This window comes from Calonectris borealis, chromosome 20, assembly GCF_964195595.1.
Source record: "Calonectris borealis chromosome 20, bCalBor7.hap1.2, whole genome shotgun sequence".
NCBI lineage: Eukaryota > Metazoa > Chordata > Aves > Procellariiformes > Procellariidae > Calonectris > Calonectris borealis.
In genome coordinates, this window is record NC_134331.1 from 13,472,169 (window position 1) to 13,751,097 (window position 278,929).

General features: G+C 52.9%; 8 protein-coding genes, 2 long non-coding RNA genes and 1 other non-coding gene across 27 annotated transcripts; 5 read left to right on the forward strand and 6 right to left on the reverse strand.

Moving 5' to 3' along the window:
* Positions 1-15,248: 15,248 nt before the first annotated feature.
* MGAT5B (alpha-1,6-mannosylglycoprotein 6-beta-N-acetylglucosaminyltransferase B) lies at positions 15,249-85,070 on the reverse strand. Its single transcript, XM_075170115.1, has 17 exons — positions 84,986-85,070; positions 78,297-78,409; positions 59,115-59,259; positions 47,710-47,822; positions 46,291-46,364; positions 44,651-44,821; positions 43,687-43,851; positions 42,957-43,126; positions 32,245-32,376; positions 31,195-31,328; positions 30,380-30,510; positions 27,441-27,596; positions 26,578-26,724; positions 24,878-24,994; positions 18,129-18,203; positions 17,211-17,485; positions 15,249-16,069 (listed from the first exon to the last, which is right to left on the reverse strand). Exons 1-17 carry the CDS (start codon positions 85,051-85,053, stop codon positions 15,871-15,873), a joined length of 2,385 nt encoding a protein of 794 aa, XP_075026216.1. The 5' UTR covers positions 85,054-85,070; the 3' UTR covers positions 15,249-15,870.
* A 17,330-nt stretch (positions 85,071-102,400) lies between these two features.
* MFSD11 (major facilitator superfamily domain containing 11) lies at positions 102,401-136,497 on the reverse strand. Of its 6 annotated transcripts, XR_012676700.1 has the most exons (18): positions 136,407-136,497; positions 134,354-134,534; positions 133,843-134,002; positions 133,461-133,629; positions 131,866-131,921; positions 130,739-130,846; positions 130,221-130,300; positions 130,026-130,122; positions 127,752-127,810; positions 125,312-125,453; positions 124,423-124,463; positions 123,260-123,325; positions 121,069-121,194; positions 120,357-120,485; positions 119,904-120,078; positions 118,743-118,878; positions 117,031-117,401; positions 102,401-102,572 (listed from the first exon to the last, which is right to left on the reverse strand). XR_012676700.1 is itself a non-coding variant. In XM_075169896.1 (17 exons), exons 4-17 carry the CDS (start codon positions 133,554-133,556, stop codon positions 117,234-117,236), a joined length of 1,479 nt encoding a protein of 492 aa, XP_075025997.1. In that variant the 5' UTR covers positions 133,557-133,629; positions 133,843-134,002; positions 134,354-134,534; positions 136,407-136,497; the 3' UTR covers positions 112,288-117,233. The 6 variants fall into 6 exon arrangements, 5 of the variants coding, with proteins under 5 accessions (XP_075025997.1, XP_075025999.1, XP_075025998.1 ...); XM_075169896.1 differs by lacking the exon at positions 102,401-102,572 and having other exon boundaries at positions 112,288-117,401; XM_075169898.1 differs by lacking the exons at positions 102,401-102,572; positions 120,357-120,485 and having other exon boundaries at positions 112,288-117,401.
* Positions 136,498-137,027: 530 nt separating this feature from the next.
* On the forward strand, positions 137,028-140,225 carry SRSF2 (serine and arginine rich splicing factor 2). Of its 3 annotated transcripts, XR_012676702.1 has the most exons (5): positions 137,028-137,389; positions 137,773-138,083; positions 138,421-138,524; positions 139,180-139,291; positions 139,791-140,225. XR_012676702.1 is itself a non-coding variant. In XM_075169913.1 (3 exons), exons 1-2 carry the CDS (start codon positions 137,028-137,030, stop codon positions 138,074-138,076), a joined length of 666 nt encoding a protein of 221 aa, XP_075026014.1. In that variant the 3' UTR covers positions 138,077-138,083; positions 139,180-140,225. The 3 variants fall into 3 exon arrangements, 1 of the variants encoding a protein (XP_075026014.1); XR_012676701.1 differs by having other exon boundaries at positions 139,180-140,225; XM_075169913.1 differs by lacking the exon at positions 138,421-138,524 and having other exon boundaries at positions 139,180-140,225.
* Positions 140,226-141,048: 823 nt separating this feature from the next.
* On the reverse strand, positions 141,049-143,172 carry METTL23 (methyltransferase 23, arginine). The gene is made up of 5 exons (XM_075169912.1): positions 142,660-143,172; positions 142,476-142,580; positions 142,156-142,393; positions 141,715-141,799; positions 141,049-141,390 (listed from the first exon to the last, which is right to left on the reverse strand). The coding sequence occupies exons 1-5, from the start codon at positions 142,744-142,746 to the stop codon at positions 141,222-141,224; spliced, it is 684 nt and encodes a 227-aa protein (XP_075026013.1). The 5' UTR covers positions 142,747-143,172; the 3' UTR covers positions 141,049-141,221.
* Positions 143,173-143,322: 150 nt separating this feature from the next.
* On the forward strand, positions 143,323-159,447 carry JMJD6 (jumonji domain containing 6, arginine demethylase and lysine hydroxylase). 5 transcript variants are annotated; one of them, XM_075169903.1, is made up of 8 exons: positions 143,324-143,583; positions 144,549-144,937; positions 147,942-148,228; positions 149,575-149,710; positions 149,832-149,970; positions 150,654-150,781; positions 152,407-153,696; positions 154,037-154,209. In XM_075169903.1, exons 1-7 carry the CDS (start codon positions 143,416-143,418, stop codon positions 152,441-152,443), a joined length of 1,284 nt encoding a protein of 427 aa, XP_075026004.1. In that variant the 5' UTR covers positions 143,324-143,415; the 3' UTR covers positions 152,444-153,696; positions 154,037-154,209. The 5 variants fall into 5 exon arrangements, with proteins under 5 accessions (XP_075026003.1, XP_075026002.1, XP_075026004.1 ...); XM_075169906.1 differs by having other exon boundaries at positions 152,407-153,029; XM_075169907.1 differs by lacking the exon at positions 154,037-154,209 and adding an exon at positions 151,555-151,661 and having other exon boundaries at positions 152,407-153,522.
* A 3,374-nt stretch (positions 159,448-162,821) lies between these two features.
* MXRA7 (matrix remodeling associated 7) lies at positions 162,822-192,874 on the forward strand. Of its 4 annotated transcripts, XM_075169910.1 has the most exons (6): positions 162,822-163,295; positions 170,717-170,812; positions 173,214-173,274; positions 177,359-177,458; positions 180,018-180,098; positions 186,990-188,759. In XM_075169910.1, the coding sequence occupies exons 1-5, from the start codon at positions 162,879-162,881 to the stop codon at positions 180,049-180,051; spliced, it is 708 nt and encodes a 235-aa protein (XP_075026011.1). In that variant the 5' UTR covers positions 162,822-162,878; the 3' UTR covers positions 180,052-180,098; positions 186,990-188,759. The 4 variants fall into 4 exon arrangements, with proteins under 4 accessions (XP_075026011.1, XP_075026009.1, XP_075026012.1 ...); XM_075169908.1 differs by lacking the exons at positions 180,018-180,098; positions 186,990-188,759 and adding an exon at positions 191,873-192,874; XM_075169911.1 differs by lacking the exons at positions 180,018-180,098; positions 186,990-188,759 and adding an exon at positions 186,487-186,961.
* Positions 192,875-217,882: 25,008 nt separating this feature from the next.
* ST6GALNAC1 (ST6 N-acetylgalactosaminide alpha-2,6-sialyltransferase 1) lies at positions 217,883-231,291 on the forward strand. The gene is made up of 9 exons (XM_075169895.1): positions 217,883-218,308; positions 221,443-221,938; positions 226,096-226,264; positions 226,458-226,623; positions 226,993-227,131; positions 227,517-227,620; positions 228,216-228,305; positions 229,553-229,652; positions 230,079-231,291. Exons 1-9 carry the CDS (start codon positions 218,178-218,180, stop codon positions 230,247-230,249), a joined length of 1,566 nt encoding a protein of 521 aa, XP_075025996.1. The 5' UTR covers positions 217,883-218,177; the 3' UTR covers positions 230,250-231,291.
* A 7,431-nt stretch (positions 231,292-238,722) lies between these two features.
* Positions 238,723-249,965, forward strand: ST6GALNAC2 (ST6 N-acetylgalactosaminide alpha-2,6-sialyltransferase 2). Its single transcript, XM_075169915.1, is given in 12 exon segments — positions 238,723-238,993; positions 238,996-239,242; positions 239,244-239,396; positions 244,958-245,050; positions 245,166-245,223; positions 245,878-246,052; positions 246,850-247,015; positions 247,100-247,238; positions 247,404-247,507; positions 247,667-247,750; positions 248,376-248,475; positions 248,693-249,965. Coding segments are annotated over 12 exon segments (1,542 nt in total). The 5' UTR covers positions 238,723-238,938; the 3' UTR covers positions 248,861-249,965.
* An 873-nt stretch (positions 249,966-250,838) lies between these two features.
* On the reverse strand, positions 250,839-254,378 carry LOC142091083 (uncharacterized). 3 transcript variants are annotated; one of them, XR_012676703.1, is made up of 6 exons: positions 254,304-254,378; positions 253,433-253,529; positions 252,326-252,415; positions 251,499-251,569; positions 251,077-251,216; positions 250,839-250,912 (listed from the first exon to the last, which is right to left on the reverse strand). It is a non-coding gene; the product is annotated as an uncharacterized LOC142091083 (long non-coding RNA). The 3 variants fall into 3 exon arrangements; XR_012676704.1 differs by lacking the exon at positions 254,304-254,378 and adding an exon at positions 253,698-254,064; XR_012676705.1 differs by lacking the exon at positions 254,304-254,378 and adding an exon at positions 253,810-254,063.
* On the reverse strand, positions 253,605-253,679 carry LOC142091210 (small nucleolar RNA R38). Its single transcript, XR_012676731.1, has one exon. It is a non-coding gene; the product is annotated as a small nucleolar RNA R38 (small nucleolar RNA).
* Positions 254,379-272,472: 18,094 nt separating the features above from the next.
* On the reverse strand, positions 272,473-273,196 carry LOC142091179 (uncharacterized). Its single transcript, XR_012676726.1, has 2 exons — positions 273,127-273,196; positions 272,473-272,855 (listed from the first exon to the last, which is right to left on the reverse strand). It is a non-coding gene; the product is annotated as an uncharacterized LOC142091179 (long non-coding RNA).
* Positions 273,197-278,929: the final 5,733 nt, after the last annotated feature.

The following is a 278,929-nucleotide window of genomic DNA, read 5'->3' on the forward strand; positions in this document are numbered from 1 at the left end:
GAGCATCGCCGGTCACCCCGTTTCTCTCTCCTGGGGTTTTTTGGTGGTCAGAGGCGAGTGCTGCTCAGGCTCCCCTTGAGCAGGCCCCGACGCGGCTGCGCTGTTCGGGGCGTCCTACCCCGAGGGCTGCAGAGAAGGAGGGTCAGGAGGGTCCTGGAGGGAAGATTTCACAGCGCTTCCCCTTTTGCCGTTGCCTCTTGGCAGGCAGAAGCTGGCAGCGCTGCGAGCATCTTCCTTCGGCTCCCTGCCACAGCTGCAAGCCAGTAGCGCCTGGGGCTGGCACTTCTGCCTGAACCTGATCCTTTTCCTTCCCCCCCGCCATACTAAACCAACAAACGTGCCATCCCCCGTGCAGCCTTTGGCCCCCAGCAGACCCCGTCCCGAGCTCGGCGCTTTCTGCAAGGCAGTAAGACGCTATTCCCTTATCCACACTTGTAATAAAAATGGGGCTCAGACCTTCATCAGTTTTAAAGAAAATGAGAGCAGGGTCTGACCCTCGCAAAGGACGGGGCCGGTGCTGGGCTGCTGCTCCCCTGCAGCCAGGCTGCCCGGCTCGCGGGCAAACTGCTCTGCTGCTCAATGAAGGCAACGCAGTGCCCTGGCAGCGTGTGATGAAATGAAGGAACAAAATGCAAGGCAGCCAGCACGAGCAGCACTTCAACCAGGTCAGATGAAAAATTAAGTTTAAAAAAAAATCATCCCAGATTCAAATCTAGTTTCTCCCACCAACAGTTCACGAGTGGCTCAGCTCCGGAGAATGAGCAAGAAGAGAGGACAAGGGCTCCGCAGAGCATGAAGGGACCCGTCTGGTCCTGCTCCCCTCTGCCCAGCACAGGACCAGCTCCTGCTGCACGTCCTGGGGGGGATGTGCAGTGCTGGGCTTTGGCTGAGCAAACCCATGGCGACCATCACAGCCGGTCCTCTCCCGTGGGGACCACGAGCATCCCACAACCAGGATTTGAACCCAGAATTGCCCTTTACCAGATGCAAACCCAGACCTGGCAGGAACGGCCCCGAGCAGTACGCCAGGCTCCCCATGGGCACTGGATCCTGCCGATCCAAGAGCTCTCCTGCTGGCTCATCTACCCCTGGGCATCCAAGCACCGGAGCTACCGCACTTGCGCCCGTAACTCTCCCCGCCTCCAGCCCCTGCAGCTGGCGGGACCCCTGGACGATCAGCAAGATTCATTCACGATCATCATTAACTCACGGCGCTCTCAGAAGACAGGGAGAACCGCGGCGAGCCAAGCCAGCGGGTGGCACGCGTCCCTCGGCCAACGGCCAGGAGCGCGGTGCCAGCCAGCGCTGCTCTTTCTCCGCATGCACAGCCCAGGGTTGCCTTTTCCTTCTTCTCCAGCACCCAACCAATTAACTAAATAAACAAGGAAACAGCAATTAACCCAGCGTTGGCCTCTCCAGCACCCTGCTAGCAATCCTCCCTCCAATGAAAGCTAACAGATTTCCCTGCCACTCCAGGCAGCTTGAGGGCAAGAAATCAGCCATAGTTTTTCATCCTCTGCCCCCTCCAGCCCGTCTGTTCTGCGGTTCCCGGCCCCTCCAGCCTGCTGCCCCTGCCGAACGCGGGAGCCTTTTCAGTGCAACCAGACCCAAAGAGCTTCGCGTGGCCCCGCGCCTCTCAGCCGGGTGAGATGTGCAGTGCAAGTGCCTGCGGGTGCGTCCCAAGAGCCGGCCGAGCCCCGAGACGCGGGGCTGCACGGGTGGCCCTCGGCACCCCCCGGCTCTGAGCACCCCCGGGGCAGAGCCAGGTCCCTCTTCAGTCAAATTTGTCAGCGTTTCAACACTCCCTGTCCCTGATCCTATAGCTCAGCCCAGTTATCTGGATGTCTGCCCCGTCCCCAGCACACCTCCGGCTCAGCCATCACTACTGGCATCAGGGCACTGGGGTCCTCAGTTCTCCCCGCACATGGGGACACGCTGCAGCCTCTCACCGAAACGCCTCGCCCGCTCCCTGGGAGCATCGCAGCCGCTTTACTGCTCGGGGATGAGCTGCAAGGCTGGGTCGCGTTTCCCAAAGAACATTGTGCCCTTACAGATCGCTCAGGAACGAGGCAAGGCACAGGTTTTGTAAACTACTAAGGGAAAAAAAAAATAGTATGTATTTTACAGACCCATCTTCTGCACAGACAGGCAGCTCTTTGAAAGCCAGAGTGCCTTGTAAATTCTGGGTCAGTTTTGTGAGATTATTTTGAAGGAGTGGAAAATCATTTTGACAACTTCAAACGACCCCATTTTGGCTTTTTTTTTTTTCTCCCTGAATAAAGCGCCTTGGAATGACTTTTTGTCTTTATAATCTACTGAAGTTAAATCAAAGTTAAGACCCAAATAAAATGCCCCGAGTGATTGGTGACAGAGCTCCGTGAACTCTCCCCGCGGAGCCGGCGGGGAGCAGCCAGGTCTCTCACCCAGACCAGCGCTGCCACAACTGATTAACTGAGTCAGTTAAATCACTCCTTGTCTCACCGATGCTCCTCATTTAAGCCCAGTTCCCTCATGTTTCCAGCCCAGCAGACATCACCCTGAGGTGATGGGAGACCTGGGAGTTGTGTTCCCATCCGGGGACCACTGATGCCCTGTTTATGGGATGGGGATGAGAAAATACTCACCTTACAGAGGAAGAGCATCCCCAGCGCAGGGATGGAGCTGGTTATAGCCTGGCCTTATCGCAGGCTGCAGGCGCTGCCCCGTGCCCCGAGGGACAGACTCCCTACCCAGCCGCAGGCAGAAGCTGCCTGCAAAGCCCCACGCCTTCCCGTCACATGCGGGTGGACCAAAACTGCCGTCCCACATGCGATGAGACCCATTTGGGGACATGAATCTGGGTGACAGCAGCATCACAGCGCGAGCGCCCTGGGTGCCGCCGCACCAGGGTTCACCTGCTTCAGCAGAGATCTCGTCCTGACCTGCATCATCTGCTCTCCTTACCCCACCACCCCTATCTCAGGAGTGACTGCCCAACATTTATGGCTGTGACCTTCCCTAAACACAGCCCAAACGGTGCAAGACGAGGCTCTGATGAGTAGAGAAGCGGCAAAGGAGGTACAAGCCCACCCCGTGGGCAGCAGATCACCCCCAGACCCCTCGGGGGGCTACAACAGCCCCATCTGTACCAGGGCCTGCTCCCGCAGGGAGGGCACCTGCCTCGAGTGGGCTGCAGTCCCACACCAGGGTGCTGGGTGCTCCCAGGGCCACCCGCTTCAGCACCCTCCCCATGCAGCTCATCAGTCTCTGCGGCATGAGGACTGCAGACGGAGCGGATGATAATTTCATTTCCCTTGCAAATGAAGCCCCGTTCCTCCCCCATCCCCAGCACCTCATCAGCGGAGCCGTCATCTCCACCCCGCTCCCCACCAGCCTTCGCCGCCTCCTCCACTCCCTTCAGTTTGGTCACCCAGCCCCGACAAACAGCCATTTCCATCGCCTGAGGAGCCCTGGCCGTCACGGTGTGCTTACAGTCTTGTTGCAGACGGTTGATCAGGCAGGTTTGCTTATCAATGAAGTTATGACAGTTAACTATTAATAATAATAACAACAACTTGCTTTTCTAGCAAACGTGGTTCCCTGAGACCTTGTCCAATGCCAACTGGTGAAGGCCATCGCCATATGGATATGCTGTTTAGGGTGGGATGCTGCAATGGGCTGGTGCCTATGTGGAAAAGGGGCTTTGTGGATGCTGAGGTCCGAGATGTGGGGGCAATGAGCTGGAGGACCCCAACAGGTCCCATCTCAGCACGACGCTCCCCGTGAGCCCCCACGGCTCACTCCCCATGCCTTGCCCTCCTCCATCAAGGCTTTCCCAGCCCCACTGCTACCCCGTGCAGGGTGGGGATCCAACATCAGCCAGCCCGAATCCATGAGCTTTGCCAAGACACCGACTGTTTTGCTATATTTAAACAGCCCTGGGAGCACTCTTGGTCTCAACAGACCCACTCCCCAGCAAAGGTGCCATAGCAGAGTAATTAAAAGCAAGCCTGCAATCTTCCCAGGGAACTCAGAGCACAATTAAGGCTGCAGAAGGCTCCAGAAAACAAAGACTCAGAGCTCCCGAGTCCCCTCCCAGGCAGGGGATGAATGCAGGCGCTGGGTGGGGGGCACAGGGGAGCAGCCACAGGGTCATGCTACCTCCTGGGGTGGCACCTGCCTCAGTTTCCCCACCCTGGGCAATGCACAGTCTCCCACAGCGTCACAGCAGTCACTGACCTCCCAGAGAGAGCTGCACCCCACGGCCGGGATCCTGCACCTCCTAGGCTGGAAATCCTGCCAGGAGCAGAGAAAGAGCCATTTATGGGGGTGCCACTGCCCCCTGGGACCTCCCCTCACCCTGACCCAGCCCAGTACATTGGTGGCCCCCAGCCAGGCTCCCCCACACCTCTGCCCTGGCTACACCCGGGCATTCCCAGACAGCCCCAAGGCACCGGGGATGGGCTTCATCCTCCCCCAGCCCTCCTCCCTGCAAAGCGGATCAATGCCAGCCTCGCTAGGAAAAGCCAAGACAGCCAGCAGGATCCAGCCCCACTTTCATTAATTTCTCTTGAATAATTAAACCCTGGGAAGTTAATACTTCCTGCTTAAAAACTCAGATTGCAGTGTTTGTAATTACTGTTTTATTGAAGCATTAAAAATTAAAGGGCATCCTGAGGTTGCAGTTAGTGCGAGAGCTGCCTTTGGCCCTGGGTAAGAGGAAGCCGAGAGCTCTGCACCAGCCCAGCAGCGGGGGGGCACGGCCGCTCCATCCCTCCCCCTGCCGCAGGGAGCAGGTTTCAGGGGATCAGCAGTTACAGGAGGAGCAACCCCCCCAAACCTGGGGGTCCCGGCCACAAACCCTGGCTCCTCAGACTCAGGCTGCCTATCTCAGGATGGGGGGCACCCCTGACAGCCCCCAAACCACCACCCATGTCGCTGCCGACACCACCCCAACCCTCCCCGCAGGGCACAGGGGTGGGGGTACCAACTCACCGGGCCAGCCTCGGGACCCCCAGCCACCCCTCCTGGCGCAGCCCGGCTCCGGGACCCGCCCCGGGCGCCCCCCCAGCAGCACAGCCCCGGTCACCGCTAACAGCGCTTTATAGGCTCCAGCTGCTCCCACCCTCCCTGCCCCGCGGGGTGGGCTCGCTGGAGGCCGGCCGGCTGCTGCGGGCGGGCCCCTGGGAATAGGTAAGGAGGGCAGAAAGGTGCTCTGAGGACCACCGCTGCCAGGAACCCGGGTCCTGCGTGCTCCCGTCCCTTCCTCCCGTCGCAGGTGGAGATACCCAGCCTTGAAATTCGCAGCCGGAGCGTCCGCTGGCCCCGCAGGGCTGGGGCACGGCCGGGGCGGGAGGGCGGCCTGACCCGGGGTGGTCCCCCCCGGAGCGAGGGGGCACGGCCGGAGTGCTGTGTCCCACCGGGCGGCTTCACGGCAGGGAGTAAATGGCTGGAAATGTCGGCGGGTGTTGCCGTGCACGCGGAAAGGCGAGCGGGCGGCTTGGAGAGTGGCCACCTCGCGGCGAGAGCCCATCGCCCGCGCGGGGCATCCCCCTGCCAGCGGCCCGGAGACGCGGCTGGGGGCGGGCACGGGCGGGGGGGACACGGTGGGAGAAGGCAGAGCTGCTTCTCCTCCGCCGTGCGTGTCGGGGAGGTGACCCTCAGCCCCCGCCTGCCCCGGCTGGGCGGGAAGGGCACGGAGGCGTCCCGGAATATTTAAAACACTGCTGTGTGGCACAGTGAGCACGGCCCGAGGGAAGGGTGACAAAAGCCACCTCGGTCCCCACGCAGGTCACCTCTCTCTTGCAAAGGAGAGGCTCAGCTGGGGAGTGACGAGGCCTCCCTTGTTTTCCCAAAGTCCTATTTTAGGAGGGAAAACAAACATAAAACCCGAACAGGAGATGCTTTACTGGTCCTGGGTGGGGAGGAAGAGCCGTTCAGTGCTATTCACATCCCCGCACCACTGCTCCCGCCGGCCCTCGCCCCAGTCCTGCTCTTCCTCCCAGCCTCCCTCTCGTTTCTCCGGGAGATGTGGCTTCTGCCGCATTTCCACCCTCGGTCTCAATGTTTGTGTTCCTGTGCAATTCGCAGTCCTGAGTGTTGGCAGGTTGCGTGTCCGAGAGCCCAGAAACGTCCATCAACTCTTTCCCCGACAGCCTGCATTACTCCAGTTTGGGCTGCTCCGTTCCCCAGTTTGGGGCTGCGTTACTCCAGTTTGGCCCCCTAATAGCCCATTTTGGGGGCTGCAGCGGGCCTCAGCCCTGCTCTGGAGCAGCCGACCGTCCCAGCCATCCCATGCCACACGGACCAGCACGGTCCCCACGACCCAGGGACCAGCCCGGCGGGATGGCTCCATAGGCTCCCAAACTGGTTTCCATGGCAGCCAGTTTTCAACTGTCTCATCAGTCTCCATGGCAATAAGACTTCTCCCTCCCCATCCAGGGTGGTGGGCATTGCTCAGGGGTTTCCACAGCAGCTCCCCCCAGCTTGAGAACACCCCCCTGGGTTCCCCAGCAGCTCCCCCAGCCCCCCCAGCACCTCTGCCCTGCAAGCAAACCAGCACAACCAGTGCAGCTCAGTACACCTGCATGGGCGGCACTGGGTAACCGAGGGGCACAAACCTGCCGCGAGCACCAGGGATGGTCCCCAAACTCAACGAGAGACACCATCCATTTTTCTTCCTCCCGTCCCCCTCGCCCCCATCCTGGTGGGTTCCCTCCGCTGCCTGTTGTGACTGGGGCCGCCCGGCAGGTACTTGGTGCTCTCTCAAGCCGAGACAAGCAGGGCTGCAAACCGTCACGCTGCTAGGAGAAGGAGACAAGCTTTGTAGAAACAATGCACGGCAGATGCAGATTAATTTTATTTTACAGTCCTGTTGAGGATTTCGAGCTACTCACCGATGCAGGACTAAAAATACCACCAGGGTCCTCGAGTTTTTATTTCTCCCTGCCTTCAACGACACTTATGACAAAAACACCCAACCAAAATAGCATCTACAAAGCGGGACCGAGCCCCTCGCGGGCGGTGGCAGGAGCTGGAGGTGGGGAGGTGCGAAGGCACCGGCTGCACGCGGGGCGGCTGGAGGAGGATGCCGACAGCATCGCCCTTCCTCTGCGGCAAAACGCCTCCGTTGAAGATAACCCCCGAGATCTGTGGTGCACAAGTTCTCTGTGGCTTTGGATAAAGCTGAGCCAAATGTAAGAAGCAGCACAATCCTGTGTTTTCTGTGCTGTTAAATATTGGCAGTCATGATTCTGAGGACTGCTGCAGCGAGTTTGTCCTCTCTGGGGCATTTAATAGAGTTTTGCCCAACAGCTTTGATGCATTCTGGACACCCGACATTTCCTTGGGGCCCTCGGGGTGAAGCCGCTCCAAGAGTTCCCCTTTCAGCCCCCCAGCCAGTCCTCCGTAGGGCAGGAAAGGACTCGAAGCCAAACCAGCACCAGCAGCATCTTTCCCAGTGCCGGGGCAAGAGGCAGGCGGGGGGGTTGTGGCTGCCGGGCACGATTCTCACCCCGTGGCCCCAAAAGCAAATTCCCCAAGATAACAGCAAAGCCGTGCCATGGTGCTCCCACGGGAGGTCCCAGGAGCAGGAGAGGGGTGCAGGGAAGAGGAGTTGGGGTTTGGCTGGGTGGGCTTTAGGGAGCAGTGCGGGGAAGGAGGGTGGGTTTGGGCTCAGTCTTGAGCTGTCGCAGGAGCTCCGAGGGGTCCAGACCCCACCAGCACCCGTGGGACCGCAAATGAGATCGATCAAGAGCGGTGCAGGAGGAAAGGACTGCTCCGTGTTCCCGCTGAGATGAACCCGTCACGGGAGGACGCTGCTTAACTAACGTGCCCAGAAAAAGAACATGCAGATGTTTTCATTCAGGCTCTTTTTAGCATAAAACAGCAGTGGAGAAGGGCAAAAAAAGTCAACAAAATCTGCCCGCAGTTTAGTCTTCTGGTAGGAAACAGCTCAAACAGGAGCAGAAGCAGCTAAATTCCCAGTATTCTTGGAAAAGCGGCGATGGTGCAATCCAGCACCTGACAGTTGTGGGGGGGTCAGTGGGCCATACAGTGCCATCCCCCCACCTGCCCCCCATCCTGGGGAGCAGCACGTCGAGGGGACCAGACCCGGCCCGATCCCCCCCAGGGTGTGCCCGGGCAGCCGCGGTGGCAGCTCTGGTGTCGGGGACATGTAACTCCGCGTCCTCTGCTTTTACAATAAAGTTAAGGCAGATAGTGCGGTTGTTGCTTGGGGGGGAAAGATGATTAACCACTATAATCCCAATTACAGCTTCTAATTGGGATTAATTTGTTGAGTTAAATAAGTGTGGAAATACTGCCTCCCAGATTCCTTTTATGAGCTTCTTGCTCCCAAGCCCAGTCCCCGCCTTGCCACATCTGGCCACAGCTGGAAGGGCAGAGGACTGGTCGCTTCTGTGTGACGACACAGAGAGTGCGGTGGCACTGCCACCGCCGGTGACAGCCAGCCGGGCTCCATGTTAGCACCCAGGCGCTGCTCTTCATTTGACTTAGGTGGAGAGATGGCAAGTTTTGGGGACAGGAACCAAGGTGGCTCAAACCTCAACGCCAAACCTGAACAAGCCTTTGCAGAGAAATGTTGCAAGAGCCTGGGGACAGCGGTGGCTGAGGGACATCTTCGTTGCAGCTGCATCGGAGCTGATGAACTGAGGGCCCGGTGACGGCGGCTCCTTGCAGGTAAAACTGGTGCGACACCCTGCCTGCTCCCCAGAGCAAACCGTGCAAGGGAATCCCGGCGTGCCAGACTTGGTGAGAGCAAAGGACGCGGGGCGAAGCAGACACAGGGGCTCGGTGGCCAGCAAAGGCGTGGGATGGGCAATGCCAGGCAAGGGGAGACGCGGCAGTTCGAGTGCCCGGGCTCCGTGCCGTAGCCAGGCGGCTGGGTGTACCTTCCCCTGCTGTCGTGGTTTAACCCCACAGGCAGCCAAACCCCACGCAGCCGCTCGCTCACTCCCCCCCAGTGGGACGGGGAGAGAATCGGAAGGATAAGAGTGAGAAAAACTCACGGGTTGAGATAAAAACAGTTTAATAGAACAGAAAAGGGAAAATAATAATGATAATGATAGAATATACAAAATGAGTGATGCACAATGCAATTGCTCACCACCCGCACTGACCGATAACCAAGTAGCGATCGCTACTTCCTGGAACACGCCTGCCATTCATATACTGAACATGGCGTCACATGGTATGGAATACCCCATTGGCCAGCTGGGCTGGCTGTTCCGGCTATGCTCCCTCACACCAGTTGTTTTGTTTTGTTTTGTTTTTTCCTTTTTTTTTTTTCCTTAAGCTGAATGTCCTTGACTAGCAGGGCACTTAGCAAAAACTGAAAACCTCAGCGTGTTATCAACATTCTTCTCATACTAAATCCAAAACACAGCACTAGGAAGAAATTTAACCCTATCCCAGCTGAAACCAGGACACCTGAGGAAAGCGTTACTGGAAGGGTGCGGACTGGGCTCTCCCCGGCTCCAACTGCTGTACAAGAAAGACGCGGGCCTGTTGGAGCGGGTCCAGGGGAGGGCTCAGAACTGATCCGAGGGCTGGAACAGCCCTGCTGGGAGGACAGGCTGGGAGCTGGGGGTGTTCAGCCTGGAGAGGGCTCCGGGGAGACCTTACTGTGGCCTTTCAGAACTTAGAGGGGGCTTGGAAGAAAGATGGGGACAGGCTTTTTAGCAGGGCCTGTTGCGATGGCACAAGGGGAAGGTTTTAAGCTGAAAGAGGGGAGATTCAGACTAGATCTAAGGAAGAAATCTTTTACAATGGGGGTGGTGAAACCCTGGAGCAGGTTGCCCAGAGCAGTGGTCGATGCCCCATCCCTGGGCACATTCCAGGTCAGGTTGGACGGGGCTCTGAGCAACCTGGTCCAGTTGGAGATGTCCCTGGTTGGCCTGGATGACCTTCAACGGTCCCTCCCCATGGTCCCTCCCCACCTGAACCATTCCATGGTTCGATGACTCACACCTGCCCCAGCGCTGGCGGCCGCGCTCGCCTCGCTCCCGAGCCACGTGTGCGGATCCTGCCCCGGCTCCCTCCGCCACACACAGCGAGACAGCCGGCAGAGCTGCTGGCGCTTCCTCTTATTTTTCTCAACACACTCCTGAAAATTAATTAATTCAATTAATTGAATAAATAAACAATCCTCCACGCTCAACGGCACTGAGCCAGCTGTGCATCGCGTCAAGAACATCACCCGTTCCCGGGCTGACTTGCTAAGGAGAAGTGAGGGGTCCAGGTCTCAGTGACATGAAATTGGGGTAATTTGGGAAGGAATTGGGGCTGGCGAGTGGGGGGTTGCAATGCAACGTTCAGCAAAAAGTTGCACGCACACCCCAGAAATGGGTGCATCTCCATGCAGGTTGCAAAGTCTTTCCTCATTTCTTGGAGATGCTGTCAGATGCTTTGAATCCTTAGATGAAAAGGAACTAAATTAGGGCAGATCATTATTTCCTGTTTTCTGGTTTATATTTATAGAAAATATGTCCGGTAGCTCGCTCTAAAAGTAAAAGCAAATCTCTGCCCTGTTTCCAGCTGGTCTTTACTGGGAGCTGGGTTGCAGCAGGTGAGAGGCAGTGGGGGCCCTTGGAGAGACGGTGAGGAGAGGGGCCGCACACCCCGCCAGCCCCCTTCCTCCCGGCTTTCCAAAGGCAGGTGATGGGAATGGCCACGTTATTCACATATTTTTGCCCTCTGAGGCCGTTTGCCCGCAGCGGTGGCACCTGCACCCAGGGCAAGGGGCTCCAGCCCCGCAGAGGCACCTAACCCCCCCAAAACACTCCCCCCTCTCCCCATCCTCCCAACCTTTAATTTTTCCCCCTTCCCAGATGACCTGGATGCCGAGGGCTGGATCCTGGCCCGGCTCCCACGCCACCTGGGCTGGGGACGTCCCGTGCCCCCCTGGGTGCTGGCAGCAGAAGCTGCATCCTCAGCAGTTTCGCTCTGCGTTGTGGATGGGACGTCGGTATTTCTCAGTATTTTCAATGTTTCCTGGGGAATAACATTGAATGGGCCCTCCCTCTCCTGAGAAATTGTCGATCCAGAGTTTTAATGGCTTTCTGCTAACGAGCCACAATGAGTGTCACTGGGATCACTGCTTGAGCTGGTAAGAAAGGGAACATTTAGCCCCACAGCTTCAAAAGGGATTTTCGTCCCCTCCCCCCCAAGTCCTTTCTACTGGAAAAAAGAAAAAGAAAGAAAGAAAGAAAAAAGGCAAAAGCTTTCACTGTTCTTTTCACTCACTAAGTCTGAGGACAGATTTTCAATTTGCTAACTTTCTTTATGGCTCTGCTTTGCCAAAGGGAGCGAGAGACGAGGGAAGGGGACAGGAGATTAAATGGATTAGTTTATTTTGGGAAGTCTTTCTCAAGGGGGAAAAAAAAAAAGAAAAAAAGCATGACACCAGGGAGACAGGACTCAATTAAAGCAAGACCTTGAAATACATGAGCCGGTAGTCCCGACCGCGGGTCCATCAGACATCCCTGTCAGGCGGCGTGCTTCGGTGACCGGAGGCCGTGTGGCAGCTAGATCCATCACCGGGGGAAATAACCACCGGTGCTTACATCTTCAGCAGCTCCTTGATCTAGCGATAAACCCGTTAGGGGAAATAAATGGGTTTCTCTTGCCTGGACTGTCCACATCATGGATGCAATTTGCCATTTTACCCGGCTGCTGATAAGGGACCGGGAGGGAAAAGGCGCTTAACGACTCCCTAATAAAGCCCCGGAGAGGAGCGGGCAGCGCTGTTACCCCCCCCTGTGAGTCACAGCCCCGGCTGCGGCGCCGGGAGCCTCTGCAGGGGAAGGTGCTGGGGCGGGCGGAGGCGCCCGGCCGGCAGCGGGATGCTGCGAGGGGACGCCGGGGCAGGGAGCACCCGCCCTCTCGCCAGACCCCCCGCTGCCCCGGCTCCACGGGCAAGGGAAGGTGTTGATGCCATCAACATTAAAACCAGAGGAACAAAAACTCCAGAAAGAAAGTTCTGAGTGGAATGCCTAAGAAGAGCGAGGCTCAGGAACAAAAATCACCCCTGGCTCCATTTCTAGGTACGGAAAATGGATTTCCCGCACAGTATCATTCTTCCGACACGCCTGTCCTGGTTTCACAGCCACCAGAAGAGGAAAACAGGTTAAAAGAAAAACCCTTCCAGGAGGCTCTACCCGCTGCAATGCCACAAGATGCCATCAGAAGGTCCAGGTCCCCCGAGCAGACCCCAGGGGCTCCCCACGCACGTGCTCTGGTTGTTAAATAAACTGGCCTGTCCATGAAGCCGACAGCTCCTCATTGGATTTTTAATTGTTTCATTTTATTCATAGTTTTGACACTGTTTCCCCTTCTCTTCCCCCTCCCAACTGGGGATTTATTCTTGGTAATTAGCTGCGGTAATTAGAAGCTCTTTCATATGGCAGTGCTTCGGCTTCCCTTTAAATCTCTTCCATGCTCCTGCTTAATAAAATGTGAACTTAATATCTGTATCATCCTCAGATCTCCCTTCCAGATGGAAACGTCTCCAGCCTGGGGAGACTGGGGCAAGCGCTGGAGACCTGCTCGGGCAAGAGCTCGGGAAGGCAGCGGGATGCTCCAGCGATCACTCGGGCACAGCTGGGGCCAGAAACAGGCAGCGAAAAAGCATTTCCAGGTGACAAAGTCCCTTCTCTTTTACGCCAACTCCTCCGGGAGCTGCTGCTGACCCAGCAGCTCCGTCCCTCGCTGCCACCTCCGTGTCGGGGTGCCTGGGACCAGTCAGCGTGCCCCACAGCCCTGGCACACGCACCCCCACGTAACAAACAATTCGGTGCCAATTCTGCACCCAAAGACACTGTTAATACCCAGCGTTGGCGTTAGCGAACCAGCCAAGCCCCTCCATGTGGTTTTACGGACTGAGGCATCCCACTGCTCCCAGCAGCTGGGGCTCCAGGTGGGACGAGGCTCCCCGAGCAGCCGCGCTCCGGTCCCCGGCACACCCAGCAGCCGCGCTCCGGTCCCCGGCACACCCAGCAGCCGTGCTGTGGTCCCCGGCACACCCAGCGGCCGCGCTCCGGTCCCCGGCACACCCAGCAGCCATGCTCCGGTCCCTGGCACACCCAGCAGCCGTGCTGGGGACCCCGGCACACCCAGCGGCCGCGCTCCGGTCCCCAGCACACCCAGCGGCCACGCTCCGGTCCCCGGCACACCCAGCGGCCACGCTCCGGTCCCCAGCACACCCAGCGGCCACGCTCCGGTCCCTGGCACACCCAGCAGCCGTGCTGGGGTCCCCAGCACACCCAGCGGCCACGCTCCGGTCCCCGGCACACCCAGCGGCCACGCTCCGGTCCCCAGCACACCCAGCGGCCACGCTCCGGTCCCCAGCACACCCAGCAGCCGCGAGCGACGCGAGTTACCGACGGGCCAACAAGAGAGGCTTTTCCCCAGGCAGCACCGAGAGCAGGACTCGGTGCCAGCTGACGGGGCAGGGACATGACAGGTAATACCAGAGCATTACTCAGCCCCATCACCCAAATTTACAGGCTGGCTCGAGATCCAACAAGGTTCCAGACAGATCATTATTTCCCATGACAGCGGCGAAGGTGAGCCAGCCGCCTTTTATTTCAGCTTGGAGAAAAATGCTTCTGCCAGAGGATAATTGGGACTCTCTGCAGCGGGAGGCAGGCGCCGGGCTGCCGAAAGGTGAAGGCTATTTTAAAAGCAGCTGAGCAGAACCGGTGGAGAAAGCTGCCCGGGGAGCTGATGTGCAACGAGCGCTGCCTCGAGAGGCATCTCAAGCCTCTTGGTCTTTAAGCTCGCTTAGATCCCCTATAAAACCAGGTTTTATTTGGTCCTTACAACCCTGGGAAGCGAATCACTGGTGGGTCCTGCTTGCAAATCCCCCGTGCCTCTCCCGGGCCGGCTCCTGCCCACCCAGCGCTCGCAGCAGCCAGGGTCAGCGGCGTGGGAGCCTTTGCCGGGCGATGCTTTGAGACCGAGATGAAAGGTGCCGTAGAAAGGCACAAGGTATTCTTGTTCAGCTCTGCAAAGAGAGGTTTGCGCTGCTTTTATTTATACACATGCTGGCTGCAAGACACAAAAATTACTTAATCAATCCTTCCCCTTGTCTGGTGTCGCAGGCGGGATGGAGGCTGCCTACGCAATTCTGCGCTGAAGATGACAAATTGCTCCAGGATAACGGCAGCGTCTCCAGCTCCGTGGCCGGTCTCACCGCGGTGGGCTCGCGGGCGCGGCCGAAGGGATGTCCAGAGGACACGAGCACCGTGCGGTGTCCCCCCTCCTGGGGCCACGGCGGGGAGATGGCGAGGGGAGCAGGGGGGAGCTGGGGTCTCCCCGGTGCTGTTGCGCAGCTGAAGGAATGGGATTTTCTCCCAAAACCCGGCTGCAAGCCACCGAACCGCGGGGAGGACGGGCTGGAGGTGCCGGGGCCGCGTGGCACAGCTCCAGCCAGCGGCTGGGTCGCGGGGGAGACCTCATGCACTCATCCTGCCATGCCACTCTGCATCAGTCACCTCGAGCCGGGGGGGACAAGCCTGCCAGGGCCTGGGACCTGCGGTGACACCGCCAGGACGGGCTGCCACCCCCCAGCCTCCCTCGCAGCCGGGCCGGGAGCTCTTCCACGCAGGGAAGGGCTGCGAGGGAGGTTCCAGCCCGCGTTTCACGGGATGCAGGAGTCTCACCACCGAGCACTTCCAAGCAACGGGAGGGCCCAGCACCAACCTCACAGCAACACACTCGCAGCCTTGCTCCGGTGAGCAACCCTACAAAAACAAACCAGGTGACCCCAGCCAGCGCTGACGCTGGTATTTCCCTACCGGCAGCAGTGGAAACTCCCCTAACGTGAGGTGAAGGGCACGAAGAAAAGTTAAGGAAGTGAAGACCATGCATGGAAGATGGTTGCTTGGAGCTCCCCTCCTCCCGTGGCTGCAACATCTGGAGCACGTGGCTGCAACATCTGGAGCACGCACAACGTTGCTTTCGCAGCTGCTGAGCTGCCCCCTCTCCCCTCTCCCCCGGCCCCCCTGTGCCCGCCCGCAATTCCTTTCACCTGCAGCACCACGTCCTCCTCCCTGCCCACTCCTTCGAGCCCCGAGCAGCCCCCCCGCCCCGCCGATGCCTCGGTCCCTGGAGGGACGTACAGCTCCGTGCACGGCCCAGCGGGGCGGAGAGCAGCCCGGGCGCTGGGGGGACTCGCTTCAGGCACCTCCGCCGGGCCGGCAGCATTGCCGCGGGGACCAGCATCCGTCCCCGGAGCCCTCCCCGGCCCCATCCTGCCCCGCGCTTCCCAGGGACAGCCTGGGGGCTCTTCCTGGGGGCATCGTGGGTGCAGACCCCGCCATGTCCATCCAACCTAGCCGCTCTCCTTGGGCTTTGTCCTCCCCCAGCTCCGCAGCCACGGCAGGCACCGGCAGCCCCCCTCTGTCCCCCAACACAGCTCTGCCCAATAACTCCCACAGAAGGGCTGGGTGTTGCTTCCCCTTTAATTTACCACTTGTTGGGAGGAGGGTTAAAAAAAAAAATCAATAAATAAAACAACCTTGGATGCTTGAAGAGGATGAAAACCCTGAAACTGCAGTCTGCTGGTGGCTTGTCCCATTGCCAGAGAAGGGGAAGGGTGCCCCCAGCGCCACCACCCCGTCCCAGCACCACCAGGTCCAGGGGGGTTCGGATGTGGTTGGACGATGCTCCTTGAGAAGAAAATGAAACCAAAAGTCAGGACATGGTCATTCACAGTCGACTGGCGGACGAAACAACCCCCGGAGTCCGACACCCCCGGCTCACCCGCCGGGAGGGACCTGTCCCACCTCCCTCGGCTATTGCAGAAGCTTTGAGAAAAAGCCACTCGTTGCACGTTGCGTGTCGCAAACACGGGGGGGACACACCAAGTCACAAGCAGTCCCTGCACAGAGCCACTTGTCCTTTGCGGTAGTCGCGGCAGGGGCAGAGGCGCCGGTACTTGGTGTTGTAGCCCGCGCAGCTGAAGAGCAGCGGCTCCTTCTGGAGGTAGCACTCGTGGACGTTCTCGGCCACCGCTGGGTAAAGGTGGTTCATCTCGTACTCGGTGCTGTCGCAGGTGATGCTGAGCCTGGGAACAAAGACAAAGGGGGGTTCAGGTGAAGAGGCTGCCTGGGGTTTCACTGAAGAGTTTTTAGTGCTGTTCTGTCCTTCCCGGGGAGGTTCCTTCGCTAAGCGTTGGGCCAGATCTTTGCTGGTTGCACCAGGAACCACAGCGCTGCGTTTGGCACCCCTTCGCTGGACATGAATGCTTGTCACCAGCCCAACACACCACGCAGGAAGGTGGTTGCACCCTTGCAACTCAACCCTGCAGCCCAGAGACTACCCCAACCCTTGTGTGGGCCATGGATGGCTCAGGAAATCACGCACAAAAATCCACCCAAATCTTTTATATCCCCCCGCTGACCAACAGGTCTGTCCATGCTCCGTGGGCACCTCCCACAGCAGCTAATGTCCCCTGGAAGGGCACATGAGTTCAACGGATGCCCACGTGTCCCCTGCTAGCTGGGATCAGCCAGCAAAACCAGGGTGGGCATCAGCAATCGCCCCGAGGAGCAGCAGAAATGCCCGGTGCGGATCTCAGCATCCCTCTCCTCCCACCCGTGCCCACGTCTGCAGCTGGAGCGGCAGCGCTGGCATCTCCCTCCCACCAACCCCTGAGCCAGCTCGTTTTAAGGTCTGGAGGGGGGCACGGAGGGGAGAGGGTGAAATCCAAGCCTCAGCTCTAATTTATGACAGGAAAGTGTCAGTGGGACTCTCAGCGCCTGCCTGACCAGCACGACAGCAATGGTAATGCTCGCGTTTTAATTGCCTGCAGAGCAGCACGGAGCCCGGTGGCAGATTTATACTCTATTAAAAACTTCACCGCTGTGTGTTCAAAACGCAGTTTTATAGAGAAAGACATAAAAAAAGAGAGAAAGGGAGAGAGCATGGAGGAGGTGGAGAGGAACGGGGTGGGAGAGAGGAGCAAACGTGCCTGGAAAGGCTATCGTTGCCTTCTGAAGTGTGAAGCTGGTCAAGACCAACACGTGCAAGCAACGGGCTGCTTTGCAGGCAGCGCCCTGCCTACATCGCCTTGGGCACAAAGGCACCTCAATGGGATTTCGGGAGGGAGGACACGAGGAAAATGGGTGCTGGGGATGGGGGGAGCAAAGGGAACATCATCTGGCTGATGGCCCCACAACCACCTCGCTGAGAAGGTCACAACTCACTGGAGAAACACCTCCTTCTTGTTGAGGAACCTGAAGAAGGTGGGCTCGCAGACCAGCCCGCGCTGCCGGCACGTCTCGGTGCAGGCGTGCCGGGTCTCCGACACCCACACCTGCAGCGAGTCCACCGGTGGCCAGGCGCGGGGGTCCCGGCTGGCGCTGGGGGACCACACCAGGTGAGTGGCATTGGGGGACAGGGCCAGTGGGCTCGGAGGGCTTTGCATAGCAGGACTCTTGGCCTTGGGAGGCAGAGGAGGAGACGACGTGGTACAGAAATCCTAGTGGGAGAGAAGACAATGGGTCAGTGCCGAGAGGGACAGGGCGAGACATTGGGGATGGGGAAGGGAGACTGCTGGTGGGACAGGAGGACACTTGGGCTGCTGAGTTTGCTCCTCAGGTTGAGGTCACCTGCATGCGTAGATGGCATCTCCTGCTGTGGGAGATGAAGGCACCAGCCTCCTCTTCTCCCAGTGCTGCCTTATTCTCTGCAGCAGAAAGGCCTTGACCCAGCCTCAGCACCCCCATCCACCCTCCACCAACCCCCCAGCGTCTTTGGTTCAAGAGAAATCTCCCCAGCCCCCATCTCCTGGTGCTCTCTGCAATTAGGCCAGTGGCTGCACAGGGCTGGGACCTGGGGTCCCTCGGGGAGTGCGCTGGGTCAGCGGCCGCTTGCCCAGAGGAACAGGAACGGACCCATGGGATGGTTGGCCAGGAGGACAGGGATGTTCCCCCAGGGAGGACCGGGATGGTTCCCCCAGGGAGGACCGGGATGTTCCCCCAGGGAGGACCGGGATGGTTCCCCCAGGGAGGACCGGGATGTTCCCCCAGGGAGGACAGGGATGTTCCCCCAGGGAGGACAGGGATGGTTCCCCCAGGGAGGACAGGGATGCTCCCCCAGGGAGGACCGGGATGGTTCCCAACCTGGTGCTGAATGTAGGCGTGGATCCGCTCCAGCATCCCCTCGCAGGTGTACTCATAAGGCAGGTAAGGGTCCACCTGTGAAGGGGGAAGAGCAGAGCGCAGGCAGCAAGCGGGGAGGGGACAGCCTTGCCCTCCCCCTGGGTGACAGCAGTGCCCCGGGCCATGGCTCTCCCCACGGCCGTGTCTGTCCACCAAAGTGGGCAGGGCAGAAAACTGGGACTGGAAAAACTTCACAAGCAGGTGAAAACTTCACAAGAGGGTGAAGGATTAATTTGGGTTCAACCCATGTTTTGGTGAAAATGAAGTCCCCCTGTTCCATTTTAGTCTCGCTTTTCTTCATTTTTGGTAAGTTATGAAACAAAATCAGTTTTCATGCAATCGGTCACTTCCAGTTAAAGTATGAACTGTTTCAGCCCAAGAAACACTGCAGCCACGGGCAAGGTGGGGAGTAATTTTAAGATAGAGAGGAGGAGGACTGGTAAAGATGCCAAGCTAATCCAGAGCCAGAGCAGCGCGGTGGTGCCGGGGGTCTGGTCCAGCATCCCCTGATCCTCCACCCCCGTGTGCTCCGACCTGGGCACGGCTCTGCCCGCTCAGAGAGGAAGGTCCAGGCTTCGCTGCCCCGGCGCTACGACCCACCAAACCCCCGGCCGGTGAAGAGCCCAGGGCTGGGACTGGCTGTGCACAATATAGGGAAAAAAAGAAAAAATCTCTCTTTTCCCACTGCCACTTCTCTCGCTGCCCAGCGCGGGTGGCTGTGATGGGTGGAAGCCGGTGTTCCTCCCAGCCTCCGAGGCCCGGTGCCCCCCGCTGCCGCCGGCACAGGCTGGGACGGGGCAGGGAGGCAACAGCCGGCGGCACACCGGGACGGAGCAAACGGTGATGCCGGCACTGTCGCTGCACCCCCAATTGATACCTGCTATTTATATGGAGCCGGCAGTGCTTAAACCACAGGTGTATTTTTAGCGTGGGTTACGAAACGCTGCCGGTCCTCGGGAGACTTCTGCCTGCGCTCACTTCCCGACATCGCATCTCCCTGTCCCGAGAGCCACCCTCGGGTCCTGGCGTGGGGAACCCCCTCCTCCGCACAGCGGCTCAGCAGCATCCCCCAAACCAGCACGTCCCTGGCACGGCGGCGGCACAGGTCCCAGGGCGAGCAGGCAGAAGCAGGCAGCCAGGCTCCAGAACAAATTATTTTTTAAGGAACTTTCTGCCCTGGGAAGACAGATTTTTCCACACTCGCTTATTTTTCCAGAGAGATGTTACATGAGCCCCAGGACATCGGTGCATGGAAGGGGCTGGTCCTGGGACCCCCTTTTCCCCCGTGCATCTCTGCATCTTCATGCAAAAGAAGGATTATAAGCAAAAACACCCCAAAGATAATTCATCCAGAAAACACTGTTTCTTCTATTTTCTGAGCTCTGCACCTCCAAAACAGCTATCTCCTTCTGAAGTACCTGTCAAACCCAAGCTCAAAGGCTCAGTCTGCTGAGAAGATCCCTCTAAGCATCTCCCTGCCATAAATATCCCACCTGAGATCTCAGCAGGGCTGGAAATCACAGCTGCTCCGTCTAATTACAGATATGCACGCTAATCAGGGCTGACACGATGGCAGGCACTGATCCTGCCTCGGAACTGCTGGGGGCAGAGTCCTCCACAAAGCAGAACTGCCCCTCTCAGTCACCCAAAGCCCGAGCCGGGCTGGGCGCTGCCTGGCACCCATTCGGGGGAGACAAACCACCCCTCCTCAGCATCACCAACCCCCAGTCTCGTCTTACCGCTGGCCGCAATGCTGGGGGGCTTTCCCCGGACCCCGTGAGGCCAGGCACGGCGCAGGCGTAATCCTGTGAAACAGCCTCTTCCCCCAGCGCGCCGCCCTGCCGCGGCGGGACGCAGCACCTCCCCGCGCTGCAGCGGAGCCGGAGGCGATGCTCCGGGCGCAGTCCCACCTGCCCGAGGGTCCCGGGAGCCCTCTCGGGTCCGAGGGCGTCGGGAGGCCGTGGCCGGAGCCCGCTGCAGCCCCGGCTCCTCCGCCCGACCCCCCCGGCCCCTCCCTCCCCAAGGGCTCTCGCTCCCCCCCTGCTCCCCTCTCCCGCTCTCATTAGGATTCAGCTCGTGCCCCCAGGACTGATAGAAAATGCCAATTTCAGGAAGATAATTGTTTAATTAAAACCTGACAGGCTTGGCCTCCTCTTGACAGCCACATCGTTAATGCCGCCCCCCGTGCCGGGAGTCAGGCTCTCCCTGGAGACCCGGCAGGGAGGAGGAGGGGGGCTCCGAGGCGGGGACCACCGCATCCCACTGCCCGCCGGAGCGATGCACGGGATGCCACGGGCGGGAGCAGGGGGTCGGTGAAGATGGACTTTGCCATCCGTTCCCCCAGGCATCGGCCAGCGCACAGGCACCGCACAGCGCTGCAGACCGGGATGCAAACAGCCAGCCCCAGTGCTCTCCATCAGCCAAATGGGGAGTTACTGGTGCCCCACGGGGATACCGCAGCAAGAGCCCTGGTTTCATAGTCTTCAGCAGGAATCCCAGAGCTGAAGAGAGCAATAAGCCTCCCTTGCTCAAAAGGAAAAGAAAGGAAAAAAAAATCCAAACGTCATCAGACAAATAAGTAGAAAAATAATGCAATTCTCTGCCGGCACGTCACAGCAGGCTGGGAACACTTTAACCAGCTATTTTCGCTGTGATGTTTAATACACCGCTCTTTCAAGCCTAGTCTGAGATGTATAATTTTCCATTATATTCCTGTATGTTTGACTGTAATATAATGAAGCCTTCTCCCTTCGCTACACCAGAATATTGGGTCCATTAAATTGCTTGTGTGAGGACTATTTCTGACAATGGAAAAAGCTGGAGGCCAAGAAAATGGTGGTGCCTGCAAACCTCTCTCCTTCTCCAGCCTCTAACCTCCGGCTAATGGCCATAATCCATCACCGGGACAATCCTCCCGGCATCACCCTTCCCTGGGGGACACAATTTGTCTCTTGGCCCCGTGGGACTGCGCCGGGATTTGATCTCTGGGGTAGAGGGGTTTGGTGCTTCCATGATTTCAATTTTCCTTATATATAGGTTGGGGATGTGAACCATCAGGGAAACTCAAAAGGGGGGATGCTCCAAGGGGGGATGAATGGCAGAGGCACGGCTTGCGAAAACCTTCCCCAGCAGTTGCAGGGTGACCTGGAGCGGGTGCCTCCTCCAAAAGGACGAGGGAGGGGAGCACAAGGGCTTTTTTCCTTGGGAAAAACCCCCATATTGCAAACCCAAGCCATGTCCAAGCCACGATTCAGATCCCTCTCGAGAAGGAAGAAGTTTCTTTCAAGCAAATCTAGGTTGGCGAAGGACGCCGGCTGCTTCTCAACTCCTGTATTTGCACAAATACGGCAGCCGGCCCCGCCAGCAGACCCGCCAGCTCCGAAAGACCGAAGGACGCTGTGCCAGCCCGGCGGGGCCGGGGCAGGGCTGTAGGGGCCAGGGTGGCACACCCTGCCCCGAGCTGCCGTTCCGGGTCTGGCACGTAGGTGGGGACGGCTGCACCGCCGCGCCGGCCGCGCCCCGGCATGTTGCTGAAGCACCAGAAATCCCCCCGACCACGATGCTGTAAGCCAGGGCGAGCTTGTTTGTCAGCTTGACCCTGTCAGAATTACCACCAGGTTCATGAAACCAGCTCCCACAGCCCTTGAGGGGTCCCAGCACCCAGCGCCCTGGTTCCCAGCGCCCTGGTTCCCAGCGCCCTGGTTCCCAGCGCCCGGCACGGCATGGCTGCCGCCGGGAAAAGCTGATGGCAGAGGCAGAGCAAAGGAGACATTTCTCAGCTTCCCACAACATCCCATATCCCAAAAATGTTTAACTGAGTTTTGCCTGGAAGATACAAAACTAAAGCTGTGGGATAAGTGATTTTTCAGTCATACAACACCAAAAAAAAAAGAAAAAGAATATCCGTTTCAGGTCAGTTTTCAATTTCCAACGTTTCCACCCATGAAGGAGGAGAAAAATCCCGTGTTTCAGGTTCGGCAATCTGTCTGGGTTGGTGAAGCAAAGGGAAATGCATCATTTTGGAAACAAGCCTCCCTTCCAATAAACTGGCAGGGTATTTTCAAACAAAGGCAGGCAGATGGGAAGCAAAAACATATTATTTCATTCCAGTAATGTTGAAATGAAATGTTTTGACTGCAAAAATAGATTGATGGTGGTTATTCTGAAACACAGACAAATTTGTTAGATATTCTGGTAACAAAACACCCCATTTTGCCTTTGGGGAAAAAAAGGAGTCGGTAAAATAGTTTCTCCGAGCTCCGGTACCTGGGAACAGCAACACCAAACTGCCCGGGCACCGGCTTTCTGCCGCCCCTCCTGCTAACGCCCTTCTTTTCGACTCCTGCTGCAACAAACAGTATTTTAAAGACAAGATACCAAGGGATCCCTGAAGCCAAAGCCCATAGTGAGGCTCTGAAACCTGTAAGGGAGGTCAATTTTTAGGCTTAATTGCCTGGACAGCATCTCTAATAAAGCAGACCTTTCTATTTAAAAGACAAAAAGAGAAAAAAAGGGGGGGAGAAAAAGGAAGTTGCTGTAAGTTATTCACACGCACTCCCTGCTCTGCTTCGGGAGGATTTATACATCGTCTTTACAAAAATCCCAGCTGTGGGATTAACCCAGCGCGCTTCGTGGCGGGAAGGAATAACTTCTCCCCGGAGCGACTGCACGCCTTCAGTGCAAGCGGGACGTCGGCGCCTGCTTTTATTCATTTGAGGCAAATTCAGGACTTCGACCCCCAGCAGTCGAGGGAAGTTGCAGCGGCTGGGCTGCTTCGCGGGAGGGGACCTCGGGGTGCAGGTCCCTGGTCCCGCAGAGACGGGTGCCAGCTTTAGCTGCCCCGTGGTCCCATAGGAGACAGAGTTTATCCAACTACACGCAGCGTCACGCCGGGATGGACAACGGAGAGCAGCCGCCCTGGGATGCCTGGCCGGGGCAGCCCGCCGCCGTGCCGGGGATACAGGCACCCTTGTTCAGCCCCGCTCCCCTGCCCTCCGCCAGCTGTTCGGCAGCTGAAGAAATGTGAACGAAGGGAGGGCGGCAGGACGCGGGGTGGCTGCCCCGCAGCTGCGTTTCCATGAGGAGCGGGAACAGGGAGGAAAGCGGAGACGGGAGCTCGTCTGTGGGCAAACAGGGATCGGCACGGCAGCGGCACGCTCCGGGTGAGCGCCCGGTGCCGGAGAGAGCAGGTCTCCACACCAGCTCCTCCTGCCCCGTGCCCATCACACCATCAAATCCTTTCCTAAAATCCTTTTTTCTTTTCTTTTTTTAACCAGAATTATCATTAAGCATCTAAATGACTTGGTGCACGTCCAGTTGACATTGCAGCACAACACAGCTGCTCAGGAGCCAGCAGAGCCCTTTCCCCCCTTAATTCTCCAATCATTTTTTAATTATTTTAATAGCACAGCAGCACCAGGCTTCACTATTTTCTTTCTCCTTTCTGGAAAAACTGAAAATTTCCTTCTCTCTCCTGAAACCGAGACCAGCAGCTCCCGGCCGCCCGCCCACAGCATTGCCTTCGCTTCGGGGCCGTCTCTCCAGCCCAGATGGTGGAGGGTCAAGCGCTGACAGCTGGCCTGGCAGCACAGCAGCAGGCATGTAATTATTTTTAATTTAATTTTAATCGAGATACCGGAACGTATGTGAAAAACAACAACTGTTTTCGTAAGTCGGGTTTGTTCAGTCTTTGCAAACTCGTAGAGAAAATCAGCGCGAGGTGAAGAGCTGCGGCAATCGCCCACGATAAGGTGCGAGACCCGGGCAGACGGCCCAGCTACATCAGCTGAATAAAGTCCCCAGACTGCCACAGACACTCGCCTCTGCAGCCTCCAACGTGGGGAAAAGCAAAGATGACACCTCTGCGGCCAGCATCACCCCTGTCCCCCCCAAAATCCCACCCGGCACCGCGAACCCCGGACCCCCGCAGCCCGGCGCAGAGCCCTGGTTTCACAGCACATCGCTGTCCTCACGAGGGGCCGGCTCACCCCGAGCGAACCAAACCGCAAGCAAAACGGAGATCAGCACTTTTCTTCCCTCCCGGAAAATTGACTTTAATAATCTGGACAACTTGGAAGGCTCCTGCCACAGGGCAGGAGGTAAATATTCACGAGCGAGCGTTTCCAGGGCAGGCACAGCCGCAGCGCTGCCTTCCCAGGGGCCCCGCATCACCCCCCCCTTCCCTTCACCCTTCACAGAGGCAGCTCCTGGGGCTATTCCTATTGATCTGCTCGATCCAGATGATAATGATGAACAGGGGAACGGGGGAACGGCGGGTGCAGAGGTCGGTCTCTCAGGGCACTTGCAGGGAGATGCTCTCCGGGTTTATCTTTGCTTCACAACAGGTCCCAGCACTGCCACGCATCTCCAGCAACCTCAGCCTCCTGCTCCCAAACCTCATCTCCCTTATCTCAGCTCCCCCTTGCTCCGGCTCTGCCCGGAGGATTCCCAGGGGATCCCTCAAAGGCGCGGCGCTGCCCTGGGGAAACACCTAGGACGCTCGGTACCAAAGCAAGGCGAGAGCACGAGTCCCCCTGAGGCTGCAGAAGAGGATTTCTGCTCTGCACGTGCAAATAATTTCCGAGGGGAAGCAAGGAAGGAAAAGCAATTAACGCTCCAAAGGGAGAGCCAGGCACCAGCAAGCCTGCCGATACCTGTCCCCGCAAACCCAGCAGCGGGGAGATCGCCCAGCCACCGCCTCCGAGCCCTACCTGGGTCCTCATGATGGTTTTGATAGCAGCTTCAAACTCCTCGGAGTTATTGTAGTCGACAGTCCACACATGCGGCTTCCCGATGAAGTCTTCGGCATATGGGTGTTGGGAGGACACCTAAAACACAGCAGCGTGAGCTGGTTTTTGCAATCCCTGCCAGAACTGCTGCTGTCTGCCACTCACAGCCGCGACAGCAGAGGAGCAGCAGGCTCAGGCACAGACACGTTGGGTTTTAAACCATTGCACGTGGAGATGTGCTGGAAAAAGGAGGTTTTCTCTGAACGCAGCTGCCCCCTGACATCAGGCTGACGGTCTAAAATTCCCGCTGGGTTGGGATGCCCCATTCCCACCAACACTGAAATCGCCTCCACAGCCCTGAGTATCTCCAACTCCGCAATAGGGGTAAAACCTGACCTTGACCTGAACCTTTTGTGGGCCTGCAATGGCAAAAATAGACCGAAACAGCAAACCCCTGGCAAGGCACCGTGTCTCTCGGGTTTGCCAGCTCCACAAACAAGGCAGAGAGAAAATCCATCACCACCGACGGCCAGGGAAGTCTGGCACCGGGAGAAAGCAGTGCTGGAAGCTGCATCGCCCCGATGCCACAGGCAGCCCCGTGCACCGGTACCCCGCAGCCACCTGCCTCTCACCAGGCAATTTTGGGGGATACACCTCTTTTGTTTCAGCCCCTGAGCTGCCTTTTCAGCCCCACGCTGCTGCAAGGCAGCCAGAGCCCCAGGTCTGCTCTCGGGAAGGGAAGAGAGAGGATGCTGAGCAGAGGAGGTGTTTCGGGGGCACCACGAAGTGCTGCGGAGGGGCCTGAAAACCTGCCAGCTGGAGGAGGAGAGCAGCGCGTGCTCTCTAGTTTATTCTCCAGCTTGCTGCCCTTTCCCATTTTTTGCCGACAGATTGATACCTCCTCCCCCTCCGGTGTATAAACACCCTGGGGCGTTTCACAGCCCTCACCCCCGGCTGCCCTCGGGCTGAAGCACAACCACAGCACCCACCCGCGATGGGTGCCAACGCCGGCAGCTGTTAGGGAGGTGCATCAACAGCCCCAGGGGTGCAGGACAGCCCCACCCCCCAAACCCACGATGGGTGCCGCTGAGCCGGGCTGCGGCAGGGCTGAGCCGCACGGCCCCCCGACAAAGCCCTTCTCGGCAGGAGCGAGCGTTGCACTGCATTATCCGCTTTATTAATAATAAAAGAGGCAATTTTCTCAGCCCTTTAACTTTTAAAGAGTTCCTGCTTCACTTAGATTGAATTCCCAGTGACGGGCAAGCCTGGGAGGGATTTCGTACCCCTGGAACACTGCGTAGGTCCCGGCATCCCTCTGGGTGTACAGGAGGATGAACAGGGGAGCATCACCCCCGCTTTGGGAGCGGGGTACGGGGTGTGCGTGGATCTGTGCTGATGGGGAAGGAGCCGGGGTCTGTGGTCTGCAGAAGTCTCCTGCACCACCTTCTCCTTCGCAACCCCAAACCCACGGCAGGGCCCCTTGCATCCAAGCGCTCCGGATGGAGACAATGCGAGGATGGGAGAGGGGACCCCACCTGCAGGTACCCGCGCTTCTACATTTGGAGGAAATCTCGCCAAAAAAAAAATCTCAGTTTAGCAGCTGCTCTTCCCTGGGCCGGCCCGAACCCCGGCGTAAAGGGGGTGGCTCCATCTACCCCGTCCGCTCGCTCCGCCAGACTCGCCTCTCTCGACGTCGGCTTCCCGCGGAAGAACTCGTGGTTGAGGGAGCTGTGCGGGGGGTTGAAACGCGCCTGCAGGAAAACGCAGCCGTTGGCGATCGCCTCCAGCGGGGCAGGACCCTCGTAGGGGAACCCAAAGCCAATGAAGAGCTGCAAGGGAGCAAACCCATGTGCTGGTGAGCGACCACGGCCAACCCCATAGGAAAGTCTCCCGAATAACCCGCCAGCATCCCTCTCTGCCGCTCTGGTCCTGCACACCAAGCCTCGAAAGGCTCCTCCATTTAACCCCATAGCTTAAACATGCTAAAAACTCCCCCTGCTCCACGGCTCACAGCCCACTTGTGCAAAGCAATGGGGTGTTCAGGAGCTGCAAGTTCCCCCGTGGTGCCTACAACCATCATATTGGTCCCGTATGGAGAAATACTGGTTTGCCCAAGCCATTCGGGCTGGAGAACCAGCAGCATTTCCCCCGACACTGGCTGAAGGAGACCGGGACGTGCCTGCACCCTGCACACTCACTCTGAGAATCCCATTTATTTTTATCCCAGCCGTGGGGAAGAAAAAGACCCACCCACTTAGCAATAAATGAATTAATCAGGAAATTTTGTGCTCCGTCTGCGGATAGTCTGCAAGGAGAAAGTCATCAGACACATCTTGATTTGAAACGATGTGCTCTGCTCGCCTCCCGGCTAATTAGCCCTGCTGATAGCGCCTGCAGCCTGGGAGGAGCGCGGATAACGGCCTCTCCCCCCCGCCCCTCCTTTAATTAGGTTTTATTTCTCAAGGCAACTGAGCCCTCGCTGCTGGCTGGTTAACGGGGGACGGCAAGCGGGGTCCCGCGGACGCCCCGGCTGGCTCTCGCCCACCTTCGCCTTCCTCAGCAGCTGCTGAAACTCGTGCTGCGGCAGCAGCCCGTGGTTCTTCACGAACGCCGGGACCTCGGGCGGCCGCTGCGTCTCGTAATAAACCGTGCCGTGGATCTCCATGTACTTGTTGAGGATGGCCAGGAACTTCTCCTTGCCCTGGGCAGGAAGGCAGAGGAGTGAACTGCACCAGAAGATGGGGCTGTCCCCCCCACGGTCATAGGGGGAGATTTAACTCTCAAACCGCTGTTCTGGACCACCCGCCATGCTTCAGCCCAACCCACAGCAGTGCAAAACCCGCAGCCTCCCCTCCGCATCCCTTGGACACACGTCCTGGACCACCCCAGGCTCCCAGCGAGCTGCAGGACCCAGCACCCTGCACATCGGCACCTCGAGCCCCTGCCTTCCCTGCCACCCCGCGGGCGACTGCCACTCTGGAGCTGCCGAGTTAAAGGTTTCAGGGGATTCAGGGGGAAGTTTGCAAAGCCCAGAGCTTGCTAATGGCCTCTTATTCCAAGTGACAAGTCCCCAGGATTTTCTCACTCAGGTTTAATCCTGTTTTACTACCTGGAAAAATCAAGGGGGCCATCAGTTTTCTTCTTTCGGAGGCTTTCCTCCTTTTGCTCTCCAAAGCAGCCTTCCATTTTAACAATTTCTCTACTGCAGATTTTTTTGCTTGGAAAAACCACACAGGGACCATCCTTTGGATGCTGTATTTTCAGCTTGTTCCAGTGCTGCAATAGGCCCCGAAACAGCAGAGATTGGGAGGCAATAAGGAGGTATAAATGGGGAATTTGAGAAAACTCCTTATGTTGCCTTAAAGCCTCTCTGAACGCTGTATTTCTGCCCTCAGCTGTGTGACCCTGGACTTCTCTATGGCTAAAACCAAGCACTTTTGGTGGGATGAGGCTGCAGGGTGAAATCCTGGCCACGGTGCCACTAACACCCAAATCAGCACCGTTTTGATAGCGATTCTCTAAAGCAAAGGGCTTGGGGAGATGGGAGTGAAACACAGCTTATAGTCCCTGGGCAGCACCGGGCACCACCGAGCACCATCGGGGGGGACCGATCCCCAAAGGCCCCTGCTCGGTGCGGGGGCTGGCATGGGAGACCCCCTCCACCGCCCCATCCGAGCGCCACGAGCCGCTTCGACCCCTGGAAGCTGGGCAGCAGCCTGATGAAAACAGCCTTTCCCAGCTTATTAAAACTTCGGCTCCTGTTGCAAGCCAGAGGCGAGAAGTGCAGAGGGGTAGGAAATGAGAAATTATGGGGAGGTAGGTTTAATGAAATGTTTCTAAATGTCAAAAAGATCCTGCTCTGGAGACAGCGCTTGGTCCAAGGCTTGTAAATAAGCACCCAGCTCCAGAAGATGGAGGTGCTCTTTTCCTTCCTAGACCTCAAAATCACTCAAAATAAGGAAAAGCTCCTCTTCCCCCTTATTTTATTACACGGAGTGGCACAAGAGGCGAAGCAACGCCCAGGCAGCCTGGCCTCGAGGAACAGCCACCAGCAAGAACCAGCCCCAGCCCCTTCACCCAGTAATAAATTACCCCAAGCAGTTTATGGGAAACTGATGTTGTTTGTGAATTCTGGCTAAAAGGAGCAAATGTTCATAGCACTAAGGGTGGAGGGAAATGGCTGTTCTGAGGTTTTAACCCTCTTTAGTGCCTTCCCAAATTAACCTAAGCTTAAATGAAGCTTCTGGATAAGAAAGGGCGAGGGAATGGTAGAAAAAGAAGACAAGATGTTACGGTTCCCCTAAAATGAGATTTAGCAGGTTTCAGTAGGTTTTTTGGGCGAGCTAGGCGGATGCTGGGGGGATTTGCTCTCTGACGTGGGAGGCGATGGAAAAGCCACAAGCACCGGCGGCGAGGAGACGGCGTGGCCGGACCCCGGCCCACCGCAGGCGTCCCTGTGAGGGCAGCGCCGCTACCCAGGAGAGGTGGGGACGGGGAGGAGAGACAGCCCCCGGCTGCATCAACCCGCATCGACCCCGGCAGCTCGGCAGGACCGCGCCAGCGAGGAGGCACAGCCGACTCAGGCAAAACCTTTTCTCCCACGAGAAGACGCGCAGAGGCAAAGCCCAGCAGCAGCTGGTGCGGTACAGTACCTGCAACTGGAACAGCCCCAGGCGGTGCACAAAGGGAAAGAAAATAGAAACAAATCAAGAGACAGTGAGAATTAGCTCCTTTTTTTAAGCCCTGGAAGGAAAAGCAGCTGGCTAGCTCTGGATAAGAGAGGGGAGTACACACGTCCCCTGGCCGCTCTAGGAGATGGAGGGGAGAGGTTCCGGGGGGCTGGGGGCGTTGCTGGTCTTTTCGCTCACTGGCAGAGCAGGTTGGGGCTGGGGGAAGAGCGCGAAGGGTTTAACCCCGCGTCTGCTGGCCTAGCGGTGGCCTCAGCCAGGATGCACCAAATGTGGCTCAGTGTGGGGTCCCAGCAAGGACCAGCACCGGCCACCGCCGAGGGTGGAGCAAGAGCCCCCGCGCCGCTGCCCACCCCTCTGCCCCGGGCGTTACAGGCACGGGAGGGCAGGGGGACAGCACAACCCCCTTTCACAGGGTACTTGAGGGCAGAGACAAACCATCCCCATCGTCACACAGGAAATCACCTAACGGCAATCCTTGTCATTAACAGATAAAACCATTGATACGAAATCCTCATCTGAGCAGCCTGTTGGGAGGAAGCATCGCCTAGAGCAAGGAGCAGGGGACGGGGTCTCGCCAGCCTCTGCCTGGTTTGCTCGGAGGCGCTGGACGTGTCACACCACTGCAGCAGCCTCGGCTTCCCCGCTACAAATGGGACAAGGATGCTCTCTACAAACACACCGAGATCTGTGTCTCAAAAGCTCGGGGCCAGAGCCAGAGCTGCTGCTACCCCCCGCTCTGCCTGCGAGGGCCCCTGCCCGCCCGGCTGCTCCCCGCAGCGCCGAGGACACCCACCTTCCAGATGCTGGCCTCCTTCCCGTACACCACCGCCATGCTGCTCACTTTGTTGGACTTGATGAATTGCCTCTCCGTCTTGTTGAGCTCCTCCGACACGAAGCCCATGAAGGAGTTGTCGGGGGTGTGAGCTGTGGACGCCGAGGGGAGAAGACACGTGGCTGGACAGATGTTTTCTGGGACCTCATCAGGGTTGGGGACGCAGCCCCACGGCAGCACGGGGGCTGAGGTGAGCCCGGCTCCAGAGCCTTGCTGGAGCTTGGAGGAAAAATGGCACGAATCCCCATCCAAGCAGCTCATAAAATACAGGGTTTGGAGCTCGCTCGAGCGACTCTTTAGAAAGTAAGGCATTTTTAGGGCTGCCAAATGGGCTTTATCCAGCCAGGATAAAGCAACGTTTGAGTCACCCAGCGCCCAACGGGTCACCGGGCTCCTTTCAGACAAGCCCATCTCCTTTCCGTGCCACAGGCAAGTCTGAACCACTGAGCTGCCTCTCGCCTCTAGAACCCCAGCTGAAATAAAACCAGGTTTTGCAGCCAAAACCACCTTGCAGTTCCCTCCCAGGAGCTGCAAGCTCCTGGCTGTGCCCTGTGTGCTGGAGCCAGGCGCCCACCACGGAGGAAGGAGCCAGGTCTCTCTCTGGTGCATTTCTACAGCCCAAGAGATGGCCAAGCAGATTCGGGAGCTCCTTGCAGGCAGTGGGCAGGCAGGGGGAAGCAGGAGCGGAGCCGGGGAGGACGGCATTGCCCGTGCATCACCTCCTAAAGGAGGCGAGCCCCCAAAACCGCCCCGCCGAGCCCCCGTCCCCCACTTACGGAACATGGTCATGAACTGGGTGGGCTGCAGGTTCCAGTAGCCCCAGTTGGTGCGGTAGCCACGCAGCGTGGCATACTCCTCGTGGTTGTAAGCCGGCTCCGTCCCAAAAGTATCGATGACCCGGACGCGGCACCTGGGAGAGGAGACAGAACCGCGGTCACACCTCGAGGACCTCGGTTCGAGAAAGTCCCACTGCCAGGGACATCTGGTGTCCCCAGGCAGCTCGTCCCTGGTCTGCTCCCCGAGCAGAGGGTGCAGGAACATCCCGAGCAGCCCTTCCCAACCCCTGCTCCCTCCTGTAATGAGCAATTTCCCCTTGCAGGGCTTTCATCTCCCTGACGTTTATGAGAATGATGTATCTCCTGAAGACTTGTTAATGCTTTTCCCAATATTCTGGGAATGCTGAGGCAGGCATTACCAGCACAAGACCGAGGAGAGAAGGGCAGCATCAAGCAAGAGAAGAGCAAAACAAGCTGAATGCGAGAGCAAATGCATTTATAATAAAAGCAATAACACCGCTTGTCATTTTTCTCTCTAATAAAATTGTGTAGGGTAGTGGAGGAGATGGGAGAAAACATAATAAATAGCAGGACTATCAGCACTAAATTAAATCGCATATTTTCCTGGCTGGTGATGTACCAGGGGATGATGACATTTGTCTTGACGCCGAAGGAGCCAGGGATGGGGCTCTGCTTCTTGCAAATCGAAAAGCCTCCCGCTTCCCCCCGTGGTGTGGGCACCCCCGTCTGCAGGCTGCAGGCACGGTACTTGGAAGCACACAGGCACCGCAGGCACACGCAGGAGGTTTTTCCCAATTCGGTCTCTTCTAACAAGGTTTTATCTTAAACATGTGAGGCTCCGGAGCGAGCAGACCTCCTCGTGCCGTGGCAGCGGGGGACACAGCACGGCAGCAGCTGGCAGAGCCAGGCAAAAACCAAAGGTGCAACCAAAGGTCCGACTCCTTGGACGTGGGGCTATCCTTTGAGGTCATTAGCATTAATTGCTAGCTAATGAAATGGAGAGTAAGAGAAGGGAGCAGCTTTGCTTACCTGTATTTCTTAAAGGAGAGCCCCATGTGCTGCTTCATTTGTTGGAGACCGTGGTAGTCGGTGTAAATCAGGTCGAAAGGCAAAGGACTGGTCAAGGGGCAGTTCCCCCGTCCTGGAGGCACCCCTAAATGACTGGGGAGAAGCAGGAGGGACCGATCAGCCCCCCAGCACCACGAAAGCCCTGCAACACAAACACTCATTTCCCTGCCCAGTGTTTAGTAGGGGCCATCCCTCAGCAACATTGATGGAGGGGGAGGAAGATGGTTCTCCTCTCCCCAGCCTTTATTTCTTGGGCCAAAAACCTGAGGTTTTGGGGAGTCCTGCGCCCTCCCCATCTTTGCAGCTGCTCCAGCCCAGTCCCTGCTGCTCACACACGGCTGATGAGGCATCAGCATTCCCAGCCAGGGCTCACCAGCGTCTCATTCGACACACGCTCCCCTGGACCTCTCTTGTCGAAGCCACCAGATTTCCTTTGCTTTCATCGCAATCACATCAGTGACAGACTTGCAGAGCCACGTCTTCCCCTCCTCCTGCCTGCAAGGCTCCCAGCTTAGCCTAAATCTCCCAGCTCCCAGTCCCATCTCCCTCCCAGTGCAAACACCATGCATCCTTTCTCTTACTGCAGTCCTCACAGGTACCCACCACATCCCTGAGCGCCCTCAGATTCTCCTCGACGCTGGCGGCACTGCCTGTCCTTGGATGTTGTGCACATTTCATTAATTTTTCTGACTTTTTGTCCCATTTATGAAATAGTTCGATAAAGCCAGGGCAGGCGGACCCTGGGTCTCGCTCAGTGGGTTTTCAGCCAGTTCCTTACAACAGCCGTACTCAGCCCCTCTTCCCTCCCCCAGCGGATAAAACGCGTTATGAAAACCCAGATAAACTAGATCGACTGCAATCTCTTTATCAAGATCATCAGTTACCTTGCTGCCAAGGTGATATGTGATTAATCTGGCATGATACAAGGCTGGTAAACCTGCGGCATGTCTGCTTCCATTTTCAATTACCTCTGTGAACTGATGAATCCCTCTCTCCAAAGCTGTTCCACTAAGTGTACCACTGATGTCAGCCTGACAGCCCATCTGCTCGTCTGGACCACGTTTCCTCCTCTCAGAAAAAAACCTGTGACACCTTCCAGCTTCAGCAGGTTTCTCAAAAATTCTTGTTACATGTACTTGTGATTTCTGAGTGCCGGTTTGCTCAGAAATACAAATGATCCACCCCAGTTTCAATGTTCTTGTATTTTTTTCTCCTGCTAAAGACAGTAATTCCTCATCCTCACCCCCATAACCCCAGTCACACCCAAAGAGCAACAGCAACATCCTCGTGGAAAACCAAAATGTGGGGCTGATTTGGTCCACTCGGGCTCTGCCCCACTCCCCCCACGCAGTCACCCCGTTTCGTTCTCAGTCCTTCTAACGGGGCTGAGGAATTTATGTTTTATTTTGCAAGTCTGAGCTCAGACAGTGTGAAATCTCACCCTTAGCTCCCGCCTGCCAAGATGAATGTCTTTGTTTTCTCCTGGGCTCTTCGCTTACTCCTAGCACCTATCTGGAGATGGGAATTCACCCCAGCCATCCCTATAAGTATTTTCCCTTTTCTTAGGAATAAAAGGCCCAGCCAGGTTTTAAATTCCCAGGCTTGAAGCCTTCACTCTGTGACCTCTCTTACTGGTTCTCCTAATTTCTCTGCATTTCCCCTTCTGAACCTGAGAATCCTCTTTCCAGCCCTACCTGGATTTTCTCTGTCGCTCAGCTGAAGCTCGAATGGACCCGCAGTCCAAGGGCCCATCTCCGAGCACTTCCATCAGGTCCTCGTCCCTTGCCCAGACCTACGACTACACACAGCGTTCCATCTATCGATCCCAGGGCTGTTTGCGCAGGGAGCTGATGGCTCTCCCACCCAGGGGACAGCCAGGCTGTCCAGTTACCACCAGCATTTGCTCTCCAGTCTCTCGCTAGCTTCACCAACAACATCAGAAGGGTCGTATGTAGCCAGTGACATTGGCTGCCCATTATAGCTGTGATAAAGGGCTCGTGGTCTGCTCCTGCCGTATCTCCCTCTTCTTCTGATATGGCTTGCAAGCCCCTGAGCGTTGGGCACCGAGATCCTTCTTCCAGCCCCATCCCGACCTGAGACCGGCGAAGGGTCATCCCGAACTCCTGACCATGACCGTGCCTCCAGAGAGCGAGTAAACGCGGGACCACATCGCTCGCCAAAGCCAGGAAAAACACAGAATTTCAATCTAAGGGGAAGAGCTGCGTTTGCAGCGGCGTCATTGCTCTTGTCACAAGGAATATAAGCATCAGCGCAGGGCAGCCCGGCCGGGTCAGCCCCAGGGGAAACAGGCGGCAGTTTTATCACTTTTCTGCACAATTTTACACGACATGGCTGATTGGGAAGACGGCAGGAACAGAAAGGCTCTCACCTCCAACAGCCACCTCAGTACGAAACACAGGGCAACAAGGAGACCCAGCCCTCCTGGGGAGGCTGAAGCAGAAGGGGAATTTTTAAGCCCGTAAAAAACCCCAGGGTTTTAGGGAGATGCAACGCTAAATATCACATTTGCTAGCACATGTACTGCTTTTTCCTCAGCCCTCAGGAACGTGCGTTCAACAGCTACGATTACTTTGCTGCTGGAGGATGAGCGCACCTCTGCTGACCCCCCAAGCCGGGCAGCACCTTGTGTCTGCTCCTCTGGGCGCTCCTCAAACCACCCCTGAATTTTGACCAAAGCCGATCCGTAAACCTTCTATTTAACTAAAAATCCCCAAATCATAACACTGCTTTTCCAGCATACCCCATCCTCTCGCTGGTAGGCGTCACACAAGCCGCTGTGTTACAAAACCATCCGTAATTTTAAAAAGCCCTAAACAAGCTTGTCAAGGCGCTGCGGGAGACAGCGATTAGTGTGTCTCGCACCGAAGCCTCCAAAAAACTTTCCACTGGTTAGGTAGAGCAGGTCTGGCTCCCCCGGCTCCCCCTCGTCACCGCGATCTGCCCCACGTCCCCTCTCCGGGCGTTCGGGACGTGCCACCTCCATTTACACTCCCAGCACCAAGGCTGCGAGGCAGGAATAGATGTAAAAGCAGGACCGGTGTCTTTGAGCAGAGCGCCTCTCTCATTTACCCCCCTTACCCTTCCTAAACACTTTATAACCACTGACTTTAATATTCCAACCATATGCAAATCCAGGCTGCACCTCCGAGGTGGGGGGGGATTTTTTTTTTTTTCATTCCTCCTTATTTAAACATTCGTTATTCAAGCTTTCATCATTTGCCAGTTAAGTCAACTAATTTTCTACTAAACCCAATTTCACTCATGGTTGGAGTGAAATTTCCCTGATTTTTCCTCATGCCATGTACTATTAATGGTGCTTGAAATTACGCAAATAAAATTGATGAGCGCAAATGCCTTCTTCTCAGCCAGCGCAGCCAAGAGATTTGTTTTTGAAAGCCGCCTGAGAAAGCTCCCCTCCCAGACCAGCCAAGGACGGCCACGGCTCGAGCCCGGGCTCGGCAGCTCCGGAGGGTGACCCGGTGGCTTGTCCCGTCCCGACGTGCAGGACTCGGGCACCGGCTCAGCCCTCGCCCCCCTTTGGAGAGAGCAGCCGAAGCGGCTTCAATCCTCGGGGACGCAAGCGCCTAGCTCGCCCCTCCGCCAGCTGCCTCCACCAGCTGTGCCTGCTCCAGAATAAATCTACAGCAGCTTCTTGTCCTCCTATTTTCCCCCTTTAATAAGCAGGGGACGCATTCCCTTCCCGAGCGCGGTGCGGCTCTCTGAAATCAGATGACTGCAGGGTTAGCTTTACATCCCATTGACCTATTTTCAAATTAACCCCACGTTTCCTTCCACGTTATCACTCCTGGGGCTGAACAGTCCAGCACTAAATGGATCTCGTGGGCACCTGCTGGCAGGCTGGGCCAATATCCTATATTATATTTAATTGCATCTTCTCTGCCCGCATCTGCTGTCATCAGCAAGGTGGACTGCAGCAGGGGAAACAGAGGAGGGCTTCTGACCTTTCTGCTCCCTCGGCTTCTCCCTGTCCTCCAGAGCCCAGCAAGCACAGGGCCGTTATCCGGGGGATGAAAGGTGCCGGAGCCGAGCCCGAGCAGCTCCCGGGGGTCTGTGACAAGCCCATGACGAGCAATTTAAAGTGCAAATCGGAGCCCACGAGATGAACGCCCCACTGCCTGGCCTCTGCTCCCAGCTCCTCCTCCTGCTAGAAGGGACACGATGACCTCAACAGGGAGGTTTTTCAAGCAGTTCCAGTGTGCTTTTTAAGCCTCCTGCAATGGTTTTACCTTTGCAACGCACACCTGGACTGTTTCTCTGGCCCATCGCCGATCCCGTGTGACACAGCCCTACCCATTGGGGGGTGAGGTTCAGCAATCAACTCCTTTATTTCCGAGGTTCAACAAAACCCTGTTTTCCTGTCATGGCAGGATGCAGCACTTGCTGGAAACCTTTGCAGCATGTCCCCAGAAGACAGCTAATGCCGAGGTTTTGCTGCTCGTCCGAGCAGCAGCAGCTCCAGTGGGTCCAGGCAGGGCTCCGCCGGGAGATCCCCTCTGCTGGGAGATCCCCAGGAAGGCATTTTTTCTAGGCTGCAAAATAAGCCATGAGGAGCCAAGACTGCTGGATGCTTTGCATCTTATAAGGGGATTGAAAGCCTCCAGAAACAGTCCTGCAGGGCCGGAGGCTGGGTTTGATCCGGGGGCTCCTGGTGGGACCATCTCTGGGTGTGCCAAAACCTCCGTCCTCCCCAACCTCCCCAGCCCAGAGGGGCTCTGGACCCCTGCAGGGAGGATCAACTTTCCCCGCACGCCAGGCGTAACCTCCTCTCACCTATATACATTACCCGACAATTAATAAGGTTACGACAACCTTTATATGACAAAGCAGAGGCTTCTGCAATGGCAAAGAAGCCAGTGAGCGAGTCGTCATTTGGCTACAAAATAAACATATTTCATGAAGGAGTGCAATTTAACAGCTCGGTAATTCCTGCTAATTTATGCACCTTCCTCTCCTACAAAATGAAGCCCTCAAAGGTGGAAGAAATCCCTCCCCGCCGCTCCTCGCCACGGCGGGGCGGCTCATCCCCACTCCTCACGTGGCTGCTGCCAGCAAAGCTCCGAGCCGCCTCCTCGGAGGTGCCGGGAAGCTGCTGTAATGAAAGGGAGCCGCTTTTGCAGTCTCATTTCTATGTGCCCGGCTTTTAATTGCGGACCTACATGGCTGCAACTCTGCAAGCAGCTGTACCCGGCTGGAGGGGGAGGAGGAGCCGGGGAGGTGATGGGACCCACCGTCCTCCGGCGAGAGCCGGGCAGAGTCAGACCACCACGGGAGGGTGCCAGAGCAAACAGCTCTTTCTGGTCAGAAATTCAGCAAATGATGAAGAAACTTCCCAGGAAAGGGAAATAAATACTTGGGCTCCTCCGGGAGCAGAAGCTGAGCACTCGCGCACTCACGGCGCCTGGGCAGACCCTCGGCCAGACGGGCTGTCCCCTGCTGTCCCAACTGCTCCAGCAGCTCAAAATCAAGGGACAGTTTTAGCCAAATCTTCATGGACACCACTAGAGCAAAGCCGATTCCTACTCACTAACGTCCCAGACTCCTGGCTGCCCCATCAGCCAAGACACGTCTGCTGGAGACGTGTCCCGGTTGAACTACGGACTGGAGAATCCAATAAAGCTCAGACACACAGCGGCGTGTCCAGCACTTGTGCAGCCCCTCGGGTCAGTCTTCATCACCTCTGTCTTTGCTGGGGTTTGCAGCAGTCGAGTACCCACAACCGGAGGCATCACCTTCAGCTCCCACCGAGACCCGTAACCAAACATCCAGCCTCCCCAAAGCCCACAGCATCCCGTACGCAGCCATGTCCCAGCACGAACATCAAAGTCTGGCCAGAAAAAGAGCAACCCAGTGACCCTAATAGCTTACAGAAACACTTGGTCTCAAGGAACGGGAACATCTGACGCCACACTAAAAGCTGAGGTTTCCTCCCCACCACTGCGGAGCTGATAAATCCCATGGCCACGCCACGCAGCTGCGTCAGGACCGCGGGCAACTGGTGACTTCTGGCTGTTTCCATGAGCAATTCCTGGCTTGCCTGCACAACGTCAGGACTGTATTTGCCAGCTGGCGAGGGAAGGTGAAGTCTGGAGCCTGGACATCGCGCGAGTTTTCATGTGAACAGATGCAAGACAGAAAGATGGCTTTTATCTGCCAGAAAATAATTAGAAATGCCCTCGTCTGGACATCGTGTTTCCATCTCAATGGCCTTTTTTGCAGCCTGAATGCACCTCGGTGACTGTGGAAAGCACAGGAAAATAGCAGCTATAATTAAGTATGTGCCAGGCAATGAGAGCAGAGCGGCGGCAGCGGGAGCTGAGCCTCGTCCCGCTGCGGTGCCGGCCCTGCCGCGGTGCCGGCCCTGCCGCAGCCTGTCCACGCCACCCCGGCACACGGAATGCGGCTCGTCACCCAAACCACACGCTGGCCACGGCTACCGCTCAGCAGGGAAAGGGCTGCCAGCACAGGATACAAGCACGTGCTGAAAATTAAGTGTCTTGCCAGGGCCGGTATTAGGAGTCCAGAACTTGACACCGGAGCAATTAAGGTCTGAGAACACTTTGTGAAGCCCTGACCCCACGAGGCACCAAATCCTCTTTTCTTCGACTTTCTGTCCTGCCTTATGAGCAGTTGATTTCAAGGGGGCCATTGCAGAAAGCACCTTTCAGCGTCGCCAAGATCAATAGCCCCGGCGCTCCAGCAGCTCACAGCACCGCACCCCCATCTCCCCGAGCCCCGCAAAAGCAGCTGGAGATGCCAACACGACCATTCCCATGGCCTAAGGATGGGGTAGGAGCTGGAGGTCCCCACAGCGCCCATCGCACCCCTTCTCCTGGGGGGAAAAGCCAAGCGCACCCCTCCCCGCCTGCCCTCCGCGCTCCGGAGGAGGAGGCTCGGCTTATTGTGGCTTTTGCACCGGCGCAGCCGGCGCTCCAAAGGCACTGCTTGTAATTTTCCAGCATCTACTTCTAAGCTGCCTCATTAACAACCCAGCTCAGGTCTTTCAGGCACTTCTCACTCCTCCCCTACCAAGCAACACACACACACACCGGCCTCGATTCCCACTTCCCTGAGAGCACATTTCGGCCACCAAAGCAGCAGAAGGAGTCTTCAGTAAGAATAAAGTATTTGCATTCAGATTAGGGATCTTTCCTCCCTCCCTGCTTCCAGACAAGACTCAAAATGCTGCCGGCTCCCTCCGCTGCCCCTACCCACCCAGCACAAACCTCCGATGCAAAACAACTCCTGACTCCCTGCTCCAGCTCAACGCTTTGCTTTCCTCCCGGGAGCCGCATGCGCCCAGCGATGCTTTGCACCAGCCACCAGATAATCCGTGTTTCACCCCTTGCCTGTCAAGACGCATCAGAAGCAGCTCACAAATTCACCGGGAAATGCAGAAGAGGACAAACACCTGCACTTTGTTCGACTACAGGAGAAGAATTAGCCTCTGGTAGGACACAGCCGCAGAATTCACAGGTCTTTAAGGTCTACAGTGGGCAAAAGACAAGCTAGCCCCGGAAAAGCAGAGCTGAGCTCAGCCGCACCGATCTCAGAGCTCACAGGAGCTTTTGGACGGTGCCTAGCTGAGCCGCGGAGCAAGCCTGCAGATCCCCAGAGCTCCTTGGCTTCGCTCCAGATTAACCCTGATCCCCCAAACCGGGGGAGAACCGTTTAACACCCCTGCTATTCACCGCTTGGCACCTGCTGCTCTCCCCGTTGGAGCCCCCCGGCACGGAGAGGTGCCCAGCACAACATGGTCACGCTCCCAAGCTGTTTTCACCCCCAGCCCTCCATCACCAGTTTTTGGGACCAGGGACTTACTTTTCCTCCTCATTTGCCTGATCCCCAGCATTTCAGACCCAATCCTGACCACCGCCTCCGGGCACTGCTGCATTGCAATCAATACAATGAACGGCTCTCGGATAACTACTGGCTGAAGCGTATGCATGCAGACCTTCCAGTGATCCCTTGCCAATGATCAATACACATAGAAAAATCAGCTCAGAAATTTGAAGAGACAAAAAACAAACCAGGAGAAACGTTATTCCATGCTGAATAATTTATGAGCGCCAGCCTTTGCTCCGTGAAGGCCATGCTGGGCGGGAGCAGCTACAGCTCTGAGCCATGAAAGGAGCACCCGTGAAAGGGGGTGCCAAAGAAAAATAAACAAGAAGTGGCGTCAACATTTCACAGTGCTAGAGCAAAATATCCCCAAACCCACCCCGACACTGGTGCCCGCCCTGCTGCAAGCTCAGCAAGAGATACCCGGGATGGGAGAGGACAGATTTAGCCCCAGTCCACAGCGGAGCAAAGCTTTGCTGCTTGAGGAGGTTACACGGGGGCAGGAGGGGCAAGAATGACCCGGGCTGACCCTTCCACAGCGACATGGCTTTAGCTTTGCTTCATCCCCGCACCCCAGCTCCAGCCCCTCGCGCGTCCCCCGGCTCTCTGCGTACCAACCCCTGCCCACAGCCGCGGCTACAGGTGAAGTCCCCTCCAGCTTTAACGGAGCACCCGAGATTAACTATTAGCAGAACACGTGTTCTGCTAAGGCTCCTGCTCGCGCGTGGTCGGGCGAAGGCTTATCTCAGCACTCCTCAGAGCCACCGCTACTCCGTACCGATAGCAGGGACGCTGCCGAGAGGTCTGCACCGCTCGGCCCTCCCCTCGGGGGGACCTCTGCTCCCCCTCCCACACCCGCGTCAACCCATCCCTTGATGGGCTGCAGGAGGGTCCCAGCGAACACTGGGCTCGGTCTCCAAAGGGACAGAGGGGACGCAGCTACAGCCCCACCAACGTGGAGGTGGACCCACGACGTGGGTGTCCAGCATTTAAAGTGTCACCAAAGCACAGGACACGCGCTCAGGGAGGTGGGGACGGTTTCTATCGCTGGGACAAGTGCAAGATGTGCACGGCTCGGTCACTCCCCGTCGCAGCTACGAAGGGGAAGAGACGGAGCTGCCGTTCCCCGGCATCCCAGGGGACACGTCCAAATCCACGTCAGAAGAGGAGATCTCATCGCTGCCAACCGATGTCGCAGCTCCTGCGCTTCTGAGAAAGGCGAAATACTACAGGCAGCAACGCAGCTCTCTCCAGAGTCACTCGTAGAGGGAAACGGATGCTGCAAAACTCCCCATAAGGCTCAGCCAGCTCCTTCCCCTCGTTAAACGACCACCGCGAGGCTCTTCATTAAAAAACACAAACAAGAACCACACAACAACAACAACACAACCCTCCCAGCCATTAAGTTCTTTCATCCTTGAGTACACCGGCATTATTTAGCACGTCAATTTAGCTCAGCATGCCACGCGGATGCATGCCCGCCTCTCTGAGAAGCTGCTGCCTTTTGCATTAGGACCAGGATTATTTTTTTGAGTTAATTAGTCGGGAGCTAATTCCGTTCATTAATTCTGAATGCCGCGGGGGCTGGGCTGGGTTTTTTCGTTGTTTCTTTTCCAGGATTGTTGGTTTTTTTCAATCCCTTTTCAGCATGGCTCATTATGCAGCCAGTGCTGGCTTAGCATCGCCCAAAACCTGCCCAGTCCCCGAGGCAGCTTCAGGCTTTTCTCGATTTATAACCCATCCTAATTTGCATTTTCCCTGGCACTTGCCCTCCACTCGAGGTGTCTCACAGGAGGTGAGGAAGCCTTGTGAGGTTACAGGAGGCAGCAGCGTCAGCCCGATAATAACTGCATCAGCAGAGAGGAACGTGGCACGGGGTTATCTTCTCCCTCTTACTTTTTCCACCTAATGTTGGTCCCTCTGGGAGACAGGGTGCTCTCTAGAGACACTTGTAGGGTGGCCCGGCGTAGCTGTTTGCACACTCCCTGCCTGCATCGCCCCATATCCCACAGCAGAAAAAGCCCATCCCTCTGCGGGAAGTGCCCCAGCAGTGGCAAATTCCCCCGCAGGTCTCGAAGCCACCACCGGCACCTTCCGAGGAGGGACCCTTTGGTGGCTGCCACCCCCCTGCAAGGTTATTTTTGGCAGCCGCCCCAGCTGCCGGCCTCGCGGCGGAGCAGGAAGGGAGGGAGGGAAGGAAGGAAGGAAGGAAGAGAGCACAGTCGCTGCTCAAACAACGCTGCGAAGCCACGGGGGTCCAGCGCAGCCGTGCACGGTGGGAAGAGCCAGCGACCTGCAGGACACCTGCATCCTGCAGCCACAGGGCCACCGGCCCCGCAGAGAGCATCCCTGGGGAACCGGGGGTAAAACGGAGCCTTCCCCATACCCAGCGCTAGGCAGGCGTCGGGGGACACGGGTGATGCCGTGTGCTGACAGCAAGGGATTAATACTGCTCAGATCCAGCGCCAGGACCACAGGGCAGAGCCCTGCCCCAGACATCTCCACATCAGCCCCCTGCAAAGCCCTGCGGCAAAGCCCTAGTTTGCACCAGTCCTCCTCGCTTTCCTGGGATGCAGAAGGGATGGGATCGATCCCAGCCGTGACGCTGGTGCTTTGCACCCACCCACCACTTGCACAGCACCAGCGCTGCCCGAGATGCAGGTGGGGAAAAGCCACCCCCGAGCCTTTGCAGACCTCGTGCTTCCACGCAAAACCTCGATGCAACCCACACAGACGCCCGGGGGACAGACCCTCACGGGGGGACCGCGCACCCGCAGCACCGCAGCACCCACCTCTGCAGCTCCTTCAGGGAGACCGTGACCCTCAGGCTGTGTCCCAGGAGGAAGAGGGCAGCCAGGATGTCAGCCCACTGCACCATCTCGCCCAGCGGGCCCCCCTTCAGCACCCGCGGACTGAAAACATCCCCCGACTCCTCCGTCAGGAAGCCGATATGGATCAGGATCTGGGGAGACAAGGAGAGGGGTCAGCGCTGGGAGGGGTGGCGCTGGGCGAAAGGGACAGGTTGGGTTTTCCAGCCCAAAATGACTGATGGCCCCCGATTGCCTCCAGCTCCTTCTGCAGGCTGTAATTACTCAGGGAAATCATTCGGGCGTAAAGACAAGCGATCTATGTCCAGTTAGCAAAGACCCACGGACCGGCGCCGGATCTCCCGGCACACAGGGACCGAAGGGCAGGGCACCGCAGAAACACGAACGGGAGGGCCAGCAACCTCGGCACCTCCGCGGAGCAGACGTGCCAACCTGCCGCCGGACATCGTCTCCCACCCACCAGGACCCGTCTCCAAAATCCACCCCGTCGTCCAGCAACGCCGCTCCTGCACCGTCCCGAATGCGTGCGGAGCGGCGCCCACAGACCACAGACCCAACCCTGCAGACCCACGTGCTTCCAGAAATGAATTTTCCTGCCAGCCCGCTCACATCCCAGCTGTCTCCGCTCCCTGCGTCCCCAGGGGCTCAGCTTTTCCATCCCCCCCCGCGACCCCCCCGTGCAATTTGCTCATACGTGTTTCTGGTCCCTTTGCCGGCCCTTCAGCTTCTGCTCGAGGCGCCGGGCCGCCCGCAGCCACTGCTGGGCCAGGTGCCGGATCCGCTTCTTCATGAAGCTGAGGGACTCCTTGCCCGTGCCGATCAGCTCCAGGAGCCGAGCCAGGTCGCTCCGGAAAGCTGCCTGGGAGAGGAGCGCGCTCTGCGTTTTGAGTGTAGGGAAAGCAGCCGCGAGAGCAGCCCCGGGCTGCCACGGCGGAGGTGCCGTGGGTCCTTCCCGGACGGACGGACACCTTCCCCTGGTGCCCCCAGACCTGGCACCAGAGCTCCCCCACTTAATGCCCCAAAACCTGGGGCCCCCTTGCACCCAGAGCATCTCGCGACATCCCGGATTCCTCAGCACAGGGAAGACGCGGGCCTGTTGGAGCGGGTCCAGGGGAGGGCTCAGAACTGATCCGAGGGCTGGAACAGCCCTGCTGGGAGGACAGGCTGGGAGCTGGGGGTGTTCAGCCTGGAGAGGGCTCCGGGGAGACCTTACTGTGGCCTTTCAGAACTTAGAGGGGGCTTGGAAGAAAGATGGGGACAGGCTTTTTAGCAGGGCCTGTTGCGATGGCACAAGGGGAACGGTTTTAAGCTGAAAGAGGGGAGATTCAGACTAGGTCTAAGGCAGAAATCTTTTACAATGGGGGTGGTGAAACCCTGGCGCAGGTTGCCCAGAGCGGTGGTAGATCCCCATCCCTGGGCACATTCCAGGTCAGGTTGGACGGGGCTCTGAGCAACCTGGTCCAGTTGGAGATGTCCCTGCCCGCGGCAGGGGGATTGGGCTAGATGACCTTCAACGGTCCCTTCCCACCCAAACCATTCTGTGATTCTATGAAAACCCACACCGCTGGTTCTGGGAATATTTACTTCCAGCAGCCTTGAAGCCATCGTCTCCCCCCGCCCCCCCAGGACCGGCAGGACACAGCCTGCCCCCACCTTACCTGCACCCGGGGCAGCGGCGGGGGCGAAGGCAAAGCCGCCGTCCGGTTTCGCCACGGCAGGGGAGGGCAGAACCACTCGACTTCGCTGAGGTAGATGAGGAATGAGCACTCGGTGCCGTCCACGCCAAAAAACGCGTAGCAGGGGTCGGAGGTCCACCTGGCCCTCATCCACTGCGAGGGGGCAAAGAAACACGTGGGGCTCGTCCTCCGGCCGGGACGGAGCTGGCCCTGCTATGGCAACCTGTATCCTCCATCACCTTTCTCTAGCTGGGAGCTGGGAACGAAGGGCAGGGGGTGGATAAGGGGCTGCAAACCAGCACCGGTGCCGCGGTGCCGATGCTTGCCTGCCCGGCGCCTCCAGGGCACACGGGGCAGAGGAAGAGCCAGGAGGGTTTGCTGGGGGCTCCCTGGGTTTCTGGCACTGGTTCCAGCACCAGCACGTGCCTTCCCCGCGGGCACAGCCATCAACCCCTAGGAAATGGTACTCCGGGGGGTCTTCTCCTTAGCTTTGCTGGGGAGCAAGCCGAGCTGCCGATCCCATCGCCCCGGGTGCAGCAGGGCAGGGAGACAGATCCACCGGCGGTCCCTGGGGATGATTTCACGCGAAGGAGAATAACCAGCGACCAGAGCAGCGATTTATCATCGCCCGCAATGGCGCTTGCCAGCCTCTTCCTAATTCAACTACAAAAACAAATCTACTCGGGAGACAGGTCGCTGCGCCCAATATGTAAAACGCAGCAATCGCCCGGACAGAAGATCGAATTACAGCCTTCCACAATTAAATTACATTCTGAATTTACTCAAATCTTGGAAGGAAAGGGTGCCTAGCACCAGGGCAAGAGGAAAATACAACCCCCCGGTATCCTTTTAATATACCCTTCAACATCTTTTCAGGGAGACTCGGCCCTGCAGAAGCCTGAGCTTGAAGCAGGAGGCTGGGAAGGGGAGGGAAGAGGGAGATGCTTTTAATTACTTCATGTAAATATGCTCTCTGACAAAGCAATCATGCTCCGGGCCAAATGCCAGGCTGCACTCAGGTGTAAAGAGCAGGGTGGGTCAGGCAGGACATCCTGTTTGAGATGGAGGTCCTGGCCACCTTAACGAGATGCTCTTCTGTGCAATGCTGAGATTATTCCCCAGGCACTAGCTAACGCTCCAGATATTTAAAGACGATGTGACAGTGCTTTCTCCTCACCGCGCTCTGTCATTAAACACAGAAACTACAGGCAGGGAGGGCTGCAGGCAGAGGTGGTCTCACACAGCTGGTTCTGCTGCTGCCTGCACACCTCGGGGTACCACGGCTTCAGCGCTTCGTACGACTAAAACTGAAGGTATTTGCCTTATTATTGGGGGAAAACTGTTACATTCGTATAGCGAAGGCTCCCAGAGGAGGTCGGACGCCTCCCTTGTGTTTTCTCCTCACAGCACTGCCGTGCTTTGCTTTCCACACCCTTGGCTCTGCTCCTCCTTCTGCAACAGGCTGCACCTTTCCCGTTTCAAAGCAAACAGTTTTATTCTGGAAAGCATCCCCTTCCCCACTACCCTTCCCAGTTTAACCCCTGGGGTCGTTGCTTTGTGCCCTTCCCAGCAGCTTCCAGCCCAGGTCGAGACCCTCTCCCAGACAGGGAAGCCCGACTCACCTCCACCTTCCCAGCGCAGTCAGGGTACTTGGGGTCCCTGGGCACCTCGCACTGGTCCCTCCTGCCTTCCACCACTGCAGAAAGACAATTTGGGCATGGGGGGAGCCGGGACATGCTGACAGAGCAGCTAGAAACGCTGGGATGGGATGGGATGGGATGGGATGGGATGGGATGGGATGGGATGGGGCTGCCAGCTCCTGAGCACATTCATCGGCACAGCAGCTGGGCCAGCAGACAGCCCCATCCCACTTGATGGAGCAGGACACCAAGATGTGAAGCATCTTCCCCAAGGTCAGGGAGGAAACAGAGGAAACCCCCCAGCCCTGCTTCAACGCCGAGAGCACGGTCCCCTTTCCTAAATGTCAGCAGGTCTCTCTATAGCACCTCCCTGCTGCTCGCAGCCTGGTCCAGACCCCCGGTCCCACCTATCCACGCTCCTGTTAACCATCCGTAAGCAGGCTGCAGTATCTAAGGAAGCACTTGACAGCCTTTACGCCATAAACTTGCAATAAAAATTGTCCTGCTGAGCCGTTGAGAAAAGACTCAGCCCCTGGGGCCAACCCCAGAAAAAGGCACAAAAGTGGCTAAAAATGGTAATAGGATCTTTTCTTCCCCTGTGGTTGGATTAATACAAGACAACACCCCTCCTTTAAGCCCTCCTTTGCCTATAACCGAGAAAGCATGAGGTGGAAGAGGCAACAGAAGCATCTTCTATCTGATGACGCCAGCCCAAACCTCGGGAAACAGGCAGCCGTGTGGAGAAGCATCTGGAGAGCCCAGCTGCCCTCACAGCACTCTGGGATGAGAACGTCTCTCCTGGCACAGGATCCCAGCCCCTGGGCTTTGGATCCAAACCACCACATTTTTCTATCCAGGTGTTTGTGCTGGCACTGCTCCTCATCTTTAATTCTGCATTTAATTCTGTGGCATTTATTTCTGACAGCAATTCAGATTTGCCACCGTTCCTCCCCCTTGCAGGCACGAGTTTCCCAGGTCTTGCTCCTCTGCAGATTGATCTCCCCCGCTCTCGAGTCCTCCTGGGCCAAGTGAGCAATGCTTTTAGGAGATTACTGCTGTCGGAGGGTGGTTCCCTACGCAGCCTCCTTTGCCTGGCTGCAGTAGCAAGGTGAGAAACCTCCGAGAAGGCTCAGACCACACTCAGGACCTCCTCTCCCTCAAGGCGATGGTCTGACCATGTGCTGCACCCGCACAGAGCTGGACACAGCCCTAGCAGGTCTGCCCAAGAGCTTCAGGTGCCCTCCTCAGCCCTGCAGGCAGGAGAGAGTTGGGTAACCTCGGATCAGCACCCATTCCCCTGCATTTTTACCAAACTTTTCATGCTACCCTTGGCTGGATCTCCCTTTGCAGCTGCGTAACACGCAGGAGGTCTGGAGCACGGGGACCCCAGGGGACGCTCACCTTTCCCGTTCAGGAGGCTGTTCCGGAGAATCTGATCTACTTTTATTGCAATGTCCGAGACGTTTTGAGCTATAGCTTGGATCCTCTCCATCAACCCGGCTGCCGGCTGGAACCTTGGAAAAAAAACAAATAGACCCTGAAAACTTGATGTCTCCCAGTGGTGGCACCCAGGGGTGCTTATAGCAAACCTGCCATCCTCGGAAGCTGCCAGCAGGTTGAACTTAGCTCCAGGATGCAACACGGGAACTCCTGGCCCAGAGCTCACTGCTCTCCAAGAGGTTGGATTAAAAACCTACGTAAATCAGTATTCTGCCATTTTTCCCGGTGTGCTAATAAACAGGGATACATCCGTGCATTTTACATGAGGAAATATCAGGTAGGCTGGAAAAAAATTGTTTTTCTTATTTCAGATCTGCTATGTCTGAAAATCCTCTGCTGTGATTATCGGCCTTGCAGTGCATGTAGGAAGCCGTGCTGGGAAAAAAAAGGGGAAAAAAACCCCAAAAATACAGAGAAGGGAAGGCAAAACCAGAGGAGGGCTGAGGAAGCTTGTGGGCCGGGAGCAGACTGCAGACAGACGCAAACCACGCAGGACACGTGGCTGGCCTGAGCCAGCCCACCCAGCAAAGACGGAGGCGAGCGGACTCCCAGGTCCCCCGGGCAGGAGCAGGGGCGAGGGCTGCGCGGGGCAGGGTGCCGGGGCGAGCGTCGGCAGCACAGCAGGAGCCGGGGCCGAGCCGGGTGTCGCAGCCCCTGCAAAGCCCGCGGGCTCCTTCCCGCCAAGGCTGGAGATCAGATTCCACCGGTTTGAATAGCTGCGCGTGCCGTCTAGCGAATTAAACCTCGCAATCAATACCGTCCCGGGTCAACCGCACCGTTAAACTCATCTACATAACACATTGTGTAGACGGAGCGACGGAGCACTGTAAAGAGGCCGGGTGTCAATTAAAACCTGGTGTAATATATAAAAGGGCAAGAGAACTCAATCCATCAGCAGCGGTGCCCTGCCAGGCTTGACAAGGAGCGAGCTCTCCACCTCCAACGCCTCGCCTGCCATTTCCACCACAAACAACAACCGCGTCTCGACGAGCGCGGTTATCGCAGTAAATAATTTCCCCTTCTGCAGCATCAGGGTCATAAGTTTTTCCTCCTGCTGCCGCCAAGATCATTATAATACAAGGAAATGCCATAAGCAGTGAGCAAAACCAAAAGGGCTACCTTGAATACTCTTGGCACAAAAAATATGTGCTGATGTCAGGTCCTTCTCGGTGAAGTTTTATGTTTGTTCTCCAGCAGATCAGTGAACCCGAAGGCTGGGATTTAAAGTACCTCTGTCCTCAAGGCTAAAAAAATCCTGGTTTTATGAACCGATACTGCTTCGGTTGTTGATTTAAAGTCCATTCGCTAGCAGTGAGCAGCCCACATTTTTCCTTCTGGCATAGTTTATGACCATCAGTACTCAACCTGCATACCTCCACAGGGAGCCACATATCTTAGGCTTTTAAGAAATAATAATTAAACGCAGAGGACACCATTGCCCCCAAGTAACTTTGAACCTTTTGCAGAGAATAAACCCCAGGTCTCCTGCCAGCTACCGTAACCGCTGCAACAGGGAGGTTGCTCTTGAGGCTCTGCTAAAATACAGGCACAAAAATGACGTGTGATGAGCTCTGCTTGCGAGCGTGACTCCGAGGAGAGAAAATGCTCTTGGTCTGAGGGCTGCACAGCCCAGCCAGCCCTGAAAGCTCTCAAACCCCCAGTTTCTGCAACCCTTTTTCCACCGGCAAGCAGCCGTCAGACCATGCAAGTGATGCACACATGCTCAGTAAACAGGGAAAAGCTGGGATGGGCAGTTTAGGAGCAAACGTCCCAAGGATGCAGTGAATTTAGAGCCAGCGAGCCCAACCTCCTGCTCTGACAACAGGAGAGGGACGTCAGCTTGCTGGAGATGCTCCTCAGGTTTCTCCACCGCTCATGGAAAGGAGAGGATGAGCACAGCCAGGGCAGCTCTGCTCCCGTGCTTCAGAGCACCTAGATTAGCCCACGATCCAACTTCTGCCTCCTCCCAGACACTATCCCAATTCTCACTTGGGTCCGAACCTGCTCCCGAACACCCAAGTACCTGGGCGAATCTCAAAAGTCAACAGCAACCTCGGTCCCCATCCCCTCCCTGATGACCTCCAGACCTCAGCTCAGCCAGGGCTGGGCATCCACAAACACGTTCAAACAAAAATCAGGATCGTTATCCTAAATAAATGGCTTTCTTCCAGGCTCAGCCTCGCAGCCACCCTAAGTCCTGCCAGAGCTCCGGCCACAGCGGCAGTTTCCACCGGGTGATGGCTCTGGCCCGGCATCTACGCCAGCTTGCCCAGCTCCAGACTACAACTGGTCCCCAAATACAAAGATTTCAACTCAGAGCCCTTTGATGTAAAATGTACGTTTGATCATCACACTCGGACAGCACTTCCAGTTCTCGCAAACAAGACGGCCGCGCGCATGGGCTCTGTGAGGCTTGCCCCGAAAGGCAGAGGGTCACCGAAAAGTGACGCATCGTTCAGCGTCCACCATGGTTCTTGGCATAGGTTAAGAAGATGGAAAAACTGCAGAAAACATCCCTCCAAAACAAGCAACAAATCTCCCAGACCTCCACACTCATCGCCCTTATTCGTCAAACCAGTCTTCTCCAAATCCCCATGACTCGGAGCGAGGGTTTTCACGCGTGGGGCGAAGAGCCGAGCTCCCTCGTCGGGAGCAGCGATGGGCCCCGGTGTCAGCACTAACACGGGCAGCACGGCGACAGCCACCGCGGTGTTGTTATCTGCTGGCTGACAAGGCTATCACTTGAGCAGCAAATTTCATTTAACGTATTAAAGAGATGACGGGAAGGTTAAGCATAAGCTGCATCACCTATCATTACAGTGATGTGTCACCTGGGCAGAGGACAAGAAAATAAGACATTTAAAGCAAAACCTTAAACGCAAAAAGGTTTTCTGTAGCTCGTCAGAATTTGATGCCTTATTCTTAGTAACTGGAGACACTGGGAAGGACAAGGTAAGTGCTTATTCTGCTCAGTGACAGCTAAGCAGAAGGGGAATATCCCACCGCGCCTCTCCATCCGAGCTGGGACGCCAGCACGGCCTCCGCCAGCCCAGCGGAAAGAAGAACTGGCTTCCAGCACTACCGCTGCACAGGGAGCAGCGACGGGCTTTTTTTTTTTCCCTCGTTGCTTTTCAGATTTTTCTATAGCGACAATCTAAATGCCACCAAAATGCGCTGGGGCTGTGCCAGCTATTGAAACTATAGTAAATTACTATGGGTTTTCTGGAACAAATTTTTCCCTGGGACCTTAAAACCGTTTACTACAGCAAATACAGTACTTTTACTTCTAACCATCAATATTGATTTTGTCTTTATTATTTTTGGATTTATATTTCCCCATGTTGATTAAGATTCAGATCACACTATGTCTTATAATGCACTGTATATAGTATTAATCTCATTTCAAAAACTGCTATTAAGATGTATCTTTCCCCACTGGCAGATCATTTGCCATATAATATAGCCGGAGGTTGAGTTTTCCTTTACTTTTTCATGCATTAATTCGGTTCCCTTCACTTTGTCTCTTGTCCCCAACCCAGCAACAGCGGCTCAGATTCAGCCTGTTTATCCCTTTACAAGGCACTGTATTTTTATTGCCTTTTATAAAAGCGGCATTATGAAAAGATGAATCTCTTTCTATTTGTGTGTTGTCTTCATAATACAAGCCCTAAACATACTTGCTTGCTCATCCGATATTTCTTGCTATTAACTGGTGAAAGCAGCGACTTTGGGAAGACCGATACAGATGGAGAAAAGCAGATGTTTTGAAGATAATACATCAACAAATGCAGCACTCGCACAGAGCAGTTTACCAAAGGATTCCAACTTGCTCATTACGATGTCTGCGCTGCCGTTTGCCTCTTCAAAAATCTTTTTTTTTGCCCAAAGACCCGAGGCAGAGCAGGAGGAGCTGGGAAGGGTCCCCAGGAGCCGGGGCTGGGGCTCGGCTCTTGCTGCTTCCCTGCTCCGGGGACACAGATCACCCCCCGACGTCCAGCCCCACAACAGCCCCCTCCCCAGGACAGGGACCCGAAATCCCGGGGGCGGCACTGATGGATAACCCTTCCCGGCAAGGGGGAAAGGGCCTTTCCCGTCCTCCCAGCTCCTGCCGCAGCTTTCGAGGTGCTGCCCGTTAAAGTAGCTGGGGCAGCTCCTGGAGAACCGAAGCCCTAGGGCATCTCCAGCGGGTCATCCCGCGGGCTCAGGCTCCTCGCCCCATCCACCCAGGTGGGACGAGCTCGGAGTCGCCCAACAGCCGGTGGGGGACAAGCCGAGAGGTCCCCAGGGATGTGGGGAAAAGCCCTCATCCAAGTGCTGGATACCTAAAAAAGGCAATTTAAATCTCCAAGAAGACGGAACGGTTACAAGCTTTGCTCCTCTGGCGTAAGAGAATCCAAGTGAACCGCAGCGATGCTGGAGGCAAAACTTTTTTCAGGGATCCGTGCCCTTGTGGGCACCTCTGCATCCCCCCGAGGTGGCTTGCACCCGGAGGGCCGGGAGCCAGGGCTGCCCGCGGGGGAGAGAGCGAGGACAGGAACTCGGACACGAGGGGGTCACCGGGCGGCTGATGCCATCCCTAACATTTGGGTGACAGTCCCCCTAACATTTGGGTGACAGTCCCCCTAACATTTGGGTGACGGTCCCCTGACACGCTGCTCCCAACGGGGGGTGCAGCAGGAGAGGCCGCGGTGGCCCGTGCAGCACCAGGCTCAGCTGCACGCTTTGTGTTTATTCGACTTGCAATCCTGGTTTTAATCCTCCTGCCTCCAGTGCTGGAGCTGTTCCCCTGGGCCTGGACAAACAGCCGCGGCTTGCTTTGAGCTCACGGCCCGTGCAGTGGCGAGGAGGCAGCCCCCCGGGTGCCGTGATGGGGAGCTTGGGAGCGGCTCAGACCCCCAGGGAGCAGAGCAAAACCCCGAGCCGCGGTTGCCATCAGCTTGGCAGAAACCTACAGCAACAGCAGGGGGAAAAGCAGCGCTGGGGCTGAGGCACCGGGCTCGCTGCTTTGCTCCCCCCAGCCCTGCCGGGTCGCTCAGCTCCTCGGTGCCTTTCCTGCCATCAAACAAGGAGAGGGGGGCTGCACCCAGCCTTGCAACCCCCCCGACAGCCACGCAGGAGAAGGCCCATACCATTGGTAAGTGCTTTCATGCTTCACAGGCAGCTCCAGCCAGTCAACTGGATACAAATTTAAAAATAAATAAAAATATTAAAAAAAAAAGTCACAGAACAGCGTATGCTTCCAGTACAATTTCTGGTGTCTCTGTGTACTGCAATCCTTTCCGAAGCAAATATCGGATGATGCACGGGCAGAGCCCTGCCTGAACCCCTCCAAGTTACGCAATAAATCACGTAATAAATACCGGGGCGTTTCACTCACTGAAGTACTTCCATTTACTTTAATTTCAGTGTACTGTGGGTGAAGTTTCTCACACAAATGCATGGAGAGGACCAGACCCTGAACTCACCCAAACCCCGCAGCTGCACACCCCAGGGGAGGACACTGCCGTTTTACCAAGCTGGCAATAAATTTCATGAAAAAAATGATGAAAACCAACTTTCCAATCAAAGCCAGTATCTCACCAACACAGGGACAACTTGCCAGCAAAGCATAACCAGGATCATTAATTAAAATATTTCATGAATGCTACAAAGTGCTCTGAGATCCTTCCCAAGCAGAACACGAAGCCGAAGCCACAACCCAAACCTTTGCTTTCCTCCTGACCCCCAGAGCAGAACCGAGCCGAGCCACACGCCCGGGCAGCAGCGGGTTTTATTTATGTGAACGCGAAGGGTGACGGACAGGAGGGTTGCGGGATCAGCCGCTTTGGTGTATGTTAATCTTCACTTGATTGGGGCATAAATCAGATATATTTGCCTATGTGCTTGAGTAGCCTGATGCGGGCTGCGAGAAACCGCCTTCGGTGAGCCGTGGAGGCATCGCCAGCCTCGGCAGTCTCGACTAACTCGGACCTGCCACAAAGTTAGACCAAAAAAACCCCGTTTTGATCACGGTCCCCAGGGCAGGGGATCCCCTGGGCAAGATGCTCTCCCGAGCCCGTGCTTTTCTACAGCCCTCAGCCTCGCATTTGCTTTGCCAGCAGCGTGTTCCGTGGGCACGCTCCACTTCATTTTGGAAGGGTTATTTTGGCAGCCTGTGTTTCCACCACCGGCACTACAGCCTCCCCGGACACCCCCCTCCATCGCACCCGCGTCCCCCAGCTGCAGAGCCCGCGAGCCCGTCCCTCGGGGGGGCTGCTTGCTCCCAGCTGCTCTGAAGTCGGGGACACCCGATGGAGGGTGAACGGGCTCTGATTTTCCTCGGGCGTAAATCAAACACACAGCCTGGGCAAAGGCACCCCACAGCACCATCAGCAGCCCCCCAAAGCCCTGGGCTCTGCTTGCCCCGGGGGACTGGGTGCCGAGGGCTTTCCCTGGGCAAACAGCCCCGGCACAGAAACACCAGGTACAGCACTTTGGCTCCACGTGTTAATGCATCAAGAAGCCTCACTTGCAAAGCCCTGTGACAAAGCAGCCCCCGGCACATCAATGTTTGGGGATGGAAAGGCAGAAAAGAGGCAAAGCAAAGCCGATCGTGGAATTAGGTTCAGCAAATTGAGCTGGAGGTGCTGGGGGAGGTACGAGCCTGGGAGCAGGAGGGGAGGGTCTGAGTGACCTGGGCACCCATGGGCACCCATGGGCACCCACGCGCCCACCGTGTTGGCGATGCCCATCACCCTCCGGCTGCAGGTCTCTCCCAACGAGCCCAGAGCCCCTCGGGCAAGTGGGGGCACATGGATAGATTCTGCTCCCCTGGCCACCCTGCTAGTGGTACACAGCCACCTCCCCGCTCTGCCTTAGAGGGAAAAGCAATTTATCTCAGCTGCCAGGCATGAATTTCCCCGTGCATCTCCTCCCCTGACCCTCATGGGGACCCCAGAAGAGAGGGGTCCTCGCGACCCCCTGCACTGTGCCCATCCCCTCCAAGCTAACACCGAAAGCATCCAGGACCGGGCTGCAGACGTCCTCAGGAGCCGGCAAGAAACGACTCGCTGCCTCTGCCGGGATGACACAGGTTGCAGGACCCGTGAGGAAGGAGAGCACCGGGGAGGAAGGCTCCCGCGGCGCTGGCCGCCGGGCTCCCCTGCCAGCCGCACCCCTCCCCGTCCCACCCGTGGTCGCATCGAACAGAAGATGCTGCTCCCGCGGCCGAGCTCTGCTCGGCAAAACCACAACCCCGCAAAGCTGGGCTGGATCGCAGGACAGGTCCTACCTTCCCCACGGGCTGCTTCGGGGCTCTGCCCGCCCTGGACAGCTTTCACACCGCTCAGCACCAGCCTCACCGCGCAGGTGCCCTCGCTGAGCCCCACAGCGCGCCGAGGAGACGGGGAGAGGGTGCACGGAGGGGTCCGAGACTGCTCCGCGCTCACCTGGGTAGCAGGGGACCGTGGCATCTGGCAGCGATTTCTCTAAAGCCAGCTTATCAACAGCAACAATTCAGGAATTAATAGAGCCAGGCTGGCAGGATGCAGGAACATCACCCATTTAGTGTCATATTGTGAGACTTTTAATTACTGGGGGAATATGGAGTCATGTAATGATTACAAGAACAAATACTTAAAGTGTGTGGAAATTAACTGAGCCTTGGCAGTAATTAAGCTTGAAGATTAATCAGTCGTTAGCAAATAACACCCTTTGCAGGCTAACCACTATGTGGGGGAGAGGGACGAGCGGGCATGCGGCGCTGCAGACCCCAGTCCTCCCCGCAGGCGCGGGGCAGCCCGGCCCCCGGAGAAGGGCTTCTCCGAGCCCCAGCGCCATCGGGTTACGGTGCCGGCTTGGGCCACCACTGCAAACCCCCTCCCTCCCTCCCTCCCAGGCGCTTTCCAGCGGGGGACCAACACTTCCACTGCAAACTAATATTTCCCTTGCCCAGTAAATAGCTCTCCAGGAGGCTTCCGTAAGTCCTTCTAATTTCCTTCCCTTCTGATGATTTACGAGGCTTGCATTCAATTAACAGCAGTATTGATTTTTCTGCAGCTGACTGGCAGGCTGCTCGCACTCGTTAGGGAACCCATCGCTTACCCTCCCAGCGCGGGCAGGGTGCGGGCGGGGGCCCGGGGAGGGATCCAGCAATGCCCGCGGGCACAGCGGGCTGGTTCACGGGTGCAGCCTGTGTCCCCTTACCCCAGCCCGACACCCCACCAAACCCCTGGGCAGCTCTTCTAAGGGGGACATTTGGGTCTTCCAAGAGTGTTGTCTAAGGCAACAGGCTGGAGGGTACAGAGGGGCACCTATAGAGTATTCGGGCAGACAGCACCTGCGGAGCAGCAGCAAAAGCTCCAGATGACCTTTGCCATGAAAGACCTCGGAGTAACTTTCAGCCGAGTAAAGCTGCCTGCCCCGGCAGCTGAGAGGCTTTCCAACGCAGGTCACTGATTGCAGCCCGTATATTTAAATTCCTCCTTGTATTTTCCGAATGCGAAAGCCACCCCTGCCCTCTCTGTGGAGGGGGACAGTGCTCACGGGCTATTCCGTAAAGCCCAGCAAAGCCTTCGCCTCTTCCTTTGGGCTTGGCAAACCCAAGCCCTCCCGATTTTATCAGAGATCCAGCGTTAGGCAGGAGAGCGCTTTGTAAAAACAAGAATTAATCTGCTTTTGCGCAGGTGGAATTGCAAAGCCTGCGCTCGCGGCTTTGCTGAGCAGGGAAGGAGACAAAGGCGGCTGCCGTGTTAAACAGAGACACTTTAAAGAATAAAATCCCTTTGAAATTAGCACCCTTTAATTGTATTATCTTTCGCTGACAGCTTCAAGTCGGTCACTGGTGATCAAAGAGACAGAGACAGGGAGGGGAGGCGGAAACAAGCCCTTGGTGGAGGCCGGGGGTCCCAATAACGAACAGCACCCGGGCATCTCCGCGGCCCCGGGGCTGATCTGGGTCCAGGAGATGCCGCTCGGTGCCGGTGCGGTTGGTGGTGCCCGTTCCCCCTCGGCTCAGGGGGTCCTGGGGGGCTGCAGCCGGTTACCCCCCAAGGGATGGGGACCTCAGCACGCCTCTCCCCAGCTCCGCGGGGTCTCAGCCAGGTTTTGCACCAGCTGCTACCCGACTCCCCCGGAGAGCATCCACCAGAGCAGCGGGGTCAGCCCGGAGCCGGGCTCTGCTCGGAGCAGGGCGGCAGACGGGGTGCATTGGCTCTGCACCCCTCCAGCTGCCTCGTGCACCCCACAACGGAGGGCAGGGACTGGGACAAGCCAAGAAAGGACGAGGGAGCACACCTGGCAGCAGAGACGGAGCCACTCAAACCTGCTGAGACCCAGCACAGCTGTAACACTTCCAACACGTCTCCTCCGACCGCACACCTCAGCCAAACCCAGGGCTGCAGGGAAGCAGGGGAGCGCTCGGGAAATGCTTCACAAGTGTTTGCAGATGCTGCTGGTGCTTCATTACAGACCCTCACAGCAAAAATCCATCCACAAGAAACCCCCCCACAATGTTTGCTTCATCTGGAGACGCTCTGCCCATGGCCAAACCTGATCTTCAGAGGCTAGGTGAGAACAAGGAGATGACACAGATCGGTTTTGACGCAGGATCAAGTGAAGGGACTTGAATGCACTTAAGGGGCAATTCATAAGGAGCAAAAGGTGATAAACTAGTTGTCCCTGATTTTCTATTCCTGAAAATTCAGACATCTGTAATCTCAACCGCTCAAGCCCATCTCAGCACATACACAAAACCCGAGCCTGTTCTGACGTGCTGGGCCCACGAGCTCCCATCCTCTCTGGTCTCTCCGAGCGATGGCCCCGGGTCACCAGCCACGTGGCAGATCTGAAACCCATCTGCAGTGATCGCTGCCAGTTCACATTAAATGCTTTTGAGTTTATCTCTTGGCTGCTGGTGTACAGAAATTACCATCACCTGAAATTACTGGTTCTTTTAGCACGAGATTGGCCAAGAAAATCATCAAATGTGAGCGAGCGCCTTCCAGTCGCTGGCGGTAATAGTCCTGCCCATTCCTCCCCAGGATCAGTACTGTCCTCCGTGTACGCTTGGGTACCAGCCAGCCTCGTAACGACAAAATCCCCAGCACCTGCCATTACCGAGGTAGATTATATTTTTCAGTGGTTGAAATGATGTTACTTAAAAGGCAAGACCATGCGCTCCGAGGCTGCCTGCGCAGCTTTAATTCATGTGTGCACGCGGTACGGCACAGCACAGCCTTTAATTACAGGCTCACTGACTCTATTTTCCATTTTAGGCACAAAAGAGACTCATAAGGAAAGCGAGGGAGAGAAATGGAAATGAAGATGGAAACAGGGAGGCACAGGGACCCCCGCCGGCTGTCGAGCGCGGCCACGGCCGCAGGCAGAGGTGGGAATGCCAGGCGGGAGCCGCCGGGATGCACCGCAGCTCCCGCGCCGGCTCCGGTGGCACGGCACAGGGCAGAGGAGCCCGTCGCATGTCACATCCCTGTCACCTGGGACTCCACCTGAGCAAAATCTACGCCGGCGGTTTTTTTGCACTGCAAAGTTTGTCCCAAGCGCTGCCCCTCGGCTTTTTCATCCCTGCCCCTCCACATTTAAGTCGCTTTCGTTACCATTTTTGCAGGCCTTGGTGTGACAGCCAAATTAGTGTTAGTAAATGTTTAAAGGCTCTCAAAGCAAAGGGAGATGTCTCTTTTGCAAATCAGCATGTCACGACGGGAAGGTCTGATGGCATCTCTCAAGCTGCGGCCAGGACGGCAGCGGCGCGTGCACCCCGGGGAGCCAGGACGCCAGCTCCGCGCAGCGAGCGTTTCGGGGCCCGACAGTTCCCTCCTCTTTCATTTTAGTCTTGCTCGACTCCAAGGCTGAACATATCAGCCCTGCGTTTCAAAACACCATCACCTCCACAGCTACCCGAGGAATATGGGCACAAAGAAGCCAGCCTGAGCTCGCTCCGGGATTTAATGGCAGAGGGACGCAGCCCGCGCACCGGGCACTGCTCCAGCCGCCGGCGAGTCCACCTCCAGCTCCACCACAGCCCGGCGGCAAAGAGACGCCCTCCCACGCTGCAGCGCTAGCAGCTGGGGCGGGTGCTACAGTAACCCCCAAATTCACAGCCATTCCAGAAATCCCAGAAGAAAAGGTTTCCAGAAACGGCAAGCAACAAGACTGCAAAAGATCTGCCCAAGCCCCGTGCCCTGGTGGGCTCCACCATCCCCACGCAGCACCTCGGCCCGACGCCGCAGAGTGCACTGGGGTTTTTCGCTCCTGGAACCCCCCCGAGCCGCTCCACGGGGTCTGCACGGGCATCGGCGCGGCCGACTGACCTGTCCCGAGGGAATCGCGCTTCATCCCCTTTGTGGAAGTCAGTGCTATTCTCCAGCCTGGCCAGGATGTCCATCCTCTTCATCAGCATCTCCAGCATGTCGCTCATTCGCCGCAGCACCCCTCGGGACTCCAGCGCGCCCATCACTGCAGGCACACAAAGAGCAAGCGAGACACGGTCACGGGCTGGGCGCTGCCGTGTCGGACCGAGAAAATCCCCCTCCCCACAGCTTCGGCCCAGAGCTGCCCGCGGTCCTGCGCTCCCCAGCCCCGCTGATGGGCTCGGTGGTTTATGGTGCCCCGCTGCCCCTGGATATCCCTGCCCTGGCTCTGCCAGCAGCCCCGCAGCCCCGCACACATCCTCCTGCCCGAGCACGGGCTAATCCCTGCCTGTGCCCAAATCCAGCTGGGCGGCTGCAGCTCCCGACAGCCACGGGGACACCAGCCCTGGATCCAGCCTCCTCGCCTGCCTCTCCGGGCATTAACTCCTGACTTGTCCTGAGTGCTTACGGGAAACCAACTTTATTCTCAAACACAAACCAAACGGCCTTTCATTTTGCACTTCTATTTTTCACTCTCCGCGACCCACCTCGCCCAGCATCCTGCCTTTGACAGCAGCCTAAGGGGATGCTTCAGGAAAAGGATGGGAAATGGAGCACATAGGTGGCCCTCCCCCAACACATCCTCCCAGCAGCACCGGATTTTCCTGCTGCAGAGAAGAATTTCTTCTCTACCCAAATCTGCTACAGGGTGGGTGCCCCAGCGCTGGAAACAGCTCAGTCCCAAACACTGCCGGTACGCTGCATCTCAGCAAACCCCCCCAGCAGGGAAAGCCCCCGATATCCAGCCCCGTTTAACGCTCTGCTTCCTACGGGTTTGCACAGCACCGACCCGCCGCTGTGCTGAAAGCGCCGGGGGATACACGAGCTCCTGGCTCCCAGTTTGATCCGCTGTCTAGTGACAGGCAGCCCCGAGCCCGAAGCCAGGGAACAGAAAATAAAGCTCCTGTTTCATCTCAGCGCAGCTCATTTCACATTAGTAATAACTTAATCAGTGCATAATCCCCCGAACTTCTCCCGTCTGGCTTATCTCCGCAGTTCCACTCACACGTGCTTTTCAAGCGGCAGCACATATCCAATTCAGGGAGCAGCAGGAGCCGGGCGGGCGGCGCTGGGAAGGCGAGCGGCTGCCGGACACCCCGGGTGGCTATCGGGACTTACGGACATCTCGTGCATCCCCGAACGGATGCAAAACCGGGTCTTGCAAAGCCAGAGGGTGGCTGTGCTGTGCCCCCCCCACCCTGGCACAGCACCCTGCACCCAGCTCAGCCCCGGTGGTGCGATGGAGGGGGGCATCCCAACGGCATCGCGTGCTGGGGACAGCCCCCGCACGGGCTTCTCCTCGCCGCAGGAGCTGAGTCAAGCCGCTGCGCACGTCAAACCGCACGGAGGCCAGCCTGAACGCGAGGTCTGGGTGGTTTTGGTATTCAGATGAGAGCGGCGCGTATGGCCGCGCGGGGAACCGGCTCGCCGCGACGGCTCCCGCTGCTGCAGAGATGCAGCCCCAGCTCCCTCCCCACTCCCCCAGTAAATCACCCGCTAACTCCAGTTCCAGACGCTGCGGTGCTGGAGCCAGGGCTGCCAGGGGTCGGTTCTCCAGCTCTGATGGAGGAGGGCTGCACCGGCACCGCAGCGGAACCGGGGGCTTTGGCACTCGCGTGCCCGCTGCCAGGCTCTCGCCCCAGCGGGCGCTGCAAAAGCGCCGGACACACGGCACGCGAACACGGGGTTACAAGCCAACCCTTAGCCCCTCCGAGAAGCTGACGCCAGGCCGGCCAGACCTCGCCAAAGGCTGTCTTCCACACTTGGCTGAGATTATCAGCAACACATTATTTTTCCTGACGCTATCTAACAAAACGGAAGAAAAATTGAGAGCAAAAAAGTACCATTCACAGAGATTGAAACCAGGCTCTTCCCCAAACGCTCCCTGCACTCCCACGGCAAGAAGTCGGCGACTTCTGCTTGAATTGGTGGGGGCCCGAGGTCCTGTGCAGCCCCAGACCTCCCTGGATGGGTCTGGGAACGCAGGAGCCACCTTTGCCCGTCCCACCAGGAAGGTCTCCCAATCCCCTGGGTGGGACACAAGTCACAGCCTGTCCCATTAAAGGGCAGAAGCGCTAACGAGCTCACAATTAAAAGATGCTATGGGGAAAAAAGTGGAAACTTGGACCCTGGAGCTCAGTTTGTACAGGGGCCTCCCCAAACACAGCTGAGCAAACTGGGCAAAGACAAGGCCAAGAAAAATAGGAAAGTCAGAAAATCCACATTAGTCATCTCCCCCCGGGACCGAGCCCACTCCGGTGAGAGCCCTGCCACGGCCGGGCTGCGTTCACGGCTGGCAGCCCCCGGCACCCTCCGCCCGCCTGCCCCAGCCGGCTTCCAGGGCGGATCATCCCCGAACGGGGGTCTCTGCTCAGGATTTGCTCCTGCTCCGACATCCCGGCACTGCCAGCGGGTCAGAGCTTCGACCCTGAACTCAGTTTTTGAGCCAGACGGAGACCGCGCATCCTTCTTGCGTGCTCCAGTGCCGGCGGGTGAGGCTGGGGGTCAGGAAAGGGGCCCGACACAACCCCTGCAGAGGGGTTTAAGCCAGAGGGGCTTAAACCACGACCACCGCGCTTCCAGGGACGGAGCGGTACCCCTGCCCAAGGATTTGGATCCCGGCTTGTTTGGGGGGGTCAGGTAGTGCCGGTTCGCCGGGAAGAGGCAAGGATCACGTCTGGGAAGGCAATGGAGACGACCGAGAGCCGCTGCTGCCTTTGCCGCTCAGGGCTGGGCGGTCGCCCCAATTTGTGGCCAGGCTGCATTTGCTTAATTGCAAAGCCTGTTTAGTGGTGCAGCTCATTTGAAATTTAAATGGCTGCTCGCAAAGCCCGGGCAGAGAAACAGCTCTGGCCCCTGATTAAAACGCAGGCGCACGTAGGGAGCTCGTCCCACAGAAGAGACCTGGGAAAAGCCCTTTCCTGAGGGGCTCGGGCTGGGTCCCGGGAGCCTCTCCAGCCCCGCGAAGGACCTAATCCTGCCCTGGGCGGGGGCACGAGGGAAACTGAGGCACAGAGCTACACAGGGCTCGCGTTTCCAGCGGGCAGCAGTGAGCTGATGTGCGTGCCGGGCACCCAGGGGTGCTCAGCACCGCGTCCCCGCGGCCCGGGCAAAGCTCCGCAGGGATCGCCCCAGGCTCAAGCAGGAGCAGGAGGTGGAGACTTCCCGCGGCTCAGGCTACACCCACACCCCAGGCAACCCAGCCGCGGACGCCTGCGCCGAGTCCCCACCGCAGAGCACAGCCGACAAGACAGCTGTGCTCCCAAATCGCTAAGGGGGGACGAGGATATTCCCCCTGCGGAATGACACCGTTTCCCCCCCTGGACCCCGGAGAAGCTGGCAGCGAGTGGAGCCGCAAGCCCCGGTCCCGCAGCCGAGCCCCCCGGCTCTCCCGCGGGCTTCGCCGAGATTTCGCCTCGTGTCGCTGCCACCGTCCAATTTCCCAGCTGGTTTCGAGCGATTCCAGGATGCTTTTCAACAGCAAAGCTCTGAGCTTTGCTGTCAACAGTGAGCGGAGATATTCCTTCTCCAATAAAGAAATAAAAAACCACCCCAAATCCTAAGTAAAAATAGTAATAAAAAGAAAACCTCAGCCTTCACTGGGTTATCTTTTCGGGCACCCTGCCAGAACGCAGAGCTGTCGGGGAGCACATCTCCCCCCAGCCCTCCCCTGGCTCTTGGAGATGAAGTCGAAGCCCTTCCTCATCAACACCTCCCTTTTTCTGTTATTGGTCTTTTTTGTTGTTGTTGTTGTTCCAGAAGCTTAAGGAGGATAACAAGAACGATTTGACATTTTTGGCAATGATTATTACATCTCTTGGAAAGTGTGCCTCATTAAAACCAAAAGAAAGGAGGAAAGTGCTGAAGCGACTCTTTTAAAAATGCAAGAGCCGGGATTAATTTGTTAACCTGAAGCGGAGACGCAGACCCCGCGGACGGCTGCTGGGCTGCCTGACAGCGCGTGCCAGCGATGGGGGTTCGGAGGATGGGGGCGAGCCCGGCCGGCACCCCCGGCTTCTCCCCTTAGGCCAGTGACGAAGATCCCCGAGGGACTTGCAAAGAGCACGGCAGGCAGAGAGAGAAACCGAAACCCAACTCGATAGCATGAAACCCCAGTAAAATAGTCCTGTGAGCCACTTTTTTTTAAAAAGCAAGGAAGCTGCTAGTTACAAAGGAGAAATATTCTAATTACCCTTGATAATCAGCGATGATGGGAAAGAAAACACAAGTAAAACTGCTCAACAGATTAATTGGAGTTTGCTAAAGTATGACAGGTTTTTGACAGTCTTCCTGAGTGGCAGCCACTCTTTAAAGGCAATCACTGAACCTGACAGAGGTTTTCATAGCAGCACTAGGAAATAATGATTGCAATCAATCATATCTTACTGGATTCCATGAGACATGCTGGTAAACACAGCAGAGGGAGGAGAATTATTTATGGTGCTTCAGAAGAGCATACAGCTAAGTAATTGGATGAAATCAGGGAAAAAAAAGAAAGCATCCCCTAAGGGTGATGTCTAGTGAAAAAAAGAAATAGTTTCTCTGCGAAACCAGTGGAATAGCCAACAGCCAATATGCTCAAATTTGGATGGGTCGAAACCCTGGGGAATTCACTAATGATACACTTGTCTTTAAAATACCTTCTTGGAGCGAATGCATCCCTGGGCAGGCGCCCCACCCCGTGCCGTTACCTGCCCCCGAAACCTGCAGGAGCGGGAGCCAGGACGGACGAGCGGTGAGCTCTGCTGCCTGCGCAGACTGCCCCGGGCGCGAGGTGAAGTTCAATGCCAGATGCCTCGGGGCCACGGCGCAGGAGTGGCGAGCAGCTGAGAACGCTGCATTTCACGGAGCATCTCCAGCACTGCCACGGCGCGGGGGACGCCCTGCCGGCAGCCCGCCGCGGGGCTGGGACCAGTGGAGGTGATGTGGAGCGGCGCTGGCAAAGGCCAGGTTGTGCCACGGGGGAAGGAGCCGATGGGAAGGGGTTTCCTTGCTCAGGCATCGTGTTTTGGGATCCTGAGCACCCTCCCCACGCCGCCCCACCATTAGGAGCCATCTCCGCCCGGCCCTTGACAAGCACGGCGGGAGTGTGCGGGATGTCACCCCATCACACGGCTTGCCGTGTGGCTCTGGGACGCTCAGGCCGAGGTTTTCAAAAGGACAAAAACCTTTCTCTCCTTTGGGAGAAAAAATTTGCATTTTGAGGGCACGTTCCCTTTCGCCACTTGGATGATTCAAACCTCCTTGCCCTGCGTAGCTGCTGGCCCCAGATGACAGCCCCCCGTCCCTGGGTCACTCCGCCCCATCCTGCTGGGGGGGTCTCGCGCTGCTCAGCATCAGCTTCGTGCTGAGAAGACGGGGAAAGAGAAACGTGGGGGAAATGGTGTTTGAGCTGCACGCTGGTGCCCAGCCCTTTGCACCCCTTGTGCTTTCCTCCTGGCGGGTGCAGGACCCCGGTGCCACCCCATGGGTGCAGGGGTGGCTTACAGGGAGCTTTTCCACCCAAACCCCAGTCCAGTTTCAAGGGCAGCAACAGCCTCCCTCACCCCGCGGCCACAAGAGCCCCCCGTGCCGGGGGGAGACCAAGGCACCGCCTCGACCCGCATCTCCACAGACCCGTGCGAACGGCGCTGAAACATCCCCCTGACATTTAAAATGCAATTCCACAAGATATCTCCGCTGTTCGTAACATGGCTGATTTGTTGTTGATTTCCCCCCCCCTTCTCAGACATAAGTCATATCCCTGCCTGGCTGTCTCGCAACAGCTGAACGCACCAGCACAAGAAGGGAATTTGCTCAGAGATGGTAAGATATTACTTACATCCATTGAAAATACCAGCTGAATTAATTTCAATCTAAAGCATCATTTGCTTTGCTTTGTTTTTCTCCTTTAAAGGACAACTCCAGGCTACTTAAACCCCTCAAAAGGACAACGTACTCTTGAAGGATTTCTTGGAGAAGAAGCCGGAGGATCCCCACCGCGGCGCAGCCGGACCCAGACCTCACCACCCGGCTCTCTGGGTGGCTGGTACCCCGGGCTGTCCTGGGGACCCCACCCTCCCGGGAGGGCACCCACCCCAGCACCTCCCCGGCTCCCGGGCAGCAAAGGACCAGCCCTTCGCTTCTCTCCTCCTCCCACGCTCCTCTATTTACTTTCACTATTGATTTTGATTCAAGCAGATTAAAAGACCAAAGAGCCAACTAGCCAAGGGCTCCGGCTAACCCTGACACATAATCCATTGCAATCACAGCCCAGAGACCCAGCGCTAACTGGCAACACGGAGGCCCGAGGCCAGGCTTGGGCCACTTCCCGCCTCCATCCCTTCGGCACCCACCCTCGGGGGGAGCTGCTCCAGGGATGGACGAGGTCCTGCTGCGTGCCTGCACCCCTCGAGGGCACCCACTCACCAGCATGGGCACTCAGCTAGTTGTTGCTCCCAGCAAACCCACCCACATTTGCCATTAAACTGCTGTGGATTTATTAAGTTATACAGGGAAAACACCCATTAAACTGCTGTGGATTTATTATTTTAAGTTATACAGAGAAAACACGGACCTGCTTAGCCAGCGCCCCATCGCAAAAGGCACAAGGAGCCGCACAGGGAGCTCCACGCCAGCAGCAGCAATTTGCACCTGGAGCTGCCCACGAAGCGGCTTGGGGGCTGCCAGGGAAGCGGACACTTTGGTACGGCTCCAGCTGCACCATCGATCTGCTGCTGAGCCGCTGGAAACGGCCGGCAGCGAAGTGGTTCCCTGGTAATCAGCCAAATTAAGCAGCCTTAAGTCACCGGCTGGTAAAGTAGATTATGTCCTGCCTGCCTGCTATCATCTACCCCCCGGATTTATCCATCCCCTCGCCCACTGCTGTGCAATCAGCGGCAAACGTGCAGCCTCAGGGATGTTTTCACTCCCTCTCACCGCATCCACAGGCGGGCAGAGCCCATCCGGCCCTGCTACGCCCTGCGCGGCCGGCTCCGGCACCACGGGGCTGGCAGCCGCGTGCCACGGCCGAGCCAGGCAGGAGCCGCCCCAGGGCTCTGCTAATGTAGCCGCGCAACAGCAGCGACTGAACCCTGCCACGGGCTCGAGAGACCCCCAGCTTTCCTACAGCCCCCCCATGCCGGCGGTGCCTGCGGGGACCGATGTGCTGCAGAAGTTCCCCGGCTGAAAGCGAGAGCCAAGTGTGCCGTGGCACGCGCGTTGCCCGAAACAGCACCAGCAGATGGGAAGCAACCCCGTTCGGCCCCATAAATCACTCCCGCAAGCACCATGCCAGCCCTACGGCCAGGCACCGCTCTGCACCCCGCTCCCGGACAGCCAGGGCAAAGCCACGTCCTTGGGCTCCGCTCTCCTGCGCTGCCAACGGCTTCTGTACCTCCGCTTCCCTCCCCCAGCATGCTGCAGGTGATGCCCCCCCGGGAGGTGATGATGCCCCCCGGGGAGGTGGGCGATGCTGCACTAGGTTTCATGGCAGAGGTTGGTTAGAGAAAGACCACAGAGAGGTCCTGAGCAAACTTCAGCCTCCACCCAAGGTCCCACCAGCGCTCCTCCGGCACAGGGCATGAAGGGGGGTGCCAGCCCCGTGTCCCCGTACCAAGCCCAGGGGGTCTGGGGTCTCGCTCCCTCACTCGGGGCAGCCCTTCGGCTGCGGGACCCCGAGCAGAGCCTGCAGAAGGGGCTCCTGCCGCCTCTCCAGCCCAGCCAGCTCCCCCTGCCCCCCCGCAAGGAACCGCCTGCAGGAGCAGACCGCAGCTCTCCATCTCCTCACTAACCCTGTTCGCTCCCTATTTCCATATAAATAAGAAAGGCAGGAAGCTGAGCAGTACAGACACTTACACTCGCAGACAGGAGCGCTTCATTACCACGAGGGAGAGCGCAGGGCTCTTCCCCCCAACGTTTCTTACTCGCGACCCCCCAAACACACACCAGAGACCTGATGTTCCCTGCGGGACATGGGGACGGTCCACAAGTCCTGCCACAAGCCACCGCTCTCCAGGCAAAATGAGCTCGGTCGTCTCCTCCCCTCCCCAGCAGCCCCAGGAGATGGGCTGGGGGAGGCAGGTAGCTGGGGAAGAGGAGACTAATACGCACAACTGCAGCACAAGCTGCAGTTCACCTTTTATTTACTTGATTTTATTTTTTTAATCCCATCTTTTTCCCCCTTCTCATCCCCCTTTCACTTTTTTTCTTTTTTAAAAGAAGTACCAGCAGGGTATTTTTAGTTGCTCCTCTATTGCCAGCCAGCACTATTTTAAATTGCATTTTAAGCTGTTCTGCAGTGCTCCAAACACCTCACGCTGCAGGCGAGGCTTTCAAACTACAAGATTAACATCGATTTTAAATCGCTTCCTAAAACACAAGGGCTCCAGCACAGGGCTTGCTCAAGCTACACCGGGCTCGGCTACACCCCATGCCAGGCTGGATGCTGTTGGCACCAGGGGCAAAGCTGGACCCCGGTTTTGCAGCCGGGACCCCCAGCTCCAGGCAACGAGCTGCACACCCCGGTCCACGGTGGAGGGGCAGCCCCAGAGCGGCTCCACGGACCGTGAGCCAGGGACCCCCCTCCACCACCAACCCTCGTTTCGGCTCTCGGCCTTTACAAGAGAGGCATCGCTCCAACGGCATCGGCATTTAACACAACTCGTCGCTCCTCTAACGGCCCCCGCTGCTGACCCGGGAAAACTATTATCGGGAGCCGACCCCCCAAGGATCGCAGGAAATCAGCCCAAAGCCCTCGGGCAGAGGAAGGGTTCGACCCGGCATTTGCACGCCCCGAGATCAGCCGGAGGAAGGCTTGGGGAGGCTCGGCACCACCATCGCTCCCGGCTCTGCACCTCCAGCGCTCGCAGCCTTATTTACAGCTGCCCCGGAATGTTATGTTTCAGAAACAGCAGAACTCACTAATTTAACATTTCCAAAACGATTACCATTTTTCCTTCAGCCAAAATATTGGCCAAACAGTGCCGGGCATCCTGCCACTCTGTTTCCAGTGGTGAATAAATCATCCCCTTCCTCCAAACCCGTCAGCCTCCGCCAAGCCCGGCGGGCAGATCCTTCCAGCAGCAGCAGAGCGGGGCAGCAGCCCAGCGCGGGGCCCCGGGGAGCTGGGGCATTGGCAGCGCCGCGGGACGAGCCTCGGCTAATCTCTGCCCGAGCTGAACCCAGCCCCGGTCTCTCGATTAGGCCAGAGTAACAAATAAATCAGTGGGAAAAAACAGCTTTTACAGAGGCTGCTATGGTTCCCACTGTGCTAGTTTTATTTTCTGAAGTACCTGCTGCCTCCCGGGCTCAGGATGGATTTTGATTTAGGAGTGAAAAGGAGTAATAAAAGCATAAAGAGCCATTAACATTCCTCCTGGCCGTGGTGGGGTGTTTGCTCATCACAGGTTGATGGAAATGCCATTTGACTTCCTTATGAGCTATAGAAAATAAATTAATTGATTTAATCATTCCCTGGGAGTCGTTGCTCATGGAGATAACAGAGTACCGGGGCCAGCGGGATGCTGCTCCTCCCTCCTCCGGCACGGCAGCGGCAGGGAAGGGGCCAGCGCACGTCGCTGCACTGAGATCTTCATCTCTGCTCCACCAGTTTAAGACTCGTGAATTCACACGTCCATCTTCCAGTAAGTTTGGTGGCTTTTTTTTTTTTTTTCCTCTTTCTAAGCCTGCAGGCATCCAGTTCTGAGCAGCGATTGTATCAAACGGGCACTTCTTCAGTACGAGACGTGTCCCCAGGGTGGATTAAGCCTTTACCGCTACTATGGCAGCCCTTACAACTCTTACTACCCCTCTTGGCCCTGCAAAGCACCAACCTGCACTTTACTCCCCCAGCCCATCCCCGCAGATGTGGGCAGGAACCCCTGGTGCCATGCGCAGCCCCCGCGGACGCCTTTATTTTCCTTATTTTAACAGCACTCGTTCCCCTGCCTGCAATAGCAATTTAATAAGAGCAGTAAAGTTTTACACTTCCACTTTAAAGCCCCTTTCCAAACGTGGGTTGGAGATGGGAGCGCAGTGCACGTTCACCAGCCCGAGAGGGACGCAGCGCGCCGGGAGTAGGCACGGGAGAGGACACGTGCCTTTAACCGACCACCACCTCCTCCGGCTGGGCGAAGCACTGGTCTGCTCCAAAAAAATACAGATTAAGGACACCCCTGTGCTGCCCATGGGGGTGCGACCCCGGCACCAGCAGCAGCCTCTCGCCATGGCACAGCGGGGCCAGCGGCACTCGCACCCCAGGGTGCTGCACGGGGTGCAGCCGACACCCACAGTCACTCCCAGCAGCCACCGCCAACAGCCCTTCCTCAGCAGAGAGCACCACTTTCACCCATAATTACAGAAGCCTCCCCATACCCGACAGGAAGAGCAGCGTCAGTTGTCGCGTGCGGTTTATCCGCTTCAAAGAGCCCCCGGAGCAACCGAGCATCTGGCAGGGAGCGGGGCCGGGGGGAGGCAGGGTTTGAGGCATCACCCTGCACCTGGGCTCTGCCTTGCTTTGGGGTCTCCGGTAACCCCCTTCCCCCCACCGATGCTTGGACAAGGAAGAGAGAGAACGGACCCGAGCGGCGGGAGCTGCCAGAGCACAGCAGCCCCGGGCAAGCCGGAGAGCCAGCCCCACCGCCCCGGCATTTTTCTGGGGGAGGAAAAAGCAAAAGCCCATCTTCCCCAGCACAGCTCCCCACCAAGGAGGTGCTCCCAGTACCGGCCAGCTCGGCTTGGCACCGACAGGCAACTTCTTACCACATCAGCTGGCTGCTCCGGCCCCCGAGGCTGCTTGGAGCGGCTTCGGATAGGACGGACGCGGCGAGGCTGGACACGAGCCCCAGCGCTGGAGAGCCGCCCAGCACGCTCCTCCCCACGGGTGTCCCCTGGCTGGCACCCCTCCGGCGGCCCACGGGCTCCGGGAGACTCAAACCTAGCTCTGGTTGCAGCAGCAGAAAAATTAAGCATTGGGGACGTGCAGGATCTGCGCGTCCCAGCTGGTGCCAGGGAGGTGACACGCACCCGCTCGCCCACAGCCTCTCCACGGGGACCTGGGGAAACGCTCCGGCTAACAGCCCGCAGGCGCTGCGGGAAGAGGGGGACCAAGAGGGAAAACTCCCGCTGCCTTTCGAGGGGGTTTTGCATAAGCAAATTCTGGATTCAGGTGGCGAGAACGGCCTCATCCCTCCGCCTGGACCAGCACCCCGGCCGCTGCCTGCGCCTCCGGGGAGACGCGGATCCCGACAAGCTGCAGACAAGGTGCTGCAGACAGTTACCCAGAGCCGCTCCGCAGACAACATCCAAACATCAACGCAAGCAGCCCGGGAGAGGGTTATAACTCGCGCAGAATAATTAGCACCGAGTTTGCACAGCAGAGCCTGCCCGGCTCCCTGCCTCGCCCTGCCCATGCCCCCCCATCACCCTCACTTGGTTACACGAGACTTTGCAACTGGTTCTCCCGTCGCCTTCACCGTGCATGGAAGGCAACAAGGTAAATTTATAACTCGCGTGACTTCTTGCAAGCAAAGGGAACACGAGCATCCCTGGAACCGCATGTCTGTGCTGGTTTTGGCTGGGACAGCGTTCATTTTCTTCACAGTAGCTGTACGGGGCTGTGTTTTGGATTTGTGCTGAAAACAGTGTCGATAACACAGGGCTGTTTTCGTTCCTGCTGAGCAGGGCTTGCACAGAGTCAAGGCCTCTTCTGCTCCTCACCCCACCCCACCAGCGAGCAGGATGGGGGGGCACAAGAAGCTGGGAGGGGACACGGCCGGGACAGCTGACCCCAACTGACCACAGGGACATTCCATACCATATGGCGTCATGCTCAGCATATAGAGCTGGGGGAAGGAGAAGGAAGGGGGGGACATTCAGAGTGATGGCGTTTGTCTTCCCAAGTCACGGTTACACGTGACGGAGCCCTGCTCTCCTGGAGATGGCTGATACCTGCCTGCCGATGGGAAGAGGTGAACAAATTCCTTGTTTTGCTGTGCTTGTGCGCGGCTTTTGCTTCCTCTATTAAACTGTCTTTATCTCAACCCACGAGTTTTCTCACTTTTCCGATTCTCTCCCCAATCCCCCTGGGGGAAGGGGGGTGAGCGAGCGGCTGGGTGGGGCTGAGTTGCTGGCTGGAGTTCAACCACGACAACGTCTCAAGGAGGCGGCAGCCCAAGCTGTCGCTCCCTGGTGCTCTCTCCAGCAAGGTCAGGTAAGAAAAGGAGTTGTCAAAGCCATAAAGCAACTTTTGGGTATTTTGCCCATCTCAAGCTCCTGTCAGAAGAACTGTGTGCTCTGCCGAGGAGAAATAACGGAGGAGCAGATTGGGATCTGTCACAAGTGGCAGCAACCCAAGTTTGCAAATGGGTCCAGAAATTACCTTTCCCGAGAGGGAGGGAACTGGGATGGGAGGATGAACACATCTGTGTTTTGCTTTAAAGCTCCTTCGGGCTGCGCAGCATCTCACTGCAGCCAGGACCTCGCAGGCAGAGCCCAGCCATCCCCTCCTCTGCTGTCTTCCCTCACGACCAGCCGAACGCAGCGGGTAGATGGTGGGTCAGGATCATGTACGCACAGACCTCCTCCTCCTCCTCCCCTCCCAGCACGGCCGACTGCGAGGAGGGATGACAGAGTTATTCAAGCTCACCCTGATCGTTAGCAAATCTGAGCTTGACCTTCCTGCATCCTCCGCGAGAACAAAGGGTGACGGTACCCGGCCACGCTAACCCAGCTGGGACGCTGCCGGAGCAGAAGGAAACCCACCAGAGACAGGAGCGGGAGCAAAGGACCCCCCCGAGGAGATCATGTAGGTTCTCACATTTCGATTTGGCCTCTTTGCTCCGCTCCTCGGGGAGCCATTCAAGTGATTGAACTAACATGAGATCCCATCGCTTCACGGTACTATGGCTCTGGAACGGTGAAGATGCCCTACAAAACCCCGAGCCACCTTCAACATTATCTTCTGCAGCACAATTCCCAGCCCTCCGCCATCCTCCCTGCTCTGGAGAGACACGGAAGCCGCAAACACCGAAGTATTGAGCTGTGCTGCACAGCCCGGAACAATCGCCCTCTCCTTCCTCTCCTGTGTTCACTGGTGGAAGAAATTGCTTTAAGCAGGTGAGACTCCAGGAGCTGGAGCAAGCGACAGCCATGGGAGAGGCAGAGCACTCCAGGAGCTGGAACCAGGAGGGTGCTGGGTTTGGGGAGCGCAGGGCAGGATTTCTGGTGATGTTAAGCACCATTTCCAGTGCAACGTGCGTTGCCGCTGCCTGCTGGGCCTCTCCTGAGGGTCCCGTACCCCAACACACCGAGCCAGAGCCATCCTGATGCCCCAAGACCGCAGCGCTGCTCAGCTTCACCCACAGCCCTCATCCAGGGCAGGATGCCCCCCCCCAGCAAGGGGGGCTTCCCCAGCAGGCTTCCTCCATAACTTTTCCACATTTATTTTTCTTTCCCTGCAAAATGGAAGTGAAGCACAAAATCTCAGAGGCTTTTGCAGCAGAAGCTGTTCTCTGGCCGCCTGCACTTCTGCCGTGCCACAGACCAAGGAAAGTCCCCGCACTGGGTGCACTGCCCACCTCCAGACAGATCTGCAGGCCAAGGCAGTTACCGTTGCCCAGCTGCAGAAAGTCCCCGTGGCGGTGGGCAGCTTCATCTGCACGTCAGGCTGACTGGGAAATGCCCTGCCCCAGCCCACAAGCTGTTTAATATCCATCAGGGTCCGTATCCTGCAGCCCCGAGGAGATCAGAGCCCAAAACACATCTCGCAGCCTAGACAAGGGGCACCAGCCTTGCCGAGGATGTGCTTCACCCCCGCTCACTTGCATTTTCCAGCTTGCGCTCTAAAAGCGGCTCTCCCCCACCCTTGTCCTTCCTTTGTCCCCTGTCCCCACCAATCCTGTCCCCAAAGCAGCTGAGGGAACACAATGCAGGAGCCCAATTGTGGTCACTGACATGAAACCAGCTGGGAGCTCATTTTGGGGTGGAAAAAGGCAGCTGTGGAGCTCTCAAGCTGAGCAGGAAACCCTTGAAAACGGGTTGAAAAGACAGTTATGGGAACAGCGAACACACAACTCCGGTGCTCAGCAAACCAGCGCTTCCCAAGGCGCGGAGCTTCACGGACCCCAAGCACCGAGATATCTTTATCTCTACGAACCACTCAAAGCACTTGTACCAAAGTACCACCAAGGGCAGCTGAAGTTAACTCAGCGCCCTCTGCAAGAGCCAGCAGCCCATGGCGAGGGCAGAGCTCGGCTCCGGCCGCGTTGGGACATCAGGACCATCCTACACCTCCCCTGGGCCTGCAGCAAACTCCTCCAGCACCTCGTACCCTCCCAGACAGGAATCAACAGCAGGAGAAAACAGAAGTCTTTCCAGTTTTTAAACTAGCTACAGCAGGGGCAGGCAATATTCCAGCCACCTCTAACCACGTTTTAACACTTAATAACCTCTTTTCCTCCGCTAATCCCCTGCAGCAGCGAGCTCACCAGCGGCATGCACCTCACCCCGAGCGCGGAGCGGGCACGGCCGCGGGCAGAGGCACCGCCAGCACCACCATTACAGATTTTGGTGCATTTTCAGGATCAGCCCCCCGCCCCAGGACAGTGCCAGAGGCAGACACTCGAAAAAGAAAACCAAAACAAACATTTTAAATTCTAAGGAGGAGGAGAGAGGGCACAGAAAACTCAATCTCTCAAGTCTAGAGTCGTTCCCAAAGCGTCTCCCACATTCAAAATTTATAGATCTGTCTGTTCTCTTTTTTTATCTAGATTTTTGTTTGTAGAACAAATTCTCTCGGTGGCCATTTCAAAACAAAGGAACCTTTGTCTGTGTTTACTTGACAGCAGCGGATTAGGATAAAATAACTTGTATTTCAGAAGGCTTTTTTATTTATTATTAAGACGCAAAGCCTCTGCTGCATCGAATCACCAAGCAGAGAATCCATCCGAGGAATGATTTCTGGCACACACCGAGAAACTTGGCTTCTGGAGAGAGCCTCCGAGAAGGGGATTCATATACAAAAATAAAATTTAAAATGGGATTAACTTTTGGACTGTGACATTATCCATTTCTCCTTTTCATGCTTCTGCCTCACATCTATCTTCATTTCGGTTTTGATCGGCTGCTCGCACAGTTCAGAAGCCAAGAAAGCTCTGGGCAAGTCTGGGGCATTTTCATAAGCTTCCCCTGGGACTGCAGTCCCCGAGGTTCAGTGCTGGGCTGGTCAGGACACTCAGGCAGAAGCAGGAACAGCCCCAGCCTAGCCTGGACCATGATCCGTGGGTTTTACCACTTATCCACAACCCAACAGGATTTCTCCGATGCAAAAGATTTTTAAGTGCTCGGGTGCTGGGCTCGACCCCCGGCTCTTTGCAGCCACCCCAGCCCTGCAGGCATTAAAGCGCACGGGCGGCTTCACTTGCAGGGCGTCGCTGCGGAGCCTGGCAGGACACGTGGAAACAAGGACCGGAGCAAACAGCCACAAAAGCCAGGATGGCCCCCAGGAAGGGCCGCCGGAGCGGACACTCGCTAGCCACAAACACACCCAACTAAATGCACCGGCTGCGCTGGTAAAGCAGCCCGCACCCAGAGCGTATGGGGAGAGGATGCTGCCAGCCTGCAATGCAAAATTAATCAATTAATGAATAATGCTCAAAAAGGCCCATTAAACCCAACGCTTCGATGAGCCCATGCAGAGAGGAGAGCAGCAGCAGGGACCAGGCTCCTGCCCCAGGCGGGACCACCAGTGCACTCCAGAGGTTTCAGACTGGGAGCCCGGTCCCGGGAGATATTCGAGCCCGGGCTTCGACGCCTGGCAGACCCAAGGCCACGCACCCAATAACTCCTCCAAAGCCAACGGCCCTGAGCCTGTCCAGGTTTGTGCGAATACTGGCCCAATTCCCACCATTACTCACATCAAGAGCTCATCAGCCCAGCAAAATTAACCTGCTCCTGTGCGCTCAGACCAGCATTGGGCGCTTAACAGCAACGATAACAACCAGCAGTGTTCCTTGGGTTTCCGTGGGACCCATAACGCATGCTAACTAAATGCCAGTTTGTTATTCGAACAGACCTATTGAGACTTCGCAGCACCAACAAAAAGCATATCCATTTCTGTTCCCATCAACCCGCACCGCCTTCGACGTCCGTTCAGCGCTCCTCCACGTCAGCTCAGCATCACCCCAGGCGGGAGGGACCTCTGCAGTCCCCTCCCCGACCTCCTGCTCCAGCAGAGCAGACCTGCGGGCCGGACCGAGCTGCCCACAGCCTCGCGCCAGCCAGATGTGTTGTCAGAGTCTCCAAGGATGGAGCTTCCCCACCTTGTCAGCTTCCCGGAGGCTTTGACTCCCCATTTCCCAGTGGCACCAGTGAGGTTGCCCAGCGCGCATCATCCCTCCTGCCTTTTTCAATGCGATAGTTGGTTTTTCCAGCCATCAGAGCCTCCCCCAACAGCCGCAACCTTTCAAAGGTGACAGAGAGGGGTCTGCAGTGACATTGCCCGGCTCCTGTCCAGCTCCAGTCTTGTACCTGCCCTGAGGTCTTGGTCCCGCTCTGCTTTCGGGGTTTCTCACCCCGAGTGGCTGTGTGCAGGGAGCCCTGCTGAGAACAGCTACATCACCGTGCGGGACGGCCAGTCCCCCCAGGCCAGTATCACAGGGAAAGCTGAACCCCAACAGCCTGAACCCAGTGTTAAGGAGCTAGAAGAAGCCTCCCAGGTTGCGCCTGCCAAGTCCTGGGGACAAAGAATATAACCCTCTTCCAGAACGGCATCCTTCCCCCAGAGACAGGAGAGAGGATGCTTCGTGTTTCAAAACGGCGTGCAAGACCATGAACGAACCAAATCTTTCCCAACAAGAAATACAACAACAGCCAAATCTGCAGCAATTTATCTGGAAGCAATACCTTGCTTGGCAAATCCATCCAATAAAGAAAAAAAAAAATTGTTTTACATTGAATTTCTGAGCTTTCTAACAAAGCAGGACTTGCTTTAGCCAGTTACAGACCTAAGAAGCCAAAAGCTTGAAAAATTAGATCACAAGTCTTTTTTCTTTTTTAAATGAGACCGACCAGCCAGTACCCAGAACCCACCTCCAGACCCTCAGAGCAAAGCGGGGACCCCCGGCCGGGCAGGCAGGCGCTCGCAGCACGCCCCTGGCAGAGCCAAGGGGGCCCTGCGCCGCCGGGAGCTCGGAGGCAAGGTGAGCCCATTTACACACCTTGATTTCATCACCTAGAGCAGAAAGTGCGGAGGACTCGGAGGTGCGAGAGCCTGAAAAAGGAGGTTTGATCCAGCTCCCGGACTGCGCTGCCATTGCGCCCGGTAAACAAGGGACACGCAAGGATGGGGATCAGTGGACTCAAAGATCTGGGTTAAATTGATGACAAGAGTAAGGATGAGAAAGGCTATTCCACTGCAAGGCATCCAGAAAGGGGATAAAGAACCTGCATAATTGTCTTTTTGCCATCATTTCACCACAACTTCAGAGTCCTCTGGGATGGGACCAGAGGCTTCTGCAGGTTTCTGGAACCCTTTGCTGCTGCTTGCAGCACGACCTGTGCCCCCCCTCAGCTGGGGCTGGTCCCACGGTTAATCAGTCCCTCCTCGCCTTTCTTCTGTTCTCTGCAGACTCCCTGGGGACCTGGGGCTCTCCTGGGACAGAGGGCAGCTGTAAGAAGTGACTCCTTTTATTCCGGAGTCGGGAATCTTTTCAGGACCCATCTCCTCAAAAGCCAAGTTTGGAGAAGGCGGTGGTCCGGGGGCTTCTGCCCACCTCCTCACAGGCCGCTTCTCATCCCGAGATGGAAGAAATCCCCCATGACCAGCCATCCTGGGAGCTGCGCTTGGCATGGGGACAGGGACATTAGCACAGCACCCACCCCCCTGGCAGGGGCTGGCACCCTGACCGTGGTAAAACACGCAGAAAATACCGAACGGCACTGATCCTGCAACCTGCTCCGGCTCAGGCTGAGGTCAGCCAGGCAAACACCAGTCCCTTGGAGAAGGGGCTTAATGGCGTTGGTGACGGGAACAATTAGGGGAGCACAGGGGGAGAAACGCCAGCGCCGTGTGCTCCATCCACGGGGGAGAAAACAAAGCCGGCTGCCGCAGGCTGCACATTAATCTCTCTGAAAGTCAACTAAGCAGTTTACAAGCACCAGCCGACTTCTGGAAACCACCACTTCTGTCCTCTCCTTCCGTAGGAAAGCAACCGGCACTTCTTCCAGCACCGCAAGGAAAGGATTTAACGCCCAGAAATGACATTCCAGGCGAGGCTGGGCAGCTCAAATCCCTCCACGCCTCTGGTATGGAGGAGGAGAAGACCCCGCCAGCCTGACCAAGCCTATCCCACCCTGCTCACTGGAGTTCAAGCCAGGCATTTCCCTCTGTGAATTCAGTCGTGCTGCTCCAGGCTGGGACCACAGAGGAAAAGTCAGGGCGAAGCTCAATTCGGTGCAGCAGCATCCTCCCAGAGCACGGGCAGGACACGACCCTCCCACCATGGAAGCGGTCTCCTGAGCTGACTGCACATCTCGTCAAAAAAAATGTAACAGAAAGCACACTTGCTAAAAATCATAATATTTCTCTTCTACATTTCAGTACCTCCACGAAACCACAAAGGCCTTTTATTTTCCCATCCCTAAGGAACAATTTCCACTCCCTGCAGACCAAACCTGCCCAAAACCACCGAGCCCTCCAAGCACCCGAGCCAAATCCTCAGCACATCAGACCGGGCGCAGCCCGTGCAACCCACACCACCGCCAGCAGTTGAAGGTCTAATCCTGCCAGCCCCAGTCCCCCTGCTGCGAGCCAGGGTCAGCATCCACACTCCAGCACACGTCCCCACTCTGCCTGTACACTTCTGGTATGAACGCTGCCAGCTTTTAGCCACACGGCTGCAAAGTGCCCCACGCCACGGCAAGAAGGGCCAACGGGACCCCGAGCCATCCTGACGCCCCTGAAATGGGTCAGGAGGGAGCCGTGGGAATGGAGGCATCGGAGCACCATCCTCCCTGCATCCCTGGTGCTCGTCAGCTCGGCTGGACCGCGCGCGGGGGGGTCATCGAGCATCACGCGGGGCAGGACGGGCACGGAGCCGCGCTTACCTTCGGTCCGGATGGTGAAGGGCGAGTCCCCCAGGCGCTTGGCTGAGAACTGCCCTCCCAGCGACGTCATTAGGAAGCACAGGGTGAAGAATCCAATGCCCAGCACGAATATCCTGCGGGAGGGAAAGCAGAGCTGAAGCGAGGTGTGAGGAGGAACCGGCTCGCTCCCGGGACAGCCCCACCACCCTTTGCCCCCCTGGGGCCACCCCTCCGCACAGCAGCAGGAGCCGCTTTGGTTCGGGGTGTCCGGAAGAGGCAGCCGGGATGATCCCTGCCTCCTTCCCAGCTGCTCCATCCCCGTGGCTCACCCCATCCCGCCCGGACAAGGAGCACCTCTGCGGCCCCAGCCCCACGGGAGCACAGCAGAACCTCACCCCAGCCACGGCCAGACCCACCCGCGCTTCAGGAAGAGCCCCAGGATGCCTCTGCCCAAACCCTGGCGCTGAGCAGGCGGGTTTTGCCCGAGAACACCCTCCGAAATCCCCGCAGCCTGCTCCGACGGGCAGGCCCCGAGGGGGAGCCGAGGACGTGCACCTGAGTGGGGAAGCTGAGCCAGACCACGCCTGCCCTTACGATGCTCTGCCAGACCCAGCCCAGGAACCGCCACAACGAACAATACCCATTTTCCTCCTGGGAGAGTCCAGAGAAAAGAGAGACCTTGTGCCTTCCCTTCCTCCCAAAGGATCAAAAAAAAACACCACAAACCCAAACCTTTTTTTTTTAAAAAAAGGTCTTTTGTTCCCCCTGTAACTAGGCCGCCGGTATTCGCCATTGTGTCCGGCACCGCCTGCGCGGCGCGGGCAGCCCTGTGCGCGGCGGGACGAGGAGGGACCCGCGCTGGCGGCACAGGCGGCGGCCGGGGACCGTCCCATCGCCGCTTTGTCCGTCCGGGCTGGCAGGAAAGCGGCTCCCACGGGGACGCGCCGGGCAGGATGCCGACCCGCACGTCGCTCCCAGCCGAGCTCGCGGTCACCTCCAGCTGCGAGGGAGGCAGGAGCTCTCAGCGCTGCTCCTATTCAGGCCAAATTCAGGCCAGTAACGTCTTCGGGGGTGAAAAGGCTGAAGGCAGGAGCTCTGTGCAAGCAGGCGGGTTATCGTGCACCAGGGAGCATAAAGCCAAGCCCTCCCGTCCCCCCGGCGCAAGCAGAGCCCGCTGCGCCGCGGGCCGGACGCCTGGCCTCCTTCCACCGCTCAGAGATGCCGCCGCGCCGAGTCTCCGCGGAGGTGCAGCATCTCCAACGGACACACGGCAAAGCCCCGGCAGAGCCGCTGCCAGGCACCGCGTACGACAGCTCCCAGAGCCGCAGCCGTGCCGGGGATCTCAGCCGGCCAAACCCAAGGAAAATTTCAAGGAGGAGAAGGAGAAAAGACAACTGCCAGCCAGCCTCGTGAAACAACGGGTTTGTCTTCAAACAGATCAATCCTACGTGGGATAGGGAGCTGGGCCAGCCCTCAGGGGTGCCCGCTGGCTTTCCTGCCGCTCAGCATCCCCACCCAGGGCAGCGACCAGTAACGCTCCCCTACAAGTTCACAGCATTATCCACAGGGCTCAGGAGCTACGCACAGAAACACAGCACAGCCACCCAACACCCAAACCAGGCTTTTCCAGAGAAAGGCTTGCAAAGGAATGCCACAGCCCTCCGTCTAGTCGTTATTGCGTAGTTAAAAGGCAGAGGATTAGGAGCCAGCCATTAAGCCTGGGCTACAATGTGCCAGCATTGCAATTATCTGTTGCTGGAAAGGGCTGGCAAATAAAGTAACTCGCTTCAAAGCACTCACTAGCTACAGGAGATGTTGTGGAGAGCTGAAGCACAGTGTCAAGCAGCTCAAGAAGGACGGGGCTTCCCCAGGGAGACCTGCTGGAGGAGCTCCCAGGGCAGGTCCCTACTGCCCCAGCACGGCATAGCCAGGCTTCCCCTGCCCAGAGAGGCTCCTGGGCAAGACACGGTGCCTTCACGGGACCCCACGGGCTCCCTACCTCCATCCCAGCTCCGATGATGCTCTCACACAGCCGACACGCACCCGAGCCCCAGACCCAGGGCAGCTTTGCTCTCAAGAGGCAGCTCAAGAGCAAAGGGTTTCCTCTGCCTGCCCCGAGGGGGCTCAGCCCTGCCCACCGCAGACAGGCATCTATCCCCTCCAGCCCCCCGCTCCCACCGAGCAGCCCTGCCCCGTCCCCAGCTGGGTCCCGCAGATCAACAGGCTCTGGACAAGCAGCACCTGCAGCTCCCAATCCCCTTCTTACCTCCCTCCTAATCAAGAGAAAAAGCAACACCCAGAGCTCATTAGCATTAACGAGCTCTGTGAGCAGCACACTCAACCCAATGCAAACGCTCACGAACCCCCTGGAGACCGGCAGCCGGGCGCTGGGACGGGTGACCCACCTGGGAGAGGGGACACGCAAGTGCTTGGGTAAAACTGCCTGACATCCCTGCGCAGGCACTCCAGGAGTGAAGCAGCTCAAGCCCCTTTTATTTCTGAATGAGCCTGCCCCGGGGGGTGGGAAGCAGTTTAAACAAGCTACAAAAAGCACCGTGCACTGGGCTAAGCCGGACCCCTGTCCCGAAGGCCCGCCCGCAGGCACAGCTGGCGTGCCCCACAAGCAGCCGCCAGCCGAGCACAGCCATCCCCGCCCCGGCAGGGGCCGATGAACCATCAAGCTGCGGCGTTTGCACGTGGAGATGACTACGGACCTCAGCCCCTCTCCCGAAGCAGACCTCGGAGAAGGGTTTCCAGAGAGCCGTGGTCCAGCTCTGGCAGGGAGGTGATTGCAGAGGCGGCAGAGCATCCCTGATGCTGCAAAGCAAGATGGTGTCCCAAAAACTGCTTGTGGAAGAGGTGATTTGGGGACATCAGTCCGTTCCCATTATCACACCCTGTGCCCAACCACGCGGCACAGCGCTGGGTCTGGAAGAGGCTCTCGGGAACACGACGGAGGGGATTGCAGCACCCATCTCAGCCTTGGAGGGATGAATTTGTCCCTAGAGCAGGGGAGGGGGAAAGCTGTCTGCCGTGGCACCTCCCCGGCGGGAGAGGACAACAGCACAGTGGAGAAGGCACAAGCTGGAGGAGGAAGAGGAGAAGGAGATCAACGCCCAGCTGTGCCCCACGACCGAGGGTCCTCCCTGGGAGCACGTCATGGTACAAAACCCACCCAAAGGCTCCATCCTGCTGCCAGCTGCCTCCTCCCCCAAGGGACATTTTAACGAAGCATCACCTGATTAAATAACCAGAGCTGATCCTGCTCTTCGTTCTCACCCCTCCTATTGACAACATCTTCATCATTATGCAAGACCTTGTTTATGCATTTTAATCTTCATAGTTATACTCTGGCAAGGAGTGAAACACCAAGAAGAAAGAAAAAGCGGAAGGAAAGAAAAAGCGGAAGGAAAGAAAAAGAGGAAGGAAAGAAAAAGATTCAAAGGTGATCTGTGCTCTAATGTCTCATTAGGAGGCAAAATCTTTTTGATTTTGACTGGGTTATAGAGAGAGTGGGGGAGATGCAGGATGTTTTTTTCCTTGGAAAAGAGAGATCAGAGCCTAAGCAGAATTAATGTGCCTAGGAGAGAAGCGGATCCAACCCAGCAGCAGTGCTCCAGGGAGCGGGGAGTTGCAGGGATGGGCTCTCAGCTGAGGACCCCGTCTCTTTTACTTTATGGTGATCTTCTCCAGGTAAATAAAAACGCTTGGCCAGCCTTAACTGCGTGGAAACTCCTTGTACAGAAAACAAATACCATGAAGTAGGCAAAACATACCAGAGCCCAGATCTTCCAAACTGCCCAAACGCACTGGGCCCTCTGCCCCCAAAATCAAGTCTCACTCACTGAAGACCGTGCAGCTCCAATGACCAAGTAACATCTACTCTGCACGCTGGCTTTGCCTGTCATCACACGTCACGTTGAATTCATTGTCTGGGCATGGTTCTGGTGCCAAGATGCTCTCCACATCCTCCCCAAACTGAAATGTTCACAATTCTAGGTTCTGGCTTGGTGCCCAAAAGAGAAGGAAGCCAAATTCTCCAAGTCTTTAGTGAAAATTGGAAGTGATGCCCCAGTCATTGCAGATTTTGGCCCATGGAACTGAAAGCTGGATGTGGCCAGGAGAGTCTGAGCCATGAGCTGGGAGGCGATGGGGGGAGGAAGGCAGCACCCAGTGGGATGGGGCTGTGACACTGGGACTGTCCGTCCACGGTGCTGCATCACCCAGCTGGGACCTACGGGGAGAATATTACGCAGGTGCACGGGGAACCCAAGGGCTACAGGGAAAGGTAATACCTTTTATTAGACAAGTTTTCAACACCCAAGTCTCTTAAACCCAAGAGCTGAGCCACAATTTCTAACAGCAGCAGCCAGGCTAATAAAAGATGCTCCCTCTCCCGCAAACCTTGTTTTGCTCAGAGCCCAACACAGTCACGGCGCTGTCAAAATGACGCTCAGCCACGAGAATCTTCCTCCACAAAGGGACCACAGTGAATTCTCTTACTGGCCAATGTTACAGACACATGAAAAGCCTGCCTTTGGTTTCCAGCTGACAAACTTGCCTGAACTCCCCACGTTCTGCAAAACCAAGAGCTGGGTGAGCTGGACCAGGGCTCCCCCGGCCCCACGGTGAATTCTTGCCTGAATCCACTAGCACTGTCACAAATGCAACACCTTTTGGTGCTGAGATGAAGTCAGAGCCATCCTTGGACATTTCTACAAACAGTTTCTACACTGATTTGCCTTCTCTCCCCTTCCCGTTTGCTGCAGGCGCTTTCACAGCTCAGGGCTTTGCATTGCTTTGCTAAGCATGCCTGGAGCATGATTGATGAAATGTTTTGGTGCAGAGGGTCAGCTTTCCTGTTTGCTTGGCACCGCTTGGCACCGCTGGCAGGAGCCTACACCAGGCAGGGGATTGCACCACGGGCTTCCGTAGAGCAGAGAGGCTTTGCCCAGCCAGCAACGAGCACCCGATTTACAGGACCCATCCTGATTGCCACTATCTTCTCCGGCTCCTGCAAGTCGTCCCTGATTCACATCAGCTGAGAACGTGGGGTGCTGATTTTAGGGGAGCAGAGCTGATCTGCACCAGCTTACAGCTGGAGTGGGGCAGTGCCAATGCTTTCCCACACCGGGCTGGGAGCAAGGTGACACAGGACCGTGACGTGGAGGGGTCAGGCTCAGCACGACACCAATGCGGAGGAGGCGCAGAGCTGGACACTGCGGGACAGCTAGGAGAGGGTCTTGGGAATTTCCCCTTACACAGGTAAAGCCTGACTGCTTAACAACAGGGTAACCCTGCTGGTTCCAGTGGCACCCATACTGGTCTGCACTGGTGAGAGCAGAAGCCAGCCCAGGGCACGCAGACAGGACCGTGCAGGTGCTCTGCTCTGCTCTGGACACCAGGGACCCTCCAGCCTGGTGCTCTCCTGCCATCACAAGCCCCTCATCCACACGCATCCTCACCTCCAATGGGACTTTGTGACCGCCCCGCGCCTCACTCCCTGCGCTCCCCCAGCCTGATCCCAGGTCACTGCTGAAGATGGGCTTCCCCTGACCCAGGAGTGATGCCCAGGGCACGGGGCAGAGCGATGCTCAGGCCAGTCACTTCCTCACTACAGACTTCAAATCTACTTAAGAAAGGAAACAGCCAAGCAAAGAGCACACCCCTGGGGTGCGTGTGTCCTTCCCACCTCTCTCACAGTCATTCCCCATCCCACACTTGGAGCAAGCCCGAGCCATGGGGACCCTCCGTGCCCCTGCTCTGCCACCGCTTTCCGACATCACCTTGTCCAAGTCCCCCAGCCCCAGGGTACTGCTGCAGGAATCCCTCCAGGCAAGCGGTGCAGAGCCAGGCACCTCCAGGGGAGAGGCAGACAGCATCTCCAAACCTGAGCACAAGCAAGCGGCGCAAGCGCAGCCCCGTGCTCCTTCTGAGCTCCGGGCAGTGGCCTGGGCTAAGCAAAAAGGCAGCAAGCAGATCCCTCCGGTGATCCCAGGTGATCCCCGGCCCCCAAACACAGTGGGGAGCGCTGGCAGCTGCTGGGCTAGGCTCACCCCTCCCTGTGCTTCGCCCCCCAGCACTTTCCCCTTCTGTGGGTTTTTGGTCCCTCTCCCCATAGAAAAACCAAGCAATTACCAGCATCTCCCTTGTGTCTCAAGCCTGGGAGCAACCAAAGCGCATTTCCAGTGAAATAAGGAAGCCGGAGAGCAAGGACTGGAGAGGGAAAGCAGATGCATGGAGGCAAAAATGGGGCAAGTTACACCAAGGGGAAAAAAGCAATAGGTGGGCACGGGCGTGCCGGAGCCAGAGGGTTTCAGGCTTGGATATCAACCCCAGCCCCGCTGTCAGTTCAGGGTGGGTTTCAAAATCCCCCTCAGCACCAGCGGATTTAAACCAGAGGAACTGATTCCCCCGTGAGTACCAACATCTCCGAGAAAGGTATTAAAAAAGACAGCAGCAAACAGCCCTGTAATTAACCCCCGAAAGATACCGGCGTGACGAGCGATTTGGGAGCCGCCAGACAGCGAGCGCTGCAGGACCAGCACGCTGACCTGCGGGCAAACTTGCCTGGACCCCTGACATCCTCATCTGGGCTCAATCCCCCCCCCCGGCGAGCCACAGCCCCCCACGCAAAATGTGCTCCGGCAACCGCTTCCCACGCCGCAGGGGCCGCGCCGGGAGGAGGGACGAGGAAACAACAACTTTACCTAAAGGGTCTCAAGGTGACGAGGCATCTTCTGACCATTATCTTCCCATCCGCGTTGACTGTGATCATCGTTCAAAGTTGCGGGGGGAGCGGGGAGGGGGCGGCCCCCGCACTCCCCCCTCACCGAGGCAGCGAGCGGGGCTCAGCGGGCGGAGCGCGGGGCTCCGCGGGGGCGCATGGCGGGGCGCGGAGCGGGCGCGGGGCGCGGAGCACCTCCCCGCCCGCCCTAGCCCTACCCGCAGCCGGCCCAGCCCATTGCCGGGCCGCTCCGCTCCGCGCAGCCCGTGCGGGGCTCCGCGCCGCTCCGCGCAGCCCCGCGCAGGCAGCTCCGCCCCGCACCGCCCCGCGCAGGCTGCGCCGGGCACGGCGTGCCATCTAGCGGCAGCGCGGCTCGGGGGCGGGGGTGCCGGGGGGGCATGGCCGGGGGCGGGGGGGCTGCGCAGGGGGCGGCTGCACCCGGGGCGGCAGGGGCGTTTCTGGGGGGAGGGTGGCCGCATGCCGGGGCGGGTGACAGCCCCCGGCGTGGTGACTTGGGGAGCCGGGGGTGGCCCTTGATGGGAAAATTGGGGGGGGGGTGTCAAACCAGAAACGTCGCCGTGTAGCCCCCGCGGGTGCTGTTTGCTTTTGGGGGGGCGAGGAGCAGGGCAAGCCCTGCTTTTGGGGAAAAGGGGGATCTGGAGTCAGGCTCTGACAGCACCGGCCTGCGGCTTTGCTTCCCCGTCACCCTGTTTTCTTTCTGGGGGGTCACAGTCACGGCCCACGACGTGGCTTCCCAATGTCCCCGGGCACCCCTGGGTGCTGCCGAGAGGACCAGGGTGGCGTGGAGGGGCCGGGGCAGGGAGGCAGGGAAGTGTCCTTGGGAAGACAAAGAAGGGGCCATGAGAGCTGAGGCAGGAGAAGCAGCTGCTGAGCTCAGCAGAGGTGTTCCCGGCCCACGTGTGGAAGGTGACAGGCACAAAAAGCCTCCCAAAGCTTGGGACTTAAAGGAGCCAAATGTGCACAGAGCCTGGGGGCACCCCGTTTCCAGCCCCTGACTCGAGGGCGCCCAGCCGGCACGGGTGCACCCCACCAGCAGCGAGGGAGGGGATGCATCGCCCCGCGGGGTGAGCACAAAATTGCCGAGAGCTGGAAGGAGACCATTGTCGTCGGTGTGCCGGTTTGGCCAGGCCCCGGGACAGGACCAGGCTCTTGTCTGGGGGGGCTGTGGTGCAAACAGGGCCCCCTTGTGCCATGCTGGCCCCGTGGCTGGCCGTCCCTCTCCCTGCTGGATACCACCATGGGCACCATAAAGCATAGGGTGACACTGGGGGAAAGCTGCCCCTTTGCCTTCCCCATGGTGGGACGCTCTCCTCCCGAGGTCTTTCCCAGCCCTTCTCCATCCCGCTTGCTTCCCCGGGCGGGAAACGTTCCTCCAACCCCGACAACCTGCCATGGCTCAACCACCTACTCTGCGAGCGCTGCGCGGTTACAACGCCCTCCCAGCACCACACAGCCAACCACCCCCTCTTTTGTAAACCAATTGTGGGCTCCTTTGCTTGTGCAGAATCCCGGTGTTTTCCCATGAGGCTGATGAAGAGGAAATGCCGTATTATGACTGTTGTGATACCGTAACTCCGATTTCCACGGGGATCCCAGGCACTCACTCTGCTTCCTTCTCCCTGATGTAAACCAGGGGTGGCTTCGGTCAGCAGAGCTCCGGGTAGCATATGCTGCAACAGCATCAGCCACAGGCGAGCTCAGAGACGAAAGACAGCTGGAAATTTTCCACGGAACAGCACTTTCCCCCCATGAAACAGCACTTTTTGCCAAGGAGAAGTGAGAAGAAAAACCATATCCTTTAGGGTTTCATAAATACAAAAGGATTTTTGTGTTCATCCACATTTTCATGGGCAGGGGACAGGGAAAGTGTCATTGCCACAGCGGGTCTGAGCAGGGTAATACTGGGCGGAGGCAGACGGACACACAGACACGCTGAGGATTTGCAGAAAGGGTGGCTCAGAAGCAGCAGTCAGCGGTGTCCAGCTAAATCCAACCCCCTAGGACAGCTCTGCCTGGCCTTCGATACAGGCAGCCCAACATCCCACCCCAAAGCCCGTCCCGTGGGGACCTTATGGACATGACCACGCAGACCCACGGGGCTGGACAGACACCCAACTCCAGCTGGCGTGCTTCAGCGCTTGCCATTTTGGGTGCAGCTGGGAGTCTTTTGGTACATCTGGCCTTCTCTGGAAAACCACCTGGCCTTTGGGAAAGAAGGGAAGCAGCAGACTAATGAAGGTGCTGTGGGCATCCCACCACCCTTGATCTCCATGCTCCTGCCTGCTCCCTGCCTTCCCAGCTCCTGCTCCTCTGACAGGAGACCCTCCGTCCCCATCTGAGCTGTAAAACCACCGTAAAACCTGGTGTTTCCGCACTTGCTGCTCTCGAGAGCACCGCTCCAGCAGCGGGAGGCAGAGCCTTTCGCCCTGAGCCCAGCTCAGCGCAATGGGGCTGGAAACCTTCCTAACGCACGTAACCACACTACATGAAGCGGGCAATGGAGCAGCCAAATTCCTGCCTCCCGCGTGCCAGGAGCCGGCTGCTCCTTCCCGAGGGGTTGGGAGGAAAACCTGTCCTGGAGGTGCAGAACGGGGGGCTACGAGAGCTCCAGCGGGGGGTGAATTTTGCTGTGGGGTGGGACCCCCCCCTCACCTCCATAAGGATAGTGCTGAGGTCCCTCTGCGCATCCCACAAGCTCTGGGTCGTGCCAAGCGGCAGCTCTTCCCTGAGGCATGGCAGCAGCGTCCCAGCAGGAAAAGGCTGGGGTATGGCGAGGCACGACACATTAATTTTGTAAGACTTAGGGGTGAGGGACATTGGGGGGGAGAAGGGACCGGGGAGGAGATGGTGCCCCCCCCATGCCCCCCTCCAGGGCTGGCCCCAGGCTGAATAAGGCCCCCACCAGCCCCCCAAGGGCTGTTTCTCGGGCAGGCAGAAGGCAGCTCAGCTGCCTTGGCTTCCTCCAGGTGCCCGCTGCAGAGCCAGCCAGCAAAAAATACAAAGTAAAATAAAATGCAGAGCTCCGCTCTCGGCAATCCCCGATCAACAAGCTTGTATTGTGCCAGCGCATTGGACGGCAACTGCCCATTACCCTGCAGGGCAGCACGCAGGCATTAGCGATGTTGTAACAGCCCTATTAGCAATGTGCAAACCCCATAAACCCGGCGATTACCGGGGGAACCCCGACGTGCAGGGACACCTCCGCGGCCAGGCGAGGGAGGGCGAGGCCACCAGCGCCCGCTGCTCTCCTTGCTGCAGGTCTCCTGCCTCTCGTTGCGGAACATCCAGCCTCATCCCGAGTCCATGAGGGAGAGGGATTGTCCGGAGATGGGGAAAGGCATATCCCATATGCACAGCCTGGGAGGGTGCTCAACTCCCGTCGCGTGCAGGATTCGTCCCCCCGTGGACAGAGACGTGGTGTTCACTGGCCCCGCGGGGCCCGGGGAGAAGCACTGCAGCAGACGGTCCCTTCCCTGTGCTGCTGCTTGAAACAAAAGCTTAATTACCAGTTTGCTGTCTGTTTAGAGGGATAAATCTAAAATCCAGGGATGGTAATAAAGCAGTGAATTATCTTCTTTGGTGGCTGAGAAGCAATGGCCCCAAAAATCAATATGCTGAAGTTATACGTACACACACACGTGTATGTTTGTTATTATTACGAATCAGGCAGCAGCAGAGAACAGAGAGAACCAGCTCAGCAGCCGGCTGGTACAAAAGAAACCAGTTTTCCACCAGTTAGAGCCCCTGCCCGGCCAGAGGTAGACATGGAGCATCTCCAGTACAGGCTCCCGGCAGCCACCTCCGCAGTCCTGCCCGTAACCTGGGGCAGAGCCGCGGTTCCAGCTCCGACACTGGAGCACCCTCCAGCAGCCGGACTCACCCTGCACTGCTGGCCCAGCAAAAGACCTCAGGAATTTTCAGCTGATCGTGAGTCACCATATTACCCCAAGTCCCAAAGCTCCCTAACCCAGCCATCGCTGGGCAGAACGTGATGGTTTAGACCACCACAACTGGAGAAAAGGGGTTATAAATGCCAGGTGGGCTGTAAACCACCATAGACAAAGCTTAAAAGATCATGTCGCTGTAAAGGGCACAGAGTGACGGTCATAGCTGCTGAGCTGCGGGCAGCACCCCCGTGGGCAGCTCCAGACAAGTCACAGTGACAGCGTTTATGTTGGCTTTTGGCGAGCAGTGCCTGAGTGCTGCCAGGGCTCCAGAGGCACCCCAGGACCCTCCAGAGAGTCCCCGCTCCAGCCCAGGACCCTTCTGCAATGCTTTCCAAAGCCTGGGGCTCAGACTCTGCCCATGTTTCTTCTTGGAGCCTCCTCTGGAGTGTCAAGGTACTGGGTCTTCATGGAAAAATAGTGATCACAGAGGAGGAGAATCACAGCAAACGGCCGAGCTGTAATGTGCTACAACAAGCTACTTTCTCAAGCTCTCCCCGCGCACAATTTTGCCCTCGAGATAAGAAATATAATTTGATCACAGGAGCTGCAATGCCCAAATGCTTTGGGCATAAGATCACTTAGTCACAGTAACTTCTCCGTCCCCCTCAAGCGACATTGCTGGGTACAAGGCGCTCTTTATTGGTATAAAACAACTTAGCTCCATCACTGGCTCAGCCTCAATTACTGCATTCACGCCTCTGTCCATCTCTGTAGCAACAAAGCGGAAAGGCTTTGAGCCTAGTGCCGATCTCCCGCGCCGGCGAGCATCACCAGCCGCCCCGCCGGCGCAGAGCTGCCTGCCAGCGCCGCGGTGTGCTGGGGGCTGCCGCAGGCACCGCAGGGCTGCAATGCCCGTACAGGCAGCCCTGCTCCACCCCTGCAGTGCATCAAGGCTTTCTGCTGGTTCCCAGCCTTCCCAGGGGCGGCAAAACCAGCCCTAAATTTGCGCATATGTCAGCGTTTGGAGAGGGCACCGGGCAAAGAGCAGGGAGGGGATGGCAGTGTCCTAAAGCCACCTTTGCATCCCCACCCACAGGGAGCCCAGGAGCCGCACGGGTGCCCAAGACTGCTGAAGGCAAGAAACCGAGAGGGGCCGCGGCTGATGGGACATCTCCAACAGCAAGCAGCACGGATGGCCTTGCTGCTGCCTGAGCACTGAAGCTGCAGGTATTAAAGACTCATCCGCTGGCTTAGAGTCCCCTGCAATTGCAGCCGCCAGAAGATGCAACATTTCCCTTCAAAGCTTGAAAACCCCAAGCGTTGCTCAGCTAAAAGGCAGTCGCAAGAGTGCACCCGACACTACCCCGGGGGGGGTTACCCACCATGAGGGTCCCTGGGGCTGTTCTCTGGTCCCTGGGGCTCTCTGCATGGCTGAGGTCTCGGGGGGGTGCAACGCAACCCCAGGCAGACGCTGATCTCTGCCCCCTCCTTCCCTGGGACAGGAGCTGGGAGCCCAGCGGTGACGTACAGCACTTCTGCTCGGCCGAAAGGTCAGAGCCCGCAGCACCCCCCGGGCACAGCCCAGGCAGCGTTAGAGGCTGGTTGCAGCCCTCAGCCATCAGGCCGGGCTCTCCCAGCTCGCCAGATCGCTCCGTGCTGCTTGGGGAGCAGGAGGAACGTTGCAACCCTCGCAGGGCTGCGGCTGCAGTCACCAAGGAGTGCTGCAGCCCACGATGCTGGTAACGCAGCACAGGACATACAGCTCCGGTGCCCGGGTACCTGCTGAGGTGCACAGCCAGGTCAGGTGTAAAACATGGGATCCTACAGCTCCCGTCAGCGTAGGACAGTGTCAGCACAGCCTTGCATGGGGAATTTGGGAAGCTCCTGCCCTTGCAAGCCTGTCAGCACAGTGAATCCTTCACTTCCGTTAGCTGCTAATTCACTTACAGCAGAGGAAAATAATAGAGGTAAGGATCACTCCTCAGCTCCCAATAGGATTATGTGTTTCGAGAGGAGAAGGGAAGCTGAATTTCCCTTTTTCTTCTTGGAGAAAGAAATTAGTGCATTTTTCTTACAGTGTTAATTAAAAGCAGCAATAACCCTGGCTTCTCCAAGAAGAAAACGCAAAAGGTAGAAGGAAAGCCTGAACCAGCTTTATCGGTCAGAAAGGTTTCCCGACTGCCCTGCTGCAAAGGGAGATGCTCAGAGGAAACAAGAGCAGCAATTAAAAATTAAAGAGAGGGAGAGCAGCACAGCAGATTACCGAGGTGTATTTGTATCTCTGCAGTGCACGAAGAGGGCCGCGGTTCCCCGCGGGGGAACTCCTGACGCCCGCGGGGAACAGGGACGCCCGCAGCCGCGACAGCAGTGGGCAGCTCTGCCCAGCCCCAGTCCCGGCAGGGAAGGGGAAACAAAGGAGGGACCACGGCCTGGGGAAACGAGAGCAGCGGGGGAGAATGGGTGGGAGACGCTGAACCACAGCTCCCGAGGGCAGGAGAGCACCCTCCCTTTGGGTGAGGTTATTTGAGGCTAAACCCCCCCAGAGAGCCCCGCCGGGAAGGGGACAAGGCAGCACGTTCTGGGTTGGATCCAGACACCTCCAAAAAAAAAAGTCAGACCCGAGGGCTGGATCTGTCCCTTCGCAGGGCAGACTTCTCAGAGCTGCCAGTTCAGGTTTCCTCCTCCTCTGCCTCGCCGTCACACTCAGCTGAGCAGCGTTTCCCAGCCCAGCGCGGTCCCAGGAGGACGCTCCATTGCTCAGCCATGAATTAGCATCGAAAGGACATCGCGCAGGGGAGGCCGCAAGAAAAATAGGCTGGAGGAGCCTCCCAGGCTTGTTAGCACATTACCCTGAGCCCCTGCGGCAAGTGCTGCCTCCCCAGATGGGGGTGTCCAGGGGCCACCAGTGCCCCCCCAGCCATCCCACTGAGGATTTTATATCCCCCCTGGCCCCAAGGCTCAGCCAACAGGTTCGCTGACCTGGTGGCATCAACATGCACAATTTGAAGAAGTGTTTGAGCTCAAGAAAGAAGGAGATGCAAAATGGTGCAGTAAGGGGCTGGGAAAAAGGGAGAGTTATAACCCCCTCACAACGGCCTCCCGCCTGTGCATGGACTTACACAGGGGCCCAGGGCTCGTATCTGTCATGGTTTTGGCTGGGATAGAGTTAAATTTCTTCCTAGTGCTGTGTTTTGGATTTAGTATGAGAAGAATGTTGATAACACGCTGAGGTTTTCAGTTTTTGCTAAGTGCCCTGGTAGTCAAGGACATTCAGCTTAAAAAAAAAAACCAAACCAAACCAAAACAGGCCTTGGGTAGGAGCACAGCCAGGACAGCCAGCCCAGCTGGCCAATGGGGTATTCCATACCATGTGACGTCATGCTCAGTATATGAAGGGTAGGCGTGTTCCAGGAAGGGGCGATCGCTACTTGGTTGTCGGTCAGCGTGGGTGGTGAGCAATTGCATTGTGCATCACTCATTTTGTATATTCTATCATTATCATTGTTAATATTATTATTTTCCCTTTTCTGTCCCATTAAACTGTCTTTATCTCAACCCACAAGTTTTTCTCACTCTCACCCTTCCAATTCTCTCCCCATCCCACCGAGGCGGGGGGAGTGAGCGAGCGGCTGCGTGGGGTTTGGCTGCCTGCCAGGTTAAACCATGACAGTATCGTCAGCCCAGAGCCAGCCCAGGGAGCCCGGGCAGGACACTCACACCCCCTGCAACGCCTCTGGGGAGTGCCAGAGCCAGGAGTCCCCGCAGTTAGCAGCGGGCTGCTGGAAGGCTTGCACCAGCATTAGCCAAATTAAGAGGGACAAGGCATGTTGAGCTTCAGCTGTAATTAAAGAAAATAAAGTCAGGGATTAGGAGAGCAAGAACTCTTCAGCCTTTTAATTACTGTGGGAGAGTCGCCGCTGCTGAACGGCGCTGGCAGCCCTTCCTGCTGGGGTTTGTAAGGAGTCTGCGCCTCTGCCCCACGTGCACGGTGTCCCCAAGCCTGGCAGCCGCACTCCAAGCACCCAAAGGGGAGCTGCGGGCACGTGTCCCCATCCCTTGCATCCCATCAGAGGGGAGAGGAGCACCGTTGTCTCAGCCAAGGCAGCCCCAAAGCTCCCCCCAAATGCTGCCGTACCCCAGGCAAAACGCTTCTCCTGCTGACATGGAAGCGTAGCTCTGCAGCCGGGCAGCGAACACATCCCTCCACGATGGGAGCCATACGTCTTCATTTCACGTCTTAGAAACCCATCCCACTCCCTCGCTTATCCCTTGGCTAATGAAGCCCCGGCTCCCCACCAGCGCTGCCTCGGCTGCCGCGTCCCGGGCAGGCTGGGGGATGCAACGCTGGGATGCCCCACGCCAGCTCCCATTCCTCTCACCCTGGCTGTCCCCAGGGAGGAGCCGGGGAGGGTACCGAGCCCGTGCCATTATAACTGGGGAGGGGATACAGGCTCCTGTGTTGCTTATTAACGCACGTCCATTATCCACGAACCGAGCATTCACACACGGCATCTCCGCAACACTGACCCCGGCATCTCACTCCCCTCATCTCACAGTTCTCGCAGATAAAGGGGAAGAGGGCTCAGCTGTTGCTGCTGCTGGTCCCCGGGGCTGGCAGGAGGAGATGGAGGAGGTGGTGGCCCGACCGCGCAGAGCCGGGCGGGAATGCCAGTGCTTCGCTCCAGTAACGAACTGAGCACCATCTCGCTGGGAGAGCTGCGTTTTGGGGATGCTTGGGATGCCTCTGTGCTGGGCACTGGGCATGGCAGGATCAGACCCCAAAGAGGGTCCTCCGCTGTCCTGTTTTGGACACAGCTGGTGGAAGGGGCAGAGCAGGAGAGCCCAGCATGGGCTGAGGCTCCCTGGGCTGCCCTCATTGCACTTTGGGAGCCTCCAGCCGGGTTTGGAGGTCCCTACCTTCTGCTGGGCTTTCCTTCCAGTCACCCCTTCAGTACCCGGAGGGACGGACCCCCTCCCAGCTCTGGGTGCTGCCCAGGCCCATCTCTCACGGGGCTCGGCCAAGCTACTGCACCCCAACAGCCCCCAAACTCACAGCAAGCACCGCAGCAGGATCGCACCAAGCGCAGCAGCCCTGACGGAGGCAGGTACGGATACCAGGCCCGGGCAGCTTTTGTTATCAAGCCTCTCTCTTCACACAAAGCACCTGGAGACCCTGGGAGCCACCAGCACCTTCCTCACCCGCTCAGCCCCACCCAGAGAGCGAGGTCAGCTCCAGGCACAGGGCACAGCCCAGGAGCTGGTGGTGCTGGGCGTTATCCGAGCGCGGAGCAGCCGGGGGCTGAGCGGGAGGCATCAGCCCACAGACCTCTCCGGTCAGCTCGGGGGGGTGCTCAAGGTGAGTTCTTTGGGTGCCTGCCAGCCCTAGCCATGCTGAAGGCTGCTATGTCGGGAGGCATCCTGCTGCCTCCGCTGCTCGGATAGACTGGGAGAAGTCTCATTTTGCAGCCCCATCTCTGCCAAAAGACTTCAAAAATCACCCAGGAAATCATACATTGTCCTGACTTATTCAAATACATAAAGCAACGATTGGAAAGCCCGCAGCTATGGGCTGAGATCATGCAATTAGACCATTAAAAAATAAACTTCTGAAACCCTCAGACATTTAAACCTGATAGGCCATATGAAGAAAAATGTTCACTTTTCATATACAATGAGTGGAAATCATTTTAGATTTTTATTATTATTATTTTACAAGGGAAATAAGCATATTTCAACCCAGTCAAGAGTGAAATTGAGTTTAACAACAAAGCAATTTCTATTAGTGGAGACCCAGGAAAAAAAAATATGGATGAATAGAAAACTCGGAGAGAAATGTGTCAGACAATGGTGGAATTAGGAATTAAAAGCGACTTTGCTTTACTGCTGATAATATAAGCACATAATGACCTACCTCATCGCTAATGCACTCCCTTCCCATATAAACACTGTAAAATCACAACAGCAGAAAAGATTGGGAATTAATTCTGCCCTCTCCCAGCAGGGAAGGGAAAGGGGTGCTGCGCCTTGCCAACCCCCCTTGGGGTTGGTCCCCCTTCTCCTGGAGAGCGCCTGGAGCAAGATCCTGCTCTTTGCATCTGCAGCAGGATGGCCTGAAAACGGGGTGGCTTTCACCCCGCGGAACGTCTGGGGCTGCCCCTCACAAGAAACGGCCTCGTGGGCATAGCCAGGGGGGCAGGGGGTCCTCCCACGCCGGGACGGGGTCCCCGCACGCCGGGACGTGGTCCCCCCACGCCGGGACGGGGTGCCCCCACGCCGGGCTGCTCCTGCCCAGCCTCCGGCTGCCTGGACCACGGGCAGAAACACAGGCAGCAGCCTGGCAGGGTCGCGTTTCCCGGAGGCAACCGCCGTTGGGAAAGGATCCCTAATCCCCCGGGATGTTTCCCGGCGTGCCTCTGCCCCTGCCTGCTGCTCGAGGTGACCAGCCCTTGCGCGGAGCTCGGGCCGAGTTGCAGCCCTCTCCCCCAGCTCCCCGCCCCGGGAATCTCCGTGGAGAACAATAACCTGTAATTAGCCGCTTCGTTTGCTTCGCTTCGGTGTGTGGCTTGTTTTCAGGATGGCCTCCGGCCCCCAGCGGGGACAACGGAGAAGAGAGAAAGGTGTTTGCCTCCTCCAGCCTCAACACCCCGGGGTGGATCTGGCTGTCATGGATGGAGGCGGGGAGAGGGGAGAGGGGAGAGGGGAGAGGGGAGAGGCGAGGTGAGGCGAGGCGAGGCGAGGACCCCCCACGCTCCCACCACCCGCCATTGCGGGGCCCGAAGCAGTGGGTGCTCGGGGGGGGCAGATGCACAGGGCAATGGACGGGCAGCATCCCTGCTCGGGAGAGAGCAAAGGGGGGCTCCCGAAGCCAGGGACCCTGTGTCACAGCCTGGACCTGCCAAAAAACACCCTCATGAACACCAACTCCTGGCCAAATCCCGCCCTACCAGGCAGGTTGTGCGTTTTCCTTCACCTCCCCCTACATCCTTTCCCATCCCACTCTTCTTCTCTGTTCACTGCTCACGCTTCTGGGGACAGGCAGTACCCAGCTCTCGCATGTCCCCCGTCTGTCCCCCACCACTGAACCGTGAGCGACCCCGAGGGTCCGCATCCCGGGGCACACAGCGTCACCGCGGGTTCCCTCCAGGACGCCAAGGTGTCATTGCTTCTCATCTTGAATCATCTCCATTGCCAAGGATCTAGGTCGTTGGGTTAAAAATTGAAAGTTTGAGGAGTCTAAAGTATCAACTCTTAAAGCAATTACACTGTCCTAAATCTTTATTGGCTTTAAAGATTAACTTCTCATCTCCAACGAGGCAGCTCCACTTGTTTCTCCTCAGCAGGATTCACAATTTGAATATGGAGACAAAAGAATATTGATCGCGCCGTATGTTACTAAATGGAATTTTTTGCACCATTTTCTTTCATTTTTCTTTCTTTCTGTCGTTCTTCTCCTATAGATGAACCAGTGAAGGTGAACTGCTGCAGGAGCTGGAGATGGGTCACCAGGCGCTCCGTCACGGCGGCTGAGAGGAATGCAAAACTCAATTTCAAGCAAGTCCTGTTCCCTTTGAAGTCAATTAGGCGGCTCCCAAGGACCTTGGTTGAGAGGAGACGGACGGAGGCAATCGGGGGAGAAGCAGTTGAGTAAAAGAGCCGTAAAAGCACGGAGCAATTCCCTCAAATGCTGCCGATCCATCAGCTAAGAGGGTCTGTGAAGGAAGAAGGCTCTCGACACTTGATTTGGTACCAGCCCTCCCTCCCCGCCCCAGCAGAGCCCGGCTGCGCTGCCGAAGCCACCCCGGCCGCAGGGCCCCACGCGGCGGGACGGCTGTGACGCGGTGGCTTTTCCCTGGGGTCGGATCCAGCCGTGGCTTGGGGACCCAGACGCGTCCGTTAGGGACGAGACCTCAGCCAGCCCCGGAGGGCACTCGTCCCCATCCCGGGGGACCCCCTCGCTTCAGGCTGAGGATCCCTCCGGCACAATGGGGGTCCCGGAAGGGACACCAGGAGGAACACGCGGTGGCATCTGTGTGACCCCGAGGGGCCCCGGCGGGGACCGAAAGCCGACGGAGAGCAGGCAGCTCCTCAGGGCATGACGGTTTGGGCTTGTTCCCCTTACACACGAGGGAAGAGCGTGCTGCTGGCAGAGCGCATGTTCCCGCATTTACCCACGTCAGAGCTGTCTCGGAGCCCGTCTCTTCTGAATTTCCAAAACCAAGACGAGAAAATCGGAATCAGCAAATTGAGGAGCCATTGGAGCTGTGCTTGGCATTCGTGAGGATTGATAAATCTCCTCCAACACCAGTAAATAACCAGACTTCGCTCCTTGCTCGGAGGAGGGAGCATCCCCCCTCCTAACACCTGCAATAAGACACTAGCAATTACTGCTTTGTCTCCTGGAAACTAGTAAATAATTCAAACAAAATCCTTTTTTTACTTTTGTTTTTCATTTTAATTAATCCACATAGAGTTTTGTCCTCCAAATACAATCACAGCAGCACAGGAACAGCAGGTAGAGAATCTCATTACCCAGCTTACCAGCCAGATCCTAGAGCCATTATTAATAGAGGGTTCACCATGTGAGGAACTAATAAAACCCGATGGCAAGGGGGAAGGGAAACGCTCCTTCTGGAGTGCATCGCCCTCTCCAGCTTGTCCCTGGGACGTCTGGTGGTTAGAGATGCCGGGGGGTTGCCGTGCTTTAGGGAGAGCCAGCACCCTGCCTCCTGCAGCACCCGGTTGCTTGGCCCTGCAGCCGAGAGCCACCTTCAGTGCAGGTGGCCCGGGAGGAGCTGCCGGGTTCAAAGCAAGACGAGGAGGTCAGGAAGGCTGCTCAGCACACGCAGGTCCTTGCACAGACTTTTGCCCAGCCGCTGGCAGGAGGTCCAAACACACGCTCTGATGGTGCTACGTTAATCCTTCCTTTCTCTCTCGCTGCGCCAGTTACACCAGTAGCAGCCGCATCCTCAGAGCCCTGCCTCAGCACCAGGAGTTGCTCTCGCCTGGGGGTGGCATTACGGAGATGCAGACACCCAGGCACTCCCAGGTACCTGCGCTGGAGGAGAGCAGGACCGTGTCCCCCAGCACCCCAGCTGAGGGGGGAGACCCCCATGCCCAGCTGCTGTTGGGGGTTTGGATCCTGCCCCCGCGCTCATGCCCACGAGCCCCCTGTGCTCATGGCTCTCCTGCAGCGAGCACCCAGCTGTCCGTCCACCCCCGGGTGCTGGGTCCGCTTTCCGGGTGACCCCGCGGGGAGGGTGTAGAATCTGTAAGTGCCCAGAAGAAAACACCTCCTCCTTGGAGCACCCACTGTACCGACGGGGTTTTCCTGACACAGGGCATTCCCGGCAGGGCAGCACTGAATACAGGCGGGCACATGCGGGCACCGTTCTCCCGAGGGATACTGCGTGCAGGGGGGGAAAATGCCGGTACCACCTGGAGCTGCGTGCGCAGAGGCAGGGCACGGCGCGGCTGCCGGGCAGCACACGCTGGGTCAGCTCTTTCTTCCCCATCCGGCTTTCCTCCTTGCTCCCAGCCCCGGGGCTGAGCAGCACCGTGCCGGGCGCGCAGGCTGCGGCGCCGCGAGGCAGGGAGGTGCGATTCACTTCGGCTCGAAGGCTTCTCTGCCTTGATCAGCTGCACTTAGACAAACAGCAGTACATCAATAAGCAGCTCTAATTAGAGGTGTTAATAGTGCTGGGAGCTGGGGAAAGCTCATCGAGCCAAGAGGGAGAACGGTTTGCAATCTAAGGAGAGAAACGGGAGGAGCTGGGAGACCTGGGATGCCCAGGACCTTCCCTGTCTGCTGCACACCCAGCGGGTGGGACATCAAGCTCCAGGAGCCCACGTGAAATTGCCAGGGAAATATCCCCCTTGCTGATTATCTTGAATAATTTATGCAGATGTTATCATGCATTCATATTTTATGGAAGTCTTGCAAAGCCGTGATCATGGTTATTCACAACCACTTGCTCCACCCCTCCACCAGCGGCGGGTGCGGGGATGAGGCCGGTGTACAGGTTACACCTCGGGGACCTCCGCTCCCCACGACACCGGGGACAAGGCTCGGAGCAGCGTCAGGGCAGCCACATTCCCAGAGCATCAGCACAGGCCGGGCTTTACCCCTCCATCCCAGCACCCGTCCCCCCAGCACCTCCAGGGGACAGGCGCCCCAGGGCAGAGGGGACAGGAGACGCTGCCAGTCATGGACGCAGCGCAGCAAGCACAGCTCCCACCACGACCCCGCTCCTGCAGCCGTCACCTCGCAGCCCTCTCTGGCCCTGAGCCTGCAAAGCAAAGAGGCTCCACGGCCCCGAGGAGGGACCCAGGAAAGGGACGCTTCCCGCAGCACCGTCCCCTCTGCCCAGGAAGCTGTCGCACAGCGGTGCTGAGCAGGACAAACGGACAGCAGCTGCTGCCGGGGGAGCAGGTGCCTGGGTCCCCCGCGGGGTGGGATACCGGCTGGGGCGGAGGGGACCCCCGGGCACCCGCTGCCTGACGCCGAGCTGTGCAATCCTGCCCGCAGGAGGCAGGAACGGGCATCGCTTCCCTTTCGGAAAGGCGGGCGGCCGAGCTGCGCAGCAATTCCTGCCAGCAAGGGGGATGGATGAGAGGCCACGGCTCCTCTGCTGCCCGGCTCGAGGGGCGGCGGGCAGGGCCCTTCCCGCGCGGGGCTCCCCGAGGCTGTGGAGGGGCGTGAGCCATCCCCGCGTCTCCCCATCGCTCCACATCTCCATCCGCTTTGGGGACAGGAATACTCAGCGCCTTGACTCGAGGCCACGGGGGGGTGACGGTCGCTGCAGAAGCAAAGGACTTTGTGGGGAGCTGAGAGGGAGGAGGAGGAGGAGGAGGAGGAAGGGGCAGGTGGGGGGGAGGAGAAAAGACAGGAGTAAGGGGAAAATTTGAGGAACCCAAGAGGAGGTGCTCAGACCGTGCTGGAGGAGGACGTGGCTGCAGGGAAGCCCGCCAGCACCCAGCAGAGCAGAAAGTCAGCAATATTAAAGCGAAGATGCTGGATATTTTAATTCCCTGCGGCTCCTGCTCCTCGAGGACAGCAACGATGACTGAAACGCAAGCAGAAGTTAAACAAGAGGCATCTTGGTCTGGTTGTTCAGCCTGTAAAAGGCACGAGGAGCACAGCAGAGATGCAGCCCAGAGGCAGGCAGAAAGGACCAGCACGTGTCCCCAGCCAGCCCCAGTGCCACCCCCGAGACACCCACCCCCGGGAGGTGCCGCCGGCGCTGCCCCCCCACCGCCACGCTCTGGTGTCTGCTGTTTCTTTCCCCGCAGGGGCACCCCAGGAAGCCTTCGCTCAAGCCAGGCTGCCTCCGCCTGCAGCAACTTCCATCTATTCCAATTAGAGAGCCTTCCCCGACCCAGGGCAAGGCAGAGCAGGGCGATGCAAAGGGCCCCCGCCGTGCTCGGAGCCTCACTTATCATGTACCGCCAACACGGGCATGCCCAGCCTCCCCCGCCGCGGGCAGGGGACGAGCAGCACCCCGTCACCGGCCGGGGTTAATCAGGTTTGGCCCCTGCCAACACCACCTCGCAGCCCGGGAAGGAGCACGCTGCGCACCCGAAGGCGAGCAGGAGCCTGGGGGCTCACCGGGGCGGAATTTCCTGGGGGAGCGCGCATCAAGCTCAGTTGGAGCACCAGGGATTTACTAGGAGAGCCACGCTCGCGGCGGCTGCGAGCCGCAAGGCTGTACGGGCATCGGCTTCACCAGGGAGGGGTCGTGAACAGGGGGCGATTTATGGGGCAAAAGCTGCTGGTTCAGCACAGGGTGTCCGGCATGGGGTGACCCTGGGGGCTGGCAGGGGCAGGAGAGGTGCCACCAAGCCCACAGGGTCCCTGGGTGAGGAGCTGTGGGGGGCAGCGCTTAGGGACGGGGACACCCCCACCTGCCCACAGCCCAGCCGGCAGCACGACGCAAAGCAGGCTGCGAGCCCTGCCAGCAAGTCGAGAAACAGAGGAGGCAGGGAGACCACAGCTCAGCTCCGATCCTGCAAAATGAGCCTTTTTTTTTTTTTTTAATCTTTTTTAGGGAAACAGCTTCTCCGGTTTTTGTCTGGAGCAGCCAATCAAACCCAAAGAGTTGCATCCGACTGCAAGGGGGAAAAAAAAAAATCCAGGTCTATTAAAAACGATGAAAGACACCTTGACAGTGTCTTTTTAATGTAATTAAAAACCTATTTAAAGGCATGCCAAATGTTTACTAATTAAACGAGCGCTTCATTCTGTAGCCATAATGAAAAAAGTAATTGTGATACTTTTAGCAAATCCCAGGCTTTTAAAGAAATAATTACTTTATAGACAATCAGTTACTAAATTAAACCATTCTTTCCCCACTGTTATTTTTGCTCTTTTGCGCAGCAAGCTGAATCCTGAAATTACCTGGGACAGATTTTTATTCTGAATAATGAATATTTCAAGGGAAATAGGAATAGAGAAAGAAGAAAAGTAGGAACCGTTAGTGGGTCCCCAGACCTTAGTATGTGGCTGGTGGGAAAAGCGTGATGTGGTTGGAACAGACGGAAACGTGCCCGCGGGGCTGTACGCCTGGTGCGCTGACCACAGCTCCCCAGCAAACCGTCCCACCACTGCTCCGTCGCTACCGCCGAGACAAGTGAGGGCCACCAAGGGAGGAGAAGCCTCCGCAGCTCGGGCACAAAGGGTGGGTCGGCCCTGCGAGCAGGACCGCCGCGTTGTTCAGGGAGTGACCACAGACTACGCTGATCACCTCAGGATGAGAGGTGGTGGAGTCTCCATCCTCAGAGACATCCAAAAGCCAGCTGGACATAGTCCTGGGCAACCTCTCTGGTTGAGCAGGGGGTTGGACCAGATGACCTCCAGAAGCCCTTTCCAGCCTCAGGCAGTCTGGGATTCCGTGATGACCAACGCGAGGAGCAGGCGGGCAGGGAAGATGGTCTTGTAGGAAAGGCACCGCTGCACACCACAGCCTGCCTGCAACTCTCAGCTCCGTGCTCAGATGCCATCGAGAAGTCACATAACATCTTTGTGCCCTACCTGCAAAACAGGGTCCTCAGCTTAGACCACGAATTCCTCCGAGGCAGGACCGTCCCCTCAGTGAGCACCTACAGCGACCCGACGTGCCGCAGCCGCACGCCCCAGGGCTCCCCCCGAAGGGGTCTGAGCTCACGCGCAGAGGGACGGGGAAAGGAAACCAAGCACTCCCACCCACGTCGTTAATAAATACCCACCATAAGGATTTCTCTGTCTCCTCCTTCCACAGACACTCTCAAAAGCAACTCTGGCCAAGAGAGGGCTCTTATTTCTGTACCGGAGCACACAGCACTAAATCGGACATGGCTCTATAAACCACCCGGCGCTTGTTTTTCAGCCAAGGTGCGTACGTGTGCTTCAGCCCGTCAGCCCTACCTGGCTCCCTCCGAGAGGAGGCACAGCCTTGGCACACAAGGATCTAATCTAGGATGACACCAGGCTGAATGGAGAGGGGCCGGCGGAGGCGCGGCGGTGCCCAAGCATCTGTGCAGGCAGGCAGCGGGGGGCTGGCTCCCAGCTGCCGGGTTGCGGGGGCCTCTGGTAGCAGATGGAGAGTCTGATTGCATTTGCTGATCATGGATCAGGAGGCTTATCTTTGATCTCGACTTTCTCCCGGTCAGTCGATTTCTTGAGGGGCTCTGCGGGAAGGTGTTACAGAAGATTTATTAACAAGATGAACTGCAATGCCAGGAAAAGCTACTTCTGCAAAATGCACTTTCCCTCACGCATGCACAGGCTTAAACCCCCCCCCATCTGAACGCACTCAGCATCTTTCCTCCTCGGGGGACTCGACCAGATCTCTCCTTCCCTCGCGGTGGGCTGGCAGCTCTTCGATGCGATGGGAAGCTGCTGCAGTCCTTGCCCAGCCATCCAACAGCCTCCAAAATGTCCTTATTTGCCCACAGGGGCAAACGAAAGCACCTTAAAAGTTAGGCACCCAGGGCAGAGGAAACTGTAGGTAGAGGCCGTGTCCCCGTGTCCCCAGCACCGTCACAGCCCTTCCCCGGGGTCAAACCCCTCTCAGCTGCTCTTGCAATGGGACGCAGGAGCCCAGCTCTTCCCTGGGCTGGGGAAACGGTGATGTCCCAGTAAGGTGAAGGATTGGCTTTAACGCCCACGGGTTTTCGGGAGCTGGGTCTGACTGGCAGGCCAGCCTCTCCGCTCAGCTCCTGCGGAGGCGGCGGATGCTCCCGCTCACCTTACAGTCTCCAGAAATAACCGAGCGCTTCCAGCAGCATCGCCTGCTCCCGGCTGCCCCCCGAGCTGCAGGGAAGCAGCAGACACCGTTCCCCTCCCGGGGGCAAGGCAGCACAGCTGGAAGCCCTGCCTGCCCCCGCCCTGTCCGACCGCAGCCCTGAAGCAGGGCTGTTCCTGCAGGGATCGCTCCCAGCCCTGGGAAGAGCTAGCTACTGAAGCTGCACGTTGCTGGCCAGCAAGTCTGAATAATTCATTTTCAAGTGTTTTTCCCCGAACGTGATCCACTCAGCACGCCTCATGCTGCCCCAGAAGTGGGCTGTTTTAGCAAGGGTCCCAGCCTGCAGGCGCGGAAGCCAAGACCTGGCCCAGGGCACCTCTCTGAGGCCAGCGCAGGAGCCAGGACTAGCGATTCAGAGCTCAAAGCTCAGCTCGGACCGCCTCACCGGTACCACACGTGGACATGGCACGGGGTGACACTGCGGAACCTCCGAGGCCGCTGTGACCACAGCTACCTACCAAGCAGTAGCTACAGGGGAAGGAAGGAGCAAGGAAAAAAGAGATCAAGTGATGGGGGAGGCAGACGAGAGACAGGGAAAGTAAAGGAGAGAGAGGAAAGCAGGGACCCGCACATTCATCACCCCAAGTCCACCATGGGAGTTTTTGCCCGTTTCCTCTACGGGCACAAGGCTTTGCTGCTGCTTTCTGCTGCTAGGGGACAGGGCTGTCCCCTCGGCACTGCTGTGCAGTCAAGCGGAGCGGCGCAGCCACGCACGACCTGTGCCGCCAGCCAGACCACACTCTGACCTCAGGCGTTTCGGAGAGTATTTGGCTTTGGGGAGAAAAGCGCAGGCCAAAACCAGCCCCCTCCGCCCCCGACCTCAGGACCTGCCAGAGCACCCCGGGAGCAGCCCCCGGCCGGGGAAGGGAGCGCTGGCCGTGCATCTGCTCTGCCCAGAGCCCCGTCCCGAGTGTGCCCCAGCCCGGCCAGCGCAGTTTACCCCTGCTCCCTGCCAAAGCAAACACAACAGGTGAAAATAAAGCAGACACCCCACCTGGATGGATTCTCAATTCTCTTTGCCAGCAATTCTCATCAGCTGCAGTTGCTCCGTGCTTTTGGACCTTGCTGCTGACCTACAAACCCTTGGCTAGTGAGAGCACAGAACTCCCCCTTCCACTGAAGTGCACATTCATTTTCCCCAACAAAACCCCCTGACCCATGGCACAGCTCTGCACGACAGGACCTGCCATTTCACATTAACATAATTATTTGTATTGCAACGGCATTCGGAAAGCCTAGGCCCAGGTTGTACGGACAGCGCTCCGAAGCATCGGCAGTTCAACTCAACAGTCGTTTATTCGTCTCTCTGTGCTCACGCGATAAATCTGCGCTGCCCAGCGGCAGCCAGCCCGAGAGAAGGGTTTCACAGCTGACCCCAACGGCAGCGGTGAGGATTTGGCCAGAACCCAGGTTCATACAAAAGGATGCAAAAGGCGAGCACGGGGGAACAGGAACAGGCGTCTTCCTTGAACAATAAGCAGCCTGCTGCATGTTTAATCTTCACTGCTTCACTACAAGCTAACTAAATTGGCTTTTTCGGAAACGATGGCCACGGCGCACACCGTCACTGTGCCTGGGAGCCTGACAGCATCTCAAAACCAACGTCCAGGGTGAGCTGTTGAGATTAATAGATCGGATCAGAGCAGTCGTGTTGCCTTTTAGCAGCCTGCTTGCTCTCCGAGAATTAACCCCTTATCTTGTAACTTTACCTCCCTGGGGAGTGGTGTTGGACTGTCCGGTCCCCGAATGCCGTTGCAAAACCAAAGCACAGGTAACCCCCAGGGATACAGACCAACAAGCCTTATTCTTTCTTTTCTTATCCATGTTGCACATGGGATATTTGCAACAGATGAGGCCCCAGGCAGAGGAGGAGCGTGTAAGTGTGCAGCTCAGATTGCACAGAAGCCATTCCTGTGTCTGTCTTCAGACCCAAGGATGAAAAATGAATTCAGCAACCAAGCCACAATTCATCTCAGCTGGCTAAGGTCTGCCTTACGGCTGGGATCCAAGCACAGACACCACTTAGCCTGGCCAATTTCCTGTGTTGATGCTTCACCCAAGACCCTGGCAGGAGAGCCTCATTAATTACAGAGGCTGGAATTGTCTCTCCACTAGATAAGGGGGAAGCCAAACGCGTGTCAGCAGCTGTACGTGCCCTACAGAGCAATAAACTCTGCCAGCGAGTGCTGCTACAAACCAGCCCTAGCAGGGGACGACACGAGCGCTGCGTGCTCAGCTAACCCCGGCCGCGGGCTGCCCCAGCTGCAGGTCCAGCTTGGTGGAATATCGGTGCCTTGGGGAGGAGAGGTGCTGCCACGTTCAGAACTTTATTGCCAGTCATAGCCAGCTAGAAAAAGCTTCCTCTGCTCCCCTTGGGCTCTTTGCACCTGCTGATTTCCACCCGCTCGTCTGCAGGTGCTTTGCAAAGGAGGTCAGCAGCTCCGCGGAGGCACCGTGCCCCACGGTCAGGCAGCAGCCGCAGGGACAGGACCGATTCCCGCTGCGCAGTTGTGACACATTGTTGTGGTTTAACACGGCAGGCAGCCAAACACCACACAGCCGCTTGCTCACCCCTCTCCCCGGGCCACGCCTCCTATTTATATATGAGCTATGTCCCTCCCAGCTTCTTGTGCACCTGGCAGAGCATGGGAAGCTGAAAAGTCCTTGACTAGGAGACTACTAAAACCATCAGTGTGTTATCAACATTCTTCTCATACTAAATCCAAAACACAGCACTAGGAAGAAATTTAACTCCATCCCAGTCGAAACCAGGACACACATCCCCAGCCCAAAGCGGGGCAGGCAGGTGGGAACTCGTCTCCTGTGCCCGAGGCCCAGCATGGACCCTGCAGCTTCATTGCTCCGAGCTTGGCCGCCTGTGCGGTCACACAGAGGGTGAAGGTGCTACCCAGGTCACGCACGAACCCCCTACCCCAGCCAGGCTGCTGATGAATCACATTAAATGCAGAAATACCACAAAGCACCTCCCGTTCCACACAATATCCTCAGAGGATAATACTCGGAGGCTCTTCATCCCCCTCCTGAACCAACAGGACAAAGCTGCCACCCCACAAAGAGCAGGGGAAGTTTCCAGGATCAACCTCATCCTCAAATGCACATCCAGACCGGCTCCTCCACCACCCCCTTACCATGAATTTCCCACCAGTACCACAACATCTCCCTGTCCCCTCCTGTGTCCCTCTTGCCCTCCTGCCTCTCCAAACCTCTCTCCTCCACAGCTAGGAGGATTTGCTCCAAATCCAGTCCTTCCCAGCGGAGAGGAGGTCAGCCCCACACCTCTCCCAGTTCCACACCTGAGCAGACCCCAAATCCGGGACCTGCAGCCCCCACAGCCATTCAAGCAGGGACAGCAGCTCCTGCTGACTCTTAGCTGGAACAAGGAGTTACCTTTACACCTGGGTGCTGATGCAACTAAAACTGCCAGTTTGCTCGTCCCAGGGGGCCCAGCTCCTCTCCCGCCCATCAGCGATTCCTGGTTCATGCCCTGTGACAACAGAAGGGGGCTGCTCACGTTTAGTGCCTCAAAGCAAACAGCATCACTTCATTCCTTTCCTTTGCCTCGTACAAAATATGCCTCGGAGACCTCAGTTATAAAATGAAAAACACATCTTCCATTTCTGCTGTACAGCACCGAGCACCTTCTTATTAATAGAGGGCGATTATAATTATTGACACAGAGATGAATGCAGAAACACCATCAGAAGAGCTCGTGTTTGAGAGCAGCTGCTCTGGCCGCCTCAGGAGGATGCAGGAAACCCTTTGCAAACACATGGGACAACCTGCCCTCACTCAAGCCTGTTTCTGGTTTCTAGTACTTAGAAATTGGCTTAAATCCCCCAGCACAAGGTCTAAGAGCCCTTCTGCTATTTCTGTGGTCATTAATTAAGCTGGGTCTATCAGGGTTTTACATGCTGGAAGTGCTGCAGGTACAACAGCTAATTAGCATTACGCACACTCTATCACCTCGGTGCCCACAACCTCCCACCCGAGCCACAGCTCTGCAGAAAAAGTTGCTACAGAGAAGGAAGGAGAAGAAAGAAAAAAAGAGAAAGAAAAAAAATTATCTTGGCTCCCAGCTCAAGCCTTTCTCTTTTTAAGATGCATCTCCAGGATCTGCTGGCTGGTAACCTCCTCGAGTTACAAGGGAGGCTGCTTGTCAAGAGCTGACCTGAGCTGGATTTAATTGAAAGCCAGTTGCTGGCGGTGGGAGCGAGAGACCCGAAAGGGCCCCGGGGAGGCCGGGCACAGCGCGGCCGGGAGCAGCCGGGAGCAGCCCCTGCAGCTGCGCCGAGAGCCGGACCCCGCGTGTGGGGAGCCTGGGTTCTTCGGGGCTGGGCTGGGGAGCCCCGGGCTGCCTCCCTCGGCTCCTGCCCGTTAAATCGGACGCAGCCCGTTCGCCTTGCCCTCAGCACGCGCCCGGCCTGCCGCAGGGTACGTCGGAGGCAACGCACCGGCTGCGTACAGAGCCGGCACGGGGAGCGCCCGTGTCAGGCAGCAAGACCCACGGGTCTCTCAGCACCCGGGCGCGGCGGCCCGCTCCGAGGTGCGTCTCCGCAGAGGTTTTCCCACAGCACCGCCAAACGCAGAGCGGATACAGCGCACGTCTCGCCGCTCCCCCGACCCGCGCAGCTTCCTCCGCTCAGGCCGGATGCCCACCCTCTTCCGCAGCCGTCGGGCCAGCAAAACCAGGACGGGAGCCAGGCGGGGACGAGCCAGCCTCTCCCCCTCTCTGCTGCTGCAGGTCCTCCAACAGCCTCACAAACCAGCGAGTCCCTCGAGCACTCGCAGCCTGCCTCAGTTTACCATCCCATCAAGATTAACTCTTCCCACCTCCCAGGCCTCAGACGGGAAAGCTTGCGTTAAGTTTTTGGACAGTGTTTTACATCCAAAATGGGGGCAGGAAGAGCTGTTTACAGCTACCAGCAGCTCCCAGGACAGCAGCGCTGCCTGGGGATTTGCAAACTGGATTAACTGGGAGCAACCAACGGCTAATCCCAGCTCCAGCTGGGACGCCTGTCATCTCGGGCATACTGCTTCACTTTCCGTTTCAAAATTCTCCTGTTTTGCAATATTTATCTCCTGCAGGAAGTTTTTTTGGGGGAGGAATTTATTAGCAGAGGAAAAACAAACCAAGTATTTCACAGCAGTACTTTGCAGTGGAAAATATTGAGCAGTCTCCACATCCAAGTATTATCGATATCCTAAGCCTTTAATTCCACCAGAGACAAAACAAGTTCATTTGAGAGTTTCAGTCAGTGACCCAAGAACATTATCATTCCTGCTAATTATAGCCTCTCGTGAAAACATTGACCATCAAACTGCACTTTCAGCTGCTTAGTACTTACCAGGGTGTTCCCGCTCCCTTTCCCTGCAGCCCAAGCCCCCACCACCTTAAGACTTCATCACCATCTGAAAAGAAGTTTAATTTTTAATGGTGCAACATGACCCTTCATTCCTCTCAAAACGAAGTGACACATGTACACACACACACAGAGGAAAAGCAAACCACATCACAGCAGGCTGCGAGCTGAAGAGCCGGCGGAGGCGGACGCAGAGAGCCCTCCCCGCGCTCTGCACAAGCCTGGCCCACGGGTTCAGCTTCACGGACAATCAGGATCTGAGCTTTATTGATCCCTCATTATCGCTACTTATCAACACATCATTTCGTAACTCCCGGTTGCCTAAATATGAAAAATAATCCCCTTGTTTTCCTTCTACGCGTTTACGCACTCACCTCTGCTTCTCACCAATCTCGCCCGGCCACAGTAGCCACAGCCTTTGGCTCCCTCAGACCGAGATCCTTTGCTTTGATCCTGCAGTGAATCCAGACCCACGGTGGGGGTGAGCTGGTGTTGGAAAGCAGAATGAGATCCATAGGTTTTTTTTTTTCTTTTCAGAGTTTGGTCTGGGGTGTGTAAAACTGCCTGAGCAGAACCAGCTTATGCCCTGGGAGCCCCTTCCCCAGCCCAGTCATGAATGCCAAGCAATACTTCACTTGCCTGGTGAAAAAAAAAAAGCTCCTGGTGGGTGAAAAACAAGGTCTGATTGTGCATAGCCTTGTGACAGCCCCCGGCATGCATCCATCAACCCAGAGCTCCATCCGCAGCAGACCCACCAGGTCCCCAAGCACTCACGGTTATCAAGGCAGGTTGAGCTGCTCAACACCCAGGAGCAGCAGAAGTGACAGCTCTGCAAGGCAAGCCAAGGGTGCCCTCACCAGCAAGGGCACAGGGCCACAGTACCCGAACGAGGTCCAGTGACAGTAGCCAGGGTTAGCCCCAGCCAGCCATCGCTTAGCCAAGGCTGTCAGTCACATCAGTAAGACCTGGTCAGGATCAACACAGTAAGAGGCCGGGTATGGACATGCACCTACTCCGTAGCTTAAACAAGGACCAATGGCAAGGAACTGAGCTCAACACAGCTCCAGAGGGGAGCAGGGGATTAGAGCAAGGTGGCCAGGCAGGCTGGAGCTACGGAAATGGCCATGGGCAAACGTGCTCGTAGCTAGCCCACAGCAGGGAAAAGTCCCTGTGAACATCTGAGGGCTATCTACAGCCACTGGCCCTTCTCCACTGAGCCTGAGAGGCACTTTCCTTAACTAATAGCATTACTCGATGTGCCTGGATCTCCTCAGTGCCAAGGTGTCTTATCCAGCTTCCAGCGTTGCAGCATTTCAAGTCTTTCTCCCCTCCCAATCCCTGGGACTGGTGGTTTGTTTGTTTGCTGCAGAACATTATAAATATTCTTACCGGCTAGCAAACTTTTAAACCCAATTGCTTTCTGCATGAAAGGAAACCCAGCGTGCATAATGCCCTTTCCTTCCTCTACAGTCATTTTTTATGCGTATATCAATCCACAGCAGCACTAGCATGAAAGCACGAAGCGTAGGCAAGCGCCGCTCCACACCGACTCTGATGAACACCCGCAGGGGCACCGGCCACCATCCTCTGCCTCTGACTGCGAAAGGGCAGCGCTTCGTGTCTTACCGACACGTCTGAGAATTTGCAGAATTAAGCGCTTATGAAGTATAATTATTATAATTATTCATAAATGTCATTGAGATCTGCCTGTGATTGCTGCTCTATTTCACTCCGCAGTAAGGACGGCATATGAATGTAATGCTGGAACACTCATTTTTCAGACTGTCTCGCTCATGCCGTATTTTCTCCAAACCTTCCAGTTACAGCACAAGCGCCCGTTGTACTGGTGAGCTTAGCACTGCCTAGTGTCTACCCGCCGTGTGCCCCGGCACGCCAGCGGAGAGCATCAGCCTCCCGCCCGCACCGTTAGCCTGCTGCCTCCGAAGGCAGAGGAGGAACCCCAGCCCTGCGGGGAGGAAGGGCAGCTGCCTTCGTCTGCTGCGAGGCCGGGTCACCTGCACACAGAGAACACACCTATGGAAGCGCCAGCTGATGAATGTGTTGGTCTTACCCTGTGTCAAGCTGAGCACAGGAATACATGACAGTGGGCGTTTATATCCTACACAGCTATTTCATAGGAATACGTATAATGGGAAGAAAGGTGGTTTAGAAATTTAGTCTGAGAATTTTAGATGAGCATTTGGAGAAACTTCAGCAAGGGAAGAGGCTGAGCACTCACTGCTATCCTCCACCTGCGTTTTCCTCCGTCAATCACGCTGCTTGAACAGGACAGAGGCACGGTGGCAGCTTGCGATTCTTTCCACTGCCCCCCGCTTTTAGCACCAGACACGCAGTCCCACGGCAGAGGAGCACAGCACCCAGCCCTGAGCACCCTCCCCTACAGAGGAAATACTTTACCTCCTTAGCACGATCATTCAGCACTGGAGCAGTTAAACAAACGCTCTGTACCACAGTTAGACTTTTGCGAGCACAGAACAAGTAATGATGTATGGTGGTGAGGCTCTTTTAAACAGGTTATTATCTGTGTAATTGTTTTTTTTACAAAAATTAATAATCATAAACTCTGCAGGTCAGGCATTACCACAAGATGAGTGGCTCCGACAATAAGCAGTCACCATTGCATTTAGTAAGGATGCTTAATTGAAGCTAATTTCACTAAGTGACCTTAACAAATAGCAATTTCCCTTTAATATGACAGAATGAATGATTTTTTTTCATTTAAGGCACAAGCCTCCTATTTTTTTCCCCCTTCATGATCTAACTTTGAAGTGCAAACTCCTACACGTCCTTTTATCCAAAGATTCAAAGGGCTGTGCGCGGCGAAAGCTAACCTGCGAGGTTCTTTTCTGTTTGTTCATATAAAGGATTTTACAGTCGGCTATTGAATTTCTATTCAGAATACCAAGGCCATCCAAAGATCATGCTAGTGGAACCACAGTGGATTTTGACGAATCCGCAAATTAGTGAATCTCGAGGGAAAAACGCAGCAGGCAAAGTTTGTCCGTACTGGCCTCCTTGCATGAGGCACTTGTTACCTTCCCTCGGCATCTTCATCTCTGCAATCACATTCTTTCACGTACAACCCAGCCAAATGATAGCCAGCAAAGCTGTTCCCTGCTGCTCCCTCCATGCCCTTTAATCGCAGTGTGAAGCCAGGACTGAATCGTGCCTTTTAGCCACACGGTTTCCGACTGGATAATAGCCCTCCACATCTACATTTAGTTCTGGATAAACAGGACCCAAATACTCCACAATTCTGATGAATTTTGTGGAGTCTTTCAAACATACAACACACGAGTTCAGAGAAAAATATCCAAAGTCATGGGAAAGGATACTGGAAGAACCCACAAAAAAAAAAAAAGAAAAGAAAAACCATGAGACACATTCTCCTCCCAACAATGGGGTCAGTTTTCTTAAGATGGCCTCTCAAACAGGACAGGGAAAGAAAACGATTTAGGGCTGAAGCAGCCACCCTGATTTCCCCAAGACATTTCACTAGCCTATGCCATGACTAGAATTAAATGGTTCAAAAGGGCTATTTAGCACTAAACAAAACATTTTCATTTTCCTAAGCAGGCCCTTACAGGTCGCACAAAGCACTTCCGAGATCCATCAGTTAAGACTGTCTCCCTTTTCCAAAGCCCCTGGCATGGATGTTTAAAACAGCGAAAAGAGCAATTCTGACAACTTAACAAGCATATTAACAAAAACATTGTCTGTGATTCACTTTTATTGGCATGGCTGCGACCATGAAAAGAAATATAGTAAAGAGTCGGGTACACTCACTTGAAATCAGCATTTTCATTAGGATAACCATTGTGTGAGTCTGTTCTCAATTATCACCAATTCAAACCCAAAGACACCTTTTATTAAAGTAAAAAAGGTTTCAATCATTTAAATTAGACTTCTGCAGAGTGTCAAAATGTAAACAAAAGAGAAAGGATAGCTTGGAGGAGGACACGTCAACAGCTGAAATAACTAAGATAGCAGGGAAAGTATGAAACAAACAGAAATTGAGTCAACGCCAGCAGCAGCTAAATGCCCAAACTCAGCTGAACAAAGTTCCCCCTTCATGTGCCCGCTGAGAATTATTCTCAGTTCAAGATTTGCTCTCTATTGCACTTTAAGGATGTTTTTTCCGCTCTCTCATTAGTGCTTCTCTGTGGTACTAACACAATCTCTGAAGTTAAACTTATCAAAGCATCATTCTGAATTTATCTGCGAAAACTACAACAAACAGAGTCTCAACCTTGCTTCTGAACCAGCATGGTCATATCAGAATGGCAAGTATCTTGTTAAGCAGCTAACCTCTCAACTTCATCTCCATCTTTAAATTCTCCCATTTTTTAGTGTTTCTGCCAGCATGTTAGAAGACCGACCAGGGAACAAGGAAAATATGGTATTAACTACTGCTGCCATTGAATTAGCATAAGCGGGGCTACAAGACTTCCAAGGAAAATTGTGGTGTGGATAAAGTCTTTGAAAACGCATTTCACTAGAAAAATTACGGTCATGATTGTAAGATCCTGTCTTAAATAACATACTTGCACAATTCGAGTCAAAGTTGAGTATTATGTCTATGGGCGTGATGTTGAACATGGTGGTTCCTACTTATTCTGAGAGCAAACAATTCATCATTGCCCTAGAAAACAGTCTCTGAGGTTCTCTTCATACACACCTACTCTTCAAAGAGAGGCAAGATGCCTCTGTGGCATTCATAACTGGCACTTAGGTTGGTGTCCAGGGAACCATATTGCCCAGCTGAAGTAAGTTTGTGGAGTTCAAAGAAAGTCAAATGGAGCTTTCCATTTCCATAAGTCTGGTTAACTGACACACAATCCTGAATTTATGGTTTTCTACACTTAAATTATTTTCCTATAAAGTTATACCAGCAAAGTGCCCCAGGAAGTTCTCTTCCCAGTATAGTTTAAAATGGTCACAAAAACTGAAAGAACTATACCTGCAGAAGAGACAACTTGTTTTTAATAACTGTACCATAGGAGGGTTTCTGCTAAGATAGGGACCTCAGTAAAGGTTTGGTTTTGGGTGGTTTTTGGTGTGTTTTTTTTTGTTTGTTTGTTTGGGTTTTTTTTGTTTGGTTGGTTGGCTTTTTTTTTTTTACTTTTTTTAATATCCCTTATGAGTTTAACTGTATCTGCAGAAATTTATAGGTTAGAATTATTTATAAAGAACGTTTTATAAATTAATCTCTTATCTCAACTTGCTAGCATAGATTGTACCTAACAAGATTAACGCAACAGAAGTAAAAGCACACCACTTAATTATGAACAAGGTCTACAGTTGCAGAAATTTTCTCTTTCCATACATTCATATATCAAAATGAAAACCAACTGGCAAGCCAAAGATATAGATATGTTTATATGATATGCATTAAAGACTAATTTGTAGCAGCTTCTTTGGCACTCAAGAGTCAAGAACATCAGTTTTCATTTCCTCTTTAGCATCTCTCTGGAAAAACTTGGGGATGTGATATGTCAAGATATTAAACCTTAGTAACAACCTAAAAGAACAAGAGGAGGAAAAAAAAAATTGAAAGAAAGACTTCTTTTCAATAAACCCACGCAACTTAATGTGTAATTTCACTTATAAAGATAAAACCCCTAATGTAAACAAACCCACAATATCACAAATACAGCAAAAGCCTTTTTTCAAATCCCACTTAATTTAACAGTAAGCTCCCAATTCAGATTAATGTGAAATTGTTCAAAGGCCAAGGAGGTGAAATGAATGGGGTGCAGTCTCAGGGCTGATAAATGCTGATAAAAAGACTGAGATGGAATCATACATGGATGTCAGCATTACTATTCTTTATATTGCTATACCAAAAACCTTGACTGAACTAACAATAGTGTACAGCTGGGTGGATTTTTCACCTCCTGACAAATTGAAGAAATATAAGTAAGTGAAAAGCTACCATGTGTCACCATCAGTTTGATTAACTGAGAACTCGCTCTTAAGATCAAATGTCAAAAGCAATACTTACATAGTTAATAGTAAAAAAACCCCAGCTATCCATGATGCAGTTTTGAGAATTTCATTTCTTGTAAAACTTGTCACAAAGCAATAATACTTCACTTTAATGACCCAATAAATAGTTCCGAACAGCCTTCTAACATTATCTGATATTGAGTCAGACCAAGCAGAACAGAGAAAAAGAAAAAAAAGCAAAGCATCAGATTCAGAGGTGCGGAAAATCCACAAGTCCTAGTTCATTAGTATCCCTGAAAGTCAGTCTCAAAATGCTTTTGGAAACTACATAAACTTAGCAATTCTCTTTAATTTCTAATAAAATAGTTGATATAATTCTTACAAGGCAGATGAACAACACAGAGGTTCATCATTAAAAGGAATCAATTTAAAAAGCAACCTCATGAGCACTGTAACCTAGCTACAATTAAATGGCATTATTTTAAAAGCATTTATAAGTTACTCATCACCACAAGACCCAAGAATAATTTTCCCCCCCATGTACTGTAAGACAAAATTGTTCCTTGTGAACTTCCAAGTTTTTCTTCTCTCGTTACGTAGGGGAAAACATGTCCCAGGAAGAGTTTGGAGACAAAAGTCAGTAATTCCCTATCTTAAAAAAAGCTCTTTATCCCTTTTCATACTTGGGAGAAAACACAAATGTGTAGCAACAAGAGAATGCTAATCACTGGCAGCATCCTATCATCTCTACCTTTTACAGTGCTCCGTATATAAAAATATTATGCTTCAAATTACAGGATAACAGGAGTGGATAAGAGAGAGGCATTAGAGTGCTGCTAGTCACATTAATCATATGTATTGATTGAATACTGAATGCTTTTTCAGTTTGTCTGACAAATTGGAATGGCTTCGGTAACCCCTCGCTCAGATGTGTGTTCTGTCTCATTTTCTTTTGCATCATTCATTAAATCTCCTGGGAATGCACAAGGCTTTCTTTCCTGGCTGTCCTCACAGATTTCTTTGCTTGCCAAATGTTCAGGTGCCCTCTTATCCTCCCATTAACACCTTACTGATGTCACAGCAAATGCCTGCAGTGAATTTAAAAATCCCTTTCTATATGCCTGTAAAATAATCCCTCTCTGCAGTTTTACTGGGCATGGAAGAGGGCTGTGCTTCATGGGAGTTGTGTGTTACGTGCCCTGTGAGAGCAAAAGTGACAGCAAACGTGACAGGAGATACCATACTCCCTCACCAAGTTTAACCTTGGGTACACCTACGTAGTTATGAAGGCAGGAGCTACTGACACATACTGAGTCATCTTTAAAAACAAGTAAAATAAAAGTTAAGACATTAACATTCTGACTGTGCATAAAGAAAGGTTGGCAAATGGTACTTTTCTAGAAATAGCTACATGGAGTGTCTAAAAACACCTCAGTGTTCCATACATGTTCTCGGTTGCATCTTGTTTGCCCTCCAGACAAACATAACTGCAAGTACTACAGAGCCATGTAGACAGATAAAATCAAGGTGAGTTGCACTCACTGCCTGTATTATATCATCTATAACAGTTTTGGATTAAAATTTAGTTACTATGCTAGTATCCTCATTTTCGCATTTGGCAGAATAAGATTACAGTACAGTCTTCCCAAAATATACTAATGAAACAACTTACATCAAGCGTTTCAGGTAATTTTAGACTATGCAGTAGAATAAACACTGCAAGATTATTCTTACAGTTCACATTCTGAGTCTATTTGTACTTCAAAAAGTTGTATCTTAGGCAATGCTCCCATCACAGATTATGACGAAAATTTCATTGAACTCAAAAGAACTATTTGGGAGTCTGGGAGGGAAGCCATGTCCTACAGTCCTTCATATAGCATTACCCTGAGAAAGTTCCAGCAGCTATGCCAACACAGTTCAATTCTGAGATGCTGAACCAAGAGACTGTTCAATTATCAATACTTCACAGATCTCAGGATCACATCCTTAAGATGGCTAAGGGTAACTTATTCAAATTCTTGTAAAGTCTTTTGTGTCACACTACGGCCTGATTCACTTTCTTCAAAAAAATCCCCATGCATCTGATTAAATTTAAGCACATGAAACATTAATAAACAAATAGTTGGGAAGCAAGGAACAGGGTGATACAGAATAAGAAGGCAACATTTCCCACAGAAACACTTCTACATACTTAATTGTTGAAAAAGTCAATGACAAATTGATTTCTCAGTTGTGCAGACACACTCTGCGATATAGTGTACCTTATAAAAATATCACTCGTTCAATACAAGAATTCAAGTGTCTGCAGAACTAGAATATAGGAAAAATAATTTAAGGGGAAAAAACGAAACTGTAATTCTGTACTGCATGGTAGAGTGAAGTTAGGCAATTATGTTCTGAAAGGTACGTCTCAGAACAGACTTGTTCATACATAGATGTCTGCATTTCCTTCCCTTTCTAATATCGGAATTTTATGAACATGCATACCACGCTCAGTTGATCAAAGCAAGGAAAAAAGCCTTTCAAATTTGGCATTTTTTTTCTCCCATGTTTCACTGACTGATGGTGATTTAGCAGTAGCTTCCTCCATCTTAACCTCTGCAGCAACTTGATCTTTTCATCTTCTCGCATCACGTCACGATAAATGTGCCTGTGTTTTTCCTTACATTGGACGAGGCATGGTATCTAGATCAAATGCTGCTGTAGTCCGAGCCACGGGCACCAACAGCTGCTGCTGCTTCCCACTCCACTGTAAAGAAGGTAATTGTTCCAAAGAAGCCCACAACCACCATGATCAGCAGTTGCCACTGCAGAAGGAAGTAGTTGCTGTAGAAATATGCAACTGCAGCACAGATGGACTGAGAGGAGAAAAAAAAAAAACACCACACAATGTAAAAAGATTATCAGTAGAGATATCCAGGCTAGTATTACCATACAAGGATTATCAAACTGACATACACACAGTTTAATATGCAACTCTCAGTAGTATGCTTCTGTAGAAGATATATTATCTTAAAACTTCATTATACCCCAACATATGTCTTGATATATACAACAGATGTAGTTTTTACTTTTTATTTAAATAGTGTTCACTGCAGAAAGTGAACACAAAAGTGTTTGTAGCATCACAAGTGCAGTTCTCTGGTACTTGAAAGCCATTTGTCTAGAAACGACACTGCCAAGGCTTTACGAGAAAATCCAGAAAACTATTTCCAGTTTTACAGCATCACAAACTATTCTGTATCAAAACAGGTAGAGGCTTTGACAAGCAGTGTTGCTTACTTGCAATCTATCCTTTTTGAAGGTATAATTTGCATTAGAGCGCATATAAAGAATCTTTATACTCCATGTCTATCTCAAAGTCTTGCATATCACTGAGAATGATATAAAAATGGAACAGTGCACAAGGAAAAAAAATAATCTTTTTGAAGCAAGCACCTGTCACCTTTTAAACTAGGCACACCCTGACCTCTGCTCTCCCAGCACTAGCTTGCTGTTGGTGTGACCACGCATGAACAGTTTCAATGCTCCGCACCACCATTTTTCTACCAATACCTCTATCAACACAGATCTTGACCTGGAAAGTTCAGTACCAAACAAGATTAATGCCTGTGAGTGAAGTGATCTATCCAAAATGCAGCAGTTGTATTCATATTGTATGAAGACTTTTCATTGAGCCTCCAGATAGCATAGATGCATTTATTTTGCCATTCTGACAACTTAAGGACAGATAAATATTACTTAATTCTTCTTTTGTCTGCAAGCCCACCTGATAACTCCCAGTGATATGGTACAACATCCACAAACTTTTCAAATACTATTCACACAACTTGTTTTCTTTTAACTCACACCCCTCTGTCAAAGACTTCTTTGAGTAAATAAATTCAATAAATGATTATTTAAATAAAATCCAAGTCTGGTTAACTGTACTAGCCTTTTGACTTAAAACTACAATTCCCAATACTTCTAACTTTCCTCAAAACTTGTAAGTAATAGCAGTTCGATTATATAATCACACCAAGCTAAACAATCAAGATACTCCTACCTAAGAACTTTTTTCTCTCCTGTGAAATGCAAAAAAGCAGGCTGAAATCCTTTGCAGAAACAACATAATTTTTCTCAGCTCATTAAAAAACCCAGCCCAGTATTTCAATAACATTCCAACACTCATACTTTCAAAAGGCTGTGTCATGTAATACCTGAACAAACTTAAAGATGGCAAAGGCAGGAGCACTGTCTTCTGAATACAGGAATCCTAAAATGCTGAGGAGCTGGGTGTTAAAGCAGCTGTCCCCCAGGCCCAACAGAAAGCTGCAGAATATGGCCACCTCTTTGCTGAAGGAGAAAGTGAATCAAATTTAAAAGCCATTCGTTCAAACAGCTTACACATCTATAAACTATTTTTGGCAGACTTATTTGGAAAGTGAGAATGGAAGAAAGTTATCAAACTTTAAATTTCACTGGAAAAGAACTGGGAACGTTTAGCTTGGCAAAAAGAATCGTTTAATCAGATTTTAATTTCTTGAATGCTAAGACTTCTGTTACTGTTACCTGCAGTCAGTTCTGCACTGAATTAGAACTGCTAGAACAATTCATTTTGGTGCTTGGAGCCACAAAACCCAGAAGGCAGTGATTAAAAGCTCAGACACACATGGTGAGTTCATAACAACTGCAGGAATATTAGAGAAATACCAATTCATTTTCCAGAAAAATATTCCAGTTAAATAAAGAAGAGTCACCTGCACAGGCACAAATACTTTCAATTGCAAGTTAGCAGCTGTGTCTGCACAAACTGACAACACTCTATTTTCACACAAATTGACAAAAATACACCCCAAAAGAAAGTTGCAATGAGATAAGAAAGCTCCCTGTATTCTTCCCCTAACACAGAGCAGTACAGCACGGTACAGCAGTATAACAAGAGACAGGCATAGCACAGCTCCAGTTAGACCAAGTGGACTTTGACAACAAGCATTCAAAGACATTGGAAACCAGTGCAAGGCTGGTGCTCCCTGCTGCAGTAAAACTGAGCCCAACACTGTTTTAAAAGAAACTGAATTCCTGACATTTAGTACAATAATTGCTGGTCTCACTACCGTACTAGATGTCAGGAATGTCAGTTCTCAGTGACAGAATTGCTACCAAATATCCTCATGCTTTTTATTCTTACACCATTTAAATTCCTCAATTGGGTGCACACTGGTAGAATATCTACCTCTAATAAAAACAGAATTCCTGAAAGCCTTTTCTATGGAGTTAGTCACTACACAGAAAAGCAGCTTCAAAGAGCTTTCTATTAGAGGAACAAGCTGTTTATAAACATCTTGAGTTATACCAGCCGAAGGAAAAAGTTTATGTACCTTGGCATCATATAAGCAACATCATCTGTTCCTTCCATAGGAGCAATAGGGGCATCATTTGGCATGTTGAAAAAAATTAAATAAAAGGCTATGAAATGGACAACAATGCCTAGCATCACAACAGGGTTCCTGCCAAAGCGATTATTCTTGCTCAGTAAACCGAAGATTCCTCCACCTGTACGAGTCGAAAAGATTGGATAATTAAATCAGAACTGAAGATGTAAAGAACAGAACCAAACTTAAAATACTGAAAAAAAAAAAAAGCTGAAAACTTAGATTATAAACTTCCCCATATTGGATAACTGAAAGATTGACAGACATGAAAACAGTCCCAAGGAGTTTGCCAGATCTGCCAGCCCCATTTGCCAGGTGACATAACCTTTGGGTTGCTAGAGATGTCTGGGAAACGTGGGCAGGAGATTTATCAGATGATTGCTGATGAAGACACTTCACCTTCTTGCATGTATTCTCCCAGTAGCCACTGTTTGTTCCAGTATTGCAACGCTACTAAGTGAAAATGGATGGCCTTGCGCTTAGCTCTTTTAATTGGAAAAACATGCATCTCTCTATGGCTCCAAGTTGCTAGTGAACAAAGATTGGTTTGGTGTTTAATATTTTTTTTTGCTTAAGTACTGCAGTGTTTAAAAAAAGAAACCACTTACATTTACATTACCTGTATTCAATTTTATTCAAATATCAGATCTCATTTAACACAAGCTAACTTTTTTAAAGAAAAAAATCTTTGGTGTAATAATTTTTTAATAAATTTAAAATAGTTACGACATCACTTGATAAAAATGGGAACAGAATACTATTTAAAAACAGAGTATCAAAATGCTGAAAATTCCGTAATAACATTGTAGCCTAGTGTTTCTTTCATTCTAAACTTACGTATTTCTTTGCACTAACCCAAAAAGAATGCAAAATCTTAGGACTCAGTCATCAGTATTTCACGTCCTAGTCCACATTCACTTTACACAGCATAAAGTATAATACACAGCGCAATAAGGAACCACGTTGACAGTTTTATTTCTAATATTTCATGTTTTGTTTGCATAATCATTGCTGGAAGCTTGAAAGACACTGTTCAGTTAAATACAAAAAACATTTTGAGTAACTACATCTTAACCCTTTTTTGGCTATAAGGTAGTAAATTTAGACTGACCTAAAATTTCTCCAACACCAATAAAAATACCAGAGAGACCAATAAGGCTTTTCTCTTCACTGCCAAACCTATTCACAGCACCAATACATGTTCCATATACTCCAGAAAAGAATGTTAATTCCAAACCTTTGGAAAAAACCAAACAAAATTGACAGATGAACTATTATGAAAGTTATGAAAAAATTCATTATGTCTAAAGGCTCTTTTCCCCTAAAGTATCTTTCACATATATTTAAATGAGGTAAACATAATAGAAGCAAACAGGGAACTTTAAACTATTTAAATTACGATATACTCCTATGCCAGTTTACAAAAACTATATTAGAAAAAACAGTGTCACTAATTAGTGTCACATGCATTTAGGTTCAGTACTGCTTCTGGTGACACAATCCCTATATACAGTTTATACTTTTCAAGAACTTTGGAATTTCATCCAAATGAAAAGCGCCATGTGAAATAACAAAGTAACTGAAGAAATAAAGCACAATTTCACTGTAAGATTCCCTCCTCCCCAAAGTTATGGCATACCTAAGAAAGTCCCTACATACCCAAATACCAATAAGGAGTTAAGATTCCTAAAATGGACTGCTACTTTTCTATACATACATAATGAACTAAAACTGAAAAAGAACAACTGCTATTTGCTTAAAACGCTTCTTTCTTTCTATTGCCATTACTGTGAGGAAAGGTAACATAGCTGAGTCCAACTAGCATGGCTATAAGCAACCAGTGTAAAAATATCTGTTTCTTAATAAAAAGTATATTTAAAACAATGCAAAGTGTTATGCTTAAACAAAGAAAAACGGTTCAAAAATAAAACTGTTTCTAATTCACCTCCTTTGCCTTTTGCTATTGCAAAAATATGGTACACCATATCCTGGTCTACCAGTAGCAGGCTACCTAACATGGTATATGAACTGCATATACCCCTCAAAAAGGCATGAACTTTGAGTAGTCTTAACAATCCGACCATTAATTTTGGAAACAAAAGCTTTTGTTGGCCCTACAGGATTTTGTATTTTCCTACATAAAGTGGCAATATTGGCTGAGAGCCACCAGATGGCAGCAGCTATTTTTTTCCAAGCTGGACTGACTTTTTTTCTGCTACCGTAAGACCAAACTGCAGATTAATCAGGCAAAACCTGACTGACTCCCTTCACTTGTTATCTTGCTTCACATTCCCATTGCACTAAACATCTAAGAGGAATTCAAGTTAGTTAATTTGTGTTAACACAACACTGGGGATGCTGTGAAATAACTTGTAACTCAGATTAGTGGCTGGTGCAAGCTGACTTCATAGCTACTATTGCTATTTCTCTACCAGAAGCTGACTGCAAACTTCGGCAGACTGTTTATAGTTTGTTCGCATCTAAGTCTTTCGTGTCACCTGCAAGAGCTAACAACAGTTTTTCATAATAGTGACTCAGAGCTGAGGTTCTGAAAATGCATCTATTCTTCCTAAAACTTAATTTGATCATAACAGAACTACACCTGAAGCCAAATAAGGAGCAAGAAACCTCCCCAAAATCCACTGAAGGATCCCAGTAACATTTTGAACATCTTATAGTATTTTTGTGGAAGAATCACTTTTGTATATGGCAAAAATAAATGTATTTTTATTTTACAACTCATACCTTGGTCTAACAATGGCAGACCAGGTTTAACTAAAGTTGCTAAAAAGAAAAAGAGCTCTTCCCACAGCAAATATGAGTGACAACAATAGTTGAAAATAGCTAAACATTTTCCCAATAGAACCAAGACTAAAATGAAGACTGTTGGTAATCTCCTGCACCTCAATGGAGGGGACACTGAAAGTGTATTCTACAAAAATAATTTTAATTCAAATGCAATGCAATTGCATTAAACAATCTACAACCTATTGATGGTGCAATGCCAAATCACATAAAAACCAGCTATGTAAATTTTGCCTAACCCTCAATTTGGATGACCCAGCACTGTACTGAACCAAGCATTACTACATCTGTCAGTATTTGCAGATTTAGGCGCATGCCTCCTCCCATACAGAAACACTTTCCAGAACACTAAAATGTCATAAATAACTCGTTCAAAGTTAATTGAAATATTTAAGTAACGTTTGCAGAGATATGGAATTGCAATCCTGCTCTGGGGTTAAAATTCCAAACAATGCCCTGTCACTGCTACGTGATTATATACTCTGCTTGCTTCATACCTGTGTAGGCTGTTGTAACACTGAGCAGCAGAATCTCTTTGGTGAAGCTCAGCTTTATAGATTTCTCTGTAAAGACATAATAATGGAAATTAATATAACTGGTAACACTATTAAGACAATCTACACTTTCTTTTGCTCTTTGCAAAAATAGGTTAAAATTATGCAAACTGTGACTTTATTACAGTAAACAGAGTGCTGAACAAACCAACCCTGACTTGCCCTTTGAAAGAAATGCTGTTATCCGAAATCCTTTTTTGTAAGAAATGCAAGGAGGGAAATATTAAAGAGCAGATACAGAGTTTTCAATTAGCAGACACTTTTCTGCTCATCATATTTTTGTACTTTCTCTCAGTTCATGGCGATTGTCTTCTAAAAGGATCAATAAATTCTCAGTGAAGATCCCCACATTCTCAAAACAAACTTAACAGTCACAGGCAGACCACATCAAATTTCAATGGAAACTGCAGATGCTCCAGTTCAAATTGTTGTTTTTAACTGGTATCATTTGGTGACAAAATAAAACAACATGTAACTTCTTCTTTATCTTGTTATGTTAATGAATTTTTTTTTTTTTTTAAACTTTCATGCACTAACTTTTCCAAGTAGCGACCTGTTCTTTTTGAACTCATCTGTATAAGGAAGCTGTTGTAAAGTTTCTCCTGGACTATACTAGTATGTAATTAAAGTGAAGTCTACTTCACTTTCTTCGCTTGCAGTCAAGCTTTGTTTGTATGGTGCTGCCACTTTGAAGGAGCATTTCTGCAGTGTGGACAGCCAGCTCACACCAATCACACATCAAGGGTAATTTGCCCACAGGTTAGTTCAGTGGTTCCCAAGCTTTTCCAGTTGCAAGCCCCATTTTGGCTAGGCTCAAAATCGCAGATGCTCACACAGAGAACTGAATTCCTATCAGGCTCAAAACTCATCAGTCCTGTCATCTCTGGTCTGAAAACCATTGCCACCTGGCAGTCATTTTTCCAAGCAGGCCATTCCTGAAGGTCTATATTCGAAGTGGAATAACTGAAATGCATTCTTAAAAACTTAGTTGTTCACAAATTTTTTGTTCTAAGTGATTTGTGATCACATTATCAGCAGAATTATGGAGAGCTGGAAAGGATATGTCAATATTTTTTGAAGCAACTCTTATGTGAAACAGTACTTACTGAAGGCAGCCACTGCTCTCGTCATTTTGTTTTGTGCAGACCTGGGTAAATAAATGACTTAGTTCAAAACGGAACAAGAACAACCACATGATCACTATGCTGGAAAGCAGCTTAATTTTTCAAATTTTCTGTATGTTTTCTAGCCCAGCACTATATACTGGAATACGCTAATATATTATTAAAAGTTTCTGAGAATCTAAACTACTAGCTACAAAATTTATTTGCTTTCTACGCTAGTCAATGCTGTTCAAAAATGAACCTGCTTAACAGAATCTTTCTTCTGAGCATTTTTAGCTTTGAACATTTTTTCACTCGCATACTTAGTGATGTTTTTCTAACATTTTCATTGTTCTTTAAATAAAGCAAAAATATTTAAACTGATGCCTCAGGCAAAACTGTACTGAATCTATCTATCTATGTACCTATGCATTTCTAATGTATTTATCAGGGTGGGATATATATATTTAGAGAAGATACGAAAAACATGTTTCAGTATGTAAAAGATAACCTATAAAAAGGGAGTAATTTCTGCTTATTCCAGCCTTTAAACTGGGCTGATGAGGGCAAGACAGACTATGAAAGGCAGATACGTGTTTAATAATAATCACGAAGAAAAGAGGTAAAAGGTATCTTTCCAAAGGCACTTACTTATTAACGTAAAAACTTAATGTGCGTTACTGCATTCCACCCTTGAAAATATGTCATATAAAGAACATTAATTCTCACTTGTTGAAGTATAGACACTTTTCTATTAAATCTGTAAATTCTACAAGTTGTTTATAACATTCCTGTTTCCAGCACAGAGGGGAAGTGAATGCACGATGTTCCATTGAGGAGTAGGAGCACAAACGAGTATATGTGACAACATGTTATTGCCAGAAGCACTTACGAGCTGTCCCCCAGGGTTTCATCAGCAGAATCTTCCTCCTCTGGAGCTTTTGTGTCCTCTTGTTTCCTAATCAGAAAGAACAGAACTGTGCCCACAAGACTGATAACAGTCAGAGCAATGAAGACAGTTCTGCGATCACTCTCTGTGGAAAAACAAAGAAGAGTCATAACTAGATGTGCAAAAGCAATTCAAACCAATTCAATTACCTTCAAAGACCTCATACAGACATACTACGTAACAGTATTTAAAATGCATACTAATTTTCTAACTTACCTTCCACATGGAGCAAAAGGTACTCAGCTGCTGGCAAATTCCTGTCTCAGTTTTATGATGCTAATAAAGTATCGGCATATTAAAGAGTGTCACTCACATTTTCTGCCATGCAAAGGCTATGACCAAGAAGGAGCCAATTAACAAAGGAAGTGCATAAATTATTAGCAGAAGAAAGTACATCTTTCAAGACTTTTATAATTCAGAGTGGATACAGCGAAGTACCCCAAAACCCTTCAGATTTCTAAAAAAAGCTCTTTACCAGCACCAGAAATATTAGCACTGTAACATCATAAACTAGTAGGCTTGTAAACTACAAAGGCCTTAAAACTACTGAAACCTAACTGACACAGCATACAATGTGCAGCTGGAGGAAGGTCGTTGCTGCCCTATGCACGAGCTCTGCTGCACTAACCAACTTGTTTGGCACGGGAAAGTCAGTCATGCCCATTTACAAATATTAAGCAGAAAAAAAAAGCCAAGAAACAGCTAATAATTGTGATTGAACTAGTGTATGATTCTGAAGATATTGCCTACGTTTGTATTTACTTCCCCTTTAGCTTAAAGGGAAACATAAAATTGTTCTACATCAACTAAAAATAACGTGTACAATTACAAATCAAAAAGAGAGTATGTGCTTCACCTTGCAATGCCTGTAAAATTGTCATTTAGGTAGCAAAAGGAAGGAGGAATTGATTTTTAAACACTGTCAGATCTTCTGATACCAACATTTTTTAGTAAAGAGGAGTCTCAAGACATTTAAAGATGGGGGGAAATCTAACAGCAGAACTCCCTCACAGTTAGTTGCTCTATTCTGTGGTTAGAAAGAGCAATGACATTTAGAATGCACAGAGTTTCAGGGCCACCAGATCCAAAGTGTCTCCAATACTTTCAATAACATTTAAGCCCTTGCGTTAAAGATGCAGGAATATGGGAGCTGACCTTTAAAAATTAACCTGTGCTGCGCTACCAAGCCCATGTCTGTGGGGAACCTGAAAAGATGGATCTAACAGAGACATGAAGTGGACTATTCATCTCAACAGGGCAGTATTTCTGAAGCCTGATAATTATCATTTAAAAATCAACATCTTATTCCCGATTGACTACAGCAGAAGTACCCTCATCTTTTAAATGTTAAAAGAATTGACCATTCTAGTAGGTATTTTACTTTAACAATATAATAAAGAAAAACTCTCACAGTTATTATAGAACAGGACAATCGACCCTCTTTGTTTACAAAATGCTGGTTTTCCAGCAATACTCGGGTTTTATAATTAAAGTCTTACATTTTGCTCTATTTTCACCATTTTCTTAGCTGATACCCCCCCACCTCGCCTTGCTTACTTAAGTAGAAATCACCACTTCAAAACCAATGAGTCTCAACCACTATCCAGCTTCTTAAGAATATTAAGTTTACTGTTCTCTCTCCTGCTATTTACCAGTTTAGCACTATGTCAAATGAAAAAACCTATAGTATTAATTTCAATCCCAGTAGGAAGTTAGTCTTCATAAACTATGCCAAGTAGGGAAGACTGAGTTCTTTACACACTCTTCCAGCAATGCTGCCAGTTTAAGCAGCAGCCGCCCGCTCTCAGCCCAGCTGTGCATCTCAACCTCTGTCTTGCTACTGCTTTGTGCCAGCACAATGATTACTGCAGCCATGAAGTGAACTGGGACGGTGTTGCTTTCTTTTCCTTTATTTCATAGGTTACTCAGTCTCCAATCTGATTTAGAAGGAGAGTCTACACCAGGAACTTACTTTGGAACAGGATAGCGTGCATATTAAACATATAGCCATTCCAGAATAGCTTTCCCCCAAAATATGTGTATTTTGGCATAAGTGTGTCTGCACAGGGAAAATCCCAGAGTAGCTATTGTGGAAAACCTTATTCTAAACTAGCATTCTGAAGAATTTCATAGACAATATCCTAAAAGAAGGTACTCAAAGTGCATTGCATGCAGGAAAACTACATAATACAAGGACCATGAGTACCAGAGAACACTGAATCAAAAACATACTCCAAAACCAGAATCTATCTAACAATAAATTGGAAAAAAATTGGCTGCTATCGTATAAGTTTCTTGTCACTTTCCAGTTCATTATTTCACCTGTTTATTCATGCTACCATATTTTAAAGGATGGCCTCCCATACAAACAAGCAATACCCACCTGATATGCGAGTTTTTCCTTGCCAAGCAAAGTATATATAGAGGTTTCCAAAAAACAAGCTGTAAACAAAAAGGACAACAAAGGTGAACAGCACTTTTTGTGGTAAGATTAAAGTTGTTGCATCACAGTAATACTATTCTATGCAAAAAATAATACTGTGCAATTGTGAAAGAAATAAAGACACTAGTCAGGCTTACTCTATATAAAACTTTAAACACAGTAGAGGATTCTTCCCCATAATGCTGGCTATTCATTTTCAGCAATCAAGACACAAGGTGGTAGCAAAGATGAGGAAATCTGCATCTAAGTTCTCTCTCTCTCTCTAATTTTGGAAGGATATAGGTTAGAAAGCTGACATATTTATGGAGATGATTTTGTAATACTTTCTTAGAAGAGTCATGTGTCTTGTCTGAAGTATTGCCCCAGCAATGCTAAATTGGTCTTTAACAGCTCAAGGGAAATGCTGTGTTCCTACCCACAGTTTCCTGAAATATAGTAATTTTAAATGAGTAGTGATTCAAAACAGCCTAGAGTCAAGTCTCCTCATATAAAGCCATGCATTTTACGCACTGTAAAACAGACAATTAGTTGGGTTTGTGGAAATTGCTACTCTAATAACATACCAATATGTTAATTCTGGAACCTGAAACTTAAGGAACACAAGAAGTATGCCACTGGTTCAGACGGATGTTCTACTAATCCAGCATTCTGTCCCCACAACAGCATTAGCAATGCCATCTAGTGCAGGCTCACCAGCCTAAGCACTTTCTGTGATTCATTCCTCTCATTATCTCCCAATATCCCGAGTTGCTGCCTTAGGGGTCATAAAAGGTATCTGCCTTCAGGAATCATTTGTGGATCTGTTGCCAATGAATTTGTTTGACCCTTTTTTGATCTGGCTGACATCATCCAACTCTACATCCTCCTGTGGCAGTAAGCTCCAAAAGTTTAATCACCCATTGTGTAAAGAAGCACTTTATCTGTTTCAAACCAATCCTCTTCTAGTTTCACCAAGTGACCTGAATTCTAGTACAGCAGCATTTGCTGACCAACAGTTCTACATTCAGCTCACCTGCTGCCTTCAAGTTTTAGTAATCCATCAGTATAATCATCCTCAGATGCTTTTTCTCCGAAGGAAAGAGTCCCAGCCTTTTTAGTCTCTCTTCAGGTCAGCAGCTCTATCTTCTTGCACATTTTGGTGATTTTTCTCTATACGCTAATTACATTACACTCTCCCAAAAAGCATAAACCATATCTGCACAAAATACTCAATGGCAGCAACACAGCGCCCACGACCTTGTTCTCACTACCTTTCTTGATGCCGAAACTTTTGTTGACTTTTTTGGTTGATGCAGCACTCGAAGCTTAATATCAGAGAACTATCAACAAAGGATCTCTTTTCTGACTGCCAGGTCCAACTTTAGTATCTTCACTTCAACTTGTCAGTGAGCAGCGACGTCCGGCTGCTCCCTCAGGGAAGGGGGGCTAAGAGTCAAGGGGGATAACACATCCCGCAGAGAAGGTGCCTCGTCAGCTAGAGCCCAGCCCTGCACTACTCGAGCAAGGCAAGCAGGACAGGCCCAAAGACTGTAAGCAGGGTCAACCAAGAGTCCAGACCATCAGACAGCTTTGTGTGGACGAGGCAGGCCTGAGGTCAAGCCGGGAAGCCAGTCCACAGGCCAGAGTCAGGTCCGGTGATTATCACGCAGGTCCACAGTGACAAGGCAGAACAAAGCCAAGACGGGAAGTCAGTCTGTGGACTGGAGTCTAGGCCACCAGGATCCACAGCCCGGCACAAGCATAGCTGTAGCTGAGCCGGACACCAGTAGTCCTCCAATGCAGCTCCAGAGGCACTGAAGGGCCAGGGCTGAGTTCAAATGGGGCTCCTGGGCCCATGGGCAGATGGGAAGGGTGTGGTGGAGGCCCCAGCTGAGGTTGTTCAGGACCATTAGGGCTTATTAGTGCACTCAGGATCCTGACACAAATTAGCACAGCCTTCCACAATCAACAAGATTTCTGTTGCATATGTCAAATGCTCCCCTAACAGAAAGATATCTTTTTAGCGTGTCAAGAGCAGAGGCTTGCAATATGTAACTTTCATTCATTGTTCTGTAATGCACAATAGCAATAGAAACGTTGCTTCCAGCCTTCCCTCCCACTTCACTGACTGCAAGGTACTAGTGGAGTGTTTTTAGATTCAGTCTCCCACTTATCAAAAAATGTAAAAAGTAGAATGTGTACACAACCAAAAAAAGATTAACAAATAAAGTCTACCTGGACTGTAAGAGTGCCCAAAATACTCCACTGTTCCTTCCAATGGTATTTTCATCAGAATTTACAGTCAAGCAATTTCCCTGTGCCGTCCAGAGTACTGAAATATACAGAATATATTGCTCAGGAAATAAAAATATTTTAGAAGTATATTCAAATGTGGCAAAGAATAGTAAGCAGGGTCAGAACAATGCTTACCAGCAGCTGCAATGCCAATAAAAACAGAAGCAGTGTAGAAAGCCCATGTAGCAGGTTGGATAAAAACTGCAATGTATAGGCTAGAATAGAACAGATCAGTTTATTGAATATAGACTTAAAGTGGACAATGCTCTTCAACAAACAGAAATCTCACTTAGCTTCTTTAAAATCAGCTACTCTCTCTTAAGTAACATTGGAAAATAGTTCAGGTCATATGTGAAAAAAGGTAATTTTTTTACTCCACTAAGCATGTAGAATTTTTTTTTATATAGTCATTAATCTGAACACAACAATAATTCACAACCTGAACTCCACAGTCAGCAAAATCTGGAAGTGCTATGGAAAAAATACACTCTGTTTCCAGTAGGCTGAAGTACTCTGCAGTTACACATCTAGTGATACAGACAGTTGCCTGCCTTAACCAGTACAGTTTCATGTATGGCATGGTAGTTTTAGGTGTGAAAAAATGAGAGAAAGATTTCAAAGGAAGCAGACAAAAATTCAAAATTAATACTTACCTATAAAATATGCCACTAACAACCATGGAGAGTTGAGGTCCTACTATCGCAACCACTGAAGGTGATAGAAGATTTGATGCAGAGAATACTCCATAAATAATGGACATGCTACGTAAATAAACACCAAAGATGATTAAGTACTTAAAATAAAATAGGGTATAAGTGCAACTGATTTAAGAATGTTCAGTTGATTCCAAAGTATCACGTTAAGGATATACATAACTGAAGTAACTGCATAACTTTCATGGTCAAACATTCCCTTCCTTTCTTCGTTACCTTACCCACTGCACTCTATATGGGAATATAGGAGTGTACAGTGTTTCTTGGATTGCTGAATAGAGTCCCAAACTATTGGAAGCACGCACGTCTTGTAATTTACAACACGCAATTGTCAAACTGTGCCTTAACAATAGTTACTGTATTTTGTGCCCAGTATTTCTAGAGAACGTTCCAGAGCCTCATTCATCTATCAGAGAGGTTTTCATTTTCTGCCAAATACACCACAGAAGTGTTATAGATATATTTTGTGCGAGTTGTATTTTTAGTTTAAATTAAGACAGTAAACCCTTCAAAGCAGCAATCAGGTTTTCCTATATGACAGCTTAATTTGGCGTACAAAAGGTCCCTGATCATGCTTGGCGAGTTTGGCTATGCCAGTGCCATAAACAAACAGAACAGCTTTTTGTGGCTTTGCTTCTCATCTTTCTGACTGCTCCTTTCACATTTATGTTGCAGTATTTCCTGGAAGTTGATCCACCCCACCTATCCTACACAAACACACAGAGGTGTACAAGGACAAACAACCAAGGCCTTAGCAGTTTTATTTATTTTAAAACCTCTACATCCTTCATCTCCAAAGATAAAATGCTGAGAATGTGATAACGGTATGGTGTTTTTTCTCCCTACAAAGAAAACATGCAAAACAGATATGTAGTTCAACTAGAAATAAGTCAGAGTAGAACTAGAGTGAATGTGAGAAGTCCATCTTTTAAACTGCTTTAAGTATGTTATTAAATTGTGAAGTCAGCAGAACACTACAATCTCTTGAAAGTATATTTCTACCAGATGGAATTATAACCAGCTTCGCCCTGCAAGGAGAACAGTAATAAGGAATCTGTGTAAATTACCTTGTGTAGCCACTGCCATGAAAATCTGTGTTGTTTAGATTTGTGATAACAGTTTGCTGTGAGGAGAAAATCATATGTTGTAATATGTTAGAACATATCTTGTAGTTTGAGAACACTTGCATCGGTTTGAAGTCAGTATTAAACATTAGAATTAATCATTATAGACTCTATAAAGTACTTAAAATAATTTAAAGTCTTAATTACAACTCGCAACACCTCCACAATGAAGGTGAAGGAGGTATTTGGCAGGGAAACACCTATGTTTGAAGCAGAAATTAGTACTTTAGGATTATATCATGACTTCATCAGAGACCTTAAAGTATTTCACAAAACACCTCTCTTAGATATGTATGACTATCTTAATTTAAAAATTGGGGAAAAAAGGAGGAGTTTCAAAATACTCTTAATTTGACCTACCTATGAGCTTCTGATAAAGAGTTTCCGTTCTTTTCGGTTTTCCGTTATTTCTCTGTTCCTTTTTTTTCCCCTTGAATCAGCGTTAGTGATCACGAGACCATGTAATTAGCTGGATTGGCGGGCAGACCTGATTGAAAGTCGCTTGCAATGACTTTAATGACAATAAATTACATAATTGCATGATCACTAGGTCCAATTCAGTGAGGTGCTGTGAATTCATTGCAGAACTTCTAAGATCACTGCGCATACTTACGTACTGATGTACAGTATCACGCTGCACTATGACTTTTACAAAAACTATCCTAAGTAGTTATTTCTATAATGCAGTGAAGGACATTTATATGTCTGAACCCAGAAAGGATTCTTCTTGCATGCAAGAGAAGAGAAGCTGAAGACCTGTAGGCTCACGAGGTATGTTGAAATCTAACTGTCCTTCAGGCATATAACTAATATTGAAAGCAATGCCAACAATCCAGTAAGTTAGAGGATCTGGGCTAAGTATGTCAGTAGCAGGATTCTAAAAATGTAAGTACTAAGAGTACAATCTGCTTTTAATAGTAAATTTGGATTATGTTATGACCAATTTTGCTTCAGCACGCAGAGATAAAGAAGTAAATTACTTATTCAGATGGAAGGTGACTTGGCAGTTCTAGCAATTGTGGAAGTCTGACTACTTGTCAGATGTTATCCTCATACTCCCCCTCAATGTCTAGTTTGTTAGAACAGAAAAATATGTTAGATTAGGAAAAACACTCTAGGAAAAACTAGGGGCATGCTTAGTAATAACAACTTAGGCAAATATTTTGAAAGGGACTATATAGAATAATCAGAAATATGGAAGATCCAATGTAATTCAATTGTTAAATATTGCAAGTGTCAAAACAGACATTATTTTACAGTTCAAACATTTGATAGGATTCATTAATTTTCTACTTTCTAAGCAATCAGGTGTACTTACATATGTAGCTCTGCTATCTTAAAAAAATAAACTGCTTAATTATCCAGTTAACCAACTTACTCTAGTGAACACTAAACCAAAAGAAAGGAGACAAAATGTCAAGGTGTGGTGCACATTAAAAAATCCCAAGTAAATCAACTCTTACATTACAGTACATGAAAGACAAGAAAGGATGAATAACTGTGATAGAAATGTGGCATGTTTTGAAATTCACACCTACCGCAATATTTCCACATGTTTGGAAAGCGGTGAATATAAACATAAATGAGACTCCCAAAATAATTACGTTGAAAAGTTTTTTTGATTCAGGAGACATTCTGTGTTTTCTTGCCAAGTCCTCAGCTCCCCTCTGAAAAAACTCTTTTCTTTTAAAAGTTTCCTCTTAACCTCTGTTAAAAACAAACAAGCAAAAAGAATAAAACCAAAAAGAAAGCTTCAAAAATGACGATTACTTAGAGCTACTTATTAGCTGCTAGGACATAACCACCAACTAATCAAGAAATCTGGTGACTCTCTTAAATAATGTACAGCAAAATCAGTAACTCGAAAAAAAACAAAGGTAAAGGTCTGGTACAAAAGGCAAAGATCAAGATTCTCTCTACCTTTTCCCATGAAGTTAACAGAGCAGACGGCAGTACGTTACTTCTTCATGACATCTCTTTCCCCCAAACAAAGCAGTTTTCCAGATACCAAGCTAGCTAATCAGTCCAGGTCCTTGCCATTGTTCTAAATCAGAATTCTGGTCCAAAGCCTTTAAATCACCTGACGAAGGAAAGATGAGACATTCGTGCACACGAGTGATTTCCATGCATGTTGGACAGGAAATAAGGAACATTTCACAATCTAGATCAGCTGACCCAGCCTAGAAAGCCCTTGTGCACCATGGGAAATGCAGTTTTATGAAAGAACACTTTTTCTACCTGCAAGGGTGGAAATCGCCTAATCCTTAAAATACAAAGATCTGTACTAGTTTTTAAGAATTATAATCTCTATCCACTAATTAACACCCAGCAAGATAAAAAAAGTCTTAGAAAGTCATCTAAGATAATTGTTTAATTAGCTGAATTCAAACACACACAAAGTCATTGCAAAGGGAAAACGATTCCCACCTACCCGGGAGAAACTACATCGCTCAGTGCCATCAACACAGGTGCTCTGCACAGTGCTTCTGCCTTTCGTTGTCTCAGCGACTCGGGAGAGGAAAGAGTCTTCATAATCCTTCACTGCTTTGTCTCAAGCAACAACATTCGTTTTTAGCAATTACATACTTGTAGTATTTTACTTCACAGTGTTTCTAAATAATAAATTTAAGATCAATTTAAGTTTTGAAGATCTCTGGTAAAACATCAGCAAAATTGAAAGAGCATCACACATCTTGTATCAACCAAATGGCTGCTTTTTACTGTTGCCGTCCTGTGTCTATCCTGTCGGGCCTCCAAGTCAGGATTGGAGCATTCTGCTAAATCAGCTCCACTTAACGGCTGGCCGAAGAGGAAGGGAAGGAAATCCAGAATTGATTGAAGTAAATGAAAAATCACCAAATTTTACCTCTGCTATCTACAGTAAAGGACTTAAATAAAATCCGCATCCCAGTTATCGTTACATATTTAATACGCTTTTAATTCCCAAGTTGTATTTTCTAAAAAATTTAGTTTTTTCAAAACAGTGTTTATTTTTTACTTGTGGAAGAAAGTCAGTATGATTATTCAGAGGCTATTGTACAAAGATCCAATTAGAATATCAAGGTGGGTTTTTTTAACACAAGCAAAGCTCTCTTCTTCCTTTTCTACATTACGAATTTATAATAACAGATTTTTAAGATCCTGTAGGCACTGTGTCCCACTTACGCCTTCTTCCTCTTCTGCCAGCATAAGCATTCACCTAGCTGCAGGGCAAACCGGGCTGGTGTGCTGGCCAATTCTTTCGGCAACAGCCACAGCTTGTATTGAAGTGACTGAAACTAGAGAGGAAGGGACACAGGAAACTCCCTCTGTCATTTTAGGGAAATCTTTGTAAAGATAAACTTCGAATTTCTCCTTAGCGAAAGGGTTTCAGCAGATGAATCAGAAAATTTTTAATCAAAATTCTCTGGGAAAAAAGAACAAACATTATAGCACGAAGCAATACAAAATGTGAAAACCAGTACTAGTTTATTTGATTTCTTAAGTCATTTGTAGCAAGAAACAAACTGTTGCTTCTGGGTTTGTATTGATGTCATTGCTTATTTTTATAATTCTTCAGTGCAAAAAATATTAAACATAATTACATTAAGGATTTAAATTCCAACACTGAACTTGCTTTCGTATATTGATACTGTCATTGCATTAAACAAATCAGTAGAGAACTGTCTCTTCTTTGTTTCTATTCTTAATATATATTACGAAACAGATGGGTAGAAACATTTATCACTGTTGTAAGATGAGAACTAGATATTCTAGTTCATACTTGGAGTTTGGGCATTTTATTCAGTGCCTGAAGCAACACAGCAACAACTCTTCGGGTGTGGGAGCAGCTTTCACCAGATTCCCTAGACAAAACTCAGGGAATCTGCTTGTCATCCTCACACAAGGGCCGAGCTAATCCTCACCCTTGTTCCGACTTTACCATGCACGCTGCCAAAGCATGAAGTTGCAGAGAGCGCTGTGTGTAAAGGAGGATTTCTGACGTTTCCCAGCTCGGCCCACAGCTCTCCCACAGGCACCGCTGCAGATCGCCTTGCCGGCAGCGTGCGGGCAGAGGGCTGCCTACATCGCACAACGCACCCAGGGCTGCGCGGACCGAGGAGGCTTCGCCAGGCACGGCTACCAGCAGGAGGTGAAGGAGAGCCCGCGGGGCGCCCACAGCCCCGGCGCCTGCCAGGCCCCTTCACAGCGGCCACCGGGGAACGCACCCGGCTGCACCGGGAGCAAGAGGGGCACAGAGCTCCCTCCCACAGCAGCTGCCCCGGGGGAAGCACCCTCACCGCAGCCCGAGCCGAGGGCCCCCACCCGCCTCCCCTCACGGCGCTCTCCCCTCTCCATCCGCCATTTTAAACCGTCACCGCCCCGCGCCCCCGCCCGCGTGAGAGGCGCACCCCTTCCTTAACGCTTTTTTTTCACGCGGCGGGCGTTTCCCGCCCCTCCTCCCCCTAGCAAAGACCGGCCTCGCCTTATTTCCGATTTTTTACCGTTTTCGGCACACATTGTTTAAAATTTCCCCGCCTCCACCGAGTCCTTCCGGGTCATGGCGGAGCCGCCTTAGCGGTCACTTTCACCGACAGGCGAGTTATTAATTTAGAGGGCGATTTTCCGTGCGCCCTCCAAGGCCGCCTCCGGGATCAGCGGCCGGTAAGGAGAAAAAAAGAAAGACAAGGCCGCGCTCGGGGAGGCCGCCGCCGGGTGCGGGGCGGGAGGGGCAGCGCGCGCCGGGCGGCGCTTTCGCTTCCGGGTCGCCGTCGGCCATTTTGTGGCGTTAAGTAGGCGCGCGCGGGCGGCGCCCCGCTCATTTCCTCGCAGCGGCGGGCAGGGGCGGCCGTTGCTGGCGCTTCGTCTGTGCTCCGGCCTTAGGCCGCCTTCCCCCGGACCCCAGAGGTGGGTGCCTGCGCCTCCCTCTCCGCTGAGGACCCCGCGGCGTTCCCCTATGCCCTGTAGCTCCCTTACTTTCTGGACTCTGCTGGGCCGCCGCTCCGGCGCCCCCCCTCCGGCGTGAGGCGCTTCCCCCGCAGGGCCGCGCCGGCTCCTGACTCGCCCCCCTTCCCTCGGGTTTCTTCTCCTCAGCCGCCGCCGCCCCTCGGGGGCTATTGCCCGCCATGAGCTACGGGCGCCCTCCGCCGGACGTGGAGGGCATGACGTCCCTCAAGGTGGACAACCTGACCTACCGTACGTCCCCGGACACGCTCCGGAGGGTCTTCGAGAAGTACGGCCGCGTGGGCGACGTCTACATCCCTCGGGACCGCTACACCAAGGAGAGCCGCGGCTTCGCCTTCGTCCGTTTCCACGACAAACGCGATGCCGAGGACGCGATGGACGCCATGGACGGGGCCGTGCTGGATGGCCGCGAGCTCCGCGTGCAGATGGCCCGCTACGGCCGCCCCCCCGACTCGCACCACAGCCGGCGTGGCCCGCCGCCGCGCCGCTACGGGAGCAGTGGCTACGGCCGCCGCAGCCGCAGGTCAGCGCCCGGGCGGGTGTGGGGAGGCAGCGGAGTTTCGGTAATAAGGCAGGGAGACGGGGCTTAGGCGTGCGCCTGTACAGCGGGGGCCGCTGCGTTTTGTTTCCTTCTCGAAGTGAGTTGGCGGCGGGGCTGGGAGCGGGGTAGGGCTGTAGTAGCAAAGGCACGTGGAGTTCCCTCCGAGCGGAAGAGTTTCGCCCTGTGGTAGTTTCAGCCCCCGGCCGCTCACTCCGAACAATGGCGCCCTCTTAACGCTCATTTTCTTGCCCACGTGGGTGCCCTTCTGCCCTCCCTGTCCCGAAGTAGTCTGTGAAGTCTGTTGCGCCGCCCGTGTTCAACTTCTAACGCTATTTTTTTTTTTTCCCCCTCCTGGTATGTTTTAGCCCTAGAAGACGCCGTCGCAGCCGATCTAGAAGCAGGAGCCGCTCTAGATCCCGCAGTCGGTCCCGCTACAGTCGATCCAAATCCCGGTCTCGCACACGCTCTCGGTCTCGCTCCACCTCGAAGTCCAGGTCTGCCAGGAGATCCAAGTCAAAGTCCTCGTCTGTCTCCAGATCCCGGTCCAGGTCAAGATCTCGGTCCAGATCTAGAAGCCCTCCCCCTGCCTCAAAGAGGGAATCCAACTCTAGATCCAGGTCTAAGAGCCCTCCCAAGTCTCCGGAAGAAGAAGGAGCTGTATCCTCCTAGGAACATGGTAATGTACCTCGGGATCAGCACATGGTGCATGTTACTTTGTTATAGCACTTAGGTGGGGTGTTGGGTAGTTTCTTAGAGTATTAATAGCCTGAACCAAGTGAATCCTAACGGGGCACATTGATAGCTTTTTTTTTCTTGAGCAGTGCTTTTTGGTTATTGGTTTAGGGAAATTAATACCGAAGGGCTTTCTACGGAGAAATTTTTTTTACAGAGAAAATGTTTTATTGAGAGATTAATGGCTTGGTTTTAATAAAATATTGTATGAGACGCAACCTATGATGAAAATGACTATTTCTTACTGTATTTATCCAACATCTGCATTTTCCCCTTTAAAGCTGCGGTCTCCTGTTTGCTAAAAGAATATTGGCCAGTATTGCAGATTTTAACTGATTTGGCTGATCCTCCAGGGACCAGTTTCTGTGGGCGTGTATTGGAGCAGGTTTGTCTTTAAATGTTAAAGATACACTATCCTTTTATAACGGAAGATCGGTTCAGTGGCCATTATACTGACTGGAGGTAATAACTGTTCTAGAAAAGTGGCAAATGCCTTGCAACGAGAAAACCATGGAAACTAGTTTTTCCTCAAGTCGACATCTTGAAGAGGCATCTAAGGATACACCGGGTGGGGAAAGGATAGTGTGTCTTTAACCCTTCAAACTGTTTGGTCCTATTTTTTAAAGGAAAGGGCCTAAGCTAGCTCTGAAGTTAGATAATTGTAGCAAAATTAGTCACATTTTCTGTTTTGAATGCTAATTAGAGTTTAGTTAAGTCTTTATGAAGAAGTACTAGTTTTATAACTTTTATATAACTTTTAGTAATTTATTGTTGAACAGGCTGAATTGAAGTTAATGGTGGCTTGATCTACAGCCTGATGCTTATTCTTCTTTGTAACTAAATACTTCGACAGAACCTTACATTTGGCCTCTGAAGTAAAGCAACATATGGGGGGAGGTGGAACACTGTGGAAATTCCTAAAACTTAATTAAATTAGGCAAAGCCAGTTGAAAGACAACTAGAAGTATACCTGAAGTCATCCACACAACCAAAAGAGACAAGGTAGAAACCTGGCTGAACTTCTCTTTCTTCAAACCTAGATGCATCAGATAAATGAGAATCTACATAAAGGACGCCTTTGGGGGGAAAAGATCGCTTGAGTCTTCAGTCCCTGGGAGAGACCCCTGGCACGAGCAACCAGCTGTTGAAAAGGTTATTTTGTAACATTTTGTCTAACTTTTTACTTGTTTAAGTTGCGCCTCAAGTGGCAGATTTTACATTTTATGTGCCATTTTGTTGCTGTTATTCAAATTTCTTGTAATTTAGTGAAGTGAACGACTACCGATTTCATTATTGGCTTGGATATTTGAGGTAAAACTTCATTTTTGTTTATATAGTGCTGACTTTTATTTGAAATTAAACTGATGGTAACTTGCTGCCTCCAGTTTCATACTGAGGAAACATGCAGCCATTATATGCTGAGTAGCTAACTGTCAAAAAGTATTCTCAATTTTGTCTTCATTCCTTAAATAAAATTCTGCAAAACTTCAATTTGAAACTTACTGTAAATGCTTTTTTTTTTACTTTGAATTCAGATAGTATCTTCAAATTCAAATTGGTAGAAATCTTTTCAGGTGACAGTTGATATTTGAAAGGATTGTTTTATCAGACTCAATTCTAATCTCTTCTCTTATGTATTTTTGTGCACTAGGCGCAGTTGTGTAGCAGTTGAGTAATGCTGGTTAGCTGTTAAGGTGGCGTGTTGCAGTGCAGAGTGCTTGGCTGTTTCCTGTTTTCTCCTGATTGCTCCTGTGTAACGATGCCTTGTCGTGCAGAAACAAATGGCTGTCCAGTTAATTAAAATGCCTGACAACTGCACTTCCAGTCACCCGGGCCTTGCGTAAAAATAATGGAGCATACAGTGAGCACATCTAGCTGATGATATACACACCTTATTTTTTCCAGAATGGTAAAACTTACCAACCTACATATATGAACTTACATATGAGAAATGTAATGTTAAGAAACGAAATGGTTCATTCCTTTGTAAGTACTGATTGGTGTATCTTTTGCTTAAGACATTCTGTACTATACCCACTGTCTCTGTAGTTAATATTAAACATTTTTCTGTGTTAACTTTTCTCAACTTAATGTCTGAGTCAGCTTATTTTTAGCTTGAAAAGATTTCTGCAATTATACTGTCAATGTTTAACTTCTATATAGTAACTGAATGCGTTCTACTGCTCACAAATTTTATCCACTGGAGTTGCTTTTAAATTACTACAGGCAAACTTAACTAGTATTGTGACTAACTGAAATGTTGTATGGCAAGTACTGCACACCGAAGTACAAACACAGAATCAGACAGGTCTGTCGGATGTTGTTATGGAAGATACACACTGAGCAGTACTCACTGCATTTGCTGTGTGCTTGCCCTGACTGAACAGGCTGCTGCTTGGTGGTAGCTAATCTTGCAGTGATGGTTTTTTTTCTTGATTTGGATACCAAATGAATTGTAACTTCAACCATGATGTGTCAAGGGTTATTGTAATGCCTTGTTAACTTCATGCATGTATGTTAAATGGGAATGGAAACAACTGAATACTTGCAATCTGGCTTGATTGAGGATTAAAAGTACTTTTCTACAAACTTGAGGAGTTTGTATGTTCCAGGACTGCGTGGCTAGTGGCAGTCTACCCAAATGCATTTAAAAACAAAGGGGCTGGCTTTTGTATATGAATCTTTGGGAAGGAGCTTCAGTCCTGGGAAACAGATCTTATGGGGATATTTTTTTATCTTGAAAGAGTGCAGTTAACTTTTCTTCATAGGTGAAGTTGTGAATTTGAGTTGGATCTTGTGGATTGTCAGGTTGTTAAGCTTTGTTGTGTAGTGGCTTACATAATGGAATTGAGTCTTTGAACTATTATGTGGTCTTTGGGGAGGAGCACAAATTTCTCAAAAGCCATAGCTAAACAATTGAACAGCTTTATTTTTACAATGCATGTTTTAAGAATCACTGTTAAGGGGATCTGCTTCCCAAAAAATATGCATGAGGTTTGCTGTGAACAGGACTGGTTTCTGCAGATCCGTGCAACAGTGAACAGTTAAGTATCATCTTGTATTGGAACGAAGTGGAATAAACTTAAGTACCATCTGATCTTGCTAGTGAGATTATCATCATTTCAATTGTATGTCTTCCTGGTAGGGAAGAGCTGGCCAAGTGCTCTTTGTCTGCGTTGAACGACTGTAAGGGAACGTGGGTGTTCTTCAGTTTCCATTTGCAGAGCAAAGCCTCAATAGACCAGTCGGCACTGAGGGGAGGAAATACCAGCATGTGAAAACGTAATCCAAGTTAACATCTGCAGTAATTATAGGAGGCTGTCACTGACCTTAAATACAACAGTTCACAAAACTGAGTTTGTAACAGAGTCAACAGTAAATTTGTGGTCCTTGAATTATTTTTTGGTTTGGCTGCTTTTCCCTGATACCCCTAGGATTTACCAGTCTGATTCACAATCTGAGGAGCTTCCCTGGAATCAGTGCAGTGGTGCCTCTGAGAAGTTGGCGCTCTAGTAAGAGCTAAGACAGGGAGACAAGAACTAAGATTTGAGTCTTAAATATGCAAGAGAGTTTACCTTCGGACTTGGTAAGTAGTCCAGAATTGAGCATGTGGATTCTTTTCCAGCAAGAAGTACACTGTAGTTAAAATATCTTCAAAGTCTGTAGTTTGGGGAGATCAAGCAGTCTTGGTTAGTCTCTGGATTCTAGGTACAGTTAAATAAGCCTGGTTATATGAAATGGTAATTAAAAATCAATACAAGACTAACTGCATCTGTATGAGAGACCTGAGAAGCATGGCCTTAAGCAGTTAGTCATTACTGCATTTTCTCTTCACCCACCCTCCAGTGGTATTTACGATAGCTTAATGCTAGAATGACCCCAAGAGCAACAAGTTCAATATGACAGCACCGCCATAAAGGCTGTCACCTGCTCTCTTGAGAGTGTTCCCAGCACTACTCGGACCGAAGTCCTTGCAGTTTGTCACAGATCAAAGATACCTGGGAGTACTGACATACCTTTTGGGTCAAAAAAGACATCCGATCCTAAAATAATGTCTACAGGAGCAAGAGAGAGCAGCTCTGGAGATACCCGCCCCCAGGTGAGCCCTACGACAGGTACGTGGGGCAGGTCGTTCATCAGGCAGCTTCTCCGGCAGTTCCGCAGGCATTGGGGCAGCTCCTCGCTGTCGGACAGGGTCACCTCGGCGCCGCACTTGGCAGCCACCACGCCGGGGAGGCTGACGCCTGCGCCGATCTGAAACCACAGCGCGCTCGGGGAGACCGGGGGGCCGCTGCAGCTGCGGACAAGGGGTGTCGCGGGGGGCTGTCAGCGGTACCTCCAGCACTCGCTTGCCGGGCAGGCTCCCCCTGCGGGCCCAGAGGTACTGGGCCAGGACCACGGCGCAGGGCCACACGTACATCCCGTACCGCGAGTCCACCACCTGAAACACACCGGGCGCGGAGCTGGGGAGGCGGCCCCCGCGCCCCGGTCTTACCGCGCCCCGTCCTCCCCGGAGGTACCTCGGGGATGCGCAGCGCCACCGTCGCCGGCCCTTCCGTGAAGCGGTACCGCCGCACGCCGCCCCGCCGCCGCCGCGGCTCTGCCATGGCCAATCGCGGGCGGAGACGTGTGGCACCAGGCCGGACGGACCAATCGGCGTCTTCCCCGGGGGCGGCGTCACGCGGAGCGCCGCCGCGGGCGCTGATGGCGGCGGGCGGCCTGTCCCGGCGCGCCGACGGGCCTCCCCCGAGTGTCGCGGTTAAAGCGGGCCGCTCCCGCCCGCGCCGCTGCCCCGGCGGGGCTGGGCGGGCTCCCCACCGCGGGCCGGCGCCGTGCGGGGCACCGCGCAGTCCCGCACGAACCGCGTGGCCGGCTCGCCGCTGTGAGGGGAGCCGCGGGCGCGGAGCGCGGGCCCGCCGGGGGAGGGGAGGGCTCCCGGGGCGAACCCGCCGGCGAGCGGGCGCGGGGCCGCGCGGCCAAGGGCGACCGGCGCCCGCGCTCCGTTCCTGGCGCCCACAACGCCCTCCCTCCCAACATGGCGGCCCGGTCGCGCCGCTTCCCCGCCTCAGCCAATCAGCGCTGGAGGGCGGGGGAGGTGTCGCGGAAGACGAGGGCGCAGCGAGCCAATGGGAGGGCGGCGGGGGCGGGGCCGCGGCGACAGCGGCGGCAAGGGGGTGAAATTTCTCGAAGGTGCGGCGGCCGGGCCGGGCCGGGGCGAGCCGAGCCGGGCCGGGGCCGGGCCGGGCGCCGAGCGGGGCCGGGGGTAGCGGCGGCGGATGGTGACGGCCCCCCGCGTTACCGCTATCACCGCCGCCATGAATCATAAGAGCAAGAAGCGGATCCGTGAGGCGAAGCGCAGCGCCCGGCCCGAGCTGAAGGACTCGCTGGACTGGACCCGCCACAACTACTGCGAGACCTTCCCCCTCAGCCCCGCCGCCTGCAAGGTGCGCCCCGACCGCGCCGACCCCGCCTCGCCTGCGGGGACCTGAGGGGAGCGGGGTGGGGAATGGGAGCCTGCGGGGAACGGGAAGGCCCTGAGGGGAACAGGGCGGGGGTGGGGGGGCTGAGGGGGTCCTGAGGGGACTGGGGAGGCCTGAGGAGAACGGGGCGGGGGCGGGCTGAGGGGGTCCTGAGGGGACTGGGGAGGGGGAGGCCTGAGGAGAACGGGACGGGGGGGGGCTGAGGGGGTCCTGAGGGGACTGGGGAGGCCTGAGGAGAACGGGGGGGGGGGGGGCTGAGGGGGTCCTGAGGGGACTGGGGAGGGGGAGGCCTGAGGAGAACGGGACGGGAGGGGGCTGAGGGGGTCCTGAGGGGACTGGGGAGGCCTGAGGAGAACGGGGCGGGGGAGGGGGGGGAGCTGAAGCGGTCCTGAGTGGAACCGGGGTCTGGGGGAAGTCTGTTGGGAACGGGCCCTTTCTTGAGGCCGGGGTTGCCTCAGAGCTGGCGGGGCTCCCTGGGGGGCGGGGCGGGGCGGGGGAGGTCGAGGGGTGCGGGGAGGTCGAGGGGTGCGGGGAGGTCGGGGTGGGATGGGTACCCTCAGTGCCGGAGCGCCCACGTAATTCCCAGGCGCCTTCCCCGGGGTGCCGGGGTCGGCGAGGGGGGTGAAATGCAGCAAGGGCTGTGTCAGCCGAAAGGGCAGGGGTGGCCTCTCCGCCTGGGGAGTTACCTCGGTGGGAGGAGTGCCAGAGGGCTTCACCTGCCGGTCTTACTGATGGGTGCAGGGAGCGGGGCATGAGAAATAGGGCTGCAGCCTCGGGGAGCTTAAAATAACACGTAGGCAGCTTGATACCCTCCTGGTGTATGGAACAAAGTATAAGCGTGAAGCTCCTCCACGCTGACTTAGAAAGCGCAGTTCTAGGACATTAGGCTGTCCTAATATCTGTTCCGTATTCCTCTCTTGGTTTCACAGGATAATGTGGAAAGGGCAGATGCACTCCAGTTAACAGTGGAGGAATTTGTTGAGCGTTATGAAAAACCTTACAAGCCTGTAGTCTTGCTGAATGCTCAGGTGGGCTGGTCTGCGCAAGAGAAGTGGACTCTGGAACGACTGAAACGCAAGTATAGGAACCAGAAGTTCAAATGTGGGGAGGACAATGACGGTTATTCTGTGAAGATGAAAATGAAATACTACATTGAGTATATGGAAACCACCCGTGATGACAGCCCGCTCTACATCTTTGACAGCAGTTATGGAGAGCATCCCAAGCGCAGGAAACTCCTGGAGGACTACAAAGTACCCAAATTCTTCACTGATGATCTGTTTCAGTATGCAGGGGAGAAACGAAGGCCGCCTTACAGGTATAGTACAGTGACAGCAAGGTAACAGTAGGTGTTTTCCATCTCGTTAGCTATTCCTAAATAAGTATGATTGTCTTGTATAAAACAAAGTGATAGCTTTACGTCTGCTATTTTGAAATGAGCATACATCCATCGCCCAGAGGGAGGGAAGGGCAGATTTCTGTATCACAGTTTCTGGTTCTGCCACCAGTGTTGCTACAAGTTTATGTTGTTTTTTCTTTTTTTGAGTCAGTTTACCTCACTTCTTAGATTTTAAAAAAATTACATAGTTACTGAAAGTTGTGAAGATTAATTTCTTGCTATGTGTGCCTTCTGGCTTTCAAATTTTAAGTACCTCAGGTCTAGCTCCTGGGTTGTGCACCAGTGGCTTATGTACATAGTGGGATTTTGTTTAATTATGAGTCAGTCCTTTTAAGATAAAGATCTTGAGCTACATTAGTATGAAGAGTGGAGACTAGTTCTTAGCTCCCTTTCAGATGATTTTGAGAGAGAACAATATTTTGCATCTATGTAGTCTTTTCAACTCTTTTTTTTGCATCTGATTGAAAAAGGATTGAAATGACACTTCATTCGTGAAATCAAATGCAACAACCTTGTATTTGGGCTGTTAGATACAAAAGAGATTTCTGTCTATGTTAATATAGTGCTTCATAGCAGTATGAGCATAAGCTCAACGCTCCCAAGTAATTAAAGTCTTTACAGCCACGTTATAATTGTCAAGGAATGCCTTGCCCTTCAAGTGACATGAGGCTGTGATGTGGGTTTTTTTATTGTTTGGGTTTGTTTTTTTTTTTTTTAATAAAATAGAACAGGTAATGAATAATGGTACTCTTCTCTTCTCTGCAATCTTCCATGTGTCTGTAGTCCAGTTGTGCTTTTGCAGGAGTGAAGCATGAAACTAATTCTATTTAAGATCACTGAAGTAGGTGTTTTTACAGTGTTGTAACAGACCCTTTTTATAATTTGCTTCTAAGGAGACTATACAATGCTGTGATCAAACGCAGTGTAGTCTCTAGTAGAAACTGAATACACCTACAGAACTGGGAATCATTTATCTAAGTTATAGGTAACCTAGATAATCTAGTTGTGACTCACTTACATTGATATCTCTTTCCCCCACACCCTCCCCACCTACAGGCACGTGCTGAGCTCCTTGCTTATGATCTCGGTATTCACAATTCTTGTATTTTGTTCTGGAAAATGTGGGTTTGTTTGAGGCTGTTGTTGTTTTTTGAGAGATGAGTGATACAAGAGAGGACAGTGATACCTCCTGGAGTTAGGGGTTTCATCTAAGTACAGAAATAGATGAAGAGCATCCAGTAGTTTAGGAGCATAATTGAAAATCCAACAGGAAGCGATGCTTTGTAATCATATGGTCAGGGTATGCACTGTACAGATTGACCTCTGGATTGAGAGGTGTGTGATAGTGCATAGATCTTAAAGTAAGAACTCGTGCTGTTTAGAGCATCTTTATTGGAGTTGTTCCTCTTTAAAATGAAGGCAGTAATTTTTGGAAGCCATTTACTGAAGCAGCTATTTTAGTTTGGGGGGGGTGGGGTTTGGGTTTTTTGCTTTTAAATTGAAGTTACAGGTTGTGAAGTTTTTAATGGTAAATTTGATGTCTTGTGGCAAACTGGGTTATGTTCATTGTAAATTAAATGCCTGGAGGAAGATGCTGGTAAATGATAGTGTTGCTAAATAAGGTTTTTAAAATCTTCTGCCTGTATAGATTCAGGTTATAGCCAGAAAAATGGTATTCAACAGTGCGTTTGTCTGTGTACCAGACAGATCTTCATGTGTTTAATTTCTTCTGACTTCTTAGTAAAAGCTTTTACTGTTCTGCTTGTGGTTTAATTAGCTTTCCAAGGCTAATATGAAGCTGAAGAGTGAACTGACAATAGAAGTGACAAACACCTGCCTATCTACATTTTTATGCCTCCTTTCTGAAGTAGCAGAGTGCAGCTTGATAACCAACCTTACAGTCCTACAATTGGTGCTAGCTATCACTATTCCAAGTGATACTTGGAAACCAGCTTAATTTACACCTGCTTTGGAAAGGGAAGATGGAGAGCTTGCTGGCTTCCAATATTCTCTGAACCTTTGAACTCCTCTTGCTGGGTATCGCCTGCCTGTCAGCCACGCGACGGAGGGGGTCTTGTTGGTGCTTTAGTTTCTACCCTCTCTGCTGTCCAATAAACAATTATTGCCATTCTTTTCCTCTTGACGCCTGATATTAAGTCACCTCACTTACACTGCTTTATCTGGTATGGTAGATCTTACTGTTCTGTTACAGGGGAAATGAGCAATTGAAGGTGCTGTTGCTGTTAAACATGTGTAGCAGATAAAGTTCTCCATAGGGAGGAATAAACCTTGCAAATGGGGACTGAGAGTATACACACCAAATCCTGAATGGTCACTGGAGAATAAGCTCCAACTAGTTAAGTGTTAGAATGAAAAGCCTGTTGTAAATGAACAGAAGGCATAGAGGGAGGCCAGGGTTGCGTAACTTTGCTCTGTTCCTTGCTTGTTCCTTTTGTTTGTTCCTCATTGTTCTGCAGCTCTGGATCCATTTATAAGTAGTGAATTTTAGAAAAAACATAGGATTAGGAGAATCCCTCTGCATAGTAAGAATCCTAATGCAGGCTGTTTATGAATGTGACTTAATCACATTCATAAACCTTGAAATAAGTATATATTTTATTGAAGAACTGTTTAAAACAAAATACAGCTATGAAATATAAAAAGCTATCTTCACTTTCTTGTCCCAGAATCATTCCTGTCCCATTTCATATTTTCATGTTGGTTTTTAGGTTAAACCCATGTTGTATCTTTTTGCTGTAGTGCGAGCCGAACAATCTCAAAAAGATAAATTAAGGAACTATGACTATCTTGATTTCTAACTGTATGTGACATTAACAGCTGTAATTTTCTGTCTGATATGAAGAAAAGAAAAGGTAGCTACTTGCTTGCTCTATGACTAAAGGATTTTTTTCCCCCCATGCAGATGGTTTGTGATGGGCCCACCTCGTTCTGGAACAGGAATTCACATCGATCCCCTGGGAACTAGCGCGTGGAATGCCTTAGTCCAGGGACATAAGCGTTGGTGCCTGTTCCCTACCAGCACTCCCAGAGAGCTGATCAAGGTGACGCGAGAAGAGGGAGGGAACCAGCAGGATGAGGCTATCACTTGGTTCAATGTCATCTATCCTAGGACGCAGCTCCCCACCTGGCCCCCTGAATTCAAACCCCTGGAAATCTTACAGAAACCAGGCGAGACAGTCTTTGTGCCAGGTATGTACAAATCTCTCCAGTAAGGAATTCTGGGAGAGAAAAGCATATTTTTAACGTTTGTATGTGGTAGAGACAAAGAGAATATTTCAGCTTTCTTATATGGGTCATCTTTTGCAAAACAAACTATTCTGAGTTGTTTCAAAAAGGATATATATGTTGCGAGGTGCTCTTTGAGACTATTCAGTTGTTTTTTGAATGTTCTGAAACACGTACGGCCTGTAGCACAGGATTGCATGTGGTACAGATGACAAAACAAACGGAACCTCAGTTGCAGCATCACAGGAATGTGATCCTGAACTAAATTGCAGTAATAGGAAACCATCAAGGCATGAAATAATAGAGGTCTTTGAGTACTAGTAACTTCTTAGACAAGAATGTTTGAGTTTATATACACCCTAGGAAATTCATGACTGAATTTCGCAGCCTGGGTAGTCTGAGTGAGTATGAATTTTTCTTAGCTGTGGGAAAAGAACTACTTATAGGCACTGACACTTTCCACCCACCTCTCTGTGGTTATGCTTCATCTTGCATTTGAAATCAAAAGCTAAAGAAAGATCTGATGAGGATGCCATTCTCTTTGAGTGGCTGCACACTGTGTGCCCATTATAACTGCGAGGTGAGGTGGCTAGTGGATGAAGCGAGTGAGTTCAATGCCAAATTCTAACATCTAAATCTTGCGTCATTTTTGTGCAGCATGGCCCATAGCTTCTATCTACATTGCTTGTCTCTAACATACAGCTGACTTCATGCTTCAAGAGTGCCTTGTGATTGTCTTGGCACTTATTAGTGACTCCTCAGCATACCTTCTGTTAAGATTTTGTAGCTGTCAGGTTCCGTTAAACAGTGTCCTTAGTCTTTTTATGAGGTTGTAAGTGGGTTGTAAGAACACCACTGTCTATTTTTATCCTATGTGGGAAACAATTTTGCATATATTTTTAAATTAAAGGTTAGTCTGTAATCATAAGAATCTTACTAAATCAGCGTGGAAAGTGCTCTCCAGTTTAACAGAGAGGGTCTCCGTGCAGTCTGGGTTGCAATGGCCCTTGCTATTAAAAAAAGCTGTCAGTAACCAGTGTGTTGCTGTCAAGTCAGATCTTCAAGACTGTTGCACTACTGAGCTGGATAATTTGGTCAGAGCGTTGAGCAGCCTTCGGTAACAAGAATCTGTAGAGCATTGCAGCGAATGCTGAAATGAGACTGAGGAAAGACGCCATTGTGGCGAACTCACCTGGGTTTGGGAGATAAGGTCCAATTTCCCCCTGTGCTATGGAAAAAGCGTACACGACTGTTCTTGAGCTTGCTTTCTGCTATGTAGCCAGAAATCGTCATTGGTGTTGTATTTATAGGTGGCTGGTGGCATGTAGTTCTCAATCTTGACACAACTATTGCCATCACGCAAAACTTTGCCAGTTGTACCAACTTCCCTGTGGTGTGGCACAAGACAGTAAGAGGGAGACCCAAATTGTCACGGAAATGGTACAGGTAAGAGATTTAGTAGCTTTCTTTTCATATTTTCTGTTTAAAACAAACCCCAAAATACCCTGTTCATTTACACGCAGTGTTACTGTTCAAAGGGTAACCCTGAAATTTCAACTGTACTTAGGATCCTAAAGCAGGAACATCCTGACTTGGCAGCCTTGGCTGATTCAGTTGACCTGCAGGAATCTACTGGTATTGCTTCCGATAGTTCCAGTGATTCTTCCAGTTCCTCAAGCTCCAGCTCCTCAGACTCTGATTCAGAGGTAATGCTTTTTACTACAGTAAGTGATCCATATCCTGCAATTATATTGGTTTTTTCCACACTTGGAAAAATACTTTCCACACTTGATCATGTGTCCTCATCCTAATATTCATGTCTTATGGAAGAAATTAATAGAAAGCAACTAAACAGAGCTACATGGTGGGAGAGCCTGTGGTCTTAGCAGGTTCTCTTTGCTGAAGTCTCTCTGTGTATTGCTAAATGAATTTGGTTTGTTTGATCTATGTTTATATTACATATAAATCTGTCACTTCTTTAGCTAAGCAATGCTTGGTTAAAATGGCTGCAAAATGGATGTTTTAAAAATGGGGAGGGGGAACAAGATCCAAAACCGAGACTCAGTTATGACAGGGGACTTTTCTAGGCACCTAAGTGCTTCGGAAGGCACTGAGTTTGCTCTTGGAAAATTAGGTACTTCTAGGAGCCAAAACGAACGCATCAGTTGTCTTGCCCCAAGCCAGCGTAGTCAGTGATGAAATCTAAGAAGGTAGCTGTTCCTTTTTTTTAAAGCTTAATTTAAAATTTATTTCATGTGTCTAATCTGAAATAGCACGTTCTTTGAATATTGATTATTCAGGGTTGCTGAGGTAGCTCTTATGGTGAATTCCACACCCAAACAGTTTACTAGGTTTCTCTGAATTCTGGTTTCATCTCTTCATACTTCAGTGTGACTCCGGCTCTGAGACAGAGGGGATGATGCACCGGAGGAAAAAGAGGAGAACATGCAGCATGATGGGTAACGGTGATACAACTTCCCAGGACGACTGTGTGAGCAAAGAGCGCAGCTCCTCCAGGTGACCCCATGGCAACTGTTGTTTTTAAACAAGCAAAAGACAATACAAGCAGAGTTGGCAGTGTTAGGGTAGGGCAATTCATCAGGACAGAGGGATGGAGAGCAAGGGGTCCCTTACAGAATGGAAAGCAATTGACCGGTGGTGATATCTTCCCTCCATGAATTATTTTAATTGCTCCAAACTGAAAACTGAGATTCTTGATATTTTTTTTTAAAATGAGGTTTTTTACTTTATTAAATAAAACAGTTTTATTACTTTTCCTAGTTGTCTCTTTTAATAGAGAAAGTATTTTATTTTATTTTTTTTTAATGGGAGAAGTGGGATATTTTAACTGTGCTCTTCAGAGAGCACAAATGAATAGTAAACAGTTAAAGATGAGGAATGATCAGGCAAGACTCAGGTTTCGATGCCTTGTTGTCCAAACAGAAAACCTTCAAGTAGTTGTACAGTTTCTCTTATTGTTGCCTGGATTATTTCAATTTGGCCCACTGTTTTATCTGTTAAAAGCAAAATTCATCCCAAATGTCTGTGTTTACTTATTTAAAAAAAAAAAACAAACAAACCAGAAAAAAGAGCAAGTTTCTAGTCAGTGTGGAGGGAGGGAACGTTAATATTGCAGAACCAAGAATAGATATTGCTTAGGGTAAAGCTGCCGAGGAAGAAAGTTCTCTGGACTTGCCAGGTTAAAAACAGTGAAACACTGGGAATCTGGGAGTATACTGCAGGGAGGAACTTAGAAATTCTTTGCTAAATGAAGCATTTTTCTCATATAGCAGAGGCTTGTGAAAATTCTAAAGTGAACTCCTTGCAGTTCGGTTAACCGATGCTGCTGTGTTAGCTGCCTGCCTGCGTTAGTGTGCTGAGCTGTTGGATACTCCAGGTTTGGCATTTTTACCTGAGGAAGTCCAGATTCCCAGTATCATGCCTGACTTCCAGGTGTAGGGTATTGCCTAAAGACCTGTTTGCTCCTGAATGTGTTGCCATTTATCTTGCTGTGATATATTGCTCTCTTGTTTTCAGGAGTCGCTCATAACTGAATACAATTGAATTACAAGTACAGAGCATCATTAAACAGTAGGGAGAGAACTGTACTGACTGCTTATTTTGCCCTGGAGGTTTTAGCAATTTGTTTGGTATGACATTGTCAAATCCCATTTCAGCAGCCAGCGTGGCTTCAGGGAGGGAATGAGCAGCAGGAGATAACAAACCTTAATGCAGACCCTGTTTTAAAAGAGAAAAAAAAAAAAGCGGTAAAAATGCAGAGCACACGTGCAGATCGTTCTTCTGAAAATTGCGTGCATTTTTAAGTTATTTGCACTTCAAATTTTGAAATGAATACCTTAAATATTAAAAATTAGCACATTGCCTAGAACACTTGCTTTCCAGGTTTCACTGTTCTTCCTCCTGTATGTTGATTGTTTCACTCTGTGAGGATGGGTGGGCTTTCTGCTCCAGCTGTGTGATGGATTAGTTGATAGAAACAGTTCCAAACATAAAATCTTATGTAGCTTGTTCAATTCTGTAGGAAGAATAAACATACAATTAACCTGCATGCTGCGATCTTTTGTCCTGATACGAGGGGAAATGCTATAGTTGTTGACAGGCAGTTGTACTTTTTTTGACAGGATTAGGGAATCTTGTGGAGGCCGCAGCTACCCCTGAGAGATAACAACACCCACCTAGAGGCAGCTGCCGATCGAAGCTCTGTTAGCAGCCAGCCAGCTCTGTTCTACCCCCTTCTGCTTCTATTTCTCCCAGTCCTTAAGTTTTTGTCACTCTTCCTCGATCCAGACATCTGTCTTCATTATGTGCTGTCGAAGGTTGGCTCCTTAACAACTCCTAGGGGGATACCCCGACTCTACGTTATTGTGCAATGCTTTGTCCCCTCTGCGCCCCAAGTGAGTGCACTAATAACCCAGCTTTGGGTAAGGACATGCCAAGTATTTAATGGTTCGCGTAACTGGCAAGGAAGACGACGGTCAGTTTTTAAAGAACTCTTTTTAAAACCAGCAGGTAAATGTAAAAGCCTGCCTTGCTTTGACACTGTCATATGTTTACATGTTGTCCTGTACACTTGAGGAAAGGAACACCAGCCCTTTTGGCCTATCCGAACGTCCGGCGGATCTCGCACCAGAATTTCAGGAAGGGAAGGTGGTATGAATGCTCCAAACACTGAAGCAACTTCAGCGGAGGTGACCACCGACCTGAAGCATCTTTCGTGGTCTTAATCTACATGCATACATCTAAGGTGCAACACCTTAACCAGCAACAGTCCATTTACTTTTGCTCTGTGTCTGTTATGATGACTGGTTACAAAGATGCACTAGCACCTTGCGATAGGAAGCTCGATGGAGCAGGAGAATCCTGGAGTTTCTTGCACAGCAAAAACTGTGGGGAAAAAGTCAGTGTTTGCCAGTAATTACAATCCGTTAGGTGCAGGCGTGATGTTTAGCACTAGGCAACAACTGACAAAGTCTGACTTTTATATCGTAATAACAGTTGCTGGGCTTTAAATACCAAGCAGTTATAGGGCCATGGGCTCGTTCAGGCCAGTGCAGTTCACATACCTAAATGGCTTTTCTTTGAGGTTATGGGTTCAGACGGTTCCGGAACTTGTGGTGCCAATTTTAAAGGACTGGGAGGGGGACATATTGTTGTTTTATGCTTTTTAAAAATGCAATGTGTTGCTTAAGTCTGTAGATGCATTTGTATTATGCTGGGTAAAGCTCTCATCCCCAAGGGATCTGTTGGAGCTGCTGGTTTTTTTAGCAGGGACTTGCGCTGGTAGTGTCAGCGAAGAGGTCTGTCTGGCTGAAGGTGTGCCGCAAGGAGGCGATTCTTCTCTATCTGAAGAGCACAACCAGAAGCTAGTTGGGTTGGGGTGCTTCCTTGGGTGCTCTCCTGAGACCTAGGAGGTGGGTATTAGGTCTCACTTCAGCCGTTCTTTGGGAGAGAAAACTTGAAAGCAGAAGCTGTGTGCGTGTGGTAAACATGCAGTAATGCCCAGGCACTGGTAGCAGAATTAAAAAGCAGATTGGCAGCCTTAACTATGACTTTCTTACACATGTTGGGTTTGATGGAACCCAGAATATTGCTTGTCTGGGTTTTCTGATCTTTTTTTTAACCTTGTCTCTTCGTATTTAAACACTCTCTCCCTTCTTGGAGACCGGGCAATATCCTGTTGTACAAGGGAATCCTAAATACGCTTGTCAGGATCTCTGTTTCTGAATCTTTTGCGCCATTCACTTTGTGTAGGAGCAGTGTGGTGGTGAAAAAATGGAGAGAGGGAAGGTTTTTGGTACACTCTTCAGCTGCCCAGACTCCTGAATTTCCTGTGATAGCCAGGCATAAGTGAGCACACTTGCTTTGTAGACTGCTGCAGATTCTTCCACAAGATTACTTCATTTAAAAAAAACTTCTCAAACTCCTGGCATTTGTGGCCAAGGTTGCCTTTTTTCCTGCCCGGTTGAACAGCCTGGGAGCCTGCACGATCTGTATGTCCTCTCAGACAGAGCAGGACGCAGCTGCTGCCTTTTGGAAGAGTGTGGGTGCCTGGAGAGACGAAGGCTCAGAAGTCTCAGCTCTGTCACCGTGGGAAGAGCCCTTAGAGAACTGTCCGCTGCCCTCTTCAGTGCCTTGACAGTATGTCAGTAAGATGGCTTATGCTGTAGCTTGCAATTGCATTTGGCATGCACGGTTCAGTTTCGCAGTCTTAAAATCTTACATGTGCATGAAAGCCTGATCGCTGTGCTGGGAAAGCCACACCTCTACCACCAGAAGCACAGAGGGAAGATCCAGGGTGCAGAGGATTCTTCCGTGCCTGTGAACTCTTCTATGGTGTGAAATAAAACCATTTCAGATTGAAGCCTGTGTTCATTTGACATCCCTCGCAGAAAAGCAGTGTATTTGAAATGGACTGCAGGCATCGTGATACCAGCAACGCTATACTGACTTCTCCGCAAGGCACTTTCTGATAGGAAACAAAGGTGTACCTGTTTAGGCTACCTGGGAATTGGGACTCTTGGGATCTCTGGTTCTTCCACATACAGGCTCTTGCCGCAGCCGAATTGGTGAGCTTCTGTCTTTGTTTCAGTAGATGAGGAAAATACCTACCTCACAGGGGTGTTGTGAGGCTGAAATGTAATTACTGTGTAAGATGCTTTGAAGTCGTCCTCCCACAAAAAGTGTTGCAGACATCCTAAGCAACCTGAGACATCCTAACCTGGCGTTAGCTTTTTGTAGCAGAAAACATTGGGGATGTTGTTCAGCACTCTTGGCCACGTGGTGTTATATGGTGGCCCTTCCAGAATTGCTCTGTGGTACATAAATTGTAGCAGAACAAGGCGCTTTGTTTTCACCAGAGTTTAACTGTTGGCATTTCATGGCGTGCTCTAAACAGGAGGTCCTGCTAGATCGGGATTTTTTTAAAATAGGACTAGAATAAATTATCTCTCATCAGGGAGTCAGCTTCACTGGCCTTACAGGAAGCGGGGGAGCTGGTGCTTCCCAGGCCATTGTTCCAGGCCGGGTGAATAAGGAATAAAGTTGAAAACTCCGCTCCTCTTGTGCCTAGGTCCATGCTTGTGGGAGGCTGACTGGGGAGAGTGGGTTTTGTGCTCTCACTTCTCCAGGCTTGTGCTTCTTGGGGCATCCACGACTCTTGTTCCGACCCCACTGCTTTTGTGTACTGTAGCCCCTGGATGTAGCAGGCTGCTGGGGTCCAGCACCCAGAGCTGGTGGGCCCCTCGCTTCCTTCAGCCCCAAAGCAGCAGCGCTGCTCTGCCTCAGCCCCCGCCGGCACTTTGCCAGCCAGGCAGTGCTTTGTGGGCTGCCGTGTTCCCCAGGGACAGGCTTAGAGAGCCGCGTGCTGGGTTTGGACTGCAGGCTTCCCGATTGTATTGTGTGTATCGGTGTCATCGTCCTGCCTGCTCTGGCAAAAGGTAAAGGGATTTGTGAGCTCTGGCCGTGCGTTTGAGTCTGGTAACCAATACAGGCTTGTCTGCTATGACAGTTCAGGAGTAAATGAATAAATACCCCGTCAGAACTGTAGAAGTGAACAACAGGCGCGCCGATCTCGGCACCTGTTCTCTGCACAAGTGCTGCGGGAGCAGGTGACGCCGAGCAGCAGTGGCATACCTTCCTCCCCTTTCCAGCTCGGGTATGCTGGCTCCAGCTTGTCTTCTCAGTTACATTAAGCCTCTTCAAATGCTTAAAAGAAAGACAGCAACCTCTTTCATAATTAACCTAGACCCTTTTCCTCCCTGAATCCCCAGCCATCCTGGGGCAGGAAGCAAGACCGTTGACTGAATCAAACCTGAAATGCCTCGGTGGGCTAATTGTACTGGGGGGTTTTTGGCATCCCCCTTGCAAAGCGGGGAAGGAAAGAGCGTAGTGATTCGTTTGACAGTCACACTGTCAGCTCCAAGCCCTGCCACTGCTGTTAGCTGCTTTTATCACCCCATCCAGCAGAGCTGGGATACTCTTAATTGTCTTGTTTGGATGATTGTGGTTTTGCTTTTTATTTTAAATAAAATCAATTATTTTGCATTATCCTTTTGGCTAGTCACTTTTTTTCATATCACTATCTGAAAAAAAACTACAGGTGTACACCTGTTTCCCAAAGTACTGCAGTATGTTAATGGTGTTCAGGTAATAGCTATGGGGTGCTTTGGGGACTTTCTCCAGCTCTTTCTTGCATGCGATTAGTACGTCTGTATAGTGGGCTGTGTTTTGGAAGCTGCTGGGGCTGTGGTGGCTTTGGGAGAAGGTTTGTGTCAGTAGCTTTGTTACCAGACTGCAATGTGTGCTTTTTGCCTTTCCCTGTCCTCCCGGGCTACAGGAAGCCTTGTGTTGCATCTCTCTTGCCGCCTCATACTGGCGGGAGGAGGTTTCATCTTCCAGGCGTCGGCTTGGCTTCTAGATGAGATGCACAGCGCAGAGGGTCGCTGTGGAAGGGCTGGACTCCAAGCAGAGCGCTGGCCGACCTTCCCCCGTACCTGGGGGTTCAGGGAGAGCGTCGCCTCCGAGGGCGCTCCCGGGCGTCTGAAGCTGCCTCTTGATGAATTTGGCTGCGTAGCGGAACAAAGATTGGGAAAGTGGAAAAACTTGTACATTTTGCTAGTGAGCTTTGTTGAAACCAGTAGCTGCAGGTAAATAAGCTGAAGCAGAGTGTGGAACAGCAGCCTGGAGGCTTTTGAAATATTTGTATGAATGTATTGTAGAATGAAACACCTTGAAGAGTAAATGGTTTTGTGGAGACAGCAAGTTTGCCTATTTCTGCATAAACCTGTGTCCTTCCTTTCCCAAACACTGATGTAAACACTTCTCTTGATTACTGTCACCTATAAAATCATTTTTCTTTTCTCCTTTCCAACTGCCCTTCAGAAGACCTCTGTTCACCGTGTGCCCTGTTCACGTTCTCTGCTAGACGCTATCTAGCTCGATGCAGCCAGGCAGTCACAATTAGCAAATAAGCCCCTGCTCTCCGTGTGGGTGTTCCGGGCGCGTTGGTGCTTGGCATTTAACAAGACCCAATTCCAGAAAATGATATGAATTGTGGTGGCTGAAAGCAATGTAGAGCCATTGTAGAAATGCTTTTATACCATATCCCCTTCTGCTTTTCATTCTCAAGAGAGGTGGTTTTGCATGCTCCCAGCTTTAAGATAATCCCATTGTTCTTCCTGATTTGCAGGTACTGCTGGTACCTCCTTCAGTGCCTCTGTGGCCTTGCAATCCGGACTTGATTTATTTTTGTTCCTCTGATTTATCTACCTATCTTTCTTTTTGTGACAGTTGCAACCTAATACCTCATTTTGACAAGGAGGACAGCAAACTGATTTTAATTGCTACCGGGGAGCCAACAGGACAAAGTTACCTGAGTGGGAATGCGGAGGTTGGATTGTCAATGCTGTACCTATGCTGATGTTCTTGCTCCTTTCCTCCAGTTTGATATAAAAGAAAATAACTACTGCTATTTCTTTTGTGGCAGTTAGAAAGCAAGTCACAAAGAACAGGGCTGCATTCCTACTTGAGTGTTAGCCACGGCACTAAGTAGCTGAGTGTTAAACTAAGTGTTTTAAGACTGGTTTGGGATTAAACTGATGCTTGCAGAATCTCACCTTTTTTTCAAGGCGTGTAAAGACTTCTCTGTGGGACTGCACCTCCTCTGTTTCTGGAGAAGTGTAAATTGAGGCAGGTAGAGCTGATTGGAAATGTGTTCAATAGGAAATAATCATTCCATGTCCCTTCTGGTTTGAGAGCTGGTGGCTCCCACCTCTACGTGATGCCTGTAACTGTTGTGTGTCCTCTTCTTCAGCTGAAGGACCTGAAACTGGGGGGCTGCCGCCGCAGCCAGCATCCATGCAGCCTGCCGGCAGGAGCAGCAGCTGCTCCAGCTGTGTCCCAGCTGTGCAAGCAGGGCAGGCGTACCAGGGCTGGAGGAGAATTTCAGAAGGATTGCTTTTCTGATGCGCTGCCTTGTTTAGACCCAAGGCTGCGTCTTTTCTGAGCTGTTCTGCTGCAGTCGGGACTGGACTGGCTGCCAGTATCCGTGAGCTTTTGCTTCACTGTTAGGACTATCAGCTTGCATCTGCCTTCAAGGGCAAGGCCAATCGTACAGCTGCTTCAAAACTTTGAAGACCATCAACAACAACTCGGAGCCTGTCCTAGCTCAGGGATTAGACTGGAAAATGAGTTTCAACACAATGGAAGAGGAGGTGTACTGGGTGAGGCCTAGCTAGCAGAGGGGTTAGTGACGGGAGCTTAGGGAGAAGGTACAGAAACAAGCACTCGCAAGAGAGCTCTTTGGTAGGATCATTCCTTTCAGTGGGAGCAAGGTTCGGCCATCCCCACCCTTGTGCTGGCTCGGACTTCTTGGTGAGCTGAACTCTTCTTGTGGTGTTTAGTTTTCTGCCACTCGTGAATTGAACTAGCTCTCTGAGCGTCACTGCAGCATCAGGGCTAGCACGCAGCCGGGTGTGAAAAAGCAAATGCACAGCCAGCCAGATAGGTCAGTGACCTCCAGGGCTGTGTCAGCTGAAGAACGGGGCAAGTACGGTGACACTTCCTGGGATAGCTCCTGATTTCTGGCATCAACGCAGAGAGCATGTTGCTGCTCTTGGCAAGGAAAAAGTGGTATTGGTGACTGGGAGCATGACTGGGGCTTGCAGAAATGATCCGAGTTTGGACCGGTTATAAGACCAGTCTGTGCTCAAGCTTTATGTGAGGGGAAATGGGTTCCCGGAGGAGCTGGGAACACAGAATCGTCTGTCTGGAACAGGCGCCGTCTGAAGTCACTGAGGTCTGTGCAAACCAGCAGCCGCTGCTTTCCCCACTAGAAACCAGCACGTATCTGCTCACCTCACTTCACGGGATCTTGTAGACCCTTGTAGACCCCAGCTTGGGTTACAGCTGTGGTGGAGAGAGGGGTATTGAAACTCGGCTTGCTTCAGGCGACGTCCGTGCTTTGGGTGGGAGGGAGGCATCTGTGTCAGCAGAGGACCTCGAACAGCTACTGCCTGCATGGCTCACATGCTGCGGGAGAGAGTGAGAACGTGTAATGTGGTAAATCAGGTCTTTTTTGTGCCTACAGAAAGCTCTCCCGGCTGTTCTGCACGTTATACCCGGCAGACTGGGAGCAGTGCCGACTGTAGCGGCCTGGGCTGCAGGGAGCCAACCGAGCTAAATCCCTCTTGCAGGCAGGTTTGCAGCACAGCGTTTTCCGTGGCGGGGGATGCTTCCTGGAGCAGTTGCCACCGCAGCTCTCTGAATCCCCCTTTGTCGGTAAAGCTCTTCAGCTGTTACCCAGCCCTTTGCTCCCCCCGCTGCGGCCTGGAGCTGACAGCCCTGTAAAAGCAGCTTTTGTGCGGGGCCGGGGCTCTCGCAGCGAGCTGTTCCCCAGCCAGCCCCTTCCCTGGCCGCAGCCGTGCAGAGCCGCTCTCCTCCCGTGAGAGGGCAGCCTGCTCGTTCGGCTTCCCACGGCAAGGCTGGCACCCCCGGGCTTCGGCCTGACGCCGGGCTTCAGGGGTGCCGTACCCGAGGAGGATTGCCCTCCCCGAGCCCCCCCGAGCCCGCGGTCTCCGTGCAGAGGCTGCGGCAGCCCCCCCGCAGCTCGTCTCTCCCGGAGCAGGAGCAGGGCAGCTCCCCGGCTGGGAGCCTGCCTGGCTGACCTGGCCTGTGAATCCATCCCCTCCTGTCCCGGAGCCTGCGGCTGCGTGGCGGGAGCTGGAGGCATCAATCTTGGCTTGTAAGTTGGTGGGGGAACCATACAGACACCCTCTGTCCCTCCCGGTGGGAGCCTTGCCGCATCAGGGCAAGTTTACTCCATCCAGTGGCCTCTGGAGAGCCACGGAGGGGACACGTCAACATCACACGGGACCTGCTGGGCCTGGTTTCTGCTTGGGGGATCGCCCCCATCAGATCGTAGTCTGCAGGAGAGTCCAGCTCTCACCCCGGGTCTGGGCGTGGGGAGCGGAGCCCTGTTGCTGACTCTGCCACCTCGTTGCTGTGTGAAGTTAGCTCGGTTAGAGCCGCTGTCCTTGCAGATGTGTCCTTGATGCTCCTGGCTGTAGCTCTCAAGACCGGGAGTGTTGTTTTTCAGAGGTGTCCGAGCCCTGCAGTTCTCACAACTCCTACGAGCGCGGCCAGTTCCAGCAACCTGACAGTGAATCACTGCAGCCCCAAAGGCAGAAGCCGCTAACGGCCGTCTCTGGCCGTAGCTCCTGTTTGGTTTCCCCGTCAGTGATCCTGATCTCAGAAGAAGCTGTGAGGGCCAGCACCTCATATTTTAAGGCGGTGATAAATCCTGCTTGGGAGGGTACTGGCTGAAGTGCTCCATCTCTGCACTGGGTTAATGCAAGCCACATGCCACTGCATTCCTGCACAGGCAAACACCCTCTAACAGGCTTCCAGCCAAGAGCCATGGAAAATGTGCCAGGGAAAAAGAGCAGGAGATGGACGTCGGCAGTAATGGAGGGCACTGCGACAGCTGCAACCGTGTGCATAGTGTGTAAGGCCAGAACACCCCAAGTCACCCTACCAGCAGGCCACAGTGCCCAGTTTCTGGCAGCCTTGCCCAAAATTCCTCTTTGTCCCCAAAACTGACAGCCCGCATGAGCACAGGAGCAAAGACCCAGTCCCGTGAGTTTCCCCACCCGGGTCGTGTCTCTAGCTGTGAGCCATTTTCAGGGCTCAGGGGAAGTCTCTGGAAGCATTGGATTCGGGATGATGCCTTCGTGGCTACTGCAGGTGATCAGCTCAGCTCCAAGGTAACTTAAAAACCAGAAGAAATACAAACAAACCTGATCACCTGCTGATTCCCAAACTGCCTTTCCAAACGGACAGCGAGGTATCACATACCCGAGGCTGTGCCAGGCTCTAATCAACGATCACCCTGGCCTGTCGGACAGGCTCTGCCGTAAACCCTTCGGCTGAGGCTCTTTTCTCCTTCTGCCCCTGGAAGGGTCTTCCAGAAGCTGCTTGAGAGAGAATTTCAGTCTCGCTATGCTCCAGACCTATTTATACCCCTTTGTATTGATCTGGTGGAGCAGTCCTGGCTGTCACATCCCTCGTGCTTTTCCACTGCTTTCATCTAGCGAGTCAAACTTTTAGAAGCCAGTAGCTTCACCAAGCTAAAGAGTGCATTTGGACAGGAAGGGAGAAAAAGGGACCAAACATACACCAAAGAAGATGCTGTGATGCTACCAATCTCTGGATGTTTTTGGTTGAGCTCTAGAGCAGCTCTGATGATCAGGGCCCAGGAAGTGCAAAGCTACGCAGGAGAAGGGAAGATAAGTATCATGGTTGGTTGTTACTAAGAATACAATTATCCATACGCTAATGATTGCCTGCCTGATAGGATTACCAATAAAGACAAACCGCAGCGAGGATCATGGCTTCGCTTCCTTCCTCCCACCCCGGGGATTTAATCCCGTCTTTGTTCGTGTTTTGTTTTTAGCCAGTCAATAAAAATCTCTGCTCTCAGAGATATCTCCAAAGCCTTTTCCCTGGAGGAAACTTTGGGGGTGGATTCCCATGTCTGCTCCCCTCGCACACAGCTGGGAGAAAGCTCTGTGCTGGTTTTACCCTGGCAGGAATAGCTTAGGCCTTCTAATTTCGGCCTGCTTTGTAAAAGGTTGGCTAATCCTCCCAGCAGTCTCAAGAGGCAGGAAATCCTTGGTGGCAGAGTCTGGAAGGACCTGACAACCCCCTGGCCAGTCTCCTTGCCAGCTTGTGATGGCTGTTGGGCACATCCCGTTTTTTGAGCCTTCTGTTTTTCAGACGCCCCAGCAGCAAGGTGCTCGAGGGGAGGCTCTCGCAGCCCAGCTACTCTCAGCACCCACTTACCTGGTGGGTGTGACCATGGTTTATGGCACAAATGTGCCACCGATACCGCCCGCAGCTCCTGGGGAAGGTGGAGCGACGCTCTGAAGCTTGGCATAGATGCGCTGCCAGATGCTCCTCACCGAGGGGAGCCAGGACAGCCTTCCCTCGCCCCGCCAGCTCCTCCACTGCCCGGCCGAGGGCTCCCAAGGTGCAAACGCTCCTTAAGCACTACATGGAGGCCGCAGCCTGCACAGAGCTCCCTGCAATCCCGCTGAGCCCACCGAGCTGTGGGTGCCTGTCTGCCCACAGTGAGCACCCCAGGAGACAGAGGTGAGGAGACAGAGACCCTTCCAAGTCAGTTACGGATGATGCAAGTGCGTGCGCAGAACGGTTTGGGGACGGCTTTTTGGGTATCGGGCAGTGTCTAATGAAAGATCCTCCTGTCCGGAGCCGGACACTGGCATCAGGCAGAGCCGGGCTGCCCGCAGACTGCCTTCCTCGCCCGGTCGCCCTTGCCCAAGTCCCTCCCGCGGCGGTGAGTGGGTGCGGGTGTGCATCCGCGGCGGGCGGGGGGACCGCTCCGGCTGCCGGCTCCCTGCGGGAGGTGGGTGCCGAGGCCGGGGAGGGGGGGCCGGGGCTGTGGGCAGGGCCCGGGCGGATGACGCCGGGTAAAGCCGGTTGAGAGCCTGCCCAGCCCCGCGCAGGCCGAGCGGGCTGGCCGCGCACCCTCCGCGGCCGCGCAGTCGGGTCGGGCGGGCTCCGGCAGCAGGGCAGGATGGACGTGGCCGTGGACTTGTACCTGGCCGTCGCGCTGCTCGCCACCGTCCTGGTCCTCGTCCTCACCTCCGTCTTCGTGAGGCTGCGGGGAGGCGAGGGGGAGCGGGCGGCCGAGCGGCCCCGGGAGCCGGCAGCGGCGGAGCCGGCCCGGGAGGGCGGCCCCGGGGCCGAAGCGGCGGCGGCGGAGGGAGCGGGACTGGCCGCGGCCGAGGGGCCGGAGGCCGAGGGGGGCCGGCTGCCGGTGGAGGAGGTCGGGGCGGGCGAGGAGGGGAAGGACGCGGCTGGCGAGCGGCGGGAGGCGGCGGCGGAGCCGGGCCCCGCGGCCGAGCCCAGCCCCGCGGCGGCCGAGAGCATCCCCCGGCAGCCGCCCGCCGAGCCCCGGGAGCCCGGGCACCGGGAGGAGGCGGAGAGCAAGGTAAGGCCGGCTCCCTGCGGAGCCTCCCCCCGGGGCCCCCCCTCCCCGCCCCGCAGCCGGGGTCCCAGGTCCCCCCCGCCCCGCAGCCGGGGTCCCAGGTCCCCCCCCTCCCCTCCCCGCAGGCGGGGTCCGGTCCCCGCGGGAGGGGCTGGTGGCCGCGGGTGGCGGGGCGGGAGCGCAGCGCCCGGGTTTTCCTCTAAAACAAGGGAGGTCCCGGCAAAAGCCGGGATTTGCCCTCGGGTGGGGACAAGCCCGTTGTCCCCGAGGACACCAGTGGTGGGGGGGTGTTTCGAGCTCCTTTCCACCACTGCCCCCCAAGGTGTGCTTTTAAAAATAATCAAGGTAGTGAAGATTTAAGGGAAGAGACGTGTTCTTCTGTGTGAGCCGCTCCTGTCTGCACATCCAGCCCCTGGGAGTTTTTTCCCTCTCCCAAGAGCTAAACCAGGTGTTGGGGGGGGGTGTGTGTGTTCATTCCTCCCTTCTGCATCCTCTTCCTATGGGTCGCAGCGAACTGCCCCCTTGCCAGCGCAGGGTTCCCTTATGCTGTCCCCGGCCGGCTGCCCTTGCCTGTCCCCAGGGAAGGGACTGGCTTCCCCCTCCCTCCCAGCCCCAGCAGGATGCTGGCCCAAGGTCTGACCCTTGGGGCTGAAATGGGGGGGCTGGTGGGGGCAGCGATGCCTATAAACGCCCGGTAAATCCTCCTGCGGCACCGGATCTTGTTTAAAAATAAAAGGGCGACCCAGCGTCCGTGGAAGGAGCTTGCTCTGCTCTCGCCTGGCTCGGATGGGACTCGCTGACAACCCAAGGTGCCTGAGCTCCCTGCGTTGGTGGCTTTCTCCCGGGGGGCCCCGTGTCCCAACGGGGGGAAGTGAGTAATGGGGTGGCTCAGAAATCCAGGAGCGATGCGTCGTCCGTGCGCAGGCAGCATGTTTCGGCTGGGGAGCGCAGGCCTGAGGCCCAGGCGCCTGCTGGCTATTATTAGCAGCATTTGTAATCCTCAGCGACTGTATCCAGGCTGCCGGGCAGTGCGCAGGCAGCCCTCGCCTTGGAAAGCATCGCCACTGACTCACTGGACGGCCTTGGGCAAGTCCCAGGGGGTTGCACACCCCGCTCTGTACCCTGATGCTCTGCAACGCCCAGGGGTGAGCCCTGACCCGCTCTGGGGCTGGGACGTGGGTCTGCCTCCCTCTGCTCCTCCTCACCTCCCCCGGTCGTTTCTGAGCCTCGGAGCTCCCTCTCCCCTTCCCGGTACCCCTTGGCCGTGGGTACGGCTCTCGAGCAGCCCCCTCCCTCATCCCAGCGTCCTGGAAGCCACATCTGTCCCTCTGCCCTGTGATTTATTGGTGCCTTTGAGTACCAGGATCTTTGTCAAGCTGCAGAGCCCCGGCTGCTGTTGGCCGGCTGGGTCCTGCTGGGCTAGCTCGGCAGCAAAGCTGGCCACCCAGCCAGAGCTGTTGTGGGGCCCAGGGCACACCCAGCGCTCTCTGATGAAGCGCAGCACCCTGTCGGGACAGATGGCTCTATCCAGAGCTGTATCCAGTGCTGCCAGAGCTCATGGGTTCCTCTGCCGTCTGGCTAGCTTGAGTCTTCTCAGGAATGTTTCTCCTCCCCTCGAGCTGCTCTTCAGTCCCGATTCCTTTGAACAGGCACTGCTGCAAGGCTTACTGCCTTCAGAGGTGGGCTCAGCTCCTTTATCCCCGCTTGGGCAGAGTGTGATAACAGGGTTTTGCGTGCCTGGAGGCGAGCCCTTGCTCAAGGCACAGGGGGTCTCGTGTCCTCCAGAAGCCCGGCTGGGCCCCCTGGGACCAGGGTCTCTGCTGCGCTGCCCTCAGCCCCTCTTACAGCAGAGCAAAGGGGACGCCGGAGCTGAGTAGGGTCCTGGCCAGTTCTTCCTCCTGGGAATGGTTACCTCACTGTAGGAGCAAGGCAGGGCAAGTCGCCCTGGACCTGAGCAGCCTCTCTTCGGGAAGGACGGGGACCAGGCGGTGGCTGCGATCTGGGGGGTGGTGGAGAGCAGCGGGAAGGGGGAGGGATGCTTCTCACTGCTGAGTAAGTGTTCGGGAGCGCTGGCCCTCGCGTGATCTCGCGGCTGCCAGGACCACTCGGCGCAGGCTGCCCCGCGGTGCTGGGTGGCATGGCGGAGGGAGTGCGTGCGTTTCCAGCAGGCACCGCACGTGTGTGAGCGGGGAGCAGTGCCCAGGCTGCTGATCTGGGGGCCGATCCTGCGGGCAGAGACGGGGAGACCATCCACAGCTCTGCAGAGTCTCCCCTGGGTTCCCTGGTTTTGCTCCCTGCAAATATTCTCAAAGTTGCTTCATCCTCCCCCTCCAGCAGTGCTTAGGCCAAAGCCCAGCAGATGTCACAGGCGCGGACGGGGCTGGCCTTGGGCAGAGCAGCGAGCGCTTCGCGGGCGGCTGCTGGTGGAAACGAGCCCTATCAAACCCGGCTGGGCTGGGGGCTGCGGTCCCCGATGTGCCCCAGCAGAGGAGGCTCCCAGACGCCGCCTGCTCGGCTGCGGGCTCCCGGCAGCGTCGGGGCTGCTGCAGGCTCAGGGCTTCTTGGCTGACTCGGGAGCCCAGCAAGCAGAGGGCTGCGCTCGGCGCTCGGAGAGCTTGCTTTCCTTTTTTTTCCCCCCTCCTGTTTGCTCAGCACGTACTGCGCTGGGCTGGTTCAGACTCACTGCAGCCATTAACCACTCCACCAAAACGCTGATGGATGAACCGGCTCAGGGAGAGCAGCCTTGGCGTGTTTAATGGCTGGCTGGAGCTGCGCTCCCCTCTGCTCCTTCCTTCCCTTCTCCCTGCCCGTGCAAACCAGGGTCTGCTGAGCACCCTGAGCTGTGTGGCTCAGCCTCCCGCCTGCTCCCACCTCCTGCCAGGGCAGCCTGCGATGTGCAACCGGCTGCTAAAATCGGCGTGGGCCGAGGCTTCCCTGCCCTCTCTGGGAGGAACGGACCGTCGCAGCATCATGCCCTTGGCTATGAAACGAAGCAGTGGCAGGGCAGGGAAAGGAGCCCAGGAGTCCTTGTTTCCATTAACTGCTGGTAGTGGTTCCCCTTGTCTCTGCTGGCTCCCATCACTGAAAAAAAGTTAATTAGTGTGTCACTGTCTGTTCTCATCCCCATCCCCAGCTCGTTAACGGATGAGGCAGTGCTGTCAAAGCGATCCCTTAATGAAAAGCTGTTGGGTGGGAACTGCAGCATCGCTGGGGCTGCCGAGTCTTGTTCTTGCAAGAAACGGTCAGAAATGTCCTTATTTCTGTCGTGGAAATGGCAGATGGCAGGGACAGGGCAGGGTTTTCGGTGGTGGTCCAGAGCCAGTGCTGCGATGCCACCCTGGCCAGGATGCTCTGGGGATGGGGAGGGCGAGCAGGCAGTGCCAGGCTCTCTGCCGGGCACGGCAGCCTGGCTGGTTTGCCAAGGGTTAACCGCAGCTGGTGGCTTCAAACAGAGCAGGGTCAATGGGTGACAGCGGGGAGGGAGGGGACAGCTCTGGAGGTGATCCGGCAAGGGGGGGCCTCACACTCGGGGGTGCCCAGCTCGTCCTGGCCAGGGAAAGTCAGGCAAACCCTGCCTGTTAGGACAGCGTGCTGTGCTGTGCTGGCGCCCGGAGAGCAAAGGCACGAAGGGGATGTCACCTGCCTCTTCTGCAAAGCTCCCGGCACCTTTCCCCTGTGCCCCCCGCCCCCATCTGTGCCTTCCTGGGGGCTCCCAGTGCCCCTGGACACACCAGGCAGCAGAAGCACAAACCACCCAGCTCCCAGCGGGGACTCTTTAAATTTAAGAAGTCAGCATCTCCCCCTCTAATACCTCCTGCTGGACTTCCCGGTGCCGGAGGGGAGAGGGTGTCTAATTCGTCTGGCTTTAATTGGCAGCCGTGCAGGCTGCCTCCGTGCTGCCGCAGGGCTAGGGCAGGAGCTCTGCCGTCCCGCAGCGCGGTGGGGCGGGATGCGGTGATGTGCTACCCGTCCTGGCAGCCCCTCAGCAGCACAGCCCCTGCCAGCGGGATGCGGGGCTTCCTGCCGGACCCGTAACTGCTCGGATGTGCCCTGGCTCTCAGCCGGTGCAGTCTGTGCCGATAACGAATGCATCATCTCTTGCAGTGTCTGCAAACTGGGAAGCAAGGCAGGACGTGTGTCGCCCTCCCGGGGAGCCTGTGTCGTGCCCTCCCCTCCTTCCCAGTCCTGGGGTTGGAGCACAGGGCTGGCGCTGGGACGCGGTGTGGGGCACGGCTGCATTGGGCTTTACGTTGTGTCCCCTACAGTGGGTCGGGGAGGTCGGGCTGCTGCTCAGGCCCTTCTGGGCTGGGTGCGGCCCCGGGAGCCTGCCCAGAGCCGGTGCGCTGCTGGAGCAGAGGCCACGAGGACTCTGCCTTCTGAAGTGCCCACCCGTGTGAACGGCCCCCGGGTAAGGCCTCGAGGGGAGGGCAGGCTTTGCCTGCCCCTGCTCCCTGCCCGGGGATGCCGTCTGGCCCATCCCTGGCAGCAGGAGACATCCCAGTGTTGGTGCCTGTGGCGTTTGCTTGCCAGAGGCTGGAGCAAAAGGGGGAGAGCGCCGGAGGAGACGGCTGGGTGCAGTGCTGGGGGTGCTGCGGTGCGGCATGACCCGGCCCGTGGGGATGGGTGCTGCCGAGCCAGGACTCCTCACCCTGCCGTGGGACGCGCCGGTGTTTTCCTAATCAGACCCGGTGCTGCCTGACCCCTCGCTGGGGGCTGGATGGCCCCGGAGCTTCAGCGGGGCTCTGGCCGCTCCGTGGCTCATCCTCGCCCGCAGCGGTGACGGGGGCACTGGTGGGAGCAGATGCTCCCCGCGCGCGGGGGGGTCAGACCCGCGAAGCGCTGCCTCTGCGGGAGGCGCATCCCCGCCGGGCACCCCGGGGCTGGCAGGACCATCGCCGGGGCAGGGAAGCCGCTCTCCTTCTGTAGCAGCTGCTTCTCTGGCTGGCGGGAGGATGGAGAGCCCCCGCGGTGGGGTGAAGGGGAGCTGCCGACAGAGCAGCTGCTTTGCTGTGCTAAAGTCTGCCCAACATTATTATTTATTCTTTTTTTAAAGGCTTCTTCCTTCCCCTTTTCTCCTGGCTTTTCTCTCTCTGGCTGGCTGTCTCCTGTCTGCTTTCTTTCCCTCTTGCAATGTCTTGCATCAGGCTTGGAGCAGAAAGTGCAGCCATAAATGGCAACGCGCGGGGCCCCGGAGTTTAATCCAAGACAATTTTCTCCCCCTGCTTTGCAGCCTGGGATCTTCCCTTTTCCCGGAGCTGGAGTGGGGCACTCATTTGTCCCCATCCTGTCCATAGATGCCGGGGCTGTTCCTATGACTGAGGACAAGGAGAGGAACACACCAGCCCCGTGAGAAGGGAAACCCATGGCTCAGAGGGGTTTGCGCCGGGGATGGAGGAAGCGGGGAGGAAATGGCCAGAAATGAGCTGAAAACCAGATGATGCTGTGATGGGGAGCCCGGCCTCCACCTCCCGTAGGGCGGGGAGAGGGCTCGCACGGCAGCAGAGCCTCGAGGGAGGGTTTTGGGGGGACAACACCAAGCTCCTGCGTCTGAGCCGTCTTCCCCTGGGTAACTTGGAGCCGTCTGTGGTTGGTGCTGCCTGTGCCCAAAATGTCCCTGGGGGTCTCGTCTTCGCTCCTGAGTCAGCTTCATGCGCGGGCGTCTCGCTTGTTGGCTGTGGAAGCTAAAGGGCAAAAACATGTTTCTGATGATCCAACAAATGCTTCAGCTCTAAAGCCAAGAGCTGCCAAAAGCTGAGACAGATGTATTGCTGCATTGGTATTTAAGGTAAATGACTTGTTGGATTTTAACCCTGCAGGTGCTGGGCTTTCCAAAGCCCCTGGCCAGCTGTGCAGAGGGATGGTTCAGATGTAAGCGGGCACGAGATGTGCTGTGAAGTGGGCTGGGTCCATCCTGCCCGCAAGCAGGAGCGGGCAGGGAGCGCCCGGCATGTTCCCTGCCCCACGTGGCCTCGGGGCCAGGCGGCTGCCGCCGAGCGCGTCCCCTTGCCGATGCCGGTGGCAATGCGATCTTTGTTTGCCGCAGCAGCTGGCCTGGGCAGCCTGTGTCAAGTCTCCTCCAGATACTCCCGGATAATGACGCGTGCAGTCTCTCTGCAGCGCTTCTTGTCGCCCTTTTTTTTCTGCGGAGAGGCTTTCTTGTTCGGCATGCAACCCTGGGGAGATGCTGGCTTGTGGGCTGCCGGCTGGAGCACTTGGGTCCCTGGTTCTCCAGCAGCTTCTGCTGCTGTCTGGCCCCCTCCATGCTTCCCTCGCTCCCCACTGCTCAAAAGAGTCTCCCTGTATTGCCCCTGGGCTGTGTTTCATATAGCAGAGCAGTGCCCAGGGTGCCATAGTGTCCTCTTCGGTTGTCAAGTCTCCCAGCATTGCCCCAACACCTTCCCCCTCCATTTTTCGGCTGCAGGACGCTGCCCTGCTCTTGCAGAGCATCCCGTGCCTGGGCACAGCAGCCCCCGGCTCAGCTGCTCTTACCCCACGGCTGCGGGGGGAACGGGCACAGCAGCACCCACCGGCCCCGGCAGGGCTGAAGAGCCCTGAACTTTGGGGCAGGCTGTTGGGATGCTCCAGGAGGGAGGGCTCTCCCCTCTGCCCCGACCGGCAGGAGCTGCGGGCACAGCCAGGCTCGGGGTGGGGGTTTTGTCCCTGCCGACCATTTTACAGAGGCTGCTCCCCGCCCAGCACTGGTATTGTCACTGCAAGGCCATGGGACGCCATGTCCCTGCTCCCTGCCCACGCGTACCCTCCTCTGCAGCCCCCTCCCGGCCCAGCGGGAAAAGCTTCAGCTGAGAAGCGTTTGGGCTGGGAGAGGGCAGGGGAAGGAAGGCTTTGCACAGGGGTCGAGGCCATCCTGCATGCAAAGCTGATGTGGGGCTGAGAGGGCAGGGAAGCCCCAGCTCCGGGATTGCAGCAGGAGCCTTTCGAGGGGGCATTACCCTGCGATGGAGCAGGCAGCTGGCAGAGCAGGCCCTGCAAGTGTTAACGAACTGAGCTGTTCCTCTCCTCTCCCCTCCTGCTAGCCCTGATCTGCTGCATCAGCATCCCGGGCAGCTGCCTCCAGCCCTGCCAAGACACCCAGGCAGCCGAGCCCGGTGCTGGCCGAGCTGCTCCCCCTCGCCGACGGCTCCTTGCAGGGCTCCCGGCCCTGCAGGCTGGGGCTGCCGCCGAGGGCAGCTCCTGAGCTCCAAACCCTGGTCCAGGGCTGGGCGTTGGAGGTCTCTGGTGTTCCTCACTCCAGCAGCCATGCCGTGGCTTGCCACACGGATTGGAGGCAGCATGGGCTCGGGGCAAGGCGGGCTGCCGGCCACATCTGGAGATTTGTCCGCGTGTGCTGGTGCGTCCGGGGCTGGCTGGTTGAGCACGGGGAGGGCTCGGGGGCGTCTGTGCTCAAAGCTTTTGCCTATTTCCAGATACCACCTTTGGGTGCCTCACCTGGGTCCAGCCTCGAGCACACGGGACAAGCGGAGGATGGATGCGGCCATGCAGCGCTTTCCAGCAAGGCAGAGGTGCGTGGGACGGAGAGCTGGCCTGGGCAGGGTGGCACAGCGAACAGGGTGCTGGTGTCCCTGCATGGATGGGACATCATCCCAGGGTAGCAGTGGCCGTGGTGGGATGGGGGGCAAAGCTTGCCTGCTGCGCTCCCCCGGGGGCGCTTGGACCAAGCCATTAAAAGCCCACCCATTTAAAGCAGGGAGAAACAGTGCTCCAGGGGCCAACGTGCTTCTCGGGTGCGCAGGGAGCGACGCCTGGCTCCTGTGGGGCGTCAGCGAGTGGGGTCACGCGGAGGCAGCCTGGGGGGCTCTGGCGGTGGGGCAGCGATGGGCGCGAGGGAGCGAGCAGCCCCGGCAAGGCAGACGGACGGGGATGTCGAGGCTGGGGCTGCAGCGCAGGGGGAAGGGAGATGCTGGCATCTGCCTCTAAGCCATCCAAGCAGAAAAATGTTGCGCTGCAGCGAGCTACCGGCTGCCATGAGTGGGGGTTCCCAGCACAGCCACGGCCACGGCACGTTGCTGTCGCCTGCCAGCCTGGCATCCCCGGCTGCTCCCTCTCTGCTCCCATCAAATGTTTCCTCCGGTTGGAGGAAGATATTTTGGATATCTTGGGTTGGAGCGGAGATATTTTCCTTCCTCGGAGGTTTGGCACCCAAATTTCCTACTTGCTTCCACTGTTAAATGCTCAGAAATGCTCAGTTCCTAACTCCTGGGCAGGGAACAAGCTAAAATATTCCTTCCTGGGCCGGCTCCTGGAGGGTCGGGTCTCCCTGGGGGCATCCCGGCTCAGAGGGAGAGATGGATGTGATGGGGAACCACTGCCCCGGGCTTGTGGCCAAGTCCCCGGGGCCAAGGCTGAGCATCCCCTCCCCGCACCCTCCCTGTGGCCTCTCCTTTGGGTGCTGCCCCGCTCCCAGCCATGCCCAGGGGAAGCCCGGGTGTCCGGCGGGAAGTGCCCATCTTTGGAAGCGTGGCCCAAAATAGCGGTGGCTGTGGGGGGCGGGGGTCTCGGCGGCGTGTCCTTCTGGGGAGCTCGAGAGCAGGGTGGCGAGAAGAAGCCAAATGGCTGTGAATAATGCGCATTCCTCACCGATGACAAACTAACCTAGTTCTGGGTCGGGGCTGCATACCGCGCTCCAGCAGTTTATCTAAAGCCGTGCACTGCAAAGCCAGCGCTCGGCTCTGCGCAGGGTCCTTCTCCGACCGTCTTCGTTTCCCTCGGGTCTCCTTCGCCCCGACTTTTCCCTTGTCCTCAAGTGTGGTGGCTTGCCAGGCTCCCTCCGTGCTCCTTCCCCTCTCCCCCGTGTGCTCTGCCCTTGGCACGCCAGCCCCATCGCTTCCAATCGAATGCGTGGGGCCGGGGAGGATGCAGGAGGACGTCCTCCGGGGTCCTGCCCACCTCCGGGCTCGGCTCGCGGGGGTTTGCAGCCAGGGTGCTGGGTGCTTTGCGGGAGGAAGGCGCGTATGTGGGGGCATTGCCATGGGTCCCTGTCTTATCTCCAGAGCGGGAGCAGTCCTCTCCCTCCCTGTTTGCCGTCTGCATGACTCTGCTGTGTGTACAAGGGGAAGGAATCTGGGCTTGATAAAGCTTGTTGTAGCTTGTGGGAGGCAACCCCCAAAACTTCCAAAATTGCTTTGCATTTATAAAAAATAACGTGCTGTTGCTGCTCCTGTCTGTGCTCCAGAGATGAGCTGTGCCCCGCAGCGCGTGTGGGCAGGCACGTCTTGGAGGAGCGAGGGGCCGGGGGTCCATGGGCAGCAGCCAGCGGTGTCTCGGGGGTTGCTGCCAGGCGAGGCTGGGAGGGCTCCTGGCAGGGTCCCAGCACGAACCCCCCAGCGTTGCCTTTGACCACTGGTCCCTGCTGGCAAGTGCTCCTGCGCTTTGGAGCAGCTGCTTGGCCCGTGGCTGCAAGGTGGCTTTTCTGGGGACCTGCCTTTTCCTAGGGCTGGGATGGCCCGTCCAAGCCTGGGGGCACACAGGAGAAGTCCCCGCGGCTTGTGCCTCAGTCCCCTGCACGTCCCTGCGCAGGGTGGGGGGCGCAGGGGGTGCTGACGGGGGGTGCCAGCCCGGGAGGGTGCTCGGGCACAAGGCTGTGCCTGAGGACGTCGGGATAGCAGGTTCTTCTTAAAAACCTTCATATCCCCTCGATTACGGGGAGGCACTTGCATTTCGCAGCCTCTGGGTGGGAGTGCATCAAGAAGGCCAAATCCTCCACTGACAGGTGAGAAGTAAGCAGACTAACAAACCTTGCTCGTTAGTGAGCGTAAGTTTGGCCTTTTCCGTGAAGGGGTACCCAGCCCTCCCCTCAGGAGCTCAGGTCTCTGCCTCCCCCCCCGCAGGCTCTCTGCCCTGGTCGAGCACGCGCAATTTAGCACAGCACCTTCTTCTCACGGCTGCTCTGGTTTTGACTTCCAGGAGGAAGATGCGGACTCAGAAAACGAGAAGCTGGTGGTGAGAGAGCCAGAGGATGAGGATGGTGAGTGCCGAGCAAGCCAGCACCCTGCGGGGAGGGTACGGACGGGTCTGAGGGGCTGAAGCCCCGAGCGCTTGGGGATCCTCTCCTTCCTCCAGGAAATGCAGAGGCAATTCCTACCCCAGCAGCAGCCTGTTTGCTTCCCCGGGTGCCCTTGGGCTGTTTGCCTTGGGGTACTTTTGTGATGAAGCTGCCCCAAAAGCTCCTTGCTCACATTCAAGGCTATCTCCAGGGGCTTTAGTCAGAGCCGTGTTTAACTGATCAGTAATTAGTTGATTGGAAAATGATTAATTGACTAATTGGGGTGACAACTGCTGCATGCATAAGAAAATGAAACAGATGGTGCCAAGCAAGAGTGTGTGTCTGAAGGGGACTCTGCCCTCCTGAGCAGCCCCGGAGACGCTGGGATGTCCCTAACAGCCCCTGCCCGGGGTGGCCGTGGGCAGTAGGAGAGCTTGGGGCGTTCCCCCTTCCCTGCCCCACTTTCCGCTTGCCCTTTTCTTAAAAATTCGCTGTGTGGCAATCCCCTGCCTCGGGAGGATTACGCCTAATGCCACAGAGAATCAAATTTTAATCCTGGTGCCGTGCCCGCAAGGTGGGGGAAGTGCCTTTGGAGACGGGGTTCCCAAAAGACACTTACTGCACCTCGTTAGGCTTCCTCGCAGCACTGGTGATTGGGGATGTTACTGTGGGGGACTGTGGGAGACCTGGTTTGAGGAATGATGGACGTATCCTGCCAAATGGATGCTCAGTAACGCTGCTCTGCCAGGGTCTGCGTCCTTCGGTTCAGCCCCGTTTCGGGGCTGCTCCAGCACTGCTGTGCATCACCCCGAAGTGGCTGTGGCTTGGGAGCAGGTAGAGATGACAGTCCCTGGCCACGGGTCGTGGCTACCCCAGCATCCTCCCTGAGCATCTCCTGCAGACAGCCACCGACCCCTCTCCTGAATTATTTACACCATTTGAGGTGTTTTAACGGGACTGGCTAAAGCAGTGGCTCAGCTTGCTGAGGAGGCGGCGAGCGGTGCGCAGCTGGGAATAACGGTGGTGCCCTGGCTTTGCTGGGGAGAACCTCGCCCCTTCCTTCGCCGTTTCTCCTGCGCGTCGCTCGGTCCTGGCCCAACTCAAGCCACCGAGCTGCTGCCCGGCAAGCCTGCGAGCAGGGATTCCCCTCGGGCAGGCGGGGGTGGCATGGGCAGTCTGTCACCAGCCCGGGATGCTGCCGCGGTGGCCAAACCCACCAGAGCAGCCTTCCCCCCGCTTCGGGCAGCGAGGCTCGCGGGGAGCGGGCAGGTACTTGTGCGCACAGGGCGCGCCGGAGCGAGCGCGTTCGGAGCAGAGGCGCGCTCGAGGGGCGGCTTTCACCCTGCGAGCCTGGCAACGCAAGGGCAGAGAGATGAGAGACAAATGTTTTCTTTAATATGAACTCACAGAGACTCTTGAGTAAGTAGGTCACCTCGTATTTCTGTGGCGTTTTCACTGTCCACGTGAAAACCTGGCCTCCCCTTTTCCGTGTGTTTCCTGAAGTTTGTTTTCAGTCTGCAAAGAAAGTTCCTGAGCTCAGAAAACATCCAGCGGTTTCCAAAGCCGCACACTGGCTCCTTTTTAACCACAACATGTGGGCCGGGAGATGGGTCGCCTCCTCGCCTCCCTCTTCCCTTATTCTTTTCTGGCAGAGTGGCAATTAAACTGCCCTTTTTGGGACAGGCAAAATCCCGAATCTCTATTTGGCAGAAAACCACATGAGGGAAATGATCTTAATTGTCCTTGAAATCAGGCGAGCTATACAAAGGTAATGAAACAGCTCCTGCTCTGCATCAGGGTAAGAAACAGGATGTTACACCCTCTTTTTTTCTTTTTCTTTTCTTTTCCTTCTCCTTTCTCTTAATATCTCCCAAAGCAGCAGCCAGCTGAATTTTCTTCCCATGCACTTTTACGGCCACCCAAAGGGCTGATAAGCCGCAGCATTACTACTTGTTTCCAGCTGGCCAGACTTGCTTGTCTGCCGGTTCGGAGGGTTTTCCCACTGAGGGCAGGGGGATGTGGCCAAGCTGAATGTTTGGGGCTGCGGGATCGGAGCATGGGGGTGCTTGTGTTCGGACACTTGTGGAGACGCGAGGGAAAGGGTTTGCCTTGTTGTTCCCCCAGGAGCCCCGACGGTGTTTTGGGATTAGAGAAGCACTCCAGATCAGTAACTGAGCAGTAATCCACCAGGACTTCCAAGGGAAGCTCCCCATGATCAGGGACGCGGAGATGCAGAGAAGAAGGGAGGAAATGTGGATATCTGCAGGGAGAAGGTTTCTGTTAAATTCCCAGCCCACTAACATCACTCCAGGCACGCTCCGTACGCTGGTGGCGGTGACCTTGCAGCGGTCGGCGTGCTCGGTCCCGTACCCGCCCGCGCAGCCTTGTACGGCTTGTTTTTGAGATCTTAAGTTTCCCCATCTACAAACTGAGGCTCTGACTTGCCTTTCGCGGGGGGTCCCCAAGGTCTGCGAGAGCTCTGGCAGCAGCTGAGCGCATGCATGAGCTTGGGGTTGGAGAAATCACTAAATCAAACAGTTGCCCCTGGACAGGGGGAGAAAATCCTTAAGGGGAGTATTGACCGGAAAATAAAGAGAAGCTGCTGATGCTGAATCCGTCTGGGTGTGAGGAAGGGAGGAGAGGGGCTGTGGGGTGTTTTTCATTTGGGCAGGTGGAGGAGGAGAGACTGTCATGAATGTGGTGCCTGCAATAGCAGCGGTGAGGACTGGAAGGGGCTTCCTAGGTGGCTGGGGACAGAGAATAGGTTATGTACAAGTTGGGGCTTTCTTTCCTGCCACAGAAGACAGAGGAATTTCACCGCTCTTGGGGTCTTGCTGGTGCTGGGAGGTATCATCCTGGGTATCTGGTTTGTGCAATTTTTCCGGGCCATGCAGATAATACAGTAACATCTTCTTTTTGTGGACCCCTTAGAAGTATTCCCAGGGCTCCAAGGGATGGTGGAAACAGCAGATGTTTCTGGGTGGATGTGGAAACAGCAATGCTAGATGGCTCGACGTGAGGCAGCTGGGTCCTGCAGTCCTTGGGAGATAAAGGCTCACAGATAAACAGCCCACAGATAACCCATAAAGGCAACTACGCAAAGCAGCCGCTCTTCCTGGGCTGCCCTTTGGATTGACCTCCACTCCTGTTGTTTTCTCCCGTCCGCAGGAAGATCAAGCAGGGGAGAGGTTTTTAAAAGCAAATAGTGCTCGAACAAAATCCGATTGGAAAAGGATCGGCTTTGGCTCAGAGTCTGTGAGCTTCGGTGCTCTAATTAGCACAGGGCTGAGGCTGGCGAGCTGGGTAGGAGAGCAGCCGGGCCTGGAGAAGGAGACCTCAGTTTCCTCTTCAGGTCTGTCTGCTGGTGACAGAGGGACTTGGACCCAGCTGCGTTGGTGCTCCTGGGGCTCCCTTGGCGCAGCTCTGTTTGCAGCCCCGGGATTTGCGGTGTGGCACCTCGTTTTTTCACAGTCTTTGTCAAGGGCTGCAGGAGAGCTGCTGGGCTGCGTGGCCTGGGACAGCTCTGCTCGTGGCACCATCTGTGAGCCCCCGGCATGGGAAAGGGCTGCTGGACAAGGAGAGGGAGAGAGGAGGAATGCATGTCTGGAGAGGAGAAGCGGAAAATGCTGTGAGCTAATCAGGGCAGGATTAGCATGTCTTGATAAGCCAAGATGGGCCTGCAAGACTTAGAATCCAAAGAGAGCAATAGCATATGGTTCCTGTGCTGTAGGATCTACTTGTATCTGCTTCCAAGCAGGGCTGCTCCCTCGCAGCAGTCCTCCCTGTTTCCAGTGCTAGCTGCAGCTGGGACTCCTGCTGTCCTCTGGCCAGCAACACCTTGGCTCTCCACCGCAATCGACACAGCTTCCCCAACACGGCCCAGGCTTTCTGGAGACTGTGGAAGTATCTTTTGGGGTGGCCATAGCGTTTAGGGTGCGTGCGTGGGAGCAGGGGTCAGCAAGAAGCTCAAGGACACAAGCCCACTGCTGTTGATCGTTGCTCTCGGGAGGTCTCTGGCTCACACAATCTCTTGCTCTTCTTTGTCTCTCCCTCTCCCGCTCTCCAGCTGCAGATGAGACATTCTCTTTTAAATACAGTCCTGGAAAGCTGAGGGGAAACCAGTACAAGTCAATGATGACCAAAGAAGAACTCGAGGAAGAACAAAGGTGAGTTTCCTTTTCCTTCTTGCCCAAGGCCATCCGGTTGGCATCCTCCTGAAGCAAGCTGGGTGTGTTCAGACCTCTCTCTCCCCGCAAACTGCCTTGGTAGCCTTGGGCTCAACACCTCCTTGCACCGTGGTCCAGACCTCTCCCGCCCAGGAGGACTTTCTGAGAACAATATTTTGAGAACAAATAAAGTCACACTGATTTAGGAGATGAAGACACTGTGGCCTTATATATCCTTGGAGCTGTTCAAGCTCCTTCTCTGGATCCTTAGACCAAGCTGATGCAAGCTGGTGTAGTTCCCCTGATCCCATTACTACCACGTTGATTTACATCTGTTGAGGTTCTGACCTCTAGCTGCTTCCCCTCCCTTTACCCTGTGGATGGCCTCCAAACTGAGGACATGGGCATAACTCGGAAATACTGGAGCAAAGTGAGTGAGTGTGGAGCCTTAGAGTTCACTGTGACGGGGCTGAGGCTGGGAATGTCCGTACCTAGGGCTGGCTCCTCAGCTGTAAGTGACGGTGAGGATTTGCCATGCAGTGGCCCTGGTAGAAAAGGAGAATTGTCCATCTCGCACTTTTTGCTGAAGTATCCTCCTGAGCTTGAGCCCTGCCTGAAGAAAGGAAGAGCCTGTCCCGTTACCGAAAACAAGCTTTCTAGCTAAAGACTTCCCAGCCTATACAAGGGAAATCAAACCCAGCCTTGCCCCTCGAGCTGCAAAGCCCTATCCAAAGGCAGTCTGTGCTGTCAGTGTGAAGTCTCCGCTTATGTGCGGGGGGAGTCCTTCAGCCCACGGGCACCCAGACCCCATGCTAAACCAGACACCAACCCTGCAGCCAAGGGCTTTGTCCTACAAGCCGGCTCTGTGGCAGGCCGCTCCCTAGCAGACGCGTGCAGCTCGCGCCCCTTCCCTCTTGGCCGAGCTGCAGGGAACCAATTTCCCAGTGGTGGCTCAAGGTCAGCCTGGGAGATGTTGTTCTCCCCGCTGCTGTCCCAAGGGCTATGGGACTCAATTCTCTACCCAGTGGTGTGCACCCCCTGGGATGATTTGGAGGAACTTGTCACCCCTTGCCTGTGATGCTGTGGTTTGGGCACCACCACAACTGGCATGGTATAAAGGCCTGACGCGGACGAAGTGGAGACTTGAGTGCAGCAGGAAAGGCAAGGATGGAGGGATCGCACCTTGCCCCTGGATCAGGCGTGATCCTCCTGGCAAGCCTGGCCTCAAGGCCTCTGGGCAACATCTCCACGTTGCTGGCAGCTGGGCTGGCCAGGCTTTCTCTCCATGGCGTGAGCAGGAGAGAGACCTGCCCAAGGGCTGGCACAGACGTGTCCTCACCCTGCTCCTGTGGGAGACTCTGGTGGTGCAGAGGGCTCCGTGCAGGCTGCCTTCGCTAGCTGAGCCTGCAGCCCACAGCTCTTCTCTCCATGTCAAACCCGACTTTCCCATCAAGGGGTGTCTTCCCTTTCTCACCTGCCTTCTGGGCTCCCAGTTGTCCTCAAATCTTGGGCTTCACCTGCCTTGGAGCACTGCCAGGAGCAAAGAACTGCAAGGGCTGTGTGCTCTGGAGTCAGCAATAGAAATGAGCTGCGGTTTCCTCTGGCAATGGGTTGATTCTGCATTGGTGGCATCAGGAAAAATGTGGTTTGCTTTCCTCCTTTTGTTGTATCCTTATCATGCCTGGAGCCCCCAACCTCTTAGCGTCGTTGTATTTTTCACTTGGGGAGGGCAGAGGTGGAATGAACTGAGTGAATGTGAGTGAACCCCGTGGGGCTCAATGGGAATTGCTTTTCAGGATCCTGCTAAGCACCGATGAAGGGGAAGAAAAAAAAAATCTACCTGCAGCAGGCAAATTTAAACCCTTTTGCACCAGCAGCTCAATCCAAACCAGCTGAGCAATCGCTGCTCGGGTTTTCATGGCCACGAGTCCTGTAGGGCCTTCAGCTGGTTCCTCTGTGGCAACAAATGCTCCTGCTGTCACCTGGGGGTCCGGGGACACTGAGGGGACATTGCCTACAGACAGCAGTGGGATGGGGACTGTAGAACCGGCTCAGGGGGCTGGTGGACCTTTCCTGGGCACATGGGACCTCCCAGGCATCGTTGATCATGTCCGTCTGTAGCGGTCCCAGGGCAGGACAGTGCACCCGGGACTGACGGACAGTGCCTGGACATCGGGGTCCTTTGGAGGCTCTCAGCAGCCTTCTACTCTGAGGGCCATTGGCAGACATGTTTTTCCTACTGCTCCTTTATTTTCTCCTTTTCCGTATTTGTGTTGTTCATTTCTTTAAGGCAGCTTTGTGAATTTTTTTTTGCTTTGTTGCTGGCTTACTTTTTCCCCTCCAAATCTTCACTGCGGCATCAGCAGCTTTTCCTTTCAGGCCTTGCAGGTGGTGTAAGGGGGCAGGGCTGCTGCCAGGTAAGCTCCAGACGAGCTGAGCGCAGCGGCTCAGCCCAGTCCTGCATCCGTCTCCCTCGGCAGCTCCATCCCTCTCCCCGACTCCGTGCACCCCGACCACGCTGATCTGCTGTGACCCAGGTTTGCCACCTTTATGTTGCAGGATTGAGCTGACCTCTGATCTCACATCCCTGTAGCAAGTACCTTAGGTCCTCGGCCACAAACATTCTTGCAAATCTTTTTGGTAAGGACACACTCTTTCTTAGAAGTAGTGGTACCACCGATAACATCTGCTAATGTGCTTTTTTTTGCTTTTGGGTCTCATTTTCTGGGGGAGGGCTTGTTTCTGAGTTGCAGTTGACTGCCTGTCCCACCTCCCTCCCCCTTCCCTCCTCATAACAGATTAATGAGTCCGCTCCCCTCCGCCTCCATCTCGCTTTCCATGAGCGCTCTGGGGGGAATGGGGGCTCTCGCGTTCGGATGCTCTCCTCTTCCATCTTGGATGCCTCAAGTTGGACATCCCACCACCACTTCTGTTTCCTGATTTGGAAAATTAGGGCTGCTGAGTGAGGGGGTAGTTAGTCCTAAGGGGTGTTGCCAAAGCTGAGACAGGCTCAGTCTTTGCTTTTAGCCCTGTCAGCCCTCCAGTTTTCCCATGGACCAACAGGTTCCCGTACAAAGCAGCCTGTAAGCAGCATCCCCAAAAATGCAAGTGGGTGCCCCAGGCCCCCTTGAGGCTACTTCTTGTGGCGATCGGTAGTCCACAAGTTTTAATTTGGGGACCCCTGATTTTGGAGGTGCCATTGAAAGAATTACTTGTCTTCTCCAGGAAGAGCTGTAGGACTTCAGACAGGAGAGGACGGGCATGCAGTAGATGGGGTTACTTAAGCAAAAACCCACTTCTGCTCTAACCTGCATCACTCCAGAAGCTGCGGTTGTCTTGCCTAGTATTCACTTGAGTCTTGCGGCTTCAAACTGGTGCTAAATCTGGACTAAAAGGGGAAGGAATGTGACCTTTACTGAGTGATGCAACTTCCTGCTGCTGGTTACTTCAGTCTTAAAAAATAGAGGAACTTCTCAGTGAGGGAGGAGGACAGTAAATCTACTTGGGAAATACATCTGCTGGGGTGGTGGCTGTGCCTGATCACACCTGGTGGGCCACCAGTACTTCTAGAACAGAAGCACGTAGTGTTTGCTCCCCTGGGGGAGAAAAATAGTCTGGGCAGGAAGGGGAAGAGTGCAGGGGAAGGATGCAGCCCTTAGTCAAGCCAGCACAGCGTATTTCCCAAATCCTTCTCTTCTGCACCTGAGGCTTTTGGCTATCTACTGCCAACCGTAGGTGCCATGGCAAAGCACTAGTTCAGGCTGAGAAATACGACTCGTAGCGGTGCAGCTTGCCCCCGTTCAGACAGGGCTGAGTTGTGTAGGCATGAGAGACAGCTCACAAGGGCTGACTGTTAGGTGTTGCTGTCCTGGCAGATGAGGGAGGAAGAGGAAGAGCTCGCCAGTGTGCCTTCAGGGCCTGGCTCGCATGGATGGATTGAAGTGGTCTCTGCTAGCTGCTTTTCAAACCTCCCTTAAGGTTGAAAGAGGTTAGTGGTGGTTTTTTGGAGTTAGAAAGGAGTATGATCAGGACTGTGTTGATCATTGACAGCTGCAACAAGGCTCCACTCAAGGTAAAAGAGAAAATCAGAAGAAACAACTTCCTTGGGTCTCCACTTTCAGTTCTCGCTTTCCATGAGGCAGAGCAGGTCCCAACCCAGTCTTGGTTGGCCTCGGTGATGCCGAGGGGTTGAGCTGTCTGTGCTCTGTCCTTGCCACTCTTTGCTAGGTGTGTTGGCTGGAGAAGGGAGAGCAGATCCCATGTGACGGTCTGTGGAAAGGTCTCTCCTCCCTGTCCTCTCTCTTGTTTCTGGGGTTTAGGAAGAGGTGCCCCATGCGGCCTCAGCTGGGGCACCCTTGCAGACCCCTTGAGCGGGGTCTGAGTGAATGGCACCAAACTGCGCAGACACACTCCACTGTTTGCTGGTGCACTCATGGATGGAGCAGGTGATTCCCCAGATCACAGTCTCCTTCTGTAAGACTGAGAAGGTAGGGTTGGCTTCCCAGTTTCCTTGGCTAATGGGCTCAGTTCCCACAGCCAGGTGACCCATTCCAGGAGCAAATTCTCCTCCTGCCTCCCAGTCCTCTCCTCCCATCTGCTGGCCAGCCATGGGTGGGTTGAGGAGACACTGCTTGAATCCAGGCTAGATTTAATCCCAGGGCTGAACTGCAAGCTGGAATTCATGCAAGGGGAATTGGATGGCTCCAAGTCTCGCACTTTTCTTGGTGGTAATTTAGCAATGGAAATCTGCTCCTCCCCAGCTGGGTTCAGAGTACCTCTTGGTTATGAGGCACTGAATAGAACTGGTCTTGGACCCTGGAGTTTCAGCAAGGCAGGGTGCTCCAGACGGACCCTGGCTCTGGGGAACGACAGAAAGGAGAGACCTTTCCCTGCTCTGCCAGACATCCCAGATCAAAGTGGGGATGCAGCTGTGGCTTGAGGGAGAACCGTGCTGAAGTTCGGTTTTGAACGAGACAATGCTCGTGATGACAACTCTCGAGCACACAAGGGCAGGAAGCAGCTGCAGGGGTTTAATGACTCTGTTGACAGACCTTGACCTATTTTGAACATCTCCACTACTGGTCCTCCAAAAATAAGTGGGTGGACTGGGCTGGGGGAGATTGCATTTCAGGAGAGCTCTCCATTGGCATCTGTCCCTGTCCACCCCTTGCATTGCCATCACATAGCCCTGCCTCACTTGCTTGCTCCCCCCCTCTGTATAGCATGGGATCTGGGCCTCTTCCTCCTCCCTTCTCTTCTGCTAACCTTCACCCCCAACCCAGCGGCTTTGCTGTCCTGTCCTGTCCAGCATGGTGCTTCTTTTGGATGAGGGAAGCTGGTAAGTTTGGGCTTTCTTTGGGTTTTTATTATTTGTTTGCTCTTCATCTTCTGCAGCACGATAGTCGTCCTGGGCTGAGGGAGGAGGAGTAGCAGCAAGGGATCGCAAAGCCTAGGGCCATGGGACTCTTCAGGTCAAGCTGGCCACTGCTTCACTGCGGCTACCAGCCACAGGAATGGCACCAACCATGGGCAAAACACCCAGCACATGAGGCACGTTTTCTTCCCGCCTGCCTCCTGTAGGAAAGGGGCACTGTGTGTTTGGGGGCCCCTGCTGAGCTCCCCCTGCTCTGATGCTCCTTCCTTAGGTGCCAGACTCTGCTTGTAAGAGGAGGGAGTCTCCTGGTGGCCCAGTGCTGTTCCCTGCCTCCACCATATCCACAGGGAAAATGTCCTCTGACCTACAAGATGTCAGTGGAGTTGAGCTCTGGCCCTATTAATAGAGCATCTGATTGAGTCATGAGTTCCCAGCAGCTTTAAAAACTGAGCAACTCAGGATGCCTCCCTCGGAAACCCAGGAGAAAGGGAGGCCAGGAAGCCCCTTCCTCATCTCCTCCTCTCCTGTCCCAGAGAGGAAACTTTTGCAAGCTCCCCAGTAGCTTTTGCAGGGTGTGAATCTCTGACCCTGCCCTGGGATGAGATTTCAGACCAAACAGCAACTCTGCTTTGAGCTCCCGGGTTTTTTCTTTTGGCTCAGCTTGTGGCTGCTTCTCCGTGTCTCCCTCACCCAGCGCTCACAACTTGTCTTCATCTGCTTCCGCTTAATCCTGTGCGGCATGGGCAGCTTGCCGTTCTCTATCTGCTAACTCTCTGGGAGCCTGGCTCTGCCTCTGCTGCGGCTCCCCTGTGGCCAGGGGAGACCAAGGGCTGTGGGGAGTCGGGGCATCACAGCAGGCTGGGTGCGAACTGGTAGACAGCGAGCTGGAGCACAAACACTGAGCGATGGAGGAAAGCGCAGACTGGCCCATCCGTGGCTTTTCCCACTGCTGCAGCGTTGGCTGGGGGATGGGGACATGACTGAAGGAGGTGATCGTGGCCTCTCGGCTGAGCTGGCCGGGAGCTTGAGCCGCCTTCCCGGCTGTGCTCTGGCCTTTTTGGCTGTTCTGCTTTGGCTGGGAAATGTGGGAAGCTTCTGTCTTCAGCAGTGGGCAAGGTCCGCTCAGGAGGTGACGCAGTCCCCGACCCTACTGACTCCTCGCTGGCCCCTACCCTAAAGGTGATGGGACTTGTGCTCCCCAGCCGCGCAGGCTCTGGCAGCCTCAACAGCAGTAGGTATCTCCCAAGGTCATGTACATCTTTCGACTTTTATGTGCCGCTGGAGGAATTTCGGATTTGTGTTGATAGAAGCTCCCTTTGGTACCTCTCATTGTCCTGCTCTTCTCTTTTCTAAGCACTGACTGTCTCTCCCTGTTCTGCATTTAAATCCTCTTTCTCCGTGTTTTACCTATTGGCTGAAGGAACTGGCCCACACTTCGGGGACCTCCGGGAAAGCTTAGATTTAGTTTGTCATTCCTCATATTCTTCCTGCAATACCCTGATCCTGGACAAGACTGGGTTATGGTCACTACCAGAAATGAGATGGTAGGTGCCCCAGTGAAAGAGAAATGGGAAGCAGTGGTGATGGGACCATCCCCAGCAGTGAGACGGGAGGGAACTGCCTGGGGGGAGCTTGGCCACCCATTGCCAGGTCTGCCCAGCACCCAAGGCCTTTCTTCACTGCTCTTGATCCTCAAGGGTCAATCCTAGCCTGTCTGGATTGAAAATCCAGATTGCTATCTGCCCTCCTTGCCAGGATTTCAGACCAGAGGACTGATGTTCCCGAGAAACCGAGCACCTGCTCCCTCTGCCAGGTGAAGGAGCTGGGAATGGTCCGCACTTCAGAAAATCAGCTTTCTGAGTGAAACTATTCCTGAAAAGAGCACAAGTGATTGCCAGAGGTGGTTACAGCAAGATGCTCTGGGATCTCCTGGGAGTGGGTCGGGACTCCTTTGGAAAGCTATAGTCTATGGATGGGCTACAGGATTTCCTGACCTCCTGCTGTGGATTTTGCACGCATGAATGCCACCAGCCCAGCCAATTTGTCAGTGCTGGGATGCTGTCTGCTCTCAAAGCCCATGCCCTCGTGCTAATGCTACAGCTGAGTTGGAGTGAGGTCCTTCTGAGGCCATCAGAAGGACATCCAGTTTCCATGCTTCAGGAGAAGCATGGTCTTTTGAGACCTTCAGTACCTCAGCCTCCCTCATAAGCCAGGACCTGCCCTGTCTGAGCTCCTTGTTCTCCAGTTGTTCCTTGCACAGAACCATGTCCAGCTGACAAATCATACCATTTACTGACTTGGCCTTCAGCTGGGGCCAAAGCAGAGATATTTGGATAATTTGTGTCTGAAGAGAGGATACGGGCTTCCAGCAAAACAAGACTCTAACCTGGTTTGATTGATGTGCTGCTAGGGGAAAGCATGTCAACGAGGTTGATCTCATTGTCCAAGGCGAATAGGAAGGAGGGAAGAGCCAAGGATAAGCAGTGGCTCAAAGCTCTCAGCCTCCATCCCAAGCTAATTAAGTCTCTCGAGCTCTGTGGCAGCAATGTCAGAGCTTCTCAGCCTGAGGCGTTATACGGCCCTGATGTCCCTAGTGACGGACTGTCTCATGCTCTTTAGTCTAATCCCACTCACAGCTTGCTCCAAGAGCAGTAAGGGTATCCCTGTTGTGCAGATGGAGAATTTACGGCTCCTCCATTAAGTTCATGCTTGGTTTAAGGTCTTCTCACCCCAGCTGTCGGCCTAGCCCTGTCCTGGAGGTGAGTATCCCTGTGAGGGGCTGCAGCCGAGCCCCATACACCCTCCCTGACATTCTCCATCCGTCACCACTCCAACTGCGTCATGCTGGAGGGCACCTCTCCTTCTGGCCCCCGTGGCAACGAGCTTATGCCCTCGCGCGTGAAATCTGATTACGCTTGCGTGACTTGACCGGGATGATCTGATCCTCGGCGCTGGGAATCTTGCAGAGCGATTATCCACTCTGGAGAATTTCCTTTCTTTGTCCTAACGGGCCAGCCACTGAGCTTCCGCGGTGTTGCTTGAGTAACCCCGGTCCCACGTGATGCTTCAGCCTGTATCCCCCATCCGGGATCCGGGTCGCCAGCTGCACTTGTGAGGCTGCGGGAGAAGGCAACCTTTTGCACAGGATTGAGGAAGACATGAGGCTGTAACTTGCCTTCATGCTGTGGCTGTCAGGAGCAGGGGACTTTCAAATGGGGCTCAGGTGTTATGGGCAGTGAACCCTATCGAATTCAGGAGGAATTAGGCTGGGGTGCATCTGTGTGTGTTTGTAAGTGCCCAGGTAATGTGTATTGTAGCTTCCCTCTAACTTAGCGCAGGTCTCTGTGTCGGTGGGCAGCTGCCCAGCCTACTGTCAGGTGTTTCCCATTGTGGATGGTGGGCCATGGGAGGTGCCGGGGCAGTAAGGGCAGAGCGTCTGAAAGGCTCAAGCTGAGAACAAGGGACCACATTTTTTAGCCTTAGCTCTTCCAACAACATGCTGCAAGACCTCAGGGAGTGCCTGGATGTCCCCACCCATAAAACACATCTAATCATCTCGCCCTCCCTCCCTGGAACATTGGGAGAGCTTCCATCAAAAGGAAGCCCCGCGACCTGCAGTGATTCTGGGTTTTTTTGCCTTCTTCCCTTGAACAGACACATCTGTAGGAAGATTGAGAAAGGCTGACCTGTTCAGGCACACTGCCCTGTGGAACCAGTACTCGTTCCTGGCTCATCTGGCTGCAGGTGGGAGGAGGAACCTGTACTGGACAAGGGTGCCAGCAACCTAGGGAGGCTCTGCACAGGACAGTGAGGCAGGAACCCCTGGAGCTAATGAAGGCTTCCAATTAGTTGGGCTTCTCTGCTCTCATCAGCAGGTCAGAAGGGTTGTAACTTAGACTTGGTTCCAGATGAGAGGGTTTACACCTCTGATTGAGTTTCGACTATCCTGCTGCAGTTGATGAAGCAAAGTGCCTCCTCCTTAGAGGCATGAGGTTTGTAAACAGCAGCTTGTTCTGCCCTGAGGTGGGAAGTTGCCTTGCCTTCCCCCCGCCACACACCAAGTTTTCCCCTTGCTCATTTATGTGAATAATAAAGAAGCAACCTGAGGGGTGAAATGACTGAAATGATTTCTCTTCTCTCCCTGTTTCTCTTTGCAGAACTGAAGACTATATGAAGTTGTCCCTAGCCTCCTCCTAAAGGCATCCCTTGGCATCTTTAAAGGCTTGAGAGAAATACCAAAACCAACCAAACACACCCATAAGAGAAATCCATAAACCCTCAAAACTTGGGATCCCCTCTTGGTCTGAAGTTGAGTTCTTCAAAAACTCCTGTGGTGTCAAGTTTGAGGAGATCCCGTTGTGTGGCTCCATGGACTGGGGCTGGGCCCAAGCAGTGACTTGAGTTGTGTTTGGGGGACTGGGATGTCCTAGGAGATGAACCTTCCTCCCTCTCCCCCAAACAGAACCCAAATTGGACACTAAATATGCAGCGAGTCTATTAGTTGTGTTCATTACCATGTATTAGGCCTGTCATGAAATCTGTGTTGTTCCTTTATTGGGGTGGGTGAACCGTAGCTCTTCTCCCAGACCAGCCTGGACCTTATACCAGACTATCAAGTTGTTTCCTCCTGGGGCCAAACTCCTCTTTATTGCTGGGGGTGGGAACTGCCTATGATTTCAAATGTTGTACAACGCTGCTTTATTCTGAGGGGTGGAGGGACAAAGTGGGGTCCAAGTGAGGGATGGCAGATGGTAGCCGGACCGACTCAAATCTTGCTTCTGTAGTTATTTTAGCAAAGAGCTGATTCTGTAGGTAGACAGAATGACTCGAGAAGTGATGAAGATATTGATAGTTTAGCTGTTCTGCTTGTGGTGGAGATTTAGGAGACCACCTTTGGCTGCTGTTAGTATCTGGATTCTCACTTTTCCCTACTCCAGTTCCCAAGAGGAGAGACCCAAGGAGGTAGCTATGGCATCAGGGGTTCCCTCTGGCTCAGGATGAGATTGTGGGGGTCCTGGAAGAGACACCCTCCCCATTCCTCTGCCTGCTTGCTGTTCAGTGCCCTCTTCTCTTGCTAGCCCTGTGGCTTGTCCACTGGAGCCAGAGCTCAGCATTGCTCCTCAGCTCTGTCACATATAGAAGATGAATTTGGCTGGGCGTGTATACCTGCTTCAGACATAGCAGGTTTCAATCAAACCCAGCTGGTTTGCGAGAGTGAGAAGAGGGCCTGTGTCCTCTAACGATGTTGTAGAAACACCAGGCTGGGTGGGGATGTGTTCTTCAAAGTTTCTCCCTCACTGCAGGACAACTGCCTCTTGGCTAACGCTGCAAACATATCAGAAACCCAACAGGCTGCTTTTTTTTTTTTTTCCTTTTTAATTCCTATGCAGACGATACTTGAAACCTTGTACACAGTTGTCCTTTCCAGCGCCTGGGGTTGGCAAACTCTTCATAAAAGGGCTTATTTAAAGAACAGCAGGAGGCTTCAGCTTTAGAAGAGGCTGGGCTACCCCTTCCCAGCCGACAACTGCAAGCGTGTTCAGTGGTTTGCATATGAATTTAGGCACATCTGGACCCTCTGCTTCAACATCCCGCTGGTACAGCCGCTGTCTCCCCTCGGTGCTGGCTGGCTGACTCTGTGTCCTGAGCACCCAACTATGCAAAGAATGCCTTATATTCATTGTGTTTAAGTTACATGGCAATATGTACATCGAGCAAAGTCTATAGTTGAGTCCAGATTTTTGCTAGTGGCAGTGAGTCAAACTATTTCTTCAACTCAAATGGCTGTCTGGGTATTTTTTACTTTCGTTTGTTTTGTTTGTTTGTTTTGTATTTGATGGTGGCTCTTATACAAAGGACTGTAATTCTAGTGGCTTGAATCTGTAAAAATTGCCTTTGTTTGGTCCAATAAACCTTTGAATAGTTTATTTGGTTTGTGCTTGTTCTGCCTGCCTCCAGCAGCTTGCAACTTCTTCCTCAAGAGATTTGTGGTGAAAATCTGAATTTTAGGTTAGAGGTACATTCTGCCCTCCTATGCCTTTTACCCCATAAATGATTCCACTGGCTTCTTTAACAACAGAGCCAGACCAGTGGCAAAAGTCAGGGATTTTCCCTTATTTCTGCTGGAGCAATGCAGTGTTGCAGCAGGATCCTGGTCTCGTTTGGCGGCGGAGCAATCAGCAACGTTCCCAAACGCAGAGCTCTGCCCAGGAGTTCAGCTGCTGTGAACGTGGATGCCTAGCAGTTCCTGAAATGCAAATCTCTTTTAACATACCTATGGCTCACTGCCCCAAACCTCCAGTTAATCGTAAAATTCTTGGACTGAAATGTCTGAAAAGAGCCTAAGGGAGTTAAGTATGCAAATTCAATTGCCTATCAAGAAGAATTAGGCTGCTTTGAAAATCCTTAATTAATCTATTTTGTCAGCAATAAGTAAAATTCTGTTTGACCTCCTGAATCTAAGTAGTTTTGAGGACAGCGCTTACGGGAAAAGAGAATGATTTTACTTGTGAATGGGGTAGGTTTGATCTGAAATCATCAAAAAAAAAACAATCTGGAGCAGTACAAAGTTGTTTTACAAGGTCGCCTTTGATAGGAGAAGCTCCTTTTTGAAATCAGTTTCATGTTTTTGATGCCTTACTCTTCCTTCCCAGGCTCTTTTCACTCTTTATCTTTGTTTTGCTCTCTCTTTGTTGTAGATTAGGTAGCACAGAGAAGTAACAGCAGTAACAGCTCTTTTTTATTTCTGTTTTTCAAATGCACAGTCATGATATTTAAAGTTGAGGGGAGAGCCAAAATGCATTGATGTTGCACTTAAAAAACCCAGAGTGAATATTGTCTGTGATCTTGATTGTGGAGGTTTGGAGATAAGGAAACGGGCCTTTGGCAAGATTTCAGCAGTGTTAACGTCTGTGAAATAACGAGCGAGGGATGCAGACCTGTGTAGAGCACTCCCAGCTGGCATGCATTTCAGACACAGGCAAAGCTGTGTATTGAATTTCTTCACACTAGACTGGAAATGTGCCCTCTGGTGCCCAGCGGTGATCTAAAATAAAATATTGATCACTAACGACTGTGCTTCCCTTCCTCTCGTCTGGAAAGGGCAGTTGGATGCTATTCATATGAGCACAAAAAGTTACAGAAGAGACAGACAAATCCAGGCGCTTGACAGCCTGTGGCCAGAGCTTTCATAATCAAAAGATCCCACATCATTATCAGGATATGTTTGGCCTTAGGACAATTGCATTTTAATTGCGATAGAAAAGAATTGGCAAAGGAGCTTTCTTTTGCCAGGATCTGCTTTTTCCCTGCTCTGCCTGCTGCAGTGGTGCTAGAAGGACAGCCTGCTGTTCCTGCTTCTGCTGGGGCTTAGTCCAGGAGAGGGGAAAATGCAGAGCCCCACTTGGCAGGAGCTCAGGACGGGAAGGCTCCTCTGCTTGTTCCTGACTGTCTCCTTCCATTGATCTTGTTTGTGGTGTCGTTGCTTCTGATGTGTTGATGCTGTCCTCTCCTCTTTCAAGCAAAGATTGTGTCCTGGTTTTGCCTGTCAATAGGTATTTCTGCCCCTCCTGTTACTGGAACAGCTAATAGCTTGTCCACACAGGACTTGCAGGAAGCCCACTCCAGGTTAACTAATGGCATACGTTTAAATGGATTAATTACAGTGTATTAAAGTCCTATGCAGAAAGCTGGCTGTGACGGGGACAGAGGACTCTTGACAGGGTGACCATGTGGAAGTAAAAGCCAGAGTCTGTCTTTCTAGCCCAGGAGAGGTCTAAAGATGCTAAACAAGCAGGAGGAGCTGGGATTGCGGCAGATCTGTGCTCTGAGCTGCTGGACTGTTGCTGAATTCTGGCCCCACAGTCACGTAGGGACAAAATGAGCCTTGAAGTAATAGAAACTGCTTCTCCCTTGTTACAGCCATAAAGCACCACAACTTCATTAGTTCTTTTAATCTCACACAGGAGAGTCAGGTATGAGATGTGCTAGGCAACACTGCAATCTGATCCCAATCAGGTAGGAATCCGGCAGTGAGAACGAACCAGCCCACAGCCAGCCCTGACTGGAGCCACGGTGCACATTCATTTTGCCCTAAAAGAGGATTTTGTAGACATCAAAATCAATTGCATCAGTTCACGAGCTACTTGCGAACAAATGACACTCCTGTGCTGTCCACCCTTCCGTATCCCTGAGTGATGATCAGTAGATGTATGACCAATATAAGCCCTCCTATAAAGCTTCCTCAAATAAAGCCCTGTGACAGATACCAGTCTCTGTGCTCAGGACATACAACAGTGGTTAACTGCTTCAGCTTAGGGAAAAATCAGGATATCGTCTGTTATGGGGAGAAGGGAGTTAATCGTCTGCTATGGGACTTTCTAGGGATGGAAATCTGAGCTAGATGGTTCACTGGTCAGCCTCTGCTCACACTGGGATGACCTCGTTGCTGGACTGGCTACATGAGTCCATCTCACCATTTGACATTGGCAGACGAACTCTTGAATCGAAGATTTCTATCTGTGATCTTATCTTCCAGTGGCTGATTAAAGACATGTCTGCACTGGAAGGTAGTCTAGTCTCTAGTTCTAAGGTAGGGTATGCATTTAAAATTTAATAGCTATTCCTGAATTACTCTGTACCTACATGCTCCCATTACAGAATGAAAAGAAGCTGTACTGATGAAGCTTAATCCAGTTTCATTATGGAGTCTGCTAAATTGGGACATTAGTCTTATGATATTCCACATGTCGAGTTATCCTGAAACTTTGAGCATAGATAAGCCGTAAGAAACTCCAAAGCTAGTGTTAAAGCAGTCTGTTTTATCTCCATATTTAAAGAACTGCAGAGAGACGTGCAGGATGAATTGATAGATGGGAAGGTGGAGGAAGGAGAACCAGAGGCTATCTTTTTCTCATCGCACATGGGCAGATTTCCTGCAGCCAGTAAGGCTTGTAAAATGACCTGCGTTTGGCTTCGGTGTTCTTGCTCAAAGTGCCTTCTGGGGACTGGCTATTCCTACTTCTCCTTTTCTTCTTGACAGGGTTCAGAGAGAGCAGCTGGCTGCCATCTTCAGGCTCATGAAGGAAAAAAGTGACACATTTGGAGAGATGTCTGAAGGAGACATGAAGGAGCAGCTTAGACTGTATGATATATAACCTTGCAGCCAGTGGAGACTATGCCCAAAAGTCATCTTGGCCCGTATTATGCAGCACACTGGAGATTGTAGTGCTATAAACACGTTTTGGTAGTTATTTTGCAGCTCCAGTTTGTTTTGAAACGCATATAGGCCTGTGATATATATTTTGAAAGACTCGTAATTTCTCACCCTTTTTATCATTTTTCCTTGAAGAGTTACCATGATATTTTCATCTCGTACAGAGATTTTTACCTCTTTCTGGCTGGGTCATATGTCTCAGTCATACAAAGTAGTTAAACTCGCAACTTTTTTCTGGCCATGCTTTATAAACATGAACTTTCAAACCTAGTCTTTATCAGTTTGATATCTGAAGAAAGCCAAAGATGACAGATGTAAAATGGATGAAAATAATACAATCATAGAATAAATCGGGTTGGAAGGAACCTAAGGAGGTCTGTAGTCCAACCTCCTTCTCAAAGCAGCATCATCTATGAGATGAAGCCAAGAGCTTTATCCTGTCAGGTCTTGAAAACCTCCAAGGATGGAGACTGCACAATCTCTCTTGGCAGAGAGGCTTCCAATCCTACAGTTAGAAAATGAATAGCCAAAGCCAAGGCATTAGTGCACCGATTAGAGGTGAGTTGCCTTTCTCATCTCCTTGGAAGGAACACTTCATCCTCCTTCACGCTGGCTTTTTGAAACAAATCCAAGTCGGTTGCGGCTGACCCCGTTGAGCTCATCTTCACGCCTGAGAAAACAGCAGCTAACTTCAGCCTGGAAACACAAACATCTCTTCACCTCTTGATACTGGTAAAAGTAGTACTGAAAGGTGGCTGGCATTTTTACAAGGATGATTGTGTCCAGGTCAGATCCTATTCTCCTAAAATAAAAAATTATGTGGGGAAATGACATACTCGGGAAAACTCTGTGAATTTATCAAGTATTTTGCACAGTTTTGACCAACCCTTGGTGGTTTGGATGAAGTAAATCAACAAGCATTTGTAATTTTCACTGAATGTCTTCTGGTGTACTTCTCTCGCCTATGAAATCCTGTTAAATACGTTATTATCAGGAAGGATTTTCTCAGTTTTAATAACTGCCGACAAAGGGAGGCAATGTTTTCTGACCCAGCTGTAGGGAATGATCTCTTAAAAGATTAGGTTCGCTTTATTTTGTGTAATCTTTTTGAGTCTGGGAGACCAAATATCCCATTATCTGGTCACTGTTTCCCACTACAGTATATTCCATAACCCTGTACTATTTGACATTTAAGAATAGTTTTATCTTCTAATTGTTTTCACTTAGGTGAAGGCATATTTATTACGAAATCAAGCTGGTTTTACTACCAAGTCATAACTTAATCTAAATGTAATGTCTGAAAATTACCTCTTCTTATTCAACATGAAGGAATTAAGTGGGAAAAGGAGTCTCATGACGTGAAACGTGAAGCAGACTGCCAGCTTGCTGTGTCCCTAGGCCACAATTTCCTTTGTCAAGCTGTGCAGAGGGAGAAATGTAGGAAATTTGGATGTGGGATTTCTCCCTAGTTCAAAACTGAAAGCAGGCTCTTTTCCAAAGCTCTTACTTACTTACTTTCTTTCTTACTTACTTACTTTACTTTCAAAAGCAAGTAAAGGAGAGTTAAGGTTTAGTTGATTTTTAGTCTTTGTCTTGTAAACTTTACAGTTTATTTCCAAAGTATTTTTATATTTCTTTTTTTACATTTGGGCCTTCTCTGGACAGGAACATTTCTGAAAAAAATTCCTCAAACTCCTCAGCTTCACATTATGCCAGCAGTGATAACCTTGAATATGGAAGAGCAGCTGACATTAAACCTGCCCTGCCCATACCCACTCCGAGCAAAATGTTAAGATGCTGTTGATGACAGGATAGTGGTAAAAGACCTGTCATTTACTAGGCCCAAATTTGAGGAAGAAATTAAGCTAAATAAAGAAGCCTGTGCCCAAGACATGAAACAAAGGGATGTCTAGATGTAAAACCCATGGATTTTAAAAGGTACGTTTTCCCTGCGTGCGGTGCAAGGCTGTAATAAAGAGGAGCCCGCTGGACACGGCTGTGCGTGCTCTGTGGAGGCAGCGGGGAGGTGGCGTTCGGAGGCCGCAGGCAGCGATGGGGTACGTCCCGACTTGGCCGGCCAGCTTCTAATTTCCTTTTCCCGCTGGGCTCATCAATATTGATACAGGAAATTTCACCAGTTGCTACAGCAGGATCTCCCCTTCTGGGTATTGTCCTTTAAATAACACTGGCTGCTTTTCCTCGGCCTTATGCAGGGCTGTAGGGCACAAACGTGGCCGTACAAATGCACTGCGGGTAGCGGGGCAGGGGGGTGCGCTGGGGGGCCATTGGGGAAACCGATCTCCCCTTTGCCAAGCTCTGGGGCTGCAAACACGGCCGGGAGGATCCCGAATCAGCGCTCGCGCCGAGGGGCCTCTCACGGCCCTTCAAAACACGGAGGCCTGGTCTCCTGTGAGCCCCAGTCTCGGCGGGGTCGGCCCCCCGCGACCGCTTCCGCTGCCGGGAGCAGCTCCTGCCCACGGCTGTGGCGGACGCTTCGGGAAGGCGACCGGGGGACGAGGGGACCGCGGCCCCGGCGGAGCCCGGGCAGCGCGCGCCGAAGGGGCCCGCTGCTATGGCAACCAGCCCTTGGCTGCTCGCGGTTGGGTACACGTGTCCCCATTTGGCACCCGTACGGCAACGCGAAACGGCACTGGATTGCCCCTAGCCGGCCCCCGTAACCCGCCACGGCAGGGGAGGGGCAAACGGGGAAGACCTCGAGACCATTATCGTGCAGTACGCATGCGCACTGCGTGGGCGGCACGCGCGACAGGTGATGTGCGGCCGCCGCCTGCCTGAGGCGGGGCACAGCGCGCATGCGCGGGGCGGGGCCGCTCCCCCCGCCCCACAGTAAGATGGCGGCGGTCGGGGGAGGGCTTGGCGTGTGCAGCCGGCGGGGCGCGGCGCGGCCCGACCGGGCCTGGCCGAGAGGCTGAGGCCTCCCTCAGCGGCGGGGAGGCTCTCCGTGAACGTCTGGCCGGAGGGTGTGCGGAGAGGGCCGTTTCGGTGCCGTGTGGGGGAGGCAGCGGGTTAGACCTTGCCTGCCAGCCCTTCGCCAGCCGACAGGCAGCACGCCGGGCTCCGCGTTTGTGAGGCATCCGGATTAACCCGCCTGTGCGCTGATAGTTTTCAGCGGGGGTTTAGTCTGACCCAAAGTCCGTTGAAGTCGTCAGGACGTTCGTTTCAGTGGGTTTGGAGAGGGAGTGCAGTGACATAAGTCGAGGTGACCATGGTGTAAGCTGTTCTTTAGTTAATCCGTGTTCGGTGATGGTCTTGGGATCTATTTGTGCTGGCACCTTGGGAAATGAATCTTCTGTCCGTCTAAAAGTGCCCAAAGCAGTGTGAAGTGTGTGCTGCTGCCCCCGCTGGCACGCTTGGCAAGAACGGTTCATCTTAGAACTTTGCCAAGATGTTCTGTAGCCACATTTTTTTCTGATACTCTTATTTATGTGCGTTCCTGACATCCCACTACACATGCTTTAATGTAATCTAGTGTTGTGACTCTTGATCCTGCAGATAAGGAATAGATTGTGTTGTCTTGATCTAATCTTGGGTAGATCAGAGAATGAGAGCATTTTGTTCCACATCCTTGGTGTTTCATTTCTCATTCAAGCTTAGGCAGTCTTTGAGCACCAAACAGAGATCCAGGTTTAAAAAAAGTCTGGAATGATTTCGTTAAGGAGCTTTAGAAGGTGGGGGAGGTGAAGGCAGGAGAAAGAGAAAGCAGAATTCCCCTCCTCTGGCTCTGTAGGTAGCTTTGATAGGGATTTCAGGTTTGGAGACTTTCTCTACAGATCTTTTAAATGAGCTTTTTTGCATAGGTTGCCTCTGAAATTGGTAAACCTTATGCTCCGTGATGTGATAGCACCTGCTTTGCACTCTAGAGCTGGTGTAAGTTACATAAATTGGGCTTGGCCCAGTGCATTGGCAGTGTAGGCAAAGTGGATGGCTGTGCCAACGGTGTGAGGAACCGTGCCAGTGAACTTGTCAAGTGTACCTGGTAGTGAAGAGGTGGGTTTCCACTGTCCTGTCCTTTGAAGGAAATAGGAATAGTTATAGATGGGGAAGAGTGTGGCCTCATACCCACCATAAACCCTCTGCTTTTTGCACCTATGAGGTTATTTTCCATCTTCTGTTATCTTCTGTGCTGTTAAGCAGAGTTAGGGGATTTTTGCAAACTATGTCAAGTATTTTGAATAAATTCCTCTGGGGCATTTCTCAGAATGAATCAAAGGCAAAAGTCCTCATTAATATCCACCGGAGGAGAACAAGTAGTAGTTTCCAGACCGGCTTTGCATTTACCGTAACGCTAAACAAACCAACAGACCTGGGTTTTTTTGTTGTTTTGGTTTGGTTTTTTTTCCCCCCAGTCCCTCATGTTTCTTAATTACTGTATCCAGGCTATATGCATTTAACAGGGAATTAAATCCACAGTCTCTGAATTTGTAATAGGCTGGATTTATTCCCATAAGAATGGTGGGAACAAAGTTCAAAAATCGTGTTGTAGGTAACAATCCATTTTAGTGAATATCATTTCCTCTGAAGAGTGAAATAACCAGTTCTGAAATTTGCAGTAACTGGTGACTATAAGGAATTTGTGTAGTAATCAAACAGTGAATGTGTGGCATGAGCATCTTCTATTTTAAGAAGGCAGCTTCACCTTTATTACCACCCACACTTTTGTTGGTGAATCACATTTTGATGTAAGGACTGTATAAAAAGGGGCCAAAAAGACAAATCTCTATAAAACCCTTGGTATTGTAGCCTTTTCCACCTGCATTTCTCTCAAAGTTGTCTGACCAACATAACCTCAGAGGTGGTGGAAAATGAACAGCGGTGTCTGCTGCCTTCTGTTTGCAGCAAGTGGTATTTTGTTTTATGCTCCTTTCTCCATAATATGACTAAAGCGTTTCTCACAAAGGTGGGTTTTTATAGGGATTTTGACGTGTTCCAGGAATGCGATCTTTCTTGTGAGTCCTCTCTAAATTCAAGTGAAGCAGCAGAGATTCTGATCTATGAGTACCTGTTCAGACTGAGTTACGGAAGCAGCACTAGATGGTAAGAATTTCTAAAGATCAGCTCAGGAGATGGGGATGGAGTGCTAGGACCATGGATTTGAATCTGGCTTTCTGCTAGGATGGGAACAGAGCAAAACATGGAAGTCCTTGTGTGGTTTTTTTTTTTAGACTTTGAATATATCTATTGCGCATCAAAAGCATCTGATTGCTGGATCCCAGTCAACAACTCTGGAAGAGCTTTTCTAAAGGGGAAAATCTCTTGTCTGCAATGCTTTCTTAATTCCCAAAGCAGGTCAGGAATGCAGTCATTGAGTTATGTATGTGTAGCGAGTCAGTCATGGTGTTATCAGCTGTTGGGAATGCTGCGTACTGCTCGCATTTGTTAACTGCTAATTTGTATTGGGAACAATAAACTAACAAAGAGGAGGTATTACATAAAGAAAGGGGATAATTGATTTTGTTTTCCGTGAGAGGGTAGTGTCAAACCTACTGTGGGGATTTTCACTGTTTTCACACATTAAGCCAAATTGTTAGGGATGCCGCTGTAGAAAGAGATGGAAACAGCCAACCAACGTCCTGGGGAATCCTAAGCAGTCTCCAAACACATCTCCAAAATTGGCAGCGCAGACTGGGCCAGACTGCAGCACGTCTGGCTGTGAGGTTGTTTCCAGTGGTAAAACCCAAGGGCGAGGTATGATGAGTACCTGTGTCCATTGGGTTCAGGATTTCCGCCTCTGCAGTGGTTATGAGATTGCAGTCTTGGTGCAAGGGAAGGTGACACTTGGAGAGAGGTGGTGCTGCTGGCAGAGCTGCCTGTCAGTAGAAAGTATGATCCTTTTTGAGCTGTTTTTTACCGCTCTCCTGAAATGTCTCACCTTTTCTAACCCAAGGCTAAGGTAAATTAAACCCTAATGCACTCAGAATTGGAAGAAAGTTTGTATACTGCATTTTCTGTAGATAAATACAGGTAAACGTGAGATGGTGGGAGAGGAAAAGTGAGTACTGTTTGTCCACTGGATGGTGCTGTTGTTTTATACAAACAGCAGAGGGGTCCTGCGTAGCTCCGACTGAAGACTTCAAGTACTGTTTTGCTTCAGAGAGAATTAAGAGGGATATGCACAGTCCTTTTCTCCTTAGCAATTCTCTCACAAATCCTGTATGTTGTGATCTGCCTATCCAGCATTCCTGAGACTGACTAAACTTAGCTAATGACTACAGATGGGAAAACTCATATTTTCTGAGCAATTCCTCCTGATCAGGACCAGAATTTTTCTAAAAAATCTCATTTAAAACTTCCCTCAATCCCCCAGCCCCCAAGAGTTAAGCTTTGTTTCACCTGCGGGATGAGTGTTGGCTCAGTCAAGTGCAATAAGCTAGCTAGGAGTCGCTGGGGGAAAAGCTTGTTTTCAGAGTCTGTGGTTATACTTCATTGTGGGGGAAGAGAAGACACATTCCTCTGATGAAACCACCTTTCCAGAGGCCAGGACTTGAGTTTGAATTTTGTTTGCCTGCCACAGCATCAGTTAGCATAGCATCAGATAAGATCTGAAATGGGTATTTGCGACTTACAAGGACATTGGAACAATGTCATGTAACTTTTTATTGTATTGTTTTATAGCTCACGCTTAAAGATATAACTGCAATCCTTACGAAGGAGACGACTTCGGATCATTGCCTCTGTAATTTGTCGTCCTTGATAACATTGTTACAGCCTTTTGTTGGAAAGGAAACAAAGAATAGTAGCCTGTGTGGTGGTGAGGAATTGTTTTGCAAGCTCTGCCTATGACTTAGTTGTTGGAATTCTGCTACTGATAATTGGTGGAAGTGGAAATTAACTCAGGATGCTGGTTTTAAGGAAATGGGAGAGTGGGAAGGGAAGTGGTGAAAGTGTTTAGTTTGTAGTAAGTGAAAATGGCTGCATTGTGTCAGTAACTCTTCTGAAAGGTGATACTTTGAGCCTTCCAGCATCATAGGCTATCAGCTTCTCTCAGTTTCCAGATCCCCCGAATTCTGCTGGTGGAGAACTCTGCAGAGAAAACTGCAGTCTGCTGGCAGTAGATGTTTCTGATGACCATTGCTAGTCTGAGGAGTACAGGTAGAAAACCCCTATGTGATGGCACTGTTTCAGCGCAGAGCATTATGTTCTGTGTCACTGGCGAGGCTTTGGTCGTACCCGTGTTCCTGCAGCAGCCGTGCCTGAGCTAATCGAGAGCTGCTCTGGTGGGATGTGTGCATGGGTGTGACTAACCAGGGTCTAGAGACTGGCTGCTACCAATGGGGGGAGAGCAGAGGTCAGAGGAGACAGTATCTTACTTGGAGGATGCCAGTGGTGCATAGATCCATCTGAAGTCAGGACTTGCTTCATAACAGCATCAGATTCATGCCTTAATGTCTCATCTTATTGTAAGCTGTTTGGACTCAGGGTAGTGGTTCCCCGTTGAAGGACAGGATCTTTCTAATCCCTCCTGTCACCCTGGATTCCCTTTAGTTGCCACTCTGTTTGTGTGGAGAGTGTCATTTCATGTCAGCAAGGACCATTTAAAAATCCAGCTGTTTCATTTTGGAGGAGAAGCATCATAGCCCAGCAGCTAATGGAGATGACCATGACCTTTTGAGGGAAAAGGGACTTGCTGAAAATGTGACTGGATGGATAAACCAGGACTGCCTGGGGAAACAGATTTGCAGGGAGGTGGAATGACTGACTGCCTAGGCTTGTCCCAGCATCTGACGTTTGTCTTAAAAGTAAGAGCTATGTCTTTGCAAAATGGAGGAGTCACAGTTTCTGGATACTTCCAAGATGTGGTCAGAGTGGCTGAGAGAGAGACTCACACCTGTTGATCTCTGAACTTTCTGTTTGTTTTGGCTTTTTGTTAAAAGATCTCCTCTGTGTGTGTTTATGTACTTCAGTTTTGATTGGCCTGGGTAGATGTCGTCTGTTGCTCTTCCATGGTCTTTATTTTGTTTGTTTTTCCACTGTGATGTGAAGCTATTGGATTAGTTACACAGGGTGTTACCTGCATATTAGCAATAGAAAGACCAGTGGAATCCAGTTGGAGAAAATGGAAACCCCAGCTTTTCTCTGTACAGACTATGCTGAAGTTTTCACACCCACACACTTAAATCAACTTTGTAGTAGTGAAGTTTGACTTTTGCCATTAGCAAGAAGACTTTATTTCAGGCAGCGCTGCATGAAAATTGTAGGTTGGGTATTGCCAATTCTTTCTCCTGCATGGGCTGTGTTTCTTTGTCCAGAGCCAAGAGCATTGGCCCTCAGTCCTTTACTCTCATTTTGTGTGCGGACCGTGACAGTTTCAACCACTCTACAATTGCGCTGTTAAATTGGCAGTGCTGCGAGTGTATTGATGAGATGGTCCTGAGGAAACTGCACACCTCCTTCGTTTTTGTTTTTTTTTTAAACTCCTGTCAGCACCATTGAGGTGGGAAATTTTTGTTTGGCTGTTTGATTTAACACACCATTCAGGCAACTGGAAGGTCCAGCAGTCCTGCTGTCCCTGAGATCTGCAAGGGACTCTGGTCCCAAGCTTTCCCTTCCCTCCTATATCTGTTCTCACAGATGAACATCCACATTAGAGAGCAAAACTAGGGGAGAAAATCTGATGTTAATGTCATTGAGAATGTAACTTATTGCAGCAGAGAGGAATTCCTGTGTGATACAAAGTCATAAAAAGAAAACCCTGCACCAGGGGCTCTTGGACCTGTGCGTTGACCTTGAGGAAATGCCTCCTGGGAAGCTTTCGCTGCTGAAATGTTCTGCCTGGGTCACAGTGCAGTCGCAGCTGTGAAGATCCTGCTAACCGTGGTGTTAGCAAGTGGTTTCCTGGTCTGAGGGCTGAGAACTTGTGCAGACAAAATTTGGGATGGTCCCTCTCCTCTTGCACTTTGCTATTTCACCTGCAGCTCAGCAGTCGTCTTGGCAGAGATGCTGCGGGTTTACGAGAAGCCCCTTAATCCGTGCTAGGCTGCTAGTGGAGCTGCTCCACTGCTGGTGCTAGTGGGAAGTGGCATCTTTATCACTACAAAACTTTGGGTGCACAAGCAGAGAAGATGATGGACCTGCACCCAGTACCTTTATCCTGGTTTCCAGCAGAAATGCTGTCTTGGGAGGCCCCTCCGTTTCCAGGCACCTTCATGTCAAAGGTCTGTCTTTGCAGCCAAGTGATGCTGCCTGTCTGGGTGGGATCCCATGGAGCTGCGGGAGCATCACATGCTCTCTCTGGCTTCCACCATCCTTTTTGCCAGCTCCTCCTATAGCCTTTTGTGGCACATTGTTTCTCAGTAAAGGGTGGATTATCCTTGTTTGGACATAGATATTCTGTACCCAGGAATGATCTGCATCATGCGTGACAGTTTGGTGATATTTATATTGACAAGCCCATGACAATGGTGTTGACATCCTTGGTCACCTTTCTGCAACAAGAGATGGGGTAGACACCCTCTTGCTAATTGTGTCAAAATATGGTGGGCTTCTGCAGTCATAGCGACGGACTCAGCTGAGAAAAAGTGACTGTTTCCATGTCTGAGGGGGCACACACATGCAGACACTTGGGGTTAGGATCTAGGAGATCCTCCACATTGTCCTAAGGTGGGAGAGCATGTGGTGATGGTAATGGCAGGATTCTGTCCCCTCAGCCTAAGGGGGTCATCAGCACGTGGTGGGATCACACCTCAGTGTGATCCGAGACCCTCTCGTACAAACCTCCTTTCGCGCTCTAAACAAATCTGCCGGCGGACAGGACACTGCATTAGCTGCCTGTCTTGTGTTCTCGATTCTTTTTCCTTCTTTGTGAGCACAAAATAGCCATGTGTACAGCTAGTTTTGGAGAAGGAGGTGGCTGGGGTACTGAGAGTGTGCTCCTCGGGTCACTTAGCTGATGATATCGACAGGTGTGTTATTTAAGTTGTGTTTCGGTGCAGGTAGGAAGGGATGGTGTGAGGGTGGTCTGTTGTTTGCCATTTCTGCTCATGTCTTCTCTGTGCGTCAATTCCACTTGCCAATTGCAGTGTTGAAACAAAATTTGATCACCTGGACTCTGCTCTGAGTCAAATCAGGTTAATGAAACTGGTGGCCAAGGGTTTGCAGGCATGAGAGTGACTTGATTTGGTCTGCAGGAAAACCCTGGTAATGTTGGTGACCACTAAGCCTGTCTTGATTTTGGCATTTCGGCGCAGTTAACAGAGCGGGCAGATAGGACAGGTATCTGTGACTGAGCATATCTAACCCAGAGTCGCTGGCACAAGATCAGGCAGCCTTAAGATACCATTTTTGTTGACTTTCAAGACTGGTGGTGCACTTTGAAGTTTGTAGCAGATAAACTTGCGCCTAGGGTGTGTGCAGTGAATGGCCTTTCTAGTGAAGCACGCACTATTTATTTATGCATGAATGGAACTGCAGTCATCTGGTTTACTTGAAGTTGTAAGGCCAGACCTTGTCAAATACTGATATTAAGAGAAGTGAGAGGCTAGCTGAATACAGCGTTCTACAGGGAACAGTAAACAACTGAAGGAAGTGGCCTTCTAGAAAAACTGTCTTGCAATTCAGCTGTAATCTCTAGGCAATAAATTTGGGTAACAGAGAACCCAAAGACTAACCACATGATAAGATGGGAATTTTTTTTTTTCCTGGATAGATTAGATAGCAAACCATGTGAAATTCCACAAGTAAAATGCTACCTATTTATGTTGAAAGAGAAGGAGACAATATGTGTTTTGTAGATGTGAGTTACGAGTGAGATAAAGCTAATTCTCAGATCAAATTGTATTTTAGGGAGGACCTGAACTTCCATCCATGAAACAATGTAGTTATTTTAATGTGTTTGTGGGGCACTTGACATACCCAAATGTTTTTAATAGATCGACCTCCTGAACAGCAGTGAAATACTTTGGCAGTGGCAAAAAAAATAGCCCACCTTAGACGTGTCAGCTGCCAGAGCATTGTGGCTTCAGCCATTGGGGTTCTGAGGATGTTGTGGTGGAGCCACCAGTGTCTAGATGAAGCTGAAAACAAAAGCTCTGGGCAAAAGCAGGACTGTTAGCACCATCCTGGTTAAATTCTCATGTAATTAACTGCCCTTTACCACTCTGTCTCCTTTCTGTTTATTTCAGAGACCTTCTGTCTGGAAAAGTGTGTGGTGCTGTAGTGTGGCTCATCATATTCCTCTCAGCAATGTCTGCCTTTCAGTATCAACTGAAGGAAACGCCGTAAGGTAATTTGCAAGTGCTTTAGGGTAAATTACATAAAATTTATAAACACAAAGGCTTGTTATTTGCTCTTGGATTCTCAGAGTGTTTTACCATGTGGTTTCATAGAATAGCACATGTAGTTAAACAACCAGAAGAGTCATTTTCCTCAGTTCTTATTTTTCTGCGGAGTTTGCAGCGTCCTCTTGCTCTTGATTGTTTTGTGCATTTACTCTTAAGATATTAATTATTTTAGTTAACTGGGCTTGTGTGTACTTACAGTTACAGTATCAAGGGGTAAATATGAACTCAAACACTGACCAAGCTGAAAGGTGGGGTGGAGAAAAGGGGGTGCCCTAGAGGACGGTCAGCGGAGTGTGACACAGCAGTGTAGATTGCTTAGGGAGGGGGAGGAAACCTCAAGCGCTGAAAGATAGACAAGCCCCAACCAACATCTGCTTGGAGTCACAGGGTTGGTTTAGAAATCACTGAAGCTTGGAGCTGCATGAGGTGACCTTTCAAGATGTCTCTTCCAGCTTTTGTTGCTGTGGCTCAGCAGTGTAACTCATTCTTGATGAATGGGTAGTGTCTTGATGAGGGGGTAGTGGGTGCAAAATGGCCACTACAGAGGAGAGAGCTGTAAGGGCAGGCTAGCGGAGATCAGCACAAGGGCTGGACACCACCTGAATTTGACATCATCCTGTAACAACACAGCTTAGACTGTTCTGTTGTAGGCATGATCATTCTCATTTGATACCTAAAAACGGGGACACAAGGCTTGAGATGCAAGCTGCAGAGCTAGGAATAAACACACTCAGCATATGTCCTGCCTGACTTCTGCGTGCCATGCTTTTCACTAGAGTGACACCCACCTTTAGGAAGTGCAGTTCACGGGAGGAGATGAATAATGTCACTGCGCAGCATTATTAGAAGCAGACCGGCTGGTCCTCTTGGCCCCGGCTGAGACTGTGCAACAGGAGTGTCCTTCCCAGAGATCTAAGGCCTGTGAGACAAGCCCTGATTGAACAGATGCTAAGCAGCTCCCAGGGAACTGGGAGAGAATGGCATGCCTTTCCTGAGCACAAGTGTCTCACATTTCCACTACAATAGCACAGTGTGCTGCTTTCCAGCCCAGCGATTACTTTGCCTGGGGTTTTCCCAGTATGAGGTTGATAGGTGTTGTGCAACTGGGGTAGCAAAGAATTACCTTCTCTCCGTGGCTGGCAAAAGCCTCTGTCAAGTTTATAGGAGGAGGATGGGGGTAAGTACCTCTAGGTATCTAAATAAAGCAGGAGAAGAACTGCTGAATAGAAGACAATAGACAAAAGAGAGAGAAGGGAAGAGAAGCATGTGATTTCCAGTAGTAAATCCATCTTGATTCTTACAGGATCCTGTGGCTGTGCTACTCTTGCAGCTAAAAATGTGACTGCACTTCTCCGATGCATCTGTCAGTCAGGAACAGAGAGGAAGGCACTGTGAGGCCACATTTTTCCAAGTATAAGTCAGGGACACGATCATTTTTACCACTCAAGAAACAGGCTTACATCTTGCATTCCTGTAGCACTTTTCACCCCAAAGGATGCCAAATGGCACATTTGTCCTGCCAGATGTCAAGAGGGATGGTTTCTGATGTTAAGTCAGTGGGAAGAGACCTTTAGCAAGAAATATTTCACTTCTGGCTCTAAAATTAGTAGACCCCTGGCACAGATGTGATTCTGTAATTCATATCTGTGCAGGGCCTGATTTTTGCAGCCAGACTCAGTGAAGTGCTGAGATAATATGCCTGCATTTTTTGCCAGGGGTACAGAGAGGGATTTGGGCTTTGATTCTTGTGTTTCTCTCTCTGGAGCAGTGGAGAGTCCTGGAATGCTCCTACTGGCAGCTGTCAGGGACAGGAGCTGGAGAGGCTGCTTTTCTGATGGGAGGCCAGCTAGCCATGAGTTTAATAAATTACCTCCTCACCTGTCTGCAGTACTGCCCTGCTCCTTGGGGGAACAGCTCTCTGAGAGATTCCTAGTCAAGGAACAGAATATTTTCTTCCTTTCCATCAGATTTTAAAGGGGGGAAAAAAACCCCACAACCCATATCAGCCCTGAAGTGGTGTCAGTTTTGTCTCTCTGTCTGTCAGCTCTTGGGTGATATGCTAGGCTTCCTGCTGGGATGGCACAGACAAAAGGCTGTTGAGGGAGGCATTTGGATAAAGGAGCTCTGGTTCTTTCCAGCCTGTGTAACTCCAGCTGACGTTTCCAGCAATTGTTGCTGGGAGTGTATTTTTCTGGGTTTTTTTGTTTTGTTTTTTATTCTCTCAAATGAAGTGGCTCATCAGTCTTCTCAGCTTTGTGTATCTGAGAAAGGAATGCAGGGACCAGAGCCATTTCAGTGTTGCAGCTTAAGCGGGATGGGGTGAATGGTGAAGAGCTCAAGAAGCGGAAAAGCAGTGTGATGGAAGTCTCGGTCTGCTTCACTCCATACAGAGGGGTTAACACCTATAGCTGTGGCTGCAGGGAACATGCTCAATAGCTGAGTAGTCATTCTGCTTGTAGAAAGAACTAAAACAAGTTCCAGTGACCAGAGGCTGTAATATGGCCAAATTCAGAGCATTTATACCCCATCTCCCAGCAATTGCTCCAGGCAAGGACTTTCCCTGGTGCGTGGAAGCTGGCTGGAGGAGCCTGCCTATGTTCCCATTACCATGTGGGAGAGGGGGAAATATTCCAGCTTGGACCCATACCGTCTGCTGTTACAACATAGATTCAAGGCAGTTTCTTTACTGGAGCATTAGCTGGGTGGGGCTGGATACAAGCGGACAAAACAGCGCTAATAAAAAAACAGCAAGTTTTCCATTCTCTGCAACTCTGCTGTGTGGACACTGAGGAGGCACTTGCTAGCGTACCACTATGAAAGCCACTGTCTCTGTCTCTCCTGGGGCATTTCAGCCCATGGAGAACACAGACCAGTTGGCTCACTAAGCTGTTCCCCACTTCTTGGCGCAGTTCTCTGAGGCTTTGCTCTGTGACAAAACTGTGGGGATTCTTGCAAGTGCAGTAGTAGAAGAGGTGGGGGCTTTGCCCCGATAAATGCTGCTGTCTCTGGGTGTTTGTTCAGTGTTTTTGAGAAAAGGTTTGGGGCAGAAGAGAAGGGACTTGCTGGAAAATGGCCAGTGAGTGTGGAATTAAGGCAAGCTTGGGAGTTGCTGGGCTATCAGTTTTGTTTGGTGAAAGCAAGACAAATAGCTGTGCAGAGTTTGCTCTTGTAATTTCTTTCCCCCCTGGGTTCCCAGCCTGAAAGCACGTGCTTCTGAATACAACTACTGAACTGGGAGGGAAAAATAGGAACCTAACATTTCCGAGCCCAGCCTTTGCTAGCTTAGCCTTTGCTAACCCACAGGCATGACCACTGCAGAGTCACATGCTGCAGGCAATGTCATTCTTTTTCTCTCCCAGTTATAACTCATTCAGTTCTTATATCATCAAGTAATACTGTGAACAGGTCGAAACATCCCCAGCTTCATTAGCAGGTCCTTATTCCACAGGCTTCCAGTCAAGTGCTGGTTTTGGTATGTTGTGGACATCACTGAAAGACAAATTTGTCCTACAGTGAAGCTTGATCAATTCGTAGAACAGCTCTGTCCTTGAAGCACATCTTGTGATGCCCTGTTCCCTCGCACAGAGCCATGGGGAAGTGGAAAGCACACAGGGCACAGGCAAGTAAGCAAGATTTGATACACAGCCCTCTGAAGAACATGCATGCAGATAAATTATTGGCATAGTTCAGACCCTAGCCGACACCCACAACACACACAGCTTAAGATCTAATGAAGGTAAAGTTTGTTCATGAAAAAAAAACAGAAGGCAAATCTACCTTTTATCTGTCCAGGATGTAACTAAGGATGTAGTTAAGTGGATGTGGAATTAAATGGACTGTTAGAGATGGAGAAGGGCTAACAGATAACCATCTTCACTTACGGTCCCAGGTGGAGTTTGTTTAAAAAACAAAGTCTTGCTTTCACAGCACTAAAGAATAGAAGAATTTCTGGTGTGGGCATTGATGTTGGTAGCTGGACACGCTGAACATGGAGCAGCAGTGCTGTGCTCGGAGTCTCTGCACCATGAGAGAAGCCGCATCTCCTGGGATTGCCGGTAGGACTGCCAGAGAAACATGCAAAACCTCTTCTTTGGAAAAGGAGGCTGGCGTCTGGCCTGTGGCCCTTGAGAGGTTGCCAACCCCTGTGTTAAGTGCAGTCTTCACTTATTGTCTCCCTCTCTGTGGGCTGGGAGCCCTGTGTATCGCAGGAATCATACTTCTTACAAAGCTTTACAAGGGAGCAGCTCTGCTCTTGGCCTCAGTTTTCACCAGGCCATCCCCATTTCCCAATCTGACCTCATGTTTGAGCTAACCAGCCTGGCTGCCTGAGCTCTGACAGACTGATTTCAGCAGTGGGGGTGGAAGATGATGAAATAATACTCCAGGGAAGTGAAAGTACTCCAATAGGTTTTTCTAGGTTTTCTTTTCTTACACCAAGAAGGTGAAAAGCTGTGTGTTTTGCATAGCAAGCCTGCTTTTGGCTAATGTGCTTGCCAGAGATTTGGATATTCCCCCAAGCATAGTCTTTTGTGAACACAGAGTACTACAGACATGTTCTCCACAATTGCCAGCACAGTTCCTTAAAAGCAGAGAAAGCTGCCTTTTTCTGATTGTAGGAATCTTGCTATCCTTTGTGGCTCTTGGTTTTGCAGTAATGTTACATGGAGGAGGTTGAAGGAAAATGTTTGCTGCCTCCAGAATTTCCCTTTGGGACCCTATTAACAAAAAAAGCCTTGTAGTCACACGCAAGCAGCTTCTTCCAAGCAGTATGCCTGGAGGTGCATAGGGCTTGAAAAAGGAAGGCTAAAATGAAGCCATTGCTATGTATGCCGCATATCAGTGCTTCAGGACTGATACTTGTTCCTGTAAGAATGTCCCGTTGGAGGTCTTGTGGGCACAGAGCTGCTGCTTCCTGCTACACACCCAGACCTGTAGCCCACTCTCTAGAATTGCCTGGAGCTAATGAGGGCTGCCCAGGCATATGGCAATACCTTGGCTGATCCCTTTCTCAGTGCCTGTAATTGTTCAACAGATCTCCTTTGATCCTAGGCTCAGTTTGAGCAATAGTGAAATGTTTTGCATGGAGCCAGGGTTGTACTCTGGACTAACAACCTCCCTTGTGTGTGTTCAAGGCCTTTTCAAACCTGCGTTATTGTTTCGTTTTTCTCTCCTAGGTCCTCTGATAACCCATGTTTTGTTTATCTAGAGAGAACAACTTATCAGGAAGTGTGGACAATAAAAATTGCAGGTACTACTGAGTGTTGTACAAGGAATCCTTGCAGCTTTTTGGTGTGACGCGTGGAGGGGTTACAAGGTAGGTCTGAAACCTGTTGACTGGCTTTCCTGTAACTTAAAGCAAACATCTTCAGTTCCCTGTGTATTTAGTAACAGTGTGAGTGCTAGCTTCTGAAATTGTGATACTGTCAATGAAAGCTTTTTTATATCTGAGATTAATTTTTGATAAGAGCTGTGCAAAGGCATAAAAGTGTGTCATAAGAAGCAATATGGCCATGTCCCCTTGAACTGTCAGGGTTAATATTTAACAGCTCCCCATGAGTTAAAACAGCTCTTTGCTGTAGCATGTAAAACTACATCTGTGGTACAGGTAAGCGTTTCTCTGGCTGTGGTGTTCGTCTCTGTTAATCTTTCCCTCTGCTGGTGGGGAGATGTATTGTGGACTGCCAAAGATCAATCTCCAGGTAGACTCCTGATTTTCATGAAGAGGAGAGGATGAGATACGTATTGTGGAACTTGGGATGGGGAGAGAGATTGTCAGGTGCTACCGATCGATGTGAAGCAACATATCCCAAGTCTGAAAATGCTTATGGCTCAAATTGAGTGTACTGCAAACCACTAGGGTTGCGGCAGGGATTGATTCGTTACCCTTGGAACATTTTGTGTGCATATGCCATTAGTGAAGCTTTGTTTTAACTGTTGATGAGCAAAGCCTGGTTGTACTGTACAAAACCCAAATGACCAGGGTCCTGCTAAGGGTGGTAGTGTAGAAGGCAGTTGTCTGTCTGTCCAGGATGGCATGATTCACAGATACGAGAAACTTGAAATATGTTGCATAACGACGCGAGACAGAGACTTCTTCAATATGAAGCAGGAATCATGTCTGTCTTTATTTGCTTGTTAGTAAGGTATTTATAATCAACTCGCGACCTTCGAGTACATTTTTGGTCTTTGTCCAAAGCACAATTACAGATAAACAGGATCTTAAAACAGGATACAAGATAAAGCCAGATTATATTCTAAATATATTACAAGCTCTATAATTAGCAAAATGTTCCTCCAAATTACGTTCCACCTTCTTTAATGATATTCTATTCCTTATTTATTGTTTCCTACTTATCGCCAAGCTCCTTATTCTTTGTACACAACTTTTCCGAAAGTCATAACTCAGCTTAATTACTGGATTTTGCCAAACCGTAACTTTTCCATAAGTCATAATTCAGCTTAATCACTAGACTTTGCCAAATCCTTATCTACCACGTTGTAACATCGTTCAGTCATTTTACTTAATTGCAGAAAATCCCACAACTCCCCTTTTTTGTTTTATAAAGGCTCTATTTGCTATATTCTGTAATATTCCTATAGCACACTGAATCAAACATGGGAAAATAATGAGTACAATTACGACAATTAAAATTATTATCAATACCCACTTCAAAATCATTCTCCACCACGATCCGACATTAAGGGAAACTAGCCAATTATCAAAAGGATTTCTTTCTTCCATTAACTTCCCCAATCCATCCTGGAGTTCTCTTAATTTACTCTGTATAGATTGAGATTTGTCTGTCAAATTAAAACAACACATCCCAGCAAACTCTTCACAACCATGACCATGGGCTAAAAGCAAAAAGTCAATTGCCGCCCTATTTTGCAAGGTTGCCTTTCGAATACTGTCGAATTCTGTGGCCATATCATAAAGAATTAAAGAAGTACGATTGAATTGTTTTCCTGACCAACACATTAAGTTCCTTGCTACCTTTCCCAAATGCATTAAGGCCAAGGGAGGCAAGAATAAGGACATTGTCGTCAGAGTAGACTGTCCCCAAATTAGGACATCATCTGTACAATTCTCCAATAACGGTGTGGTAGATCGCTTTTGTCTATGACCACTCTGTCCCTGTGCTTGGTATAACATCTGCAATTGCTGCAAATGTTGTTTTTTTGGCAACAATAACGTCAATTTTCCGATCATACATGGCCCTCCAAATGACAATGGGGGAACCCCGGGCCAAGCTCTATCTCCACAGATCAAAAAATACCCAGGAGGCAAAGCGTATGCTTTGGTTCGGTTATAAGGTATATCTTGCATCGTATGATTACAAAAACTCTCATTTAGATATTGTAATTGTTGAGGTGAAACATTGGTGGGCAGATCATTACTACTCAGGGAACTAAATTTGACACATCCATTGTTGGGAAATGTTCCAAGCAAATCTAACTCTTGAGGAGGCAACATTGCCTTCTTCAAATTCTTAATTAAGAATGCATTAACTGTAGTATTAATTGCCCAGCTCATAACATTAGACATTTGCTGTATAATTGACATATTTACAGACCCCTGGATCCAGTCAGTAAAATCTGATATATTCACATAAGCAAACCCGATCAAGCAGGTCCAGAATGGATTTCCTACTTGCTTTAATGAAAGACAGAAGTCATTCGTGTCTGTCGCTTGAGCCCATCTTATCCAAACATTGTCCTGATTCTGCATTTCAGCCAATTCCACTGGTACTGCATGAGCTCTTCCAAGGGTCAAGAAGCTTGCAAAGAGGATAAGGCAGCAACTGTAGGTCGAATCCATTTTGCAGGCAACCATTTAGGTCCAATATCTGTTAAAACACAAGCATACCCTCTTCCCCAGGTTAATAGTTCAGCAGGTCCCCGCCATTGATTAGTTCGGGCGTCATACCACAATACTGGAGGCCTGATTTGAAGTTCCTGTTTTTCCTGTTGTGACATGATGTGGATGTAAACAGGGGGATATTTATCTGAAAAATTCAACCAATTTATAACGTACAACGCCTTTAAAAGTACTAATTCCGGAGACATAAATTCAGAATAATGTTTTTGAATTTGCTGTTTTAAATAACGATGCGCCCGTTCCACAATAGCTTGACCAGTAGAGTTTCCTGGTACTCCTGTAATATGCTCAATTCCCCATTCTTTTAAAAATTGTTGGGTACTAGCGGCAATATAAGCAGAGCCATTATCTGTTTTTATACATCGAGGAACACCCATTACGGCAAAACATTGCAACCAATGGCGACGAGCGGCAACAGCATTAGCTTTTCTTTGAGCAGTTGCCCAAATCATGTGCGAAAAGGTATCCACAGTTACATGTATGTGTTGCAAATTTTTAAAACTCTTAAAAAATGTAATATCAGTTTGCCAGAGCTCTAATGCCTTAAGACCACGAGGATTAACCCCATGTGGTAAACTTGCTGGCAAAGGAGCACAATGAGGACATGCCGCAATAATATTGCGGGCCTGATTAAGGGTTATTTTAAATTGTTTGGCTAATGCTTTTGCGGACTGATGATAAAATGAATGTGATAATCGTGCTTGTTGATGAACATGAGGCACTACTACAGTAGCAGGAGAAACAAGGGTATCAATCCTATGGTTGCCTTCAAACAGGCCTTCTCTAAACGGAGTATGACTTCGAATATGTGATACATAATATGGATATACACGTGCATTTAATAAATAAAGAAGTTTATACAATAATTCCTTTAATTGAATATTCTGTACCTCTTTAACAAATGATCTTTCTAAACGTTGTACAATTCCTACAACATAAAGAGAGTCACTAACTAGGTTGATAGCTATGTTAGAAAAGGTAAAAAATACTTGTACCACTGCTTGCAGTTCTAACAATTGTGCGGAACCATTACCATAAAAAAGCTGATCATGCCATTGCTTGTTATAGTACCATGTAAAACCATATTTTCCTGTTCTGGAACTAGCGTCTGTATAAACAGTAAGACCAGCTACAGGGGTAACAGATAACATTACGTCTGGCTCCAAGCAAAGTGTTGTGGAAAACAACCGGTGTTTCGGATAATGATTAGACAAAATTCCCTTAAAGTTGTAAGTAGCTAGTGCGAATTCAGTTATGGTTTGTAACATTTGTTGTATCTGCATATCTGTGTACGGTAAATAAATGACTTGAGGGTCAATCCCACTTATGTCTATGACCCTTTGACGAGTAGAATAAATTAAGTTAGATATCGCTACAATCCGTGGAATAATTGTTTGTTTTTGTGTTATAGACGGATATTTCCATTCGATAACATTCATAGGGTCCAACTGGTGTGGAAGCCATTGAAAAATTAAGGCAGCTAAATATTTTTCAGTGTTGAGTATTGCTACAAAAAGGGGTATATTTTGAACAATGCGATTCGCATATCCTCGCGTAATTTTATTAGCAATAGTTTTAAGAGCATTCTGCTGCAATTTGTCAAGTTTTCGAGGGGCATTCGCCCCCCCTCCTCCTTTCAGCAGGTGCACCAATGGAGCAATATCCTCATTGGAAATTCCACAATAGGAGCGAAGCCATTGAATATCTCCTAATACCTTTTGAACATCTTGTAATGTAGAAATATTGAGATTAATCACAAGTTTTTGAGGCTTAACCTGTAATTGTGTAACTTTAAATCCTAAATAAGAATAAGGTGAATGTTTTTGAATTTTATCAGGTGCCACTATTAAACCAGCGGCATTTAATGCCTGATGAAGGAAATCGATAAAATTAGAATCAAGGTTTTCCGCTGCACAAAGAATATCATCCATATAATGATAAATAATACAATTCGGAAAAGTAAAACGAATAGGTTGTAAAGCGGCAGCTACGTAATACTGACAAATGGTAGGAGAGTTTTTCATTCCTTGCGGCAATACTCGCCACTGATATCGTTTATAAGGTGCTTGTTTATTTATAGTTGGCACCGAAAAGGCAAATTTTTCTTTATCTTGTTCAGCCAATGGTATCGTGAAAAAACAATCTTTTAAATCAATTACTAAAATTTCCCATTGAGCAGGAAGCATAGTTGGAGTTGGTAGACCAGGCTGCAAAGGCCCCATTGTTTCCATGACAGCATTAACAGCTCTTAAATCCTGTAAAAGTCGCCATTTTCCTGATTTCTTTTTTATAACAAAAACAGGAGTATTCCATGGACTAAATGATTCCTCTAAATGACCTAATTTCAACTGTTCCTCTACCAAGGTCTGCAAATGCGACAGTTTCTCAAGTGTTAGCGGCCACTGCTCTACCCAAACAGGAGCAGTTTGCTTCCATTTTAAAGGTATTGGGTCCGTCAACTGTCGCTGTGCAGTGACCGCTAAGTAAAAGGCGATGTCTGTAACACAACTCCCCATTGCGTTAAACAGTCCCTGCCTAGCAATGCGATTTCTGTTTGCATAACATAAGGTCGGACTTTTGCAGATAAGTGGGGTTCATTTGTCTTACACAGTCACATACTGAGTACTAAGCATTGTAGATTGTTTTCCTCCTATTCCTTGAATCATGGCACTAATTTCTTGTAGAGGCCAAGTAGTTGGCCATACCTTTTTTGGAACAATTGTAATATCAGCACCTGCATCTAATAACATCAACAATGTAAAAGTAAAACCATCATTTTGCTTAAGTTCTACTTCAATTGTAGGTCTGTTTTTCAGGATAGGTATAGAAAAATATACAGAAGGATCATTAGTTGATCCAAATCCACTTGCACCTCTTATTCTTTCTTCCTTATTGGGCACCATTGCCTGGAATGGAATTAACTGTGCTATTTCTGTTCCTTTTTCTATCGTTATGGGTGGATACAATGCTTTAATCATAATCTTAATTGTCCCGGTATAATCTGAATCAATAAGACCTGGGAGAACAAAAATTCCCAAACGAGAAGCAGATGATCGTCCAATTATCAAAGCACTGAGCCCATATCCCAGCGGTCCCTTTTCCGTAGAATCTACCACCTGTACCATATCATTTAATAATTGAACAGTATTAGCAACCCTAATATCTACTCCGGCGCTTCCGGCAGTTTTCCCCCGGAGACGGTCCAAGCATCCATTGAACTGGGTACCCAAGCATAGGGAATCCGCTGGTTTTTCTTGGAGGTATTTAGTGTCATAGCGCCCCTCTGGTTGGCGCTCATTATCATGTTTCCCAACTGCAAAAGCTGCCCCTGTTTAGTAAATCGCGCACGGCATTCCTCTACAACATGTCCTTGTCGCTGACACCGCGTACAATATTTGCTTCCTGAATTATTTTGAGATTTCTTGGGACAAGTCTTTTTAAAATGTCCTTTTTGTCCACATAAAAAACAAATTCCCAAGCGTTGCCGAGTATTTCTAGGTTGTAAAACAGGTTGAAGGGCAGCGGCCAAAGCTTTAGCTTGTGCCTGGGCATATACTACAGCCCTATCTTGTTCTGCTACTAGATCTGCCCTAGCACAGGCTTCCATCATTTGTACTAGCCCAGCCGTTTTTGGTAACGTTGAAAGTATTCGCTTACACACATCATTAGCATTTTGTACAGCCAGATCAAGCATTACAGCTGACTTTGCTTCGGTCGATAAGTTTGGTGATTTCTCTATTGCAGTTCTCAACCTATCCAAAAATGTAGAAAAAGATTCCGATGGCAGTTGCAGTATTTTAACATAAGGTGGGGATGCGGTCGCGGAAACCTGTAGTGCTTTTAATGCGACGGCAGCAAGAGATTGAGATTGCTGTAATATTCGTCGATCTAACCGAGCTTGTGCCCTAGGATGCACAAAAGCTCCTTGTTCCATCAACATATCGATTGTCGCAAATTTCAATGGGTCCCCATCTTGCAAGTCCAAATTTTTCATTACTGCAAGTTCACAACGTTTTCTCCAATCATCTTTAAAAACTAATTTTTGCATGGGTGACAAAATTAACGATACCAACGTTTCTATATCAAAAGGGGTGAGAATATTTTGCGAAAATACCACATCAATCAAGTTTCTTACATGTGTATTCTCCAAACCATATTGCATTATTGCTTTTTGCAGTCGATCTAATAACTGCCAATCGAACTGCTGCCATTCTCGCACCTCCGCTCCTGCAGCGTTATGATGAAGGTGCACAGGAAAAGCCTTTAATGGACCTAAGAATTCGCCTTCAATAGCTGCATCCCATATTATTCCATGCCATTTCTGACCAGCGTCCACAGTCTGTGTTTTTTCGTCTTGCATACTTGTACTCTTAAAACCTGTTACTGATTGTCGTTGCAGTTGTTGATATAGATTCTGTAACAGTCCTGATTGTTGTCTCATCACCTCCTGCAGCCTCGTACCCAACTGCCCGAGAGCAATTTTTTGCCTATGACCTTCTAACTGTAATGCAGAAGCTTGCCTTTTTAATTCCTCCTCCTCACGCTTTATCTGCTGGAGTTCCTCTAACGGCGAATTTTCTTGCTCCATTATTTCATTTTCACTGATTGGAGGTGCAGTAAGGGCTGCAGACTCCATACCCGCCTCTGCACCAGTTTCTTCAGGGGAAAAATAATCAGGCGGCAATGGGGTTTCAAAAATAGACTTAGCATCTCTTACATTTGCTGGCAGAACCACAGGATCAGGTGAAGAAATAGAAGCCTGCTCACTCTTTTTGGCTTTTTCTCGGAATGAATATCCTAATGCTCGTTCTGCAGCCTCCATAATTTCAGACTCAACGCGAGTCTTTTTCATCAACTGATTTATTAAATACCATACATGACTAAGGGTTACTGCTTCCTTATTTCCAACTTGCACGGATTCCCATAGATCCTTTCCTAAAGCCTGCCAGCAGTCTTCCTTAAAAACCTCATCCATCGTTGTTAAAATGTTCCTTCTCTGTCCCCATTGCAACAAGTCCAAAGCTCCCTTTTCCTTCAGAGCTATTTCATGCTTCTCTGCCAGAGATAACAATATAGCTAAAACAGCTTTCACTTCTACTGATACAGTAGATCCCATTATGAAGCAAGCCGCTCACCTGGTACCAGTCAGTTTCCAGCGGCGCCCATCGTTATCCCAGCCGTCTTATGACTAAGGCTGACTCAAAATATTCATAGTACAGTTTTCATTCTCCAACGTCGAATCACGTCGGGGTCACCAATTGTTGCATAACGACGCGAGACAGAGACTTCTTCAATATGAAGCAGGAATCATGTCTGTCTTTATTTGCTTGTTAGTAAGGTATTTATAATCAACTCGCGACCTTCGAGTACATTTTTGGTCTTTGTCCAAAGCACAATTACAGATAAACAGGATCTTAAAACAGGATACAAGATAAAGCCAGATTATATTCTAAATATATTACAAGCTCTATAATTAGCAAAATGTTCCTCCAAATTACGTTCCACCTTCTTTAATGATATTCTATTCCTTATTTATTGTTTCCTACTTATCGCCAAGCTCCTTATTCTTTGTACACAACTTTTCCGAAAGTCATAACTCAGCTTAATTACTGGATTTTGCCAAACCGTAACTTTTCCATAAGTCATAATTCAGCTTAATCACTAGACTTTGCCAAATCCTTATCTACCACGTTGTAACATCGTTCAGTCATTTTACTTAATTGCAGAAAATCCCACAGAAATATATTTTCATGTTATGTGGAATAAAAATTAGATGCTCCCTTGAAACCAACTGAATTTCAAGATGCTGTACTGTGGGGTCACCAGGGTGATCTAGTTCTTTTAAATTCTACAGCTAGCCACAGACTCAAGTCCATCCATGTCCTGTTTTAGTGGTGAACTGATGTAGCTATCAGTTCCTGGCCACTCAGTGATCCCTGTGAAGTGATGGGGCAAGAGTTCAAAAGCTAGAAGTAACAGACCAGTCCTAGAATTGGTGCTGGAGGAAGCTTGACTGAGAGCTCACAAAGAGCAGCTGAAGAGTGCGTGTTGCTGCTATCTGTGCAAGCCGCTCAGAGCTCAGGTGGCACACTCTTGATTCAGCTTGGGAACCTGAGCTGCAGGCAGGCCTGTGTAATGAGTTTGTCCGCTGTAGTGGGGTTAGATTGTGATGGAGTTGGCACCTTTCAGACAAGTGAAATGCTGGATTGAAGTTTTTCCAGTTGCTCTAAAGGCAGATCAGCTTTATTAGAGAGGGAGGGGACTGTCTGACTCTAAGCCCTGTCTTCTAATGCTTTACCCAAGTGCTAATCTGCCTTTAAACACAAACCCTTCTGTTCTATGGTGGATTTGCAAGGAGTCTTACTTTGACTTGTTTCAAAGCAATCACAAGGTAAAATGGATGTGTATCTAGCCATCAGCTTTTGGGGGCAGGGATTGCTTCTGGATTGGAGCTACAAGCAAGTACTGCATGAAGAAGAAAATAAAGATCTGTTTACGGTTATGCCTAAAATCTTGCCAGAGCCTCTGGGCAGGTGGTGGTCTGAAAGCTAATTTCTTTGACTGTAACTATGGCTACTTCCGTAATTCACCTAAATGTTCCCAGTGATGCTTCCACCAGATCAGAGGTAAAGGGTTTCCTTCTTACACCAGACTAACCTCATTAAGGAAAATACAGGAAACTTCCATTGTTTGCAGTAGAAGGTGTTTCTTTCCCCACTCTGTTTTGCAATAAGGTTAGGGTGATAGATAGGAACAGTGCAAAGCTGCTGTCTTGTCTGAGAAATTGGACCCGTGTGTGAAGTGTCTGTGAACGTTGGGAGAGAGGGTGTGCATGTTCTTGTAAGGAAATCCAGAGGGACCAGCCTACTCATTCAACACACCTTTGGAAAGCACTGCCTTGCGAGCACCTCTGGGCAGCAGCAGCAGAGCCTCTGTCGCTCTCAGGCATCTCGCCATGTGGTTTTTCAGGAGAAGGCTTCCTAAAATTCCCAGAGTCCTCATTTGGCTCATTGTTTTAGCATACTTTTGCACCTTCGCTGCTAATTTCAGGTCTTTGTTTGGCTTGTCGAAGACAAGGATTTTCAGGTAAGAGACCTGCTTCCTTGTGATATGCACTGTCTGGATAGAGTGCTTGTGCTCACTTTCTTTTTCTCTCTTTTTGTCTTTTTACACTGAAACTTGCACTTCTCATCTGAGTTAGATGACACTTTGCTTTAGCAGACCACGTTGTGTACAATCAGAGCATGGTGTTGGAAGATCCACAGGCAAAAACTTGCTTCTGCTGCATTGCTGGTTTCCAGTGTTTCCTTGTGTAGCTGTTTAAGAAAGCAGCTTTTGCTTTACTAATGCTACCTGTTTTCATACTTTGGCACTACATAGTGTTTGCTTTTCCTGGTGGCTCCCAGAAGGACCTCATTCAGCCCTAGTCCAGATTGCATTGCTGGACATCGAATTTGGTGGGATACCTTCGAATTTATAGCGAATTCAACATCTGATTCCTAATATAAATATGCTGCATACTGGGAGGCCAATGTCATGCAGACACGATCAATATATATATTATTTTTTATATAAATGGTCAAGTAAATCCTACAAGCATGGGTGTGGGGGGAATTGCAGTGCTGACTGCAGTAAAATGTCTCCAGCATTGTTGGCAGGAAGCAGTGTTCCTTGCATAAGCACAGCACATATCTGATCCTTTCCTACTACAAGCACGGCTCGCTTACGTGTTGGTGCCCTGTGCTGTGTATAGGAAGCACTGCTCCCCAGCCTCCCCACCAGCCCTCATATGGTCCCAGTTCTCCTGATGAGCTCATATGGCTTGTCTTGGTGGGGTTAGTTAGTCTTAGTTAGTTAGTGGGATGCTGTGGGGGCAGGCAGGAGGGGTGAGGCTGGGAACACCCTTCTGGAGGTGGCATGAGTTTAGCTGAGCTCCAGGGACTTGAGACGATACCTTGAGGACAGCTATCAATTTGGAGAAGTCGGAATCTGCACAAGGGAGGTGGGGAGAAGGAAAACGTGTAGAGAAGTGAAGTGAGTTGTCCTTGATCACAGAGCCTGTCAGTGGCAGAGCTGGGACAAGAACTAGCTCTCCATGCCCAGCTGCTTGAAGCCGTTTCATTCTGCTGTAGTTTCAGAGAATGGAAATGCCCATATTTTTGCAACTTAAGTAAAACACAACTAAGCATGAGCTGTATGTGGTTATCTGTGTGTCAGTTCTATTTCCGTACCTTTATATGCAATGTAAAGTGCACAAAGCAGCATTTTCATGGCTTTATCCTCTATTTGTCCTAGGGCTTTGTAAATGGAGAGGAAAATGACATTGAGCTTCTGCAGTTGTTTGCCAGCTGGGCTCTAGAGCCTGCAATTTGGTGTGCTGCTTTGATCAGTTGTCTGGATTTAAAATGCTGGTCAGGAGAGCAGGGTCCTGTGTAGGCACGAGTGCCCGGCCATGTGGGTCTCACTGCATGGAGCAAGGTTTTGGACGTGAAGGGCCCTCGGTTTTACATTTTGGTCTCTGTGTGTTTGGCATAATATTTGAAATTAAAGTGTAATAGAGCTGTGATGGAATCTGTGCCCTGCGAGACAGCAAGTATGGAAAGTCTGGGGTGGGGGGTGGTTTGTCATACTGTCCTGTTTCATTTGTTCTCTGCCCTTTAATTTCAAAATTTTAAACATCATCTTAAAAATACAACAGAAAATCATCCAGGGATTTAAGATCTGCCTGAGCCACCTTACCAAATTTCTCTTTACTTAGAGTGTATATATAAAATCTTTTCTTTTCTTAGGCAGTAAACAGTAACACAAGTTTATACATGAAGCACTATGATAGAAAGCAACTGCTGCATACTTGGTTGAAACTGGCTAACGATTATGAGGAGAGGTAGAGGAAGAGCTGATAGGACATTTACCACAACCTCTTATTCTTAGAAATAGCATTGGAAAGGTTCTGATACAAAATGGTTTTTAAAAGCCTCCTTAATTGATAATTTCCTAATCACTTTAATGAATGCCATACCACTCTGAAGCTTCAGCAGCAATTGAACTGTTATCTACAACCTGCTATCTGCAGAGGTCCTTTTTTTCCTATTTATCACCTCGGAAGTAATCCACAGCTCTCTGAAATAAATGAGTCATGCAAAGGGTGAACGTGAGTGTGAAATCAGACTGCCACAACTATGCTGGTTTATCCTGAAAAGCTTTGCTGTGCATGAAATATCAGCTGCAGAAATTTTTCACCTTCCTTTTTCCTGTTCCAGCCTCCAGCCATGTGCAGATAAGAATGAATGTTTGGGAAAAAACCCCACCTTCTGCCTTGATTTTTTTGCTGTGTTACAGCCCAGTCTTGTTGCAGGTGGCTCTTCTGCTGTTGGCAGCTGTATCCTCCTATGATATCCTTGTACCTGCCTGTGCCTCTGAGTTGGGCAACAGGGCAGCTGTGATATTAGAGGCAATTGCTGAAAATGCAGAGATTTTACATTTTTTTGAGCTTCAGGGTGTATTTTAATAGCTTCAGAGTGCCTGTCTGAAGACCTGTGTAGCTGGCGAGTGCTGTGTGATGCCATTGCGTTAGCTGGCTAAGGGGGAGGAGGAGAGGAAAAAGTGCCTTGTGGCTCCAAATGCTCAAGAAGTGATACATGGTGAAGGAGTGAGTTTCACTTCTTATTAGACTTCCCTTACTGACTTCTGGAAGATCTTCATGCTCAGTCACTGAAGCACTTGGCTCTGCTGGCAAAGAGGAGAGCCAGATGGCTGCCTTCATGGTGTGTGCCGTGTCCTGAACTCGGGATCTCCAAAACAGTCCTGCAGTGCTCTGGGGACATTGCCAGGGGTCTTGCCCAGCGCAGGGCAAAGCTGTTCTGTGCTGGTTTGCAGTTACTGCCAGTGTGGATGTTTCATGAGCCAAGTGCTGAAGAGGAGTGTGTAGCCTCTGGGTTTTGCTTAGTGGGGAGATAAGCGGTATTCAGGCCGGAATGGTGTGGGAAGTTGAATAACGCTTTGGTGGTGAAGTTGAAAATGAAATTGAATTCATACAGCATCCTGCAGAAACTCAGCAGCAGTTGCCAAGGCAAGTCCTCTGAGTGTGGTGGTCGTATGCAGTGGTTGCTCTGAAGCACAGAGAGGGGCTCAGGGTCAAGAGCACTAGAAATGGGGTGGAAGGTATTCAGCGTTAAGTGGAAAGTGTGTGATGTGTCTGCTCTTCCTTTGATTGCATTCAGGCAATTGAGCGTTTTCCAACATGCCCCACTACAAGTGGACACCCAAGAGCAAGACGGTTTAAAATACTCTGATAATGGGAACTCAAGGAGCTTTTTAAAGGTGACTCTGGGGAGAGACATCACAACGCTCAAACAAGATATGATTGAGAGGACACCAAGATGGGAAGGAAAGGAAGCGCAGAAGAAAATGATGAAACCAGTTGCTGGGGTGGAAGAAGCCAAGGAGAACATGACTGTGAAACCACCCCCCGGGTTGGAGGGAATCAAGAAGACAACAGTGAAATCATCCTTTGGGGTGAAGGGTGCTCATGAAAACAACATATCCAAAGACCAAACAAAGCCAAAAGAGCCTCCTGCATCAGTGAAAATTGTAAGACCTGTTCCTCAGGCTGCTGCAGTGACAGAAAAGAAGAAACTGAGGGCTGCTGACTTCAAGTCGGAGCCGCAGTGGGCTTTCGAGGATAAGTACCTGCTGGACAGCTCATCTCCACCATCGGTAAGTGTGATGGCTGTCTGTGTTTGCCAAGAATGATGCCTCCCTATTGACCTCCTTGTCTGCTGTCCCCTGGGCATGTGTGCCCTTTGCAGTCAAGGATGATCTCCAAGCTGGTAGGTCAACTCACTGGTATATGCAGATGCTGCTGGGACCCAGAGAGGGAGACCTATATGTATGACTCAGCTAGTCTGGCCAGTCCTCCACATGCTCCAGCATGGGAACTTACTGCAGTTGCACACATTTCCACGGGTTCCTTTGAAAGTCAGACCGAGCAGCTCTTTCTGGAGCTCAGGTGCATCGGAAGCTGGGAAAAATAGCTCTCCTTCTAGATGTGATACAAGGCGGTCCCACTCTTGGATGCCTTGATATATTGCACAGGGGACTTAAGCACACAATGCAGCGTGTATGTTCCCTGTGACGTGGCTCCCTAAGGTAAGTTGGGTCACACCTAGTCTTGTGATACCTACGGGCAGGCATTAGGTGTCTGGCACTAAATGGCGGTCTTCATACATTTCTCTGATCTTTTGGGAACCCGAACATCTGCATTCCTGTGAAGACTCAGGCAATCCCCAGATTTGCCTGGATCTTTGTTTTATGCAGCCCAGCTAAAGAAAACAAGCAGGGTCATGGTGAGGGAACAGGAATAGGAATGCCTCTGTGTGCCTGTTCACCCAAGCACATACGTACCAAAGCAAGTCAAAAGCTTTGGCAGCAGTGGGGCAGCAGTGACGCTTGTGCTGTGCTGGGCTGTGAAGAATGACCCTGGCAGTGATGGTGAGGAGGGTCTCAGCGCACAGGAACGGAGGCTTTGTTAGGTGCTTGTATTGAAGTCAAAATAAGATCAAAGAAAAAGGGGGAGGATTGATGAGCATGGACCTGCCTGCTTTGGAGACAGTTGGGTGGGGACCGCTCCCATTTTTAAGGTTTTCTGTCAATATTGGCAAAAATTCAACTATGTGTATATGTGCCGCATTGGAGAAATGATGGTTAAAAAGTAACTTTTTTTACTGCTTTTGTGGCTTATTTTCAGTGAGGAGAGTCTTTCCCAGGTGTTGCCAATTCACCTTTTGCACCCTGTATGTAGACACCCATAGTGAGCAAGCAGATTCTTTACCCCTCAGAGCTCCATGACTCAGATGGTCCCAGCATGCTGGTTGCTATCTAGGATTTTCTTGCTATGCATTGAACCATCATCACAGCAGAGCAAATAATTCATAAGATCTGGCATTCAACACGTCTTGCTTTGTTCCTCTTTGTTAAATAGAACAGCTGTAGGCCTGGTCAACACAGGTAAAGTATTTTGGTAGAGGTGAAGATGAAAATATCAAATGATACAGTTATACCTGTCAAGGCAGTAGCACTTGCACAGCTACAGCTTCAAAGTTTTCTTACAGATCCTGTTTGTTGGGAGTGTTGTTCTGTAAGTTAATTCTCGTGATCACCTCTGCCTGTGTAGGTCATATTACTGATGTGATCTTCCAAAAGGGTAAGTCTGGTGCTCACCACCAGGTTGTCTTAACAGCCATGGAATTGAAAGCCTGTCTTTTTCTTTTCTGTTTTGCACTGAACTCTTGTTCTGACCGTATTTTTGGCCTTTCTTTTGTAGCTGTGAGGGTTTGGAACTAATTTAAAATGCAATTTGAGCATCTCATAATTACTCGGGTCCAGGAACAGGGCCTTTAGGAAAGTCGTAAACTATAGCAAAGTTCTCAGTAAGCGGATGGGGCAGGTTGTGGTGCACAATACTGCCTCTGTCCCCCTTCTTATGCTGGTAACTCTTTGTAAAGCTTAGCCAGAGCAGTTTTCCCTGGCACCCCTGTTGCTGGAAGGTTTGGACAGGTGGGTAACCCTCTCCAGAGTGAGGAAGGTCTTTATACATGGGTGTAAGTGGCCTTTACACACTGCTCATGTGTCGGGGGTGAGGGACAGTGTAGGCATGTGAGCAGAGGATGGGAGCGCCTGTTCTAGCTCAGTGGTCTTAGATGAGCCATTTGCCTATTTAAAGTCTCAATGCCATAATCTTCCACCATTGCCTTGTGTCATTTTGGTGGCATTAGGGGGAATGTAGATGTTGCTCCAGGGAACTATCAGGGCTGCAGGCACTATGTCGTCCTGCTCGGATCTCTCCTGGTGGAGCAGGGGCTACTCTTGAAAAATTTAATCCCATTCCCCAACCCCAGGGTGCGCAAGATGCCCTGGGAGACATGCAGAGAGCAGAGGTAGATGAACTGGGCTGATAAAAAATCTAGGATGAGTTTTATTGTTTTGATGATTTATTTTTGAGTTCTCTCTCCCTTGCGGTATTCTGATGTTGTTCCCCATTGCCCCTTTTGGCAGTGCGAGCCATTCTTTTGCTGATAGGATGTGCTCTTCAGTGTGCCATTGAGCGGCTTGAGAGGCACAGCTGGCCCCAAAGATACCTCTGTTATCCAAAGATCTGTGACTATTAAATGCAGAACTTGGCTTCTTGAACTTTAAATGCTTGAACTGACGCACTGGCCCAGCCTTACTGAGTCACAGCAGAAGGGCCTGGCAGATGATCCTGTCTGTGGTGCAGGATGTGCATCTTTCTTCCTGAGCTCCCCATGGTCTGGAGGCACACAGAATACAAATGGGAGTGGCGAATGACATGGTTAAGAGTGCATATGCCACATGAGACAGTACCTCACCCCTCCTGCCCAGTGTTATGCCCTGTAGACCCAGCAGAGTTGGGTCACCAGGATCTTGCTCATTGATTCCCAGATGCTCCTGTTTTCTCATCTGATGAGCTGCAGAGCATGTGCAGCCATCTCAGAAGTGCAGAGCAGGAGCTGGCAGAGAAATGTGAGACAACAGTTCACAGCAGGAAGCTGAGAACATCCTCAGAACTGAGGCTGCAGAACATCTGGGTGTGCAGAACAGCTAAGACAGTGGGCAAAACCCTTCAGTACGGAAAAGGGGAGAAAATGCACGCAGAAGGGTCTTTAATGAAGATATGGATCCAGACATCACGTGTTGGTTCTCGCTCCCAAAGCTGATCTCTAATTCTGCAGAGAGAGGGAGTGACTAGAAGCATTCCCACATCCTCAATTTTCTTCATGATCAGACTTTGCCCTAGTTCCTCTGGTATTGATCCAGTCTAGCTGTGGAGGCACAAGAAGTACCAAGCCTTAGACAGTACAAAGTACAGCTTGAGCAGGAAGGGAGTGTCCCTGTCTCTGGACATGGAATGTGCTGCAAGTGAAATGATGCCAACATGAAACCCTCCACAACGTTCTTGTTGCACTCCCGTTGTAACAGGCAGAACGAGGGCTGTCTCCTCAGGCTGTGCCTGGATTGTCATCCTCACCCGCAGCAGAGAGCCCAGCGCAGCTGTGGAGCACACAGCAAGGCTTTGGCAATGCAGTCTGGTCATTGCTGGGGATTTGAGCTGGGCATGCAGGTCCACTGTGTCTCCTGTTTTCTCTTGCAGTAGGTATCGCAATAGGTACTTGGGGAAGATGTCTAAGTAGCCCAAATTGGCTCAGCAGAAAATCCAGCACAGTGGAGTTGTTTGCTCTCTATCTGAACACACAGCCTAACTCTTGTCAGCTGCAATGAGACCCCTCTTGTTGGAGAGGATAAGCTGGCTTGCATTCCCTTCTCAGCCCCATGCTTCTCTGTGATTCGTTTATCATGTTGAACAAGTTGTTTGCATGCTTTTTCTTTAAAGGGAGTGTAATGGTGATCTGATCTCCCATGTTCCTCAGTGTGTTTGCTCATGTGCACTCTGAGGCCAGGACCTTGTGAGGTGTGTTGCCAACAGGGACTGCTCGCCTTATTGGTATGTTTAGGTTAGACCTATTACAGATATTCATTTGCATCAGTTAATGAGGCTCAAAGCCAGGAAAACATGTGAGCATCGCAGGCCTGTTGTTCTGAAGAGGAAAGTCTCAGAGACCTCGAGTCACTTTGGCTTCCTTGTAGGTGACTTTCCACCAGCTAGTTATTGGTGTAGTGCTGAAATTATGCCTCATTTTCACGGCGATGGGGACACTGAGGGCAATGGATGGTGTGCCACTGGAGTTTCTATGCTTCTTTCTGATACTCTCTCACACAGGCACACAAGCACTGGCACTCAGTCAGTTTTATCAGCTCCCTGCTAATCAGGCCTTATTGTTTTCTTTTTGTTTTTCAAGACATGCTCTGAATCAGTGAAGGCCAAAGCTGCCAAGTCTGAGTGGCTGCGAGATCTTTTCCTGCCCAGCATCATGCTCTTCACAGACAAGAGATACTTCAATGACAGTGAGTGGGACCGCCTGGAGCACTTTGCGCCTCCATATGGCTTCATGGAGCTGAATTATTCATGTGAGTCCCTCAGGGCTCAGGGTGGGACCATCAAACTCCCAACAGGAACCTTATGCCAAGTAGCTGGAAGTTTGCAGCATCTCCCTGTCAAAGGCATCAGGCTAGGTGGATCTCATGGTGGAAGCTGTGGTGGTTTCACTGTATCAATCCCGAAGGCTCTTCATGCTAACTCTCCACCATGTTTGCTTCACAGTGGTGGAGGAGGTCATGTCCCTGCTGCCCCCGAATCCCCGCCAGCAGCTGCTCCTGGGCAACAGCAGCATGCCGAGATGTATCAGCTGTGCTGTCGTGGGGAATGGAGGAATATTGAATAACTCTGGGATGGGCCAGGAGATTGACTCCCATGACTACGTCTTCCGGTAAGGCAGGCTTCCTTCTTAGAAGCTAGCTTATTCTGGCTAGCAGATAATTACGGCTGGATAACATCACCTCTTCAAGTATTGCACTGACTCCCAAGTGCCAAAATGACTGATGGCAGGAGGAGGTGAAAAACCAAAAAGGAATTGGAAAGTTCCTAAACACACAGGAAGAGCGTGGGTTCACAGATGAGCCATCAAGATCCATCTCCAAAGCAGCGGTTCTCCTGCAGATCAAGAGGTGTAGCTCAAAATGGGCCTAATCCTCCCTTTCTCCAGACTAACGCTGTCTTTTCCTGTTATAAACATGGATGTGAGGTTTTTCAGTGGTCACCTGCTAACTCTGCTCCTCTGTTTAATTTCCTTGGCCAGGGTGAGTGGGGCTGTAATCAAAGGTTACGAAAAAGATGTGGGAACAAAAACCTCCTTTTATGGATTCACAGCCTACTCCCTGGTGTCCTCTCTCCAGATCTTGGGACACAGAGGGTTCAGCAACATCCCACGGGGAAAAGTAAGTCAGGTCCATGCTGTATACGTGCACAGCTTTGACGGGATGCTGTTAGTCTGTGGTCTTCAGTTCTGATCTTGCCGTGCATGAGGAGCAAAGGGGCTGAGCTAACACTTCAGCATTACTCTTAGTGAGGGAACCTGCATTGGCTTGGCTCGGAGTGAGTATTCGCAGTAGCAAGCTGCATCAGTCCTACCCCAGCCTTTTGGCACGTAGAAGTAGCTGCACATCAGATGTTTTCTCCATTCTGCTTCTGTGGGATAGTTAAAAGCTGCAGACCAAAGATGAGTGTCCAAGAAACTCAGTGAGCTTAGATGCCTGCTTGCTTTTTGTTTTTAAAGGATGTGTCTGTCTCGTGCTGTTCATTAATGTTCACTTGTTTTCTTAGCATGTCAGATACATTCACTTCCTGGAGGGAGCTAGAGACTATGAGTGGCTGAAGGCTCTTCTGCTGAACAAGAACATCAGGAAAGGATTCCTGGACAGCTACAGGTAAAACAAACCGGCCCCACCTCCACCCTTCAGTGTGGGGCTCTCCGTTGTGCCCTTTTCCTCTCCACAGTGCTCAGCCCTGCTGAGGTGCAGGCCAGGGTAAAGCCAGGTTAAAGCCTCCCTCCCCTGGCAGATTTGTCTGGAGAAATGACTTATTTCCTTCACAGCTCTGAGCACTGCTGTAACCAATACACCTCCTTCACAGAACCAATACACCTCCTTCACAGATTTCAATGACGTGTGGCCAGAGCTTGGAGAAAGCTTTGTGGCCCTCTGGGATGAACACATGCTGTTGTCTGGTCTGGTGTCTGTACATGGTGGCCTACTCATGGATGAAGGCCTGGTTTCACCAATTATTGTCTATACGCACACCTGCTTTTGATATCCCTGTCTCCTGTTGGTGCCTCTCCTCGCTGATCTCTTCCTCTGCGAGGCACACAGGCTATGGAGGCTTTGTCATAATCTGGGAAATGTTGCAGAATAACTTAACAATGTTTGTGGTTCTTCTCTTATCACCAAGTGCATCAGGGCTGATGCTTTCCAGCTGTGATGAAATATAGGAGCTTGTCCTGAGTCTCCCCATTCCTGTCCTTAGGCAGAGGCCCCGGGAGAGATTCGATCAAGATTTCACGATGGACAAATACCTAGTGGTTCACCCTGATTTCCTCAGATACCTGAAAAACAGGTGAGCTGGGGGTTATGTGCTCTAACGGGCTTATTTTTTCTGGCCAGCACCATCTCTGTCTCTCTGGGCTCTCTCCTCCCAGCTCACCCCCTTGCAACTGCAGTTTAGCCACACCCGCAGACTGGGGGTAAGCTTCATCAGTGTGCAGTCAGTTAAAATTCTCTGGTGCTGCAGTGGGACGTTAGTGGCAGGTAGACAGCCGTTGGACAGTTTGGCTTTCTGCATCCAAAAGCGGTCCTGGGCAAATGGCAACTTCAGATATGGGAAGAGTGTTGCTGAAGTGCCAGAACAACTGATCTAGTTCAGGACCAACCTTTCATGTTCCCCATTGCTTAGCACCTTGGAGGAAGGCTCTGTAACAGCCCTTCTCTCCTGAGATCCCTTCTTGACTTGAGAGGTTGGTTGTGCTCTCAAACACGATAATAGGCACTTCTTCAGTATCCCATTTGCTTGGCCTGGCTGCTCTTCTTTGCCTCTCTAATCCTTTTCGCAAGCCTGCTGGACACTGTCACTGTGAGATCTGCCAATCGTGGGCCACACGTGACCAAGAGATGTAGGAAGAGCAGCTCCTGTTGTGCCCTGCTTTGGCTGCGTTTACCCTTCGGTCTCCTTGAGAGCCGAGTTATGCCTTCTCTGAGAGAAGGCAAATGCAGGGCCAGATGGCTTGCACCTCCCTGCTCGTTCTGCCGTCTCCCCCCTGACTTGGATCCTTTCCAAGGCCAAGAGGGCTCAAATGCTACTTTTTCCTTGTGTGGACTCCTCCTTCCTAACAACTGCTGACACAAAACACCGCAGCTCCTAGCGGGTTTTGTGACCCTCCTCTTCACCTTTCCTATGTCTCGTTTTACTCCTAAATGTGGATGGGGAGCAGGATATACCAGGGAGCTTCAAAGCCACTTCTGCACTGCAAGGACCGATTTAAGAGTGGGCTTTAACGTACTGGATCCTTTAATCCACCCCCTCTTTATCCCCACTGCCTCAAGACCTACAACTTCAATAAGGCTGGGACAGAGCTGGGCTTAGGTTGCAGTGCAGGTGATGGAGCATTCTGGGCTGGCCTTGTGCTTTACAGAGCACGCAGCGGTACCCACACGTGGGCATACTCATGGCTTGTCTGAAATGCCTCGTATGGCCACAAACTGCTGCAAGGAGGGAAGATGCCACAGAGGCCACAGGGGGACAAGGTGTGCCCAGCTTGAACCACCACACCCAGCAACTGCTCTGTGCTTTCTTCTCTCCTGCTGCAGGTTTTTAAAATCTAAAAATCTGGAAAAGCCCTACTGGCGGCTGTACAGACCCACAACGGGGGCCTTCCTGCTGCTGACTGCCCTCCATCTCTGTGACCAGGTAAGGGCACAATGATTCTTGCCCACAGCACTGTCTGGAAGGGGGGATAGGATAACAGGGTAGAGCAGGGATGGATCCAACCTTGCCTACCATCTGCCTCGAGGGTATATGGGTTCTTGTCAGCTGTGGGGGAGCAGATTGAAGACAGGAGAAACAGGCCCAAAATAGTTCACATAGAGGTTGTGAAGCTTGCTGTGGCCTGAGAGCCATCCTGCCTCCCAGGGAGGCAGTGAGAGGACAGCAGGCTCTCTGGAGCCAGCGTTCATAGCCTGGTCCTTCTGGACCCCCTATGCAGGGTCCCCCGGAGGAGCCCTGACTGGCAGCCTTGTCCTGTGCTCCCTCCCCGTTTGGGAACTGTCCCCTGTATTTCACTTGGCTTCCTCCGTCCTTGGCACCTCTCCCCAGCGAGCCCTCCGTCTCTCCCAGGTGAGTGCCTATGGCTACATCACGGAGGGTCATGAGAAGTACTCAGATCACTACTATGACAAGGACCGGAAACCTCTGATTTTCTACATTAACCACGACTTCAACTTGGAGAAGCAGGTGTGGAAAAAGCTTCATGACGAGAATATCATGAAGCTTTACCAGAGATCCTGATTGTGTGGCAAAGGCCATTGCCTGGGAAATCTCAACAACACCTCACTGGGAACGGAAGACTATCACCAGAGCCAAGGTTAGCTCTGGACTTCCAGGCACATTTAATCCCCACAAAGATATTTCCCTCCTTCAGCACTGCTGTTCTCTCACAACGTTTCTACAAATGTGCAAATGCTACAGACCAGGAGAAGAACAGCAAGAAAATGCAGCACGCCAACAAAGAAGTCCCATCTGGCTATGCTGCAGGATTGTTGCTGATGGTTGTAGGCACTGGTATTGGGAGAGAAGAATCCAGGATGGATTAGCATATGGGTAGCATATGGTCCAGTGGCCTGCATCTTCATCCAGGTTTTCTCTCTTTGCAAGGAGATACTCCTCAGGCTGGGGCTAATTCTGTTCTGGGTGCATCCTCTCCATTAGTGGTGCCCATCTTGGAGTTGGGTGTATTGTCCAAGCTCCCTCGGCAGCCAATGGATGGAGGCGGACATGCAGATCCTGTCTCAGGTTGACTTAATTCCTGGAGGCGCTGCTCTCACTCTGCTCCCTGCAGGTAAAAATGATGGACTGGACACTTCCAGGTGACTAATTTGAGAAAGGATGGGTCTCACTTCTGCTTCCCAGTGTGGCCTCGTCATGACACCTCCGAAGGAGCACTACCATCAGCTCAAGGGCAGGTAAATGCTCTCCATGGTGCAGCAGGCATGCTGGACTTGGTGCCTCTTGCTCCGGGGCTCCCCTGGCTGCAGGACATGCGAATGTTGTGTCACGGTCCTGGTGTGCCAAGTCCTTGCTTAGCTGGGCTTTGGCACGCTTGGCTCCCAGCTGTGCCAGGAGCGCTGTGTTTGCCCTCTTGCCAGGGGTGGTAGGAGCTCTCCAAGACCAGGGATGGATGCTCTCCGTCATTCCTGCTGTCTGGAGTGCCTGCCCCCCATCGCTCTGAGAGGAGCCTGGTTGCAGCCAGCAAGCCTGCAGCATATTGGCCTTCTGAAAGGGGTTTTGCAAGCAAAATAAATGGCACCACTTTGGCCAAGCTGATTTTTTTCATTGCAGCCCTGTGGGTTGTGGTTATTTAGTGTGCATCCAAAGCACTTGCTTAAAGGCTGAGATAGTGGATGATGAAGCCAGGAAAGAGCAGGACTGAGTGTTAATGAGAATACCTCCATCTGCAGGTGCTCAGCTTGTGTGGACATACCTGAGCATCCCCCACTTGTTCACCTTGCTGTCACAGGACAGGGATCAGACCTAGCCAAACACCTCCCTGACGAGGTGGGTAAACACCTGGCGAGTTGGTCCTTGTCCCAGCAACTGCCCTCCAAGTTTATCAGATGCTGAGACAAATGCATGAAGGGCTGGATGGTTCCCCCATGACACTATGCAAGCGAAAAGCCACTTCCACTGTCCAGGCAGGTCCAGTGCATCTCCCCGGGCTCATCAGACTCTGGATTGGGGCCCAGCTGCACACTGACTGGTCCCAGTGGACCTGCTCTGGCTGCGAGCGGTTTTCCTTTTGTGCAACACTTCTGTTGGGGGCAGCAGTGTCTCCAGGGACCCCCTGGGCTCTGAGGGAGGCATTTCAGCGTGGATTGTCAGTGGGGTTTGTCGGGCCTGATTTCCGTTGTCCCTTTTTCCCTTGTGCTGCAGAGAGGCCAAGCAGTTTCTCATGTCTCACTAAGCTTGTTTGCAAAGGACAGCCCCCCATTGATAATCTAAATGAAGAATTCGACTTATCTGCGAGAGGTTGTAGCCTGCGTTGGCTGCTCTGCCCATACAAGCCCCGCAATGTCCATGGGAGCAGGGAGTTATCCGAAATGCACTGTGCCTCTGTTGGGAATGATGTCTGTAGCCCCGTGTGAACACCAGACCCATCGGGAGCCATGGGCTTTGGAGCAGACCAGAAATCCTTCCTGAGCAGCACACAGCCTCCCTGTGAAGGGGGAGCCCGATGGAGGCCAGTCACCTTCCAGAGCTGACTGAGGACAAACTCCCACAGCACCCAGGAGCTCTGGACCCCGCTGGGCGTCTCAGCCCCTCGCGGTGGCTGTGCACGGCTGGTGTCCCCTGTCCCCAGGCCCTGCAGGCTCTCCCTGCCCCGCACTTGCCCGGCTGGGCTCTCGGTGGGCAGCGAGGCAGCTTTGTTCCCTGCCCACGTGTCGGGCCATGCTGAATTGCTGCGGGTTGCTTAGTGACCAGCTCCACACGGGTATTCTTCCTGCCTGAATAGGGCTTTTCTCTTCCCAAGAAGTTGGAAGAAGTTTCTCTTAGACCCTTCCCTTCCCCCTCCTCTTCTTTTGTTTCCCTCTCCTCTGGGAAGTGGGATGGGGCTGAGTCCTGCCGAGTGAGGGGACTGTGGTGGGTGAGGAGGCTTTGGGGCTGGGCTGGTGGCCCCCAGCCCGTGCTTTCCCCGGGTGCCTAGCTCCTCTTTGCGGCTGAGGCTTCCCAGAGTCAAGGGAAGGAAACTTCCTGGGAGGCTTTCTCCACCAGCAGAGCCCGTTCCCTCCAGGCTCTCCAGTATGCACAGCTGGCATAGTTCGCTGTTATCAGGGATAATCTCGGCTGGAGAAGGCCCTTTGCTGTGGCCTGGAGATTCCCAGCAAGCTCTAAACCACATCCTCTCTGGCCCCAGAAAAGTGGCTCTGACCTGACAGTCCCCTTCGCCTCTTCACTTTGCTTCTGGCCCCCTGCACCAAGGTGTCCCATCCCACCATGGGCTGGCCGAGGTGCGGCGCACGTGGGGACATGTCATGTGGAGCACAAGTCCAGCTGCATCTCACCAGAGCCCGCCTGACCTTGCGGCATCAGGTCCGGAGCAGCCACGGAAAGTCGAGGGGGTTTGGAGGCAGCATTTGCCAGCCAGCTTCTAGCCTGGCACAAACCGGTGGAGGGCAGCTGCAGGTGGAGCACCCTTGGCAAGAGCCAGGGTTCAGGGCTTGGGCGAGTTCCCCACCTGGGTGTGTGTCCCAGGGCTAAAGCGGCAATGCCAGGCTGTGCCGGACCAGCCCCAGCCTCCCCAGCACAGCTGAACAGTTGGTGCATGGTGCAGGGCCACCCCAAATGTCCCCATCCAGGTCCTCGTGGCTGGCAAGCCAGCAGGGTTGTCCCAGTGCCACCAGGTGGCAGCTCCTGTTCAGGGACCTGTCAGCATCGTTCATGTCTGGCACATCCAGGTTTGGCACAGGCCATGCCAGAGTGCCGTGCAGCTGCCCGCCCTGCATCAGACTATTGTCCCCCACTGTCCTTCGCTTTATAACGCCCACCTGCCCATAGGGTTTATGGCCCGGGAGCTCCTTGGGGTATGCAGGGACGTGCAGAGAAGAGGTTTGGTACCTGCGAGTGCCACTCTTGCAGCTGCAAAGTGTGTGCAAAGGTGTGGCCTCGGCTTGTGCACCGAGGCATGGCGCTGAAGGCAGCACGAGCAGAGGGACCGATGGCGGGATTGAGTCTGACGTCCTGAGAGATGCCTCAGGCACAGCGACTCTTCCTCGTGCGCGGACACGATACCCAGTGCCAGCAACCAGCAGCGTCTTTCCCCGCTGCCAGCCAGGAGCTCCAGGGTCTACCGGATTTAAACAGAGATGTCTGATTTGGGGAATAAATGCACAACTGTGCTTCAGCATGTCCAGAAGCTGCTGTAGCGTCAGCCCTGCTTTTTAGTGAAGCTGTTGGTGAGTACCATGAGCCGTTAGCACAGCGGTGCCCAATTCCTCCCTGGATTCCCCAGAGGTTAGCAGCCTCTAGATATTCCCTGCCAGGCTGCGAGAGACAAGTCCACTTGAGGAGCTCTCACGGTGTCACCTTCCTGGCAGGGCTTCGAATCTTTTGTTTGGTTTCCACCTCTTACCTTTTTGTTACCTGTCTAGCAGAAGCAGGGACCGTGTCCTGCTGCATGTTTGCAGGCACGTAGCTCCTCAACTGGGGCCAAAGCAGGAGGCTGGGGGACGGGGATACACCTTGGGGACAAGCGGGTGGTGCAGAGCCCACCTTGCCCCCGCTCCTGGTCTGCCCAACCCTGACTTTCAGGCTCTGGAGCAGGGTTGGGCTGACCAGGAGCAGGGACGAGATGGGCTCTGCACCTTGTGCTGGCACTGGCAGCCAAGACCAAACCCAACCAGGTGCCGGAGGGAGCCGCTGCGTGTGCCACACATGGCTCCAAGGCAGCCTTGTGCCATGGTGGCACATCCAGATCGTCACTCCTGTCTCTCTTCTTCCCAGGCAAGAAACTGAGGCACAGAGCAACCAAAGCTGGACACCAGAGCCTGGCTTCCCAGCGTGGAGCAGGTGCTCCCTCCAGATTGCATCGCTCTCCAGCAGCCGTGGCTGACTGGGCACTGTGGGAGTGCAGCAGAGGCATGTGCCTGTTCCAGGTCAAAAACCCCTGTGCTGGTGACTTACCAGATGCTATTTATGTTCCCCAATTGCAGAGAGGTTTGGGGCAGGCTGTCTGCGCAGAGGTGGGGGGTTCACCCTCTTCACCTCCGCTGTGTGGACCTTCTTGGCTTGTTGGAGATGCGGCAGCAGGGAAATCCAGTCGGACCAGAAAAACTACTGATAATAGGGGAGGGAGAACAAGTAAAGGAGCAGCCTATGGCTTTGTTGTGCAAAAAGCACCAGATAACCTCCCAGCGCCTCCCCTGCAGCGAGCCCTCATCTCCAGGTGCTGGGGCAGGGCCCTGCAGGCAAACAGCTCCTGGGGGTGCAGCAGCCCCTGCTTCCCACGCCAAGGGGCCGTGGTAGTCCAGGCTCCTCTGCCAGGCTGAGCAGCAGGGCCCTGGGTGCTGCCGGGCTTTCCCAGGTTGGCCTGACCCAGCCCTCAGGGTGGTAAATCCTGGAAAGACACTTGCTGAGTCCTGAGGACGTCCCGAGGCTCCCTCCATCCCTGCCACGGCAGCCATGCAGCGTCAGGTGGGACCGCACAGGCGGAGAAGGGGCTGGCGCCCACCCACACGCAGAGATGGTGTCCCTAGCTGTGTGCTTTGGGGACAGAGCCTGGCCCGACCCCCGGGCCATGTGGCTTTGAGGCTCCCGTGTTTCAGCAGACCTCAGGGACTGTTTACGCTGCTAAGAACAGGGTGGGATCAGTCCACATCTGCTCTGTCTGGTCCAGAGCCAGCAAGAAAGGGGAAGGCAGCGGTTTGCGTTGTCACCCCAATTTCTCAAAGGTGTTTCCCAGCTCTGCACCTCTCCAGAGCCTCACAGGTTGCCTCATGCCTGGCAGAGGGGGGATAGCCTTTGGACTACGTGTTCGGCTTATCTCGGCCCCGGTCAAGGGTCCAGGACAGGCGTCTCTGCGGTAAGAGCCGGGCCGGGCCTCAGCAGCGCCGAGGGGAGCGAGCCAACATAAGCCATGCACGGCTACTGAGGTCCCGACCTGCCACCCCAGCCCATGGCTTGTCCCTGCAACCTTCCCGCTTCTGCGAGGAGCAGGAGGGGACTGAAGGGTGTGTTTGCCCGATGGGCTGCATCCGGGCAGCTTTGCCAGGAAGATGAGGCACATCGGCTCGGTTTCACTGCACAGCTGCATCCCCGAGCCCCTTTCCCTACCCGCAGCGTGGGGTTGTGCGCAAGGCGGAAAGGCAGAGCCCAGTGCTCGGAGCTGCAGTTGCCGTGGGGCGACGCTGAGCACAGCCCTGAGCGTCTCCGGTCCCGCAGCTGAGCGCTGCCACCCTGCTGCCATCGCGTGGGTGCCGGGGTCCCCATGTCCGCGCGTCCTCCGTGCAGTCACTTCCCCACTCACCTCCTGACCTTGGTTGCAGTAACACCTAAAAACCTGAGCAAAGACCGTCGGGGAGCGTCCGCAGCACCGCCCAGGCAGCGTTGGTGCGGGCAGGCGCTTTGCCGGGCCCCCTTTCCCCCTTTGCGGGGGACCTGGCGAGAGGAGGTTTGGCCCTCGCCGCTCTCCCGCCCCGTCAGGAAGGGGCTGTGCGTCAGCCTCCCCGCGACATCTGCTGACGGATTTTTCATTATGTGATGGCCTTGCCTCCGCAGGCAGCCATATGGCCCCGCGTTCTCCAGCGGGGCTGACACAGCAACGCGGTCCTGGGTCCAGACTTTGAATTTCAGGGACATTTTCTATGAGCAGATTTTTGGCACTTTCTTAAATGCATCTCTGACCTGTGCTGAACAAATTGGGATATGTAAATCCTCCAGGAGATTTTTGGAGATCTCTTTCTCCCAGCTGGACAGTTCATCATGGCAAGGACCACAAGACTTTCCTCCACCAAGCTGTGGCCAACAGCCAGCTGGTGCAAAGTGTGCTTATTTTCTTCTTGCTCTCTCTAGCCGTGTGGATGGCTTGGGGTTTGTTTCCAAGAAGTAATCACTGGAATTAAAAGCCCAGGCTAAAAATTATACTTGCTGGTTTTCATTGTAATTTCTTTTGTGTTCTTTTCCTAATCTTTATTTGGCAACTATCATCCTAAAAGGTTTTCACACTTATTTAACTTCTAAATTAAGCACCACTTAATTTTGGGGCATGGGCCAAAATGCATTGTAGCACAAAATAAGTAGAGCAGATGAAGAACTGTGCATCTCATTTTCACCCCTTTGAAAAAAACCCAACAGTAGAAAATCATATATCATGGAAACGGAGAGATGAGAGCGACGCGAAAAGCCAGCTCCTCATCCCTCTGGGCAAATGCACCGAAGCTGCCGCTTCACCAGCATTTGCATAATTGGGCCATAAATGCCGTTTGAGTGGCAAATTCCTGATTTTCCCCAGGCCGCTCCCTCCGGACCATCGGTCATCCACCTTTGGGTCCCTTGTGACTTACTAGAACAGTTGGTAATAATTAGCCATGATTAACGAAGGGCCAGAGTCAAGAGCACATGAGCCGAGGCGCTGGGTCGCAGGGAGCGAATCCCTCGGGTGAGAGCGGACAAGGGCAATCCCTGAGCCGCACCGGGTGGGGACAGGCTCCAGCCTGGGGGACCTCTCAGCAGGACCCCAGACTCTTGCCCCGGCTCTGCTGGCCCTCAGTCTTCTCGACGACGCCGGTACGCCCGCGGGCTGGGAGCAGGCTTTACTGATGGAGGCAAAAAGCATCAAATTCTTCCATCAGTGCACCTGCATTTCTCTGAGCTGCCCTTTGCTGCTAGGGTACCCGTTAACTCCTTCGGCCTGCCCGCCCTTTTGTAGTTTTAGCTTTAGACTGATTTCATCTCTGCGTGTCCAAGCGGTGATGGTCTGTCCTGTCCTTCCTGCTTCTTGCCCGCTCTCTCCTTCCCCGAGACGCCCCGTGCCCAGCCCAGCCTGCCTGCCGCAGCTCCCCAGCCCCTGCGCAACAGCAGGGCTTGTTACCTGTAAATTTTCTTTAAGATCAGCCTGGCCACCATCCCCTCGTGGTGACCCAGGTCCAATGTCCCCTCTGCCAGTGGGACGAGGCCAGCGCTGCCACCACTGCCAGCCTTGGGTCACAGACCTGCTCCCGTGTTCGCACCCGGACATCGCCACCGATGCAGCCTGGGCACTTCGTGGGTGCCGGTGCGGTGCCATCCCCGCACAGCCAAAATTCCCAGAAGACCAGGGCTGGCAACTGGGGGACTTGCAGCAATGCAAGCAAATGGAGGCTGAAGCGAACTCACGTGAAATGATCTTTGCATTTATCTTCCTTGGAACGAGCAGCATCGTTGGGAACGCATGGTAATGTGGTACGGAGTGGGGGGGGGGTGGATCTGGGGGGTAAGAAGTGTTGGGGGAAATGCAGCCGCGAATGCACCGGCCTGGGGGTGCGCGGGTGGGACTCGGGAGCAGGGATGGGGTTTGGCCCCGGGTTTCTGAGTCTGAATAACGACAGCGGGTGTTTGGGGAGGGGCTGCAGGTGGGTGACACCCTCGGGCAACGCGTTGTGGGTGCTCGGGGGGCCGCGGGCACAGGGCCGAGGGTTTGGGTGGAGCAGGGCTCGCGGTGCTGCCGCTCCCTGAGTCTGGTGGCTTCCTAAAAATCCAACCCCTTCGAAATCACTGCAGATCGACTGAAAACGCTCTTTGCCTTGCCGAGTCCCTTCCCCCGCTGTAACAAACATTTTGGTATGCATTTGGTATCCCTTTAGTTCGCAGGGCTGTTTTCTTTGTTTAGATGAGTTTAACTAAAGTAATGTCGAAACATTCTTTCAAAAAAGAAACCGAAGCACTTCCCTTCCGAAAGTGTCAAAATGCTTCATTCGGATTTTCCCAAAAACTCCCCAAACCCGTTTTTCCTTTCCCCCAGCCCAAACTATTTGTCGAACTGGGCACAAAGCTCTGAACGGTTTCGTTTGCTGCAAAACCACGGTGTGGGGGAGCGATCTGCTCAGCCAGAAAGCGGGGCAGGGACCCGGGGGCAGCACCCCACCAGCGTCCCCCCTTTTGCTCCAGATGTGCTGCTGTGGCGGCGGGTTTGCCTGCGAGCGGCGGGGAGCGGCCGAGCTGCCAGGGGCACCCCAGGGCCGCTGCCCGGCCCAGCTTCGGGGCCTGCCGTTCCTGATAAAGTTCGGAAAACTCCTAATAAACAGCAGACGCGCTCGGCCGTGGCTGCAGCGTGGGGCCGCGGGTGTGGGCTGTGGGTGCTGCCTGTTGTGAAGCAGCCGGTCAAGGCACATGTTTTAGAACAAGAAAGTTACCGGAAGGGGAACCGCCGTGCTTTGTGAGCTGTAGGTGGGTGGCATGAAAAGGAGGGGGGGAAAAAAAAAGCGCATTTCCCTGCCGGTCTGAGTAAATGTTTAATCCCCAGCTCGCAGAAAAAAGCAGCTCAAAAGTGCTTTTTTTTTCAGCAAGTCAGCCTGGTGCCTCCTCCCTCCGGCTCACACCCTCCTCCCGCCGCTCCGGAGGAATATCCCAGCCTGCTCCAAGGTGCAGCCGGGCTCGCGGGGCGGGACGGAGCCGGGCCGGGGCGGTGTCCGCACCCACCGGGCCGGGGGGGGAGGAGAGGGGCCGGGGGAGGAGGAGAGGGGCCGGGGGAGGAGGAGAGGGGCCGGGGGGTCTGCGGGCCCCTCGCAGGCGGCGCTGGCTCCCACGCTGCCGCGCAGCTCCGGCGGTGGAAGTGCCCGGGATGGGGTCCCCGCACTGGAAGCGGCTCTGCCTTCTGCTCCTGGCGGGTTTAACATCCTCCCTGCTCCTCTACGGCCACTACTACGCTACGATGGAGTCGCCCGCCAGCCAGAGGATGGTAGCCAGGTAAGGGGGGCCGGGAGGCAGAGATGTGCAAATCCAGCATTGGTACCATGCGCTGGGATGGGGAGGGGGAATTGGGGTGCCGTGCGGGCCCCCTAGTGCAGGTTATCCCAGCCGTGCCCCCGGTGTTGGCTGGTTGGAGAGATGTGCCTGCAGCAGGCTCTGCCCCCCCCCCGAGGTGTCCTGGCACCGGGTCCTGCCCGCGGCCGCCCGCCGAGCCCAGGGGTGCCCAGAGCGGGACCCCGGGGCCGTGGGGGGCTGCAGGGGTCCCTGCGGGGGTTCAGCCCATCACAGTGCAAAGAAGCCATTGCTGGGTCCAGGGACGGGTGAGGGTGCTCAGCCTCCGGCAGGATCAAACCCCCTTCAGCAGCCCGCCAGACCCTCTGCGAGCCCCGAGCGTCCCCGCGGGGCTGATTTAGGATCGGAGCCTGATCGTCCTGGGGGGAGTTTGGCCCCCGTGGAGCTGCACGGATCCCCCCCACCGCAGGGGCAGGGCATGGCCGCCCACAGCCCCCCCGCAGCTCCCCCCCCCGCTGCAAACTCCCAGGGGCTGCGACATTTCCCAAACTCCAGCAATTTGCATCTCCCCCTTTGCGGTCACATCTGCCTTCCCTGCATCCTCCAACCCCCCCAAGTCCCCTCCTGAGCCTCCCCGGTGCCAGGCGGACGAAGGTGCTGGGGTCCCCCCGGGAGCCCCGGGGAGCGTGGCTGAGCGGGCAGGGCGTGAGGGAGCCTGCACAGCGCTTGGCTGCAGGACCAGCCACCCTCCTCTCCTGCGAGCATCAGGTAATGTGCCAGGAGAGTGCTTCGGGTGTCCCTCGCCCCCACGCTGGGTGCTCTTGGGTGCCGTCGGTGCAACAGAGCCCAGCTGCCTGGGTGCTGCCCGGGAAACGAGGATGCTGTGGGGACCGGAGCCGGTCCTGCACGGGGTGAGCTCAGTGCGGCCAGATTTGCGCTGGGAGTTGCTGGGGATGCAGCTGGCTGGGCTGCCCTGGGGTCCAGCCGCTCTCTCTCCCCCAGCTGGGAGCCAGGGGCTCTCCTTGCCCCCTCCTGTCCTGCCCGGGGCAGAGTTCCCCTCTCCTGCCGGGCTTGCGGAGCAGAAGTATCCCCAGCAGCCCGGGCAGAGGTTGGCTGTGTCCGCTCTCGGCCATGCTGGGTGAGCAGCGGTGCTGGCAGCAGCAGTGTTGGCCCATACTGCACGGCACTCGGGGCAGGTTGCGGCTGGCATGCAGAGCAGCTCCCCGCAAAGAGCTTGATCTCCATGAGAGGGGAAACTGAGGCCCACGAAGGCAGCAGGACGTGCCGAAGGACCACGCTGGAGCTGGGAATGGAAACCAGCCGTGCTCTGGCACCGGGTCCGTGGCCCATCCCGGGAGCAGGGTGCAGAGGAGACCCATGGGATGGGAGGTGGGAGCGGGTTCCCCCCAGCACATGGCAGGCTGCAGGTAACTCAGCACTGCCTAACCCTGCCTGGACCTGCCCCAGCCCCGGCTCCCCCGCCGCAGAGCCAGCCCAGGCTCCTGCCCCGCGACCGATGGGACTGAGGGTCAGCTCGTCCAGCCCCAGAGAGGAGCCCAAGGCGAGGTAACGGGGAGCTGCCCTGCACTCCAGAGCTCTCCTGGACTTTTCCTCTTGGCTTTAATCCAACCGCTAAAGCTAGACCCAAACCAGAGCGAGTCCTGCTCGCTCGGATTCCCTGTGTTTACAAACACGCTGCCCCGTGACTGCTGTTTGTCCAGCCTGAACCACGCACCCGGAGGAATCGGCGCTGCCCTGCCAATGGATGCGGGGCTGAGTCCAGCGGTGAAACCGGGATGGCCGGTGTTTCGCACGGCTGATGCGCCATCGCAGAGCACACGCTTCCCGCTCTGCCTGCCGTCGGGGCAGAAAGGGAGGGTCGGGGACGCTCACGCGTCGGTGCAAGCGGCCACGTTTTGGCGGGGAGGTTTGTGTGAGCAGTGTCTCCATGCAGACTTACAGGGGCACAAAGGGGGTCGGGAGGAAGCTGACCCCCCGATTGATGCTGGCTGCTGCCAGCACCAAATCACCCGAGGGCCAGATATCCACGGCAATGCTGAGTCCTCTTCCAGTCCAGCACAAAGCTGGTGGCAGCGGTGAGGCCCTTATGGAGATGGGCAAAATGCCCCCGTCCCCGCAGAGCCGGCCACCCTGCGGTCAGCGGGGCTGCAGGGAGCCGAATCCCTAGAGCCCCCAGGGTTCGGCTGGGCACAGCCCCGTCCCGCTCCCTGCCCGGCCATCTCTCCGAAACCCCACCGGCGAGCTGCTGGCACCGCTTGAGGCTTTATTATTAGTGCAGACGGGAGCTCTGCCCAGCCTCGCCATGCCGCTCTGGCTCTGCGCTGGGGGAATATGCTTTCTGGAGCTCGGCCCTTCGCAGTGGGATGGAGCAAACGCCTTCCGAGTGCGTGTTTGCGTTGCTGCTTCAGCTCCCTCAAATGGCTCTGAGGGGCCCTGGGAGTGTTTGCCGAAGATAAGGCCGGAGTATGTGCTCACAACGCTCATACAAGGTGTTATCGTCTGGAAACAGGGGGTGGCCGTGGACCAGAGACGTCATATTTGTGAATGCCACGGCGGTACGCAGGCTTGGCTGGCTCCACTGCCTTGGCCGGTGCCGGGGCAGCCACGGGCCGCTCCTTCCCCGGAGCCCCATTGTGCATCGGCCGGTCCTGGGGAGGGTTGTCATCTTCTGAGTCAACCATGCATCACGAGGTGCTTCGCCACATCCTGGCGGGTGACGTCAAAGCGTTTGGCTCCCCAACGCGCCGCTGAGCTTCCGTCTGGTGGGGGGGCCCAGCAGGGTTTGGGCAGTGGCCACAGCCAGGACGGCTGCCACGACGCTGGGGAGATGGCTCCGGCACCCACAGCTGGGATGCGAGTGCAGGGAGGTGCTGACACAGGGATTGCATTTATCAGGTCCTGGAAGAAGCGATGAGCAAGTGCCACGCACCGTGTCTGGCCAGGGGTGGAGGTGGTCCCAGCTCCCATCGAACGCCAGCAGGAGCCAACCTGCCGGGCTGCCTGTGCCCACCCCGCTCCAGCCAGCCTGAGCCCCCCGGGTGCTCCCGCAGCATCCCCGCCAGTTCGGAAAGTAGCACAGCACCCTCCCGCTGCCGGTGCTCGGGTCTTTGCCTTGTCCTGGGATGAGCCAGGGAAGGGGAAGGAGAGGGGAAGGGAAGGGTCTGTACCAAGGAAGAGCTTGGGGGGCTGGGGAGGGGCTGGCTGGGCAGGGATGCGCAGCTGGGGCTCGTGAGCCCGACGGGGCCGGGAGAGGCTCTTTGTGTGTGGCTCCCGGGCAGCACGAGCTGGGGCATGGTGTGTGGGGGTAACGGCTTTTGGGGCTTGGTGGTGGCTGTGCAGCCAGAAAAGGGTGGGTGGCCAAACCAGGGGCTTTGGGTGCAGGGGGGGGTGCGGCTCTGGGCAGCTCGGTGCTTTGCAGGAGCTGGTTCTGGCTCTGGGCTTGGAGCAGGGAGGTTTCTTCGGGCCCTGGTCCGTCGTTCAGGTGCTGGTAACGTCGATAAGCTCCTGCTCGCGAGGCACGTGGGATCTCCCGCGTCGTGAGACGGAGGAGGCGAGCAGGGCTGGGGCGGCTCGCTGAGGCTGAGCTCCCTTCGTTGCAGCTACGCTGACTCAGCGCAGAGCTCTCCTTGTAGCTGCTGCGGGACTCTTGCATGGGCGAGCTCTGCTCCGGCCGGCGTGCGCTGCCTGTCCCCGGCAGAGATGGGCTGAAAGAGCAGCCTCCAGCGTAACCGCAAGGGCTCGTGCAGCCTTTGGATGGCCTTTCCCAGCCGGTGCCCCGCTGCGCGCAGACCCTGCCAGGGCAGCTCCGCTCCCGTCCGCGAGCCGAGGGAACAGGCAAGTTTGGTCGGGCTGGGTTTATTTAGATGCTCGCAGTGATAACACCAGAAAGGCCCTGCAGAAAGCTGCAGCTCCGGCATCTCCCCGGGATGGCTCAGTCCCACCTTGGTGGACCCTCCTGGGGACTTGCCCTCCCTCCTCTCTGCCAGCTCGGGTGCTGCCGGGATGAGCCTCAGGGATGAGCTGGTGGCTGCAAGGGGAGGTGGGGGCAGCGCCGTGCCCGACGCCTCTGCGGGCTCTGGGGCCAGCCCCGGTGCCAGCGCTCCTGTGCTGTACGCAGCAGGACGGCTCTTGGCACGTGTTTGGAGAGCAGGATGCGGCCCCGGGGCAGGGCTGAGCCCGGGACCTTGTCCCTGGGCTGGAGCGTGTGTGTTGAATGGTGGGGGCTCTGCAGGGCAGCAGCTCTTGCTGGGGAGCTGCCTTTTTATGGGACACCGAGGCAAGACGCACTGGCTTGATTTGGAAAGCTGCCCTGCTCCGCTGGCAGTGCTCAGCCCCCCACGCAGCGGGGACGCCTGCGCCCCTGGCATCCCCTGCCCAGAGCTGGTGGTGCTGGGATGGTGCAAGGAGGGAGCTGGGACTAAAGCCCCCTTGGCCCTGACTCCCCGTCCACGCCTGGGGAGATGCTCCAGCGCCCAGGCAAGGCGCTGGGCTGTCCCCCCGTGTCATGCCGTACCCCCGGGGTGGCACGGAGCGGGGTTTGGGTGGCAAACGGGTCTGGATCCGCTCCCGGGCAGGGCTGCGCGCGCTGCTGGTGTCGACAGGGGCCGTGTTGGGGACGGAAACCCAGCGCCCGCTGCGCCGGGCAGCGTCGCGCCGGCGGGGGCCGGGGGGGAGGCAGAGCTCCGCTCCCCACCTGCCCCTACCTGTCCCCGGGCTCCCAAGCAGAGATCCCGTAACAAGGGGGCCCTTGTCTCCTCCACAGTACCCCCCTTCTGGCCTGAGCACCTGCCGGCTGGGCTGGAGGCGGCGCCGGGGGGCTCTGAAGGGCCCTTCTGTGCGGGGATGAATGGGAGCCTGTTCCCCTCCGGTGGGCTCCCACCTCCTGCTTGCCAGGCTGCGACCCTGCCCGCCCCCGGCCCCCAGCCCCGCACCCCCCCGGGAGGCCGGGTCTGCTCTGCCTGGCCCCGCGGGGCTCGGGGCACCCCGAGGTGCTCAGGGTGGGAAGCCCTCTGCCTCTGTCCCCCAGCGCTAAATGAAGGACCAGGGCAGGCCCCGTGGCAGAGGGGGGTTCCGCACACCCCGAGAGCCTCCAGATCCCAGTTGCCGATTGCTTCTCCAGTATAGCAACTAAATCTGTCCTGCCGGCCTGCCCAGCTTCTCCCAGCCCTGTCCCCCTCGGGCTGGGGAAGGGTGGGATGGTGGGAAGAGCCGGGGAGGCCTCGGCAGGGTCCCCCCAAGGCTGCAGGCTGGGCTGGGTGCGGTTTTTGGTACGTGGGGGTCCTGGAGTTGGGACCCACCAGGGGACGGCGGCTGCTTTCTGCATAAACCCAGTATTTTGCAAATCCGTGGCTCTCCGCGTGCAGAAACGCGCGCAGACGGGGGTGGGTGGGCACGGGCAGCGGTGGAGGGGAGCCGAGTGGAGGTGACGTGGTCCTGCCCCGCGGCTCTCGCAGGTGGGGGGGTGTCGGGGTGCGGCGGCTCAGGGTCGCCTCCCTGGCTGAGCCCCCACCGGCTTCTCCTCCCAGCCTGCTGCAGCCGGAGCCGCTGGTCCTGGCTCCGCCGGGGACGTCGCGCCGAGCCAGCAGCCGCAGGTGGGCCCTTGAAGGCGGCTTAGAGAGGTAAGGGGGGAAGGCGTGCGCAGGGGCCTGAGCTGGGACACCCTGCCCACAGTGGGGTTCCCCGCTGCCCAAGAGACGGATTTTTAACTCCGCTGTACATTTCCCCCCCTTCCAGCGAGAAGTCCTCCAAGCCTTCCGCCGAGCTGGAGGAGCCCAAGCCCGGCAGAGAGCAGGTAATCTGTAGCACGGTACAGTTAGTGTCCCCAGAGCCCCCCCCTGCTGGGTTTTGGTGGTTGAACGTCTGTGGGGGGAAGCTGAGGAGGAGCAGCAGCCGCTGGAAGGGGTTTTGTGTGTGTGGAGGAGCAGCCTCCTCCGCCCCTGGACGCGGGTCTCCCTGAGCCTCCCTGGTGCGGTTGCAGCACCTCCCGGAGCAATTCCCCAATGTGGAGCTTGGAGCCAGCGTCACCTGCTCCCTCCAGCCCTGTGACGCCTGGGCCACCAGCCTGGGCTGGTGACTCGTGAGGATGGACCCAGGCGCTGGGAGGGACCGGTCCTGGGTGCTGGGCTGTTCTCCTGCAGCAAAGGCCTTTAGCGAGGTGCCCACGCTAGAAGATGCTGAGACTTTGACAGGGCTCGTGCCCTCGGGTGACTCTGTAAGCCCCGGCCCTCCCAGCCCCGCTGAGCTGGGTACCAAAGGGTGTTTTGCAGCTGGGGAAACTGAGGCACGAGGCAGTGCCCTGCCTGGGTGACCCAGCAGAACATGTGATGGACAAGGAGCATTTCTGTCCCTGGGTTTGTCCCCTCCTCGGTGCCTGCTGAGGGGTGGAGATGTTGGATGGAAGGTAGACCCAGGCTGGAGGCTGAACCGAGGTCTTCCTCCCCGCCAGCCCAGCACGTGCCCCCGCTCAGTGATGGCCAGAGCAAAGGCAGACCCCAAGTTTGGAGAGATCTTCCGCTTCAACACCCCCATGCTGATGTGGGACCAGCACTTCACCCAAGAGACCTGGGACAGGCTGAAGACACGACACGTCCCCTACGGCTGGCAAGGCTTGTCCCGCGCAGGTACGGACCCAGGCGGCATGGGGGTGGCAGCAGATGGGGCGAGGGGGCGATGGGAGGGTGCGGGGCAGCTCGAGCGGCCCGGGGAGCCCAGCAGAAGGGACTGAAGAGGTGGGGCAGGCAGAGAAGCCCTGCAGAGGAGCCGGGGACCTTGATTTCTCCCCACTCCGCCTCCCGGGGCGCGGGGCGGCGGGGACAGCTTTGCAAACGCCGCTTGCTGCATCTTGTGACATTTTCCCCGAATAAAAGCTCCAGTGTGTGCATGATTATTAACTGGGGCCGGAGGAGCTCGGACAACCCGCTCCATTGTTGTGGATGGAGATTGTTTCCCTTCCTACCCCAAACCCACTCTCTGCTCTCCCCGGCAGCCGCTGGCTTCAATCGCTGGGCTGGGAAGTGCTGGGGACAGTGGGGGGGTGAACCGGTGGCAGTTGCAAGGGGACATTGTCAGGAGGAGACGTGGCCAGCGCAGGCAGCAGCGTCCGCAGGGCTGGGGCTGGAGATGTCCAGATGTGTCCCCGTGCCTTGCACGGCCTCGGGCCGCGGTTTGGAGTGGGCTTAGGTACGTGGGGGGCTGCGAGGGGGCCGATGCCCAACCTGGGAGAAGAGGGTCTGGCTGGTGTCCCCCCATCCCACTTGTAGACCCTTCTCCTGCATGTGGATGGCGTGAGCTTTCTTGTGTGCTGCTCCTGGGTGTGATCTTGCACGAGCTTGTCCGTGCATGCTGTTGCACACTCGTGCTCACGCGGGCTGACGCACACCTTTTCCCCGCTGACCGGCCCCATCCTGCTCCGTTCCAGCGGTGGGCAGCACCCTCCGGCTCCTCAACGCCTCCGCCAACAGGCGCCTCTTCGACAGGGACGCCTTCCCGGGGGGCTGCGTCCGCTGCGCCGTGGTGGGCAACGGCGGCATCCTCAACGGCTCGCGGCAGGGCAAGGCGATCGATGCTCACGACCTGGTCTTCAGGTGAGGACAGGTCCTGGGCAGGATGGGGCCACGGGTGCTGGGGAGTGGCTGGCCCTGGACACGCGTCCTGCCCTTCTCCTGCAGGCTCAATGGTGCTGTGATCAAAGGCTTCGAGGAGGACGTTGGGACCAAGATCTCCTTCTACGGCTTCACGGTGAACACCATGAAGAACTCCCTCATCGCCTACGAGGAGTACGGCTTCACCCAGATACCACAGGCCAAGGTGAGAACTCAACGGCTTGTTGGGGAGGTGACCCCAAATTGTCCCCTGAGGCTGGGCTTGCCCCCCAAACCTTCTCCCCGTCTCAGGAGCCCTCAGCCCTCGCCCCGCTGGCATGGGCAGTACCGCAAAGCCCCCCCAGGCGCCACGTCTGTGTCCCCGCTGCAGGACCTGAGGTACATCTTCATCCCCTCGGACATCCGTGACTACGTGATGCTGAAGTCAGCCATCCAGGGCAGGCCGGTCCCCGAGGGCTCGGACAAGGGGGATGAGTGAGTACCCCCCCAAGAGCCCCCAGCACCTTCAGTGATGCCCCGGAGGGAGCATGACTTGCCTGCCCTCAGCCCGCACCTGTCCCTGGTGGGGCAAACCCCAAGTAGCCCCACGACTCCCGTGACACGAATCCTGCCCTTCTCCCCGCCCCGCTGCAGGCCGCAGAAGTATTTTGGACCGGAGGCATCTGCAGAGAAGTTCAAGCTGCTGCACCCTGATTTCTTGCAGTACCTGACAGCGAGGTGAGGATGAGGAGGACCGCGGCTGCTGCCCGGCTCTGCTCCGGGCTGGGCTCAGACCGCCTGCCTGCCACCACTGCTCTCTCCAGTACAGACCGGTGGCTGTCCAGCAGCAAAACGCAGTCCCAGTCCTCCCCAGGCACTGGAACCACCTCTGTCCTGCTCTCTGCAGACAAAGCAGAGATTTGTCCCCTGCCGCTCCCATTCACTGCAGCACAGCTCACATCCCCTGCTGGCCGGGAGGCTCCCACAGCCTCCCCGTGCTCACCTCGCCTCCCATTTCCCAAAATAAATTAAATTTTGTCCTAGTCTAACAGGAGCAGAGGTAGGGCCCAAAGGGATTGTCTTTTCCAGCCTTTCGTGAAAGCAGGCGCCTGGGCTGGGGTGAGTTCGAACAGCAGGGAGGTGCCTTTCAGCAACTTGCAGCGAACGAGCTGAACCTTAGTAGCAGCCATCAGAGAATCCACACAAGCGCTGCATTTCGCTTGGTGCTCCTGCCTTACTGGGCACCGGCATCACCGAGCGCGTGGTGGGGGCTGGACAGGCGCCGGGTGCTGCTGGGTCTGGTGCTGGGGCCGCGGTGCCGTGCCGGCTGAGAGCCCCCCCGACGCGCTGCATCCGCCGGCAGGTTCCTGCGGTCGGAGCTCCTGAACACGCAGTACGGCTCGCTCTACATGCCCAGCACCGGCGCCCTCATGCTCCTCACCGCGCTCCACACCTGCGACCAGGTAAGAGGCCGCGGGGCCACCTTCCCCCTGGGGACCCCGCTTTGGCTGCTGGGGGCTTGTGACCAGCTGCTGTAAGACTCCTGGTGGGGACCAGCACGTCCTGGTGGCTGTCCTGCGTGTGCCACCCCCTGGCCCCGGAGGGGTGGTGGCGCATGGAGCACCTTAGGCTGAGCCCTAACCCCATCCTCGCCCGTCTGTCCCACCTCCCTTGCCGCAGGTCAGTGCCTACGGGTTCATCACCGCCAACTACGAGCAGTTCTCGGACCACTACTACGAGCTGGAGAAGAAACCACTGGTGTTTTATGCCAACCACGACATGATGCTGGAGGCAGCGCTGTGGAGGAGCCTGCACCGAGCAGGGATCATGACCCTCTACCAGCGGTGAGGCCGGGCGGTGGTCCACGGGGGCAAGTCCAAGGACTCCTGTGGCTCTTCTCTTTCCCGAAGGCCACGTTCTCCCTCCCGAGGGCTCTCCCCAGCTGGCCGGCCAGCCCAAGGAGCAGAGCCTCCGCACCGCAGCGGTGGTGGTGGTAAGGGGCAAGCTGAAGCTGGTGTAGGGAAACGCTGCATTTCCTCAGGGATCTCTGGCAACTTGTTTCATGGTTCAATGTGATTTGGGGCACCAAAAAGCACCACAGCATGTGGCTGTGACCTCCCAGCCCCACGAACATGGCTGGGAAGCGCTGGAGGGGCAGGGCGATGCTGGAAGAGGATGCTGGAGATGTGTACGTGCAGCTGGAAGATGCCCTTCACCTTGCCGTCACGCCCCAGCTCAAATGCTCATCACCATGGTGTGACCGCAACAGGCACGATGAATCCTTGGACTGGAGGCTGGATCGTCCAGCCAACAGGCAGGTGGTGTGCTTGGAGAACACCTCCCTCCAGAGAGCAGAAAGCCCGAACTCCAGCCAGCTCTGGGTTGATGTGTGCCACTCCCCAGAAGGATCCGTTTGCCTCCGCCATCAGCGGGAAGGCCAGCGGCTTGGCTCCCCTCTCCTGCGAGACGCACAGCGTGCCGTCACTTTCCCCTTCTCCAGGCCATGGTGTTTTCAAACAAGGAAGGGTCTTAAAAGCCATCAGCTGAGGGTAGGGTGACTGCAGCTCGGCTGGGACACCAGAAACGCGGCGGGCCTTTGGGCACCCCGGCGGCGAGAGCTGCCCTACAGCCCCGCAGGTAGCGGGTTTGTTGGGTTTTTCTTGCACAGGGACCACGTGGTGTCCTCCAAGGCAGCCCCACGCCAGGTGGGTTAGGGAACCTGCTACCTCCTTGGGTGAGTCTAAGCGATCGTCACGCTCTTTTTTTTCCTCCCAAAAAAAAACCCGAGGGGGCTGAAGGTCTTGAACCCTTCAGGCACCCCGTGTAAGCCAGCGCTGGTAAGGAAGACCCGCTGGGGAGGCTACTCCAGCTGGGGGTGGCCGGAGGGTTGATACGGTGTAATGAGACACTCTTCCACTTTGCGTAATTACATAAATGTTGAATGATTGTTTTCCTTTATGCCTGTTTCTGTTGTTTTGGCAAATGGGGTGGGGGCAAGACCCCCTTCCTCCCGCAGCAGAGGAGCTGCAGCATGTGGTGGAGCGAGCCTTTGACTGGGGAACGGCCCGAGGCAGGGACGGGATGGGAGCGGGGTGGAGAGCTGGGCTGGCAGGGAGGCCTGGTGCCCGGGGCCAGCGGCCGTGCCGGATCTCTGGGAGCAGCTCTGAGCACAGCCTTTTTCTTGGGATGCTATTTGCTGTACGGCGGTTTACTGCAGAGATGGCAAGAGACAGCCTGGCCATGAGGCAGGGAACCCCAGAACCCCTCAAGCTCACGGCAGGCTCTTTCAGCCAGTTCAAAAGAGCATTACGAAAGATCAGTCTATAAGCCTGTCTCAGATGTAATCTCTAGCTTGGAGCCCATCTTGTGTTCCCAGGTCTCAAATTAACCTTTTTTTGCATCAGAGCCACCACACAATGGTACCAAGGCAGCCTGTTAGGCCTGTTCTTTTATTCACAAGCACTCAGCAAAACCTCTTTCATGACAAGAACGAGCCTGATCCTCACATCACCTGACCAAGACAGCACCAAAACCTCCTCGAACCAGCTCTGGCCAAGCCTCAGCACAGCCCATGCAGGTGACTTTGAACGTGGCAATCAGCGGCACTTTGACGCACAGGGCAAAAAGAACAGGTTTTAAACCTGACTGCTGCCACGGTGCAGCATCCTGCCAGGAATCCCATCCAGCTCATGGGCGGAGCTGTTGCCGCACATGAGGAACTACCACACGCACCCTCCTTTCCCATTTCAAAAAGGGAGGTTTTCTAGCCAAGGTGTAGCCTAGCCCTGGAGTTAAACACACTCAAAACCAACTTCAACTCCCAAGATTTTTCCTTATTTTATTCTGGAACAGAAGACAGCAGGGAACCACTTTTTCCTCCAGTCAGCTGTAGATCAGGTCCTAGCGGAAAAAAAGACAGTGTCAGAGCAAAGCAACTGTCAGCTGAAAAGTTCCTAATTTGCACTATTTTAATCTAGAGTACAGGTCTCAGGAGACAAAAACTTGCTCCCCCCAAGCCAATGGCACTAGTACCCAAATCCTCTTTGGCTTTATTGGGAACTTACCCGTGATGCGGTTGCAGCAACCACTGAGCAGCGAGGAGGAGCCTGCAGTTTCGCACAGGCGGCCATTTTACACCGTTCTGAATGACGTGTGAGGGGCCATCTGCAAGACCCACTCCAGAACAATCTTCCTTCTGCTCCTTCTAGAGTTGGGAGACACCACAAAGCAATGCTGTAACAGCTTTCCTAAACGAGTTTGTTCTGAAACAATTCCTGCCCCTCTCTATTCTCAAAGCACTGAGTAGCTTTTGCTTTTCCTATTTATCACCAGGCTGCCTCTTCGTGTTTTCCCCTTACTCCTTGGAAGCCAAAAGCCCCCACGTGCTCCTCCCAGTGACCGGTCCTACTCGGAACACAGCTGTATTGACAGAGCAACCAGCCTGACAGCTGGTTGGTAGCACCACTCCTTCCCTTTGCATACCAACCTTGATTTCTTAAGGAAGTCCACTGTCGTCAAGTTTGCCGGTTCAGCCTGTCAGTGAATGGTATTGATCTTCTGCAAACAAACACAAATTCTGTTAAATAAAGCGTGAAATTATTTAGCAGTATGCAGCTGATAGCTACCTGGAGACAAAGTGCTGTTACAGCATGTGTATTCAGTGACTGTGCACGACATGAGATAAAAATGCATTTCTTATCTGCCCTTCAACCTGCTGCTCTGCCTCACTGTTTGGACAAGCAACTTAAAAGCTCTTCACAGATCTAAACCATGCTATGACAACAGCAAGCAGTGCTTACAGTCCCTGCACTGAGCCTTGCCCTATCTGGGCTTCGGAGAGCGGGCTGCTGAACAGCCTGCGCGTACGGGATGGTGCTTGGGCTGCAGCTGCGCGTCGCAAGGACAGGAGGAAAGGGGACAGACGCTGCTTTTGCCTTACTGGTGCCACTCATGTCATCTGAGTCCTTGCAAGGGGTAGGGGACCCGATAAGGGGAAATACATAAGCCTCAGTGGACAGTTGTTTCTCCCTCACAGCCGAGTAGTCAGACAGGGATAACAGCACATCACAGGCTCAGCTTTTCTCCTGCCCTTGGCTATATAAACTCCTCAAGTTCTACAAAATTACATACAGTAAAGACACCCAGATGCCAACATGCTGATGACCAGTGTTCTTCCTGATGACTAGTATTTTTTCTGGTAAGCGTTCAAAGACTAGGTATTCTGCTCGCAGATGAGTCATGCTGCCTACAGATCTGACGTAATAATTAAAAAATTGAAAACAAGCAGCATGCAATACTGAAGCATTCTCTTACCAGCTTGAAGCCCAACTTAGCAGCTGCCCTCTTGCCAAAGCTGTCTTTGGGAGATGGTACAACCCCAGAACTCTGCAGGACGATTTCCTCCTAAATACAAGTTGCATGGAACACCGTTAGCAACCACACTTTAAATAGTCTGTCCACTCATTTCTTCTGCGCCCCTGCTGACAAAAACCAGCGCTGGGTCACAGAGCAAGAATTAAAGAGGAAGTTTTCCATTCAGACAGAAGCAATTTTTGTCTCGCAAACTTAGCAGAGAAGGAGACAAAGGAGCATGTTTGCCAGTGAGTTGTCTCGCTCAGAGACAAGAAACTTTGGGAGATGGATGCTATTTAAATCCTTGCTTAGGAAAAAAAAACACCAGCTCTGAGACTTTGGTGGTTTAGACCCTTTGTAGCTGTTTCAAGCAGACATCCTCCTCACCATCACACAGAAACATCTTAATACAACTCCCTCCTTCCACACAAGAATAATCCACTCATCTGGGATGTAAATTGTCTACAGGTTTACCTTGAGAAATGCATTTAAGCAGATGTAAGACAGACATGTCCTTCTAGGGAAGGATTCTTCAGGGCGTGTCCTTTCTTTGGTGTACGTGAACTGCACCTCCCCACTCCAGCAACCTGACGCAAGTTTGAAACTGCCCCAGTGCACCTCCAGGTAGGCACACCGACCAATTATTCTTTCACTAGGTCTATTTCTGTGACAAATACAGTTATGAGATGAGCTGTGTCAAGTGTCTCCGTAACGGGCTGTCATCCAATCCCTCCTACTTCTAATCCCTTCTACTCCTGCTCATCTTTGACCACACTGACAAGCAGGTGCTCTACTGGGCACCAACAACAGTAAAATTCCCATTCACTCTGTGCTGCCTTTCAACTTGTGCTCCATGGCAGCAAACAGCTGCACACTCAGGTGGCAGCTGCAACAAAGCTACCGGCTTGATTGGCTAAATTATATTAATCAAGCCACTGGGCTTTCATATCTCCTCCCAGTAGCCCCAGAGACACAGAAGGATATCATCTGACACAGCAGAATGAATCTTACTCCCATAGCCCAGCAACAAAACTAGACTCTGACAAGAGAGATGCTGATGTTTCTCACCATCGTGCAGCTGGTGCAGGTTTACTGTCAGTCCAGCGAAGGAACCAGCTTCCCAGGTAGGTGAGCGTTTTACCCTTGCTTGACGCCATGCCATGCTCTGAAAGAGGAACAGAGAGTTAGTTCATGTAACGGACCGTTCTTTTACCATTCTTTTACCTTTGTGTCTTTAATGCTGAGCCTCAGAGTCATGCTTCCACAGAGGAAAGATTAATTTCAGACAGGGATAACTTTATCATCACTAGCTCAGCCTCCAGAGCAGCCAAACCTGGGCCACGCAGGGCCGCCCCAAACACTCAAGCCTGTCCTTGACTCCGTGGTTCGCGCGCTCCTCGCCCGGGCAGCAACGACACCTGGTGGGTACGACTCGCCCCACTGACCTCCTTCTGCGTGGGTACTCGGTCAAGCGCGACGGGTGATGCTGGCCCGGCCCGCTAAACCTCGCTCCCTCGGGGTGCGCAAAGACAAGCCCCGGTACTGTACTGACGGCAACGCTCAGGCCGAGCCGTGCAGCTGCTGTGTTAAACGCTCTCCCACAGGCGCTGCTGGGGAAGAATCAGTACAAGCGTAGTCAAAAGCTGCGAGCCGAGCACCGCCCGGGCCAGGCCGTGCTGCCAGGAGCACCCCCCGCCCGGGGAGGGCCGGAGCCCCGTCCCGGCGGCGAGCAGCAGCCCGGCCTTGCCTCCCTCCACCCACCGTGGCGGGGGGGGGGGGGCACCATGACGTCCCCGCGGGCAGACATCGAGGCCTCGCCGCTCCCCTACAGACAGCGCGGTGGCGCGCAAGAGTGCCCCGCTCCCCCTCCCGCCGTCCCCGCGCCCCTCGGGGCCGCCGTGCCCGCGGATGGCTGGCGATGGCGGCGCACCCCACTCACCCCCTGCGGCCCAGCCGCCATGTCGAGCCGCAACGCCGGCGGAGAGGGAGGAGGGCGGGCTGCGCGCCCGCCAAGTCTCGCGAGAGGCGCGGGGTCTCATGGGAAGTGTAGTCCCGCCCCCCCCAGCGGGCCGCGGCCTCCACCGCCGGCCCTGCCCCGCGGCACCGAGCCCTCGGCGTGGGGGCGGGCCTGGGCCGAGAGAGCGGTGCCCGGGGAACAGGGCCCCTCCGCCAGGAGCTGTGAGCGGCTCCTTCGCTCCACCCCGCGTCTGCTGGGTGGGGATGCCGAATAAGCGAAAGACACAAGAAATAAGTGTGTGTGATTTAGGGTGAGGCCTGGCACTTGCAGAGGGCTCAGCAGCCGGTGCAGGGAAGCCACGGAGCTGGATGGGGTCAGCCTCGGCGGTACGGGCCCGTGGGCTCCGCACGCGGGGCTTTTGCACCGTCATGCAGCTCATTAATTGCCTTTATTCATTCTTCATGTGACCTGTTTACTAGGGAGACGCGCGTGATTGCACTTAGCAGGCTAAATGCTTCAAAAGGCTGAACAAGCATTAGCTCATGTAAGAAGGGGCACACTTCAAAAAGACTAATTAGCTGGAGACTGGGGATTAGTCAGAGATTAATTAGGAAATGTATGTGCCGTACTTTGAATATGTGATGCTTGCAGTATGTACTATGATTGTCCTTTGTTGTTAAAAACTGCCATGAAATCTATAGGATCCTGTTTAGCTTATGAACAATAACAAAGTGCAAACAGAACCAGGGGGAGGAAAAATAGGAATAGCTAATACCCACTTTCTTGCCCCAAAGCTTTACCCACCCTTGCGGTGAAAAGCTCCAGTGACTGGAAATGGAAAGCAGGCAAACCTGCGTCTGAAAGCGGAGAAGCCTGAGTACAGATGAAAGCCCTGTGTGTAAGCAGTGTCACCCCTGAAACGTCTGAGAAGTGGGGGATCCACGCTCCCTTGCGGTGTTCGAATCGAAGACGTGCTTGTGGAAAGTTGCCCCGTTCCCCACAGCGATAGCAAGAGTCAGCGTCCTACGCTGGCCTTGTGCGGCATGGCCAACTCATCTGTGTCTGACCTGGCTGAGCCTGTGAAAACAACACCTCGTGGTATCCTAAAGAGCGGAGTCCCCTGAGCTGGAGGGAAGCGCTGCCAAGGAGCTCCGTGTCTCTCTGCTCCTGGATTCCCTCCGACGTCAGGGAGACGGCTCCGCGCTGCTGCCCGCCCCTGTGCTCCGGGAGGCCCCTCTCTGGGCAAGGCAAAGTTCCCAGGGAAAGGCAGTGTGACTTCATGTTTATTTTTAGTGCCTGGATCCTCCTGGCCTTGTTCCTATTTTAGAACCTGATAGGTTTTTTTTTTCCCAGAGCATAGATTTAACCTGACTCGTGAGTCCTTTGCTCTCCAGAATGGCCCATGTTGTTTCTTAAGTCTCTCTTAAAAAGTCAACAGACTGCAAGAGGCACTTCTGTTTTTTTTACAGTGGTGCAAGACGACTGTAAAGAGATGCCAATGTGCTGTTAAAAATAAGCCCTTCCAACATAAGTGGCTGACTATGAGGTCTTCCCCAGCCCTCTGTGCCCTCCGCTAGCGGCAGAAAGCCCCGCAGGCTGCCCTGGCAGGTTGGGCAGGAGCCTGGGTGAAGCAGCCTGCAGCGAGTCCCATGCTCTGGCATGAGGATATGAGAGCTCCAGCGCCTTCCTGCCCCGCAGGAGCCTGTTGCACGGGTGTTTGGCCTGGTGGGAAGTCAGACGATGGTACAGAATGGCAGTAATTAACGCAGCCTTCATTGCAGCGGCCTTTGCTCTGTGAAAATGTGGCTGGCAGTCTGCCTGATTACTTTTAGCTTTCCGAATAAGCAAATACATAAAGCCCTGCAACTAGAATTAGTCCTTTAAGTCCTAAGGGACATAAGGTTTTTAAAATAAAACAAAACAACTAAAATCCCCCCTTGTGCAGAGTTCAGGTCCTGGAAGGAGAGAAGGTGTAGACCCAGATGTGCTGAGGGCTTTGCCACCATCTTGATTTTCGGGTGGAAGCTGCTCAGACCATAGAGTAACTGTCTACTTGTGCCTATAAATGGATGAACTCTGCAAGGTACCAAGTAATGAACTGACTCAACAATTAAAAGCTCAGGAGAATAGCACGAGCTAAGCGCACAGTAGGTTGGCTGTAATTATTCATGGTTGCAGTGCATAGATAATGTTTCTAAGCATATTTTAGAGGCAGAACAAAGACTCTGGATGAAGGGAGATGGTCGTCACCTCATCCATGCCCATGCTCTCTCAAATCTCTGCAACTTCAAGTTTTCTCAGCTCTCCCCTTTAGAGGGCGTCCATGTCACACACATCTTCGACGTGCAAACTTCAGCCGGGAGCTGCAGTTCAAGGCAAAGCCTCCCAGAGGTCAGCAGAACATGGTGGCTTTTCTGAAGAATCTGTGAACCTTCCTACGGGTGCGAAGGGAGTTACAGTCTGGTTTGAACAGTTCTGGTTGACCATATTCTTCTTCCTCAGGCAGTTGCGATGCTGCTCCCAAGGGCAATTTGGACATAATTTTGACACATTTCCTGTGACCAATCTCCATCAGTTACAGTATTTTCTTGCTCCAGTCTTTGAAAGGATTTCTGTTTGTGTTGAGCAAGTAAGGAAAGCTATTAAAAGGGCATGGAGATCTTCTACGTGTGAATGTTCTGGGGCTGCTCTCAACTTCCCGACAGAGGATCTGGAGGGGATTACTTCCTGCAGCAAATCATATGCTACATTAAGCCCCCATCTTTCTGCTTTCTCAAGGCGCTTCAGTATCTGTCCAGCAAAGCCACAGCATTACCCTCTACAAAGAAGTCTGAGGGTATTTGGTTATCCCTAGAGCAGATGACAGGAGAATAGGCGGAATATGTGACAGAGAAGCGAAAGGCAGAAGGACAAACAGAAATCAATGACAGAACCTCTCCAACTTTAGCTGGGCTTTGATCCCACGCTTAAATTGAAGGACAAGGTCTCCTCCCAGTTTCCCACCCTTTTCCCCCCTTGGCTGCCTGTAAGTCCCTCCAGGGAGAAACTCTCCATGCTTACTGACAGCAATTTGATTTCCTCTCGATTTCCCCCTCTGCGGGTCCTGGTCCCACCCTGCAGACAGGGTTCCACAAAGCCTGGAGAAACAAAGCATCCGTTCATTCAGAGACGCCCCACTGTGGTTATCATCTTCGACATATGGCCGGGGGAAGCAACCAGGGTATTTGAACACATTAAAAAGCGAGTCCCCCATTGCTAAATGCGTCTGGCAGGCACCAGCCCCCTGCATGGCTTGAGCGTACGAAGCGCGAGGAGACGCCGAGGTGCAGGGGGTAGCTGGATTGATGCTTGTCTCTGTTACATATGCTGTGTGCACAGCAGTGCACAAAGAACAGTCCCCTGGGGTACGGCTGGAGATTGCTTGCTGGTACTCCAGGTGCCAGACTTCTGAGAGAAAAGATCTGTAGTGTTAAAAAAAGCCTGCCACGAGGTCCCAAATCCTGGTGTCTGCCGCTTCAAATCAGTCCCAAGAAATACCAGAAAGGCTCTTCGGAGCTCAGTAGCAGACAAGAAACATCTTCCCACACAGGACAAGGCACACTGCAGACAAAATGTCCTTCCCTTCTCCCAGCAGCAAAGCTCTTAAGCCTCCATTTAATGTTAAATACACGCTTAAACCCGTTGCTCCTCAGCATGTCCTGTGTGCTTACGTCGAATTTTAGCAGGCTCAGAAATGGTCTGCTGTAACTGGGGCCTGTCTAAAGGCTGAACCTTGTACACTGAAAAACAAGACCTTTATCTTTACAGAATATCTGTGCAACGAAGGGATGGCTTTTCTGGGAACATGGTGGTATCTGCAGGCAGGGCTACGGTATGGATTCCTGCAGGTGGAGAACAGAAAAAGTTCCCTTTTCTCCTCCCAATGGTGCTGAACAGCAGAATTAATGGCAACTTCAGCCACTGACTGGATCGCGTCAGGTCTGATGTCCCAGCTAGGCAAAGTGACCATCTTGTCGAAGCTAGCCAGATTGCATTCACAGCTTCGTTCCTTGGAGGAGCTGATCAGAACAGAGCGCACACAACAAATTGTTCCGATTGCAGTGCATGCATGGATAAATCCTGGGGCCAGACATATGCACTTGTTGAACAACAGCAGTAGGAATCCAGCTTCTTCATGGATGAATATGTTTAATTAAAATATATATCCTCAGAGTATACCCAGAGATGGAAGATGTGTACAGCTACACAAACACACTCAAAGATGGTAGGAAAAACTTAATGCTGTAAGGCTAGTGAAACCAGGAGTAAGATTTCCATCACAGAAGGTCTTTAAGGCCAAGCTAGATAAAAAATTACCAGGAACAGAGAGTTGACCTTGCTTTGGGCAAAGAGATGGATCCTCTCTATTTTCTGTGTCAGCTTGAGAGATTAAAGGCATGGTAAGCAGAAAGGGAGTGAGTTGGTATAAAAATAGCTAGGCAATATTAATGAGGAACTTCTCAGGTCCTCGTTTATCACAAACAGTATTTCTGTTTGCCTGGATTACTCGGCCAACCAGCCGTTGATTCAGTCAAACCGATCTGCACTGTCATACAAGCAATATTTCATCTATCAAGCTTAGATACAAGAAATATGCTAGGCACGCACGGGGCAAACAAGCATATTCTTGCAAGTAATTAGCATAAGCTGCACTGAGGTCAAGTGGTTGTGTCAGAGCACAATACAAATTGTCAACATTTCTTCCTACTGAAGACTGAAAATGGAGAACTGCAAATGCCGTATCTCTGGCTCACCTCTTGCTTCCCCTCGTTTGTACTAGAGGAAGGAGATAATTGTTTTGAGGTGCTTTTAAGAATAGCATCTCTGCTAGTTTCGTTGCTTAGCGGGAAAGAACATGTTTAAATGATGAAAGGTCACATTATTTCAGGTCCTGTTAGGTCATTTTTCTTGCCCTTATGCAGGGGAAGCCGGCCGAATGCCTAATTTGACCAAGTTCAAAGTGGTAAAGTGAGGTCTCACTAGATTACAGAGGGTGGTCAGTTAGAGGCCTGCAGTTTTTCCTCCGGCTGAATGTAAGAAGATCTGTTGAGGGCACCTCCTGGTCACATCTCCCTGAGGGAGCCCTGCTGCAGGGCCTCAGACCAAGGGCCTTCCAGACTAATGTCGTTTTTCCAAGAGGTGCCCAAAGTGGACAGTGCAAGAGCGGGGCCATTACATATGATACATCTCCCAGTACCCTACCAGCCGCCAACCATTTGAGGGTGCAGACTTCGAGAGCTGGATGTCAGTTCAGTGCCTCCACTAATGGGTTTTCTCTGGAATGGAGGTTTTGGTAACGTTCTTTTCCATGAACTTGCCCAGTTGCCCTGTGAACCCGTAGCAGCCATTCCCTCTGGTGGGGAGGACTTGCACAGGTCAGCCCGTGCTGTGAGAAGGACCAGCTTCCTTTCATTTGTTCTGTGTCTGGCTCCTGTCAGTTTTGTTGATGGCCCCAAGTGCTTGTACAGGAAGAGACCATCAATGGTCCTTCATCCCCACCCTGCCTGTGCGGGCAGAACTTATGGATCTACTTATCCTTCCCTTCTCTTCAGGCTCCCAAGTCTGATCTCTTCAGAATAGATCAAAGAGTGAGGGTAGCGTTGTTTTAAACCACTAGTTTCCTACAGAATGTGATCTATCCACTTGCAGATGGCTTTTATGGTGTCTAAAGCCTCCCATGGATTAGCCCACAGTTGACTGTATAAACATTTTCTCTATCCCACATCCTGCTTCCACAGCATGTCTCGTACTCGCTTCTCTGTCCTTTCCGTCAGTCCAAACATCCTGCAAAAAGCCTCCAGCTCTCCTTGACAGTCTTCCTCACTCCTTCTCCCCCCGACATCCCCAGCCTCTGCCAGGTTGCAGATAAAACTCAATCAGCCCAACACAACCCCCAAATTCTTGGAGACCTGCCCACAAGGGAGAGACTCTTGTACCTTTCTGATTTAACTACCAACTGCTGCTTTGCTGTTGACCTAATGCTTCTGCTGTTGCATAAAGGTCGGTCTTTCTTCAGCCATCTCTCCCCCTGCACATTTCAAGCGCTCTCCTTTCTCCCTTCAGCTGTCATCTCGAGCAGCCCTGCTGCTGAAGGAGGTGGGCGGGAGAACGCGCGCCGCGGGAGATGGCTGATCTTCCATAGCACTTGTGCTCAGGGATGGGAGAACTCAGCCGCGGCAGCAGCATCCTCCTCCACCTCTCCTCGCCACATCACGGGGAGAAAGCCCCACCATGGCTGCCCGGCACAGATGTGTGCACCAGCACCGGTGTGCGAGCTCTGCGGCTTGGGGAGTGCTGCTGGGGGCTAGAGAGGGGGCTGTGTGGTGGGAGCTGGACATACACCCCCTTATCTAGCAAACCAGGGCTGCACTTGCCGGCACTCCTCCCGCACAGACACGCAGCAGAGCCTGCAGGGAGGGAGCTGCTGCGGCTCGCCGGTCTCTGGGTAACCCCCTTCCCTGGCAGCTGGTGGGGGCACGACTGAGGCTTAGGGGGGGTCATGGGGGGGGTCTTTCTGCCAGACCAGCTGTGGGGCAGGCAAACTGAGGCAGGGGTAACCAGGACAGCGTGGGTGGTAATGTCTCAAACCACAGCACCTGATTTACCAGAAGTTGTGTGTGAAGTGCTGCTGACTTGGAGCAGCTGGCAAAAAAGTGAAAACACACACCCCCCCCCCCAATCATTATTTAAACAGTATAAAGGTCTCTGTAAATGTTTAAAACAACAGCACGGTTGGGAGGGGAAGGAGGAAAGACAAACAAGTTTGCTGTTTCAGCTTCTCAGAAACAGATCTTAATTTTTGGCAGGGTTTTATTCATCCAGAGGATCCAGCTGCCAACACGCTTTGGGAGGCTCCAAATTCATAATCGCTTCCCTAACATCTTCCTCCAAGAGGCTGCAGTTTGGCACAGGCGCCACCTTTGATGTCTGTGTTTGGCCAGCACCTCGTGCCGTAGGATCCCAGTTCATGGCCAGGGCATCTATGCTGGGAGTCAGTCGCCGTGAGTGCTCCTGACGGTGTTTTTCTTTCCCAGACCTAAGGTTCACAGTGGTCAAAGCTCAGCAGGAGCTAGGGAGCTCAAAGGAGCAAGGTGCTGCAGGCTGGCTGCCTCCTGGGGTACCTTGCCTGCATGTGAGCAGGGCAAGAATCAGGAGCCTCTCTTTCCTCTCTCAGGAGATGGGGGCTCCCCGTTCCCGGCCCACTGCCCCTCCTTTCTCATCTGCCTCCCTAGCACTGCCGGCACCTGGTGCATTACCGCAGCAGAAGCCCTATGTAATTCCTGTTTAAATACACAGCTGGCGGCATGACTTTTACTAATTCAGCTTTTTACTGTTGAAGAGCTGGAGCTGTATCCTGCTTTGGCTCCAAGCTGAGAGGGACTTGGTCTGAAGCTCTGGGTATCGCGGGCTGCTGGAGATCAGTGGCTGCTCTCCAGCCTCCATGCAGATCTGATGCTCTGGGTCCCAGATCCCAAGCCCTGGAGCATCTGCCCTTGAGCAGGACCATCATCTGTGTGGGATCTCGGGGGAAGGGGGGCATCCTTCCCAGCACGGGGGAGGCTTTGGGCTGGGAAAATGAGGGTGCATCCATGAGGAGGTCATATGAGAACGAGGTCCCTGGGGAGCAGAGGAGGACTGTACTCCCCACCAACCTGCCTGAGGTCTCAGCTGGTCGCCAGCCCCCCGTCAGGGCTCGTTTCTCCCCAGTCCCACCTGTTCTGCTCCTGCCCAACCAGGGAAAGGGCTTGTGTTCCTGCCCAGTCTTGTGTTTGCCCCCCCCGCCCCGGTTTCCCAATCCTGCTTAGCCCCACGCCGAGCTGTGGGGTATATATCACTTCAGCACCCATAGCTGGGTAGCTGTGCTCTGCTGTGAGATGGCTCTGCTGTTAGTTGCTCTGGTTGGTGTGTGCAACCTGTATTGCTATAGAAATGCGCTCTTATCTGCTGTATTTGCTCTACAGTCTCTAGAATTATGTTCCTGCTTCAGCTGCTCAGTCTGGCAGTGGTGCTGAGCTGTCGTCTGAAGATGCTGTTTCCAGAGAAGCTTGAGTACCTGTTGGGTTGTTTAAGAAGCTGACCTTGCTGCTGCTGGCCTGTGTGTGGCCGTACCTCTGTGCAGGTATGGGAGGGAAGATGTATGCGGTGGTTCCTCATACATCCAGTCCCTGCCTGGCTGTTGCTGCTTGTGTTGCTGGAGTGACCTAATCCAAAGCAGAAAGACTGAGCTCAGCTGGGCTGGCTTAGCTCTTGAGCAGGGCTGCTTCTGTTGCCTGTGGCTTCATGCAGTTTGGTGCAGGAAAACCCTGATACTACTTTCAACCAAAGCTTTAAGAGTAATGAGAGGGACTGGCCTGCTTATGTGCTGTCCTGCCTCGCTGAAGTCCTATTCTAGTTAAATCGGTAACTGCCCACAGACAGTACCCAGGAAAGCTGTTGCTGGGGTCTCCTTTGCCTTTCCAACTTCAGCCAGCTCCTGTGCAGAACCTACGCTGAGATAAGAGATTGACACTGTATGAAACCTCTTCAGCAGATGGTGTCTGCAACAGTGGACTTTGCTTGTGTTGTTATAACATAACGGCCTGGTCTAGCCAAGAAACGGAAGGAGAAGCTGCAGTCTCGTCTTGCTGAGACTGGCTTGCTACGTAAACCTGGCCTGAAAGCCTGGATCACAAATGAACTTTTGCTTTTTCAAGGATCAGACTTTTCTGCCATCTTCAACTTACAAGCTGAAGTGCTGTCACGACTTGCCTACAGTCACCCTAGTCACTCTGCAGCATTCACGGCAATCTCTTGGGACTCTCAATGACGGAGGATACGATGTGTGTTGCAATGTGACCTTCGTATTACCTTCACAGAAAACCTAAATGCATCTTGACTGGGGTTAACCTGGTGTCACTGCCTTAGGCTTTAGCAGATCAGTGTTACATCTGTCCTAGCTGTGAACTCTGCATGCTTCATGCCTAAAAATCTTCACAGTTGGAAAAACAGTGCCCCTACTTGAGTGAACCACTGAGCTGGTGTGAGTTATTGGCTGGTACTGCTACGGACTGAGCCTGTTCCAGCATGTCCTGCTAAAATGGTGCACTGAGGAGGTGTAGCTGAACCTCCATCAGGCCTGTTGCTGTCAGATGAGACTGCTGAGCACTAACTGCAATGGGTACTTTCAAGATAAATGTCGGTCTCAGTCAGGGTGAACGAGAAAAAGCATATTGCCTTGATATTGTCTGAAGGCTGCCTTCTGCATCATGACTGAGGGTGGAACCTGGTTACCAGCAAAAACGAGGTGTCAGCTGGTATAAGCCTTCCAAGAAACTGGGTTACCAATATTTCTGACCTTATTCTATCTATCGCATTCAAGATGTGAGCAAACACAGAGCAAGTGTTGTTCCTTCAGCTGGAAGGGCCAAGAAACCATGTTCTCTGAGGCTGCTTGTGTGTCTCAGCTGGTCTCAGGCCTCCAGAAAATCTTTCCTAATTCCCTTCTGGCTATCTCTGACCACCTTCCTGTTCCCGAGTAACGCTGCTGCTCCCGAAGCATTGCTGGAGCTCTGCCTGACTGCATCGGCTACCTGAGCTGCTCTGCTCCTCACGCCTCCCAGTAACCAGAGACTCTGTACATCAGTCTTTAGCCTCCATTGAAAAACCTGCTGAGCCACAGCAATCTGAGAAGAAAGCCATGGGCATGGCAGAGAGACTGTTGCAGGCTCTGTCCCGCATTTGGTTAATACCTATGAGAGATATTAACCGTCACGGGGAAAGAGGTTATGCACATCTGTCAGCTCTGCTATTCAAGCATGCCCTGATCCTGTGAACATAGGCACCTCCACCTGAAATCTGAGAACGGCCTCAGCCCCTGCAACCCTTTGTGCATCGCTCCTTGCTAGTCTGACTCTGATAGCGCCAGGCTCTCTCACAGCTCTTGGGACAAACCTCACTTAGCCCTGACAAGCCTCAAAAGCTCTTTCACAGCAAGCCATGTGTGAGCTCAGCGTGTCCCGTATCGGCACCACCTACCTGCCTCTATCCTGCCCGGTTACAATAGGCACAACAGGCCTGGACAGGTAGGAGGACACTGGGCACAGTTGGACTTGGGTGCTGGGGCTGGGGGTGTTCAGCCAGAGTGCACTCGTTCCCACAGTGCTCTGCCTTCAGCTGAAGAAGAAATCTCTCTTTAGCTCCTCTTTCACTCAAAGCTTTCAAAGTGGTACCGTATGGATGCTATCATAATGTTCATTAGTCTCTGTCTGAGCCCCCTCGCGCTGCAAAAATCCCTGGAGGGGTCGGGCTGGAGTGGGACGGGTTTTGCTGCGGCTGAGCTCTGGTGGTTTTTCCCGTGGGGTTTCAAGAAGTTTCGTTCCACCCATGAGAAGTGCCAGGCATCAGGGGAAGATTTGTTTCTTGGCAGCTGTTCCCGTTTTGCTCTAGAAAACAGATGCTGTGCTAGGAATGCACCGTGACTCAAATTCCTCTGGGCTGCTCAGGTCAAATAGCAAATAGCAGCAATAGGGGAAACAGGGGGCAGGAGAGCAGTGCTGCTCAGCAGAGAGCAAACAGGAGGGCAGAGCCCTTTCCTTTCCCTTCATCCTCCCCTGAGCCCAAACGCAGGAGCTGAGCAGTTTGAGGGAGAGGAGGAAGCTGGGGGTTCACAGGCTGCCTGCCTCCCACCTCTGGCAGCCACGCAGCACAGGCATGCACACTTGGCTCTGCCTGTACCTGCTCTGGGGAGCTCTGGCATTGTCAGCCTCGTTGCTTTTGCGGTGGTGTCCGATCTCCTTGGAGAACAGACCACGCTCTCTCCATTTGTTTTGCAGAGGGCTCAGGGAAGCTTTCAGGATCAGAGGTTTAAATAAGGGGTGTGATGAGCGGTGACAGTTTGGGAAAAACACAAGCAGCAAAAGGTTTTGAATCTGTCAGAGAACATGACAGGCAAGTTCACAGCCCCTGCAGGCCTTTGGCTTCTTGTTTTCTTTTGCCAAATAGGGAAAGCAATCCTGTGCAGTGATAGTCACAGGCAGTGACCCTGTGGCAGGCGGGGCAGCGCTGGAGATTCTGAGAGCAAAGCAGAAAGCCTAGGCAGGGGATGGGGCAGGGGGAGATGGCCTGCAGGGGCTAGGGAAGCTGGGCACCTCTTTTTTTTTGGAGGATGCTGTGAGGCATCTGGAAACTCAGCTTCTCCAATGTGCTCAGCTCTGTCCACTGCACCCTGGATGCTGAAGTTGCTCTCAGGGCATCTCCTCCTGCTGCTCAGGGGCGGCCAGGGCTGATAGGACCTCTGGGGCTGGAGGGGGGGGGTGAGAGGTGCAGGCAGCCCGAAGTCTGCTTCCCTGCCCTTCATGGCTGAAGGTGCTGGGACGGAGGATCGGGCCATGCCTGCCCAGCGAGCCCTGGGTGGGTGGTGAGCTCAGCCTGGACACAGGCTAATGCTCCAGCCTCTCGATGCCACTGCAAAATGGGTCGCCCCATCAAAACAGACCTTGCCTTGTTCCCAGACTAAAAGAAGGGGTTGTGTGATAAAAAACTGCAGCTGGTCTTTCTAATCTCCCACCGGTGTCTGCATTAACTGTCAAGACAGTGACTTCCTTGATGCTGGGCAATTTTTTTCTGTGCACGCAGCCAGCTAATCAATTAAGTTTCTCAGCAGCTTCCTCCAGCATTCAGGCTTGGAGGGTGGAAGGAATTTGTTATTCCAGGCACTGCTGGAGAGGCATGAACTGTACTAAAAGCAAATTGGTTGCGCTTTCCAAGCACTGACACTCTTCACTCACAGCTTGGCTTTCTGATCCTCCTCTCTCAACCTCCTCCTCGCTCTCCTGAGCACCTCTGGGTGCAGCCCTGGTCCAACCAGCTCAGACGGAGCTGGCCTGAGGCACATCTGCTCAGCACTACGCTGCACCCTGCTATGGTGGGGCTGGGTGCTGGGGATGCTCCGTGTCCCAGACAGAGGCATGGATGTTTGCCTTGGGGTAGAGTCTTTGTACAGCAGGTCAGTTCGACTGTACAAGGGATTAATGCTCCTGGGTGGCCTCTCATCTGCTTTCCCAGCTGTGGCTGGTACAGGCTGGTGAGGCCGAGTACCACGCTGCAGTCATGTGGACATGCCGGGGCAGGTTGGTTTGTCCCTTAGCTTAGCCCTCTGCTAAATAAATATTCTCTCTTGATGCTTTTTTCCAGGCACTTGCTTTTTTTCTTTTTCCCATCTTGTTTTCCGCCTTCTTCACTGTTGTTCCTTGCCCTGCCCAGGCGTGGTCCTCTGCATATGGGAGGTAGATGCTATGTGATGTATTCACATCCGTCCCAGTAACCTTGGGCTTTACGGAGCTCAGCACTGGGCTGAGAAACAGAAGTGGAAGGATCCGGCAGGGTGGGTGGAGGCACCAAGAAATATGGGGTATTTGGGGTGATCTTGGGAGGATTTATGGATGGTTGAGAGGAACTGCATCTCCTGCCAGCTCAGCTACACCCTGGCTGTCTGCTAGTGGGAATGGGGATGGTTTTTATGTGTGTTTAGCAATGCAATGACTTAAGCATGAGAGCAGCAGGATTGCCGGAGTCAGGAGGGCCGCAGAGGTTTGCTAGGAGCTCAGCCAGTTGTGTAAAACTCCTTACTCCCCACACTTTGGCCTGTCAGGATACACGCATGCATCCTCCCAGGCCAAGGAAAACTTGGCCCAAGCAGAGCTGCTGTTGTGCTGTTGGCCGGGCGGCCGGCGGGTAGGGGTGGCCACAGCTTGAATCCAGCCTGGCCGGGAGGTGACCAAGGTCTTTTCCGTTAGGTGCTGCCTGGCAGCCTCGGTGATGCCTGCTCAAAGGCTCCCCTGCGGGCTTGTCGCCCCAACGTGTCATCCTGCTTAGAAATCTCAGCAGAGTGGGTAAGGAGGAACTGGGTGGAGAAAATGACCCGTGCTTTCCGAAGGTTATCCTTATCAGCAGGAGGATTTCACCCACCTCTAGTCCTGTTCTCTATAGCAAGATAACCTGGTGCTAATGGCATTGCTTCTGTAGGATAAATCCCATAGATGTTCTGCTTGGGAAGTAATATGGTGAACCAGGAAAGAGAACCCAGGACGCCTGCTATGAGTCGTCTTTCCAGGCTGTTACACAATACTACTCTGGGGTTAACAAACTAAAAACATCTGGGAATAATCAAAGCTATTTAGGCTCCAGGAAAGCATGGCTGGAGAAAGTTTGAAAGAAACAACTTGAAAGCTCAGCATTGTTAAAAACAGTCTGGAAGCCCTGAAAATTAAAAGTAGGGTAACATCTACAAAGAGTGAGGAAGTATCAAGAGAAGGATCTAATATCCTCTGAGGAACAGAGAGGAGCCAAAATGAATCGTAATGCTCGAGACTCTACTAAGCTACAGGGCATTAAAAATCGCTTTGGAACAAACAGATCTGCCTTTCCTGTGGTTTCCACTGGCAAGGGAGCAGAGGGAAAGACCAGGGTCTGTCTTAAAAACAGCCTAGGGAATGGAAGTACAATTTAATGACAGATAATTGCAATCCTCCAAAAGCCTGGTAATGCCGATGCAGAGCCTGCAGCGAGCGGTACCTGCCAGGGCTGGCTCTGGGAGGATGCGGGGCACACAGCGGAGGTTCGGGGCCAAACTGCATCCCTGGCAGGGTGCCACCAGCCAGAGTCCAGCTGTGGCAGGGAGGGATGTAACCCGCAGGCGTTGCTTTCCAAGCGGCAGGATGCGTGCTTGGGCTGGCCGACGGCATTGCTGCGGGAAGGGGAACGGGATGGATCGTGGTTCCGAGACACATTCCCCGCGGAGGGTGACAGTGCCTTGCTGCCTCCCGCCACGGGGAGTGTGCTCAGGCCTCCTCTTCGCTGGCAGCGCAAATGACCGTGGGACCATCCTCTGATGGTGGATAACCCAGGGCTGGCAGCTGGAAATGCTGTCCGTGGGGGTGTCCGGCCGGCAGCAGGGACCGTGGTGCTCCACGTGCAGCACGGACCCTGCTCCTTTTGCAGGAGCCTGGGGGCTGCTTCCCAGAGTGACTCAGAGAAAGGCCACGGAGCCAGCTCTCATCAATGGAAATCCCCTCTTCTAGCATCGCTGGGGAGCCAATCCTGTTGCTGGGAAATCTCACTTCTGCTGATTTATAGGAGCTTTAATCTTGAAGGGCCTCTCTCAGTGCTTTCCATTCCCTCTTCTACCACTTTACATCTCCTCCTACTTCTGCCCCTGGCTGGGGCTGGGGCGCAAGCCCCCAGCGTCTCCAAGAGATGGAAAAGCAGCCTGGGAATGAGGAGGGTGGGCACACTGGAGGAAGGACAATGGGAAAAGCAGCCACCACAGGAGCCATGGAAATGGTTAAAGATTTGGGGAGTCCAGGTCTGCCGCATCTTCCGTGACAATCTGGCCTCTCCAGCATCCTCGTAAATGAGAAACTGCATAAGCCTCACACACTATTATTGCTACGGAGCATTAGAGTCTCCCATTTAGGATAAACATTCTCATCTCCAGCAGAGCATGAATAACATTAAATGAGATAGTTAAAATGTTTCAGGCCAATTATAGCCCTGGTGTAACTTCGGCAGAGTTACACCAGGGATTAATTTGATCCGGAGAGCTCTGCCTCCTGTTCTGAACTGGGATTCCAGCGCGGGTAATTACATCCTGCCTCTCTGCACTTCCTCTGGAGTTTTAATTGGGTTGAATGGACCAAATCCGCAGCAAGTGTAAATCAATGTAATTGAGCTCTCTCTGGAGAGGAACCCTGCTGATTTACACCCTCAAATCTGGGCCAATCTTCTCCCTGTCCTCTCTCCGCCAGGCTCCAGCTGCCTGGGGGCTGGAGGCTGCCCAGCGAAGGGCAGCATGGGCTGAGGTTGGTGCAAGGAAATTGCCCCGACCCAGCACCAGCCTCCCTGCGAAGGACTCAACTTCTGCTCTTTTCCTCAGAAAGTCACCAGATTTCCAAACCGAGGGCTGAGAAAGCTCTGCCTTGCCTCTCTGCTGCATTAGTGCCGGTGAGGTCTGCTCTGGCGTGCAGGCAGCCCAGCGCGGGTGCGCAGCACCTGCGCGCTGCCGTACCTTCTGCTGGTAAACCCGCCACCTCGATCGCGTGCCGGGGGTCCGGCCCTCCCCTCCCAGCCTGGATCCCAGACCGGCTCCTTGTGCCCTGAGACAGGCAGCTGGACTGTCTCCCTCTTCCACTTCCCAGCCCTCTCAGTAAATCAGCGTTAATGAGGGACATTTGACCCTCTCTTTCCCTGAACAGCCTTAAGAAGCATTTTTGTTCCATGAGATAGTTAAGAAACTTGAAACAATTTCCTCCCCCTGCTTCTACTATAGTTTTTTGGTTGATTTTTTTTTTTTTTGAGAAAAGGCAAATGTATAGGGCACAAACAGCCTTTAGGATGCCTCAGAAGCGGCAGCAGAGAGACAGCAGTGTCGGATATGGAGGGGATGGATCAGACAGGCCAGTCGAGATGGGATGACCCCAGCCCTGGTCCACTTGGTCCATCAGAGCGACCACGTGTGCAACCGAGAGAGGAGGGTCTGAGCTGGGAGAGTGCACTCGCTGGCTGTAATTAGGAATTCAATTGCAAGGCGTTATCTCACCAAGTTGGAGCCTATACAGAACCATACGTCCTCCATAGCCAATTGTATACAGGGGCGACGGCGGAGGGAAGAGTGCTGGGAACGGCCTCCCTCACAGATTTCCAGGGCTTTCTGCTGCTGTGTGGTCCCTTTCCCTTCTCACAGAGAAATGATGAAAACAGACAGTCAGATAAGCCCCGGGGAGCTGGGCCCGGCGAGGCCCCGCAGCTTCGCCCCCTCCTCCAGGCTGCGTGGGACTGCTGGTCCCACACCACCTCCACCACCCCCAGCTGGGTGTAGCCCACTCGCCTTTTCATTTCCCTTTTGTTTTTTCCCAAAGTGTATTTTAGTGGGGATAGAGATGGAAAGAAGAGCAGAGATGTCGCAATCCTTCCTTCCTCCTCAAACAAACGGCATCTCCTCAGTGGGACCAGGACAGTGGGACTGCGATGGTGGGACCGTGTCCTTCAGCCTCCTAGCCCTGAGGAGACCATCAGCATCCCATCCCTCGGAGAACTGCCAGTGACACTGTGCCTGGCCCGTGAGGGCTGTCACTACCAATTCTGTGTTGCTCGTAAAGCGGAGGGTGGTTTTGGCCAGCAGAGAGGACGCAGTTAACGAGGTTAAGCGAATTCCCACTCCCACCCACCAAGGGCCTTCCGGGACCATCACAAATCTCAGCACAGACAGCAAACACCTCGTCGCGGCCAGCAACCCTCCCGCAGCCGCTCGCTGCAGGCAGACTCGCCTGCTCTTAGCTCAGCTGCTGGCTGCGGCTGATTGAGTAAATAAAGAACATTTCTCACGAAATCCACCCTCTTGGAGGTCCCCAGGCGGAGAGCTGGCCTTTCTGTGGCTCAGGAAACCTTTATCCCCCAAATCTACAACACCCCCGTGCAGTCGATTTAGCAAGCGATGTTTGCACACCCAGGTTTGCAGTGCAGTGACCCTGTTCCCGGCAGCACCGTGACATTTGCAGGCGCCATTTCCAGCTGGCCCCACGTTGTCCTTTCTGGGTTTTTTTCTGTGCTAGTCCAGATGGGGAGAAAGGTCAGAGTTACTGATAGTAAGGTCCAGACTGCAATCTGGATTTTCCCTAAGCCGAGGATGACTGTGCCTGGGCTAACCCTGCAAACTGGGGCTCCAGTCAGCTACCCTCTGCGGTTACACCGGGCTCTTCTCCTAGTCTTTGGGGCTATCATAGCTCTAGCATATGCACTTCTTTCCTGGGGTCCTCTCCAACTTGTTTCTAACCTTGCCTGAATGCAGATCCTCCTTGTTGCTCACCACTGCCCACCCAGAGCTGAACAGCCTCAGCCCTGATGCCTCCTCTGCAGCTAAGCCCTTGACATTTATTTTCCCTTAAATCAATACATAAAAGCCATGCTACAGCAATACCAGCATGTCGGGGGAGTCCAGGTGATTTATATCATCTGAGGAGCTGATTCTGCTTTTGAAGCTTCAATCCTGATAAGCTTTTCTCTTTCCAGCCCCCAATCTCTTCTGTGCTGCCTTCAGCGCATGTACATTGTATTCATGCCCTAACCCCCCCTTCCTGGCATTATTGACTCTCCATCTTGCTTTTAATCTGCTATAAAATGAACGCAGCTCCCGGTAAAACAGCAGTTTTATTCCTCCTGATCATAATATTTCATTTACCAAAAAGAAGAAAAAAAAATTGTTTAAAGTGAGTTGAGGTTGTAAAGGCTTAATTAAAAAGCTTCAGGGGAAAAAAAATCTATCAGGAAAACTCTGTAGGCATTTGTGAAATTCTCACTGAGGAGAACCAAGCCGCTGGGAGCTCTTGTCCGTGTGTCTGGCCTTACCTCGGTGGTGGGGAGGCGTCCCTACAGCCCGGATGGGGAGAAGGTGCTGCCATCAGCCGGGAGCATCCCGGGCAGGAGCCGCATCCCGGGCTTCTTCCCCACCGTCGCTGATCAGCCGCTCTCCTTCCCCCATCGCTGAGTCCTGCTTGTGGCCGCCAGCAGTGGTCGGCTTTCAGAAAGGGGCAAACAGCCTGTTCTGGGTGCAAAGGGGGTGTATTTGGCACTGAAAATTCATGCTAGCCATGATGAGGCCGGTGCAACTCTGCCCACAGAAAGGATTCTGCTCTGTAACTACTTCACTCACCAAAAAAGCAAAGACCTGTCTCCGTCTGCCTCATATGTATTGGTGAAAGCTTTGGGAACTGCTTTTTCAGTTAGGTTGAAGCTGATGTTTGCAAGTCCACCAGTCCCGATGACTGATCAATACATGCTGATAGACTTTTCCCATCAGAACATTTATTTTTCCAACAGGACACCGAGTTCTCAAACAAATGAAGGCTTGCACAAGAAATCGTCTGCCTCAGTTTGGCAGCAAACAGAAAACAGGAATATTTTTCTTTATTCTAAAACCAAATTTTTGTGGCTAAATAGAGCCAAAAATATATCTCCCCCCCCACTTCTCCCAGACACGAGACATCTCTGAATGCCGAAAGCAACTCTTCCCTGCCGCAAATGGACCAAATAAACCCAGCACGAGACTGGTGCTTAGTAGAAACAGATGCGTCTCTAATGCTGTCATCTACAGCAAGCTGCGTCTGCAAACTGATCTTTTATTAACGTATTTGTATAGATGGGAAAGCTGCAGAGGGTGTGCGAACCCCACTGCCGGGAGCAGGACGCCTCATCGCCCCATGCCCGCAGGCTGCGTTATGGCTGGCAGAGGGCATCGCCGTGGGGCTGCCGGCCACCCCCCAGGGCTCAGCCTTAAAGAGAGGCAAATTTCTTTTCTGCACCAGCATTTAACCCGGTGCGTAGTCCCCCCTGAGCTGCGAGAGGGGAGCTGGCGTGATGTGGGCTCGTTGGCATGCGGGTCGGCGCCGGGGGTTGTTTTGCCGGGGGTTTCGGCATGTGCCGAGGCCGGGATGGGCTGGGTGCCAGCTGCAGGGCAGAGGGGAGCTGCAGGAGGAGAAGGAGTCACGGTTAATCGTTTGCTGAGAGCTGAGGTTGTGAGCTTTGGGGGATCTGCCGAAGGGAAGGCAGGGCAGAGTGAGTCCCTGAGCTGCCCACGGGCATTCAGCAGTGCCTTGTAGGCTGGGGGGGATTAGGAAAGACAGCCTCAATTCCCCCCTGAACCCCACGCACGTGCCCCAGCCCAGGCCAGCGTCCCCCCACCCTCGACACCAAAGGTTTCCTCCCGGGGCCAAGACAGCGGTGTGAGTTGCCCTACCTTTGCTGGGAGCCACAGACGGACAGCCCGGAGCCGGCCCTCACTCCCTGGGGTCACTGTGCAGGACACAAAGCCACATCAGTCCCAAGTCTCCACGTCACATGCACCCCATCCCCACCCCAGCTGGACCACCACCGGCTCTGCTGCCTTTTCTGTCCCTGTGAGATGCTCCTGGCATCCAGGCAGCGGGCGGGAGGCCACAGGGGAAGGGCTGGATGTGCCCTCACCTGGGAACGGAGCTGCTGTGGAAAGTTATGGAAAAATGGGCTTTTCCCTTCCAATCTGGCCGTTTCAGGCTCTAATTTCCTTCCCCCAGAGCGAGCCACTTTTTAGAGCCTTCACAGCCTCACCAGTAGGCAAAGAGACCTATAAACCACGGCTGAAACAGGAAGAAACCGTCATTAAAATGCCTGTGGGGTCTGTGAGCAGGGCAGAACGGCAAAGAGCAGGCTTTTTACCCCCAGCCAGCACTTTCTTTCCACAATTACCCCAAAGCTGCATCTATCCCAGGTAACTGCTACATCCCACCTGGCTTTTGCTCCGAAGCAGTGCTACGTGGCGCGAGGGTCAGAGCCAGCCTCTCTCCTGGTCTCTTCTTCTCCCTCAGGGTGCCTGGGGACAGAGGAGACGGGCTGAGCTGTGGGCAGCAGTGCCGGTTGCAGCCCCCAGGCAGCTTGCAGGCAAATTGCTCTGAAACCTTGCCCTCGGTGGGGGCACAGCCTCTGGACTAATTTGTCATTTTAAATGAAAGGTTTTATCTTGCTGCAAGAAAGGGTGGCTGTGCATCCAAGGAGCTGAGCCCTCGGTAACAACAAAAACCTCCTTTTCCCCACGTCCCCCTGGCTCTGCAAAGCAGTGTGAGAGGGCACGGGTGAACGTCCCTTGCAGGGGGACCACGCACCTCAGCTCAAGACCCACGAGGCATTGCTGCAGCACAGTTTAGCCTGGAATATGCTGATTTTAGCAACAATTCTTTTTCTCCTTTTTGCCAGAAAATAAATAAACCTTGGAAGTCCTCGATCACCCACTCTCTCCAACCAGCTGTCCCTTTATCACAGCCCATCCTTCCCTTGGGCTTTGGAACTGGATCAGTGAGCGACATCCAGCAGCGGTTGCTTCCCACTGAAATTCATAGAAAGCAGAGCGGGCCCCTGGGTGCTTTTGTGTGGCCCAGCTTTGCCTTTTCGGCACCCATCTCAGCCAGCCCGCAGCGGGGTGGCCGGAGGAGCAGCGATGCCAAAGCACAACCCTCAAAGGGACCCGGGGCTCTGCCAGCAACACTTCCCTGCATCCCTCTGCCATGCCTGTGCTCATGGCTTTGCATCTTTGCTACCTGGTAGGGACTGGATGTCTTTGAACCTCTATCCCCTGCCAAACTTGGCTGAAATAAGCCAGCAGGCTCGAAAGCCATCTGGGGGAGCAGCCACACGCGTGTGTGCATGTACACTCACACACGGCGCGATCGCACAGCGCTTATTGCCTGTGGAAACCAGGCGAAAGAGGGAGCAGCTTCATCCTGTGATTCTCGCCCTTGCTCTGCTTTCAGTATTATTCTCTGCCTGGTTACACCTGATGGTAAAAGGGAATTTGTGCTCGATGGGTTGGGGACCAGGTCTTGGGACAGAGCTTGTCTCATCCTAGGGAACGTGGCTGAAACAAGTCCAGGAACCTGCTTAAGCTGCCGAAGGAGCCCTGCAGAGACCAGAGAGGTGTGTAAAACCCGTCCCCACCTCCAGATACCCAGCTGGCTTTTCCGCTTCTGAAGCACAGCTCCTTTTCAGTGCTAGAATTTGGGGTCACTTTCAATAACTCGCTCAAAAATCAGAAGAAAAAGCCAGAGACGCTCTCTGAGTCACTGGCATGTTGTTACCAAGGACACTAAGGTTCCTGATTTTGAAGAAGAGATTAATTACATTCTACAAATAGACATTTTATCTGCATTGAGAGCAGCAAGAGCTAGTTCTTTTAGTGTAGCTCATTATGTATCAGCAGGTAGTATTGTGACAGATGTGGGAATCCAGTCATATTGTCACTTGGGTTTAATCATCAGAAAGCTGTCTTCCCTGGGTCAGCTTCTAGTGAGGATTTGTAATATTTACATAGCACTTGGGGCTGGCTTCTTTATTGCCGGAGTCTGTATTCACTCGTCAGTCTCTCATTATGCATGTGCCAGTATTAATTGCATTTAGAAATGAGATTCTAAAGGAGAAGTGACAGCTATTTAGACCTCCATTCAGCTTGAAAGACAGCAGCCTTCTGTGTGACAGCTCTCGAGATGTTCTTGTGCTCGGCTTTCTCTCCAGCTGAAAAGCAGGTGTTGGAGAGAGTTGGTGTCGGAGCCACTGTATCAGCACTGTCTTTTGTGCATGCCCAGACATTTATATAACCGACAGTATAATGACTCCGCAGAAGTGGCACAGAGTTGACCCTTCTGGTACTGGATTCAAACACAGCAAGGTAGAGAGTGCTCAGCTGCTGTACAGATGTAAGGGGGAAAGTGATGCTAAGCTTTGTCTCCCACAGAAAGAGGAGGGTTATTTTCTTGCTGGTGGGTTTGGGGGTTATTTATCAGCTCGGCTGTGCCTGCAGCACTTTGGAGCTGTGTTGTGGCCTTGCTAATGTATTTAAAGTCGTACAGAAATTCAGCTGACACTTGTCTGTGCATGCCTGCTGCGCGCTGATTGCTCCAGCCCAGAGACGCAGAGCCGTGTGCCACCGCTGCCGGCTGCCAGCCGTGCCGGGCGGTGGAAATGAGGAGGTCACGTCCTGCTTCCCAGAGGGGACTAAGCTGGAAGGTTAAATCCAGGTGATGCCAAGCCACCGTCTCTGTTTTCTCCAGCCTGAGGTGCGGAGGGTTTGTTCTCGCCTTGCAGCACGGTGTGTGGGGTGCGACGAGGGTGTCCTCGTGGGGGGAGAGATTGGCACAGGCACCAAACGCTCCCTCTCTCCATGGCCCTGGCTCCCAGTCCTAGGAAAATAACCCCTCTGGCACCCGGGGGATTCGTGTCCCGCCTGTTGTGAGGGGCCTGAGAAAGCAGCAGTAAAGGCAAATCCACATTTCACTTCCCCAAAGCGGCTCCTTTGCTTTGCCATAGTCCAGCCCTGCCCCACCAAGCCCCCGACCTGATCCCTCCCCAAGAGCTCTCCATGGACGACGTCTCCCCTCACAGACCTGGCTCTTCCCAGCAGGCTCCTTTGGGTGCTCCTGTACTCCCTTGGGTGCTCGCTGCCCTGCGACCCCCCGGCACCAAGACCAACCCTGGGCTCCGGGTCAGCGGCATCTCGACCTCCCCAAACCCACATATCGCACAGGAGCAGGCAGTGAGCAGCTCCCGCTGGGGAGGGACCGGAGGGGAAGAACATGAGAAAGGCAAACAGAGCAGGCATCCGTAACCAACCCTGGCCCCCGGCCAGGACCTTCTTGTTAAATATCGCATAAAACAAAGAATAAATCACTGCTTGTTGAGGAAAGCCAAGCCCCGAAGCCCAAGGAGTCCCCCTTGACCTTCCCGTCCCTCGACGGGGAGGTTAGTCCAGGGTACCGTTTCAGTTTGCTTTTCACCTCCAGCGAGGGGGGGATAGCAGAGGGGTTAGGAGGGCTGTTAGGAGGAAAACCTTCCAACCTCTCTTTTTGAGATGGTGTCAGCCAGCTCCAAGGGCCAACCCTAACCCCATGCACCCACAGCTGAACCCCCAGCCCTGCAAGTGTGGGCCAAGGACAACCTGCGCTGTCCCTGGCAGCCCCAAGGCATATAAATAGAAGATGGGACGTGAAGGAGGTCAAGTGAGCAGGGGATTTCACATAATCTGATCTTGCCTGTGCTGTTCATTTGTGTTCTTTGCCCAGGACGCACACGCTGCTTCGCACATGGGGACATCAGAGCCAGAGGGACATTCCTGCACCGAGGCAGCTTTATCCCGTGGAACATGTGGGCTCCTGTCTTTTTCTTCACTGTGTGCTGGTTTTCAGGGGTTGTCTTTAATCCAGGGGTCATCCGACCAGTGCACATATGGAAAATCCTGGTCTTTGTTGCTGTATGGAGTCCGGGTGCCTGCCCAGCCTGAGCCTGGTCCTCTAACTCACCAAAATCCAGTTGGATCAAAACTGGATGGGGGCTCTGGTGCCTAGGGACTGGTTGTGGTCTGCAGGATGCTGCCTGCCCTCCACCGTGCCCATCTGAAGCCTTGGTCCTTCTGCCCTTGTCACCTGTACCACTTCTCCCCAGTCCCTGGCCGGCAGCACTTCTTTCTCTTGCTTCTGCTGCTTCTCTTTTCTAAAATACGGAAGGCTGGAGACAAATTCTCTCCTGTTATAAAGCTGTCAGTGGAACTGCTCTGATTTATGCCAGCGCAGAGTGAGGTGGGTAGATGGGAGTCCAAAATAGAGCAAGTAGAAAACCTCTTAATAGCCACTGGTCTTTAATGGTGAGAGCAATTAATCACCAAAAGAACTAATCTGGCAGTGTATGGCTTCTCTATCGGCTGGTGTCTTTGCATCCGGACCAGGAGCCTGTCTGAAAGCTGCGGTGGGCCTTGGAGGAAGCTTCTCCTGTCCATCCAGCTGGAGCCTCCCGTGTGCTCCCCGGGGCCCGCGCCGTGCCGGGGAGCCCTCGAGCTGAGTCCGGCCTCCAGCTGCTGCTGCCGGCGCCAGGCATGCTCCTAACCCACGCTGCATTGCTGTCTCATCGGCCACACACTGATGATGATGATGGTGATGATGGCAGTCGGGTGCGAGGTCTGACCAGGCTGCAGGGCCCCAGTTTAGATGTGGTGGAAGGGGTGCTGATCCTGCCATGAGTGGAAATAGCCAGGACAGCCTCGTGTTCCTCCTAACCCCAACTTTTTTGGCTCTATGCTCCATCCTACCTCCTCCTGCAAGGTTTTGTGCTTTCCCACGGCTTGCTCCTAACAGCAAGGACACGGTGCCTGAGCCACAAACCAGTCCTGCAGCCCTGACACCTTCTCCTACACCTGCGCGCTTTGCTTGCTCCTAAGAGGGTGCTGAGCCAGCCGCAAAGCTGCCCCCGCGCCCCTGCCCCGGCCACCCTGAAGGCAGCTCGCCCTGCTCCCACGGAAAGGGCTTGTGCTGCGGCTGGAGCTGCCCCCCGGGGCCGGGGCCCTGAGCTGCCCGCACGCTGCCAGCACTGTGCCGTTGCTCCAGGTGACCTGTCCCCCAGCCACGCACCTGCCCTGTGTGGGGGCAGCTGCCTGCTCGCCCTGCAGCTTCCCCGAGGGACGGACCTGCAGGCTGCCAGCTCTGCCAGCCTCGCCAGCCTCCACCCCTGTACCCCCTGCCCAGATTCAGCCCCCACCTCTGCAGCAAGCGCATGTTTGCTCAGGCACTTAATGAGTCCTTAGTTCAGCCGGTGCTGCAGGTAGCACGGGGAGGGCTGGGGGCACACAGGCCCGGAGATGCCTTCCCTGCTTCCAGTCTTGTTTCTCCCTCCCCCGACTTAATTGGCTCATTAAGTGCCAATTTGACCGCCCCACTTTCAGACGTCTCCAGTCTCCACTGGTAAATAGATTTGCACGTCTCCAGCGGAAACCTCGAGCTGAGCCTGGCGCTGGAGCAGGCGGCTGCAGAGCCAGCAAGGGGGATGCTCGGCCCCGCCGCGAGCACGGCCCTGCTGCCGCCGAGCTGAAGCCAAGCGAGTGCTGAACGGGAACAAAACTCCCTCCCGAAAGACACCGGGAGCTGCAGGTAGTGGAAGCCGCAGCCGCCGGCACCGTGCCCGTGGCGCGGCAGGGATGCACCGAGCGGGAGCTGACCCTGCGCTCCGGTCGCAGCTTTGTCATTGCCCTG

What these genes read in the sequence shown, in the direction of transcription:
- MGAT5B (XM_075170115.1), bottom strand. Translation starts at nt 85,053, where the DNA reads ATGATCACAGTCAACGCGGATGGGAAGATAATGGTCAGAAGATGCCTC. An exon ending in CCAGTTCATGACCATGTTCC is followed by an intron (nt 30,511 to 31,194) that starts GTAAGTGGGGGA and finishes CGGCGTCCACAG; the next exon opens with CTCACACCCCCGACAACTCC. An exon ending in GGAAGCCGACGTCGAGAGAG is followed by an intron (nt 24,995 to 26,577) that starts GCGAGTCTGGCG and finishes GCTGTGTTTTAG; the next exon opens with GTGTCCTCCCAACACCCATA.
- MFSD11 (XM_075169896.1), bottom strand. Translation starts at nt 133,556, where the DNA reads ATGTCTCCTGAATCAAAAAAACTTTTCAACGTAATTATTTTGGGAGTC. An exon ending in AAACATGTGGAAATATTGCG is followed by an intron (nt 131,922 to 133,460) that starts GTAGGTGTGAAT and finishes TTCTCCTCACAG; the next exon opens with CAAACTGTTATCACAAATCT. An exon ending in AGGAAAAACTCGCATATCAG is followed by an intron (nt 125,454 to 127,751) that starts GTGGGTATTGCT and finishes GTTTTTCCACAG; the next exon opens with AGAGTGATCGCAGAACTGTC.
- SRSF2 (XM_075169913.1), top strand. Translation starts at nt 137,028, where the DNA reads ATGAGCTACGGGCGCCCTCCGCCGGACGTGGAGGGCATGACGTCCCTC. An exon ending in TACGGCCGCCGCAGCCGCAG is followed by an intron (nt 137,390 to 137,772) that starts GTCAGCGCCCGG and finishes GGTATGTTTTAG; the next exon opens with CCCTAGAAGACGCCGTCGCA.
- METTL23 (XM_075169912.1), bottom strand. Translation starts at nt 142,746, where the DNA reads ATGGCAGAGCCGCGGCGGCGGCGGGGCGGCGTGCGGCGGTACCGCTTC. An exon ending in TGGCGCTGCGCATCCCCGAG is followed by an intron (nt 142,581 to 142,659) that starts GTACCTCCGGGG and finishes GGTGTGTTTCAG; the next exon opens with GTGGTGGACTCGCGGTACGG. An exon ending in TGTCTTTTTTGACCCAAAAG is followed by an intron (nt 141,800 to 142,155) that starts GTATGTCAGTAC and finishes CCCAAACTACAG; the next exon opens with ACTTTGAAGATATTTTAACT.
- JMJD6 (XM_075169901.1), top strand. Translation starts at nt 143,416, where the DNA reads ATGGTGACGGCCCCCCGCGTTACCGCTATCACCGCCGCCATGAATCAT. An exon ending in AAACGAAGGCCGCCTTACAG is followed by an intron (nt 144,938 to 147,941) that starts GTATAGTACAGT and finishes CCCCCCATGCAG; the next exon opens with ATGGTTTGTGATGGGCCCAC. An exon ending in CGAGACAGTCTTTGTGCCAG is followed by an intron (nt 148,229 to 149,574) that starts GTATGTACAAAT and finishes TTGTATTTATAG; the next exon opens with GTGGCTGGTGGCATGTAGTT.
- MXRA7 (XM_075169908.1), top strand. Translation starts at nt 162,879, where the DNA reads ATGGACGTGGCCGTGGACTTGTACCTGGCCGTCGCGCTGCTCGCCACC. An exon ending in GGGAGGAGGCGGAGAGCAAG is followed by an intron (nt 163,296 to 170,716) that starts GTAAGGCCGGCT and finishes GCCTATTTCCAG; the next exon opens with ATACCACCTTTGGGTGCCTC. An exon ending in CGCTTTCCAGCAAGGCAGAG is followed by an intron (nt 170,813 to 173,213) that starts GTGCGTGGGACG and finishes TTTGACTTCCAG; the next exon opens with GAGGAAGATGCGGACTCAGA.
- ST6GALNAC1 (XM_075169895.1), top strand. Translation starts at nt 218,178, where the DNA reads ATGTGGTTTTTCAGGAGAAGGCTTCCTAAAATTCCCAGAGTCCTCATT. An exon ending in TCGAAGACAAGGATTTTCAG is followed by an intron (nt 218,309 to 221,442) that starts GTAAGAGACCTG and finishes GATTGCATTCAG; the next exon opens with GCAATTGAGCGTTTTCCAAC. An exon ending in CATGGAGCTGAATTATTCAT is followed by an intron (nt 226,265 to 226,457) that starts GTGAGTCCCTCA and finishes TTTGCTTCACAG; the next exon opens with TGGTGGAGGAGGTCATGTCC.